Source organism: Caloenas nicobarica, chromosome 2, assembly GCF_036013445.1.
Source record: "Caloenas nicobarica isolate bCalNic1 chromosome 2, bCalNic1.hap1, whole genome shotgun sequence".
Taxonomy (NCBI): domain Eukaryota; kingdom Metazoa; phylum Chordata; class Aves; order Columbiformes; family Columbidae; genus Caloenas; species Caloenas nicobarica.
Genome location: NC_088246.1, coordinates 101,170,317 through 101,450,257, shown reverse-complemented (window position 1 = coordinate 101,450,257; position 279,941 = coordinate 101,170,317). Strand labels below are relative to the sequence as shown.

General features: G+C 39.3%; 4 protein-coding genes across 13 annotated transcripts; 2 read left to right on the top strand and 2 right to left on the bottom strand.

The window, feature by feature from the left end:
* Positions 1-25,055: 25,055 nt before the first annotated feature.
* Positions 25,056-60,156, top strand: STX17 (syntaxin 17). Of its 4 annotated transcripts, none has more exons than XM_065628595.1 (9): positions 25,056-25,146; positions 26,537-26,625; positions 31,950-32,131; positions 40,992-41,057; positions 47,969-48,188; positions 54,174-54,292; positions 54,376-54,426; positions 56,469-56,555; positions 57,271-60,156. In XM_065628595.1, exons 3-9 carry the CDS (start codon positions 32,009-32,011, stop codon positions 57,508-57,510), a joined length of 906 nt encoding a protein of 301 aa, XP_065484667.1. In that variant the 5' UTR covers positions 25,056-25,146; positions 26,537-26,625; positions 31,950-32,008; the 3' UTR covers positions 57,511-60,156. The 4 variants fall into 4 exon arrangements, with proteins under 4 accessions (XP_065484667.1, XP_065484668.1, XP_065484669.1 ...); XM_065628594.1 differs by lacking the exon at positions 25,056-25,146 and adding an exon at positions 25,286-25,376; XM_065628596.1 differs by lacking the exon at positions 26,537-26,625 and having other exon boundaries at positions 25,067-25,146.
* Positions 60,157-62,230: 2,074 nt separating this feature from the next.
* Positions 62,231-118,280, bottom strand: ERP44 (endoplasmic reticulum protein 44). The gene is made up of 12 exons (XM_065628550.1): positions 118,090-118,280; positions 95,993-96,065; positions 94,191-94,230; positions 90,944-91,059; positions 80,665-80,849; positions 80,120-80,235; positions 75,736-75,793; positions 74,221-74,337; positions 70,355-70,466; positions 69,745-69,886; positions 66,440-66,542; positions 62,231-62,824 (listed from the first exon to the last, which is right to left on the bottom strand). Exons 1-12 carry the CDS (start codon positions 118,144-118,146, stop codon positions 62,723-62,725), a joined length of 1,221 nt encoding a protein of 406 aa, XP_065484622.1. The 5' UTR covers positions 118,147-118,280; the 3' UTR covers positions 62,231-62,722.
* A 111-nt stretch (positions 118,281-118,391) lies between these two features.
* Positions 118,392-216,901, top strand: INVS (inversin). Of its 6 annotated transcripts, none has more exons than XM_065627687.1 (17): positions 118,392-118,461; positions 125,526-125,695; positions 132,960-133,126; positions 159,377-159,550; positions 164,772-164,939; positions 170,673-170,853; positions 174,393-174,502; positions 178,741-178,912; positions 183,673-183,828; positions 185,297-185,526; positions 188,207-188,313; positions 191,583-191,795; positions 199,771-200,072; positions 203,958-204,768; positions 209,635-209,867; positions 210,803-210,883; positions 213,539-216,901. In XM_065627687.1, exons 2-17 carry the CDS (start codon positions 125,590-125,592, stop codon positions 213,652-213,654), a joined length of 3,327 nt encoding a protein of 1,108 aa, XP_065483759.1. In that variant the 5' UTR covers positions 118,392-118,461; positions 125,526-125,589; the 3' UTR covers positions 213,655-216,901. The 6 variants fall into 6 exon arrangements, with proteins under 6 accessions (XP_065483759.1, XP_065483761.1, XP_065483762.1 ...); XM_065627688.1 differs by lacking the exon at positions 118,392-118,461 and adding an exon at positions 119,105-119,238; XM_065627689.1 differs by lacking the exon at positions 159,377-159,550.
* Positions 214,707-278,643, bottom strand: TEX10 (testis expressed 10). 2 transcript variants are annotated; one of them, XM_065627694.1, is made up of 16 exons: positions 278,576-278,643; positions 278,010-278,139; positions 273,857-274,045; positions 272,370-273,076; positions 267,120-267,363; positions 264,996-265,108; positions 262,479-262,717; positions 254,403-254,538; positions 249,145-249,320; positions 248,188-248,365; positions 233,171-233,259; positions 231,808-231,941; positions 218,970-219,050; positions 217,367-217,548; positions 216,143-216,353; positions 214,707-214,927 (listed from the first exon to the last, which is right to left on the bottom strand). In XM_065627694.1, the coding sequence occupies exons 3-16, from the start codon at positions 274,040-274,042 to the stop codon at positions 214,814-214,816; spliced, it is 2,790 nt and encodes a 929-aa protein (XP_065483766.1). In that variant the 5' UTR covers positions 274,043-274,045; positions 278,010-278,139; positions 278,576-278,643; the 3' UTR covers positions 214,707-214,813. The 2 variants fall into 2 exon arrangements, with proteins under 2 accessions (XP_065483766.1, XP_065483767.1); XM_065627695.1 differs by having other exon boundaries at positions 249,145-249,317.
* Positions 278,644-279,941: the final 1,298 nt, after the last annotated feature.

Genomic DNA, 279,941 nt, shown 5'->3' with positions numbered 1-279,941 from the left:
AATGTCAAGTACAAGATTCTGAAGTCACACAAGAGACAAGATAGGGAAAAATGCCTTTTTTCCCCCCATTGTTTAATATTTTCACAGAATCGTTTTGGTTGCAAGAGACCTTTACAATCATCCAGTCCAACTGTTAACCTAATACTGCCAAATCAAGCGCTAAACCATGCCCCTAAGAACCTCATCTACGCATCTTTTAAACACCACCAGGGATGACAAATCAACCACTTCCCTGAGCAGCCTGTTCCAATGTCTGACAACCCTTTCTGTGAATAATTTTTTCCTAATATCCAATCTGAACCTCCCCTGGTGCAAACTCTTGTCTTATCACTTGTTACTTGGAAGAAGAGACCAACACCCTTGACACTACAACCTCCTTTCAGGCAGTTGCAGACAGCGATCAGGTCTCCCCTCAGCCTCCTTTTCTCCAGGCCAAACAGCCCCAGTTCCCTCAGCCGCTCCTCATCAGACTTGTGCTCCAGACCCCTCACCAGCTTCGTTGCCCTTCTCTGCACTCTCCCCAGCACCTCAATGTCTTTCTTGTAGTGAGGGACCCAAAACTGAACTCAGGATTCGAGGTGCGGCCTCACCAGCACCAAGTACAGGGGGATGATCACTTCCCTAATCCTGCTGGCCACACTATTCCTGATACAAGCCAGGATGCTGTTGGCCTTTTTGGCCACCTGGGCACACTGCTGGCTCATGTTCAGCTGCTGTCAATCAACACCCCAGATCCTTTTCCGCCAGGCAGCTTTCCAGCCACTCTTCCCCAAGCCTGTAGCGCTGCCTGGGGTTGTTGTGACCCAAGTGCAGGACCCGGCACTTGGCCTTGTTGAACCTCATGCAGTTGGACTCAGCTCAACAATTCAGCTGGTCCAGATCCCTCTGTACGGCCATCCTACCCTCCAGCAGATCAACACTCGCACCCAACTTAGTGTCCTCTGCAAACTTACTGAGGGTACGTTCTATTCCCTCATCCAGATCATTGATAAAGAGATTAAACCGAACTGGCCCCAATACTGAGCTCTGTGGAACACCACTCATGACTGGCTGCCAACTGGATTTGACTCCGTTCACCACAACTCTTTGGGCCTGGCCCTCCAGTCAGTTCTTTACCCAGCAAGAGTACGCCCACCCAAGCCATGAGGAGCCAGTTTCTCCAGGAGAATGCCATGAGAAATGGTGTCAAAGGCTTTACTGAAGTCTAAGTACACAACATCCACAGCCCTTCCCTCCTTCACTAATCAGGTCACCTTGTCATACAAGGAGGTCAGATCAGTCAAGCAACACCTGCCTTTCATAAACCCACACTGGCTGAGCCTGACCACCTGATCGTCCTGTACGTGCTGTGTGATGGCACTGAAGATGATCTGCTCCATTTTACACTGTTTATCATTTTTTCTTAAAAGAATAGAAAACTCCGGTCCTGTTTAGAGGGAATTTTATCTCAAATAACTAAATAAATAAACAAACAAGCTAAGTGACATTTATAGAAAGAAATGTGTTTAAGTAGCTGAAATATCTCAAATAACCGAAAGTCTTTAACCTGGTAAGTAATGTATTAAAAAAATCTCCGTCCACATTAACTTCCACTGTGGTCTGTAATTAAGCACTGCTGTAGAATGAAAGTGAATTGTAGAGATGGTTTGATATCAGGGAAACTTTCAAACATAGCCAACAGAAAACAGAAATTAATTTACCTTTCATGGTGTCTTATTATTTATCTTGCTGTGTTTCCTAATTAATTGACGATATTGATGTTTACACAGGGATTTTCTCCTTTCCAACTTCTCTTGATCCTGTGAAGAAGTCAGAATGCTGCATTTGTAGTACCACATTTATTGCCATGGCAACAGTCAGGGATTTCACAAACACTAATTAGGGTTGGCAACTTGGAATGTTTTCAGTACAGTCCCATATAATTTTCCCTCTTTTATCCATTTCTCATTATACCTTACTTTAACGATTGACTTCTTCAGTATATATACAGGTTTTCCCCCCATGTCCTCAGGGTTCATTTAATACCTTCTCTGATTTGCAGTCACCTTTCTTACACCTCCGCACACACCCAGTTAAGAAGTAACTGCAGTCCCTACCTGAATTTGTGTTAAGCTCCATTTCTTACACTTCAGATTCATCCAAGTTTCAGTACAACCATCTGGTTTCTACGCTAGCATGTGCAAAAGTAGTCAGGAAAGGTACAGAGGCTTAGCTGCATCTTCCCAGACAAGCTACTTTTAAAGGTAGATGCTAAATCTTGCTGAAGCTGGAGTATAAGCCTTCTGTTTGTGGGAGCTTAAGTTCTGTGAACATCCAAAGATCATGCAAAATATTTCAATTCGAGTATATCAAGAACATTTATAGATATTTAATTTACTATGTAATAATATGGAGAGATGGGCCCATGTGAACCTCTTGAAGTTCAACAAGGCCAAGTGCAAGGTCTTGCAGCTGGGTCAGGGCAAATCCCAAATGTGGGTACAGTCTGGGCGATGAGACAATTGAGAACAGCCCTGTGGAGAAGGACACAGCCGTACTGGTGGATGAAAAACTGAATATGACCCAGCAATGTGTGCTCTCAGCCTGGAAAGCCAACCTGGGCTGCATCGAAAGAAGTAGGACCAGCAGGTCAAGGGAGGTGATTCTCCCCCTCAACTCCGCTCTGGTGAGACCTCACCTGGAGCACTGCGTCCAGGTCCGGGGCCTCCAACAGAAGAAGGACATGGACCCATTGGACCAAGTTCAGAGAAGAGCCACAAAGATGATCAGAGGGCCTGGAGCACCTCTGCTATGAAGACAGGCTGAGAGAGTTGGGCTTGTTTTGCCTAGAGAAAATAAAGCTCCGGGGACACAAGGCTTCCAGTACCTCAAGGAGGCCTACAGGAAAGATGGGGAGGTACCCCTTTATCAGGGAGACAAGGGGTAATGGCTTTAAACTGAAAGAGGGTAGATTTAGATTAGGTATAAGGAAGAAATTCTTTACTCTGCAGGTGGTGAAGCACAGGAACAGGTTGCCCAGAGAAGCTGTGGATGACCCATCCCTGGGAGTGTTCAAGGCCAGGTTGGACACGGCTTTAAGCAACCTGGTCTAGCAGAAGGTGTCGCTTCCTATGGCATTGGGGTTGGAACTATTAATAGATGATCTTCAAAAGTGCCTTCCAACCTAAACCATTCTATGATTCTGTGATAATATACTAATCGTGTATTACCGTTACCCAACTGAGTTAGTGCCCTAATTTAGTCAGAAGCCCTATCAAATCCCATGTTGGTAGTGAACTTCTGAGCCTCTCTGAAAGCAAAATGTGTTAATTTGTTAACAAAGAAAGAAAGCAAATTTATGATGGCCTCACCAGCAAGAGGGGAGGTTTTACTTCATTGAACATGCTCAGGGTGAGAAAGAGATGTGTCTACTGAGCAAAGTAAAAGATTCCCATTCTGCGGCTCACTTGAGAATGGGTCCCAGCTGGTTGTCAAACCACCCTTCCAATAACGAAGATATCCAAACAAATTGAAGCAGAGAAAAGATGCCAGTATTTCCCTGATTTGGAAAGGAAGACAATAAATCAGACTGGTTATAATATATTTATACTCTAAACCACTGTAAATGACTAGAAGAGAAAAATAATGGAGCCACCTGGAGCATCTTTGTTAGGTTGCAGGTGAAATCATATCATTTGTTTCTAATTTAGAAAGAATTTTGCACATTATTAACAGAAAATTAGTATTTGAATAATAAATTCTGAGTCTGATCACCATCTTCTTTCCCTGCCTGATGGGGATGTAAAAAGCCTCTTAAATGATGGAAAAATGTCTCATAAGGCACGGAGGAATTGAAAGTTAATCTCAATGGCAAATTACTGAACCTTTCTAGGAGATTATAATCGAAACCAGAGCAGAATTACTATGCTTGATGAGGAGATAAGGAGATACTGAAATAAACAGTATAATGTGTTAACAAAAAAAAAAAAAAAAGTAAATGAAGGGTTTAGATTAGACATTCAAGTCAAAAGTGGACCATTGGAAGAAGCCCTATATTCCAACAGACGCTGAGGTAAGGTAACATAAAATCTAAAGAAAGCATTTATTGAAAAAAACACCAAAAACCTGTTGCCTCAGAAGTGTACATTTTGCCTCCCTTTTTTAAGGAAAGACTGAACTTTGCCAGCTTGCCCAGTTTTTGGTGACACCCCCCGCTGCAGTTCACTGCAAGGATCAGTTTTAAAATGCAGTCCTAATGCATTTGAGACATTTGAACTCAGAGCCCTCCAGCCTTTGGGACTTTATTTTCATGACTTAACTTTGTTCCCCCTACCCTTAATTTCAAAAGGCATAATCAAACTCATGGCAGGGCTCTTCATAAGCTTTTTGAACTGGGCCACAGTCAAGAATTTCCACACGGAGTAATTTTATTACATGAAGTTTCCCGCTTGCTGTACAGAGCTGTGCAATATTCAGTGCGGACATCTGCTTTTCATTTGATTTCTGAGGGAAAGCCCGGTGAATTGCTGCCCCTTTGAAATTAAGGACTCAGGGAACAAATTTAAGTCATGAAAACAAAATGCCGAGGCTGGAGGGCTTTGGGTTCAAATTTTACAGAAGCGCCGATGCCGTGTCTTAAACTGATCTCTTGAGGGAAGTGCAATGGAAAGTATTTGCAGTGACTGGGCAAGCTGACACAGTTCAGTCCTTTGGAAAAAGAATCAGGATCCATCACATGTTCAGACGCAGGTTTACATCAATTTCAAATATAAGCAATAGTGTTAAGCGAAAGACTTTTCAAGGTGAGTTATCAAGGATGGCTGAACCCGAGAAAATAAAAATGGAGGTGTCATGAACTGAAATGAAATCTTCAAGTTATCTTACAAAACATGAGATTTTGGGAAAAAAAGCTTGTTCTATTCCATGCCTCCAGAGCAGCCTCTCTTCCCACGAGATGGAGTTGTTAACGCAACTTGAAAAGGCTGCAGAATCATGTTGCTGGCCTCCGAGGGGCAGAAACCATCACGGAAATCTAATAAATAGAGTGGGAATCTCTATTTAGCCTTAGTATTTTCCAGTTTTCCATAGTGCGTTATTCTTACAGCTCAAGTAAAACACAAGGCCTGGTTCGGTCTGGGCTGCCACATCATTTAGGCTGCAGCTTCAGAGACGGGATGAGCTGGCATAAGGTAGGACTTCTGTCAGCAGTAGTCACACCGTGCCCACCTGGTGCCTTCTCTCTACGGTGCCTTCCCTTCCTTGGGCCAGCAGCAGGGATTATGTGGACATGAGGTGAAACAGAGCAAGGAACAGATCTGGGTTAAAATTAACCTGGTTTTCCCAGGTGGGGCCTTGTCTCTGCTCCTGTGAAACCCCATCTAGAGTCCTGCATCCAGCTCGGGAGCCCTCAGAACAGGAAAGACATGGACCTGTTGGAGAGGGTCCAGAGGAGGCCATCAAGATAATCAGAGGGCTGGAACACCTACCCTATGATGAAAGGCTGAGAGAGTTGGGATTGTTCAGCCTGGAGAAGAAAAGGCTTCAGAGAGACCTTATTGCGGCCTTTCAATATGTAAAGGGGGCTTAGAAGAAAGACTTTTACCAAGGTCTGTAGTAAATAGACAAGAGGCAACAGTTTTCAACTGTTAGATTGGACATAAGGAGGAAATTTTTAATGAGAAGGGTGGTGAGACACTGGAGCAGGTTGCAGTGTTGCAGAAGTTTTGGATGTTCCCTCCTTGGAAGTGTTCAGGGTCAGGTTGGACGGGGCTTTAAGCCACCTGACCTAGTTGAAGATGTCCAAGGGGCCTTGGACTAGATGGTACTCAAAAGGTCCCTTCTAACCCAAACCTTTCTATGGTTCTGTGATTCCTGTCAATTTCTCTTCACATGCATTAGAGACACCTCCAGAGACACTCTTCTCTGAAGACATTTAAAATTAAAGAAGCAAGCCAGAGGAAAGGTGTTACAGTTGCTGTATGGGTAGAACTTTCATGGACAGAGGTATTTAGCGATTTGCTCTGTCACGTGGGAATTTTGGAAAAGTTGAGAAGTGAATCCAGATCCCACTATACAAGCCCACTGCTTTAAAAACTAAATCCTTCCTCTCTTATGTCATGAGTCAGCATACTTTTCCAAACTTTCATGCTAACAATTCACAAATTGCTTGGGGAGACTCTAACCTTACATATTTAGTACGTTCTTCCCACAGCCCTCACTGAAGCCTACAGATGTCAGCTTCCATCAGACTTAGACAGGACTGCAAAACTCATCAGGTTCGTAAGGCTAGGATGCATGTTAAGATGGTCTAAAAAGTAAATCCTCCAAAAATTACTGTGTGTTCTGCACTTAGAGACACATGAGGCTGCAAAAGGCAGCATTTCTAACAGGCTGCCCTAAAATAACAGCCCAGTTGTTCGCCCAATATATTTTTTTTTTTAATTTGGACATTTCTAAGCCATAAGAACTCTTTTGGAAGTGGACTACTGCTTCGAGTCTCAAATTGTAGCCCCTGCCTGCTGTGAAGAGCTGTCACCATCCAGTCAGTGGAGTCCAAACCAGTCTCTCAAACCTGCATGGAAAAACACATAAACATAAACACAAACATAAACATAAACATAAACATAAACATAAGGATGTTGCTGTAAATGTGTAGTGATTGCCATCAGAGTAGGGGGGGAAACGAAAACAGATAATATAAGAGATTTTGTATTCAATACTCATTACTATAAAAGTGATTCATATGAAAAGCTAGAGTAGGAAGGGAAAAGTTTTTTAATCAAAGACTGTGTGTTGTTAGGAGTTCACAGTCATAGAGGGTTTACATTTTATGGATTAAGACTATATAAGGATTCCTGTGCTAGTTCCAAATGAGGGTCCACCTAGCCCAGTGTTCTGCCTGACAGTGGCCAGCACAAACTAGAAACAGGCCACGTGGGCTGATCTTGCCTTTAGGATCACTAGAACCAAGAATGTACTTACCAGGTATCTCATCGAGCAGTGGTCTTCAAGTGTTTGTGATTGTGCACTCCTATCAGTAAAAAATTTTTGAACACGCACCCCCAATATATATACACGTATTTATTTGTAAACTATATACCTGTGCTAAGGAAGTTCTATATTTTCTTCCTGCATGCCAATGGATCATCTTGCAGAGCCCCTGGGCTGCACACACCCCACTTCAGAGACCACTGTTATAGAGGATGTCACATCATTTTAGTAGCATTTCTAGAAAAAAGAAATAATGTTTTTTTAAACACAGGGTATCTTGCAGCCAGTGCAGACACATTAGTTACTGGACCTCATTCAAATGGTAAAGATCTGCTGTATTTAGCTACCAGTAATCCTGACCCTCTCGCATTTATTTCATGTACATTGAATGCAAAACCAGTTAGAAACAGAAAGGGACAATTTGTCCAAGCTTAAAAAACCCTGTTGCTTTAACAAGCTAGGAACATAAGTTTAATGTGGGAAATATTAATAGGAACTGGAAATTTTTCAAGAACATTCTAGTGGGTATCAAAAAAAAAAAAAAAAAAAAGTGCCACAAATTATTTGCAAGTAGAAAAGAATTCATGCTGGGGAAGAAAGAATTTGTGAAATATGGAAGATGCAGAAATGCTAGTGAAACATTAGCCATCAAAATAGAAAGAATGTAAAAAAGAATAATAGCAGTAAACGGAAATGTTTTTAAAATGTACTCTGCTGAAAACAGCTATATAAGAAAAGATCAGTGGGCAACATAGAAGGAACATATGAGAAACACATTAGAGTAAAAAATTTCTGCACCAAATATTGGTCCATTGCTAGAAACAGGTATTTATAATTTTGAACAAAGCCTCAGAAAAGACAGATGTGTTCATCACTATTTCTCTTCTGATTTCAGAAGGAAGCAGGAGGATAAATCTGCCCAATAAAATGTTGTAGATGGCACAGAAAGCCTGGCATCCAGAATGAAGAAAAATGTGATGCAGAGTCAGCTGCAATTACACACGTACAAATCAAGCAGCCTGGAGGGAAACAAGCACCAAGGAAAACAGGAAAAATCTCGACAATCTTTGAATTGTCAGTGTATTCCAAATATTAAAAAAGAGCAGAGAGATGACCCAGGAAAATATGGATCTGTTTGTCAGATGCTGAACCTGGAGTCATGATGAGAAGTCTCATTTAGGAGCCCACTGAAGTAGAATTGGATGCTTAAGGTGCAATTAACAATCAATACAATTTCATGGAACGCAAGTCTTGTAAAACAAACCTTTATTTTATCTTCTTCAATTTTCTTTTTGTTCACAGCTATTACTCTGGTTCACAAGCATAGCTGTGTTCATACAGTATATTTTTAGGCCCATGTCTTCAAAATATTCGACCACAGAGTTTGATCGTATTATATGGAACTAAAATGATATAACTCGGGAATTGTTTCCTATCAGTATATTAGTGAATGATTGTGTCATTGCTACAGTTTCCACTGATTAAATTTGCGCAGGATACCAAAACAAGTGGGATAGCAAACAAGGAGAAAAGGTAGTTTGTAGAGAGTGATCTGAACTGCCTGATTAAAAGAGCATATTAAAAAATTGTACAGAGATGTGAAGACGTATTGAGGAGCAAGAAATACAATCTCACAATACTGAAAACTCACTTCGGTGCAGGGACTCAGAGAAGCACCATATGGATCATCATAAATTAAGCTGAAACTAGTGTAGCTAATTACTTCCCAACAGTAGCAGGGGATGCAAGCCTTGGTGGAACCTAATGACTTCATCCTGGCAGTCAGAAATATTCCAGTGTGTCTGAAGTTCCAGGGCTCAGTTTAGGGATGAGCTGTCACAATCTTCATGCACAAGGTCAGCCTGACTTGCCTGACAGATTTTTTTTCTGGCTCTGAATGAGAGGGAGCTGTATTTTCCTAACAACTTTGTAGATCAACCTGCAAATGTAAGTCTGATCTAGGCAGGGTACTCCTGAACTCATAAATGTGTCGATGACAAGTCAAAATTTAGAAAATTATAAATGATGCAAAAATAAAGTTTAGGAAATTATATTCAAATTCTGAATGTATCTTTGCTTGCCAACTTCACGGTCCTTTTTATTCCTTGTCTCTGATTTTTATTGGCATAAATGCGTTGGGAATGCCTGTCTTCAGCTGAGTCCTCAGATACAAACATGACTATTCATGCATAATTAAGAGCATGTTCTGTTCACTAATCATTAGTAATCATGCTCTAATTCTGTATCTGCACTCCAATAATCAACAGTGGAACAGAAAAACTGCAACGCAATTGAAGTGACCCTTTATATGTCACAAGCATCAAATAGTCAAAGTTAACAACTCACAGGCATAGGACGTTTTCCTTCTAATTCTTCAGGTGAGGACTTTGAAAAATGAGTCTATTGTGAGGAATCAAGATCGGTTCATTAATGATTTGTGAACATCAAAAAAGCTAAAATTATCCTATAATCAGTTTACAACAAATGATTTGTCCAATCCTATTAACATCCATGCTAACATGGCATCACCAACCCAACCAGTTACTATATCTTCATGTACCAGCAAAGGTATCTCTCTATGCACTACCTTGATAAATATTCTGTGCAAGCAGGCAAGACCCAATCCTCCTTCTGGTGCAAACTGTTGTGTCTGTTAGTTTTGATAGAGCTACCCCAGTTTCACCAGCTCAAAATCTAGAGCTGAGCAACGATGTCAATAGCCACAGCAATAATAAAATACTATAGACTGTTAGTTTTCTGAAGGACATACGTATACCAACTTTTAATAGGTTTAATAGGCTTCATGTACAGCTTTTATATACAGTTATGCAACTCACTATACGTATTTATGTTATGACTTCTGCAATGCTTCCCACTTGTTTTCTTTTATTTTGCTCCCATAATTTCCATGCAGGCCTCTCTTCAGTGACTTTTCCCTTGTGCTACTTCATCTTTCCAGTGGTTCCCCATCCAGTTGAGCACTCAACTTTTCTCTTTGTTTCACTGCCAGTGGTCTGTATCAGTTAGTACACATTAACATTTTTGTTTCCTAGGGTTATCTCATGATAATCTGCACCTGGTTTCATGACATGTTTCCCTTCATGCCTGACACCTGCACCTCATACATGTCTAACACTTGTTGATGTTTCTAGTCTATCATGTATCTGCCTGTGAGCAATCTAGTCTTCCTCCATATTCCAGGACTGGTGGAGATCCATGGATCAGATACGGCTTCTGTGAGGACCAGTACTGCTGTGCTTCAGAAGTACTTGGTAAAAATTGCATGAACTATACTCCATTTTGAGTCCATGGAGACCCAGCTGTCTAGTCTCCATGTAAGCCTTGCTATTTTTAGTTTGGTGCCTCCTACATTTTACCTCTTGCATATTTTCTAACATTTTATTTCATTTTCTTACTGAAAACATATGGCAAACAGATGCCTAAGCAGGGCCCCAGGCACCCATCTCTTTTTCCAGACATTTCAGGGTATTTGGGAAAATCTGAGGTTTATCCCGATATGCATCACACTTGTAATTTATTTCAAGTGCTACCTTTCAGTGACAGGCATCCTAAACACCATCAATTTTGGAGGTGTGTAATTTTAAAATCAGGTTTCTGTTTCTATTTTTTTTTCATTGGCAACTTTGAAAACATAAATAAACTAACCATCAGGATTCAAAGGTGGTAGTAGCTGACAGAGGGAGCAGGCATGATATAAAGATCTTCCTTTTCCTTCTCACATACACCTCTCAACATTTAAAATAAATCAGTTGATTGAGATTCATCTACAAGCAACAGTTTACCAGTCCCTCCCTAAACTTTAAATAACACTTTCTGCACAATGATGTGACCACAGTTCTGTCTGAGATAAAAGGGAAATAATCTGAGGACTTTAATATGCCAAACTGCTTAAAAATTGCTAGTCCCCTCTGAGACTGGGATTTAGCTATTCTGCATAGATTATGAGAGTGCTGAGCTTGGGCAGCAGCCCCACACTTGCTGTGGCCAAGGCAACTAGTCCATGGGAGAGATCATCCTCCAAACCAAAAGGAAAAGGGGAAAGCCTTCAGTAGAGCTGTCACATATTTTTTGCCAGGTATCTGCCTTGTTTTATACTATAATTCTCTCCCCTTTCTCATGCATCACCCTTCACTCTAGTATCCTACGGCGATGCATTTAAACTAAAAATTTCAAGATGTTGAAATTATTTATGAATTTTAAATGTGTATGTATATTCTGGAGAAAGTTTATTTTAGTCAGAGAGACGATACATGGATATTGGCACTCTTTATTAAAGCTGCTTTGTAATTAATTGCTCACATGGGACCTGAAAGCCAAGAAATAGTATATGTTTTCCCTCTGGTCTGTCCCTTTCCCAAGATTCACTCATTTCAGACTCTTTGAAGACCGAATTTAAGACGCAATCATGTGTTGAGAAGAGAGTACTGAAAACGATATGTGAGCAAGCTGGCACATTTACCTTTATAACTGGATCTGTCTCCCAAGCATGAAGATACCCAAGGTGTGTCAAGATCTGCTCCAGATATCAGACATTAGAATGTAGATTTATTCACAAAATGCAAATGTTTCATTTAGAAGCTATTTAAATGAGCAGCCTCTTGAATTTATTGTGATACTTTCTTTTTCCTTTCTTATTAAAAGTGTTGCTCTTTTTGCACAAAGGATGAGAATACTGCAATGCACTGTTTTCTGTATCAATATGCAGTAATCAATTAATGCTGAATTAGAGGATTCTGCCATTTATAAGACATGCAAGTGGAAGCTGATACATAGGCTGACTGAAATTGCTCTGAAAGGCATAGCACATGGTCAGGAAATACAACCAGCTCTGAGGACACAGGGGTCCTTCAGAAGAGATTTACGGGTATCTTGTTCCATATTTTATATCAAAATTATCCAGAAAAAAAAAATAAAGAAGGCCGTTGAACTGTTTCCACAGTATTCCCTCAATAACATTCTTCTTAATTTACCTTGGTGTTCCAACTCATCGTTTCACTCTTAATTACTAAATATGTGCAAGCAAAGCATTTGGTAGCTTGTATTTTGTAGCCAGTTTCTGTTTCGTCTCTGCCCACAGCATCACGGGGACCACAGGAGAAATGTGAACTGGAAAATAACATTTCTGGTTTAATTCAATGAAACGCTTGTATTGGTTTCTAAAATGTAGGGATTCTATTTCTGCCCCTGGAATCACAGTTTTCAAAGAAAACTGCCATCACATGCATTACAAATGGCTTTTAACAGTGACTTTATCAAATGTATTGGAATATTAGCAGACATGTTGCGTGCACAAATGTAACATGTTTCACCTTCTCTATCTAATCTGAAAGCTTCTTATTTTCCACCCACCCACTCAGGAACACATTTTTTCATTAGGTTTAAAAATGAACTGCACACCTTAAATATATTCATGTTATTGTAAAATTGCCTCCACCTTGTGCCCAGAGTTGCCAAGGTAAAAATATCTGTCTCTCTCTCAAAAGATAGATGGTGATAATACAGAAATGTTTCTACTTCCAAAGCACCTATATTAATACAAGAAGTCTATTCTATTTTAAAATAAATTTGCACTTGAACAGTTGCTGTACTTGATACATGTATTTCACACACACACACACAAAATTCTTTAGGAAGTTATGTAGCTCTAGTAAAGCATTTAGAAGTTAGGCAATAAAAGAGCCAAGAATAATCTTTTGTGCCTGAAGAAACTTCCCTCCCCCTTCCTGTGTAAGTATTATGATATCGTCTTTAATTACATGAAAATGCACTTTTTTACTTCAGGAATCTATCTTGTTTAACCCCAAGAAGACCTTTTTCTCTTCAAATTGTTCTACCTGAGCCACTTGTGCCATGAACACCTGTAAGTTTATTTAATATCCCCTCTGGCCTATTTTTCTAGGCAAACAAAGCTCATGTTATGCTGTGCTTCTGTCCCTCAGACTCCACTGAGAACTTTTGAACCCGTTGAGTGGTTTCAACAGAGGAGTACAGGTTTTAAAGAAGAAAATCTTATCCAAGTTTCAGGACAACCAGGGAAAGGCAAAGGCCCTCTCTTTTCTTCCTCTCCTTGCTACTCCTGTCGCCCTCAGCCTCTTGGTTATGTCTGGCTGATCATGTTCTGGCTCTATAGGTCTCCCTCACTTTTGCACACTCAGTTTGCCATTAAAACTCCCCCCACCCCCAGCTGAACATGTGGGCTGTGCTACTTAGGCTGTGCTACTTACGCTTGCAGCCCGGAAGTTCGTGGTAAAAATTCTACACACAAGGCATGTCAGGGCAATTTCAGTATTAGGCGATAAAATTCCCCTTCTTTCTACGCGCACAAGTTACCCTTCAGTCAATGTTTCTGACAGCTGCCCAGTCTCTGATGTCCTTCAGTGTAGCTGAAATGGAGCTGGGTCACAGATCACAGCAGTAATGCCTATGTCAGGAAAAAAACATACAATCAGCACACTAGCTGAGGGTTCATCAGGCATCTCTGCCAAACATGGAACTTGGACAACATATTGTAATTTTGCTAAATACTGTCAATACAGATGTTTGCACATTGGCAGGAAACATTAAATTCCACTGTTCTTTTTATTCCAACTCTGCTTCCATTTTCTCTCATAAGACAGAGGTATAGCAGTATGTAGCTGATAACCTCTGGTTTATTCATAATTGCCGTGCAACACATATGCACAAATTATCACATCATTTTTGCTGTAGCGCCTTTAAGGTCACTCCTCCTCACTAAATGATTAAATGAAGTAGCAGGCAGTGAAAAGCTACAAAACTTTACAGGTACATTCAGTTGTCACTACCTGTAATAATACATCATAGCAAATCTGCTTGTGCATGTGTGTATCCAACCCATCTCCCAAGAATTACCATTTCCTGATGTTGTAAAGGTCCCAGTGTTAATTGCCTTGTACAGAGTGATCACCTCTTTTTCCCTCTCTCTCTCTCTCCTGATTTGATGATTCAGTTTGTACCCACATGCACTTAGTGACAAATAACACTCCACCTTGGCAGAAAACATCTATTGAAGGGCTGCAGCGAGACTAGACATCACTCTAGGGAAGGAGCACTGCAAAAAATACAGTGCCAGCCCCCAGTGTACAGCAACAAAAAGGAACTTTTAAACTCTGAAGTACAAGTCTACGCCTTGTAACTATGCTAAGATATTTTGCTTCTCTCCCAGTATGTCAACATTGAAATGGGACATTTTTTATCTTAAATGAGTCAAATCCTGGTGACACTGAAATCAATGGCAAAATCCCCACCTGCTTTGATAAAATGTGCACATTATCTGAAAAATTTACATTAATAAAGCGTGAGTGTTAAATCATAACATCTGCACTCCTAGTGCCTTTTGTAAATGAAAGAATGAATTAGTAAAAACATAAACAACTTTATATAGCTTGAGATGCTTCTGCTTCCAAATACTTGAAGAAGATAAACTAGAAATACTTTTCTATAATTATGTAGATCTAAAGAAAATCTAACATTTTACATTAAAATTTTAACTTTTCTTACAATCTTCTTGTGAAATGTTACTACTTGTTGTAGCACAGAGTCTGTTACTCAGTCTTTGGAAGTGGCTTCAACAGCAACTGGGTAGACAGAATAAAACCGCTGAAGACTGCATCTGTGAAGAAAAACCACAGAGTTTCAAAACCTACAGCCAGTTTTATCTTCTAAAAAGAGTCTGATGAGGTAACAGGCATGATGCTGAGAACCTAAGGTATCCTGGAGAGTCATGTTTTTGAATGGGTCCAGAAGGTCTAGGGCGGCCTTGTGGAAGAGAGAGGAACAAACTTCCCACCTGGAACTAATCACACAGAGGGAGCAAAAAAGTGCTATTGTCTTGCAATTCATGGGCAGATCCAGGGCACTGACTAGAGAAAAAGGAATGATAGCCTTAGATGTGCAACACATTTCTGCATCTCATGAAGAACATGTCAACATTTTTGTCAAAGTGAAGAGTTTTGACAACTTACATGTTACATTGGTATGGTGATCACCAGTGCTGTCTTATGGTTCTTTGCTTCAGCCAAGTGAAGGTGTATCTTTGACAACTCTTCCCCTCCTTACAGTACTGATACCATTGCTATATCTTATTATGCGTATTTTAGCTACATATTATATTGAGTGCTTTTAGCACTACTGCAGGACTTTTAGGTCTGCTGGAGTGCATTATAGACCTAGGGCACTTGGACAGTGGAAAACATGGAGATTTTGGGATGTGTCATATGTAGTACAACAGATTTGGGAAAGGAACAGAGGGACAGAGAGGAGAGACTCATGTCAGAGTACTCTGAAGGTGACAATGCAAAGAGCACAACTATTAAACCCAAGAAACGTGTAGGTTGTGGGCTGGAAGAAGGCAGATCCCAGAATCCTCATTATCAACTTGTCAAGATCATCGAGTCCAATCGTTAAGCTAACACTGGCACTAAACCATGTCCCTGACAAACCTTTCCCTGAAGAAATTGTTCCTAATATCCAATCTGAACCTTCCCTGGTGCAACTTGAGGCCACTTCCTCTTGTCCTGTCACTTGCTACTTGGGAGAAGAGACCAACCCCCTCCATGCTACAACCTCCTTTCAGGCAGTTGCAGACAGCGATCAGGTCTCCCCTCAGCCTCCTTTTCTCCAGGCCAAACAGCCCCAGTTCCCTCAGCCGCTCCTCATCAGACTTGTGCTCCAGGCCCCTCACCAGCTTCATTGCCCTTCTCTGCACTCTCTCCAGCACCTCAATGTCTTTCTTTTGGTGAGGGGCCCAAAACTGAACACAGGATTCAAGGTGCGGCCTCACCAGTGCTGTACAATAGCACAATCACTTCCCTAGTCCTGCTGGCCACACTATTCCTGATACAAGCCAGGATGCTGTTGGCCTTTTTAGCCACCTGAGCACACTGATGGCTCATATTCAGCCAGCTGTCAATCAACACCCCAGATCCTTTTCCGCCAGGCAGCTTTCCAGCCACTCTTCCCCAAGCCTGTAGCACTGCCTGGGGTTGTTGTGACCCAAGTGCAGGACCCGGCACTTGGCCTTGTTGAACCTCATGCAGTTGGACTCAGCTCAACAATTCAGCTGGTCCAGATCCCTCTGTACGGCCATCCTACCCTCCAGCAGATCAACACTCGCACCCAACTTAGTGTCCTCTGCAAACTTACTGAGGGTACATTCTATCCCCTTATCCAGATCATTGATAAAGAGATTAAACAGAACTGGCCCTAACACTGAGCCCTGTGGAACACCACTCATGACAGGCTGCCAGCTGGATAATATTTTGAAGTTGCTCCTAAAGTGGCAGATATATGTGTAGCATAAGTCTTCCAGAGTAATTGGAGCCTAAAGTATTCTAGAGAAAACTTGTTTATAACATTTAAACATCAATCTCTGCTGCTAGTCCATTAACCTGAACAGTAAGACTGTGGTTCAATGGGTCTCAGGAAATTTCTTGAGTCCTCAGCTCTGAAACCATTCTGAGAAACATACAGCACTTTTAAATTCCATGCAGACTTTCATCTGCTTTACTCAGGTGCTGAGAGTCATCTTCAGGAGGGCCAAACTTTAATTTGACCAACCCCTGAGTCACATTCCCCCAACCAGATGTTTAACCCACAAAGCATTATATTTAAAACATAACAGTGTAAAATTTTAATGTTCGCTCTGTCTTTGGTTTTGAACAATTGTCCTTCCACATTTCTGCTAGACTTCCTAGACAAATAAATTGAATCTGGACTCACTCCTACCTTCAGTGTAGTCCTTTCTCCCCATGGTTCAGGTAGATCTGCTCTTACTCAGGCACTGCATCACTTCCACCCTGCTTCTTGTCAGTCCTCACACCTAGCCACTCTCCACATTAAGTTTGTCCTGGCCCTACCTCTAAATTTTCTGATACTAGAAGCAAAAGTACCTGCAAATTCCCCAATTTGCTCTCCAGGCCTGATGTCAAGGAGCAAAAGGGAGTAGTGAAGGCAAGACGATCATTTTTCACAAGTGGAATCAAGAAGGAGAATAACAGAGGTGATCTCCTGAGGTGTTGGATACCCTCTCCCTCCAAGATTTTGGTGTATCACTTGGGAAAATGATAACAACTATTGCTGTTGAGCCATAGCTCTGTTCCAGACATAGCAAGAAACTGGACAAATCAGAAATAAGTGTAGAGGTGGAACAGTAAAACTCATAATAAACCCCTAAGAAGATGACAGCTATGCTAAGAATTATAATTTAGAGGGACAACTAAGAGACCTAAGCAGCTACTTGTAAAAGAAAGCTAAATAGCAGACTTTGTGCTCAGATCCACAAAAATGTTCTCTTGGTTTCTTTTGAGGCCTTAGGCTTAAAAGAGCTGTTTTGTACTCACTGCCTCCACCCTATTCACTTTGGGACTGCTGTCCAGCTCAGAGATGACCCTCAGCATGAAGCAGTCAGACGGACTGAAAACAAGATCCCATAATGGTAGTCAAATGGTGCCCTCAATGTGCAAGGGTGCCAAACACAGTCATTCACCAGTTAAAGGTTTTGCCCAGTGATTCACCCATCTGTAGCTGATATGGAAGAGAACCATCCATAAGTCATTGAAATTCATCATGTAGACAGTATTTGCCACCAGATTTAAAACTGCCAAAATAATTCACCCTCTGTACCACCCAAGCATTAAGCTAATGGCCCTCTTAAGCTTCTCTGACACCCACAGCTTTAGCACACAAAGCAAACAATCTAGATTCACTGTGCCTACAGAACATTAATTCAATCTATGATTTCCAAGGTAAGAAATGAAGCTATTTTAGTCACAATCTAGGGTTTAATTCAAATTGTAATAATGCTATATTTTAAATAGCATCAAACACCTTTAACTAAAAGTTGTTGTTTCCACATTTATGATTTTTTTTTCTATTACAGATGGCTGTAACAGTGAGAAATCAGTATTTTAATGGCTCATCTAAATACTAAACGAAGAGGTAAATATTCAGTATGATGCACAGGGAATTAGTAGTAGCATTAGCAGTAATGGGACTTACACAGCTAATTCTCCACATAGCTAGATGAACATGTACCCTAACGTACTCATCAAGAAAATCAAACTTTCAATTACATTCTAAACTAAAATAGGCTTTAGAGGCTCTCTTTCTCTCATTCAAAACTTTAAAGTAGGTTTATCCCTACAAGACTGAATTTCAGGGCTTTGCAGTGTTACTGCCATGCTAAAAGTAAACAGAATAAGACTCAAACATTATTTATAAGAACAATCCTCACTGTGGAATTAAGTCTCTTTGGATCAAGCCTATTTGTTTCTGCAGCATCTCCACCCTACTGCTACAGAACTTGAGCACTTCACAGTTTCAGTGCACACGCAACACTGCCTGTGAGGTAGTGAAAAGGTCTGCCTGACAACAATGGAACTGATGTCCTTCAGCTTCGTATCTTTGACACTAGACCACCAATATTCTTTTTCAAGAAGTGCCAGTGAGCACCTCCGCAGTAAAATCATCTGGCAGGGGAGAAGGAAACAAGTTTGAAATGTGAACCTAAGCCATTTGTCTTATGCCAGCATTCCCCCTCATGGCTTAGATATATCTACCACCTAGCAGGAAGCAGGAGACAGTGAAGGAGTTAATTGTAAGTGACTACCTTCTCATTTTGCATCTTTCAAAGGAAAGGCTCTGACTTCTGCCAGAAGCAACTTAAACTTTTCAAGATAATATCAGCAAGCGTCACTGTAAAGATCCAGGTCATGAGGGGTTCCCCCGGTACAAAGAAATTGATGGATACTGGAAAATGTGTAAGACAGGAGGAAACAAAGCAGCACAGGACCAAGGAATGTTCTGATTTGAGAATGTATGTTTTGTGATTTGCTAAGATAATGTTTTAGTTACATTTAAAATTGTACACTGCTTGCCACATATTCAAAATGATAGATACTGTCTAGGAATAGGTGTTGAGCTATACCTCAGCCATTCCTCCTCTTCACTTCTGACTCACCCTGACTTCTCCTAGGAAGAACCACTTTCTCGTGAGTGAAAGTATTCCTTTGTACAATTGCATCATTTATTATGGTGCTTTCAATCATTTTTAGTACAACTGTATGGCCAATTCCTAAGCTAAGTAGCCAAGCATTGAGCTGGCCATTAACACTCTAAGCAAGTCTTTGGGTTTATAATGGAGACTTGTAGGAAAACTTCTCAGACATGGCTAAAAAAAAAAAAAAAAAAAAGAGGGGGTACATACCAAATGCTAGGAATTGCTAGCAAAGTAATAGACATCAAAACAGAAAAACACAATTATAACATTGTATAAATCTGTACTTTGCCCATAAAATTAATATTGTGTGCAGATTGGGTCCCCTCATCTCAAAAAACCCAAAGGATATACCAGAAATTGAAAAGGCCCAGCAGAAAACAGCAAGGATAACCCAAGTTATGGACTAAGCTGTCCACACGGAGTGGTTGCAGCTGAAAAAAAAGACAATGCTGTCCAACCCCAGAGAGGCCGGACGGCAATCAGCCGTCAGAAGAGCCAGGCTCTTTACGCAGAGGGGAGCAGATCTGTGAAAATCCTTGCCAAAGGACTTCGTGCCTGAAAGAGCTTCACTCACTTCCTAGGGGAGACTGGGTGAACATTTGAAAGACAGACCCACTGGGGTTACTGAGGAAACAAACCACATCTGGTTCAGGAAACCCACAATGTAAAAAAAGTTGAGGGTTAGGAGAACGTTAAGGAGGAACTAGCACGTGTGCTTGCTCAATTCTTACTCTTCCCTCACCATGCCCTTGGGCCACTGTTGGAGATAATCCAAAGCTAGATGGCATACAAGGCCTTTGAACCAGTAGCATGATTAGTAGCTCATTATACAGACAGGTAAATTCCTGATTAACTCAATAGAAGTCTTGGAGTCTGACACAGAACTTAAAACAGACATAGTCTGAAAATCTTTTTATCTTCAAAAAACAATACTCAAGAAATGTTCCATAATCCAAGCTAGCCAGGCTACAGATCCACCTCTCAGCACAAGGAACGTTTTTGGCAGAGCTGAGCAATGTCTTTCTGGTTATCCCATAGAGGGGAAGAGAGGAGGCGAAGACAACTCTAAAAATCTTAAAAGTAGAGTCATAACATGGAGTCAGTGGAAAAGCATCCCAAATGAATGTGAGCATTCTAAATTTTAATTTGTTCCTGAAGTTCCCTGAAGTTTTTATTGAACAGGAGGTTGCCCATCATCTGCACACGTTAGAAATGCAGCAGGACCAGAGTCACCTTCCTATCTAAGAAAGAAAAATTAAAAATGGTTTAAAAATATTTTAATATTTTTGAATGTTTGTTCAGTTGATTTGCCACCTTCTATTTCCCTCCTCCCCACCGACCCCCCCGACTACAAATTGTATTTTCTTGTGTCAGGAGGTGTTGGAACCTGGACAAAGAACGAAATCCTCACCCTGTTGAGTTTAATGGAAATTTTACCATTGACTTGAATTGCACTAAGGTTTGATACAGAATTTCTAAGGCCTTGCATAAAAACAAAAAAATGGACCAGCTTCCTTCTGTTGGTAAAACTGCCTTGTATGGTCACAGTGTGAGACTTGTGAATATGCTGGAAAAGACACGAATAACCAGGGCAACCAGTGAGGAAGTGTGTCTCAGAATAAAATCTTCTTTGCCCTAATTGCTTTCTCTCATACTTTTACACCCTATTCGGTGTTACTGCTACTGTACATTAATGTATAACAAACCTCTTCTGCTTCGTTACCACTTGGGAGACCTACTTTATGCAATACTGTACAAATGATCCCTAACCAGAGATGACTTGGTCTTGCAGCAAATTACACTAAAAGGGCATTGGATCAGAATTCCACCAAACGTAAAATACTACAGCAAAATTTTTGTCAACAGTAGCAAACAGTTTCCCCCCCAACCAACCCACAGTATTTTGCTAAATCAGGAAGACAGTTTCAGAAAATGCTGCCATATATTCCACAAAACATCCCCCAGTCAAGAATTACTGAAAGAGTTTGATTTTTTTTTTTTTTTTCCAGGGATGCATGTTAGAAAGGGATCTCATTTCAATCAACCTTGTGCTCCTGGAATACTGAAAGTGCAATGTTCACTGTAACACAGTAATGGCTGTTTTCCATGAAACAATGGAAACTTTATTATCGGTTCTTGCCAGCACAAGTCTGTTGATAGTGAAGTCAGTGCATCTGTGATAACAACACATTGAAAAGGGCAACAGAATTTTGAAACGCTCTACTGCGAAAAGATACATCTTTGGGAACATAATGCAAGTATTTGGGCAGTTCTGTGCTTATCAAGCAACGCTCACTGAAATACTGTCCCCAGCATGAGTTATATGAGAGTCTGTGTGTGAAGGAAAGATTGCTGAGAAGAGAAGGAACCATGTTAAATGACTAGCACATCTGGATCGTGGTCCTAAACCCATATATCTGAAAACTATGTGGAAAAACAAACTGCTGCAAGCTCTTCCTTAATCCAATGTACAACAGGTCTCTGCCTTTCTGAAAGTCATTATTTTCATCTACATTATTTATTGGTGATACAGAATGGTTTCTCTGATAACTGTATAGGAATACACACTGTTACCACATCTATAGGAGATCACTCAAAATTGATCACGGACACGCAATACAAGCCTGAGTCTGTCTGTAATTCAGGAAGCCCAACTCCATCTACACATTACATTTTTTACAAGATATCTTTTGCCATCAGAGGTAGTAATTTCCCAGACCTGAAGGTGGAACTCTTGTTCCTTTGATGATCTTTCCATGAGTGACATAGCATTTTGCATTGTCATTTTTTCCTTGAGGAAATTTGGACTTCTCTGAAGTCACTGCTGGGTTGTCTGGGAGATCACATTAGCAATGGCAGCAGAACCGGACAATCAGGCATGAACTTCTTTTACACAATGAAATGTGTCAGGAGCTCTCCAGACGTTGCCTGTTAGAAGTCTCAAAAAACCTCTTTATTTTTGGGAACATCCATGGGATCCTATTCCTTCTTTTGCTGCTCTGTAACTAAACTTCTTGGTCTTCTTCTGAAGTCATACAGTTTAAGGATAAAGGACTGAGTATAATCTTGTGGTCATATCACCTCCATATGAGAACACACAGAACCTCTGCCAATGTATTCCACATGTATGCTTGAGCTTCAGGACATCTTTGAAGAAATCCCTATTTTTTTTTCCTGACACTTTTGTATTGTTTCAAAACAGATTCACAGAGAATTGAATCCTAGAACCAATTAAGATATGCTATATTTCTAGTCTTATTTTCTTTAGTTTTCCTTTGAGAATTTCATCATTTTCTGAAAGCCAACACTGCTTCTACTCCTCAAACATCTCTTACCCAGAGAAGTACTAGGATGCTCACGACAAGGGCACCTCTTCACCTGCATTGGATTGTGCTTTTAAAATATCGTGCATCAATGCACATTTTCCACACTTTTTGTTACTTTCTTCCAGACTCTTTTCAATATTTAACAGTCCTTTGAAGTGTGAGTGCCCAAACTGAACGCATTATTTCAATAATGGTTTCATCAGTGCTATAAACAGGGGTAATATCCATTCCAGTTGTATTTGATGTTACTCTGGTTTTGTTTCAGGATATTAATTTGCGAAGGTTTGTTCTGGGAGCTCACACTCAGCTGCTTATGTACCATAGCATCCAGGTCCTCTTTAGCATTGTCTAATGCCATTTGGTCTTCCTCAGATTCCAAGTGTGGCTTTGTGGCTTTATCTTGAATGTATAATCTCCAATTTGACTGTCTTCAGAGGAGTGTTTTTACAAGTGAGAAGATCTTACAAAGAAGTTCAAAGCAGTTTATCTAAGTGACCTGCCCCTATCTTTATTTACAACAGCATATTTTTGTCTAAGTCATTTCTAATAGTACCAGGCCAAGAATAACACCACCCAAAAAGACAACCCTATGACAAATCTTCACTTACAATTACTCCTCCTGAGAACTATGAGCTGAACCATTTATTACGAGCTATGCAGAATTTGTATTCCACACTGTATTTATGAGAATAGCATACTGTTCTACCTCAGATGGAAGCTATTACGTCAACATTATTAGCTTTATCAACCAAACTTAAATTCAAATGCATTTCATCAAATATTTTTCATGAAAGTCTGTTGACTGCCATTTAATTATTGGTATTTAATGACTGTATACCAGGTCAGCACTTCCATGATTCTGCCCCATATCTGTGTCAAACTGGCTATGCCAGGCCAGCATGTGTCATCCCCCTTGCCCTTTTTTATAAACATGGTTTCCTTAGTACTCTGCCATTCCCCAGTACTCCATTGTCATTCCAGCAGTTGTATTGTGAGCAACAGAACTAATGAAGACATTGAATCACATGGATTACAAATCTCCTAAATAACCTTAATTACAATAACTACAATTTATTCTTCATTTGCCCTACAAAAATCTCATCTAGCAGTCTGGAACTATGTATATGCAAAGTGGATGGCTAATATATACATACTGATTGTCTGGCTGATTGCTGCTAACAAGAATGTGTAAGAGCTGACTGTCTTGCTTGCTTGTTGTACCGGAGAGAGTCCAGCGGTGGGCTACAAAGATGTTTAGGGGCCTAGAGCACCTTTCTTAGGAGGAGAGACTGAGAGAGCTGGCGAAGAGAAGGCTAAGAGGGGATCTCATCAATGTTTATCAATATCTCAAGGGTGGATGTCAAGAGGATGGGACCAGACTCCTTTCAGTGATGCCCAACGACAGGATGAGGGGCAATGGGCACAGACTGAAGCACAGGAGGTTCCATCTGAATATGAGGAAAAACCTCTTTACTTTGAGGGTGCCAGAGCACTGGAACAGGCTGCCCAGAGAGGTTGTGGAGCCTCCTCGGCAGACATTCAAAACCTGCCTTGACACATTCCTGTGTGATCTGCTCAGGTGAACCTGCTTTAGCAGATGGCTTGGACGAGATCAGGGGTGTCAAATTTATTTTAACCAGAGGCCACACCAGCCTCGCGGTTGCCTTCAAAGGGCCGAATGTAATTTTAGGACTGTATAAATGTAGGAGTAGTTATCTCCAGGGTCCCTTCCAATCCCAACCATTCTGTATTCCCTTGCTGAGGAAACAAATTCAGATTTATTTCCTCAGTGACACATTGATTTCCACAAAACTTATGAGTGTAATGACTTTCTCCAAACGAGAACAGAAGCGGCCAAAAGGCATGGAATGGCAGACAGATGGACCGATAACATAAATCTTGCCCAGAACAGCAAAATCAGCTTAAATTCATCTTTGATACTGTGGAGATCTTCTAAGGTATATTCTATTAATGCTGTTCAGTTAAAACACATTCTGTTTTAACAGTGGCATAACGTAGATGCTCTCCAGATATCACCTGGTAGCCAGACAGTTTTCCACCTCTATTCAGAGGCGGTAAAATGACCAGAAGGGACACCAGGCTGCCCTTGGAGGTTTTGCTCTGCCTGTCCGACATCTGCCGGCGTGACTGCTGGGGGCAGGTGCTCTGCCAGCCAGAGACTGTGGTGCTGGGAGAGGATCCAGGGAGCAGTCTCAGACGCAACACAGGTTACACTTATTTTCAAATAAATGTAAAATTTTTCAAGGTCAGAAATATTTCCTACTTATTTTCTGAACGGTGTTGGGACCAGTGGAGGTCAGTATGGGAGAAAGGAGCCTCGCTGCCATGGCCTGGTCCATAGCTGTCCCCTACAAATCGATGCTCTGAATCCCCAGGGTCCCACTTGGTGATTTGGTATTATCTAAGTTACCTGTCAAGGCAAGTCAAAATGTTGGTAGCGGGGAACTTAAGAAAAGTTCTTAAAATGATGGTGGGAACGTTTGGCTTTCCTTTAGGAGAACTTTAACTTCTTTTTCTCCCCGTGAGCCCTTACCCCAGACACTGGTACTCCGTCCCACCCCCCGCACTCTGAGGAGCTGCTTCTCCTCCTCCGCCCCGGCCCCTGCCGGACCCAGAGTTACGGAGGGAAATAAACATGAAAATCGCCCGCAGCGCCCGGGCAGGCGTTCGTGCGTGTGGCGGGCGGGGGCTGGGCCTCTTCCCGCCGCGGGGGAGGCCTGCGCTCCGGCTGCCGCCCAGCGTCCCGGGGCCGCCGCCGCCCGCGGTCCTCGGCTCGCCCGCAGCCGCCACACGGTGAGGGGCCGCGGGCGGGGGGTGGCGGCAGGGCGGGCTGCGCACGGCCGGGAGGCGCGGAGTGGGGGGGCGGGCAGCGAGGCCGGGGAGGCTGCGGGTGCCCCCACCGAGGGCGGCCGCGCTGCTTTCGCTTTCGCTTCCCGCGCCGGGGAGGCGAGAGCGAGGCCGGGCCGGAGCCTGGCGGGTCCCCGGCGTGCCCTGGGCTTGGGTCCTGCGGACGTGGCCGGCCGGTAGGATCCCGCAGCGCGGCGGGGAGCGGAGCGCCGGCTTCTCCCCTCAACCCCGCGGTTCCTGCCCCTCAGCGGGGCCGCCGCCCGCTCACCCCGGCCTGGCGGGCCGCGCCGCAGGCCGGGCCCTGCTGCCGCTGGCAGGCCCGCGCCCCTCGGCCGCCGGTGCTCGGGAGCGGGCTGGCGCGGCGGGGGAGACCGTGCCCCCCCCCCTGGTCCCCGCTCGGGTAAGGGTGGTTTCCCTCCCCAAGAGCCGCCGGTGCCCGAGGCTGGCCAGGGCGGCGGAGTGGCCGGGGATGCCCCAGGCCCGGCGGGGAGGCCCGGAGGTCCTTCGCGGGGAGTGTGGGGCAGGTGGCGGGGAGGCACGGGTAGGTGTGCTGGTGGGGAGCTGAGCCAAGTTGGAGCTCGTCACACCAGCTTGGGTTCAGGAAAATCTAAAAAAAAAAAAAAAAAAAAAAAAAAAGAAGACAGTGTGACAAATGGTTAACCATGCATTCCTCAAGCTTTAAAAAAACCCCCCCATAATTCAGGGAAAAGAAACTGGTGTAGTCCACTTGAAGCCTTGATATATCAACTTTTATTATTTTCTTACCTTTCTACTTTTTGCATGCACCCATTGCTCTTTAGGGGCAAGGTACAGGAAGCACAGGCCTCTGTAAGCAATTCGTTGCTGGGGTGAGACCACGGGCATAATTAAGGAATATGGAAAAATCAGTATTAGGGCTTTGATCGGACGTTGAGCTGCGTCGCAGACACGTGTTGCAGGCGTCGATCCACTAAAAACTTACTCTGCCGGTTCAGCTGTGTTCAAAAAGTGTTGACTTGTTAGTCATTAGGTATTTGCTGCTCTTCTGTAGCTGGCGTAAACATGTAAAATCAATACAAAATACCTGTGGTCTGCTCTGATTTCTCAAAATGCAGTCAGGTGCCCTTGCCTTGTCTGGATCAAGTTTGTCTGGCCAGGTGATCCACAAACATGCAGATCCTCTAGGAACAACAGTTGTTATGTGCTGCTGCTAATTCTGATCGTTCTGCAGGAGATCCTGCACGCGTCACTCTTTATCCCACCAAGTAGTTTCATATTACTTTGTGAACACGCTGGGGCTGGTGTCAATGCCGTATTTCAGCCCAACAAAGGTATTTCCCTTTGGTTCTTTTTGCAGCCAAAGGAGAAAGATGTAATTCAGACCCAAAGTGGAGTTTGGCTGTAGCCACAGGAACGTGTTCCTCACTAACTACAGACTTCAGCCAGGTGAGCAACAGTCAGTACTCTTTGTCACTGCGATTCTGGGGCCAGTACTACTCTGAGAAGAAGTGTTTCACGTCACCTTAGTGAGAAAGCTGTTGTAAATCTCTGTATTCTAGCATCTGTATTTGAAAAGGAAGAAGCCTTTTGGCCTTACAACCCTTAAAAAAAGCATCTATGCTGAAAATACTTTTTCTAGTGGCAGTGGTTGTCTAAAGTGTCATAAGTGAATTAAAATCAAATAGGAGTGTTACACTGTGTTTCCATGGGCAAGCAGAACTTTTCAGGTTTATTCTGCATTTTTCCTGCTGTATTTGGATGGAGAACACCAGGCAATTTAACGAGTTCATGAGCGTTACATTTGATGTGTATTAGCAACATTTACTGGAATTTATAATACATGTATGTTACCATACATAGGAAGAATTTTACTTCTGACTGACTGCAACTATGTGTTGATGTGCTTTCTATGCACCACCCCAAATAAGTGGATATTTTGTGTTAGTGTCAGAATTACATTCACACTTTCGCTGTTTGGAATTGGATGCCTTAAGGTTATTTTACCCCTTACAATTATTTGATTTAAGCAGTGAAATAAGGTAACATACACTGGCTGGACCTTTGAAAGCTGACAGAGGAATTGATCTGTTCTTGAAAACTTTTGTTTGCTTTACATACCTATTTATTTGTTAAAGCAAAGATGAAGCCAGTGGAGCTCCTCAGGTTCTTTTGCTCTGTTGAGTAGAAACAAGAGCATGTGGACTAATCCTTTGTGGAAGATACACTTAAGTAACTTCAAGGACATGAGGTGAACAAACTGGATAAGGAATTTTTCCCTATCTTGGGTAGTAAGAATCATAGATTATTTTCATATTAAGTGCAGATATCAAGTTAATGGTATTGTTTTATGCTAATTTTACTTCACAATTACAATTTCAGTTTGGGCCCAGGCTCCAGAAAATGTAAATATTGAGAAGGGAGTTGTTTATAACTTTTGTCACCATCTAATACTTTTATAATTCTGCTACAATATGCTTTGGATATGTCTTCTTTTTGGTTAATACAGTTGACTGAAAATTATTCTGCATCTGGGTCCTGATCACTTCTGTATAAGTGTTATTCCTGTCACTGAAATAGAATTGAATTTTGGTACATAAATTTTGAATGTTAAATTGAAAGTATTTTACTTAGAAGATAACCCCTAACGGGCCTATTGGCATCAGCGTTTGAAAAGACAGATTTCTGTAATTTCTTTGTTTATCAAAATATCTTGCACAGTGAATATAAGAAGGGCAGTTAATTACAAATGGCTTTATCTAATTTTTAAAATTACTGATTTAATGATATGGTATTCTTTTGGACTTTTTTTCTCAAACATGAATTTATTTTAGAGAATCAGAGCCATGTATTGCAGTCTCAGAGAACCTGAGATTTTGTTGTGCTTGGAACTTGGTAAATGTTTGTAGGAGGGAGTGCCCAAGCCCGTGTTCAAGTGACAGTCATAGAATATCTCAAGTTGGAAGGGACCCATAAGGATCACCCTGTACAGAAGCAATGAGAAAGGGAGGGTGACGGGTCACAGGACCTCATGGTGTCTGAATGGCACCTCTGAGAAGAGTTCAGAACTTACGCAGGTTCATGTACGTGCTGACTGCAATTCAGATCCAAGGAGAGAGACAAAAGGATCTTCTTAAAAAGCTGTAGTTGAGAGCAGTATTTTTTACTTGCCTGAGGAGATTGGTTGATAGGCTGGGCAGGGCTGTTACTTAGAGGGATCTCGATGGGATGGAGAAACGGGCTGACAGGAACTTCATAAATTCCCTCAAAGGCAAGGAGAAAGACCTGCATCTGGGATGGAGTCGCCCAATGACCAGTACAGGCTGGGGGAAGACTTGGTGAAGAGCAGCATTGCTGAATGGGACCTGGGTGTCCTGGTGGACCACACATTGAATATGAATCTGTGCTGTTGAAGCAAAGAGGGACAACCACATTGTGGGCCATTATAGCAATGGTGGCTGAGGGACGGTGGTTGAAAGAGTGAGTCTTCCCCCATGTTCACCACTTGTGAGGCTAGCAAAGCGGTTAGGGGTCCGGAGAACATGATATTTAAGGAGAGACTGGGAGAGGTGGGTTTGTTCAGCCTTGAGAAGGTGAAGGAAGGGGAGATCTTACTGCTGTGTGTGGGAAGATGTAAAGCCAGACTTCTCTTGGAGGTGCCTGACAATGGGATGAGAGGCAATGGACATGAGATGGTTTAGCTACAACAAAGGTCTTTTCAGTTTTGTTTGTTTTTAACCTGGAGAATGGTCAAACACTGAAGGAAGGGTCTAGTAGGTGTATGGAGTGTCCATCCGTGGAGGTGTTAGAACTTGACAAGGGCCTGTGCAACTACATCTAATTCAGCTTGTGCTGGATGGTGCATGAATATCCCTCCCAAACAAAACTGTCCTGTTATTCCATGATTACTCAAAGAACAGCGTCATAGCTTTGGAAATTAATTGTCAAGTTGTGCTTAGGAAAACACAAACCCAATAAAGTACGCAAGAAACCTTAGGTTTCCTTGGAATTGCATCTGGAACGAGCATATGGTCATCACAAAAGCTTGTAATGTTAATTTTCTTTACCGTATTACATGCACTTTAAAAAAAGTAAGACTTTGTGTATTTTATTGGTAATTTATGGCTTAGAATTTTTGTTACAAAAGTTACTATACTGTTAGAGAGATCACTAAGCAGGAGACCTAATGCGACTGTAAGCAGTTCTCATCTTTCTTTCTCAGTTTCTCACACTTCCTGTGCAGAGAGTTCTAGGCAGCAGTGCCTTAAAGAGACTCATAGGCACTGTCATGAAAGCTAGTTTACTGTCTAAGAAGTTTTAAGGAGAAGAAAATGACTATCTAGAGTCCTGCATGCAGCCAAATCTTTGAATTTAGACCTGTTGCTTATTTAGATTACCTACTCAAGACATACAGCTGTTGGTTACATTAACTCTGCTTTCACAGTGGTCCAGTTTATAAGTTGTCTAAAACTGTTAGATTTTACTTTTATCAATCTCTAGATGTCATTAAAAGGTAAGGACCAAATTATGATGGATTTAGCTTAGTCTCTGCTGCATTTGTTTGAAGACAGGATGGGTGGTCATTTTCTGTGAGTTCACAGTATGCGATGTTTGAAGAATTTGTGTCATCACTTCTTCGAGATGATTCGGTATTAAAGATAACCATGACATGGCTAGTAAATATTTTTAAGGAGCCAATTTTAAATTAATTCTAGCTCATAAACTCGTGGATTAGTGTAGAAGCTGTCAGGAAATTAAATGTGTATTCATAGAAGAAATACTGCAGGTTGGAGTTCGATATTTTTTATTTTCTGCTTATTGCAAAAAAAAAAAAATGGTCTAGGCTCAAAATGAGGTTCGACTGTGAGATACAAGTGGCTCTTTCAAAAGTGCTAGGGGCCATAGTGACCAAGTATAATAAAATAAGTGATGCATTTTTTATCATCTTGCATTTAAGCTACTGTTTTTAGAATGGTGGAAAGAGTAAATCAGCCCAAAAGGATTGAAGTTCTTTTTACATCCCCAAAACCATGTGACCACCCAGTGCATGTTTATTTGGAGATTTGGACAAAGATCTAATAATATTAAATGCGTTAGGTCAGAAGGGGATTTTTAGGACTGCTTGATAGTATATCTCTCTATTATTTGAAGCAGGGGTGATTTAGCAATGACTGCAAAGTCAGTTGATGAAACAATTTCCTCCTGAGGTTCTGAAGAAGGAAAAGGTTTATCAGTGGTAACTCTGCAGTAAAACCTTAAAGAGTGACTTCCCCAAACTTGTTCTACCCTCGGTAAATGCTCAGTTTCGTACAGATTTCAGTTTCTTTGTTGGATGGGTCAAAAGAGAGTCTTCTCTTAGCATTCTGTTCTTCAGAAAAACACGACTTGGTTTTATTTGTAACTGCATTGGAAAAGGTGAGTAATCAGGGACTGTTTTCCTCTAGAAACCCAGCTTCCTTTTGCCAGGAGCACTTTCAGCTTTCTAGCTGACCTGATGGAAGATGCCACTTACCTGGCTCCTTTGAAGGTGAGGGAGATTTGTACATACCCTCCCTGCAGCCTGCAAGTGAGGGCTGTGACTTCAAGCGGTTCAATCAGAGACCTGGTGCCATCAGCTGGTGTCTGCCTTGAAGTTCTTTCTGCTTGCAGGCATCACAGGTCTCAGAAATCCTCAACACTCTCACCCTGCACTTTCACACCATAGTTAGATGGGAGAAAAATAATGTGTAAATTCACCATTTGACTGTGTGAAAATTAGGAAGAATTTTTAAACTGTTACATTCTGCTATGCCTAATCTGTACCAGAAAGATTATGCTAGTTTAATTATTTTAAATCAGTTTCTTTACTGGAACAGGAAAATCAGGGAAAGCCTTCTGATGCAGTTGCTGTTGTAGTACAAGTATGTTCACATAGCCAAGTTAGCACGTGTCTTTTTACTGGCGCTTGTGACAAAACTTTCTCGTATGTGTCTGCAATTCAACTTCTTGGTTTTGTTTGAAAAGGAGTATACAGAAAGATAATATCATTTGAATGACCTCTGTTTATACAGTATTAAAACTAAAAAAAAATCTCACAATAATTTTGTCCCTTGTGTGTATTCAGTATAGTGGAATTCATTTATATTACTCATATGCTCTGTAGATAAATGCTGTTATATACAGTTCTACATATCTTTCTTTTAGAGAAGTGAAACTTCAAAGTTATGTTTTATGGGCATGCAAGGAACAGAATTCAGGCTGCTTATGTACCAGTTCTGCAAATATTTCAGTGACCTGTTTGAAACCCCTTGTTAGGTGATGCCTTAGTCATTTTGAGCAGGGGACAAATGCAACTTGGAGTGCAAAACTTCAGGAGCTCTCAATCTTTCTAGGAAAAGGACTTCCAAAATTAATTTTATTTTGATGTCTTCCTTTACAATTTTTAAGGTGATTCAGAATGTAAACTGGCAATACTTGACCTTCGATCAAGCAAAGCATCTATCATAATTCTCACAATCTGTCATTATGCTGCAAAGCATGTTTGCATCTGCCTTCATTATTTAGCTTTTTTTTCTTAGTGATAAGTTTTATGTATGAAAAATGATCCCCCAAAGTGGAAGTAATACATTTAAGTGCAAATAGAGTATCCAGATTTTAAGTAGTTAATACCGCTCAACCGTGGTTTTGGAATAGATGTGATTATTGGGAAGAGTGATTTACTTTATTTTGCTTTCTTTTAAGAAGTGATTCTAAATTACTGTATTTTTGTAAGTCTGCAATTCTTTTATTTTTAGGGGTTTCTACCCTGGTGAAGGTGTACTGGACAAGTATTGACTTGGAAGCTGCTTTTAGGATGTCTGAAGATGATGAAAAAGTTAAACTCCATCGAATTGAACCTGCCCTTCAGAAATTCATTAAAGTGGCAATTCCAACAGATTTGGAAAGGTTAAGAAAACACCAAATAAATATTGAGAAGGTTAGTGGTCACTTTTTACTAATGTAGTTCTTTTTACAGCATAGAAGTGGTCATGCTGAAAGATTATATAGAGATTTTGATGGGAAGTTGATTATGAAATGCTTTAATTCAAAATTGGCTAAAAATGAAAGTTCTGTATGGACTTATAATTCAGTGTGTGGGAAGGCCTTTATATTTGTAGTAACCAGACAGTCAACAGAGTGAGAAACATTACTGGTTTGTGTTAAAAAGTAATTGTAAGGAAAGCAGCCTAATGTTCTCACTTTATTTTTAAGTCACAGTGGCTTGCTGCCAACTATTCTGAATAACTTACTGTTACCATCTTTTTCTCTATATATTTTAAAACTGAGTTGAGAGAAATAGAGAGATTGAATTATTTAAATAAATAGAAAAAGAATTGTATCAAAATTGTAGTATATTTATATGCTTCTTGTTGACATTATCTCACTTGACAGTGAAACTGAATATGCTTCCAAGTTAAATTCTTGTATACGCTGTGGCAATGCCTGTACTGGTAAAATAAACATGGCCAGGGCAGTTGTCTGGCATGAAATGACCTATGTCCATATTGTTAAATCCTCATATTCTGCAAAACAGGGTGGCTGTATCCACCTTGCTGATGGGGAATAAGCCCCTGTTCTGTGTTTATGACTGTTTAGCTGTTCTTCAGAACATTTTCTGTGAGAGACCTGTTTGGCCAGGGACAGTTTTAACAGTATAACGGCACAGATGACCAGATTTCAGACTTGATACATTCTTGATCTCTGTTTATTAGTATAGATACAGACTAAGGAAACAGAGAAATTGGTTTTTTGAGGAAGGTGGTAAGAGATTTATTAAAACAGGTGACACCGATTAAAAAAAGGAACGGAGTGAGTGACTCACAGTCGTAATATCAACATTGAGATGGAAGTTTTGAAATGACCATACAAGACATATTTGTTTAGAAAAGATCATACTTGCCACCACAGAAAAATCAGTGACGGTGGGTGTCTGTAGTGCTGCGCAGTTCTGCACGTTTCTGAAAAATCATACACCGTATTAATTTGACTAGGATTGTCCAAAATATAAAAAGTAAAGCGTAAATGTAAATCTGGATGGCGTAGGACAGCCATCTGCATTTTTTAATACCTTGGGAAAGAATGAAGAAATTGGAAGAAAAGAAGTCAACATGATTTTGGGTTTCTGAAAGACATGGTTTGAAGGGTGCACGTAATGTATTGTTGAAGCTGTTTCACAGTTTGCTTCTGTCATTTGTTCATAACTTGTGCCATAACTTTACTGTAACTTTACTAGGTGGGTAACCTTTTGGATGAAATTTTCTCTGCCAAGTTTCTGCCTCAAGTAGTTTGGGGATGGAGAAGGAGGGAAAATAACTCCATGTCTTTGTTTTTGAGAACATAGTCAGAAAGCAATGTGTTGTTCAAGTGATAATCATTTATTTTAGTCAAAAATGCTTAGTTTAAGTCATAGTGACTGATAGCTTAGTGAGTTTCCTTTCAAAGCAGTGACATGTGTTGGAAGACTTTGTGGCGTGATCTTTGTCTGGACTGTACATTATGCTGTGCCTCTCAAAATCTGCTGGTTTTTTTGGTCAAGAGGTACAATTCTGAAAAAAAGAAATGGTTTGCAGATACTCAGTAGATATTGGTTGAACTTCACCAGCTGAAGATTGCTAAAGTTTTACTTAACACTAAGGCATGCTCCTGTGCTTACAAATTAGCAGAACTCATTCCTGGAGTTGCTAATTTGATTGTCCCTGAATCTGAGAATGAAAACAGGGAGGAGATTTTTCTGTGTTCCCACTGTCTCATCCTCTTACTTTCCCTTACTTGTGTGCGAGAGGAAACTTTCCCTGGCTCATGTAAATAAAGGATAAAGATCTGGGTGTGGGGAGCTTGTGAAGAAGTACCTGAGACAGGAGGTGAAAGCGCAGAAATATTAGCTGGCTGTGGCGCAAGAAGAAAAAAACTGGGATAGAGGATGACGTGGGGCTGCTGGGACCAATGATGGGAGATAAATCATTTAACTCTTTCCTAGTAAGGGTGTAATAATGATACAATAAGGATACAAACTGCAATATTTACAAACTGTGTATTAGTATAATATTTGCCTGAAGCAATAACTTCTGAATGAGATGACTTATTTTATTCAGTTGCAGCATGTTGTTTACTCTTCGTTATTCCATATTTTTATAATTCATTACATTAACTAGATGCCAGCTGATTCAGCATTTTTTTGCCCTGGAATCGGCCAGTTTGCAGCAGCCCTGTCCTGTAGCGGCCAGGAGCAGCTTTTTGTTTGCCAGCTTCTCCCATGAAAAACAGTTAATTGAGCTACTTTGCATTGTAGCCAGAGTACAGAGGAGTCAGTATTAGCTTGCTCTTGGGTAAAAGGTTGAGGGAGCAAGGAACCTGTTAAATTGCCCTGGAGGGTTTTGTAGCCTCTGTGGATCAGTGTGTACGTCTCTCAGCGTTCATGGCCTGTACCTGGCAGCAGCCACAGAGCTAGGTAAGGGCACCTAGTGAAGAATCATGTGAAATAGAACAGGATTCAGAGATGCCTAGGGGAGAGCATCATGATAATAGCTTTTCCATGCAGACTGTTTCACTCAAATATAGACAGTCTGGGTAGCTGGGTTGTTCCCTTCTTTCTCTAACCAGAATCATAGAATCACTTTGGTTGGAAGAGACCTTCAAGATTATTGAGTCCAACCATAACCTAACTCTAGCACTAAACCACCTCCCTAAGAACCTCATCTAAATGCCTTTTAAACCCCTCCAGGGATGGTGACTCCACTACTTCCCTGGGCAGCCTGTTCCAATGCCTGACAACCCTTTCTGTGAATAAATGTTTCCTAATATCCAATCTAGACCTTCCCTGGTGCAACTTGAGGCCATTTCCTCTCATCCTATCACTTGCTAATTGGGAGAAGAGACCAACGCCCTCCATGCTACAACCTCCTTTCAGGTAGTTGCAGACAGTGATCAGGTCTCCCCTCAGCCTCCTTTTCTCCAGGCCAAACAGCCCCAGTTCCCTCAGCTGCTCTGCATCGGACTTGTGCTCCAGACCCCTCACCAGCTTCATCACCCTCCTCTGCACTCTCTCTAGTACCGCAATGTCTTTCCTATTGTGAAGGGACCAAAAGTTGCACAAGAGTGCATAGATGCAATATGCATTGGTCATAATCCACCAAGAGGGATTTCTTGGTTGCAGAGAGGTAGTTTTTAGTCCACAGTTGGCTTATGTTAAAATTATGTTAAAAATTTTATCTTCAGGGCAGCACTTCAGTTAATGTGTTCAATAGCATCAATGAGTGTGGAGCAGTGAGGTGTACTATTACTCTGAGTGCTGAAGAAGGCATCCAGAAATGAAGGGATGCAGTTAGTAAATACCTGCAAAAGGTGGCATAAAAGCTACATCCTTGCCTGAGAGGAGCACATGGGTGGTCACTAGAAAAAGGTAGTCTGGTGATGGGAGGGGGAGCTGACCTGCCAGTACAGAATGGGAAGTGATTAGCAGGGCACATTAGCCTTATGCAGATGGTTTTGCTGCAATTGGAAGGTAAAGATAAGCTTTTGATGTGTGTAAGGTAGTAATTAGGGAGAGAGGGTGGAGGGGATGGGCATAACTGTTACACTGCTTGGTTTTTTTTGAAGACTATTACTTTGTACAGCTAAATAGATTCTTTACTAAATACTGTCCATATATGTGAACCCCTCTTTCTTTAGGATGTATAAAACTGTATCAAGCTTCAAAAGGCATTGGGTGCTGCAATGAGAAACAGAGACGTGATCAGTTATTACCCCGTGTCGTACTTAATGCTGTGAGCGATGATCTTGGGAGCTGCTGCATTTTGCAGAACCTGGTCAGTGAGGAGGGGCAGCCAGTTACTGGTTGATCCTGCTGAAAATCTTTTATGTACTTAGACGAAGAATAATTATGCTGTATCTAGCTATATGGTGTTACCGTGTTGTCAGGGAAGGGGAGAAATACATTCCACTTAATTCAGCCATGTGTTGGTCAAATGAAGTCTTTAGTTCTGATTTAACACTTTGTTCAAAGCATTGTCAGAGAAACTCAGGCTTAGCCAGAGTTCAATTGTAGGCAATACAAACTGCAGTGTTTCTGTGTTGGCACTTAATGATCACATTGAAATACCAGGATACTTTGTTGAGTTGAATTTTATATTTTGATGTAAAAATCTAATGTAATCTAAAAGTGTCTAGTTTGGACATTTATTGAGATTTTCAGGTTGTTGGTGTGGATGTGAATGATCTGTATAGTCAACATAATAAAATTTGCATATCAGAAGAATCCTTAAATAATTGGAAATATAGTTCTTTAAAGTGTTAAATGCATTTACTCTAGAACAACACTTCTATTAAAGCAAGAAGTGGTAGCAACGTTTAGTACAGAGTTGTCTTTCTGATTTCAGAATACTGTTAATTAAAAATTCCTGCATCCCTAGACAGTGTAAGTCCTGGCATATTTGATATTTGAAGTAGTAATTAACAGGATTATTAGAAACAAGTAACTATGGATAAAACCTTCAAATAAATGATTGTTAACTATATCAGAAGGTATTCAGCAGTACTGAAGGCGTCAGAACTTCTGTATATTGACAAAAAAATCTAAGACACAGACATTTATGAGAAGTAATACATCTGAGTATAAAAATAGTCCCTAAATGCTAGATTCTTTTAAAAAGTCCATACTTGGTGTAATGTTCTTAAAATCTGAAAGTTTTGAGGATTTTTTAAAATACTTTTCTGGCTGTAAGAACTATAAATATTCCAAAGTTTTCTCTATTGGTAGATTTATGAGAAGATGAGAATAAAAATATCGCAAATCTGCATTTGAAATCTGTCACTCTAGATACTTTTAGATTATCAGAACACTAGCAATAGTTTGGTTTAAATACTTCCATAATAATTTAGATTTTTTTTATCTTTTGCATGCACTTTAGCCATAACAAATGTGTTACAGTACTTTTGTGAGCTGTCAGCATCAGCAACTTAAATGTTTTTCTCTAAAACACTTTTTTAAAAATTAACTTTCAGTCGTGTAAACCAAACATCCCTACAGGTAAAGGGATAATTTTGTAGAATCTGGTCCTGTTTATTTTGCAGGCTACTTATAAGCAAAAATCACTAATTATGTCAAATTGCTTAGAGCAGCAACATTATTTACTTATGATGAAGCCAATATCTCTAACCTCATTTCATGAATATTGATTTAAACCTTAGGTTCCAGAGACAGACCAAACAATTAATCTACTAAATCACTGTTTGAAGAAACTATAAAATCAATATATAATGAAATTTGATCTTGAGTACACCTTTTCAGAGGAAGTGGCTACCGTAAATCCATCATCATAGCGTTGCTTCTCAACTATTTGAAAGTCCAACTTTCCATATGACAGTTTCTGAAGACTTAAAACTTATATCCTTAAGAAATCAGTACTCTATACTTGTGGTTGTTTGTTTTGTTTTGTTTTTTTTCTTTTCATGTTTTCCCCGAAGCAGGGGGGGGTTGTTTGTTTATTTGTTTGTTTTTAAAGCACATTCTGTAGGTTGGATAGTCTTTCACTCCAAAAGGGGAAATAAAATGCGTGCTTATCTAAAGAGTTACAACTTTCCATTAGACTCTGTTAGATGAAAGCAATTGTCATGATACTGCAGGAGGGTGGAGACTTTGGCATGCTGCCCCATACTTTGTTGGCAATATGCAACAATACTTAAGAAGACAGGCTATGAGACATGGCATCCTTTTCTCTGTTGCTCCCAGCTTTAATTTCATTTCCCATGACCATGTAAAGGATGTTTGTGAAACACTATTTACCTTTGGCTGAGGACTATTGTTGTGGTGGGAAGGTACACAAAGGTGACACAAAATGAGAAATTAAGATATCCGAATCTTACTACAGTCTTCATCAGAATCTATGCATTCGTATAAGACATTCATTATAGAACCTTTTAGAAATGTTGGTGAGCACTACCTGCTACAAAAATTAATGCAGAGGATATTATCAAAACTTTGAGTTCTATCCATCTCCACTGGATACTTTTAAGGAGAAATGGAAGGGATCAAAAGCATAAGCATGAAGGTTTCTTTCTAAAGAGGGTTCTCAAAAGAGAATGAGACAAAGAAGAAAAGAGCTTGTCCAAGAGTAACATTGAGTTTTGTATTTCTGATGTGGAATACAAACTATTTGGCTATAGCACAATTACATTTAAATATAGAATCATATAATAGTCTGGTTTGGAAAGGACCTTTAAAGAGCATCTTGTCAAACCTTCCGGCCATGAGCCAGAGCATCTTTCACTAGATCAGGTTGCTCAAAGCCCCAGCCGACCTGACCATCCAATGATGGGGCTTCTGTAACTTCTCTGGACAACCTGTTCCAGTGCCTTACCACCCTCATTGTAGAAAATTTCTTTCTTATGTCCAATCTAAGCTTATTCTTTTTCAGTTTAAAACCATTGCCTCTTGTCCTGTCCCTACAGATCTTGGTAAAAAGTCTCTCTCCATCTTCCTTCTAAGCCCTCTTTATATATTGAAAGGCTCCAATCATGTCTCCCTAGGGCCTTCTCTTCTCAGGAGTGAATAACCCCAACTCTCTCAGCCTTTCCTCATAGGAGAGATATTTCATCCCTCTTGACCTTTTTCATGACTGTCCTCTGGACCCACTCTTTCTATAAGAAAGACATTGAGGTGCTGGAGAGAGTGCAGAGAAGGGCAACGAAGCTGGTGAGGGGCCTGGAGCACAAGTCTGATGAGGAGCAGCTGAGGGAACTGGGGCTGTTTGGTCTGGAGAAAAGGAGGCTGAGGGGAGACCTGATCGCTGTCTGCAGCTACCTGAAAGGAGGTTGTAGCATGGAGGGGGTTGGTCTCTTCTCCCAAGTAACAAGTGACAGGACAAGAGGAAATGGCCTCAAGTTGCACCAGGGAAGGTTTAGATTGGATATTAGGAAAAACGTCCTGACGGAAAGGGTTGTCAGGCAATGGAACAGGCTGTCCAGGGAAGTGGTGGAGTCACCACCCCTGGAGGGGTTTAAAAGACATTTAGATGACGCACTTAAGGACATGGTTTGGTGCTAGATTTAGGTTATGGTTGGACTCGATGCTGAGAGTCTCTATCAACCGAAATGATTCTATGATTCTGTCAGGTTAGGATTCCATAGGTGTTTTTACTTCATGGACCTCCCTTAGTTTGACATGTTGTATTTGTTAATGATAAATAATGGCAATACCGTCTCTCCTCGAGGTTTGCTATCCTCGAGCCCCCCAGAGCGAACATTGCTCAGGAGTACGGCCCACTTTGTGCTGGGTGACAGAGAGGAGTCAACAAGAAAGAATTCTCTGACCACATGAATGTCGTTGCACTGGGTGTATTAAGTCGTTGGGTTCTTTAAGTTCACCACTAGCATACTAGGAAATTCAAAGCAGAGTAACAAAGCTATTAAATATATAAAGCAGATGAATGTGCTGAGCCTTTCTCGTAGAAATTATAAAGAGCAGTAAAGGTTTTCCGATGAATTCTTCTTGTTGTTCTTACCTGGAACACAGTGGGGGTTTTTTTGTTATTTGGTGCATGGACAATAGATTACAGTCAGTTGAAATTGAAAAGGTAATTTTTCCCCAAACCCCTTCTGTCCCACCCTCATAAATTCCTGTTTCAGTACTCTTTTAGGGATGATTGAATTGGAAGATCTATCATTGATACAGATTTTTTTGTTCATTTTATTTTAAAGAACAATGGCAGTAATTTTAACGGCATAGTAATTTACGCAGAAGTTGCTAGTTTCCTAGAAAAATTACTTTAATCTGACTTAATTGAACGCTAAACCTTTTCTCTTCCATAGCGCTGCAAAATCCTAACATGAAAGAACTTTTTATTCTTTGAAAATAAGAAGTAACTTCAGATTTCTCATTGTATTCTAGGAAGCTGAGTAACATGGTGTTTATTACAACAAGCATATTTAGAAATCGAGGAATTAAATTTTACATAAAAATACCTCACAAATAATGCTAATTTTTTGTCTTGTTATTTAAACAATTAAAAAGAATGTTCTAATATTGTCTAGTATTGTAGATGCATCCTTTGATGGTTTCAGCACACGCTCCACAAATCACTGCTTCTACTGCTATTATTTTACTACTCTTTTTCATGATAATGTCTCTATATGTCAACTAGCACTAACAGGGATTGATTAATTTTAATGGTGATAAGAGTTATATGCGATGATATGTATTTCTTTTGCAAAGCTTACTCTCTGGTAATGGAATAATTATTTTGGTCTCTGTCACGTGGAAAGCGCTGCATGGCGAGTTTCCCATTGAAGTCAGTGGAGCCTCAGGCAGGTGCCAAATCTGCCCTGATGGTTCTTGTAACTGTGTTTGTAACTATATACTAATGGTAAAGTATAAATGTGGACAGAAGTGTTGTGTAATTAATGCAACTCTCTTATAAATAATAGCATATACCTTGTTGTCCTATATGACCAGTAGTGCTCATGCCCTGTTCCATTTCTTTTTCCTTCTTCTGCCCTTTATTTTACTGACCACCAAGTGATTCATGCCACAGTGGTATCAGGATGCTGCAGTATCACTTTGTTGTTAAAAACTGATGCTGAAACCCTGGTTATCTGCAGTTCAGTAAGAAACATTGTACAAAATTACTCACTAAATACATTGCTATTTATCTCTCTAATTTTGCAGTGGAAATGCCTGTGACTCAAATTCTTTACTGTCGATTTTGGAAAATTAAACCGATTATTTACTGAAGGTTCCTTTTTTCTGCATAGCTAGTTGGTAAAAATAGCAATTATATGGAGTCTTTTTTCCTTTATTTTAGTATCAGAGATGCAGGCTCTGGGACAAATTGCACGAAGAGCACATTAACGCAGGACGAACAGTTCAGGTAAGCATATTAAAATGACTGTGATATTAATAGAATTAAATTACATGCATAGTACTGGTTACTTGTGGGATGGCGCTTCACAGAGGTGTATGTTTGACAGAGAGATTTGGCAAGTACCTGGTATTGCTTTACTTCGTTTAAAAGGTAGGGTTTTCCTAATTGTGTCCTGTGAGGCAAATACAGACAGAAATGTTTGAGGATTCTTGAACAAACAAAAGTTTGGAGACTTTGGTCTTTTGCAAACTATCCTCTTACATTTCTAAATTAGAAGGCAGGAGTTGCAATAAGGCATACAGTTGATTTTAAAGCATGGTTTCAGACCAAACACCGAGCATCTGGACTACTACTTTGGTATGCAGGTCACTCGTTAGATGCGTAATATCATCAAAGGAGGAAATGCCAGGCACATGTGTCAGCATGGTGTCATCTCAGTTACTTCATGCATAGTCACTCATAACTCAGCACACAGGGAATCTAACATCCGTTTCTAAAAAAGGATGGGTTTTGATGAAAATTATGAAGCAGCTAATGCCAAACATCAGCCTTCACACTGCTGAGCAGCACGCAGCCAAAGAAAATTTCAGATTTCAGTTAGGATATTAGGAAATATTTTTTCACGGAAAGGGCTGTCAGGCATTGGAACAGGCTGCCCAGGGAAGTGGTGGAGTCACCATCCCTGGCGGTGTTTAAAAGGCGTTTAGACGAGGTTCTTAGGGACATGGTTTAGTGCTAGAGTTAGGTTAGGTTATGGTTGGACTCAATGATGCTGAGAGTCTCTTTCAACTGAAATGATTCTATGATTATCAGTACAGAAATAGACAAAGACCAGATCTGCACCACAACGTTTGCTGACACAGATACAGCAGCGAGTGGTTACAACAGGCTGTGCCGGCAAAATTCTGGGTACAGTCGTGTCTTTGCCAGCAGGAGAGACATCTTGGGGTGGTTTTGTAGGTGGTGGTCAGAGGAGGGACATGATTTTGTTACTAGAACAAACCTTTTGTGACCTACGCTGCAGCTAGGCAAGCAGGCTTTGCCAGCAGGGGTAGTAGAGTCCTAAGTCACTGTGGTTTATAATTCTAATACTGTAAATTCCTGTGTTTGTTGCACTGCCTTACTGACTCCTGTGGGAAATTAGACCGGACTAAAAATGAAAAAAAAAAAATTTGGAAAGAAGGACTAATCCTCATTGAACAACAGTATTAGACAGTAGGCAGAGCTCCAGTTATGTATCTTTTTTGAGGAATGGAAGGTGTTAATGAGCTTTTATAGTGTAGATGATAAGAAGTTATGTATGAAATGCACTTGATTTTTCTGCTGTTTAGAGGTTTGAACGTTTATTTTGATTTTTCACAAAGCATTTTTGAAATCCAAATATAAAATAAGTTTATTCTTGATATCAAAAGAGTCTTCCAAATGTGGAAGTCCTGTTAAAACAATGGTATTCTAACAGGTGGGGTGTAGTAAGCATGTGTTTGCTTATGTCTGTGCTCTGATCTGTTTCCGCACCTGAGGGGAGGAAAAGCTTCCCTTGGAACTCTTTATTATCAGTATCATTTGTTTAGCAAGACAAAATCTATCAATAATTAGAGAAAAAGTAATCATGTTGAAGATTATGTTTTTAAATACATTAAATGCTCTAGTAATAAATCTTCATATTTGTCTCTAGAGACATTTATATTTGTCTTGAACCTAAAGCTTGCCATTTTTGCTTTCAGCCAAAATAAATTTCCTTATATTTTATTTAATGCTTATTGCTTTTAAATCCAGATGCAAGTTATGCATTAAAGTGGTTCACATTCTGATACCCAGAGAGCAGAATAAGTGTCTGGGGCCATGCAAGAAGGGGTAGACTAGCTCTTTGTTTTAATTAAATAGGTAGGAGTCTGGAGTACTTGATAATAAATTATATGACATGTAGAATGTGTTTGCTGTAAGCTGTTTAAATGTTTACCAATGGACTTGTGATCTGTTTGTTTGCAAAAAAATCAGATTAATTATTGTGATACCAAATGTTCTCTGCAGCGCACACTTTGCTCTCAAAATTAGATGTTGTAAAAATACATTAGGAATCCCTAAGTCAATATTGACCCAAGGCATCCGCCACAGGTTTTAGACAAATATATGCACAGCCACTCTACGTTTAATCCATGTGCACATAATTAGCCATTTTTCTGAATTTTCAGTTTACCCAGAATAATTACTTCTGTTGTACTTTTGATGATGGTCAAAATTATAATAGAAGTATAGATGAGCATAAACATATACCTCTTCTTTCTGGTGACTGGGGGTCACATTAAAAACTTCTAAAAAGGAAAGTGAAGAAACCAGGGAAATCTTTGTATAGGGTGTGATGACACCCTGCTTAAAATACTGAGAAAATAGCTCTTATATACTGTGTATTAGTTTTCATGAATGTGGTCTTGCGGGTTTTCATTTTTTGGGTGCGGTGTGTGGAGTTCTTAAACTGTTGGGGCCTGAATAATTATGCAGTTTTGCTAGGCTTTGCCCCATATATGCTGACTACTCCATACAATTAGTTAATTATTGAAAGATAAAAGTTCATTTCAATGAAATGGCAGTATTTTGTTGTCACACCTAAGGACTGCTTTGATCGTATTTGTAGTGAGAGGCAGAAAACTGCTGCAGTTACAAGAGAGGATATAAGGCATTGAACAAAAAAAGGAAAAATACTGTGGCTGAATGATCTGACTTTAGTCTGTATTCAGCCCACAAAAGGAGACTGTGTTCTGCAAAACATACCTAGGCAGAGTCTCTCCTCTGCGTTGCTTTAATGTTGAAAGCTACTCGAAAAATATTAATCTATTTCTTTTTTCTTTTTCACTTTTATGATCTACATTTCAACTGAAAGTGGTTTGCAACTAAATTATCGTTTTCAGTCAGATCTCTTTTGCATAAATCTTCAAAACCCGGTTGTATGGCTCATGTCTTCTGTACCATCTTTAAAGTTAAGCAGTCTTCAAATTAAGTATCTTTCTGGAATACTACGCAATATACTGGGAGAGCATGAGATGCAGGGTAGATGAGTGTCTTCCTTGCTGCAGGAGATTGATTGTGGTATCAGTGCAGGGTCATGTAAAATCAGCTCACTGTTGCAGCCTCTGGCCATCTGTAGAGTAGGTATATCGTTAAACTCAGATTTTATTTGACCTATGACAAGCAATTTGTAACATATGTCCTTTTTTACATTACTTTGAACAAAGTCCAGACAAGATAAGTGAAGGCAAGGTGACATTTGTACAGCTAAGTTACCGCAGCACTTTCTTAAAAATCGTATTTATGTTTGAAAGGGTTTAAGGTGGTGGGTTTATTTGAAGGTGCTGTTTACTTCTTAATTTAAAACAACAACATGCAGAATGGAGGAAGAGTTGACAGTGATTAATGCACAGAGGACAGGAGAAAAAGAGAAAAAGGGATTGATTTGTTGGACATGACAGATCCTGTGTCATCCATGTACTATTTCAGCATAAAGGGTTTAAAGTGTAAACTATTGGAAAATGTATGTGACGTTACATTTAATGATAACACAACCAAGAAGAAGAAAAAGAGAATGATGGTGGCAGAGACCGAGTGTAATAATGGCACGACCGCCACAGCAGTGTGATAGAAAAAAGCCAAATAATGTAGTGGGATGTATAAACGGGAGAGCAGTCAGTGCGGTCGCTCATGCAGTCTCTTTGGGCAGCATTCGTAGGGCCGCAGGTAGAAGAGTTAGACCAGTTTGGGCACCACGGTTTTGAGGAAGCTGTGGGCTGGTTAGGGGGGTGTTCAGGGAGAGCAATGAAAGCAGTTAGAAATTGGGAAAATGAGACTTATTTGGAAAGACTGACAAATCAGTTATTTTGCCCAAAGAACGCCTGTCAGAGGCACGTTGTCTGTCTGCAAACACGGCACAGATGGTTGCGAAGAGGACAAGACTTGTCGTTCTCTGTGTTGAACAGAAAGGATTAGAAATACCTGGTTTAAACTGAGGCAAGAGAGGTTTCTGTTAGACATGAGGAAAGATGCTGTGGCAATTAGGATAATAAATTCTTGTAGCATACTGTCAGGGAGGACATAGCTCTTTCTAAAGAAGTCCTTTTAAGACCAGATTAGATAAACTATCAGAAAGAAAACAGGGACAATGGATCATGCTTTGAAGGGGTGACTTCCAAGGTTTTCACCAGCTTTATTTTCCTATGGTTTTTGTGGGAACGCCATTTGAAACAAAGACTGTAACTTGATTTGGGAAGTTAACAGACCAAAGTTGCAAATATTATAAAGAAAAAATCTCTGTCTTCTGGGCTGAATTTGGTGAGTTTGAAACTTGGGAGTTCCCATAAATGAAAACAGGATTTGCATTATCTTTGTCTCCAAGTAAGCTTTGTTTTAAAAGTGGAAACAGTTGGGAAGAGGGTGATATAGTTTTATGCCCTACCCAGAGATTAGACTCTGTCCCGTTCAAATGACTATGAAAAGAAGTCGCAGTCACTTGCATATCTCTAACGTTTATCGTGCTACACCCTGGTGAGCTCCTAAGATGTGTCTCCTCCCAGCAGGGCTTAAGCTTTCTTGCTAAGTCATTTAGCAAGACAATAAATGGAACAAGAGTCCTCTCTCCAGAACCACAAAGAAAGAGGTACTAAAATTAAATTTCACCAAATAGGCCAATATCATCATCTGATTCCCCCATCTTCTTTCTCACAAATATTAATATTTCTCTTTGACCAGCAATGTAATAACGAACAGTGGAAGTGAGGATCTGATTTAGCCATTCTTTGGGATGGGTAGTTTGCAGCTCTTGAAGCTTTTTTGTTCAGGATTTTTGAAAACTCCAGCAGGAAGTTGGTGGATGCGTTGGTCGCTGCACAGTAACCATCTTCATTATACCTTTGCATTGGCTGTACTGGTAATTTGTCCCAGCTGCAGTGGTGCAAATCCCCAGCAGAGCTACGTTTCAACTCAATTTCAACTGGGAAATTTTCCTTTTTTTTTTCTTTTTAAAAAATTTTTATTTATTTACTATTTTTTTAAAGAAACTGCTTTGGAAACATTATTAGCACCTCTCAAACTCACTATTGTCACTGTTTCACATGTTTTTGTTTGGCACGTTGTTTTTTTTGTCTCCATTACGGTCAAAGGCAGGAGAATAATAATTTTGTTTCCTTAGACAAAAGAGCAGGATCAACTTCACTTGGTCCCCTGCGCAGAATTTTCACAAAATAGACAATCAGATGTTGTGTCTAGATAGTCCTATTTTGTCTTTTAAACGAAATTTCAAGATTTTATAAACCAAGAATTTTGGCACATGGTGTACTGTGACAGTGATGATGTTCTCCCTTTTTCAGTACTTATGGGCAGACCATGGGAGGATGAGAACAGGAAGAGCAGGGTAGATTAAGATGAGAAATGCATAAGGAAAATTATTTAGTGCCATGTTTCTAATCCAACTCAATATCTTACAAATTTATTTTTTGTATTTCCCTTTTTTTATTGTTAGTCAGTGTTTTTGCCTGGGGTTAGCCTTAAATAATGCAGCCTAACTTGGCTAGTAGTACTCTGAATTTAGGCATACAGTAGAATATACTCTTAGTAATTTGACAGATGGTTTTTACAAAGCGATAGTTCTTTCTTCAGTTGCCTAACATGACTCATGTGGTGTTACTTCCATGTGTGGCTGAATTAATTTCCTTTTTCTCTAATTATATTTCTACTGTTTTTTTCATACATGTTAAAAAACTTCGTTTTATTAGTGTATATAAATAAAATGAATTCCTAGATTAGGAATTTAGCAGGAACTCAATCTAGTTCTTGCTTTTCCAGGTAAGCAGTATTGCCCTTCTAAGGCATTACCTGTACCTGGTTTGGTGTACCAAAGAAAAATTTTCTTTTTCTAACCACTCACTGGTGTTAATCCATTCTCTTGTTCTGCTGTGAGAAGAATTGCAATAAATAACATAAATTATTGTATCATCTTATAATGTAATGCAATGAGTATTATTTTTTATTACAGCCTTATTTTTTTTTTTACAATTAGATAAAAACTTTGTCCTAAAACAATGAGTGGTATAATTTAAAGTGTAAATGTCTTCATTTGCAGAAAAAGAAAAGTTATGTGCATTTTTGGATTTTAAAAACCTAGGCAATTAAAAAAAGTCTATTTTTGCTGTAGACAGACATTTATCTCTCAGGAGATGCACACAGACTCTTCTTGCTAGTTGCGAATATTTCATACCTTCTCAAAACTCTTGTAACTAAAGAAATATTTCTGTATTTGATACTCCAATTGAACAAATATATTCGTTCTTCTTCTCAGAAAAATAATATAAATATTGCCAAGAAAAGTAATTCTTCTTCTTTGTCCCTGAAGTTGTCTTTACAAAATGAAAATGATAGTTTTGGGGTAGTTGGTGGTTGCAAGTGATTGTATCCTGAAGTGCTACAACCACCACAATAGCTTAATATAAAAAATATAAAAGCATCTTGTCCATCTCGGCCTTGATCTTTGGTTCTTCTCCTGGGGCAGAGAGCTCAGCTTCCCCTATGGAAAGTAGGTCCCATCCAAAAAGACACTGCAATGTGTCCTGAGACACCTCACCTGCTGCCCCCTTTTTTTTTTTTTTTTTGTAGATAGAAAACTGAGCGAACTCAGAGGCACAAGCAAGTCAAACAATGCAGTCTGGGGAAAAAAATAGATGTAGAGCAGACATGACCTGGAACATAGGGATGGCCTGAAAGCAGGGACTTTGGAGGGTTGGTTATTTTGTGTGTGTCGTAGTTTATTAGAAGTTAGAAATGGCAGTGTTTATGATTATTTAATGATAATCAAGATGATAGTTGCATCCCAGCCACTGAAGGTGCCTGGCGCTCTTACACAGTAAGCTGCAAAATAACTCTTACAACTGTTACAGCAAGTCCGTGCCAATATGAGAGAGATGGAGAAACTCTGTTTGCGAGTCCGGCAGGAAGACACCCCTGTTCTGCAGAGAATGATAAATCCCGTTAAAGAGGAGGCTTCGTTTGCCATAAAAGAATTCCTGCAGCTCCATTCTGAATCTGCAGAAGAACTTAAAAGGCAACTCGGAGGACCAGAGGATGCCTCTTTAACCAGATCTGCAACTGTAGGAGGAGGTAGTAGAATTTCATTTCTGTATGTATTGTATCTATGTCGTATCCAGTCTGCAGCTTCTCTGGCCAGGTATAAATGAAGTAAACAAATGAGATTTCAGTTGAATAATTATTATTAATCAAGAAGTGGATTTATTTCCCTACACTACGTTTTTCTCATGACCTGTGACTGAGTTTTGATCAGTGGCTAATGCTCTAATTAAGTATCACGCAGAATCACAGAATGTTGGGGATTGGAAGGGACCTCGAAAGATCATCTAGTCCAATCCCCCTGCCGGAGCAGGAACACCCAGATGAGGTTACACAGGAAGGCGTCCAGGCGGGTTTTGAATGTCTCCAGAGAAGGAGACTCCACAACCTCCCTGGGCAGCCTGTTCCAGTGTTCCATCACCCTCACTGTGAAGAAGTTTCTTCTCATATTTAAGTGGAACCTCCCGTGTTTCAGTTTGTATCCATTGCCCCTTGTCCTATCATTGGTTGTCACCGAGAAGAGCCTGGCTCCATCCTCATGACACTCACCCTTTATATATTTATAAACATTGGTGAGGTCACCCCTCAGTCTCCTCTTCTCCAAGCTAAAGAGACCCAGCTCCCTCAGCCTTTCCTCATAAGGGAGATGCTCCACTCCCTTAATCATCTTTGTTGCCCTGCGCTGGACTCTCTCCAGCAGTTCCCTGTCCTTCCTGAACCGAGGGGCCCAGAACTGGACACAATATTCCAGATGAGGTCTCACCAGGGGAAGGGGAAGGAGAACCTCTCTCGACCTTCTAACCACCCCCCTTCTAATACACCCCAGGATGCCATTGGCCTTCTTGGCCACAAGGGTACAGTGCTGTCTCATAGTCATCCTGCTGCCCACCAGGACCCCCAGGTCCCTTTCCCCTACACTGCTCTCCAATCTTAAGAAATTCAGTAGCTGTGGCCTTTCTTGAGACAGATCCTGTAGCCTTGGATCTTGAAACAGAAGACTGTTCACAAGAAGAAAACTTACATTCAAGTTTCACGGTAGCTTGACTTCTTTTTTTCCACCTGCAAATCACTTGATTACGTGTGAGCAATCCTTTGGGCCATTTTCACTGAATTAGCATGTGCAACATCAAGAAGAAAGCAATTTTTTATGACAGTATAATATACCGTTGCTGAAATACTTGGGAAAGAGGAGCAAGTGTCTATATAAAGGAGAACATCTCTTCCTGTAGCATTTTATCATGGTAACTGACAAGAAAGCAGAAAACTATAAATCCTTTTAAACAAAAGATTTTGAAAACACACTATAGCATGCTACAAGTCAGACATATTTACTTTTTCCCCCTCTTTTCTGTACAAAATGTCTTTTATTCCTTGTTCTACTGTTCTGTCTTCAGGGGAAGCCCATACCATGCCCTGGTGCTGGCTGGTGCTCTCTGCTAATGATCTATGAGAAAGTTGGTCAGATCAGGATTAAATCCTTCCACATAACAGTAATTAGTTTGATTGCTGCACCAGCAGTATTGTTTAAAATTGTTTGAAAATGTCACGTATCTTAAAATTGGGAGAGTATTCTCAGTCAGTGGCATTGTAGAAGAACCTGCCATCAATTTTGATTTCATGACCCTTCCTGTTGCTATATAAAGAACTACAAGAACTCTTCCAATTGTGAATAACAAGCTAGCAAGTCTAATGGTCGAACAGGGACGGAAGATTTGAAGACTGGGCTTGCTTTTGAGAGTGTCATGTGCAGCAGTATCAGAAAGCCTTATGAACATGAAGATATATCAAATATAGAACCGTAGAATGGTTTGGGTTGGAAGGGACCTTTGAAGATCATATTGTCCACCCGCCCTGCAGGTCGCAGGGACATCTTCTACTAGATCCAGTTGCTCAGAGCCCCATTCAGCCTGGCCTTGAACACTTCAAATGATGGGGCTTCCACAACTCTCTGGGCAGCCTGTTCCAGTCCCTCACCACCCTCATGGTAAAAAAATTCTATCGTCTTAACAGGCCGATAAAAAAGACTGATGTGGCTTTTGACATAGGACTCTTGACTTTTTCAATACCTTCAACGTCTTTTAACTGGTTGTTCAGTAGCTTGTCCTAATATCTTTGTGGGTTTCAAAGTCTGGCTATTTGCTGTGTCCTCCTTCCTCACCCAAAAAAGAAGATAATAACCGAGTCTGTTCTCTTGCTGTCCTCTGGGACCCCCTTAGCACTCTCTGCAAGTTCTCAGAAACATGCTTGAACTTTCAGAGGCTTTTTCTTAAATATTCTAGAGCAAATTTCATCAAACCCTCAGCACTGGAATAAATCTAGCTCATCTAAATATTTTTAACTTGTTGTCTATGTTTCAGCCTTTTTTTTTCCTTTTTTCTCATTGTTTGAATTAATTGCATCAAGTATCCGATAACAGCTACCTTTTTGTATAAGACTGACTTCATCTTTCTCTGGGTCATCTGTTATTTTCTTTCTTTACTTGGCAATGCACTTAAACTTCATCGTCCTCTAACTTCAGTGGCATTCATAGAAACTTTCTTGCTACCATTTGTGCTCTTTGGTAGCTGCAATTTATTTGTGTCCTAGTCTTTCTGATACTAACTTCCCATGTTTACATTATTCCTTGTACTCATCTTAATTGTGCGTCAAATTCTTGAAATCCAGGGGGGCATTGAAAAGCTGTTGCTGAAGCCATGAACGTTTTCCTCTGCATCAGGACAATTTGCTGTCATCTTCAGTGTAGCCTGTTTTATTAGTGTCTGCCAGCTCTTCTGCAGCCCTTTATCCTTTAGGAACTTCATAGTTTCCATTAATCAGTTTGCCAAATTTGTTGATATCTCTTTTGAGGGGAACTCGATGCCTTTAGTTTTTTACTCTGAGTTTTAGAATAGTGAACTCTGGTATTCAGCACTCCCCTTCATCCATATCAGCCATTGCTTTCAGGCTCTTTGCAAGCTCTTCTCTATTACAATCAGAATTAAATTTAAAGTATGTCTTCTTTTGGTAACTTTCTGCAGTGGTCTTCAATACATTCTCGTATTTCATTGGAAAGGTCTTGTCCTGGCTTATGGCTTTTCTAACAGTTACATAGGTGGTAAATGGGAACTAGAGTTTAATTTCAAAGAACAGGACTGCTTTTAAAATCTGAAATACCTTTAAAGTGTGGAGGACATTGAGTATAGCTGCTCTTCAGGGAGACAAGAAACTGAGCAGAAAGATTGGGATGAGATGAACAGAAAAATACTAGTGGGATGACATGCTCCTGCAAGTCTGCTCAAGAATATGGAAATAATTCACCCCATTTAAAGTGAAACATTCAGGCTGGCAGACAACTAAATACAATTAAACAGATTTTTTTTTTTTTCAAGCTGCCTGACTGCAAAAGCAGCTCTGTTGAACACAGATGCAATATATTGCCTGTTCTTTTGTGCGCAGTCCTGAAAGCAAATCTTGGCTGGTGATCTTAATCAAAGGAGCTCCAGTGTCCCCATTCTTTGTAGCATGTTGCTTCCCATCTGGTAGAGAAGGAAGGAGTTTACAAATTCAAATGGCCCGTGTCAGTGAAATGATGAGGTCCCTTCCCCCCTTCACCATCTTCAGCTCAGGTCCAATAGAAATGGAATTTAATTGCATTTTAAACAAATATTAACAAAAGGTGAGACTCCACTCTTAAAATTACTAAAATCTTTTAAGCAACATATTGAATCTTCCAGAGCATTAGATTTTTATCTTGAGTGTAATGAGGTGCGAAGCTGCTCTATGAAATCTGCAGACGTGTTTTGTATTACTGCATTTCTGTGGAGATGCTGTAAGTGAATTGGTGGAGCCGCTTCCATTCTCACTTCTATTAAAATTGGTTAGACTTGATAAAACTTGAACTAGGGAATATAAATTTTTTACTCAGACTTCTAGCCCAAACGCAATTTCACCTTCTCTTACCCTTCTTATTCTTTAGTTTTTTGAAGTGAGTAAAGAATTTTCCTTGAGGTTTTTTTTTTTCCCATTAACTTTTAGTTATTAGAAAATTATAGTGGAAACATGATTTTAAGTTCTCTTGAATGTGTGTCATAGAAGAGTTTGGTATCATTCACGTACGTTGAAGGACGTGCTCTTCTACAGTAAGTCAGCATACGTTGTTAAGGACAGACGGGAATAGGGAGCATAATTTGTGAGGAGGCACTTTTGCTTAGTGAGCTTTTATTGTTTGCCTTTGAATTACAAATATTTTAATTTCAACCAACCTAGCATGCATGTGGCTAATTAGGGAAGAGTACGCTTTTTTGGCAGAAGAAAATTGATTTTGAAATAAGATTGTGAAGGATTGAAATGCAATAAAATACTCAAAACTAATGTTGAATGTCAGAATACATAGCAGAATTGGTTTATCCAAAAGTGGACACATTTGGATATATGTTTAATTATGGTGAAAAGAGAAAAGCAATATTTCAGAACACAGTATGTAACATAATCTGATACTATAGAACAAACATATGTTCTGGAAGAAGAGGTGATGACTGTAGAAGGTAAAGTGCCTTCCATGTCTGGATTCTTAAAGGAAAAGCGTTAGAAATAATTAGAAAGAAAAACGAGGCCAAAATAAACCCCAAAATCGTTTATTCCATCGTTACTCTGCTGCTCTCCTTACTTAGTAATTACAGCTGAATATTTGCTTCATAGATGCCAGGCTTCTGTTGATCAGAGAGTAGGAAGATTAGATCCTTCATGTATTTTGAGATATTGGGATTAAAATGTTGAGAAATGGACAAATATTATTAAAATGTATAATTTTTATTTTACGTTAAATTAATTCCATGAAAAAGCATGCACTATTACTGACTTGTTATCGAATATGATTATTTTCATTTATTTTCAATTGTTCATATCCATTGTAGTAACACTTGTATAATATAGTACCGTGGCACATTCATTGTTTGTAAATATTCTAATGCAATATTTACACTTCAATATTATTAGACATATCTAACCAGTCTTCCCCATATTAAGCTTTCCCTTGGTACTGCTCTCCCAAGGCAGGAAACACCAGTGTCCTACTGAAGTAGCTGTAATACCTTCCTTCAGAAACTTAAATTGTCTCAATTAACATGATCTCTGCACTGTGTTTACACACATACGTTCTCCAGTCTGCCTTTCGTACCCTCAAGCTTAAGCCTTGCCGTGACAAGCCAGACTTGTTTCTTATTATTCTTGAGTACCACTTAATTACTTGTCCATAATTATGCACGTGTCTATTCCATCTGTAGTGGCTCAAGACTGGGCGCTCTGACTGGAGGAGGTATCTGTGTGTCTGTTCGTCACATCTGCTCACCCCATGCCACCCAGCTGTCGTCTTATTCCCTATTTTTTCCACCATACTTCATTCTAATGCCTTCTGCATTCAACCCAGGTGATACAGAAAGGAAGATACTGGAGAATTATCTCCTCTCCACACCGCCGAGCTTCAAATGTTTTCCGTCCTCCCAGTACGGTTACCCAACTGGTTCCAGCACTGAGTGCTGGGCAGCATGTTACTTGGTTTTCACTGCTTTGAAAGCATTTTCCTCCAGCTCTTTTGAGTCTCAAATGGCTGAAAATCAAACCAGTAGCAGAATAATCAATCATAAAATGAATAACTGTCTGTTCAGTTTTGGGAGCACGGTGTTTTTATGTGTTGTGTGTAAATGAAAAGATTTTGTCCCAAGCTCAGTTTTCTTAGCTCGGTTGATACAAAAATAATTAACTGACCTTGAATTGGGGAGTATAATTTAATATCATTCTCAGAACTGATTGTGAGAAGGTGCTGATAGAAATGAACCTGTTTCTTTGGCAGTAACTTCCTTTTAAGAAACTGTCCAGTGCTGTAAGACTTTTCCCTATATGATCATTTCCAGGGCTGTTGCTTGGCTTGAATTGGGCTGAATATCAATTTATCCTTGTGAAACATTAAGAGTGAGAAACTTTGCACATCACCTGCATTCTGATCCCCTGCATTTATTTATAAACATCATGTTTCTCATTCAGAAACTTTACATAACCTGGAAGTGAAGGATGGCTCCCAGAGTTTAATCCAGATCTACTCCCACCTTCCCGAAATACCTCAGGAAGAAAATGCAGCTGAGTCCTGGGAAACTTTAGAAGGGGTATGTTGAAGCTCCCTTGCTGCCACAGGGGTGCTCTTGTTTTTAGCAACTATTACAAAATAACACTTGTTCTTTATTTGTAGGACTTGATTCAGCTTAGCCAGTTGGTGACTGATTTTTCTCTCTTAGTCAACGTAAGTATTAATTTTGCATTCTGTCCTAGAGAGAGTTTTGTACAAAAAGAAGGCGAATGGGGAACTCCTAGTTGGGGGGGAAAAAAAAGATGAGTGATACTTCTGCCCGTAATCTGAACTCAGACTGAGCTAGGATCACTTGAGCAAAGTGACAGAATACCAGAATAGCATTAACTGAATTTATTCAGTCCGATATTCAAGACTACAAAACCCTAGTCACTGTTAGGAACTTCAGGAACATGCCAGTAGAGACAGAGCAGTTCCCCCACGGTGAGCTGAGGTGCCTGCACGAAGGTGCTGCCTGTGCTACTTGAGACCTATGATAAAGACACCTATAGTTTCCAAGCCCGTCCATTACATACTTTCCCAAGTCGTAGGTGATGCATTTAATGTTTACATCAAATTGTCTAGATGGTGAAAAGTTTTCTTCTGATTTTTCAAGTGCAAACAGATGTTCAAAAGCATTAGTTTAACTACTCAGCTGCCTCACCTGGTTAGAAAACCTAACAGCTCTTCCTTCCCTCCATCAGTGACTCATTGCTACAAGTATCTTTCTGGCTGTCCTGTTGAGGCTCTGTCAAAGATATTTTTTGAGGAGGCAAGAGTCTTCTGTTTCAGCCCTATTGCTGGTAGTTTCTCCTGAGTTTTTGTCACCAGAGCACCTACTGATGTTCCAGCCACAAGCTGAACCTTAGCAGAAGCTCTGCAGTGTTGCCTGCAGAGTTCCACCCAGGTCCCATTCATTTTTACTGTTTCTAATTTTCATGGTGACGATAGCCTTCACCGCACAGGGTGGCTGTTTCTCAGCTACTTTTCCTTGTTTATTCAGGAGTACTAGAAAAATTTCAAGTGTCCTTCACCTTTATCATGCCCTTTCTCTGCTCTCACAAATGTAGCTGCCAAAAGGTTGTGCATCACCCACACTCGGTTCCCTATGTTTAGTTCTTCCTGTGCCACAGGGAAGTTAAACTCACAATTCCCATCTCCTAGGAGAGTTCTTTAATCTTATTGCTGTTGGGTTAGTCGGGATAGATAAAATAGGTTTTATCCTTTCTGCTGAATATGCGCTGCTTCACATGTGCAAAAAAAAAAAAAAAAAGGATTAAGATTCATTAGGCTGGAGAGGGACTGCAAAAATTTTTATTCAGTAGCCTAAATGTCCTGTTCCCAGGGCTTTCTGAATTTTACACATAACCATCATTAGATATAATAACAAGCATCTAAAGTATGCGGATTGGATCGTAGGTGAAGATACCAGAGCTGGTAGATTCAGCAGTTTCTGAATTAGAAAGAGGAAAAAAGTTCAGAATGCCTTTTACTTTAAGCTGAACATTAGCCATCTCATTATTTTGTGACATAAAACAGCCTGGGTGCTGCTGAGATTAAAACAAGAACAAACAAGCCCACAAACCCCTTTATCTTCTGCCCCAGTGTTCTCTGAGAGAGACTGCAGGGGAATCCGACTGCATTTGGAGACAGAAGGTTTTTGTAAAATCAAAACAATAAAATGTGGAGGAACATCAAGTATATTTTCAGTACTGCCACTACTCTATTTGTAAAGTTGAGTCAGTGTTTCATAATGTCATGATTAAACACCTCTATTTAGATTTCTTGGTGCAGCTTTGTATGTTGGAGTCGGTACTGATGTTATAAATGCTCTTTATAGAATTTTTTTTTGAACGTGAAACTCAGCAGGAAACCAAAAGGCTAGTTTGGATTATTTTTCCCTTTGGAATGTGAGTTCATCTATTCACAGACAAGATTTAGAAATCACATGTTTTGGGTTGTTTAACTGCAGCAACACATTGTATAATACCCACACCATATTATTACTTAATAGTTAAGATTTTTTTTTTTTTAAAGTTTGCAGTTTCAGCACAGTTTATCAGATGCTATTAATGAAGCACCATTAAGGCTGCAGGCTGCAGTGGGTAGCAGATGAAAGCGGCTGTGGGGCCCTGATTACAGGCATTAAAATGGTGTGTATTGGCTCACTGCTGCTTCCCAGCAGGTGCCCTCACTCATAATTCCTTTGCATCTAGTCTCAGCAGGAGAAGATTGACAGGATTGAAGACCATGTCAACAGTGCTGCTGTGAATGTTGAAGAGGGAACCAAAAAGTTGGGGAAGGTAGGGATCTGCTCCTGCTGGTGAATCAATGGTGCTCTGCCTCCCAGCAGTCCTCTGTATTAACCCAATTGATCTGCCGTCTTTAATGCTGAAGGAGCCAGCAATTAAGGAAATAAGGAAGAAATGACCCACAGGTAGCAGGGAAAAAAAAAATCAATCTCCTGTAATTTTGTATCACATCCAGGCTACTAGGAAATACAGGCTTCTTTGGTTGGTTTTGCTTTTTTAATGCTATTCTGATGCTACCTTGGTTTACCTGCAAAGACAGGAGCATCCAACAATTGGCTCACAAAAATAAAATAAGTGTAAAACAACAGGGTGATGATAACACACAATTTCAGTCCTGTTCTATGTAGATGTCAGTGATAGTTGCTATAAGCCACAAACCCAGATTCAAGTGTGTTACTGAAAAGTCTGAGCATCTTCTCAGTTTCTCATTTGATTAATGACAGAGATGAGGTAATAAATAATGTTCACAATCAGGCAGTAGCACATAAAAATGACCTGGTTCACAACTGCATATGTGAGATAGCTCTGTTTCGAATGGTTTTTGGTGCGTTCTGTCATACATGTGGGATAGTAGATAATGTTTTTTTTTAAATACTAACTTGTAAAGTTTATCACTGAGCATTCCAGTCTTTGCCAAGAGCAATGAGGGGGAAATGCGTATCACCACAGGCAAGTATTCTAACTATTTTTTTTTCCTCCTCTACAGGCTGCAATGTACAAGCTGGCAGCTCTGCCCGTGGCAGGTGCAGTTATTGGTGGAGTGGTGGGGGGTCCCATTGGGCTCCTTGCAGGCTACAAAGTGGCAGGAATCGCAGCTGCACTTGGTGGTGGGATTTTGGGTTTCACAGGTGGAAAATTGATGCAAAGAAGGAAAAAAAAAATCGCCGAGCAGATCTGTTCCAGCTGCCCAGAGCTTTCTCACCCAAGTGCCAAAAAATCCAGCTGAAGGAGAGATCCATTTTGACTAGGAACAAAAGTGTAGTAGCCGTACTAATGACAGACTTGCAGCCTTAGGCTTTAAATACAAGGCTGAGTTGTGTGAATTTTGACAACAGGACTGTTACTTAGGAGGGGTGAAACAGTAATGTCAGTATTTCGCTTTTCAGATGTGCTAAGTGACATCAGTCCTTTGAAAATTATATGGATAACTTTTAATTATAAAATTCTTAGGTGAGCTGTATGCACAGCTGTAGTGATGGGTGACAGGTGCTTCACGCCAAATTTGCACAAAGTGTCTCGCAGACAATACAAAGAGAGATATTTGGAAAACTGTAGTGCTTTCCCATGAACAGCACCCAGAAGCTGGAGATCTTATTAATAGAGCCCTAAAGGAAAGGAAATAATCTCCATCTGTCTTTCATGGCCATGGTACTTTAATTTATCTGGATTCCCAAACTCCTCCTGAGTGTACTCCCAGGCCATGACTGACTAGGCCTGTTCAGTAACTTAACGCACAGGGAAGCGTTAGTTGCCATAGGAGAAAATTGAAATGTTGGCTGAGCAAGGTGAAAAAAACACTTCAGTACATCCCACATCTGCTTCCATCAGCCAAATTAGATCAGCATCAGCTTTTCCCCTTTTTCAGGTCTATTAGAAAAAAAAAAAAACACGGTAAACTCCTCATCTTGTTCAAAATGTAGTTAAGAATTAAACGCTGTAAGCAGCAACCATGCAGGACTGCTGCTGGAGGATATTCTTCCATGGCTGTTCAGCTCCTTGGCTTGTCCTGAGAACAGTGCGCAGGATGAAGTGACAAGCTCTGGCATTCTGAGCCCAAAGCCTCGGCTTACTTAAGCGGCGCCTACTGCTTGGTGTTGCTCTTGCTTCTCATCTCCCGTCGCCCGCAGCGCTCTGTCAGGAGAGCTGAAGAGCTGCCCTGGAAGGCGCTGCTGCAGCCCCACTCCCTCAAGAGTCTTTATCATCCCTCAAGGGTGGCATTAGGCACCAGGTCAAAGGGTGCTGAAGCAGCGAGGCCCTTTAAATAGTGCCAGTGTCAGCTGAGCTCCCCGGATGATGGGGCTATTTTGAAACTGTCAAGCCTGAGGCTGTTGACAAGAAGTAAAACGTGCTTGGCTGGGTCAGCCGCACAGCACCTGCGCGCTGGTCAGGCCTGAAACTTCTGCTTCCACCTGTGCTGTCGGTGGCTTCTCAGCCTCTTCAAGATTCTGGGACATGCTGTGGAGCCCGTGTGGGGCGAGATGCCGTTAGTGCTTTCGCTAGGTTTTTATAGCGGATGCCCGTCATTCTGAGTGTCCTTATTTTACTGCTTAAGAAGCCTTTTGCTTCTGAAAGCTCCATTGTTAAATACGGGAGCGTTAACGTGTTTTTATTGCCACATAATTGTACTGTTGTCACAAATGTACTGTTCAGCACATGGTCCTACCTCCATCCTTCCAGGACAGTTCCCACACTACTGCTGCTGCTGTTTGGGGGAAAAGAAACTGAGGTTGGGAAGCTGCTTTTTAAAGTTTTTAAATTGTTCAATTCACCCTGAGCTCTGCTTGAGTCCAGTTTTATTAGATGAACACAGAAGTCAGTGTTCAGTGAGAAGGCTCCTCAGCAGGGAACACTGTATAAGGAAACATACTATAGAAACAGCTCCGTTTTCTTAACCCGTACTTTGGTATCATCATTGGAAATAACTCTCTACTGTGACAGACAACAGGTGTTTGCACCTAGAGACACTACAAGCAACTGTTAGTTACAGCACAGATATATTTTTCTGAACAGTTCTTGCTTATTACTTCTAAAATAGGACTGAAATCGCTGTCAGTCAGAGCACCGTGTCTATTTTAAGTAGGCCTGAGGCTTAGGGAAGCAACGTTTGCAAGAATAGTTTTCACAAGTAATCGCGAACATTGTCCAACTGCGCGTGTTGAAGCTGCAGCACCTACATCTGTAAAATCAGCTGGAGCGGAAAACGTGACTCAAGGAATTCAGATTGTTTGCTCCACGTCGGGCAAAAATTGCTTTTCTTTAAATGCATCTACTTTGGATGAAAAAAAATTTAATGAGCTTGTAACAACTTCTTACTAAGGCTCTTCAGTCCTTCAATATGTAATTTCTACATTTAAAGGAAGAAACTAAGAGAAAAAAAAGTGTTCTTAACCAGAAACTGGTTGATTCTTTGTATGAGTTCAAAAAGCTGTGTCTGCTTTCCTACTGTATGCTTCAAAACCTTGTGCATTTAAATGGCAGCAGCCACAGCAGAGACACTGAGGACTCCACCCTCTCCCCCCAATGCCAGGACAATCTAAATTCATAAAACTGAATTCCTGCCACAGCTTATACAAATTCAGCTTGGTATGTACTCATTTTATGAAATGTCTAGCACAAAAACTATTCTTCCTCCTTGCATCTTTAAGGAAGCAATTTCAAAACATTGTGTACACCCCAGACTTGGAAGACTATTATTTAATCTATGATTTTTTAAAAAATAGATGGGTTATTTACATATGTGAAGAAACATGGGCAACAGAGTAATCAAACCAGCATTTAAATTGCTAGGCATGTTAATCAGAAGAAATTAAGATATACATAATTCTTTCAGACCAAATAAAAGTTTTTGCCTATGAAACTGGTTGTAGCATTTATTGAGACATCAGGGTTTATTTCCTTTCAGCGTCTAAAAGATTAATCCCTCACAAACTTTATATTATTAAAATAATTGCATTACCAAGATCTAAGAATCCTGAATTGAGTTACCAAACACATGCTTCAGCTACTGAAATATTTACATTGACTGAAATGAAATGTCGCATGCATCCAGTAACTCGAACACATACACTAGCTCAGAAATGGACTCCTTAAGTTCAGTTAAAATGAGAGTTTGGGATGGTTTTGTTCCATATGGGGATAACACTGTTTTGACAACCTCCCATGAAAACCTTGAGAAATGTTAAAGGGAGTGGTTAGTTGAGCACCAAATGGTTAAAACCATTGATGTAGATGATCAGAATTGAAGGGCTTAGTTTGAAACACATCTCGCATGTTGTCCAATGCTTCCTCTCTCCAGGCAAATTCTCTGTTTCATCACATACTTCAAAAGTTCAGGTGATACTCAACATCACGTTAGGCAAACCTGGACTTCAGCTGTTCAACCTCCCACAAATACACAATGAAATGACTTGGAGTGCATAACTCATTAAACTGTTTAATTAACTGATTTAATTGTCTACCTGGTGCTGGGATCCCAAAGCTCTGGGAACAAGTCCATACTCAGAAAAGCAAACATTGGGGGGTTAATCTCTCACTTTCTAGCTGAAAGCACCAGCCACTGGACTTGGGGGTGTATGATGAGGTAGCACCTCCCTCCAGAAAGACAAGTTTAGACATCTGCCACCAAACAGCATTTGTAAATAAGAATCCCGAGGAAAACCAGGAACCTCAGAGGAGTAAAATGAGTACTTGTAGGTACCATGCAAGAGTGGACTACAATTTCAGGTGGCTGAACAACTACGAAGTTTTGTTGCACCACCTGCAGATAACAAGCACCAGCCCTAAAACCATCCCCTGCTCACAGCTTTGGATTCCAGCTGGAAGGTGGGATGACTTGGCTGCCAAAAACACTTCATTTGTCATGAGATGGAGAATGGTACAGGAGAAGACCTGGCTTTCAAGCACTTTATGTGCGCTCGAAAATGCAGGTTCACAAAACTGACAAAGTACACCTGTCAATAAAATCTTAAAATACTCTTTTTTAGCTACCAGTTGTGCATCTGCTCAGTCAGCTGGAAGCCTAGTGCTGGCTGGTAGGAGCAACTCTCCTCAGAATCGCCCCCTCGAAAGCTCACGTGCCTGTTGCTGCAGGGACTCAATTCAGCAGCCTCTCATGGCACTGACTTTGGCCACGGCTGCACAGGACCATGCCCGTCTTCTGGCAATAACCAAGGAGGTGGCATCCAGCCCAGATGGGATCCTGAGCCGTGAACTGCAGACATTGGGGCACTCGCAGAAATAAAACATGAACCCAGTGGTCCAGTCATCCAGAGAACAAGCTTCTAAAGACACTAAACCATGGAGGCCCAAGTCATGGCGCTAGAGTCTTTGTAGTAAGTGTACCGTACAAATCCAGTACCAATTCCTAATTCATCTCCAGCAATGCACCCCAAATTAGCAGATATTTTTCCATCTCTGCATTTTCTTTATGTTCGTTTCACCCAGCAGCTTGAAGATTCATTGAGAAAAGCCCGTGTTCTTGTATTACACACAACAGAAAAGCCCACAAGGAAAGCAGTAATTCCTTCTTGAGAGCAGAATTCAATGAATATGCAATAAATAAGGCACAAGCCAGACAAAAGGAGTAACAGAAAATTTGCAGTGCTTGTTCAGAAAGTAGATGGTCTGCCAGGGAGGCAGGGACCCAAAAGAAAAAAAAGACTAATCGTAACACATACATACAGAGATTAATTTAAGACTGACAAAACTAAGATGGCAGTCCAGCCCTAGTCCTCTCCTACTTTGAAGGGTTTCCAACACTCATGTTCTTTTAACACAACCATGTGGATAATAATAACAACTCCAAGAAACTAGGGCAGGTCAATACAGCCCTTTCATTCAAAGTATAGCTAATAGTATTAAAAAATATATTTTCCTCCCTTGGTATTTTAATAATCAGAATTGTTTGATCGCTTCGACATTTAGACCCAGTAAAGCACCACACGAGATTCTGTAAAACTTTAATTTATTCCCCTCCCGAGTATCCAGAATAGAAGACCCTCTTAAAGTTGGAGAAAAACGTGACAAAGAAAGAGATTACCAGGATAGCTGTTCATATGAAGAAGAGAAAGCACATACTACCAAGGTTACACAGAAAACAACCCAAAAGTCCTATTTAATGGGATAGTGCAAGTTAACAGCATGTCTCTGGCAGGGATACCTTCATTTGGAATATAAAAGTTTTACAGAACAGAGTTAGGTCAAGAGTCTGGATGGGTCTCTGATATTTTACTATAGCATTAGGAACGTACTGTTTGAAAGATGCTGTACAGAATGACCCACCAAACAAATGTATTTACAAGCTTGGGGAGAAAAAAAATTATTTTTCAGTTTATTCAAAATAAAAATACACATAGAATTATGAAAATATAGGTTTACTATTTCCACCACACGGAAGTCAATGCTGCTGTCTGAAAGGCTTGCAAGATTATTTCAAGTTTTTAAAGTTCATCTTTTTCCCTCAATAAGGTGTACCTATGTTCACTGGGTGCCAGCTTCTGGAAGGAGCTCTCTGGTGGGCTGCTTGCTAAATCCTGAATTGGCTGAAAAAACAGAACAAACAGTAAAATTGCTTGTTAGACTCATTTTAATAAATAATCACCTTCACTAAATGAACTTCTAGCATTAATTATGGCAATTATGAGAGTGCCCAAACGTCCAGCATTCTTATGAATTGAGGTGTATTTGTGCATGTAGTGTTGTTTTTCAGGTTTTGTTGTTGTTTTGTGTTTTTGTTTTGGAAGGCACATTTTAAGTCCCAAGCAGGTGGAATACACATGCACACATACATTAATTCATCATGCACCATCCGTTAAGGTGTGCCAACTCCTTTTGTTGGCACATCTCAAAGGCAATGGTCATCACACGAGTTTCTGTACAAGTGACTTAATAGTATTTCAGATGCACCCCATTGTAGATTTGAGTCCATCTACCACTTGCTTTGAAAGTAGTCTGGTTTGTGTGTTTGCTTTTGAGATGCACCAGGGCAAAAGTGACACTGGTGCCAAGATATTTTAGAATTAGTTTTCTATGGAAACTGAAAAAAAAGAAAAATCTAAACATGCAATTTACGGGACATACATGACCCAGCAATTCCATCTTCCACAAGATGGCCATACAGACATGAGAGTGTAAACATCCCAGGTTCTGCGTGCATTTTTCAAGGCAGAACGAAGACAAGCAAGCCTGCAGCTCTAGGCAACCAGCCTGTGCCCAGCTGGGCAGCAGGACCCTGGGACTGGGCAGGTTCCCTCTCACCCTGCCCAAGCCTCCTCCAGGTTGCAATTGCTCCATAGTGTCCCTCACGCCTGTCACCTGCCTAGCTCCCAGCTGACCTACTCCTCAGTCTCCAGCCCCGTTTTCTGCATCTCCTCCTGTTGACCTGAATTCCTGTTGCTCAACAAATTCCTGAGAAACACAGGGAGTTACCGCTAAAGTGAATCACTGCCGAGACAACTCAGGCCTAGTGTTTTCACAACCAGTCAACATTCAAAAGCAGCCATTCTCCTGGCCTAAGGCAAGCCCCCCGGGGCTTTCATGCTTTTAAATCTTTTAACTCTGAGCAGGGCAATGGGAGGCTGCACTCACACAGCTTAGCGCAGCACCACCCTTACACAACCCACAGATGACCAGGAAAACCAGCCTGTAGCCATAAATCATTTCTGTCCCTCAACCATGGGTTCTGGGATGGCCCAAGGCACCCCAACACAAGAACACTAGGTCTCCTCTGGGATCCGCATGGCTCTCTTGAGCCCTAGACAATGCAACATATTAACTTAAGTGTTTAAAAACAAGTATTTCTTTAGAGAGGGCCTGAGGTAATGAGGTTACCTGACAGGCACTTTTCTGCGTGACACCAAGCACATGAGCTGAATGGCATATCAAGAATATACAAAGCTGATGAAGACACAGAAGACTGGGCTGAGCAGAGGGAATTGGGGCTGGTGACGTCCTTTCTTTTCTGCCTCTTGGATTAAACTAAACACTGAGGTGTTCCTGAGTTTTGCTGGAGAAGGATCTAGTAGATGTGCTCCTGAAGAGATCCCAGGAGTGACTTCTGGGCATGTAATTATACAGCATGGAAACCTTTGAGCAGAACAGTGATGAATGCAAACTGACAAATGCAGCCTGTGACCACTATTAATGCTGCTTGTTAATTGCATTAATAAAAGTAATAAGCTCTATTACCACTTATCAATCTTCTGTTGATGTGCTAACAAACTGCCTCCTGCTTGGATTGGTGATTACAAGTAAATATATTAAACATTCAAGCAACTGATGTTTGCCCTCAGAAGGACCCTCTCATAGTGTGTTGTGATAGAAACAATACCTCTATGATGTATCATTGATTTTGCACTGAAATCACATGAAAACATAGGAGCAGCACTATGAGCTCAGAACAGTCCATCTGCCCCAAGGTCTTCTGTTTCAGTGGAGAAAAAAATATGTATTCTTACACACTCAGGGGTTCTGAGGGGGCTGGCAGAGGTGCTTACCAAGCCACTTTCCATCATTTACCAGCAGTCCTGGCTAACTGGGGAGGTTCCAGTTGACTGGAAGCTGGCAAATGTGACACCCATCGACAAGGGCTGGAAGGAGGATCCAAGGAACCACACATCTGTCAGTCTGACCTTGGTACTGGGCAAGATTATGGAGTAGATCATCTTGAATGCCATCACACAGCATGTACAAGACGACCAGGTGATCAGGCCCAGTCAGTGTGGGTTTATGAAAGACAGGTCCTGCATGACAAACCTGATCTCCTTCTATGATAAAGTGACCCAATTACTGGATGAGGGAAAGGCTGTGGATGGTGTCTACCTGGACTTTAGTAAAGCCTTTGACACTGTTTCCCATGGCATTCTCCTGGAGAAACTGGCTGCTCATGGCTTGGATGGATGTACTTTTGCTGGGTAAAAGACTGGCGGGATGGCCAGGCCCAAAGAATTGTGGGGAACGGAGTCAAATCCAGTTGGTGGCCAGTCACAAGTGGTGTTCCACAGGGGTCAGTATTGGGGCCAGTTCTGTTTAATCTCTTTATCAATGATCTGGATGAGGGGATCAAGTGCACCCTCAGTAAGTTTGCAGACGACAGCAACCTGGGTGGCAGTGTTGATCTGCTGGAGGGTAGGATGGCAGCCCAACTGTATGAGGTTCAACAAGGCCAAGTGCCAAGTCCTGCACTTGGGTCACAAACACCCCAGGCAGTGCTACAGGCTCAGGGAAGAGTGGCTGGAAAGCTGCCTGACGGAAAGGAATCTGGGAGTGTCGATTGACAGCCGGCTGAACATGAGCCAGCAGTGTGCCCAGGTGGCCAAGAAGGCCAACAGCATCCTGGCTTGTATCAGAAATAGCGTGGCCAGCAGGATTAAGGAAGTGATCGTCCCCCTGTACTCGGCACTGGTGGGGCTCCACCTCGAATCCTGTGTTCAGTTTTGGGCCCCTCACTACAAGAAAGACACTGAGGTGCTGGAGAGAGTGCAGAGAAGGGCAATGAAGCTGGTGAGGGGCCTGGAGCACAAGTCTGATGAGGAGCAGCTGAGGGAGCTGGGGCTGTTTGGCCTGGAGAAAAGGAGGCTGAGGGGAGACCTGATCACTGTCTGCAACTGCCTGAAAGGAGGTTGTAGCACGGAGGGGGTTGGTCTCTTCTCCCAAGAAGCGACAGGATGAGAGAAAATGGCCTCAAGTTGCAGCAGGGGAGGTTTAGATTGGATATGAGGAAAAATGTCCTCACGGAAAAGGTTGTCAGGCACTGGGCCAGGCTGCTCAGGGAAGTGGTTGATTTGTCATCCCTGGAGGTGTTTAAAAGATGTGTAGATGAGGTTCTTAGGGACATGGTTTTGTGGTGGACTTGGCAGCATCAGGTTAATGGTTGGACTCTGATCTCAGAGGTCTTTTCCAACCAAAATGATGTAATGATTCTTTCCTTACTCAAAGCAAACAGGTACCATATTTCCCTCTAACACTCTCCCTGCCTTTATCCAAACGAAGTTAAAGGAAGAGTTTCCTTTATGCTTATGTTGTGCTTCTATAAACAGATTTATCTTTCCAGGGACTGAAGTTAAAAATACATTCATGTTAGAAAGTATAATTCTGACAAGGAGTAAAAAAAGGTCTTTATTAAATGGCCAAATTAAATGTACTTGTTGTAACCTTACCTGACCAGGTGCTACATCAGTTGGATCAGGGCCATGATGAAACTCTCTGTGCAATTTTCCAGAATGCAAGTCTAGTACAAATTGCTTCAGTTTACCTGGGACTCTGGAACAAATCCAACAGAAACACCCACATGTTTATTACAAGTTAAGTCCAAACACAGAAGATTTAAAGTGCACTGTTTAGAGTAGCCAATTTCTGTTTATCTGGCACACTATGTCCACTTTTAGGTGATTAGTAGAGGACAGGAAGCCAAATGGTTTGTTAAGGTATCCTACCAGCTTCTTTTTCTTCCCACTGTCTCTTGAGAACACAGCAAGTATTTCATCTTTTCAATAACTCCCACAGAGCTGTACTAGCCGATAACTTCATTGTATAGTCACTGCAGCTCCCCACTAACCATAATGTAAGAGGGAACAGCAGGTTCCAAATGCACAGTTTACAGATACAAATGACAGTTGGGTAGCAGTATTGACAAAACATCTTTGAAAGGCTCTCTAGTGCCTGAGCAACTGCATATACGCTGGAGATAAGCACTAAGAGGATATCAATGTAAATCTAATCTGAGATCATCTACCGTCACCCACAGCAAACGTGCTAAACTACAGCATCCAATTTTATTTGTGAAACGTCAAATAGACTAAAGAGCTTAAAACAAAGAGTTGTTCTAATAAGTATTCAAGATAAAAAATGATAACGTGAGCACTATGCATGCAATCAAAAGGTAATGTGTGAATGGAGACAGGTTTTGTAGGGAGTCTTTCATCAGACCCATTATTATATTTAGGAAAGAGGGGCAAAGTCTGGGCAGACGGGCCATCCGCAGTGTTTCAGATCATGAGAAAACTCTGGATAAAACATATTATAGCATAACACAGTCAGAGGATATCACTACAGCAGTGTCTGTAACTAATCAGTATTACAGAGGTACTTCGAGGGGTCTCTCCCCTTCCCAGGTAAGATCAGGAATTAGTACTGATGGAGAGAAGGGGGTTCACTCCAGCCTGGTTGCAGGGACAGAATCACTGCTCCCTGCTTTCCCTTGGGCTCCTGCCCTGGTCCAGGTCAGGCAACACTGCTGGAGACGTTCCCCTCCAGCCTCTCCTCTCCTAACCCAGCAAGGGCATTTGGTGCCTACAGCCTCTTGTAGCTCAGCCAGTTCTCGCTGAGAAGCTACAAACTCATCTGTTGAATGCTCCCTGCTCTCATTTCTGACCTGGAACAGCAGGATGAATAGGGCCAGGTGGCCGAAGTATGAGGACAAAATACTGGGTGGTGGTCTCATTTGCTTACGAAGTGGCTATTCTCCAAAAAGACAACTCCCTAAAGAGAGAGGAAATCTTCTAGTGGGCCAGTTCTGAAAGCACCATATCCAAACCATAATGGGTGGTGTCAGCACTGAGATTACAACAGAGAGTCTGGGGCCGGTTTGTAAAGAGAGTCCAGAAAATGTACTAAAGTGGCAAAAATCCTTGCAGGTAGATGAAAGTCTCAGAATTAAGATTTTTACCTATAAAAAGCAACAACCAAAACCAAAACCAAAATCCAAACCACACACACACACGCAGAAGAATATCACCCCAGGAGCTCCAAGCTCTCCTTGTTTGCCAACTGTTTGTTACGTATTTCTAAGTATCAGCTCAATCTCCTAGAGTAAGGTTGAATAATTATTTATCATTAAGCAACTGTCTACAATCCTGACATCTTTCTCATCTTCATTTGTATGTAATAATTGGTATACAAACATGCAAGTAGCTTTAATTATTCTGATAATGTTTCACAGAAACAGAATGTGTTAAGAAACATAACACGAAGTCTAAACTAAACATCTCTATTTCCATTTAAGAGATATTAATTTATTTTAGGGCTTTTTCAAAAGTGACAATAAAAAGGGTGCTTTCAAAATGCAAATATCCCACTATATTTTTAAAGCACTAGCATGTGCAGTGAACTTAAACCTCCCAAGAAAATGGAACACAGGGAGAAAAATAGTCACTATCAGAGTTTCCATATACATAGCTTTAGATATTTGAAAACCACTACTTGAGATACATCAAACAGAGACTACAATTTAAGAATAGGCCCGTAGAGAATGATGGGAGAAGCTAGGTTTGAACGCTTCTTCAAAATGTGAACATTTCAGGTACAAAAACGCCTGCCGGAATGGCAGAATTACACACAGGGTTACGTTCATATTTCATGCTAAATTGGAGCTTTGAATCCTTGACTTTGACAAAAATGAAATAGCCTGAGCTTTTAAAATGGGCAAAAATTCAAGTTGCAAAGCCCAGGCATCTAACCAGGACTTAACAAGTGGTGTACGTGCAGGTGCCTTCTTTGAAACAAAAACTGGAGTTTAACACACAACCTCAAGACAAAGGTGGAACACTTTTGTCATGCTGAAGGACCCTGAAAATAACATTTACACATCTTCAACTGAACCAGGGGAGAGAGAACATCTGCTTCCAAGGCAGGACAACATGAAGAGATAGGCTGATGTAGTGGGATATCAAAGTGGCGTTTCGCTTAAGGACCCTGATACTCCTCTCTCACATATTTCAACCAGATAACATGCTGATGATCAGCTGTTTTCCAAGCTGCACAAAGAAAATTCTGGAAACCCACACAACAAGGATTTCTATGCCAGCTTTCCAGGTTTAGTCTAATGCAGGAAGGCTGGAATTGCACAGCAGGAAAAACCGAACCAGCAAGCTGGGAATTCTTCATGATGTGTTTTATAGTAATCATTGCATAACACAGCACTTAAACATTCCATGTAGTACAGGGTGTTTCAAAAACATGGACCCAGTTTCAAAGCACTATATTTCACAATAGCAGCAACATGTTACAGTGACATAAAAATTTGCAAATGGTTTAATGAGTTATCAAGTTTTAGTAACCTTTTTATAAATGAGATCTATAATAAATAAATAGACACAGTGATTTCAAATTGGGTCCATCTTCTTGAAACACTGTGTATTTTGAACGTTTTAAAGCTAATTGATATATCTAGATCACCACTAAAAATACCAAATGCCTAACTACTATGGAAAATAGCAAAACTTTCAATTCAAGAAGAGCAGCATCTAAAAACTTCATGCGAGATTCTCTTCTTGCATAAAGCAATGCAACCCATTTAAACAATGACTTCACACCAGTTCATATCACTTTAAGGCTCTGACATTGAATCAAGGGAGCCTTACCTATCCCAGATTTCACCATCTTCCTATCACAGTACTAATTAAAATAGGAGCACATCTTTTCCTTTGTTGTTCTCAAATTAAAATGCCCAAAGAGAAATACTTACGACAAGTCGCTGAAGTCTGGAAAGACATACATGTGCTTAAAGCTGTCAATGGCAATAACCGGGCAGTCTGCTGGAGTCTTCTGAATGTGGAGGAGTGGGTGCCTGAATTTATCACAGTCAGCATGGAGGAAGTTTATTGTACCTTAAAATTGTGAGCAGACAAAAATCCACATTAAGATTTTATTATTATTATTATCATCATCTTGAAACCCTAACCACTCTCATAACTATTACGAAGGTGGAAATACTAGATAGGTAGAACACACAAAACTTGAAAATAGATTGAAGAAACTAGCACCACCAAAATAACGGATTTTTCTTACAGTGCTTTTGGCCACAATATAAACTGAAGTTTTGTTTAATGGCCTCTCAAACTGCATTAAGCCATTTAAACAAGTAGGATTTCTGAAACAGTTACTTACTAATAAATCGTATATCTATTTTAATAATTTCCAGAGGAGTCGGTCCTCATTGTCAAAAGTACATAAAGCCCTTTGGTCTCAAGAGCTTTAAGGCTCAGATTCTGTGTGGCCTTTGCTTCCACTCGACTGAATTTGCCTGAAAAATATTATACCAGTAAAAACAAGAGGTAGTAGGCGTTCCTACAAACCTTTTTCACTTATTAATTGTCGTGCAACCTCCTGTTGGAATTTCTCTAAACTCTCCAAGTCATCTTTCATGTGGAAAAGTATGAGAAAAGGAAGGCCTTCTTCTGTCAGTTCCTGCACAGAAAACAAATGACAAATCTCATTTCTTCCATTTCTTAAGGACACTTAAGTAAATGATTCCAGTAATTTTCAAGTTCATTGAGATCTCCACTTTAAAAACAGCTGAAAGAACAGGACTAAAGGTGTTAACAGCTGACCCTTCATTTAAGATACTTGAGTGACATTTAGCCATGTTTTCTTCCCTTATCATATACAGCACATAAAGGATGAAGGTTTTTCAATATTAGCATTTCCAGAAGAGACACACTTGCACTGGAATACTTGCTCGAAAGAAATAGCCCAATCCTGAGAAAACACATCTTCATCGAAACAGCAATAAGGCCTGAACAGCATAGTATTAAGTGCTATGAAAAGTTGAGGGTGTATTCTAGACCCAGTCCTAGCTTGGTTCATGTAGTAAGTTGGTATTTTCTTAGCATAAGACAATATTAAAAAAATAAAAGAAAAAAAAAAAAGAGAAGCTAATGACATAGCTCTTTTGCTAGTAAGTGCGTCCTGACTGGTCATCCATATAACACCATTATTAAATTCACAGGCTAGTATAGCACTAAAATTGTTGAAGAAATTAAAACCTTCGTTAGACAGGCAAGCATTTTTGCAGCCCGAGTGCCTTTTAAAGATCTCTGTCCGTGGACAGGTAAATGTAAGAACTCCTTGAATAATTTATTTGGGATTTTTTCTTTTACTCAAAACCCAAACAAAACACGAACAACATGCATTTTCTTGCTTCAAAAGTGATTTTTAGGCACATTTGAACATCGGCTCAGCTCGCCAGAGCCTGACTGAAGAAATAATAACTTCTCATCTAACAAATCCCTACAGTCTTGCCTACCTTTCATTTGCACAACTGGTGCATAAGTGCTGCTACTTCTTTGATTCCACTCTGTATCAGAATAAAATCTATGCTTTTTGAAAAAGATCGCGCTTATTCATTCTGCCAGCAAATAAGAGTTTCTTCAGATGTTTCTGATTTGAAGTAAGTTAGAAGAAATAAGTAGGCAGGCAGTTATGTTGTGTCCATGAAATGACTGTCTTTTTCCCTTCAGCCAAGTCTAGCAGGTAAGTTGAAGCTTGGTCTTTCAACAGCAGATTGCAAAGATCCTCCGAACTTCAGTGCTCTTGACAAAATCCAAGTTTTCCAATCCATCCCTAAACGAACCACTAAACATATTTGCTCATTCTCATTTTTACACACATGAATTCAGTTAGGTCTCAGCCTCCTCCCCTATTAGAGGATGGAAAAAAAAAAAGTCTATTTCGTACCACTACAATTATGGCTCCATTTCCTCACTCACTTCAGGAGATACATCTCCAGAGGGAGAACTCCCAAACTGAGCTTGGTGCTCTGGCTCTAAGCTCCCCTCCTGCTTGCAAGCAGCTAAAAGGACAACCTCAGCAAGTCATATTCACAAGATCAATTCACCTCCCAACAGGTTGTTAGGACAGATGGCTTGAAAGCCTTGCCAATCTTGGCCCTAACTTGTTTCTATAAAGTACCTCCTTTTGTTTGCTTTTCTATTGCAGCTTTCATAGCACGTTTTACACACAGCAAGTGGAACAGCTATTTCACTCGCTTTGGACTGCCCCCTCAAAAGCTCCCGTCTCATCTGGCACTAAGAACATCAAAAGATTTTTCATTAGATGTGACCTTCCTGCATTACTTCTGTATGCCTTCGAGAAACTTTTTACCCTTTCAAAAACTTACAGTTCAGCAGCATCATTATATGAATACAATGAATTGTGTGGTCTAACATAGAGCTAAACAGACAGATTATAGGTTAAATGGTGATTTCTTCTGAATAGTATTACTGATCCCAACAGCCTTTTCGTGTCAAGTACAGAGACTGTCTCTTGATGGACAATCTTCTCAAGCTGAAGCCCTTGCTTCAGAGTTCTATTACTACGTGTTGTCTAAAGGCACGGTGATGAACTCTGTTCAGATTGGACATCTTCCCGGCTGGCCTGCCCATGACACTTGTCAGATAATGAAAACATTAAGAAAGAAAATCAGGAAAAAAAACCCCTACCAGCAGTTTACAGAGGCAAATTTTTGTTTTAAAATTGAATTTAAAGTCTGTGGTAGAAATTTTTGTCTTTACCTTTATAGAGCATTCTAGTACCATAAACACAGCTTAACAGTCACAGCACTTCATATTTTTACCCTGTAATATTGTGCAGTATGCATTAAGACCCCATTCAAACACCATACAATCTCAGCAGGCAGAACTATCTCCATTTTGACATGTTTAAATTTGTTTGGGTACTGGCAGCACTGAAATTTTTAAACAAATGTTGCTAGGTAAAATGTGACATAGGAATTGTAAATCCCTGCCTAAGTAAACAGGAACTGAGGGTTGAGAGAACAACCAGAAAAACCACAACACAATGTGGTGGAAGCTGAGAGTGATGAACCTTGGCTTCTAAGGCTCAGAATCCAGTTTCGCCATGGGAAAAGTACACAGAAAACCTACCACACGCTTCTAAAGATGTTAACATGGGGCATCTTTTACATATTGAGTTGCAAACGAAGAACTAAAATTTGTTTAACTAACAGAACTTTCCAATACAAGTTGGTGGGCTGGACTAGAAGACTGTACTTACACCATTTTCTGCATCCCACCCTGCCCCTCCCTCTGTCACATAACCTGATGTGTTGTGTGCACTCAGAGTTACCTACACTGCAGATTCAGGATAAAAAAAAAAAAAAAGTGTGCAAACTGAGACTGAATCATATGACTGATTCTTTGGTTTCTGATCCAGTGTGGATAACATACTGCAGTTTGTTACAAACCTCAAAAGCACTCCTAGCAGATGCTGTGGCTACGTACAAATACTCTTTCTGACATACCACAAACTTGCTAAGTTTCCAAAGACTTTTTTTTCCTTTTGGTTATCTTACAAATAAATATATATAATATTGGAAACAGATGGAAGAGGAGTAAGTTATCAAAGGAAACAGAAAAGCATTGAAAGAAAATAAGGATAACGAGATTTTTAAAAGCAAACCCCCAAATTCGCATTACAACTAAAAGAAGAAACCCAGCAGAAAGAACACGTGAAGCTAAAAAGATTAAGAAAGTACCAGTGCTTAAACACAGATTGACTGAAGGGGAAAAAAAAAAAAAAAAATCATATCCACATGCTTTGGAAGCTGTTAATACCATAACGTTTTTCTGCTACTAACTTTAACATTACATTTTAAAAGCTCATTATAACTAAAGGAGAGTTCACAACTATTTTGCTCTTTCAAAGTGTCATGGACATGCTGACATGGATATTTTCTACCCTGACTAGAAGCATTTTTTCAAAGTCTTAACAGATGCAAAAAAACTACTTAAAGAACGTTTATCTATGGATCTGAATTCAACATTTAGTCATGACAGCTGCATAAATAATATGTACCTATTTTAGATAAATAATACAAGTTACCCAAGGTGTCACACACCCATACATACATACCAGCACACACGTTCTTTACACACAAGTGTCCACGCTCTGCAAATCACCAGGCATTTCTTATGCAATCTTTACGCGTGATTGTAACTTCTTATTTTGATAGTGTATGAAACTACTACAAATCTGCCTCCAGTGAATTTCAAGTCTAACCAAAAAGCTCCAGAAGAAACAAAAGACATTATCTGACAGGTGTTTTCTGCGAAAACAAAGCACGCAGAAAGTTCTTTGGCATGGATTAGAGACCTTGAAAGAGACACTTTCTCAAAAGTAGAATGGTAGAAAAAATTCTTACCTCCCCATTTTCAAATGTAATTTCTCGAACTAGTGGTACACATTTATCTTGTGTCCATGCATAAATCAAATCAAAATTGGTTAGCGAGCCTAAATATACCATATCTGGAGCATTTTCCTGTTGAAAAGAAAAATATACTAGTTGAGAAACAGTAAAAATGACACTGCTACCTTCAAAGATTACCCACCTGGCATAAATTAACAATATCCATATAAATACTGAAAGCCAATCTTATACCAATATTCAACCTTTGTGCATGCAACATCTTTAACTATGGTAGAAAACTACCACCATGATCATTTATGTAGGCAACTCCACTTTTTAAGACAACTTAAGAAGAATTGAAAAGATACTTTGTTTCCAAATTAGCGATGCTTCAAATAAAGGCTATTTAGACTTCTGTTAAGTTGACAAATAGTTATCTCCATACCTAAAAAAAAATCTATTTAGATATAAACTAAATGCAGATACAAAGCTGCTTCATGCTGACAGTTACAAAGATGCACTAAAAAACCCCTCCTAGTGTCCTACAGGACTTGAAGCTGATATTTTTACATTTGCTTTGCCAAAGAGATCCAAATAAATAATAGTCTTCCTTTATTTACTAGTAGTTTTAACTCAGAATTCAGTGCTGCCATCTTTTAATGTAATCACATTTTTGACTAACATGAAGTGAAGCGTGTCTTCACAAGCTGTGGCCATGATCAAGCACACCTTAGTTCAGAAATGCCATAAATTAGGTAGCCTAATAAATTCTGGGTTTGCAGAAAAAGGTTTGAAATTCCCTCACCCTTAGTTGTTTGGTGTGGTTGTTTTGTTTGTTTGTTTGTTCCCCCCCCCCCCCCCCCGCAAGCAACTCTTTTCATACACTGAATTTGAGAAAGAAGCAGATTTTCAGATATTATGTTTCTAAAAAGCCATTCTTGTAGATTTTCTTCTGTACTGAATTTTCCCTCAAGTAAAATTCAGAGTTGTTAACATACAGTTTATTTTACTAATTCCTTTTTTTTTTTTAATTAAGAAAACAGCCCTTAGCTCTTGTGGGCTAAGACACACAAGACAGGCAAGTGACAGTCAGAAATACTTAATTGTCACTTGCTTTGAAAAATATGTGTACCAACTGTTGAACTGCATATTTTCAGACTTCCACAGAACACAAAGTTGATCACGTTTCTAAGAAAACAAAACACCCACAAAACCCCGCTACCCAAACAAACAAAAAATAATCACAACAACAACAATATACACCAAAACCAAACCAAAAACGTTTCTGGACATTGACACTTAAAATGACAAATACAGGTTTTGTGCACTTCACTGGCAACAAGTGAGACCGATATCTTTTTCACTGACTCAGAAACACTTGTGCCTATGACCCTATTTCTCACATTATTTAGTGAAGTAAAATTAAGGTTTGAGATGCAGTAACATGCTGAATGTTCTGAGTACAGTCTCCATTTGTTCATATTCGCATATAATGACAATAAGCAGAATGAAATACATAGTTACACTTACCCCTGGTGGCTTGTAGATTACATTGTCTCCACTAAATCTCTCTGCTTTTGAAACAGCCCTACAAGAAACCAACCAGTAAGCATGTCTTGGTACAGACAAATAAAATAACTGAGATGCCTGAAATTATATTTCAATTTGCTATACTTGCTTTTTTTTTTCTTTCAAAATTTGAGAATTAAAATCCTTCATCTTTAAAATAAACTGTAAAGTGACTCCGCAGAAACTTGCCCTGGCTTGGTAAGAGAGCATTAAGGGAGTCAACAACACACGTCCCTAAGATTAGAAGTGCGGACTAAAGGCATTGAAGTGATGAATACCAGTACAATTTTGCATAAGAGACCATCAGAGAAGTAGGTTAATGAATTAATATAATCATGTAAATTAAAAAAAAAACCCAATACCTATTCTTAAGGAAGGAAAGGTGGATACTTGTTTGCATTTATTCTTCCTGTTCTATTGTTTACACTAGAAATTTACATCTTATCTCCCCTGATAAAGAAGGGTTTTGAGGTGCCCTATCGGCACAAAAACTGAGAAAATGGATTGCAAATAAGCCCACACTGTCCATTTTACCCTCGAAACAGATCTGGAGTGTACAAGGCACATGACACGGTTTCTGACCACCAATGACAAGGTATGTAGGTATGTGGAGAACACATGCAGCTCCTCCTTGGGATTCAGCTTACTGTGTGTTACCTTGGGAAGTTCCTCCTCTGCCTCTGGGGTATCTTGTGGTTCCTTAATCCCAGTCACAACAGAGCACCCTGAAAGCTGCGAGCTTCTACCCCCCCAATTATTATCTCTTATCCAAACAAATGGGGACAGCCATGCATCCGATACAGTAGAAAAAATAAGGGAAAAAACCTCTCAACTAAAATAAAGCCCTTCACCACCTTCAGACACCAAAAGATGACTCCTCTCCCCTCCCCTCATTGTTCCAACCTGTTTTAACTCATGCTGGCAAGCCAGAACTAACTGGTTGCATATGCCTCAAAAGAGTAAAATGAGCTACTGATTTCTTTTCCTTTTAGCATAAGCTAAAACAAAAGCATGGCAGCCTCTGGGAAACATTAGCTAAGTGTTCCAGCTTCTCCACTAATAGTATCTCTTCTGTGGACTCAATAAAAGTATTGGTGAAGACTGATTAAGAGATGTAAAGGGGAGGGGGGAAAAAAAAAAAAAAGAGAAATAAAAGTAACTGAGTTTATCACACTGCAGCATGAGATAAATCTTCCAGGGGTCTGAACAATTTTAGAGGGTCAAGAAAAAAAAAAAAGACATCATAAGGCTTAACTTGAAGTACCTATGCTTTATTTATTTCATTTGATCCAATTATCCTTTTCTTATCATATACAAAAAATGTCTTGCATAGTATTTTATACCTATCAGTATTGGCACCGGTATAGAGATGTGTATTTTAAATTGCATTTTTGTATTCCAGACATGATGACTACTCCCATAATGTGAAATGAGGCTTCTTTGTGACCATCATCACCAAGTTAAACCACTTGCATCCCAGACAATCCTTCACTGAATAAGAAGAACGTGAAGACATAGAAGACAGCTGCCCAATCACTGCTTTGTGAACTGATAATAATCTATAATGAAATATATGTGCTAGGGTAGGCCTGTGGTGGAACCCAAAAGGTCCTCTTCTGTGTTCTTCCACTTCAGTAGCTGCAGTTGTGACTGATTTCTTTCAGGTAACTCAAAGTGGGGATATGATGTGAAAATCCCAAACACCTGAAGATACACCTTTTTAAAACAACTACCAAAAGGGAAACACTTCAGTTTGCATTTTGTCTCTTCTTGAAGAAGTAACAGAGACAGTGAACAATGCCCTCGCCATATTTGCTTGATAACATAAAACTCCCTACATTCATCACTCTCTTCCATGAGTTACCTACAGTTCAGAGCCTTCTGTGATAATAGTATTTTTTGGCTGTTTGTTCTGGTTTTCTGCATTTGGCTTCCTATGCTATGGCTCAATGGCACAAGGCCGTTCTCTTCCAGGTCTACATATATTTCAGATTTATCCCTCCCTAGTTCTACTTCTAAAATCTACCTCTAATGATCTCTTCATCAGTATCCATCCTCTCTCCTGCTTACAACTCTTCTCTCATTAACCTTGCTGTGCAGTCACCTCAGTCACCACAGAACTGTAAGAATCAGCTGATTTAAGAATAGTTTGATCTGCAAATAAGTACCATTAATGCGGTTTAAAAAATAAGCTGTTACAACTACCTAAAGCAACGATAATTTTGGCATAGCAGGGAACAGTTCTGCCTTGACAGCAGATAGCGATTATTTTTTTCCTGTCAAACTGTTCGTTTTGAGTTTATTTTAGCTTACTAGAAATTTGACCATGACAGCTCATGCCACCATATACCTCACAAACCCTACACCTTTTGAACTCTGTCCATAGCAAAGCCAAAAATCCCTCCCAGGAGCTGTTAGGATGCCCTGTTGTCAGAAGAGTTCGGCTGATCAGCACCAGCTCCCCATGAAACATTTTGTTATATATAATATGAATGGAAAACGCTATTATATAGTCAGTATCTCTCTCAGAAGTCTTTTCACATATAATTTTTCAGGAAGCTTGAGAGCCACAGCCACTCCGAGATCGAAACATTTAGTTTCCAAAGCTGCACTTTAAAACACTAACAGCTCCAGGCTAGAAAATGAACAGGAGCCTGGAGAAGAGAATAACGACAAGCTTGCTGTGGAATCTGTAGTTACATGGGCAGGTTACAAACAATCAAACTCTGATCTGTTTCATTAGGTTTGCTTATTGCTTATATCTAAAAAAAAAAACCCAAAAAATCAAAACCCCATAGTAACTACTTCAAGAACAGTGTCCAACAACCAAATACTAACATTGGTGGGAGACTATTTCTCATCATATGAAGTTGACAAATAGCAAATCAAAGGCAAACAGAACCAAACAACAGGAGAGAAGATCTTAAAGTATTGTTCTCTTACTAATGACTTTTTGAAAAGCATTCCTGAAAAGAATGAAAAGTCATATGGGGGGTTGAAAAAATAATTTAAAATTCTAACAACAACTCATATTGTCTGCCCTCAGAACAAGCATGGATACGCTCGTCAGAAAACATTTAAGATACTGGCCACTCTTTGGGGACAAGACTGACCTACAGACCACAGATTTATAGGATTTGGTTATTCTCTCACAGCCAAGGCTGCTTACACAGTCATAGGATACCTAATGGGGAACTGAAGAAAAGCCACGTCTAGTCCTGCACATGGTAAATACTCCCTCCTACCCCCAAACTTTTTTCATAAAACATATTGGAAGCGGCATCAGTGACTGACAAGAGATTTTGTTCTAACAGATGAAACGTTTTCTACCTTGACATGTCCTCTCAGTTTCTCCGCTATTCTTCACTACATCCAATTCAGGAAAACCCTTAGGACAACTGCATATGGTATAAGAGTTAGTATAACACATACAAATCCCAGGGCTTGCAATGCCCAATCACTTTAAAATTTGGTGGTGCTGGCACATTCGACAGTGCAGAAAGAATCTATAATTGCATTTTATTATGTCACTTAAAAAGGGAATCACTCACTCTCAATTTATTATTATTCTTCCAGTGAAGATCTTTTAATATTTTAAAATATTGCTGTAAATCTGCATAACAAGGAGAAATTTGAATTTCTGTAGGTTGTTCGGCTAGACTCACCCTATGTAGCTCGTCACAATGCAATTGCCTTTCTAAATGCTTTCTAATAGATGTGCAGTGACATAGAACTCGCATGAAACAGACCCAAGCACAGAAATCAGGATTTTGGAACCGGGTCCTCTCCCCCAACATCAAGAGGAAATGAGCAAGCAACTACTGAACTATTCTTTACAGGAAAAACAGGCAAGAAAAAAGCCTACAAAAAGACAGTAAAAAACCCTACAAAAAAGGGTAATATTTGGAACAAAACAAATTTAAGGGATTGCAAAAAAGGAGTTACTCAGCCTGCAAAGCTGATAAAATTTTGCCAAAATATTTTCAAACTAGTTTTCTCTATTTGCTCCCTCTCTCTCCAAAGAAGCAGGTTTTTGGGACACAACTATCTAGCATCCCCCCCAAAGCCTCCCCAATTAAATTTAAACTATATTGACAAAGAGTGAAAAAAAGAAAAAGGAAGCAAAAAATGAGAGCTGAATTTCACAGCAAAAATTAAGGCTGGGAGTTTTTTCCTCCTGTCCTTCTCTCAGTGTATTTATCTGTTAAGGTCTAGTCTCTTCAGTTACACCACACTGAAAGTATTAAAGAAGTCTATTAAAGACGCCCATACAATTAAATTATATACAACTCATTAACACAATTTCAATAATGAAGTCATGCAATCAACAAATTTTAAACCTTACCCAAAGGCAGACAGGAAAACACAATCATCATGCAAAATATTCGCTACTCTTTCAAAGGTTCTGTAATTGTCAGAGTCTTTTTGCTCAAAGTATCCAACAATATTTCTTCTGCTGCGCTGTAAAAACAAAGGTTAAATTATAACTTGCCTTGAATTATCAAAGACTATCATTACTCCCTAAGGATATTAAATACGGAGGTGCCACTCATTCAACAGTCAATAACTGTGCAGAAGTTCTTTCTTTTCTGCCTTTTCAATATTCAGAAGCATCCTTGTGAATATTTTTCCAGTGAGGAATATTAAATGTCAAATATAACATATAATTCTTTCAAATGATTAAAAGTAAAATAAGTAATTTGGTAGGGGATTTTTTGCAATATTGGAAATGTTCCAGTTTTCCACTCAGTTTAAAAAAAGCACTCATAACATTTCTGAATGGAAAAAAAGAAAAGTAGTAAATATGGACTTCAAATACATGTTTAATCACTTCAACATTAAAAAAAATAATAATAATATATTCAGAAGGAATAAAATGGAAAGACTTACATCGAGAGAATTTATTTCTTCCAAATCCTGGACCTCCCGAATCGGGTTACTCTTCTGCTGCCTGATATAATCTGCTATTGCTGTCACAGATCTCTGGCCCCTGTATTCTCTCTTCATCATCATCCCATTCCGGAAGAGTTTCAGAGTTGGATATTTGCTTATCCTGTATCTCTGAGCTATATCCGCTAAAAAGAAATTAAGAAAATAAATCCAAACCCCTACAAACACAGAAATATACTGAACATGGTATCTTCTACATGTATATGTGTGTATTAAATGGAACCTCCCAACCAGTAGTTCCACATCTTTAAACAAGAACAAACTAAAAAAAAAAACCCAAACACCACCATAGGGGAGAGAACTGATATCAGCTACAGTATTTCTCACATGTACTGATCTTCATTAAAAATCATGACCAAAATCTGGGGTAAGTAAAGACTTGACTTCGTCAGCTGCACTCATTTAGTACTCTTCCTATGAACAAGTAGGAAAGCCAATTTAAGAGCATAACAAGACCATGAGAAACTTTTAAGCTTGCCAAATCTCAGTTAATTAATCCACATGAGAAGATTTTAATAAAATAAATCATGTCCTATGTTTCTTTAAACTCACTATGATTTTTATCTCAATTACAGTGCTGGAAATATAATGTCTTGAATTTTAGAGAACGTGAACACTGTGCAAAATATTTTTTGAAGGTCAGAAGACGGCTGTTACAGTTCTGAGCTGTTCTGGTTTTAAAAAACACAAAAATTCAGGTTTCTAAGTTAAGGCAAACACCTCTCTGGTCAACCAGCACCAGCATTCCCTAGAGACAGTTCATCATTCACATCTATACATGCAGCTCAGCTTTCTTCCAGACTTGGACCACACAGAGCTTTACACAATAAGGTAACGTGTATTTGTGTTCATCTCGCGTAAGAGCATGACCTATTTTCACCTTCGTATAACAGGTCCACTATTGAAGGTATTTATTCGTGAGACTTACAAATGTAAAAGAAGAATAAAAAATGAAAAGAGGTTTTATGGTAAAATTAGAAGAGCAGCAAAGAAGAAGGCTGAGCAGAACCAATAAAGCCCGGTTTCCCATGATTGTGCATCCTGTGCCCCATATCTTCAACCACTGCTAAGGCAATAATCCGCTTCTTTGCTACACCCCACCAGAGGACTTCTAAGTGTCCCTTGGTCCCTCTTCCACTTCGGTTAATCCCTGGGACACAGCAAGAAGCACTAGTTGTTGCAGCCAGTTCTCAGCTACACACTGATGAGGAAACAGAATACAGGACCAGCAAGCGGTTCATGATACACCACGCAGGATCCACCAGCCTTCAGTTTTTACAGCAACCACTGCTACAGTGCAGAAATTGGTTTTGTGCATCTCCGATATTCGTCAACTGCTTTTTAATCCAAGTTTGTAAATACTCAATAGCTTTGAATGCCCTTCCCTCTTTTGAATGTGGTTGAAGTTGAGCAAAAAGCTTCAAGCAGTTTTTATGAGGAAGGTTTGGAGAAACAAGGTCAGCAGATACACTTTGGATTCTTAGGAAAACAAGACTAAAAACAAACAATAAAGAAAAAGCATGTAATGCCAAGCAGATTTCCACAAGCACTTTCCTTTTGCTTTCTTTAAATTATGCTCTCCTGTTCACTCCTTCCCTGGAAATGTACCTCAAAACAAAACAAAACAAAAAACCAACCTCATAGCCCTTGTGAAAACTCGGTGTCCTCTATTACAGAGTGGGATGCAGTTTACCTAAATCTCAGTTGTGTTTGTACCTAAATCCAACTAAATCCCAAAATATGAGCAGTCTGCCCACCTTCCAGAGCTGCTTAATCCTTTGAGGTGACTTGTTCCAGTCAACTACACCACCCTGTTTTCCCTTCTTTTCTTTTCCCTTCTCTTCTTTTCTCTCTCAAGGAAAGGAAGAAACGGTGACCTTCAACAGACGGATCTGAAGGCAAAGAAGTTTCATCCAGGCATGCACATCCTGTCACTTTTCACTCACTCCTCAGACACTTGAGGTGACCTGGACCGGCCACAGCAGGAAGGCAACCAAATGAGGGTCCATCAGCATATCTGGCACAGTACTGAATGACATACCAGCTCATCCTTTTTGACAAGAATGTCCTTTCATCTCAATTACATATTTACCACAAAGCAGATTTGCTTTCTGTCTTACGCTTACTTTTTTTTTTTTAAAGAGAATGGAGACAGAAGTTCTCAAAAACTATTATTTAGAGGCAGTTGCCATAAGCAAACTGCTGATACCAGGCAGCTAACATACACCTCTCAGTCGCAAGCGAAAATTAAAACCTTGTGCAGCAGGAAATAAGTCACTCCCCTATAGAACTGCACCTGTAACCGTTCTCCAGCACATAAAGCTCTCCACCTCTTTTGGACTTCTAAGAGATAACAAAAAATCTAAATAGCCTTCTGACTGAAGAACCTTAAATTAAAATTACTGATGGTTTCACTGCTGCTAAAACACTACTAATCTCTTGCAGCTTAAACTACTGAAAACAATCTTTGTACCAGCTGCACAACTTAAAGCTACTCTGCAAACTGAAAACAAAAGGTGCACAGCAAAGGAATAAGAACCAGGTCTACACCACAAAAATGTTCCTTAACATCCCTCAAACCAGTAAGCTTCAAAAGTTTCACCACCTAAGGCCAGCTCCTAACAAGCTTTGCATCACTATAAAATATCACAGAATTGAGTCGATAAATTTTGACTAAGAAAGGACTTGACCTGTTTCCTAAATATCCCAGAAGAGTTTCTTAATGCACTAATTACAGTTAAGATTAAGGGTAAGACATTTTACATCCTAAATTCAGAGTACCTCTATTTCAAATTAACACAAATTTCTCACGGGAAGATACCAATGTATTCATCATTACGAGTATTAGATCTTCCTTTAAATTCCATCACTTTTTAGTTGAAGTACCAAGAGCTGCCTGCAAGAAGGTAGCAAGTACAGCAGGGAAGGAATCACTTCATATTTGCTTGGTGGAAGACAATGTCAGCAAACTAGGTATTTGCTGCCCTTCTCTCCTGTTAATAGAAGGACCTTTGGTCTGACAGTACATCCGTCTATCAAAATTTGATCAGGGTCTGATATGAGACAAGGAGCACTACATATCAAGGTTTCGCAGAAACACATTGAGATCGAAGACTGTTAAGAACTCCACATCAAGAGAACACCAAAACTACATTTTTTTTTGTCTCACAACATGGACATTTCCTTGAGGTCATTTCCATGGTTATAGAAGGAGGCACAGGTTGCAGAATGGGCATTCAGTGGGTCTTGAAGGGTCTCCGAGATGGGAGATGGCAGTTCCTAGGGATGGGGGATCTTCATCAAGTGCTGAAGTTCCGTAAAAAAATTAATGGTAATAAAATGTCCACTGTCAAGTCTGAATTCAAACATTATTTCATAAGTCAGAACTTGCATGCTCTTTGCAAATTACACTGAGATTCCATGAATACTGGTATTTGAACTAACACAGAGAAATGACAGTGCTACACAAGTAAGTATTTGAAAACCATCTTTTCACAAAATATAAAATGCAAGTACATGAAAAATTGTTTGAATTCATTCAAATGTCAAATAGAGTAAACCTTAAATGCTTCATTAAGTCCTGGCATTTGATACAGGTATAGTTAGCATAAGCAGAGCAACTACAAAATTATATTCCTTTTAAAATTGGAAATACACAATGCAAATACATGGAATATTGTTTGAACTCATTCATAGATCACATTAGTTATAGTAAATCCTAAATTAAATTTTAAAATATTTCCAGACATTCTCACTGCCCATTTTCTGATGAAAAGAGGTATTAGAAACAGATAAGGGTAACCTACCTAAAGGGAAAAAAAAAAGTCTCCTGGCTACAACTTTACATTTTCTTCAGGTACTAAGGTACCTAAAAGGTACAAACCTCGGGTTTGTATTTTGCCCAATTAATCATTAAGTCGCAAGCCTATGCTATGTCTGTGCTACCAGAATGGTTTCACACTAGTTATGATGCAAAGCTACTGACATACTTGATCATCTTCTTGTCTTCTACAAATGAGAAATTTCAAGCAGAGCAATGACTGCTGAATTGGGATGATTCACTGCTCCCTGGTTTGCATGCATACCTGTTGGCATATGATGATTTCTAAACTGCCCAGACTGACGACTTCTATTTATTCTACAAACTCCAACAGGAATGTCTTCAGTCACTCAGTTCTCTTCACAGATGCACTGTAGTGATACTTCTCCTGAACTACTGAAGAGAAAGCAAAGCTGCCTCTTACAACAGGAGTGAGATAGCAGCTTTTACTGTTGTTTTGAAAGAAACTTTTCCATGAAGCCTGACATTTATACCCTTGTTTTCTAAGACAGTCTCCCACATCATCTTCTGAGCAAGATTCTACAAGAAAATATGCTTTGTGAGCTATCATTTGTGATCCAGATCTTTATTGTCTCTCTCGCACTGTCAGCCACCTTTCTGTTGCCTAAGCATCATGTGTTCCTCTACTCAAAGGAATGCCAAACCCCATTTTTTGGGGGTGTGCCAGGCTTTTCACATGCTGCATACACACATTACCTGAGCTACAGCTTCAAGCAAGCCCGCAGCCTGTGACTCAATCCCCAGAACGCTTCAGACTCCATTGCTCTTGAGTTAACACCACAACACACCGTCCAAAGAGTTCAGCTATTAATAGTATATCAGATCACGTCACCAAGAATCTCAAGTGCACTGTCACTACATTAAATGTACAATGAAGAATATGTTGAAAAACTGCACCAAGACGCACTATATTGAAGTAGGCTCCCACCTACAATGTAGTTAAGAAGGTCCTACCCACTGAAGGACCAGGAACATTTACAAGGGTTAGGGTATCACCCCACCATCAACTCAGTCCACTGTCTTAATCTTCCAGGGTCATAATTCATACCATTACCAAATAAATATTTAGATTTTAAGTCTACAGGACTGGCTCCCAAAAAAAAAAAATCTATTCACCACATGAAGCAATTCACAGGCTGAACAGAGGACTACAACAGTCTGAAAAATTATCTGGAAGAAAAGTTCCAAAACTCAAACCCCAAATAATTTCTCCAAATACTCATACTGTCCCTTTTTCTAAGGAGGGTCTTCATGTTGTCTGAGGAAGAGGTAGCACAAATCCAAGCTACTGCATTTCCTAATTTTGTTTTTACATGACGGTTATAGAAGTTGCATAGCTACATATATCTATATCTTGAATTTACTGGATCTAACACTAATCTTTCAGTGCCAAATAATCTCAACTCTTCCTCACCCTTGCGCAATACCTTCCATCTCAAAGGTAAAAGATTCCTTCAGCTGTATATTTGAAGCTGGGACTACCAAATGAGTATTCTGCTTGCTCACTTGAGATCAATCACATCTTTTGAAGTCCCTCAGGCTGCCTGCCAGGGCACACTACAGATGAGAAATGAAATCTGTCTTTGATAGGTGCCTTTTTACTTATTATTCCACAAGCTTTTTTCTCTCCAGATCACTTAAAAAGGCCTTTTTGCCTCCTACTTTCCTACATATAGCACTACATTCACATTATTGTTAAGAATTTCATAACACAGCATTAGTTCTCCCCAGACAAACTACTCCTCTTGTGACACTTGCTTGCAATCATAACACCTGGGAATATTCATAGGAAGCAGAATTAGAAAGGAACTTGGGAGACCACCTCAATTAGGCATCCTACCCCCATGACTGTGATACTGGTGACTTGTATGACGGATCAAAACAGGTACAAGAAAAGCAATCAATGCTCCACATCAAACTCGGCTACCGACAAGCTGGGAAATAGCAAATGTAGACCACCTTCTGCTGCAAAGGAGCATTCACAACAGCCATGCCTGCCCTTAGCAGGGCCCCATCGGTTGGTATCCCATAACCTTTTCAGACAGGCTGACAAAATGGCTCTCCTGAGGAGAGCCATCAACAACCCCTCTGAATCGCCTCCACTTTTTATTTCATCCAAAGCTAACTCTTTCAGACCGGTATTTTTTTCTGGGCAAAGTGGCAGGAACACAATGAAATCCTCGTGCTTGTTTACAGATTCACTTGTAGTTCATTTATGAACCTTCAAATTTATCGTACTGAGTTACTTTTCTTACTGAAGACACAGCAGCAATACCATTGAGGTGACCCTCTGAAGACTAACACTAGCACACATTACATTACATATTACATTACTAGCACACATAACAGGAATGGCCAGACCCAGAGAGACCAGGAGCTCACTGTACTGAATGAGAATACCACCCATGGACAATTTGAAAGAAAGAACAAGAGTTCCCCCAACAGTCTGTCTAGCAAAGCACTTCTCAACACCCCACCAGAGAGTTGTTGTCTGTTTGGAAGCACAAAACCGTATTCAAACCAGCTACTATTTTTTATTTTTGAACTCAGAAACCAAAGGAAATAACGGTGCAGCAGAATTAAACCCCCAAAATACTTTAATTGATGAGAATTCTGTCCCATAATTCCTAATATTGAATTCATAGAAACTGTTCAAAATACAAACCCTCCTCCAGAAACATGAGTTCTTTTATATTGTAATATTCAATCACAGAGAACAGAAACACAGGAAATCCATGGTATCAAGTGAGTTTCCAACATTGCTGCTTAACATGAAAGATAAAAAAAGCACAAAAAACCCCTACAGGCAAGCAAAAAACCCGATAACAAACCCCAAAAAACAAACAACAGCACCACCAAAACAAAACCTTCCTAATAATGTATATGCAGAAAGGTCTTCTATAATTTTATACAGAAGGTGACTTTTACTATGTATTATACTAGGAATAGAGATGCATAATTTTTAAGATAAATGAATTACTAAATCAAACACATCAAAACCACCAGAGATTTTAACAGCAAACTATGTAGTAGAAGTTAGATATTTATAAGTTATAACAGGATGAGATCTTGGCAACTGAAAGAGTACTTGCTTCACCACATTCACCTTTGGTGTATGTTCCACGCTAGCTTAAAAACAGACTGATGACTTAACTTATGCAGTTCAGTTATAATTATCTTCTACAATATTATAAACTGGTGTAAAATAAAACACATACAAAGGCTTAATGTAGTGTTAATATTCAGATTTTGTATTTAATCACATTGGGGCCTATCACTTTCCAGAAAGACATCTTTATATTGGCTATAAGAGCAGACAGAATGACGGTTTTGTCATTAAGCATCAAACATTTGGCAGTGCATCAATAATTCTCTTTAATTTGCTTTACCCTCAGAAGCTGGTGTGAGCTGTTGGGCCCTGCAGTGTGCTTCAATAACAGTGCATTAAATGGAAAGTACCTATGCCTGGCAGACCATTCTGAAAGCTGTTTTTGAGTGGCCTGAAATCAGCTATTTGGATTCCCTACAGAGTCTTGGCTTCAAAAAGAAACAGATCATTTGTAATGGAAATAATCCACTACCTCTATAACACCATCCTAATATTGAACTACTAGTGGTATGAAATCTGCAGGCATAACCCCTAAATATTGGCATAAACCTTCTAGTGTTGCTAAAAACATGTAAACACATACAAAAATACAAAAGGTAAAACAGGGAACAAAAAAAAGGCAATAACAATCTTGACTCCAACATTTAATAAACTACTACAGCAGGCCCAAGCTGCAGAATATAGTAACATCCACCTTCTTACTAAAAAGCTGCCATTGCATACATTAAAATCAAAGTTAAAATACTGAAAACTTTATGACATACTCAATAACTACGTTCCATGAAATGTACCATTGCTTACAACCTATTAAATAAACAATAGAAACCAGTAGCTTTGCTACTTTAATTCAAAAAGGCAATACAACTTGCAGAGAAAAGACTTGGTCTGTCATTACAGGATTTTATTTTTAATTCTGATATTTTACAGCATCTGCAGCAGAAGTCATGCTCATCTACTTTTTAAATTAAAGACACAAAGAGTAAATACAGTAAACTCGTGGTATTCCAGTAATGAAAAGAAAAACCAAAACTCCTTGCTGCCTCACACTACTTAGCCCACTACACCTGCTCCCAGGGGAAGGAAGACAATCTCTGCAGTTGCATCTCCTCCTTACTTCTCTGTGACAAGCTCTCATGAGCTCAAGTCAATGTGCACACGAGGAGAAGATCAAGCAACAAGCTTCTAAAGTGTTTCGAATACCTGGGGGAGGGGGTGGGCGGGGGGGAAAGTTTTGAGGCACATAACTGCTAAGACAAGAACACCTCATGGTTAAACACTGAGCATCCAGCAGCCCTAAGACTCTCCGAGTTACCCAAATAACTAAAGCTGCAGCAAACAAAATAAGGACTTATGTAAACCTTAACAAACACAGGCTGATTTTACTACAGTATTTTGTGAGAACTGTAGAAAGTTTCACTGTCAATATCTTGAGTCAATGAAAAGATGAGCCAACCAGACTGTTAAACACTGAGATGAGACTTAAGGAGAACCCTAAACATCAAGTAAACTGAAAGCATGAATGTCCTTAATCTCTTCCTCTCGATTGAATCAAATAAATTTGAGAAACTCACTAATGAAAGAGAGAGAATATATACACAACTATATGCAAAAGTAATTTCAAGTATGTAGAGTGACTGGTTTAACACACTGACACAAAACCAATCAGAATGTTTGTTACAACTGCATTGATTTTCTACTTGGGTATTGGTTCCTTAACATGTCCCAACTACTCTGTTGCAGGAAGGCAGCTGAGCACTTCAGAGCTGCTCACATACTCCAAGCGAATGCTGTCGCGCCTTTTTTCCAGCTGAGGCCATAAAGGGTGTCCTATATCTCAGCGATTCAACAATTTAATTCCAGAGGCATTTAAGTTTCCTATGGTCATGAAGTGGTTTTACTGATCTTTGGGAAGGCATAAAACAGAAACTCCTTGGTGACTGCTCACAGTTTGAAGAATCAGCTCATTTTACATTTCAGATACTGAGTTGATACTGTTTGCTCCCTTAGAAGTATTTCTTTTTATGATTGAGAACGTTTTCAAGATCATGAGACAGGTGATCATGTTGTTGGGCAATTACATGCATATGTACAAAATAGAGAACAAAATGGTGCCCATGGAAGATGCTCGAAGTGGACTTACTGACTTAAACCTGCAAGTAAGAATCAAGACACTTCAAACCAAGAATTCTCATTACAGGGAAAAATCCCCTCTAACACCAAAAAATTCAGATTGAAATCAGTTACTTTTCATAGATATGCAATTGACTTTTTTCTGTTCTGTAAGGTTATCTCTCTAGATTTTTATAACAGAGCACTACAACACAACTGTTAGTTCAATGCTAAGTCTCAGGGATGTGCTGCAGAAACAAATTAATAGCTCTGTAGAGTGATGTCTCACATTCCCAACTGTGATCCTTCTTACAAATTAACAGTTTTGTAAAGCCCAAATATCATCAGTATTGGTTAGAACTGAACTTCTGCTGGCATTCGAAGCCACTTGCAACTGTGGAATCACAAACCACTGTAAAGAAACTATGCCTGCAAATGCTGTTCTTCCAGAAGCATAAAACAAAAAAGCTGATCTTAAATTGTAAAAAGCCCCATAACAAAAATCTCAGTGCTATCCATTTGCCTTTCAATGTGTAGAAGATATTCCTTACTTTTTACTTGTTATGGGATTAAAGAGCAATTTTGGGGATTAATACTAGCATAAAATTCGGAAGTTTTGGCATACCGTTTTCATGTATTTCTGGGCAGGGTGGGGAGAGAAGTCAAATACACAACCATTTGCCGGCATGTGTACAAACAGCGAAGCAGAAAAGCTCTGATCCTCTCCTGGCTGTGCAGAAGTCAACTCACAGTCCACCATGACTCCTAGCTGGGGGGGAAGACCTGAACAGAACATCATCTTGATACTGACAAAAGAGGGTTACCCCTTCCTTTTCTTGGCTGTGAAGACCTGCACCATTTGTTGCACTCATGCTTCTTTGACGTCTCCAAGCCAATTCAATTAAATAATCCCAGCCCTTTTTCACCCTGATCAAATGAGATCAGCTGAACTGATATAAACGCAATGAGAAAATAACACTGGAGATTGCCCTGGCAAATTTGGGAAAAGAGGTTCACTAATGTATATAAGCAATTCTCTCCAGGCTAAATGATGGGGCAGGTACAACTACACTTTAGATTACTGTCTAGTATATTCTTCAGTGCAAAGAATAACTTACTGGCAGGACAGTGCACAACAACTTAAATCAGGATTTACTTACAATGCTGGTCACAGTCTACTCTAGCAAATACCACTTGATTCTTATCTGGATATTCTTCTTTAATTACATTAGAAGCTTCCTCAAAAATAGGATGTAGCATTTGGCTGAAGCGGCACCTGCGGATAGAACACAATCATAACTTCAAAATACTAATTTGAAATATTTTAACTGATGACTCAGGGAATATTTCAATCCTTGAAGAAAAAGAAAAAAAAGAAAGAAAAGCTACTGGAAAAGAACATCTACTTGAATCATCCCAGCAACTGAATGGATAAGAACAGGATCAAAAGTAACTTGAATAATTCAGGTAGGAAAATAATTCTACAAGCACATATAGTTCAAGATGGGCCCTCCTGCTTTATCTGCTGAAGAAACACAGTAAACCAATTCTAAGCATTTAGAAAATATATTCTACTCAGAAAATCTGTTCTTCATTTTTTTCTACCTGAGCTAGCCCTGGGGAAGTAATTTTAAAAATACAGTAAGTTACTTAGATTGTTGAGATTCAAATTTTCACCAACAATCACCTTCAAGAAATACCACAGAGACAAATTTAAAAGGGTCAACAATAGAAGCTATAAGTATTATTACATTGTTGCTCAAGTTTGGTAGAATTTGAACATATTGCTATTATAGCACTATAAACAAAGAAAATCCCACAGCTCCCTTCTTCCAGTCATGTCAGATTCTGAAGCAAATGCTCTCTTTTTGCCCGTGGAAAAGGCTGTAGGATTGTAAAGATGCCTTGGTGGCTTTGGGGAGTTTAGGGTAACATTAATGCACAAGCCTATTATTAATATGTCAATAAAATTATTTTATATTCTGTTCTTCTAAACAGATGGCACAATTTTAAATTGAAGACTTATAACGGCACTGTAGAAGTTGTCAGAATGAGACCTCATGGAGCAGACTTACAATAAAAGAGCCTGTGCTGGAGCCCTACTGAAATGTAACAGCGATAGCCTGGGGATGCTGTTATGTCTACAGCAGCAAACATTCAAGTGAAGAGGCAGGTTTTGCTCTCAAGATACAAACAGGCCTTAAGGCCATTTTCTGAAAGAAACTTGACTCTGGGCAGCACAACTGTGTGTTACACATTCACGTAGCACGTATGCGTTACGTGTGGCTTCCTTGTCCCTCATTCTCTCCACCCTTACGGCAGAGTATGTACATCAGCAAAACTGATGTGTTCTCATCCAAAGGTCACGTTACATCACAGCCTGGCAATACGCTGCGGGGTGATAACTGAAATCCTACATGCAATTATCAAAATTAAGGCTGTAATATTTTAAAATTACGGCCTAGTATAAAGTGAATCAACTTGCAAGCATGCACCAATCTTTAAATTCAAAGCAAACCTGTTCTAGAGAGGATTTGCTAACAGTGGGGATTTGCAGAAAGAGCTGTGCTAATAAGGTCCTAAAAAGGGATGCGTGTTACATTGCTATACTACTTTTTAAAATATTGGTATCTTTCCTCTATCACAGAAGTATCAGAACATGCATTTTTAGTTTCCTGCAGCTTGTCATTTGCAAAACCCAAAAATGATTTTTCAACAGCACCACAGACCCCAAGTCTCAGCATACTAAATTTTCTCTCCACAGATTTTATTTCCTTGGTTATCTTAAATAAAACCTTTTGAAGTAGTCCATGATCCACCAGACATCTACAGACCACAAACGCAAAATAACTATCTTAAAGTTTCATTTATTTACTTATGTTAAAAGACAGTCCCTGTAGCATAATTCTATACAGAACACAGAAGACATTAGACCTAGTTTCTTAAGTAGTTACTTAGTTGTACTATCATTATAAAGACATTTCAAACAAATAGTTTATTTGGTGAATTAATGCAATCTCTCTATGGAAAAACTCCATTGGTTTAAATGTGCCTACTATCAATTTAGTCTGTGGTAGCAAATGAACAGATGCAAACTAACTGAACATAAAAAGTCTCTATAAAATGACAGAGGTATGTACAAATGTTCTTAAATTATTTAGATTGGTATAATGTCTATACGCAAAGTTTAAATGAAGGCATAAAAATATCTTTATTGAGAACTTCATTCCACATGAAAAGACTGGGTATGAATTTTTCAAAATCACTTTTTAAACAAACAATTAAAATTAGCCTGCCACTAATTGAATGAATTATCAGTACAGGCAAAGTGTAAATTTTTTGTGTAAAGCTCATATAAAGCACTTGCTATTTCTGGGCCATCCAGTCCTAGATACATAGTGGGATGTGAGAGAATTGAAAGGAATCAGAAACCTAATCACTTATACGACCTCTGATTCTGAAGGCTGATGTTTTATGCTAACAAAGCAAAACAGCAGGGAAAGGAACATTTCAAGTGTAGTACTGCAGTTTAGTTATTGCTTTACATTATAAAGCTTTTTACATCCAAAATTATTTTAATCAAGGAAGACTGAAAAGGATTAATTTTTCTAACCTCATTTTTGTATCAATGTGCACATTAACTTTTATTTTCTCCAAATACTTTTCTGGTTTCTTCCTTGCTAAAGATTCTTTCAAAAATACTACTAGTGGAGCGGAACATAACATTTTAAATGACTTCTTAAACAATTTTTTAAAAAGGCGTCTGGTGCTTAAAGTAATTCTAACAATGATTTCTGCATGGAATTTTTTTTTTTAAATATATAATTTCAAGTAAACAGTTCCTTCTACATATGTCTTTCACAATGTCTAGCCAATCTGGCCCCAAATTCTTTCCTTTTCCAGTTGCTCAGATTTCACCTCTCAATTGTAATTCCTCTAGTTCTCTACTTGGAAGTTCTTCTAGATTAGAGAAGGATTTGATTTTTAGTGTAATTTCATGCCTTTTTTTCCCCAGTACACACGCATGGGAGGAACACAGAAGAAAATGGAAAAATTGAGTATTTTGGACTATCCTATGTTCAGGAGCAAAACCTGAATGAAATCTGTCTTGCTAAGGGCCGGGGAGGGGGAAAAAAACCAAAACAAAACACAACAATTATATAGCATGTTATTCGATACTACTATAGAAGCCTTTTTGCCTTTTTCCTCTGATAGAGCCTTGAATGAAACAAAAGATGGCAGAAGAGGAAGTAATCAGGACATTAAGTTAAAAAAAAAAAAAGGAAAGAAACAGCTTGAAAGCAACATACCACTGTATTTTCAATTAGAAAACTATAGCCAAACATGACGGTTCTCAAAAGACATAAGTACAAACATTGAAAAAAACCCAAACTTGTATTAACTTACCAATCAGCATAAAAATTAACTAAAGCAACATCTGCATTGTCTGAGAGGAAAGAAAAAGAAAAAATCCAATGTCACATTGTGAGGTAAACTTTGTTTTTTATCTGAGATTGTAAAAATATGCACAAAAACTATAAAAGTATATATTTCTAGATTATTCAGCATACAGCTTAGTCTGCTAGAAAACTGCTAGGATAAATCTTATCTGAAATATAATCTATATTAAACATGAAAGTGATTAAAAAGGCCTTCAGTCAATTATTTTATTGATATATTAGGCATTAAAAGCATCAATACTTAAGGTATTAAGATTCACAATAAGTAAATAATTGACACATGAGCCAAAAAGTTATTCTCGATTTAAAATTAAGGTACTCAAAGCTAGAAGTTGTACTCCAGTATACCTGTTAAGCATTAGCTAGATTATTCATAACCGTTAAAAAAAGGTTAAAAGCTGCAATGTCAACTACTATTGTTTGTCTGCTCGTGCAACTTGCTCTGGTCAGTCCTTACCTGCCTTATTTGCTAAGAAGCTGAATACTAAGGCAAAAGGTAGCAGAGAAATCTTCAGTGCCCCAAAAAAGAAAAAAGCTGACAGACACTCGAAAAAAATGCAATACTATAGGGATAGATATGAGATGAGGTAGTGAAATAATGCTCCTATGTATTATTTTTTGCATACCAAAAAAAAAAAAGGAAAAATATATCAAAACTAGAAGGACAAATACCCTGCCCAAAAAATGAACTGTATTCTTCACACAATATAACAACCACGCTGAAAATTGATTTTTATTGGTAGTGGTGGCCTAGACATTGAAAAAAAAACTTGAAATAAATACTGGAAATATAGAATATCCGCCACAACTTCAAAAATTAGAAATGTTGTTAGATGAATTTGCACTATGGATAAAGTTACAAAGTAGTTACAAGCAAAGACTAAGATAATGGCAGCCTGGAAAAGACAACATGCTGGAACAGGTGACTCTTGAGAAGGCTGGGGAAAACTACAGTTTTGATCAAAATTATGGCAGCAAGGAATGGAAGTGGTAAACAGGAAGTTACTAAGCACAGAAAAATTCAGGGTTACTTCCAAGACAAAGTATTTACTGAAAGTAATTGGATAAATTTAAAAAGTACTTATACTTGGCATATATTCCCTTTTATGAGTAACATTTTACAAAAGGATTCTATGTTTTCCACTGTACAAAAGGTATTTACAAACATCTGATATCACCTAATCATACATTTATTACACAAAGCAACCCTGATTTTTTTTGCAATATATTTGAAACAATGTAACAACTTTTTTCCCCGTGAAGACAACCAGATGCAGACAAATTGCATACTTCTCCGACAAGGAATATACATCTGTTTAATTTATGGGTCTCCTTTCTGTGAGCCTCCAGAATCAGGGCAATGCTTAACCTGAGGAAAAGCATAGCGGAACAAGCAAAATATTTAAGGCCCATCACCGTGGGTTTCAGCTGCTGCTATTTCTGGGGGAACTTTTAAAATGCTCTCCTGACAGGTTTTGGTTATGCAATCAGGCATTCCCATCTGCAAACAAGATACCAGATATTTTTCTTAGACAAACAAATCTTCATTGAGATTACAATGAAGTAATTTGTTAGGCGACGCATTACTTCTGAAAGCTAATTTTGTTCATAGGCATTTAATACTTCTATGTCAATTGCAATTCACATATTCAAAGCTAGAGTATGCATATTCATTTAATAACATTGCAAGATTCACACAGATAAGTGACTGTCGACATACAAAGGAAAAAAAAAATTCAAAGTACTCACTTAAAATGTCATCTATATTTCCACTATCTAGACTTGTTATTTCACTTCTTGTTGGACTAAAAAGCCAAGACACCTAAAAGGAGAAAGCAAATCAGTAAGGTAAAATTTCAGCAATAAAGTAGTAATATATCTATGATTTTAAATGTTGCAGTTCAAAAGCTGGAGAAGAACAGTAAAGTAATTGTTGTTTGCTTAATGCATATCAGATGACAGCAGTACTACAAATAAACACTGTTTACAGATACAACATACTTTCACATTTAAAGCAAAATTGGTTCTCTCTTCACATGATTATGTTGGCAGAAGAGTTGCAGGTAAATTTCATACCTTTAAGAATAACTTATATTCATAAACTCACTCTGAGGAAAGAACTGAAACCCCATTTTAGCCACCCAACAACCTCACACAGCCCAGAAGTTCGTAGGTAGTTTTCACCCAGAGACAGGTAATTCCTTCTGTCCCTTACAGGGCTTGTCTGGCTAACAAGCTTCTCTTTAGGTAAACCTTGCAATTGTACCGATTTTCATTGCTGTTTTCTGAAAAAAAGAGTTTCAGTATATCTAACTCAACAAGCTACAGTCTTCTATCTCCTCCTGTATTTTCCCCTGACACTGCTTCAGTTCTAGCATGCGATTGCCATATCAGACTATAAAAACTGAGACACCACATCAGCCAGATCATTCAATTACAGAGCACCACATGTATTATTCTTAATGCAACTATCACAGCAATGTGCAGTTTTATGGACGAGCGCTCTCACTCACTGCAACAGGCCCAGTTCTGTTATCTCAAAATACGGCGGGGAGAAAGGGGGTAGAGTTGCTGGTCTGTCTGAGGTAAGAGAGGTATCAGTGAGTTACAACTTATTTTTGCTTTGAGAGAGAGAAGCATGCAGGACAATAAACATTCTGGTCTGGGATGTGAATGTTTCCATCCTGAGCAACCTGGTCAGAAAGGCAAGCACTTCTCTAAACAGGGCCAGGGCTCAGACCAGAGGCTCTACTGAGATGCCCCCAGCCTCATTTTCCAGGATTCTATGGTTCCATTCATCATTTCCATGATTCAGCTCACAGAAATGGCAGGAAAGGAAAACGAAGGGTTTTGGTAGAGAACTGAACACAGGTGAGGGAGCCAGGTGGACACTGGAGATCCCAATGGTACCTGAAGAATTAGTCCTCAAACTGAGATGCGGTGGAACATGACAAACACACTACGGATGCTCCTGAAGCCTTAGTTTACTCCTTGCAGCTGCAAAGAAAATCTGCCTATGGCTAGAGGGACAGAGCTGTTGGCTGCTTTTACCAAAGACATCATGGAAAAATTTTGTTGGAAGCATAAAAAGCATGCAAATAATATCACACAGAGCAGCTGGATACAAGGATCCAGTGATACAAGGATCTCTGTACTCATGGAAGAGCCTGAGACCTATCCCAGACCCATACTAGAATCATGACTACAAGGAGCAAGCTCCCAGAGCACATTTTTCTTTGACATGGGCTACGATTTATCGAAGGACTACGTCAATGTCAAATATCTAGTTTTCTAACATTTGTGGCAACTGTATACCGAATATTTGCCTCTCAAAAATATCAGCCATGCTGGATGCCTGCTTCCTCTAAGATCAGCTTCAAAAATTGTACAAGACTTCTATAGTAAGATATTGTCATAGCTCGCAAACTATCACTGTAAATGGCATGCAGGTGAGATTTGCAGCCATCATTTGAACTCCTGATTTACGGATCACTGAACACTTTTCGGTGAAGACAGTGAACCTCTCATATTTCCCATAGAGAGGCCGCTGGGTAGCATATACACTCCATCTTACACTACAGACTGAAAACACATCAGCTGTTGTAATACAAAATAAGTACCAGTGCTTCTCACTTGGGAATCAGACAAGATACTTATCTTATACGCAAGTCTGAGATCTGTGGTGGAGTTTGCACAACTGTTCCTGTGGCATTTAAAACTGCCCGACAAAATTGTCTGAACTGTGGCTTTAAGATGACTGTAGAGAACCAAAACTAAGGGTTGAGCTGTAAGGTCCACAGTTGAAACTAACAGCATAACGACACAATCCGCCAAAAAATAACTGATTAAGCAAGCTATGCAATGCACAAGTTGCAGCAGGCCAGTATTGGGGAAGTTCCTTTGAAGATGCTGTTGCTGACTGCTGAGCAGCAAGAAAGGATGACCCTGCTTTCAGTCTTTGCAGAGGAAAGTTACATCTATGGACCCTAGTCCACATCAGTCAGATTACTCAGAGATGAGTGACAGTTGATGGCAACCATCAGCGCAGATACCTCCCCATCAACCCCTGGGTGCTGCACGGGATGACAACTTCCATGGTGTTGCTACGGGGAGGTGCTGGCAGTAGTAGTTACATTTGTAGTAATGGGTCAGTAAAGCTTGTGGATGAGTTGGCATGGGTTTTGTTTGTACACACATGCTGTCCTGTTGCAAATATTAGGTTAGATGTAACTTGCGCACAACTGAAGCAGTAGCTATGATTAACAATAACAGTTGGAATATTGCTCTAGGCAGTAAAGGGCAGTATAACTCAACATGCATTTAGTTGGCTGCCACCTGATCCTACTGCAGGTGACTTCGCAAACTCATCTGAGTTCCAAGGCTTAAGCTGCTCTGAAAGGTCTCAGGAACCTCTGATCGTACCGTTGATGACCACAGAGTTACTTATCCTGCTAAGAATCTTGAACACCACTTGTTTCCACAGAAAATCCATGGAAGCCTCTAGAAAGCAGGAACTTTTCAGCTGCTGCCCACAGCTCTGCATCAGCATTCGTACTCGGAAAGAATTTCCACAGTAGGTCTTGGTGAAACTATTTTCACAAAAGCTCAGCAGCTTGTATTGTCTAAACACACCAAACGGGTAAAATATCAATTTCTTAAACCCACATGGCTTGTTCTAAAGAAATTCTACAGCAGCAACACTAATCTTAACTAACAGGATACATTACACATTAAACATAGATAAGTATATTATTTGCAATCAGCAAATAGGCTACATTATTCGGCAGATATACTTAAACAGATCAGGAACTGTAGTTGCATTTGTAGATTGCTACAATACACCTTAACTTGCAATGCAAATATTGAACCACAAAAATCAAAGCACAAGGCTTACTAGCCCATCAAACCTTCTAATAGACTATGCTATGTGCAGAAAAAGCAAATTAAAACTAATATTTCTTTATAGCATGAATAAAAGTTTCAGTTGCTTTCTTAACTCTTGTTGTGGAAAAATGTGGTAGCTGCATGTACTGAAACGAAGAACCCAAATATCTTCACATATCGAAGGTGAAAATGAAATTAAGCCGTATATGCTATTGCCCCTTTATATTAAACAGTAGTGGAAAAATATTGAGACTAAGAATGTCTTTTCCCAAAAGCTACAGAAAACCCGGATAATCAAATTTTTTTTTTCACTAGAAATATGAAAATTTCTATTTTGTCAAAATATATTCATTATCACATTTTATACTGACCAAATAATTATAGGTGCCAAAACCTCCATAATAAGCAGATAGACTTAAGGAAAAAAAAGTATTCCTGGAAGAAATGTCAATAAATATGCAAGACTCACTTCAGCTGAAGCTTTCATAAAAGTATAATGCCTGTAAGGAAGGAAACACATCCTTTTGACCCAATAATCTTTCTGTCCCAGGAGATGCAAGAGGGTTTAAGATATTACTAGTATTAATATTTAACATGAAGGAATACAAATTCATTTTTAAATTGCTAAGAAGAGACACTGTTTTGAGAATATTTTCTGACCTTTGATGAGGCCTGTGCTTGATACCCACTGGCAAGAAACAAGACGTTTTTGAGGAAATCATTTTAGAATGTCAGCTACACACTTTATAAGTATTAAACATATGTTCTGGAAAACATACTGGCTAAAAGAAAAAAGTCTTCAGAATTTTTTACTTTTAAATGCAAACTTTGCATTCCACTGGTCTACATTAGAATGACATATGGATGACTGTTCACATTTGTAACTGAGGAAAAAAAAATTCTAACTGATCTCACAAGATAGCTACAAACTCACTGAAGAAAGCGTCTTGCAAAAATAATTCAAAAGGAAAATTAGCTATGTAAGTACACCTGAAAACTACTCAGGTCACTGCCTTTATATTGGATAAAATTGGCTGTATTTTTATATTTGTGGGGTTTTTTAATGTTTAAACTACTAAAATATGAAGGTAAAACTAAGCAGTTACGAAAGAAAAAGATTTCAAAAAAAATGAAGATACAGTAGAATATTAAAATTCTTGAGCATGAAACTGCACAAGTTAGGTAAGCATGTTTATATTCTACTCACAATCATTAAACGCTATATGAAAATTGCAAAAACCATAGACTAAAAAGTGAATGCAGAAACCTTGTATACACTTGCAGAATGCATTGCTGAGGGGGAAAATAGTCATAAATTGAACAATGCATTCACAAAGATAAAATTTAGCTCATATGGGGGGAGGGAAGAGGAGAAAATGGCACGTGTTTTTACTCTTCTGCCTCTCAGAAACTATCAAATAAAGCAGGAATATATAATCTCTCACAGCCTCCTCATAATCAAGCTCAGGAAGTGCGGCTGGATGAATGCACAGTGAGATGGATCATGAACTGGCTGGATGGCAGAGCCCAGAGGATTATGATCAACGGTGCAAAGTCTGGTTGGAAGGCTGTAGTTAGTGGGGCTCCCCAGGGGTCAGTATTAGGTCCAGTCCTGTTCAACCTGTTCATCCATGACCTGGAGGAAGAGACTGAGTGCACCCTCAGCAAGTTTGCTGATGATACCAAACTGGGAGGAAGGGCTGACACACCAGAAGGCTGTGCTGCCATCCAGCGAGACCTGGACAGGCTGGAGGACTGGGCAGAGAAGAACCTGATGAAATATGGGCAAGTGAAGGGTCCTGAACCTGGGAAGGAATAACGCCAGGCACCAGCACAGGTCAGGGGCAGACCTGCTGGAAAGCAGTATTGCAGAGAAGGACTTGGGAGTTCTGGTCGACAACAGGTTGACCATGAGTCAACAATGTGCCCTTGTGGCGAAGAAGGCCAAAGGTACCCTGGGGTGCATGAAGAAGAGTGCGACCAGCAGGCTGAGGGAGGTTATCCTGCCCCTCTGCTCTGCCCTGGCGAGGCCACATCTGGAGTACTGTGTCCAGTTCTGGACTCCCCAGTTTAAGAAGGACAAGGAATTACTGGAGAGAGTCCAGCAGCGGGCTTGTCGTGGTTTGATTGCGGGCTGACAATAAAACAGTGGCAGATGTATTGTTAACCCCCTCTCTCCCCCCACTTCCCCCTTCCGCCCCTCCCTCTCCCCCCTCTTCCCACTAAGGACAGGCAATTGGGAGGGAAAGGACAGAGAGAAGAAAGTTGGAAAAATTAAAAATGTTTTACTAATGCTACTAATAAAAATAGAGAAAATAATACAAAATATACAAAACCAATCTTGAAAGTCCCAGCAACTGCTCCGGCAGATGTGGGGCCGGCACCCGAAGTCTTGGACTGGACTCGCCAGCCAACCGGAGCTGGATTCAGTCTGTCACTGGGCCTCAGTTCGCAGGGACAACTCGCAAGGTCCTCTCCCAATGTCGGCCATAAGGAAAAGGGATGAGATCCTCATGATCCCCCAGTTTTATATGAAGTATGATGTGAATGGGATGGAAGTCAGTTTTTTGGTCACCTGTTTCAGTACACTGCTCTCGCGAGATGTGCATCCATCCTTATCAATGACCTCACATTCCATTGCTGTGTCTACCAAAACATGTATCTAGCTCTCAGGAAAACTGCAGTTATTTAGAAGGCTTTAGCTGACAGGGAAATTCACTAAAAGAGAAACTTGGTTTTTAACAAAACCAGGACAGGGCTACAAAGCTGATTAGGGGCCTAGAGCACCTTTATTGTGAGGAGAGACCGAGAGAGCTGGGTCTGTTCAGCCTGGAGAAGAGAAGGCTGACAGAGGATCTTATCATTTATAAATATCTCAAGGGTGGATGTCAAGAGGATGGGACCAGACTCCTTTCAGTGGTGCCCAACGACAGGATGAGGGGCAACAGGCACAGACTGAAACACAGGAGGTTCCATCTGAATATGAGGAAAAACTTCTTTAATTTCTTTACTTTTACTTCTTTCCACAGCACTGGAACAGGCTGCCCAGAGAGGTTGTGCAGTCTCCTTCTCTGGAGACATTCAAAACCCACCTGGACACATTCCTATGCGATCTGCTCTGGTGAACCTGCTTTAGTAGGTGGGTTGGACTAGATGATCTCCAGAGGTCTCTTCCAACCCCAACCATTTTGTGATTCTACGATCCCAGGTTCCTGGAAGCTTCTGAAGATAACACTGCCCGTATTTTTATTAGAAAGTTTAATTAGTACAGAGATCCTAGTATTTCTGACCCAGTTTTGATCCTCACTTCAAGTTAGCAAACTACTTACCCACTTCTGCTAGTCACTTCTGAGGACTATTTTTTCTAATGGAACACCTCAAAGCACTGCCTGAGAGCAAACATTATTCTTCTCTGCCACATGGCACAAGGCTATGCAAGCGGCCTTACACAAAACAAAATGCCTGGACAAAACCTGTTCCATTCACCCCCAATGCCAGACCTCTGCCAGGCTTCATAGCCCTTTTCCAAACAGGAAATAAAACCGCACTCAATTTCAACCCATCTTCTGCTGGCAGTGCTGCTGTTCAATAGCCACCTCACATACCTATGAAGCCCATTGGTTATTCAAGAGATTTAGATAAACCTTTTATCAACATTTTAAATTTCTTTATTTTTTAATTCATTTAATGAAACAGAGGTCCTCATTTCCAGAGTAAACTGCCTGAAGAATATAGAAAATCTATTATTGAAGTATTATGATTTCTAATTAGCGGTACACCTGCAAGGCAGTCAACAAGAACAGCCATCATTTTCACTTGCTAAACTTTCCATTCACCTTTTCCTCCTGCTAGGAAATCCTAAAGGCACAGGACTAAACTATCTTTCTCCTCTACCACAAAAATCATTTTATGTTTGGCAACCGGTTCTAGCCCGGGTCTAATCCAGATTGACGTGTCGAAGTTCCTACCTGAAGTCCTAGCCCCACAGGACTCTGCGGCCGACTTTCCATCCCCGAATACCTTTTTCTTTATGCATGCCACTAATCTGCTGGTGCTCTGAGCTCAGTATTAAACTCCTGGACAACGGGAAGCAGATGGGTTTACAGCCTGCTGTAGGATGATACAAATTGAAAGTAATCCCGGGAGACAGCAAGGCCAGAGCTGACAGACATTGATGGTTCTGAAGCCAAACTTCAGGGGTTCTTACAATCAGGAGCATCTCACTGTCAAGCATTGCCAGAAGCCCCATAATGAACCAAAAAATTCAGAGCAGAGAGAGATAACAGTAAATAGAGAATGGTGGGGAAAAATAAAAAAGAGAACATTATTCACCCTCTCAGTGACAGCAGTTCAACTCTTAATTGTCACCACTTGATTCCTGAACATTTTTGTAATTTAGACTAAGCGCTGCCATCCCTGTTGATTAAGCAGAGTTTATATTAGTAATGTAAGCTACTTTCATTATAAGACTATGACACACAACTATATTAATTCAAAACAGTAACAAATGATCATTTCTGAACTATATTTAAGTTCTCAGAGCAATTTTTGAATTTTCATCAGAAAAATCCTTCTCCTGTTGTTTTTCTCTCGAGAACCGCATCTCTGATTTACTCAGGGAAATTTAAAACGCTCAAAGGAAGCTACTGAAAATAAATTCAAGGATTGCAGTTACTAACTTCCAGGAGAACGGAGATAAAATCTAACTAAACTGAAATACAGATAATATATATATTCAAAAAGTAAACTTATTTCTTTAGTCTTGATAGACAGTCCAATTTTATAATGATCTAGGCAAATAGTGCTGTAACTGCACAGAGCTAGGTAGTGAGACCACTGTATTAAAAAGAAGTAGTGTGATTTTTTTTCCTCCATGTATCTTGTCATCTACTCCCATTTTAAGTGTCTGACAGGAATACTTGGTGTAGGTACATGTGTTATTAATATTGAAAAACTTTGTTTCCAGCGTTTTCATCAGCAAACAGAAATTTCCCAATTTATGACAGTATCTTTGAAATTCCAAATTATATTGTTTTTATACTCCAAATCAGGAAAAAAAACCCCTCACAGCTAATAGTTCCTACAAGTGAACTTAACAGATGAGCAAAGGAGATGTAGGATTGTCATGTATGACTGGGAATGATTCACAGCTGCAGGGATATCTCAATGGCCTGTTACCGCAGCACTGAAGGTCCTCAGAAAAACAGGTAAGTTAACCCATCAACAGCTTGTGAACTATTATCAGAACACATGAGATTTTCATTGAGAAAGTCCATTGCAGATATGAAAATTAAACCTCATTATCACAATGTGCACTTCAGTGCATTGCCTTTTTTTCCATAAAGCTATTAATAGCAGAACCATACACCCAAAGACAATTTTAAAGCTTAAGCCTCTGGGCACAAACCTAAGGATCATTCTTTTATAGAAATGTTTAAGTGAGGGCTAAGAAAAATGACACGAGGCCTCTCTAAATTTACTTCTCTTGGCATGGAGGGAAAGGATAATCTCCAGTCAGGGCCATAACACACTGGTTTCCTTGTCTTAAAAATCTACGTAGAGGCAGCACAGTCTGTATACCTACAAAAGACTTAAATAGGTGCCTGAATAACTGTAGTATTCATGAATAATGTTTAAAGTGCTCCACATCTTCGGAAATACGAATCTAATTCAAAGTGTGTTTCACAGCTTTAAAGCCATTAAATTCGCTCCCCAGGAAACTATTGAACACTCTGAATCTTTAGATATTTTACTTGCCACGCTTCTCAATTTTACACAAGAGCCTAGAATTCCCCTAAAAAAGGTATCATTTTTGCAGCTTTTTAGGAAAAAAACACAACCTCATGTTCTGGTAACTCTTTTTTTAAAATATCTACCACCTGCTCCAATTATCTGGCAACGCCACAAGGATTCACTTTCAAGAAAGAGTAAAACATGTAGTATACAAATGCAACCTCCAACATCGTTAGTGCAAGTTAAGCGGTTGTTGCTGGATCTGAAAGCCAGCACCCTAAAATTTCTGAAGTTGTTAAAGCTGTGATCCAGCAATATGAAATAAAGGGTAGTCTGGTTTTGTCTTGTCAAAACTTTGATAAGGCTAGCAAAGCAGATTAGTTTGCTGCCTCTTCTCACTAAGTCAAGGAAAATGGCCTATTCTCTATTTTGGCCGCTGCTATTACACAAAAACCCCATTACCAAAAAAGTTCACTGTAGAGAGTTTAAGCTTTGGAGAATGTGTACTCATAACTCCATTTCTCATGCCACAGATCACATGTAGCCTTGACATGCAAATCATTTCTCAATACTTTCCTCTCTGTGTTTTAAGTCAGAGCCATTTTTTCACCTAAAATATCTTGGAAATTATTTTGATGCATAGCAATAAAGAAGAAAGTGTGAGTCATTTCATATAAATAGCCTAGTCTAAATAGAAGGCTTATTAGGAACTGTGTTTTGAGAGCCACATGGATCATTAGACAAAAGTAACATACTATCCTGTTATTCATTATCATCTTGTACAGTCTTTCCTGTGCCCTTTATACTTGTCTTTACACACAGGGCCACCATTAAACAAGAAATGAGACATTTTTATATATTTGTGTATATACATATATATATGTATGTATGTTTTGTTCATTCGTGGACTAGCAATGAAAATTGATACTAAAATGAAAGCAAAACTACTATGGTATTCTTTGGAAGGAGTGGCCACAGAATTCAGAATCGCTCATTTGAAGCATTATCTTGGAGGAAGAAACCAAAAGGAGACAGTGTCTTCACAAGAAACAGTATATCCTAAGTCACTTGAATGTTTGCTACCTTGGAATAATATGAAGGATTGAACATGTAAGGGGACAACTGAATATTCCATACTTGCTGCCTACACACATTCCACTCCTCTCAAATAACACAAAATTTCTATTTTGGTACATTTTAATACATAGATATTGTCGTTCAACAAGACAAAAATCAATTTATTTCAAGAGAAATGCTCAATTTCAATATCTGCTTACTTTTAGCCACTTATCTTTTTTATTAACCATATCCTCAATTTGCAATACTGAATACCTTTTCGCTCTTCTGCTCCAAACCATCAAGTTATCTATCTCTTTGTGGTATCAAGAAAGGCGGAACTTTAAGCAAAGACAAGCCTGTTCAGTTTTACTTTTCAGGCTGGAACTTGTTTTAAAAGTAGGTATGAATTACCAAAACCAACTGCTCAAATGGAAAAATCTGGGCTACCATAAGCACGTATAAACTAGTCCTCCATGACAGAAACACCTAAGAAGCAATTTAGATAAAATAGAAATTTCAGCCCTGGAGAAGCCTGCATTTCACATATTCTTATTAGCAGTTAAAGATGAAGTAACAAAATCCTGTGGCTCCAGAGGTGCACGATCCACACTGCTTTCAACTATGCAGCTGAGGCAATGGGTTTAAAAAAGGCAGAAGAAGTGACAAGTAAAATACTTAAGCGAAAAATACAGCTAGGGTCATTCTCCTCACCCAGTCTACCCAAAGGAAAGCAACACATTTAACTGCCATTCTCAAGACGAGCGGACAAACCAGTCCCTGATAACACCATTTCAGTTGTACCACTCATATTAGCACTGCTGCCTATTTGTACATCCAAATAACAAAATCGGTTTGAGAGCACAGAAGCACAGCCAGCTTGATCTGGCTCATCCTTATTTGATGCTGAAGGCAATGATGATTAGCACACTAAGCAATGAATCAATGATCCCAACACACAGGAGAAAGTGTATGGATGACAATCACCAATCCAAGTTAAATTCTTACCCTCTGCCAGATTTAGCACTGCACGGTAATGCTACACCCTGCAATCTCAGCCAGAACTAACCCACACATGAATACATGTGCAACCATCCCCATTTATTAACCCCAGATCTAGAGCTTTTAGCAATAATACTTTCAATATAATTAAGAGTCTAATTGTGCTACAGGGTTTTTTCTTCCTTCAGCATGATTGAGACGACACATTTCCTCACACTGCCTCCTAATATTTTAGCAGGAGGTTAAGGTTTTGTGCAACTATCAAAAGACAACTATGGTACTTTGTGACACAGCTGTCCATAGCATATGAAGTGTTTGTCCATACATTAAAACTAACACATTCGAACCATTTGATCTTCAGTCCTGTGTTGCTGCTGCTCTTCTCTCTTTTTCTGAGGAGTCAAAATGAGGAAGAAAAATCTTAGAACTGCGAAATCATAAACTTTCTAAAATACAATGGGGTTTTGTTCCTCAGCTTCCCATTCCCTTAACATCAGAACTCTGAACTTTAGAATAAATCCATTTAAAACATAGTCTTATGTTAATTGAATTATTTTCTTTCATTCTTTTCAGGCAAATCTTTGATGCACATTCCAGAAACTTGAGTTCTACACATGCAAACTACTATCATAGTATATTAAAGCACACTGGCAATACATTAGCTTGTCTCTAACAAATGTTTTGACTCAATTTTTAGATTAGTATATATTATTTGCTACCTTAAAATTACAAGAGAGGATAAGGGATATTTCCAAATAAACAGTAATAGAAATACTACTCCACAGTTGCATTCTAATTGACATGTTAGCATTAGAAAAATCTCCCAATTTAAATGAGGAAAACAAACAAACAAACAACATTTTACAATTAAGCTGTTGGTTATCTTCTGCAGAAGAACATTGAATAAAGCAATGCTGCCTGGATTTGAAGAGAAAAATTCACCTTTGGGACCACATCTGCATGTAGCTTGAAGAATGAGTGGCTAATTTCAGACTGCGTAAGAGCTATTTTCTTTCTACCCTAAATCACAGAATGTTAGGGATTGGAAGGGACCTCAAAAGATCATCTAGTCCAATCCCCCTGCCAGAGCAGGAACACCTAGGTGAGGTTACACAGGAAGGCGTCCAGGTGGGTTTTGAATGTCTGCTAAGGGCCTGCACATATGCAGTAAATTTACCCTGGATAACTCTGGACAGCAGAAAAGTAAATAATGCAGAGGACAGGACACATGCCACAGGTATTTTATAATGCACAAAAGAACATGATACGCAGACACCCCACTGCTGGTTTACCTCCTCCAAGGATTATTAACCCTGTCAGCTTCAGGCTGACTCCCACAAAAATATTCAAGCAAGTATTCCAGGCTGGTCCTAAAAATAATATGAACATATTCGCATGGTGCAGTGCTGGAACTGGTAGCAAATGTCAGACACGCTGGCTCTGCAATTAACCAGCTCCATGGTGTGAGCTCACTGTTCTCAACATAGAGGGCTGCTGCAACCAAAATCATGACCAAAATCCTCAGCAAGGTACCACAGCTATGCATTGCCTTACTTTAAAATAATGTTTAATAGCTATGTTGTACTAATTATATGTAGATATTTGCACTGGTTTAGCAAATTCTGCTGGCCTATGTTGAGAGAAAAAAATACTAGAAAGAAAAAGGCCTCTTCCACCTGCAATTTCATGTTCTTAACCAAAGCAGTTTTATATGTCATTCAAAGGTAGTTCCCGAGAGGCCCACACACTCGCTGAGCTCCCTTCACTAATTAACGGATCATTAGTAGGGAAGAACTCCTAACTGTTCACCCCCTGCACCACATACTGTCTTAATTACCTTTGTGAAGGGACCAATTTGTCTTTCAGTCATTCTGTCCAAAATCTCAAGTGAACAGATTCAACATGGAGGAAAAAAAAAAAGTATTCTCATACACACACTTATGAAAATCCATAATTTTTACAACTGGCAAAAAATGTAGAGGCTAAGTGTTTCCAGCAAGATTTAAGAAAAGAGATTTCAATAAACTATGAGAGGCACAAGTGATAGACAGTGACTAAAAGAACAAAAAGCTGCTCTTGGGAGTACAAATGTGGATATATCATTGAAAAGTTTTCCCTTTGTGAAGCTTTTGAAAAAGTTAATTATATCATCACTTCATAATCACGACAGCTATGGGAAACAGCAAAACACTATCACAGCTGTTGTTTTCTTTTTTGAGACCATTGGATCAGGCACCTATTCCTTGCCTTTCAAAATACTTCCTTGCAGAGTTCCTAATGAACAAGTTCTCTCCATGTTTATGCCCAATTGCCACATGAATCCAGTTGGAGATGAAACATAAGCTTTACTGCCAGTTATCTTACAAAAAAGATTAGATTGCTTTTCTTCTCTGCACTCCTTTTCACAGATCTAAAAAAACCCCAAACAAACAAACCAACCAACCAAAACAAAAAACCTGACATCTTTACAGGCACCTCAGTGAAACACACACTGAAACGAGGCAAGAATCACTGATGCCAAGCAAGACAGGAGACGTGCTGGCTCCAAAAAGCATGCCAAGGAACCAGGTCATTTACTCTATTTCTAGAGCTCTACCTTCTGCTCAGGTTCCCGTTTCATGAGCACTATTTAGCATACAGTTTCAGTGATTAAAGAAATCAATGCTGTAGAATCAAAGAATGTCCTGAGTTGGAAGGGACCCACGAGGATCATCGAGTCCAACTCCTGTTCCTGCATATGACAACCCCACAGATCATAGCATGTGTCTGAGGGCCTTGTCCAGTCTCTTCTTGAATACTGTAGAGAACTATCTCTACAGTATTGAATACATAGAGAAGTTATCTTTTCTTTGACAGTGAATGCAGCAAACCATATACCTGAAATCTCCCTGTGGGTTAGCATATCCTTAATTTTGGTCCCAAAGTGAAGCAGCAGTGAGATTCCAGCACATAAAATGTGGTTATCTACTTTTTCCAGGAAACAAGCCATTGGGATCTCCAGTGTTTCATTTTATTGCCACTGCTGATGCAACTTCCAGATACAGCTCACCAATGACTGAGTCTCACAATAATTCCCATCTATAATCTACTACAATACTTATTTTTAATAGAAAAATGTAACTCTCAGAACCCTGAAAAAAAGTGACAAGTGAAGACACTCAGGTCTTAACAACAATTCAGTCCACTCGTAGAACATGGCTCTGAAAGCCGAAAGGGCCCATGAGAGCCTGTTGATCTTTGAGGACAACGTCTTCAAAGCACAGAAACAATCTACTCCACTGTACAGAAAGTGGGTATGACAGAAGATCTACATGGATACAGAGAATTTCTGGATAAGTTTAAAAAAAAATCGAGTACACAGAAAGTAGAGGTAAGAAAATAAATACTCGGTAGGAGTATCGAAATATTGCTTGAGCAATGTTAAGTGTAACACAGAAGGTTTCCACAGGTACACCAGCAACAAAAGGAAGACAAAGGAAATCGTAGGCCTGCTGCTCAACTATCAGGGGACATAGTGACAAAGGACATGGAAAAGGCTTAGGTACTCAGTGTTGTCTTTGACTTTCTACTGATGAAGTCTGAGCCTAGTAGTAGAGTTATCAGGCAAGAGAAGCAAAACTCACATGAGTGGAACACTGAGTTAAAAAGCTCTTAAGCAAGTTGGACATACACAGAGCCACAGAACCAGATAAAATGCATTTTCCTCAGGTCCCCAGGAGGATTATGGAGACAAATTTTCTTTCCAGAAGCCACATCCATCCAGCATGGATTTAGAATATATAAATCAATCTGTTTTCTGTAGTGAGACAATTAGCTCTGTAAACGAGAAGAGTGTTTGATATTGTTTGCCTTGACTTTAACAAGCTTCTAACACAGCATCTCAAAGTATCCTTAGTCATAAATAGGTGATATATGAAAGATGAACTAAGTTCATAACAAAGTAAGATATATGAATGGAATAAGTGAACTATATAAGGACACAGCAGCTGGACTGCTGGGCTCAAAGGGCTGTAACCAAATGTATCATGTCCAGCTGGTCTCTAATGAAGATTCTCCAGATCAATATTGGGTGCAAGGTTTGTCTTTACTAATGACCAGGATGATGGAACAGTCTCCCCTCAGCAAGCTTCCTGAGGTTACTGAACTGGGGGAAGGGGCTTATATGCCAGAGAGGAAGCCTGCTCTTCAGAGAGACCTCAACTGGCTGAGAAATGGCCTGAACAAACCCCATGAGTTCTACAAAGGCAAAGTCCTGCATCTCAGGTGGAGTAACCCCATACAGGCTGGGAGACAACTAGATAGAAAACAGCTTTGCAGACAAGATCTTGGGGTGCAAGTTGAACAGGAATCAGCAGCATGCCCCTTGCAGCAAAGACAGCTGCAAACTGGGCTGCATTACCAAAAGTGTAGCCAGCAGACCAAGGGAAGTGATTCTTCTCTTTCATTTGGCACTTACGGGACCACATCTGAAGGATTCTGTCCAGCTTTGCAATTGACTGTACAAAACAGACATTAACATATGGGAATGAAGTCCAGCAGATGACTACCAAGTTAAATAGTGGCTAGAGAACAAGGTATGCAAGGAAAGGCTGAGAAAATGGCATTTTTCAGTCTTAAGAAGATGAAGCTATTACCACTGTTACCAATGACCTAGCTGGAGGTTATGGAGAAGGCAGAGCCAGACTCTTCTCAAACATACACAGTCATGGGACAAGAGACAACGGACACAAGCTGCTGCTCCAAACAGATTTTTCAGATAGAACTTTCAACAAGGTTTTGATCAAACACTAAAACAGGTGTCTAGAGAAGCTGTAGAGCCTCTGTCCTTGCAGATATTCAAATCTCAGCTGGGAAAAACCCTGAGTAACTCTAAGTTAGTCTTACACTGAGCAGGGAGTAAGACCAGATGACCTTTAGAGGTCCCTTCTCATTTAAATGATCAAACTTTCAGTGGCAATCAAAAACCAGAACTCTATAATTTGACCCTAGCAGGTAAATACACTGAGACTCACAATACTCCTGTTCATCAAAGCTTTCTTGCTAAAGCCAAACTAATGGAGATCAAGAAAAAAGGGGGAGGGAAGAAACCCAATACATTTGGTACAGTAAAATCAGATGAACAGGAGATTCACTGTATTTATTAGAAACCTCATGCTGCATGTACAATTACTTGGGAACCCAGTTATCTGCTGAAGGTATCCATAGAGCACCTGCATTTAGGTAAGTACTCACTGCTTTCACTATTTCAATCAGTATATGGTTTAAGATACAACCACTGCACTTTGCATTTTGCTTAGTGCCACTGCAGCCAAGAAGATAACATTTATGGTCTGTCAGCTACACAAAGAGCAGATCCTGTGGATCACTACCAGATTAAAGAAAATGCATACGTGCATGCACGTGAACGAATTCCAAGGTCTGGTTCATTCCTCGAAGAAGTTGCAAGTACTAGGTGCTTATGAGGAGGCCGCAGTACTGGAACTTTGCATGTTTTAATGGCATGAACGTCTCTTAGCTGTAAAGGATGTATTATCAGGGTGTCAGTTTCTCAGTAGCAGCATACATGAAAAAAAGGAAAAATTATGGAACTCTCTTTGCAATGTGTCTTGTCACTTTTTGTAAGGCACTTTTTGTTATTATCAGAGCATAATTTAATTTGGACAGGATCCTACAGCTGGTTTGGAGAAACACAGCATCCTGAACTGGCAGTGAAAAAAAAAATATTCTGAGTTGGTTTTGAGTATAGAAACAGCTTTACAGAATAACCCTTAACAGTGTAAAATTAAATACCTGAGAGCCAGTAAATTAAAATCATTAAAGTTAATAAAAATTTAAAAATCTCAGAGTTATGAACACTTTAAAAAAATTAGATTATATGAGCAGTTGACATTAATAACAGTTTTGAAAAAGAAAATTACCTGTTTCTACCAATGGTTACCATGCTTCTGATGAATGAAGAGACATCGGGGAGGAAAGACGTGCAAAGGCAAAAATTTCAGAAAGAAATTTGGTATCACTTCCTTTCCTAATTTTCCCTACAATGCACCTGCCCTCCTCTACTTCTCAAGGGAGCTTTCTCCAGTTTAGTTTTGTAAGGAAATGTTGCTTAGGCTCTGCACCAACACCCTATATTGCTTATGCTTACATTCCTAAATAAGATATTGCTAATGCATCCAAACCTTCTCCATTATTTCCATTACTGAAGCACCTATTACTTAAAAATATTTCTAGACTCTCTTGAAGAGCTTTTGAAGAAGCTCTGGTAAAAAATTTACAGCGTATTTGTATACTTGCTTTTCATGTGAGACAACTCCCTCCCTGCAAGCAAAGTATCTAGAAACTATACAAAAGTAAGGCTTATAAAAGAGCCTGCAAGGTGAACAAATGGTCCTCCTGAATAGCAGCATATAATCCTTAAGTCTTTCAAAAGGAATAGGTTTGATTAAAACACAGGGGTTAACTGCTGGGCATGTATAAGAATAACCAGTGGTAATTCTCCTTTCCCAAGAAAGCAGCATGAGGACCAGTCTCTTGCCTAAAAAAGCTGTCCTGCCAAAAAAACCCCAAAGCAGATTATGGAGAACAGTAAGGATAAAAAAAAAAAAAAAATGAAGGAATGTGTAACCACAGAGCTTTTCAGCTGCCAGCAACAGGATCTCAGATGGCCTACCGTCAATAACTCATTCATACATTTTCCAACCTTGTCCAAGTGTTTTGTTTGAAGAACCAGTTCAGTTTCGCCTGTCCTCCCTCCTGAGCACTCCAAACAGGAAACTTACCCATCACATGGCATAGCAAGAAGAATGTAATTCTTCACAGCAAGAGTCTAAGCTTCCCCTCCTCCCCCCTGCCCCCAGCCTAGGAAAAGTTCCTCAGTTAAATTTTCACTGTTTAGAGGACACGACAGATGATGGACAACTCAGAACTCCTATGCTACCCTTGGAGGGAACACCTTTCACTGTATAAGGCCCAGTGGCCTAAAATCTGCCTGTAACTACAACTTCGACTAATGTTCAAATTCAGAACATTAAATTTTGAGCAGGATTGTCAATTATAAAATTTGTTTGCTAATACATACACAGAGATGCAAATGCATAGAAATACGTTCTATACATTGTAAAACGTACAAAGAGTTCAACTTCTCTTTGGGCAACTTACTACAGTATTTAGTATTAAGTTAAAAGACAATTTTATTTCATTTTACTTTCACTATTTGGGTACCTGGTATCATATTAATGAGACACAAGAGGCAGTGGCAGTCAAACAAGAAAAAAATATCATCCTACAGGATTTTTTCCAGTTAAAAGTTCAATATGAAATTCAAAAGTTCATTGACTAGTGCCTCTTCTAAGTTACTGCTCTTAATAGCTGCAATTGCATTGCTATATAGGTAGTATTTTGAAAGCTTCACTAAAAATATAAAACATTATAGTGTAAGACCAACTGTAACACTAAATATTTCCTGCCAATGATAAACTGCATCAACTTATAGAGTAGAGCATACGTAGTGGGGCTACTGAATCATAAATGGAACATACACCAGACTTCCATAATGACCCCAAGTGAAGAGAAGCTACTGCTTATTAAAAAACTAGGTAAACTTTAAGACTGAGAAAACACTCCAAGATTTCACATTCTCAGAATATGAGAGGACAAATACGCTCTTCCGAAGGTGTTGCCAAATATGTTAAGAAGTAGGTGTTCTCAGTTTGTTCACAACACCTTTCCAAACAAGTTACAAAGAAAAGGTATAGTAGTGGTGTTTTGAAATCTAATAAACCTCCACAGATCAAAGTGCACAAATTGAGAAATCCTTTTGCAGTTGTCTGAGGGAAAGAAAAAAAAAAAAAAGAAAAAAAAACATAGAGAACTTCCCCTTTCATTTCCCTTACTATCAGTTGGTGGTTTCCCCTATTCACATCTATTCCTCAGAGACACCGTGCATAAGCCTTCCAGTGAAGTACTGAGCAACATGACAAAAGTCTTTCATACATATGGAGAAGATGCATGTGCAGAGTGCCTTGTTCTAGAATTTTCTTTACAGGCAAAGTATAGTCATCTGCAAGTAGAAGCAAACATACGGAACGATTGGGTGGAGCAAAGCAGAAGAATCACACCTTGCCTTCAAGGAGAATGTGATGAGCCACTGTCCCATCAGCATTTATTTCACAGTCTTGGATTCATCTTAAACATCTGTCCTACCCACTATTAAGCAATATACCAACGTGGCAGAAACATCTTAATCTGTGAGCACAGGGAGCCACGCAACATTCCTATGCATCTCTTATTCCAGTCTTGCAATCAGCTGTACATGATCCTCCAGAGCCTGTGCTCAGCTCCAGCACCGCAGAGGCAGGGACATGCCAGCCTGTACCTCCTCCATCCTCTCTCCGGCCACAATTTGTCTCCCAGGAGCCCAGTACAACGCGAGCAAACGAGGTTGAAAAGTTGGAAGGGAAAGGGGTTGTGTTGGGACTGGTAGGTATCCCTGTAAAGCCTTGCCCTGCAATCTCCATCCTACCAATCCAGCCTTCAGTGAGACCAGGGAGAATAATAATAGAGCAAGACCCGAAGCCCTCTGAAATTTTAGTGATCTCCTACTGTCAAACTTCTTAAGACAAAAGGACTTCTTTTGACATAGACATTGTATATTTTCTTCCTTTCGTAGCATTTTAATTCCCCATCTAGAAAAGAAATATGCTTATCCAAAAGTCTGGAAATTTAAATAATGTTTAACTTCGTTGCTATTACTAAGCAAGACCAGCTTAGTAAGCTGGTTTTGGAGCTATATATCATTGTATTCTGTTTTAGGAACCACTGATGTAATACTAATAAGCTCACCTATCCACAAGATACGCCAACTGCCAGGCTCAGAGAGGCTCTGCTAGATGGCACATCCTTTGGACGCAGAGCAGAGTGCTCTCCCAAACCTTACCAACTAAGACCATGGTTATGTTGCTGGTCTTAGGTATTCATGGCTGTTGGTAACAACAAAAACAAAGTTACCAGAACTTTAAGCACCCTACCTGATTCTTTGAATGCCACAAAAAAGACACCATACTTCGTAAAAGACTTTTTCAGCTATTTTAAAGAAAAAGGTTCCCTCCCACTCCCAGTCTGCTCAGAACAACTTTTCCAAAATTCTCAACAAAGCTACTTGGCTTGATCAAAGCATATAACTAGATGCCTTACAACACAGGGCGACGTCCAACATCATGCTGAAAAATTACGCAGATAACATTATACATAACTACATCTTTTTAAAAACAACTCTGATCTGTATTCTTCTTGAGGTTTTATGGATACAGTTCTTTTTAATCACATCAGAAATGGGTTTAAATGACCCATACACAAAGAAACAACAACATGAGAAAATTTCAGATCTTAGCCATTTCCTATTTTTCGTTGGCAAACATAGATCTAACTGATGCATATTAAATTTGCATTGATCAACTGTACCATGAAGAAAAATGCTCTCATTAACTCATGTCCATTTTTTCAAACTTGTACTGGTCCATTTCAATGGCATTTAAAAACAGTACACACTCCTTGCTTTTGCTTATCTTAGTCTGTACTTAAAACAGTGGTGAAAACCAACCTAGTGCAGAAGCAAAATTGTTTTAATGCACAGATGTGTCTGGAAGATACTGGGTTCTTCACTTCAGTCTCTCATATATACTGGATGTTTCAAAAAGATGGACCCAATTTTAAATCACTGTATCTCTGAAATTTGGTCTATCTTTTTGAAACACACTGTAGTGAGCTAACAACCTATAAAGTAATCTATATATAAACATTTCAAATGTGTTTTTGCAAATCCCACCAATCACGTATATTTACTAACTCTGAAACTACAGCAAGTTTATAATAATTTAACCAAAGTTTATCCAGGTAGAAGTGCCCATTTCAAAGAAATAATGAGTACTTGTTCTCTTAATTAAGTACCTGTCATCATGTTTCTAATTCATCCATTCATTAGTAGCCATTTACTATGTACTTCCCTTTGGATCTCCAAAGCGCTATCTACCTTTACCTCCAGTTAGTCCTTCATTTTCTGGCCAATTTTATTATCCCAAATGTTTTAAATAGATGGATGAAACACATTAGTATCTTAAGCCCAAATCCTATTAAACTTATTCACACAAGTCGCCTTTAGCTCTGCAAGTTGTTTGTGTTATAAAAGGCCCAGAATCTGGTTCTGGAAAAGTAAGAATCACCACATCAGCCTGTTTAGAAAAAACAGATCAAGTATAACACAGACAACTTATCTCCACAAAATACACGCATCAGTGATTGCGTTTGTGTGTGTGTGTGTGCAAAGGCAGAGGGTGACTTAGGTCATGCATGTAATGCCAGCCTGAAGAAAAAAAAAAAATGCTGTAGTCTGACAGCAAAAGATAAATGTGACCACGGTGCAAGACGCCTCGGGAACTCTTCCCAGCCCGGGCCACTGAGCTGTGGGAGGAGGTCCCCCCACCGCAGCCATGCTCACGGATGGAGCGCTCGGGCACGGGAACCCGCTCCCCTCCGTTTAAGGGCGGCAACACCGAACCCCGGGCGACAAGCGGACTCCGCAGAGGCTCCGTCGAGGCAGTTCCCTCCCGGCCGCCGCGGCTCCCGCTACCGCCCCAGGGGTTGCGCGCCCACCGCCGGGTCCGCTCCCTCCCCGGCTCCTGAACAGGGCAGGCGCCACGCCGGCCTTCTCTGCGGAGGAGCCGGGGCCAGGCCCCACCGCCCGCCAGGCCAATACCCCGGGCCCGCGGCGGCCCCCGAGCCTCGGCGACGAGCCCAGGCCCGGCCCGGCCCCGCCCCGCCGCCGGCCCGTTCCGGGTCCGCAGCCTATCAGGCTCGGCCACAACACCGCGCTCCGCCAACCAGGGCCGCTCCCGCAGCCGCCGCTCGCCTCGCTCCCTCCTTCCCCTCCCCCGCCGAGCAGGTGCCGGCGGAACGGCCCCGGCCGTGCGAGGGTCGGTACCGCGACGGGGCCGGGAGTCGCCACCCGCTCCCAGGCACGTCCCCGGCGCGCACACGCGGGGCGAGCGGGAAGGCAGGAGCAGCCGGGAGGGAAGAGCCCCGAGGCCCGCCGGCCGCCCCCACGCCGCCCGGCCCGGTGCCCCCACCGGCAGGGCCGCAGCGGGGAAGGGAAGGGCTGTGGGCAGCCGGCCGCTCACCAGAATGACGAGGAGGCAGCCAGGGTCAGGCAGCAGCGGGAAGATGGCGGGTCTCATGGTAGATCGGGCGCCCGGGAGGGGGAGGAACGCGGCTCCCGCTCTCCGCGGCGGCTCCTCACTTCCCCCGTCGCCAGGAAACACCCGGGCAAGTTCCAGCGCGGGGCCCCCGCGCTCCCCGCCTCCACCGCTCACTTCCGGGTCCCCGCGCTGCGCGGGGCACGCCGGGAAGTGTAGTTCCGGCCGGCGGGGGAGGCGGCAGGAGGCAATGAGGCGATCCCAGAAGGCACCGGGGCTGCCCGAGCCGGGGGCCCCGCCCGGCTCGTGAGGGGTTGGGCCGAGTGGCGGCGCGATGAGGCGGCGGGTGGGGTCGAGGTGAGTTACGGGGCGCAGCTGCGGCGCCGGGGCGGGGAGGGGAAGGCAGGAGAGAGACAGGGAGGGAGGGAGGCGCCTGTGGCCGCCAGGGCGAGGCAGGGTTAACCCTTCCCGCTGTGCTGGCGGGGCTGTCCCGTGGCGCCGCCTCAGCCTCTTGCTCGGACGCCCGGGCTCGTTGTGGGTTCCCGCGGCCCCTCAGTCCGGGCGTGGGGAGGGCCCTGCCCGCCCTCAGCGGTGGCGGGCGGCAGCTGCGTTGTTGAGGCGGGGGGTCGAGCGGGCTCCGCGGGGCCCGGGCGGGCCGGGCAGCCCCGGCGGTCCCTGTGGAAAGTTTGTCCACGTTCCGTGTGGCGTGGCCGGGTCCCTCCTCGGCCCTTCCGCCGCCGGGAGCGGGCAAACGGCTTTGAGTGGTGTTGGGGCGCCGTGGGCCTTGGGGTCATCGCTTCCTCGGAGTTGGGGAAGCAGCTTCTGCTTGCGATGCCGGGGAACGCGTTGTGTGAGGGGGCAGAGGAGCTGGCGGGAGGTGGGGAAATTTTAGCTTGATAACAGGGCTGAACTGGAACGTCATCGTTCATTTTTATTCCTTGATCCTTCAACAGATTTGTGCTTTTTATAACTTTCTGAGTTCTGAATGCTAGAAAGGAAGAGCACCTAAAATTCAGTACTTCATACTCTTCCAGTAAAACTTCGGACCTTACGGTATATACACGCTTTGAGACCTTTGCAGAGCTGCCTCGTAAAGATCACAGAGAGCTGCACTTTGTGTTCTTCGCGTTTCCAGTATGTACCCAAGCGTAAGGAGTGAAACAGGGCATAACGCCATTTAAAAGAAAACCATTTACATCGGCTTTTTGCAAGTTAAGCCCAATTTGGCTTCAAAGAAAGCCCGACAGGCTCAGACTATATGTGACCCAGCAAAAGTCATTTGGCCTATCAGTTTCATGAGCTGAAAACACTCATATATATATGTATATATATATACAAGTCATGTCTTTTTTTTATAGTCTGAAACTGGAACTTAACTTTTATCGGTTCTGCTGTGCCTGCCTTAAGAGCCTGGGCTTCTCAATCTGTAGAATGAATGTCTTCTAAATTCGTTCACATTTGAAAAATGCTTTGATATTTTTTCATAGCAGCTCATTCTTTGCTTGGAAACTTTATCAGTAAAATTTGATAGAGTGGTCTCATTTAAATTTTAACAATCTCATGTTTTGCTGAATAGGAAAATGATGTAATTCTGATTATCTGTGTAATCCAAAGTAGACTTACCACAGTTTGGTGTGAAATTTCACATACTTTGAAGAGTTCTTGGTGTCCATATGACTGTCCTTTCATTTCAGGTGACTCCACAAGGCTAATCTGTTTGTACATGTTAGCTTAAAGAAGAAAAAGTGAATTATTTACTTAATTCCAGTAATGCAATGCGTATTATAGATAATGTCAATTATCCATTTTTTTTGTAGGAAGATCTTGTTATTTCTTGGGTTTTATTGTTGTTTTTAATTCCTTACAACTGAATGCTTCATTTTTTGTTAACGAGGATGTTTATCAAGCAAGTCCTCTAAATACCAATTCATCTGTTTGACATATACATGAGAGAAATATCTGAGGAAAGTTACATATTTTCCTTTTTTAATTCCTTTTAATATTTCAGAATTTCTCTGATACAGAATTAGCTCTTTCAAAGGAGTTAAGATACTGTACTGAGAATTACTGTAGAGATAATTGGTTGCTTCTCTCACCTCTGATTACAGACACTTTATGCAGATGGGGCTCTTTTCTTCATCTGGAAATTATGAACATCTTTCATTATTAATTCTATATATAGTCAGTTTTATATGATCGTTGATGTAATCAGGATGTTCCTGATGCTTACTAAGTTCTCCAGTATTTGCTGAATTTTACACTGCTGCCTCTGGATGTTTTATATTATAGTTTATTTGTTTCTAGAAGGGTAAAGTATAAAGAAAATGGATGTCAGTGATAACTTTGGGGAATAAAACTAGTATCTCAAAATTCCAACAAGTGTAAAATTCCAATGGTGCATATAGGTCCACTTAATAATGTAGAGAGTGCTGATGTGTTCTTTGTATCCAGAGGAGGCTTTTCAGGACAAGGTGGAGGCAAGTTAAAGACAAGCTGTACTCTTGTATGCCAAGTGCATGTTAAACTGTATAGCACATGATCCATCTCTGCGGCCTTTTCCCTTCTCTTTCTTTCCTCTTGTTTGGATTGCAGTTGGGTGATGTAGTTTCCTTCATATAGCAGGGAAATGTATATAGCTGTAGGAATAACCGAGAAGAAAAGAAGTAATGGTTAAGTAGGAGGCAGCACTGTGACTACTTTTAACTGACACTCAGTTTCATGTTGTCCCTTTTAATTTCTTCAGATTTGCCTGAATCAGAAATGCCTTATCTGCTTTTATGCAGTATAATGTAGAGCAGATAACAGAAAGCATAAACCATACTGCTAGATTGGGAGGAAAAGCTTAGTTTTGAATGAAACATATCTATTGTGTCCTAAAAAGTCGAAAAAGCAGTTTTGTTGGAGGAGCAGAGGATACTTGGGAAGCAGAGAATGGGGCAAGTATTTTGAAAGGTGTGGGTTTTCTTTATCCTTTTTAAAAGGAAACAGTAATTGTAGCTAGCACTGGGAATGTTTGAAAGGCTGTTAAAATTTATTTTTTTTTTTAATGTCTTTAAGTGTATTTGGGCTTGTTTGGCCATGCCTAAGCTCTGTCCACCCTGTATTGTCACTTATGCATCTGCACTTTCTTTGGCTTTCTTAAGCACCAAGTCAAAGTGTTCTGTAATTTGTCGTGGTGTATTATGGCACTGTTAGCCTGTCTTCTATGGCTCTGAAAGTGGAAATGTTGTTAACCTCCTGTCACATTAGACTCTTTGAACTCCCTTCTGTTCTCTGCTCCTAAGAGTCAACAAAACCATGAGTCCGTTAATGACACAATTCTGATTGTGGGAAGGATCACCTACTTATGTGGTAAAACAAGTGTGTTAAAAAAAAAAAAAGTTTGGCTTTTCTGAAGCGTAGAGAGGTTCATCAAACTCAGTGAGGATGGAAGCATTCATGACTTCCAACATCATCATTGTTGTGTTATTCTGAGGTTCACGGAAGAAGAGGAGAGCAATAGGATAGGATCACGTTGTTCCATAGGTTTCAGACTGGAATTGGCTCCAGAAAAAATACTTTCATAAAGTTATGTGTGGAGCTCCTCCTCACACTTCTGCACCAGCGTCCTCAATAGGGTGCACCAGTGGTGGTGTAGAAGCAAGTAATTATTGTGTTCTAATAACTTGTCCCTTCAGACAGGTACAAATGCCATACATGCTTCGTGTTGGCAAGTTGGTTGTTGGGTAAGTGTCTAGGGTGATCTCTGAAATAATTTTGTAGGGGTTCCTGAAACACAGGTTGGGTTTGGGGAAATTGCTTGCTTTATTGGAGTGTAGTGAGCCACTGCATGTTTCCTTAATGCACTTTTTCTAAGGAGCGGTAAAGTTAAGCAGTACCATACTTACTATTGGTTCTGAAGTGACTGGCAGACGGCAAAGGGAGATCTGTGAACACGAGCAAGGAAGCGTTGCAGTAGTGAGGAGTTCTAGTATGTGTCTTCAAGAAAACCAACATCTTATACCTTTCTGGTCACACCATTACTAGTTTTTACTGGGGAGAAGGGTTGGAAGATAAGGTGTTATATGTCTTAGGGCATGGTGAACCCACTTGCGTGGCTCATTAAAACTCAACCAAACAGACTTCAGGAAGGGAAAGTGCAGTGATATGGTGAGTTGTTGAAAGAAGCACCACAGCATGCCCTTGGCTGTCTGAGGACAAGATGGAGAAGCAGCAATTTAGACACTATAAATGTAGGAGTAGTTAAATTTATACAGTCCTAAAATTACATTTAGCCCTTTGAAGGCAACCAAGAGGCTGATGTGGCCCCCGGTGAGAGTGAGTTTGACATCCCTGGACTAGTGTGCTAAAAGCTTTGTCTGCAGTTGTCATGTGGTATACTTCAGACAATGTCTGAGTTATATTTGAGTGTTTTCATGTAGAGTGGATGCATTATATTGATGTGTTTTTGAGCATGTTTGCACAACTGCATGGTTCTGTATTTGTGCTTATTCCAGGGATGTGGTGCACCTGATTGTGCAGGTGTTTTCTGAGTAACTGATTAGATTTGTCACGAAGCTTCCTGTTTTAGTTTTTTTATCAGCTCTCCAAGGAAGTTTGGAGCTTGTGAAGAAGGGTCTACAATTATATTAGAGTATTAAAATGTATTTGATTTTTTTGTTTGCAGGTAAAGGCCTGTATCTTTATTATTTCATGCTTAATATCTCTGTAGAAATTTTCACTTAATTTTACATAGAAGTGAATGTTTTTCTGGTATTTTAGTAACATTTTCCCCCTGAATAAGAACAGATGCTGTATAGCAATATACGAAATTTATAGAACAAATAGATTTATGATGAAAGTAACGATTGAAACAAAATAGCTTCCTCTTGCTGTTTTCCAAGCATACTATGATGTAAATGTGGGACATGAAGAAAGGGGAGTATATTTAAATTAACATGGAACAGAAGATGAAGTGAAAAATTCCCAGAATTCAGTAGACAGCCTCAGTGATACCTCCTCTTTTTTCTGGTGTGTACAATTATTGCTTGCACATCTGAGTTTGTTTTCTGTTCTGAATGTGAAGTGTGGTAAGAATTGAAAGTGGAAGTTCAAGTGTTTGATAGTTTTGGAGAAAGTCAACAAGTTTTGAAGTATGCAGACCCTTCTTCGTTTCCAAAATGATGTGTGGAACTAAGCTCATAATTATCAAGATCTGGAGGCAGCAGTAGTTCAGTGAAGGTAGCAGTTCTGTTTCAGAAGAGGCTAGGAAGGCAACTGTAGTCATAGATGTGATTTAGAAAAGAAATAGAGAAGAAAGAACAGAATGCCATTATGCTACTGCATAAATCCATGTTTTGCCTGCATCTTGAATAACTAGTGGAGTTTTCTTTCCATCTCAAAAGGGTTAGAACAGAACTGTGAAAAGGTCCAAAAAAGGGCAATTAAAATGGTCGTACATACAGAAAAGCTGCTGCCTGGGTAACAGCTAAGTAAGCTATGACTCTCTCAGCTAGAGAAAGATATGATCAGTAAGGACATGTTAAAAATCTGTAGGGTAATTACTGGTGGATAAGAATTGTTTATTTACTGTCCCTTCCAGGACAAGGATTAAGGGCCCTCAGATGGCAAAAGCCAGGACAAAACAGATGAAAGCAAGCAGTTTGTCCTTACAGTGTTTGGTTGTGGCATGGAACTCCTTGCCAGTAGATGTGGAAGCTGTAAGTTTGCATAATCTTAAGAAGAGACTGGACATGTTTATAGTAAAGGAATTAATTGAAAAAATTGAGCAGAATTTGCAGAGTATTAAATACACAGAAACCAAGTACACTTAAGGAAGTGATTGAACTAGAAATAATTGTAGGTTGGGAGAGTATTTGGAAGAGGGAGACAAAAATCATATTCATATATATAGAATCGTAGAACAGTTTGGGTTGAAAGGGACCTTCAAAAGTCATCTAGTCCAGCCTCCGCCATGAGCAGGGACATCTGCAACTAGATCAGGTTGCTCAGAGCCCTGTCCAGCCTGGCCTTGAATGTTTCCAGGGATGGGGCATCTGCCACCTCTCTGGGCAACCTGTCCCGGTGTTTAACTACCCTCATTGTAAAAACTGTCTTCCTTGTGTCTTGCCTGAATCTCTCCTCTTTTATTTTAAAACCATAACCCCTTGTCGTATCTCAACAGGCCCTACTGAAATATCTGTTCCCATCTTTCTTGTAGGTCCCCTTTTAGTACTGAAAGGCTGCAAAAAGGTCTCTCTGGAGCCTTCTTTTTTCCAGGTGGAACAACCCCAACTCTCTCAGGCTGTCTTCACAGGAGAGCTGTTCCAGCCCTCTGATTATTTTTGTGGCCTCCTCTGGCCCCTCTCCAACAGGTCCATGTCTGTCCTGTACTGAGGACCACAAGAGCTGGACACAGGACTCCAAGTGGGGTCTCACCAAAGCAGAGGGGCAGAATCACCTCCCTCGACCTGCTAGCCATGCTTCTTTTGATGCAGCCCAGGATAGGATTTGCCTTCTGGGCTGTGAGTCCACATTGCTGGCTCGTGTCCAGCTTTTCATCCACCAGTATCCCGAAGTCTATCTCTGCAGGGCTGCTCTCAATCCCTTCCTCCCCTAGCCTGTATTGATAACAGGGGGTTGCCCTGACCCAGGTGCAGGACCTTGCACTTGGCCCTGTTGAACCTCATGAGGTTCACATGGACTGACTTCTTGATCTTGTCCAGGTCTCTCTGGGTGGCATCCTGTCCCTCAGGCATGCCAATTATTATTTTATATGTGTGTGTGTGTATATATATATATATATTTGCTCTGTTCTTTGGCATCTGCCATTGCCCAGTTCGAGACAGGATTTAGAGCTAGACTTTTTGTCTCATTCGTTGTGGCTTCTCTTACGCACACATTTTCCCATTTCTGTTCAGGTTTGAAGAGTATTTATGATCTAGAAAGCTCATCTGATTATTTCAGTTATGTCAGTTGGTGAAACAAAATATACGAGTTCTACTTACAAGCCTTGACCTGCATATGTCCATAAACCATCATGGTAAAATACCACCATCTATCCAGTACTGGAGAAATATATCAAGTTGATGCTTGATTGGTTACTGAATTGAAGCATGCATGCCAACACTGAAGAAATCTCTTGGATTTGTAGATAAACACTGTCCTATTTGCAGACTTTTGCAAAGCTTATTGACTGAAATTTATGTTGAAGGCAATGAAATTATAATATACATATGTATATATATCCTTAATGTAGGCTTTTTCTGGTTGAATCTTGGCTAGAGGTAGATTTAATCCACGAAATAAGAAATGTGTTTGGTCTTTTTTGTTTTTAACAGAATAGTTTATTCTCTTTAGCATTGTTTTGAGTCATCTTAATGACTCATTATAAAATTCATTATCTTTTATTGTTGTGTTTTGTTGTGTGTTTTTTTTTCTAGAACTGAATTCCTACAAAAAATGTTGGTGGTGCAGATCTGACCTATAGTAATACCTTGAAAGAGTATGAGTATTTCAGCAAACTGCCTCTTCAGTGGTTCCTTGTTAGCATCTGAAGTGCATGCTGCTGCTGTTAATGGAGATAAGAGTACCCTCCAAAAGCTAATAGCAGGTAAATGTTTTCTTTGTAGATGCATTTTGATTACTTCAGAACTGAAGCTTTTTGGTTTTGATTTACTGTTCTGATCTTTAAGATACATTTTCATTTCTTGGCTATATGTATTTCTAGAATAAATGTAGTCCTGAAAATAGGACTGATTTTTCTTACTTTTTATTATCTGTTGCCTTTGATTGGTACTTCTGTGTGAGATATATAGAAAATTGGTAAGTCATACAACCAGAAGAGTTATTCAGATCTTCTCCATAATTTCAAATTTCATGAAACAGAAGTGCTTTGGGCTGAAATATTTTGGCCCCAAATCCTTATTTTTGGTATCATTGCTTTTGTGGGAAATCTTATAAACTTGTTTTTACACATCGTTTATTTATAGTTAATGAAGTCGTGTCACAGTGTAGTATTTGGGGATTAAATGACCTGGCCTCTATTTGTTCCTTTGATTCTGATTTTACATGGGAGATAAAACTGCAAAATCCTTGCAGTCTTTGCTATAATAGCAAAATATTTCTCTTCTGCTTTGTCGTGTTTTGACAGGATATGACACAGACCTTCTTTTGCCAGGACAGGACCAAAAAAAAGTATTGCCTAGCAGAAGAAGAATGCATCAGAGTAGTATTTTTAGCTGTTTACCAGACACTGTTGAAAGTATAACTTGATGCCAGAAGTAAGCTGAGCAGTTGGTGTTATTCACTGAACTTTGTGGCTGCACTTAGCAGCAGCATCTAATTCAGGATGGTACTTCGGCCTTATGTGTGTGTATACTGGATTGCTTAACAACATTCTCTTAACACAGCCAAGCTTTGCATCTTGATTATGTGGCTAGTGGTATATGCAGTAACATAAAGTCTGACTTTCTCCTTCTTTTAGGGAGGGCTTTTTACTCCTGAATTCGTTATTACTTTCCTCTTTGAGTTTTCCCTGAATAGTTATTAACATATGAGGGGCATAGTGGCTGGTTAAGTAGTCCCTTAGAGCAGCCCCCTCTAACCTGTTTGGTGATTTTTTTTTTTTTTTTTTTTTTTTCCTTTATCCACCTGTAGTTTGATGGAGCATGTGTGACTGTATACAAACATATACATTGTATTAGCATATAATTCCTGAGTATGGACGCATGTGTAATCTGCTGCCCAATAGCCTGTGATTTTAAAGGAACAGGTGTTTGAAATAATACAATATGTTCTGGATACTGTGTGCCTTTTGACATCCTGTACCAATAGGAGGCATAAATAGGCAGAATCAAAGGTAAGTAGAAAACTTATAGAAAGGAGGACTTTAGAACAAAGTGTGGTGTTTTGTTAACCATTACTGATGATTAATTAGTCTTAATATGAGCCAGCAGTGTGCCCAAATGGCCAACAAGGCCAACAGCATCCTGGCTTGTATCAGGAATAGTGTGGCCAGCAGGACCAGGGAAGTGATCGTCCCCCTGTACTCAGCACTGGCGAGGCTGCACCTCGAATCCTGTGTTCAGTTTTAGGCCCCTCATCATAAGACAGACATTGAGGTGCTGGGGAGAGTGCAGAGAAGGTTGACAAAGCTGGTGAGGGGCCTGGAGCACAAGTCTGATGAGGAGCAGCTGAGGGAGCTGGGGCTGTTGAGCCTGGAGAAAAGGAGGCCGAGGGGAGACCTGATCACTGTCTGCAACTATCTGAAACGAGGTTGTAGCATGGAGGGGGTTGGTCTCTTCTCCCAGGTAACAGGCAATAGGACGAGAAGAAATGGCCTCAAATTGCACCAGGGGAGGTTCAGATTGGGTATTAGGAAAAACTTCTTCATGGAAAGGGTTGTCAGGTGTTGGAACAGGCTGTCCAGGGAAGTGGTGGAGTCACCATCCCTGGAGGGGTTTAAAAGATGTATAGATGAGGTTCTTAGGGACATGGTTTAGAGGTGGACTTGGCAGTGTTAGGTTAATGGTTGGACTTGATGATCTTGAGGGTGTCTTCCAACCAAAGTGATGCTATGACTTTGTAAACAACGTATGGGTCAAATACCATAAAGCACAATACATGCCGAGTGTTTATTGTATAACCAGTGTTCTAACAAAGTGTGCTAATTGTTTGCATTGCATGAGTTACTTACTACTATATCACATTGTTTTAGAATTGTATGATCTCAGGCTTTCGGGAATACTCACAGTATTTTCCGTGTTTTATACAACACTGAATGTGTCTTTAATTAACAGTTCTTCAGCGTTAAAACCCATCTGTATGATTTTAATTCTAGGCCAAAAGGGAGCAAAAGTTGATTTTGTCTTTGGAGGATAATTTTGTAGTTAGCAGGTTTATGTAGAGTTTCAGGAAGATGCATCTAATTGTTTGTTTATAAGAACACAATAATATGCATAATAGTCTATATACTGAAGTGCCTGTTCAGTCCAACTCCTTCTAAAACCCTTATCATGTGTGACTTGCATGCAAGTGCTTCTAAAACTCTGACGCAATGTTTCATTGTAAACTTTAACTATAAATTCTGGGTTGCAAATATGCAATTGCCTGTTTTTTCTGTGATTCTCTGATATTCTGCAATGTGAGAGGTTGAGTAAGACTCAAATCAGATATTACAAAAGGCAGGATTCTTGCGAGTAACACGAGATGGTTTATCTTTTAATAATTAAGCAGAATTCATGTCTTCCTCCTGCCCTTTATCCTCTTCTGGTTTGAAAAATGCATAGAAATGTTAAGAGTCTGATGTGACTGCTTGCACAGGCGGTAAGGAAGTAATGAGATATGAATATGGGAGTTAAATTTTGAAATTAAGCCATTTGATTCTGTGATGTTTGTGACCTCCATTGGCAACAAGTTTATGAAATGCGTAATCTGGGTGGGATGAGGATGTTGATCCTGAAAAGGAAGGGATCAAACAAACTTCCTTTCTTAAGTATGTGAAAGAGACTTTAATTTTGCCACAGCACATTTTAGATAGACCAATATGTGAATGTTTAGAGGGCTTGCTGTGCTTTCTTGATTGCAGAAAATAATAATTTGCTGTAGCTGTGAGGTCCACAAGGTGCTATGGTTAGTGTGTTTCATCAAGATCGTCCCCTTTAGCACCTGATCGTGATGTAGTAGCTCCTAGGCATTGTCCCGTCTCTTATCCTGAGCACAGAGACACTCTTGCTGGGAAATGCCCACAGAACCTTAACCACTCCAAGTGCCTTACAGTGTCTTGTAAGCAAACAAAATAATAACAAGAAGAAACTTACTGTTAGCTGAAGATAGTTTCTTCCCCTTAAAAAACAGTGCAGCAGCTTTGGGAAAATGACTGGCATCAAGTTTTGAAGGTCTACCTCATTTTTCACTCAGACTGTATGCAGACATGGAAACTGTCATCAGTTACGTTTGTTGCTCGATTTTAGCTGGGTTGTCCTTGAGCTTTAGGCTGTTTTTTTTCTCGTCTTGACCTTGCCCATTTCTTTTAGTCTCTACATTCTGCACATCCTCTGACATTATATAGTGGAAAGGGAACTTGGAATTTGGAGGAGAGAGACTAGTTTTGCACACTGCTGATTTGAGAACAAGTGTTATGAGCACAAGCCGTGTGCTTGTGTTTTATTGGGATAAATGCATGTTTATGTATTGCTTTTTAAAAATATATGTGATTGTGTAAGCCACACAACCTTAAAAAAATTTAAGACACGATTGTTAACCCTGAACAATGGAGTATGGTTTAGTGATATCTAAATTACCAGACTGAACTAATACTGCAAGAGCACCTGACAATAGTTAGCTAATTAAAGAAACTGGCTTGTTGACTGGGAGCAATGCCATGTTCAATTATTCTTTGTACCTCAGTATCTATATGTTGCTGCACAGGGGCGCATGGTTGTTCATAACTGGCTTAAATGTTTCTGTACTATGCTCTGCTGAATGGAAAAAGGTAAAATACTGAGATGTAAGACATTGGCAGTTTCACTGTATGTGTATATAAATTTTAAAATACTTCTTTCTAATAGTAGATGAAAGAATTATTGTGAAACCGCATCCAGTTTGCAACAGAACTGTAATACTGTGAAATAAAAGTCTAGCAAATGCTTTTACAATTTAGGAAAAATTAAAAAAATTGTATTCCCCTGTGTTTATTTCCTAAATGTCATGTAATTAATTAAACAAATGACTTTTTTTTTCTACATGCTACTTTCTAATGCATTTAGGAAATATTACAGCGTTTCATTTTGAGTAGAACAACTATAGGCTTCAATAATGAAACTAAGATGACATTTAAGTGAATATGTAAAGACAATACATGAGCTTTTTTCTCAAAAAATGTTGTTGAAAATTAGCATTTTAAGAGTATCAAATATATAATTTTTATTAACATTGTATACGTTATCAATTTATTTTTCACATAAAAATGCAGTTACATATAACAGGACATAAATAATAATCCAAATACCTTTCAATTTACACAGCTTTTAAGTCTCTTTCAGAAACAGATTGCAAATTATTATTTAAAAGTCTTAAAAATGACTTTTAAATACACTACCATCAAATTAAGCTTTTTTGATATCTTGTGTTTTGATGTGAAGAGTAATGAATAAGATCTATCCAGTACTTTTCTCTAATGCTAGGCAAAATTCTGATCAGATTCTTATGCAGCTTTTATGAAGATTGTATAGGAAAAAAATAACTTCTATAAATTTACAAATGTATCTTTCTATTATTTGATTTCTATTCAGTATAAAAATATACTTTGGCCATTTATTCCTTGAAAAAAATCCAAGACTTAGCTGTTGTGCTCTTTCTGAGAGGTTTCTAAAGGTAAAGATGAGGAAAAGCTGACAAGGGTACATTCAGTTCCCAGTGGCAAATCTACAGAAGGTGGAATGTAGCTATTCTGTATCTTCATTAATGTAGTAATACAGTAGGAAAAGGTAGCATGCTATTTAAAGCAGTCGAAGTTGTGTAGAAAACCAAACCAAATGTATATGTACATGTACATACATGGAAGTCTAAAAATTTAGGTGGGAGAGTTAGTATGTCATGCTTTACATGAGGCTGTTGCTAATATGGTAAGAATGTAAAATCTGTGGAAGGGAAGGCATCAGTGTGGACCATGTCTTTTCTGTGTACTTGGTATGCTGGTAAACCCGTGGAAGTAGGTGGAGGAGTGGTGATACACTTGTAAAATCTGAAGCAGAAAACAAGTCTTGGATTCAAATGAGATTAACGAATGACCATATAAAGCAAGCTTGAACATGAAAAAAAAAAACAAACCAACACTTAATAATTGCATTTACAGGTCTAAACAAGAAACTATAGTACTGACATTTTATTATTGTCTGTCTGACCAGATGGTGATATGTGTGACACACTGAAGGAGGTCAGAGAGTCTGAATTGTCAGGAACCACAATAGTAATGAAGGTTACTTTCCTGCGGTTTGGGGTAAATGGCTATTGGGAATATCCTAAAACTAAGTTGTTAGAAATCATGAATGGACTGGCAACAGAAATTCCAGAACTAAATGAACTCCTGAGTTTCTCTTGACTGCTGTATAGGATCCAAATCAGTGCTACCAAGTGAGATTTTTGTAACTCTTGAGCAGAGTGCCCAGGGATAAGCAACAGCAGCCCGCTACAGTTCTGTGCTCTAAAAATGGTCAAGGGCATTAAAATGAAAGTGCTTGCTAAGAAGAACTTGAAGAATAATCTAAAGAGTAAACTCCTTGCTTGCAGTGTAAAATGAACGCAAAAGCTCTTAATAAAATAAAAAGTTGAGGAAGGTCAAAGGGAAGCAAGTATGGCTAAACAGCAGTGTGAGGCTGGATATTAAAAGCAAGATGTTCTTCAAAAGCTTAACCTATATCTGAGGAAGGTAGATGCAGGTCAGTAAAATACTCTCTTTTTTTTTTTTTTTTTTTTTGAATAATTTGTTAGAGGCATAAAATTAATTATAGATCTAGTGGATTGTCAAGTTGAGGGGGCAGTCAGAGAAGACAAGACCCTGGGTGAAGAACACCAAAAAGAGTTTCTATATTTACGTTCACAGAAGAGCTTGGAAAGGTTCCTAAACTGGTTTTTTTTGTGGAGCAGAAAGAGTTTTCCCAGGGCAAATCACAGTTTCTAAGCAAGAAAAGACGTAACAGAATGAATCATAAAAATGACATGGTATTCACTCAACAGTTTTAGAAGAACTTGGAAATGAAGTGAATGAGCAAAGCATTACTCAAACTGGCAATATCCTGCTCAGAAGTGTTTTTTGTGAGGGGCTTGGTTGGTTGGGAATGAATTTTAATCCTTAATATTCCCTTTGATTTACATTTAATCTGCTTGACTCTTCTGCTAGATTAATCAATAGAAATTATAATTAAGAATCAATTATTGAGTATGTAGATAAGTATAATATGCTGGGGGAGAGTGATAATTGTGTTTTTAAAGTAGAAGCTTGCCTCTCCTGGAGTTCTTTTGAAGCATCAACAATCACGCAAATGAGAATATTTAAAAATAAAAAATAACTTACTGTTAAAATTCAGTGTTCCTTGAATAATTGTAGAGGATAGTGCTGCATGGGATGTATTTAGAGTTGGGATGTGTAGGATAGTTGACACCCATGAATTCATAGGTGCTAGTTTCTATGTAATGACATAGTAGAAATTTCAAACTTTGTCACGGCCAGTGGTTTGGGTTTTTTTATTGTGAACAGGGATACAATTTTGATTTTTTGTATAGGACCTCAAACTTCTTATTTTAGCTTAATTGCTGCCTTACTAACTAGTTGATACTAACTGTATCAATTCAAGAAAGCTTGAGAAATATTTTAGTAGTTTCCATATTGCAAGGCACTATAAAATAAGTAATGGTATTGATGGAATATTGACATGTTAATGCTTTTTCAATAAACATTGCTGTGAGTAGGCTTCAAAGCTTTAGTTACAGTGTTCACAGGTTTCAGGAGGACTGTTTGGTTTACTTGCTGTTGATATTTTTTTAAAGTAATCTTTGCAGACAAGATCTATGTAACTATTTCAAAAATATTTAAAATTATGATACTGCAGAATGTTACTGGTGGTAGCTGTATTTGCAGAACTAATGTTTTCCAAATGTATATTTCCAGTAAATACATTTCAAAATGTCCTATAAATGTCTGTAAAAACAGGATAAATAGTAGTAACTTTTGAGTTTATCTTGTACTCCTTTATTTTGATCACTCCATTTATAATAAGAAAATACTACTTAAAGTACCATTTTGATTAAAAAAATACTACTCTTAGATACTCATAGACTTGATTGTTTTGTCTGATTTTTTTGTTGTTGTTTTTCAGGAAACTCTGAGCTGAAAGATAAAGAGGACCAGTTTGGAAGAACTCCACTTATGTACTGTGTACTGGCGGACAGGCTGGACTGTGCAGAGACGTTGCTGAAGGCTGGAGCCGATGTTAATAGAGCTGATCGTAGCCGAAGAACTGCGCTCCATCTTGCTGCACAAAAGGTAATTACATTAAAAGTGCTCTGCTGTTCTATAAACTTGCAGCATTCACAACAGGTATAAAGGAGATTTTCTTGTATTGAGTAAGCATTGTGTATCTTCAGAGGCTTTCATTAGTTTAGAGGCAAATAATGCTATGAGTTTTTTAAAAACTTGGCCCATCTCAAAGTAAGTCTTATTTTTAATGTTTTTACTTAGTGTATTTGTAGCTGTCTGCAGAGACAGTATAATTCATTGCTGTTTTAAGAGCTTGTACTTTCTAGAAAAAATGATCTTTGCCTATTTTGGGATAGATTGTTCTTACACTCTGATACTCCTTAGGATGTTACTATAAATTTCAGTGGATATAAGGATGTAAGTTTTCATTCTCTGCAGGATGCTTTTTGGCATTTGTCTGTCAGACAATCCTGGAGTACTACTTTCACTCAATATAAGCTAAAACTCTACAGTCAATGTAAGGTTCTTTCTTTTCTCTCCAGTATCAAATAACTGTGCTAAGGTATTCCTTAATCCTTCATCTTTTCCTAATGGCATCTCGAACTCCTTTTTAAGTAGTTGCTTTATTACTTACAGTTGGGTAGTTGATCTCCTCCTAGGTGTTCTGGTGCACTCAGGTGCTCTTGCTTGTTGTCCCACAAGTGTCCTAGAAGCCATCTTTCAGAACTCTGAGCTGTCGAAAATAGCTCTGTTTTGCTTTGGATATCAATAAACAGTATCAAAACTTCTGCACTTGATATAAATGCTGTTCATAGTCTCCATCGAAAATATTTCAGTTAGTATAGCCAGGCAGACTGACCCATGCTATGCCATGTTCTTTCAGATCCAAGGGTTTCAACATAGGTAAAAGAATCACAGAATCAAAGAATGTTAGGGATTGGAAGGGACCTCAAAAGATCATCTAGTCCAATCCCCCTGCCAGGGCAGGAACACCTAGGTGAGGTTACACAGGAAGGCGTCCAGGCGGGTTTTGAATGTCTCCAGAGAAGGAGACTCCACAACCCCCCTGGGCAGCCTGTTCCAGTGTTCCGTCACCCTCACTGAGAAGAAGTTTCTTCTCAAATTTAAGTGGAACCTCTTGTGTTCCAGCTTGAACCCATTACCGCTTGTCTTACTGTTGGTTGTCACCGAGAAGAGCCTGGCTCCATCCTCGTGACACCCACCCTTTATATATTTATAAACATTGATGAGGTCACCCCTCAGTCTCCTCTTCTCCAAGCTAAAGAGACCCAGCTCCCTCAGCCTTTCAAAAGGTTAAGGTGATCTGATGATTTCAGTAACTTTGTCTGATGCTGTTTTAATATCTATGTCACCTTTACCAATTAATGGAGAAACTGAGGGCTCAGAACTCAAAGTCACTCTGTCATCCTTGTCTTGCCATGATTCATCCAAAATGGCTTTTGTCACTGGAGCGTGTCTATACAGTAACAGTTACCTGGAAGCATGGATCAGGTTCTCAACAAAGCATGCTTGTAATCTGTCTCAGACTTCATTGATGTCCTTCTGGAAGTAAGAGTTAGGATATTCCCATACTTATTGGTCCACCTAACCACCTTTCTAAGGTTCTCCTTCCCCTCTACTCTGCCCTGGTGAGACCTCATCTGGAATATTGTGTCCAGTTCTGGGCCCCTCAGTTCAAGAAGGATAGGCAACTGCTGGAGAGAGTCTAGCGCAGAGCCACAAAGATGATTGAGGGAGTGGAGCATCTCCCTTATGAGGAAAGGCCGAGGGAGCTGGGTCTCTTTAGCTTGGAGAAGAGGAGACTGAGGGGTGACCTCATCAATGTTTATAAATATATAAAGGGTGGGTGTCACGAGGATGGAGCCAGGCTCTTCTCGGCGACAACCAACAGTAAGACAAGGGGTAATGGGTTCAAGCTGGAACACAAGAGGTTCCACTTAAATTTGAGAAGAAACTTCTTCTCAGTGAGGGTGACGGAACACTGGAACAGGCTGCCCAGGGGGGTTGTGGAGTCTCCTTCTCTGGAGACATTCAAAACCCGCCTGGACGCCTTCCTGTGTAACCTCACCTAGGTGTTCCTGCCCTGGCAGGGGGATTGGACTAGATGATCTTTTGAGGTCCCTTCCAGTCCCTAACATTCTGTGATTCTGTGATTCTTTTGTACCAGATTGAGCATGTTCTCTCACTTTTCCTTGTAGAAAGTTCTGAAATTAGTAAGGTAATTTCTGACCTTATCAGAAATTTCAGCTGTTAACTGTTACTTAAATGTAACAAATATATCTTTTGATGGAAAATATTTAAAATATACTACAATGCAGTTTTAGACAATTGAGTGAGAATAATCTCAAGTAACTTTAGAAATTTACTTTGCAGACATCTAAATCTGAGCTAGTAATCTAGATCACTTTTAAAGTTAATGCACTTCATTAGGTGCAACTCATTCATCCTAAAGTAAATACCTTAGGACACACTGACTAGCTAAGTAATCCTTTTAGGCATCTGACTGATGTAGTTTTTGATGTTGTCAATGTCTAAATTGTGAGAAATGAATCTCACCCAAGGCATACTTTTTTTTTTTTAATCAAGTAATCTTTTGTGAATCCTCATTAACAGGATCTTTTGTAATATCTGTCTTGTCTTCATCACCTTATGATGGAGATGTTTCAGTCTTTGTGGGCAGAAGGCCATGTAAACTAAGTTATCTGGTTTTATTTCTTGGGTTTTCTTCTGTTCCACTGTAAAGGTAGAGTGCTTGGGTCTATCATTAAAATGGACAGATCTCCCAAGCAATTTTGAAAGCGTGCACATCCTTAAAAAAAAAAAAAAAAAAAAGGATAGGTCAAGTCAACTTCAGAAAACTTAAATTAAAAAACAAGCAAACAAAAAAGACCTCTGAAACCCAGACCCACCAGAAGATGATACAAATCATTGCAGAAGTGCACTTGCGAAGATTGCCATAGGAGTTTCAGAGGATGGTTATGACTTCATGAGCATGGATGTAATTTACTGGGTGCTGCTGCAGTGACTGATTGCAACAGAAGTAAAATCATAATTTGCCAGTGATTTCGCACTGAGGAATTGTATTACTGTGTGTGTACAGATTGTTTAAACTGGTAGAACTTAGATTATTGTGCAATAAACATGCTGTGGAGACAGATATGAGTCCTGGGATTGCAGTTTAACTGCAGACATTCATTTTCACTTGTAAGCATTCTGGTAGCAATTTGCTTCTAGTCCGAAATTGCAACTTGCTTAAACTCTCACATGTGATACTTCTGAACGGAAATGTTTCTACATAGCCAAATTACCTGTATATGATGTTTTCATTTATCTTCCATTAAGTAATTCCAGTTTAATATAAGGAAAAAAACAAGCCCGCATCTTTCAGAATTTCTCACAGAGGATGCTCACTTATTAGCAATCTGTTTACTCTGGGGAAGTAGCAATCCCTGTGAATTCCCTAGGCACAGCCTTTTGTGTTAACAGGGACAGAAGAAAAAATTCAATAGCTTTGTTGTTGGATGCTAATAATATGCACTTAAAATAATCTATCAGGATGCTTAACTGTCAGGAGAGTATTAATTTTGGCTTCAGGAAGATTAATACCACTCCAGTGGGAGAATGTAGCTTTCATTATCTAGAAGTACTAAATATTCTGTAGATTGTATTAATTCTTTGCTGACACAGTTATTGACAAAACAGTACATCCAGGATGCAGTTAGGAATTCTGTGTCAAGTAGAAGGGTATATTTTAATGATCTTTAGTTGTTCCTGTATACTTACCAGTAACCATACAGGTAAAGAAGGAAATAAGCTATGGCAAGGATAAGACATCATAGAAAAATAGAGACAGAAGGTAGTCTTTGGTTGTTTCTTGAAACCTTATTTCCAAGTCTTATCTGATGAGTAGTCTAAGAGCCCCCAAACTGAAATATTATTTCCCCTTTCTTGTCCAAGTAGATGTTTTTATTAAAAGCTCCTGCATAAAACTTGTCTAGGAGCAAGTTTATACATTTTTCCCTCACTACCTTTTTCAAGATGTGTTTTCTGGAGCTATAGTCTCTCAGATCATTCATAAGGCGTTATTCAAACTCCATAAAAGAGCACATGTGTTTTTAACTTTCCCAGTGTATATCACGAAAATAAACAAACACAGTGCCTTTCAGAGATGATGATGGTCAGTTTGTGTTCTTTTTTTCTCTAGGTTAGTAGCCTTTTGTGATGTTCTCCCTTGAATAAGAGCTCATAATGAGTAATATTAATTCTGTGCATATAGTAGGTTCATGAAGTATGAATGAGCTTTACATTCATTCAGTCATACTTTCATGTGAACATAAAGTTTGTCTAAAAAAAAAATAAATCTGAACAAACCAAGGTGTGAAACAGGAATGTGGGCCAACCAACCAGAAGTGATTTTTTTTTTTTTACATGCAGAACTACGGTTTCCTCTGTGTTTAATTAAGCCACAGACAATAACTACGATACAAATGTTTTCTTTACTTTCCCAAACCAAGGGTTCTCTCTAGTCAATGCAGCCTGAAGATGCTTGAGGACAGAAAACAGAGTTCCTTATGTATGATTTGCATATGTTGTATTACAGATAAACTGATCAAGCTACCAAAGGGTTAGTTCTGCACATGGTCTTGCCTTGAGCCCTTTTCACAACTGCAGAACTGCTCACTGTTCAGTGAGTTGAAAGAAAATGAGCTCTACAAAATAGCGATTCTTTTTTGCCCATTTAGCACGAGTCATAGAATGATTTCAGTTGGAAGACACCCTCAGATCATCGAGTCCAACCATAACCTAACCTGACTGTAGCACTGAACTATGTCCCTAAGAACCTCGTCTATATGTCTTTTAAACACCTCCAGGGATGGCAACTCTACCACTTCCCTGGGCAGCCTGTTCCAATGCCTGACAACACTTTCTGTGAAGAATTTTTTCCTAATATCCAATCTGAACCTCCCCTGGTGCAACTTGAAGCCATTTCCTCTTGTCCTATCACTCGCTACTTGGGAGAAGAGACCAACCCCCTCCATGCTACAACCTCCTTTCAGGCAGTTGCAGACAGTGATCAGGTCTCCCCTCAGCCTCCTTTTCTCCAGGCTCAACAGCCCCAGTTCCCTCAGCCGCTCCTCATCGGACTTGTGCTCCAGACCCCCCACCAGCTTCGTCACCCTTCTCTGCACTCTCCCCAGCACCTCAATGTCTTTCTTGTAGTGAGGGGCCCAAAACTGAACACAGGATTCAAGGTGCAGCCTCACCAGTGCTGAGTACAGTGGCACTGTCCTCATGCTCCCAAATGATTTTCACTATTGGTTGTGCTGATGCTGCTGTTGATCTGTGCTGTAAGCCTAATATAAATTATTAAAAATGAGTACAGGAAAAATTTAGGAGGAAAAAACCTCACATTGTTACAGGGAACTGATTTACATTATGGTCCCCCAGAAAGTTGTGCTCTCACTGCTGAGGAAGAATAATAAAGCAGCCAGAGACTGTGCAGGGCTGGAACTTCCTAAATGAACCTTGACATCATGAAAAATATTCTGAAAACCTTAGATAAGAATTTAGCAGTGTTCCATTTGAGTTGAGTGAGGACAAGGAAACCTTTTTGAAAGTTGTTTTTTTTGCGTGATAAATGGCAGTCGTGGCTTTCTTTCAAGACATTGTATATACCTCTAATTCTGCTGCATACTGTTCTTTAGATTTCATTAATACTTCCATTTGCCTCTGCATTAATGTGTCTTGATTTAGTGACTAGTGAGCAAATATTAAAGTTATGAAATAGTGATCTTGAAATCAAAGTATTGGTCTCCTTATGAAACTCAGCATTCCAACGTAACTCCCAGGCATGTTAAATTTCACCATTTCTCCACTGAAATGTGCAGGGTGGCTTAGAACATGTTCTTGCACGAAAAATAATACAAGATAGAAGCATCTTGTGGAGACTAGCGTTAGGTAATCTGTTTTGAATGCAGCTAGAGAGAGAAATGATTGGTCTGAAAAGGTTCTGGAAGATCAAGCAACACCAGATATTATGAGAATGGTCAGAACACTATTGTATATTCTTCAACTTCAGAAATTCTGTATCTGGATTCATCAGTGCATCACAGATGTGAAGGAGAAGGAAGGCTTTACATGGGAGTTATAGTCAACATTATAGAGCAGCATAACTGAAACATGAAGCTTGAGAACAGTTTTGTTGGTATGGAGAGCTTGATTTGGGCACTACTTTGCAGTATGTGGTTCTCGTCTTTTCAGGCAACACATTTTCAGCTTACATATTTTGTTGTGCCTCGTAACAAGGCAAGAACATGCACATTGTTGGTTGCTCGTTAAGCGTTAAGTCACTATAGTCATTTGGTATCCAGCAAACATCTGCCTCTATTGTCAAACTGTGGGTGAAAATCCAGACAGTTCTCTTGTCTGCAGAAGATAAAACTGTAGAAATAGTGTTCTACAAATCAGGTTTCAGTTGCACAGCAGATACTAAGGTACCTGAATCTGATTTCTCACTGGTTTTATGTTAATATTTTAAAACAAGGTTATGCAAAAATTTACATGCCAGAGTAGCTCTTTTGACTTCAAGATTGGAATTTCAGAGTAACTAAAGATCAGACTCTGTCTGTGTACAGATGGACTGATAAGTATGGTATGAATGTCTACAGGGTATGGCACACGTAAAATTCACTTTTAAATTATTTTAGTAACTGTTAGTTTCTAAACTTATTAGAAGAAAGCATGTTTGAAAATACTGCTTGCAATTTGTGGTACCTCCCTGAATATACCCACTTTCCAGCAGTCATTTTGGGCATCAAAGTAATTATAGCATGGCTGAATGAAAAATGTAGCATTTATTATTGTCTTTGGATAGGATTTGACTGTGAAAGAGAACAAAGAAAGCTGACTGAGGCACTAAAATGCATTACACTATAAATATCTGATGCGTTTGCTATATAGCCTGCTGTAGACAGAATGATTCTATCTACTTCCACTCATAAGAGCAAAATACTGTTTTTTCCCATTTAGAATAGTAGAAGTAAAAGCTGAAGGTGGGTGGGGGAGGTTCAAAGAGAGGGTTTGCATCAGGAGCACATGGGACGTATTCAGACAAATACTACATAGTAGAGTATATTTGTGTGGAAAGGGATGGACCAAGTGTCATAGAATCATTCTGGTTGAAAGGGATCCTCAAGATCATAGAGTCCAACCGTAACCTAACTCTAGTACTAAACCATGTCCCTAAGAACCACATCTATACATCCTTTAAACCCCTCCAGGGATGGTGACTCCACCACTTCCCTGGGCAGCCTGTTACAATGCGTGACAACCCTTTCCGTGAAGATTTTTTTTCCTAATATCCAATCTGAACCTCCCCTGGTGCAACTTGAGGCCATTTCCTCTTGTCCTAATGCTGATTTACATGCTGTTGAAGTGGTGGTCTCGAGTTGCCTGGGGCAGACGATGTTTCAGACTGTCAGCTGTTGTAGCATCCATATTTTGAAGGATTTTGTTTTAATTGTGAGGGTTGCAAACATAATTTAAAAGTAGAACAAAGAAGAAATACATCTAAGGTTTTTGTGAAGATGAATGGGTTAGGTCTTGCTACGTGTAAAGGATGTTCAGGTATGATTCTCAGGGAGGCATGTCTCCTGGAACACAACTGGAAATCATTTGTGATTCTGACCTGGACTGGTGGGAAAGATTCAGACTTTTCAAGAATAGTGATCATAAGTCAAATATTATAAACAAGCCTTGCAGAAGAAAACTCAGGAATAATAATAGGGGGACAGTGCATTGCGTTAATAAGTCCAATACTTATACAAAGACATTGACAGATTTGGCTGGTATGATTAGAAATTAAGAATAGCATTTTTTTCTTCACTGCTTGGCACCAGCTAGTCGTCTAATATAACCTTGGTTTTTGGCTGACATTGTTAAAAATTAAAAAAACCTGAAAAGATCTTAAAATGATAAAAAGGAAAAGAAGCCCAAATGAGAATGCTTTTAATGAACTAGGTAAAAACAAACTGAGAGAATGGTATGTATTCCTTTCCTCTGTAAACCAGGTACGTGTTAAAAAGAATTAGAATCTGCTAAATAAGAACAGGCCATAGTAGTGAATATAACCTAGGGTAAGTAGTGAGTTTATAATATAAACATTAAGGGAATTTTTCATGCTGGAAAACCTTAACAGCTCCCGAGAATACTATGGCCTCACTGTCACCAGTGTAGGCATAAATGTAATTATATGACTAAGAGTTTGGAAGGACTTTGCTGGGTTCTCCCCAGCATAGAGGACTGGGGTGGGTTTGCCATCAGAAGCCTCCTGAGGGGCTCCGTGCGAGGGGTTCTGCACTAGTCTGGTCTTGGAAAGGACAGAATGGGATGAAAAATGGATTTGATCACTGCAAATGAAAATGTATCTACTTAATGGTACACTACCTGCTTTGAAAATGAAGATATTTGTCTCTTCTTCACAGTGTTTTCTTATATTTGGAGTACATTTTAAAGCAGTATAGTAATAATTTAAGTTTATTCCTAGAAATATTATATACATTTTCAACCTGTCAGTATTTTTACCAGTTTGCTTGAGTTTCATGTGACCCAACTTACCTAAATGTCCTGTAGGTTCATTTTTTCTAAGGGCAATAGTAGTCTTAAGTGATCTGTTGCCAAACTATTCATTCTAATGTCTGTTTTGTGGTATTCCTGTACTGAAATGCACATCTGTTAAAGAGTTTAATTGTCTGTGTCTGGTTGAAATGATTAATAAATATGTGTTCAGCCACAAAAGTATTTTGTAAACCTGAGAAGGTGAAACAGTCTGAGGACAAATACTACATAATCTGATTACTTTTTTTACTGAATAAATCTTTTTACAGAGTTTCTATTTAAAAAAACCCCATTACGTTGCACTTGCATGTAGTTTCATGTATGTGCATGATGTAGATGTTATGCAGTAACACTTTCCTCAGTCAAACTAGATTTTTCTAAAGTAGAATAGCAGATATTCACATTTTATGCCTTCTGTAGCTAAAGAAGATTTTATTTTATTTCAGTTTTAATGTAATTTTATTTAATATGAATTTATTGTTAATAAGCAATTTCAGAAGCCTAGGAATCCCTTACTGAAAAAAAATCTTCTTTTTAGCATAGTTGAGAAATCAATTAATTAATTGTGGCAGGGCAGTACTAATTACTTTTTAACTGTTTCAAGAACTTTTGTATTTTTACTTACATTATTCTTGTGCTTGCATGATCTTAACAATGTTCCCATGGTTGTGGTGGTTTGCTGGCATTTTTTTTAGATGTTCTCTTCCTGCCATTTGTTGCATTAAACAGCCTCAGTTCAGGCACTGTGTCTCTGATCTTGCTGTTAGGGTTTTTTTTGATAGTACCACTGCAAGAATAATAAATCTTGTTGCTGCTTTTCAGTTTGCCTTAAAGTGATGTGATTTTTTTTTTTTTTGATCAAATGTTGGTAGATACTGCACATTGTCCTAGAAATAGACTTTTTTTTCTTGAGAAACAATTGAAGAAAATTTATAATGATAAATTCAAATTATGTATTCCAGTCTTAAATCACTCCACCGAAAAGAAAGGAAAACTTCATAGATATTAAATGTAATAACAACTGTAATATCTCTCTGCCATGTAGCTTGGTATTGGGATTCCTTTTTTAATGATGCAAGCTCTTGCCTGCTAAGAACGCTTCCTAGCTCAAGCTTGGTTTTCTGGGGTTAATTTTCCCAGTGTTTGTGCCTGGGCTTGAGGAGAGCTCGGTACAAAGGGAGTCAGTACAGCCTAGTGGAGAGCAGAGTCACGAGCATTTGCATCTCTGGAATGTTTTTATTGACAAACGGTAGTCTGCTATTGACATTTGTGTCCCTTGATGATACTTGTATCCTAGCTTATCTTTGCTGGTCAAATGCCTTAATTGTTCTGGCCTTTAATTCAGTCAAAGTTGGAGCAGGAGTGGAAGAGAAAAGAGAAGGAACAGGTCTAACGGAGCATCAAGCTTGAGCTGTGAAGCTGCTGGCAACGATCAACCTGTCATAATGTTATGATTTGTTCATTTTTATACCATTTATTAGCCTTTACTTGCTGTGCCATTTGGCCTCCAGGGCAGATAAAGTGCTGTCTAATTTGGTAGGTTTGCTTCTGTCAGAGTGGCCTCGACAGAGAAGGTGTTAGCTGTAGTGACAAATAATCAATAGCTGTCGTTGTCATGAGGAACGTGAGTAGTTGGGCCTTTCATCTGGAGGATTAGAGGTCTAATTGGATTGAGAATAGGGAGGGTGGGCTGTTGGGTAACCCTGTCAGCTATGTTAAGCTGTCAAATGTCAGCCTTCCTGAAAGGAAGAAGGGATGGTTAGCGTTCAGAAACAAGGAAGAAGACATATGAAAGCTTTTAAAAAAGTAATAGATAGAAAAGTAGAATAAGCTAACACACACTTTAACCCCTTCTTGTTTAATTACAGATCTCTCTGGTTAATGAGGATGCGTGGTGGGCACTCTCTGAATCTCGTGCTCTCTCGTGCACACACACACAGACAGAATTTGTGTGAAACAGATTTGGCACTGTGATACCAAATCAGACTGGTTCTCTGCTTTGACAAAAAGCCAGTTTGACTACTCAGATGGGGAATATAAATGCAAAAGATTATGATACAGGAGAGGAAAATAGCCACCAAAGGAGGGAATCACTTAGCAGAAGCATAAGGAAACCGAGTATTTGATTTTAATGTTTTGTTGTAAAGATTTGGTTGTCTGATAGTACCAGTGTTTCTTGAGATATAATCAGATGTTTCAATGTTGCTGTAAGTACTATGATCCAGTCCTGCATTGGTCTGTAAAATTGTCAGCTGAATTTTGTCTGTGTTTTCTTACTGTTACTTTTGATCCCTTGGTCTCTGCCTGTTTCTTGGAGAAAGATTTGTGTTGTTCTAAAGAAGACGAATCCAATGAGCCATTATACTAGAAGAACGAATTTTTTTTTTTTTTTTAGATTCATATGTCAGGAGGTTTACAGTGCTAGTATTTATCTTACTAGAATAAATAATAGGAGTAGATTTTAAAGGAGGATTTGTTTGGTTATAAAGTTATTAAAATATTGGTATCATTATTTGTCATCTTATTTTGTCACTCTTTTCAAAGCAAGTCTTAACTGTAACCATACCAGTATTTCTTTTCTCCAAGTAACACATTTTTCCTCTATTAGTATGCTACTTGGCCAAAGTTACCAATACAGCTGGCCACCTCTTATAAGGAGCATCCTTAACTGCTGATGACCTTGAAATAGCAGTCTTTAGAGAGGGGGGAAAAAATATTTTTGTATCGGCTAATTAAACAAAAAGACAATTTTATGTTTTCCTTCTTTTTTATAAGCTTGTAGATTTTTTTGAAATATCACAGTTTTTTTCCTGGGTTTGATGGTTTCTTGTAAACTAGTGGGTTGTTATTGGTGTTTCAGTTTGGATTGATTCCCCTGCTGCTCCCCTCTCTTCTGCACCAGTTATTGATGGCCATTTGGACTCATGAAATCGTATTTACTGATGATCTGCTGTAAATACTGGCAAACCCATCCTTAATCTCAGGTAGTAGGTTAGTACAATGGTGTGAGTATTTCAGAAGCAGAAATCTTGAACGGTTTGTCTGTTATCCTGTTTCAATGGCTGAAGTGTCAGAAATTAGGGCTTTTTTCCCCTTTGAGATTGACTGCCATGCTCTCTAAAAACCCATCTTTGTGAAAGAGTCTGGATTCGTGGGTCTTGAATCATTTTTGGTTTTGTAATTAGTTGTCTGACAGGCATTGTACCTCTGTCATTTCTAGTCTAGGCTTTATCAGAACTACTTCAGACTTTTCTCATAATCCGGTTCTCCTGCCTCATCTTTCTCTCTCTGTTTCGTTGCTTCCCCAACTCTGACTGTACAATCGTGATATTTATTTTTGAGTCTGTATAATCTGATTTAATCACATTTAACCTTCTGGTGTGAGCTATAGGAAGGACAGATGAAGAACTGAGATCATGGGCTGCTCTCGTGGCTTTATGTGTGTTGGAGATAGCTGAAACCGCTGAGCTGCAAGAGAAATATTACACTGCTGTGGCCAGGTTGGCTTCAGTGTCCATAACGGCCATGGAGCTGAGCCAGTGTTTCCACACCGTGGTGCAGTCTGTGCTGTAGAGGCGCTGTGATTAGATGAGCTTATTTGTGACAAGAAGGGTGTCATAATTCAGTATCTTCATTTCTAGAGCTTTAGCTAGCACTTGCTACCAAAATCCTTGGCCTTTTTTTTTTTTTTCCAATTTCTTTGCCAAGGCAATGATCCGTTATTTCCCCATTTTCTCCCCTTCCTAGTCTATTGGTGAGGTTTTCTTTCTCTTTTCCTCCAGCAATGTCACAGCTATTTTTATTAACCTAACTGACTTATTTTCATTGTACAAACTATTCTTTTCCATTTTCAAGCGCCATGTAATTTTAATTCTCTGCATCTCTGCTTTGCTTTTTGCTTTGCTAACTCTCCCGCTTTCCTCTGTTGGGCTTTGTATCTTCTTCTACCATGTTTCCTGTGCTTGAAATAAGCTTTCATGATTCAAACTGATGAAGAGGATATTGTCAGCTCAAAACATATACTGTATTATCATACTAGTGCCTCTGTTGGGCAGTCTTGATCTCAAGCATTTGAAATTTCATTAAAAATAATAGAAGAAATGTCTCCAACTGCAGTGATTTTCTAAAAGATTTTGAAAATATGAATCAAGTGCAATCCATGGTGGCAGAACACAGAGCAGCTCTGCTTCTGTTGTGTTTCTCAGTAAAAAGGAACTAATTCTGCATAGCATATGGAATGATATCTTAAATATCTCTACAGCCAGCTGGTAGAATTGCTTCATTTTCATCTATCAAGTTCACAGTCGTACTTTTGTGAGGAAAATTTGGAGGAACTTCTGGCTGATGACTTACCCATTGTCACTCTTCTGATCTTTTCTAAGTCCTCTTCCATAGCAATAATTTTTCAGGCTGCTAACAATAAATAATTCGTATTAGTTTATGAAGAATGTCAGTTCCCAAGAATGACAAGATAGAGTGATCCTATCCTGAAAAAAAAAATATGTGAGGACTTAAGGCTAAAAAAATATTGTTGTGTAACTTCAACTCAGATCTTGTTGGGAAGACAGGCTAGAACTGAAGAGGATGCTGATGTGCTTTAGGAAAATTAGGCAAAGTTTTGTCCAGCAAAGTTAAGTACTTTGTGCAGGTATGAGCAGTGCTTTTTCTGCAGGACATTATTCCATGTCACTTGATGTTCAGCTGGTTTAAGTTGTCTTAACTATCCTGGTTTTCAACTGCTAGCTCTTTTGTACAGGCTGTTATAAAACAGCTGTCCCCTCTCTCTCTCATTTTGCTTTATTCAAAGGATACGTGAAATTTCTCTAGTGTTTGAAGTCCTTACTGTACTTGAAGTGTATGATTCAGATCTGAATGGATTTAATTTTGTTTCACTTATTGCTGTTCCTTTAGCACGTTTAGCATTGTGGCATCCCTCTGCACACAAGAGACTTGCCCAGCTCTTCTCCCAGGACATTGATGTCTGCTGCCAAGTCTATACCTTAAAAGTACCTTTACAGGCAAAGACATCTCCCTGAATGAGTGTCCTTTCTGAAACATCATTTTTGCATTAATTGCCCCTTTGCAGCTGACCTCACAACTGATCTTTAATGGTTACGAGAAGCAATGTTGTTGTTGCTGTGACTGAGAAACCGCTTGCTTGTTTGTATCCAGATTTGGCACTGACAAATTAAAACAGGGCTGTTACTAGTATTAGCTCGTCAGTTTGGTTTAGTCCAGTTTTGTGAGCTGTTTGGTGATTTTGGTTTGAATGAGGCGACTTTTTCCGGATATTCTGTAGTAAAAAGTAAAGATGTTTGTTTTCACTGATTAAAAATGTTATTCTAATTTTAAGCTAATTAGTTTTATGTTAAACGTTTCCACATACACTTCAAAAATGTAGTAGGAGCAATAGGTCATTTTGAAGCAGGACACCTTTCTGCTGCATTCTCCAGGAATCTTCTATCAGGTGTCTGACATGTCCTTAATCTGATGCTCAGGCTTGTCATTTGAATCAATAGTGTACTAGATAGAATGTCTTCAGCATGCAAGGCTATTGCTATGGAAGGTGTTTGAAAAATAAATTCAGATCTTACGGCCAGCCACAAACTCCAGGAGCACTAATCTTTCATTTGTCTCTCTCTTTGTCTGCAAACAGTTGGTTAAATCGTTGATTAAAAAGAATTAGATGAATCACACTCAAGTGAAAATGGATATGTATAAACTACATAAGCAAATTATGTTGTTTCCTGGAAAGCAACAGCTAATGCCAGCATATAATAAAATATAAAATTAGTTTAACTTACCTATTAAAATTACCATTTTTTGGTCTCTTTGTAGAGCAGTCTGGAACTCTTTTTTGTCACACATTTCTTTATTAATGAAGAATTAATGAAGAATGCTACTGATTTTTATTAATGAGAATGGTATCTACTGAAATATTAAGTGATTTATGTTATGAATATCACCTGCATATGTTCAACATTCTGAGGGGAACATTTAAACATATATATATGTACATAGGACATGTTTTTTCAATGTTCTGTTAGAATGGTATAGATTTGGAAAGACTTTAAGAAACACCATGCTTGAATTGTTATTTTAATTGCCTGTAGTCTGAAGAAAGAGAAATAAATCTAGTACTTTTATTACTGCTAGGATGTAGTTTGAGCAGCTTACTAAGGCTTTGATTTATTTACCAGTACTGTAAGTAGATTCTGACTTCATTTTAAATCTCAAACGTCACTATAGTGTCTAAAGAAGCTATGAAATGCTGCAGTGTATAAAAGTAGTCTCAAGTGTCTCAATAATTAATTAAAGTAAGAGTAAACCTACCTTTATTGCACATTATTTTCATTACAGGTTATCTATCTACTTCTGTAACAGTTCTGGAAACGTCACTGTGGCTGGAGAACTTTTCTCATAAATCAATTTGGTATTTCACACAGTTGTTTGTTATAGGACTCAAGATGTTTGAAATATATTTAAATCAATCAAAAGACATGGATTTATTTTCTGATAAAATAGCAACCACAGTAATGACAAAAAATTCTGGGAAGATATGCTCAAAAATGAGTATCTATGCCAAGTTTTGATTTTGCAAGCATTGTGGCTTCAAGGAATCTGAAAGGACGTAGCAGACACGAGCCCTTCGAGCGCTGCAGTTAAAAGTACCGGGCAGTAGTGACCCAGCACTCGTCAGAGCGATGCTGAGTAGCAGTGGCAATTAGTTTCCTTCCAGAATGAAACAGTGATGCCCAAAGGTAGGATAAACAGTGAGGTCTTTGACTGGACTAGCGGCTGTCATTAGGACTTGTCTTTCAGGTAGAATTCTGTCACGGATAATACTGTTGTTTATAACCTTTTTATTAGATTTTAAATAGAAATGTGGACATAGCACAGAAACTTATCTAGAAGAATGGAAACTCATATGAAGTCTGTCTAAATGTAGGTTTGTCCTCTTAAAGTACGATCTTACGAAATTTAAAAATTTCTGTGGGTAAGCAGATTACGGAGAATTTTTTTGTCTTGCTAAAATGCTTTTGAGCAACCATGCTGACTTGTCTAATGTTTCTGGAAGAGAGATGAGAAGTTTAAGAGGCATTGAAAAATATATGTATAACTAAGCAATAAGAGACTTGGACATCTGCAAGACATCAGTTATGTGAGGTATACAGATAATTACTAAAAATTGGAAGAACATTATAAATATGGACATAAAAACTTTGCTAGGGTTGAAGAAGAATGTGAATATATGAAAAGCCATTTTTAAAAACAAAGACATATATTTCAGGGATATGTTTTCTCAGTTGTTTAACACTGCTCTTCGTTCAAGACTATTCATCTTACAGCCATTAAGAAAATTAATGTAGTAAATATTTTCTCGTATTTTGGGGGAGGAGGGGTTCAGTACTTGCTGTCAAATCTTTCAAGTCACAGTATTTTTTAAAATACTCTATTTTTTTAAAACTTCATCTTTTGATTCTTTATGAAGAGGTGGGCAGTGACCCTGCAAATATAGGTGATGTGTCTCAGGTTTTCTTGTAAATCCACAGAGACTGTGTGTTGTGGGTACTTCTGCTTGAATGACTTCAAAAGAACACTATGGGAAAACAAGTTCAGTAACAGTAGAAGAGATCAACTGGAAATGAGAATGCTAATTGCGTTTTTCATCCTTGAAGTGTTTGGGGTTTTGTTTTTTTTTTTTTACATGAAAGCCACTCATTTCTATAGGTAGACAATAAAATTTAGAGCCAAGGAGCCAAGAACACTGCACAGAAACAACACGTACAGACCGTGGATGAATGAGGTCAAAGGCTGTAAGATGCAAACACCTATTTACCTTCAGCTCATGCTGGGAACCACTTTTACCTTGGCTTTTACAGCACTGGTCAGTTGTCTTCTCTGTTGTATTCTTTGACTGCGTGCCAGTTGATAGTTCTCTCTGTTCCTATGGAAACCAAGATACTGAAGCCAATCTTGCAAGAGGCTAAAGCTTAAGAAGTGCTCCAAGTTCAGACACTGCCTTGCTCTCAGTCCAAGTGTCTGATAATCGGAACTGGCTGCAAGTTGTACCGATGTTCTTGGCTGATGGATTGATTGCCTAAGATGCTTTGCCAGACAGATAAACACATTCAGCTTGGAAACTGGTAAAGAAAGTTTCTGTCCAGCTGAGAGGTCCTCTCCAGTTGAGTGCTTTCCTTTTGGGTCTAGGATGCTAAAAGGGTAATTTGTGAGATTAACATGTTGTCAAAATCAGTGATGTTTTTGCTATGGTCAACTTGAAAGGATTAGCAAAACATCCCATATTTAAATCCGCCAGTGGTTTGTAAGATAGAAGACATGGCATCATCCTTGCCCATGCAGAGGTAATATATTGCTAACAGAATTTTTTTCAAAGCTGTAGTTCAATATAGTTCAACTGTTAAGGGTTATGTCTAAAACAACAATCCTGAAGATCTTCTTTTACTGACTTTTATTTTTCAGTTACATTTTTAATCAAGTAGTTAACTGCTTAGTTTTGCTCAAATTAAAACTACCTAAACACTTGATTTCAAGTTTTCTTGAATTAAACTGGTCCAGTTGTGACTGAAGTTGTTCCAATTACTGACTTAACTCCCTGTAATTAATAAAATTTACATTATTATATTTGATCCATCTGTTCAGAGCCGGGTTGTTTGCATTCACTCTGCAGCAGCTTTACTGAAGATGCATGTGGAAATCAAGGCTTTTGACTGTCATCTGCCAGCAGATTAGGGAGTGTACGGGACAGGAGGGAGTAGTCTCTCTACTACCTCTGCTGACTTTGTCTATAATGTGGCTAGTATAGACTACCATGGTGAGTAGACATTATGCAGCAAAAATAAGCTAAGAATTATTATCTTCAGTGTCTACTTCTTGCCCCATGTGTCCCAAAGGCTGAGGGGACTATTTGAAAGGATTGAGAATGTCCTTATAACTGTTATGTTTAATAGAAACACTTCAGTGTATTCGTTCTGTAGGATTTTGCAGTAAGATTAATGAATACGATCACCTCACTTTAAATTTGTGAAATAATTTTATTTATTCACCTTCTCTTTTGATGTGGTTTCATTTAACAGTGACAATGTTTTTGCACCAGCTATGCTTTAATGAAGAAATATTAATCCAACTGTTAAGATTTATGGATAAAATAGTATTTCCTTCCCTATTCATGGTTTACATATCAAAATCATACTTATGGAAGAGATGGGGGGGAAAAGTTATTGGGAGCTTGTCTGATTCTAATTTTATGTATTCTTGATATAGCATTTGAAATTTAAAATACATTAAAATGTATTAACATTCAAACATATTCAAAATTTTATATAAACTTTATCATGAGTTTATTTGCTCAAATAAGAACATTGTGTGTGTTGAACTTGTATGGCGATATTGCATGTGGTATCCAGAGAAACAGCCTGCTATTTTGATGGCAACTTTACTCATTTTAACTAGAAATTGAGGTTCTAAGTAGCTATACTGATTTTATTTTTTTTTCAGGAACTGTTTAAAAAAAAAAAATACTGATATTAAAGAAGTGTAAGAATGGTGCAGTCATATACGTTTAAAGGGTAGCCCTTACAAGGGTTATAGCTATTGTAACCAGTTCAGTTTCAGTGTATTAAAAATCAGTGTTTCACTATGTCCTGCATAGATAATTTTTCAAAACACAAGTGCTGTTAATTTATAAATTAACAAATTCTTATTTGTAGTTTAACGTATCTACTTGCTGCTGTATATTTTAATAACTTCTCTTCTGAAGAATCCTTGTCAGATTTCTGGCAGCTGATAATATAAGCATATCAAAATGCTCCTTTTGATGTATAGATTTCAGTTCCTTTTGGTACAGTATCTGTTCCTATATATATCAAATTAGAAGTATGATAGCCACAGCTTCTGTTTTTGTAAGTGCTTAGTTTGTTCCCGGAAAAGCTACTAAAACTGGCAGGTGTCGGTGACAGAAAGTTCTTCATCTGCTCTATGTCATTCTAAGTTGTTTCTGATGTTCTGAGAATCTGCTTCTTCTCAAAGAGACACTAATAGATGAAGGAACCTCTAAAGAAACCACATGCACAGCCCTTTTTCTTTCCAAAGTTGTAAAAATTCTCTGGTTTTGGTAATTTGTGACCAAGTTGATCTATGGGGTGAAGCATCCTCTCTTCAGCACCTCCTCGCAGGAAAGAGAGTGAGTGGGGATGAATGTTTGTGTATACAGAAAGATTATCTCCTGTGAGATTGAGTAGGTCAAAATCAGCCGTTTCTACTCTGTGAACATAAGCAGGTTGAATTCAGTTGCCGTTTTTGTTTTAAAGGGAAAGCTCATGGGTATGTTTCTCTTTTAAAGGCTGAACTGGCAATTAAGGAGTTCAAGTTTTTTGACTTTCGCTGCTGCTTGAAAGCATCTGACAGCAAGGGGCTGTTCTCAAGATCTATGCTAATCCGTTGGCAGAGTGTGCTGATGTGGTGCAAAGTGGGTGCTATATGCTGCTTGGGCTTTGAGCTAAAATCTAAATGATTTTCATGTTGTTCATATTTTACCCCAGTGAGTGTCTGAGTGCACTATACAATTTGTTATTTGTCAATGTATAGATTTATACTGACTTTAGAAGCTCGCATGTCTCTGTGAAAAAGTACAGACCATTTTGTGTTTCAGAAATGAGCAATGATTAAATCATAACTCCAACTTTTAAAAAGTCCTGGATTTAAAAGGTTTGATATTAATCTGACTGTTAAAAAATCATAGCAATCTATATAATTTTTTTTTTGTTACCTTAGAATGAAAACTAGTATATTCGGGCAGAATGCGCTTATCTGGGAAAGGACATCAATGGCTTGGTATGCTAAATTTTCATGGACCTTTCCAGTTCTTGTTCTGCCCCAAACTGGGTATAAACCAAAGGAACAGTGTACATGAGTGAATATATAAGTCATAACCTACGATACAATTTGTTTTCCTGCTCTCAAGCTGCTGTTATGTATCCAACTATACTTTCTTAAATATGATTTATGAGTTTAAAAAGGAAAATTTAAACATTAATAACATTTAAAGACAGTAAAAGTATAATCACTGCCCACACTACAATTGGTGGAGTATTAGAAAAGCAGACCTGTTTTATCTTTGCAGTTAGTTCAACTGTAATAATTTTGTGGTGTTCTTTTTGTGAAAGAGTAAAGGTAACTGAATTATATATTACATTCCTCTGAAGAGGAGTTATTGATTGTTAAATAGTCTCTCTTTTCACAAAAGAATACTGAGAAAATTGTGCTAAAATGTCTTACGTAAGTCCAACTTAATAATGAATATGCTTCAAAAATCAAAATTTAATAAGTTAATAAATTATTAAACTATGGTGGAATGTGTAATTATCAGATCTCTGAAATCCCCACTGTTGTGGATGGTGGACTTTGTTGCACTGTTACTCCTCTTCTGTTCTCTTCAAACGCACCCCTTTAAACAGATCAACCTTTACATTTCTGCTTTTGTGGGAACTTCTATTTTACCACTCGCTTGCAGTTTTCACAAGCCTATTGTAGGTATTCCAAAACCCAGGCATAGTGCCGTAAAAGTCAGTAGTCAGCTCGTGTGCAGTACATTACAAATGATTACGAATCAGCCTTTCGAGTCATGTTAAATATTTCAGGTGGATTAGAATTGCTATACTTTTTGGAAATGTGGTCTCTGCAATGAATAGGGAAATAAGCAATTTTTCTATATGTGTTGGCCCCTTTTAACCCACTGATGACAAGGTGATGGTCGCCTGTCTATGGATGTACTTTTGATGCTTGAAGAGGTTGATGTATTCCTCTGACTCTTAGCCATATATTGTACAGCTCAGTTTCTCCTTTTATAAAATGGTGTTATATTTATCCACCTACGTAGTATGTACCTATGTAGTAAGTTTTTAAAATCCAAAGACGGAAAGTACAACCTCAGAGGTAAATCCACAGTACAGAGTAGGAGGAGTGGTTAGGCAGAGCATGGAAGCACATGGTTCTATAAAGACCAAGTTAACTCACCAAGAAAGAGAGAGATAAGAAGGGAAATAGATTTTCAGAGAGCTCTGCGCATCAGCAGAATGTTTCTAGAACCCAGGTGAACTCTTTAAAGCAAGCTTGTGTGTCTCTGAAATGCCTAACAGTTTGCTATGCCAAATCCTGTGGTGTCATTCATCAATCATTATGTGCCCGGGAGAATTTTATTTGGGATTCTGCAAAATCTTCCTGATTGTTGGTGCATAATAAATGGCAATCTGGACTACTGATATGCCATTCATTTAGGATTTAGATGAAATAGTTCTATTTCCCCCTTCCCTTTATTCTTCCCATTTCTTCTAGAACCACATCTAGTACAGGAGAGGGATATCAACTTGCTGAGTCTTTAGCCATATACAGTGGAAGTAATACAAAGAGAAAGAATATTAACAGATTAAGAGGGTTGGTTCCTGTCCTATTAATAAGTGTTACTTGTCCACTGTCTTTTGGTGTTATCTATAGTTTGGAAAAGTGTTTGGACCATTATCTACGTAATGACTATCCAGGAGGCATCTATGATGAAACTTGGTTTCCATATATGCATACTTGGTATTAAGGTTATACCGATTCCTCCATTTCAGGCAGTGTTTTAAGTAACAACGGTCAGTAATCCAGGTTTTTACATTTATGTATTTTATATAATGTTACTTTAAATGTCCCTATTGCTGTTCTAGACTATGACTTTCAGTTCATAGAAAGAAAATGTTATACAATTTAGAGGAACCATACTCACTCTCTTTTCAGTTCTGAATCAGAAAAGCATCAGATTTTAGCCAGCTGAAAGGTAGTAAGGTGTTCCCAGTAAGTATTAATTGCAGTTGTTGTTCTTCTTTTATCTCGTGATAGCTGAGCAGTGATCCCACCTGCTATTGCTGGCATTGCCAGGCTTCTACCAAATGCTGCAGAGCCCTGTGTGTGACCTCTCTGCTGGCAGGTTAAGCTGGCTGGCTCTTGGAGGCACATGTGTGATACCTCATGGTTGAGGGTACAATAACCCCTGCGCCACATTAGGTTCAGTCACGTACCAGATCTCCCGTTCTCCAGTAGTTTGCTTGAGAAGAAGAGGACTGCCACTGATCCAAGGAAAGGAAAAAGAAATGTTCTTTCCCTTATCTTTCCACTGCTGGGTGAAGGTACCATGACCTGAGTTGTGAGGAAGATATTTGAGGCAGAGGCACTGGGTGAGTGGGTGTCTTAGAGCAGGAGCATGCCAGGCTGTATAGAGTGGCATGATATGAAGTGTGAGGCTGATATTTTTAGTGCATTGGTGATACAACCATCAGTCATTTCAGTATCAATCTACAATTAGAATCATAGAATGTCCTGAGTTGGAAGGGACCCACGAGGATCACAGAGTCCTGTCCCTGCATGTGACAACCCCACAGGTCACACCATGTGTCTGAGGGCCTTGTCCGGTCTCTTCTTGAACACTGTCAGGCTTGGGGCCGTGACACCTCCCTGGGGAGCCTGTTCCAGTGCTCCACCACCCTCTGGGGGAACAACCTTTTCCTAATGTCCAACCTGAACCTCCCCTGGCACATCTTCCTGACATTCCCTCGGGTTCTATTGTTGGTCACCAGAGAGAAGAGATCGGTGCCTGCCCCTCCTCCTCCCCTTGTGAGGAAGGACATAACACATATCAACATCGTAACAACACTGTAATCAGTACAGAGCTCATTTTTTCTTTAGTCTTTCACTAAGGTGATGACGTGGAGTGCGTTGACCTTGGCTGGTTGCAGATGCCCACCCAGCTGCTCCCTCACTCCACCTCCTCAACAGACCAGGAAGAGAAAATAGGTTGAAAAAGCTGCTTTAGATGGATGAAGAAATAAACACATTATTTTGTAGGCCTGGAAAAGTAGGTAGAAAAGAGTTTTCCCACTGGAACCTGTTCCTGGCAATAGAGCCATATTGAAAAGACTAGACAGGAATTTTTTCTGAATGAATTTGCAATTTTGGGAGTATTTTTTCCAATTTCAGGGATTAATCTGAATTCTGATAAATTCATTGATTCCAACTAAGATGTTTCTTCCATTGCTCTTTTGTCTATTGGAACATTCAGGAAAGGAAAGTTTTTCTGACTGCCTAGCAGTTAAGCTTGGGGTCCAGAAATTTCTTCAAAGACACTACTTGATGATAGAGCAATGATTGCTTCTTGAATGATCTGTCTGCCAAAAAATGTGTTATACTCCATTGCAGTCAGTATATGTGGCTGAATTTTTGAAATAGCAGTATTTCTTCTGATTATGCTGAAATTAATTGTCAGCTGTTCTCTGAAACTGTGCTATAGTTTTCATACAGAGTTGAGTCTTGGCTAAAAAGAATTTTAATAGAATATAAAGGAATTTTAAGAATCAGCATCAGAATAGTAAATTTTGGCTACCAGGAACTGAGTTTTCTATACCAATATTTAATTCTGTTTGCTCATAAAGTTTTCACAGTGTAACAGAATCATTTAAGAGACACTAGCAATGTTAAGAGACCGGGGACTGACCCAAAGTGCTTCATGATGCCCAGGAATCTTTAGGCAAATCAAGTGCATTTTCTTTGAGTAAAAACTAGCCAGTTCAAAGACTTGTTATACACAAGAATTTTATAAAAGTGGAGGAATTTGCCTCGTAGCTGCTTTTCAGATTAAGCATACTTTTTTACCCCTCCACCTAGTAAGACCTAAATTAAATCTGCCTTCAAGACATGTTGATACATTGCATATTTACAAACTTAAGCAGTAATCAGCTGAAGGTGGGAAATTTTTCCATTGTCATTAATAGGGATGTTATTATTTTCTAACGAGTGAAAGGAACACAGCAGCATTCATGGTATTACTAAAGAACAGCAGTCAGAAGTAGGAGCACGGATAAGATCATTACAAATAAGTAATGTAAGTACAGGTGTTTTCTATGGTGGTATTTAAAAAAAAATCTTAAATCATTTGGAAGAAACAGAATCTTTTGTGTTTCTAAGTGAGGGGATTTATTACAGGTTCATTTCCTAAGGAGAGGGATTTGTTGGTGGCTAAGCATGCAACAGAATAATATAGTAGTAACTGGTGGAAGAATGTGTAACAGCAAAAATAAAACACAGTATAGAGAAATAAACTCTAAAAATGCATGTTCTCTTAGTTTTATGTATTATTTTAACTTTGATTCTCTTTTTTTCAGCTGAATTCATTCAGAAAGCACAATATACTTGTAAATCTTCCAATAAATTTCCATCAACAAGAGAAAATCAATTTTTTTCTTTCAAGTGTATGCAGGCACATTGAGCAGGAAATACTGAAAACATAACAAATGCATTGTCCTCTGTGATGGAGAAAACCAGCCATATTTTTTCCAAGACTAATATTCTCACAAGTCTAATTACCAACTATATCAGTATACACTGTGATTTTTTTGCTAGGTTTTTTCTTTTTTAATGAGTTTTGCAAATTCATCTTATATTTACATGTTAAGATATAATGACAATAATGAGGATTTTTCTCATCCCTAACTTATTCCCAAATGTATTATTAATTCATTTGAGTATGTTCTGTGTGGATTAGTAGCTATGCAGACGTTATGCCGTTCTACCTCTGCACTTCTGTGTGTGCCTTGATGCGTGTCTGTGCATTAAAGGGACAAAACCCTAAGGTTATGCTTCCCCTAGCACCCAGCAGAAGAAACAGAACTGGTCACTCACTACTTGGTGTGAATGCTGTTGAAGAGTACAGTAGCCACGCTGTCTCTGCCAAGAGAAGTTTGCACTTTCAGGCAGTTTTGCGGTAAGGTTTTTGGCGGACTTTTAGGCTTTCACTGAAGAGCAAGGACCGATGGCCATAAACCATAGAAGTAGGAAGAGGTTATTTTGTCTGAGCTCATTCATTATTTGCTTTTCCTGGTTTGTGTTTTAAAATAAAATAGTGTAGCAGGAAAAAAAGATCACGTTTATTTTAGGCATACTTGGTGAAATCCCTTCTGCCCACATAAAGCTCAACCCTTCCATTTTTATTAGACAAAGAGCAGAACAGTAACATATATAAAATCTGCCCTTCTGATGTCTATGTCTGCTATGGGAAAGGAAACCAGGATATTTTTATGCCCTGGCACGGGATATTGTCGGGGTCTGTGGAATCATTTGGCCCATCTCCACCCTACTATTCTGCTGACAAAGTAATTCACATTTCTGAGTCTTATGATACACAGAAGTGTCCCCATTCATTAGCTCTGCTTGCACTTGTCTACATGGCTATCTTTTTTTCGTTGTTTTTGCAAAGACACCCTAAAAGGACTAAGTTAACATCCAGGATTTATAAAAGAATTGTAACAGACTGAAATATGTTAATTTGCAGGTAGTTCTGTAAGCAGAAGAATCCAAAGACATGACTGCTATTGATTTGAGTGCCACCTTTTCTGTGTACATTGCCTAATAAAGCTTCATCCAATGCTGCAGCTTTTCCCTGAGTGGAGGGAATTAGTATAATTTCTCTTCCCTTCTGAGCTTTCTCTTTTCATTATATTTATGGGTAATTGATACTTTCATTTGTACTGTCAATACGTGAAATTGGCAAAAACTAATATGAGAGTGAGTAAAATTGCGAGACAGCACACTCCTTTCTCTTTAGGAAAGGTTAATTATGAAACTGGCGAAACAATAGGGATGTTTAAAACATGATCACATGAGGTAGATCCTCATGTCTTGTTTTAATGAGTTATTGTTCCAGCTCTTACTGGTCCTCCACTAAAACTCAGCTGCTGAAGGTGGTTTGGAAAACCCAAGAGACTTTGTACTGAAGTGGAAGCATCAAAGTGTCATATGTAGCAACTCAGTTATATGGAGAATAATCTCCAAGCAAGGGGCAGCAGCAGGTCAAGGCTGGCTATACCTTAAATCACTACAGTTTCTTCACAATTTCATTATTATATCTTTAATTTTTGACTGGCTGCTTCAGTGATTTGAGAAATAAAACTGGATTGTTTTCCCTGGGATCCACCCTCCGTCATTAGTCACTGGAGCATTACTACGTTATTTCTTTTGAAAACCTATTAAGTCCAGAGTGTTAAATATTTAAAATGTGTTGCAAAGCTAGCTATCCCATCCATTTATCATGCATACAACAGATCAAAACTCATATATAGTTCCCAATTTAAAAATTTAAGAAACAATCACTCTTCTGTATGTTTGTTATTAATTCAGATGAATACATTTTATCTCTCTGAATTGTTCCCTGTTATTTTCATTACTTTCATTTTGATAATTGTAGTCTTTCTTCATGTTTAGCTTTATTCCTAATCTGATAACTGACTACCTTGCTGAAATTAGCATGTAATGGTCCTATTTCAGTTTTTACATGATGTTTGTTGAGGTCGAGCTGTCAGGAAACTCTGACAACATTGCAGAATTTTCGGTATTACTGAGCCCTGTCTTACACACTCCGCTAATGAAAGATCTGTATTAATACCAAGTAGCAAAACAGACTTAAAAATCAAGAGAATTTTTTTAACAAAAAATATTTATTAGCTGTTTCCAAACCTTAGAGCTGTTCGGTGGGGTTTTTTTAGGCACTGTAATACAACAAGCAAATATATCTAAAGAGTATCAGCAATTTATTTTATAAATTGGAATCAATTTCTGATGTTTTTCCGTATTCAGGGAAATTACCGCTTCATGAAACTTTTACTGGCTCGTAGAGGGAACTGGATGCAGAAGGACTTAGAGGATATGACACCATTACATTTAACTACACGTCACAAAAGCCCAAAATGTTTAGCTTTGTTGCTAAAACATATGGCACCTGGAGAAGTGGATACGCAGGACAGAAACAAGGTAAAAATACTGCTTATTTTAAGACAACACTTGTAGCAGCTTTAGAAATTGGTATTATGTCAGACAGTTGTGTGTGAAAAATTATTTCAGTCATAACAAACTTTTTCTGAGTCTTCAAAATAGTGGCTAACACTGATAATCTAATCATCACCTTTAGAAATTTTAATATTTTCCTGATGATAATAAGGTGAAAGTTCATTCCACTGAATTCATTGACATTCTTGTTGAGAGTACATAGAATAATAGAGGATTCAAAAAGCACTGGTTTTAAGGTCTAGGTCTTTCTGTAAAATTGTGATCCTTGTTAGAATCTGGATAGCATATGCTTATCTTGCTTTTCTTCCTTGAAAAAATCCTACATTTAGAATCATTTAATGATAAGAGTCACTAGAAAACTTTGTGCAAAAGGCCTTCAAAGTATTATATATGTATTATATATCATTATATCATATATATATCTTCTTATATATATATTATATATCAATTAAAAACCAAAAAATAAAGGAAATTCCCTTGGTGCTGAGCTGAATGCAGGTTTGGTGTTGGCAGACATCCTTTCTAACATTGGGTGATCGATTGAGGCCACTAAAATGGTGGTGTCCAGAGGTGTGACCTTTTAGAAATGTGTGGTGGGTTAACTTTGGCCAGCAGCCAAATGTTTACCGAGCCACTCTCTCACTCCCCCTCCTAAATGAGACAGGTGGAGAAAATAAATTGAAAAAGCGTATGGGTTGGCATAAAGACAGGAAGATTGCTCACCAGTTGCTGTCATGGGCACAAGAGGCTGACTTAAAGAAAATGAGTTTCATTTGTTGCCATTCAAAATAGTTTTGCGTAGTGAGAAACAGAGACGAAAATTAGAACACCTTAAAATGACTACCACCCCTTTTATTCCTGGCTTGACTTTACTCCTTCATTTCCGGTCATTCGCTTCCATCTACAAGGGTGGTCCAAGGTTAAAAATATCCATAGACTAAATCTCTCTGGTCAACTGTCCTTTTTTTCTGCATCTCTGTAAGCAAAAATGGTCAATTTTTAGAGTGTCCTAGTTGTACAGAACTTTTTGGCCTGGGATAGAATGTGATGCCATTTATCAAGAAGATTTTCTAACGGACAATAAAAAGTATCAAGTTGTTTTTTAAAAAAAAATGTCGCTGTTGTTGTTGTTAAGTGGACTGATTGTCAGCAGCAGGTCTGCTATCAAGGCACATGCACTGTTGCTTCCATGAATGCATGGCTTAGTGAGAGGCATGTGATAATGAAGTTGACATTCTAGCATGAGACTTTCATTTGAAGCAGAGCACCGGTTAGTCACTTCGACATTTGTTTTGTGAAACTGCAGACTTCCTCAAGAGAAAATGTAATCTTAACATCTTCAGAGCTTTACATTACTACCTTCTTAGAAAAAAGTCCTTCAGACTAATTTTCTGCATGTGTAGCGACAACAGGTGCTTGAACGGCCAGGAAATCTCCAGGTGACTTTCCAGGTACATCATATAGTGCATGTATTGCCATGAGTTGTCTGATGTCCCTTTGCGAAGTCAAGTCATGCTCTACCACATCCATAAAATGAGCCCACTTCAGAAGCACACTGACTTTGAAGAGCCTCAGGAAATAATCTACCGATGTTTGTGAGAAAGGACTGTCATTAAAATGACCACCCAGAAGAGATGACAGATCTTAGAAGGAAACTCGTGTGGTTCTTAACTGATTTACTATTACTCTTCATACAGAGAGGGCTGCCAGTCTGCAGTAATAGCACACTAACCCATTGTAAAAGAAGGAATAATTATTTAGCGTATAATAACTGTATTTTTTTAGTTGCTCAGATCAGTGCGGTTCATAAGTTTGAGTGCTTAGCAATGCTTGATTTAAAACTGATGTTTTTACATAGGTTTTGAACAAAACAGGTGCCGCTCTTGTCAGAATGCTTGATGCATGTTCTTTTTTGCAGCTGATCACATTGCCTTTAGTAGACAAATTTCTAGTAACTATTGCAGACCAGTTTATCTGGAAATATCTGGTTTAGATTTCATGTGCTTGAGCAGTTTATGTATACTGAAGCCTGAAAGAAACTTCTTTCAAAGAATCCAGACATGAATGTTCCTTAAGCCCATTTTTTCCTCCAAGGATATAGTAACACAAAGTGAGACACTGTGAGTATATGTAGCAAAAAGAGGGCCAAAATCCAATTATGTAACTACCTTTGGCAAGGTGGGCGTGGTGTCAGATACAACTGGAACTGTCGCTGATGATGGAGGCTTTTTAAGCATTAACCAGGAAGGTCTCCTTCCTACAGTTTTTAAGTGATCTTGGAACTGGTGCAGAAAATCTCCCCACCAGGCACTAATCTAGCACTGATTCAAATGTAAGTGCCCTGATCAAGTGTATTTGGATCAGCTAATAATCAACATATCAGCTTGGCAAGGCTGGTGTTAGTGGAAGTCATCATTCCATATCTCATATAGTGGGTTTCATTCTGCCACAAGAGGACATAGAGAAGGGGACCGGACTTGCTAGTGGTGTTACTGCTTACACTCTGAAATCCTTGTCTGATTTTATCATCTAGGAAGCAGGATAAGACAGCTGCAAGCCCAGTTTCCAAAAAATGAATCTTCTGTCCTCTCTGGACAATGGAGTTGAACCAGCCTGTGCCCTAGAAATCAGCTGTTTGCCTTCCAGGGTATTCTAACATGTATCATGGAAACCTTGGCTATCAGTACAGCAGTCATTCTGGAGACGTCATGCTGACTTCCTGACCGTGTTAATTAATTAACAAAGGTACATGGAAACCAGCCAAAATCTTTTAGGAACCTTGTCTGCTGTTTAGCAGATTTCCAAGGCAGTATTAAAGCACTGCCAGATTTCCCACAAAATGTAGAACACTTTTATTCCAGTTTGTGTCATCAGTAGTCACAGTAGCAAAGATGGAATTCAGGTCGATGAAAGGTGGTCCAACAAGTTTGGCCCTTTTGGGCACATAGCTTATTTGTTTCCCTTACTGTAACTATGCACATCAAGATTGTCAAATATAATTCCTGAACATGTGAGAGAACAACTGTCTTTTACATCTACTTCCATATAGGCAACTGACTGAAAAGAAGGTTGTAGATGTGAGAAAACAGTAAACCAGAACTACATTGGCCTCCTGGTAATCAAAAGTTTTTGCTTTCATTGCAGCCATCAGTTTCTAGGGATACTGGTCAGCTCCACTTAAGAAAAAACATTTCTTAACTTATTACAAATTTCTCCTGCTAGAAGCTTTTTCACTTCAAATCCTGACAGACTGTAATGGTTTGAACATGCTTTATGGTTCTAGGCAGGGTGTCGTATGTGGTGGCAGTTATCAGACCTTTCCTTGCAGCCCCTCCAGTTATGTCTTTAAATGAGCTCTTTTTCAGTGAACTACCAAGTGGACAAAAATGTGTTATGTTACCGTGGTACAAAACTAATAGCTTAAAGCAACAAACAAAAAATAAGCTTATTTTTGTCTTCCTACTTTACAGAGACGTTAAGGAAACAATACTGAACTCATACATTCTATCTCACTGTTCAAGGATGTTAATCCAGGGTATTGTAGGGTTACACACAAATGCCCCACAGCAGTTATTTCTCTTCATTTTCAAATCAAAGCGCCACATATTATTTTGCAGGGGCGGGGAGAGAAGTGAGATGGGGAATAAAATTCATTCTGTATCTTACAACCCTCTGCTACTCGGCAGTTGGGAGAGATGTGTCTGAGAAATAAAATACCTGTTAATATACCAACATTTCACTGTCTAAAAAAGCCTCAGACATTGGTTTGCTTCTGTAATTATGAACGTCAATAATACCCATAAAAAGCCACTGGCAGTCAGGAATTGGCAGTAGGAGCCTGGATTGTCTTTTGATGTTTTATTGGGCTGCCGTGGGTCAGTGGTCATTAGATTCAGTACTATTCAGCCTCAGAATTCTGAGTGATCAAGGATGGTACAGAAAATCAAAACCTTTGCTCAAGATGGATCCGAGTTCAGTCTCAGAATTCAGTGCCATCTTCCTCTAGTGGAGAATCATCTTGTTTTGTTCTTCTCCATCAATTTATTCCAAGAGATTTCCAAATATAAGAGGGACCAAAATAATTACAAGAGCTGTTCTGTAGTGCAGCTCTGGTGCCTGCTTCAAATGATTGTTCTAACTTGGACATGATTGCTTAATACCAACCTCAGATATTTTCCTGCAGGTCTGGAATTGCTGCATCCAATGTCATTGCCCTGTTGGCTGCCTAAGTAGCATGGACAGCATTCTCCTGCCATAGTCCAAGAAATCCTCATATGAAGCAATTCATCTTCTACCAGAAATATGTATACTCCAAGCTTAAGGGCTTCTCAGTGTGGGTCCTGTTTAAGATGCTGTAGCTTAGATGTGATTGAGACCTCAGCGGCAAAGATGCCTGATTATCTACTGTTACTTAGGCAGATGGGCCTCTGGTTCAGTTTTGTTTGAAGCCTATTTTCCAGTGATTTTGTGTTGTCACCCACCCACAAATGTACATGTGTTTCATTTTCTGTCAGGCCTCTTTGTAACAAAAGATTGCTCACTTACCCATTGTTTAAAGCTGGTTTTACCCATGGTCCTTCCCCTGTGCTCAGCACTGGTGGCACCACAAATGGAACGTTGTGTCTACTTTTGGGTTGTCCAGTACAGTAAGGGCATGGACAGTGGAGTGCATCCATTAAAGAGCCACAAAGGTGGTTAACAGGTTGGAGCAACTGCCATCAAGGAGAGTCTGAGACCTGCAAATGTTTAGCTTGAAGAAGAGACAGTTCAGGGGTGATTTTACCAATGTGTATAAATATCTGACTGGAGGCAGTAAAGAAGATGGAGCCAGACTCTTTTGAGTGTTCTCCAGTGAACAGACAAGAGGCAATGGGCACAAGTTGAAATATAATAAATTCTGTTTGAACCTGAGAAAATACTCTTTTGCTGCAAGGGAGGTAAAACACTAGAACAGATTGTCCAGAGAGGTTGTGGAATCTCTGTCTGTGGAGATAACACAAAATCTGACTGGACAGTGTCCTGATCAACCTGTTGACCGTGCTTTGAGCAGAGGAGTTGGACTAGGTGATCTCTTTCTTTACGTGAAAATTTATTTAAATCATATTTCAGGCTCTAACCAACTTTAGTTTGCATCCTATATTCATTTTTCAATGTGTTTGTAAAACTTGTGAATATTGTGTTCCAGCAAACTGCATTGCATTGGAGTGCCTACTACAATAACCCAGAGCATGTGAAACTTCTCATAAAACATGATTCAAATATTGGAATCCCTGATATTGAAGGAAAAATCCCACTTCACTGGGCAGCTAACAACAAGGACCCTAGTGCAATTCACACAGTGAAATGTATTCTGGTAAGAAAGTCTTTTATATGTAGAACACTTTTTGTACTTATTACGTTACTCTGATAGAAATATTTTTTCTTCTGTTGAAATTTTTCATTTTAATCCACTGACTCTTTGAAAATGAAATAATTTGCTTTTCATAATATCCAGAATTTTGTAAGAAAATCTTAAAATGAGTTTCTTCTGAGTTCTATGGATGAATATCTTTGCTCTAGCTCATGGACTATGTATAGTCTCTTAATTAGTTTGATGTGTGTAGCTGTTCATTTGGGGAGGAAGGGAGGGAGGAAGGGGTCGCAAGTTCTAGTTAAAATTACCAGTCATATTACTCATCTCAGTTGCATCTCACTGACTGATTTCTTTGTTGTGTGTCTTTTCTTCATTATTTGAAAGTTTATTTCTAGTTAACTGTAGTGAAAAGTCTAATTTAATTTGGTCTTTTGAGTCAGAATTCTGGGAAATATTTGATCAATTATCAGTCAGACCATGATCAGTTTATTGAGAGACTTTCCAAACATTTTTCTGTACAGATTTAATAATTTTTCCTCAGTGGCCTATTTTCTCTTTCTGCAGTATTTCAGTTTCATTTTTTGCATGGACAGTTATAATGAGTGCAATGAAATCATGTGCTCAGCTTGATTTTACCTTTTTGTTCTGTGGAAATCTCTCAACTTCACTAACATGGAAAGATACAGAAGTCCTAATTGAATTTTTCTGTCATATTACAGCAATCTCCATATCTTTGTCTTTGGAATGTCTTTTAGAACTAGACACATATTGATTGTAAGCTAACTACAATGACTTCTGTGTCTGTTTGCCTGATTAGCTTGCGAGTTGAGAACTTTTGTGTGGCATATGAAAATTAGCTTTGCTTTTCTTTAAATCACATTGATAGTCGTAGAGTTACTGACACTTTTTTTTACTATAAAAATAGTTTCTGAGAAGTTTCCCGTGTTAAATTATCGTCATGTTGTTTCTGTATTACTACTTTTTATTCAAGAGATTTGTACTTTGGCCTCAATCATGGAATAATTTGTCATAAATAAAATTTTGTCACAAAATTTTAGTTTATATGTACCATCTCCTTTTCTGCCACACTAGAGAAACAAATTTGCTGAGAAGTAGATAAGGATTCCTATATTCAAATACAGACTTTTTCAAACACTAGATAGTCAAGGTAAATGTTTTAAAATTTGTGGTTGCCCCAGGCAACAGCCCAACACCTGCACAGCTGCTCACTCACTCCCCTCTTGCAAGAGTGGGAGAAAATAGAAGGAAGCAAGAAGACTCATGAATGAAGATGATGACAGTTCAGTATGGAAAGCAGAAGCTGTATGCAAAAAAAAGGGAATTTATTCACTACTTCCCATCAGCAGGTAGATGTTGGCTACTCCCAGGAAAGTGGAAAAAGAGCTTCTGCAGGCTTAATTGCTGCTTGGGAAAACAAAAGGTGTAGCCATGAGCATCGCCCCTGCCTCCTCCTTTCCTTGAGCTTTTTTGGCTGAGTGTGATGTTACATGGTATGGGATATCGCTTGGGCCAGTTTGGGGCAGCTCTCCCAGCTGCGTGCCCTCCCAATCTCTTGCCCGCTCCCAACCCACTCACTGGAGGAAGCAGGGGAGCAGGACAGAGCAGGGCACGAACAGGAGAAATCCTTGGTGCTGTGCAAACACTATTCAGTAGCAGCCAAAGCATTGGTGTGTTATCAACAGTTTTAATCACAAATATGAAACCCAGCACCATACCTGCTGCTGCAAGGAAAATTTACTCCCTCCCAGCCAGGCGCGTTACAAAATGTCAAAAATACTTGTCTCATTACTAAAGGTGTTCTCAAAGATTCTCTTCAGGTAATGCAGAACCATGATCACCTCCAGGTTTTTTGGTTCTTTTTTTTTTACTCTGACAGAAGGGAGTATTCTTTATTCTGTCTAGGCTTTTTCATGCATCAACTAAATCGTTTACATTCCAGATAGTTATACCTATATAAGCTTGTTGATGGAATGAGATAATAGCAAGTTTAAATGTAATTTAGCTTACAGAATATGCTGTCAAAGTTGATGTTACAGAAACATTACTTAGGTAATCAATCTGTTGACTGACTCTGTTGCTGAGTATAAATACTTTTTTTTGGTTGCGGTGCCTCTGAGTTTAGTCCTTTAGTAAGATCTTGCCTACTCTCCAGACTGAAGTGTTTTTCTTACTTGTCTTGATAGATATCTACCTAGCAGAGCTCACAATCTTCCACCCCTTTCTTAGCTACTTTTTGCCATATTACCCTGTTCCAGATCTATTGCCCAAGCATCACCTTTGATTCTCATTCCTCTCTAGGTATTTACATCCAGGTTAACTATATAGTTTTTCACATTCTTTCTGCATTATATTTCTGATGTAGGTACCCATACAGTTAAAATCTCTGTCTTCTTGTGTCTTAACATACGTAATTGTATTTCTGATGTCATGAGAATATTGTCTTGGAGTGGTAGCAGTACAAAAGGTCTACAACTATGTGCCTCTCTTGCCTCTTCATTTTATTAATCACATCCAACACAAACCGTTTGTCTTTGCTTTGATGACAGTGCCATAAGCTGTAAGGTGTGTGCTGTTGCTCAGATAGCAGTTAGATATTGATATCTACAGCTGGTCGATCTGCATTGGCAGCCTTTGTTGCCTGCTGGCTAAGTTATGAAAAACAACACTGCTGTTGTTTCTCTCATGTTATCTTTAGCACTCTGAAAAAATTCCCCAGAAAATTATTTTTCTCTAGTGTCCTACTCAGAATTCTCCAGTGCTGCTTTATAAAAACTTGACAAAAGTTAAGCTGTTGGTTTTATTGAAAAATAGTCTCGTTTTTCAGTGCTCTGCCATCTGGATGTGTCCATTTGTTGTCTCCTGTTTATAAATTCTTAAAATTAAGGGTCATCTTTTTGTTTGATGTTTGTATAGCACTTAGCCCATTGGGATTGTGAAAATAAACAATAAATAAAAGAGCTCAACTGAATGCTGAAGTAGGTTGGGTTTGCAGGGGTGACATTTATGCACAAATTGGTTATATCTAATATTGAAATCCACAAAATACAGCAAAAATGGAACTCATGACATATTTAGAAAGTAAACGTGTGAAGTAGAGAGAAACTCTAATCTGGAGAGTCTCTCATGGTCAACTTCCTTTTCCACCTTTCCAGATTCAGAAGTGCTTGGTTACATGAAAAACGTTGGGAAGATTTAAGGAGAAAAGAACAGAATAAGGTTCCATTAATATGATGGAAGCAACTGCTTAATACTCTCTGTCTATTTTATAGTTGTCCTCTTTATCTATTCTTCATGGTAAGAGACATGACATTTATTTATACGACACTTTCCATTATTGCCTACAGTTCCATTGTTCTAATTGCTGCACAAAAATGCGTAGCTTCTCTTCTGTGTATTGTGCTTAAAATATTAATATAGTACCACAGTTTAATTAAAGCTAATTTTACACAAAACCCACTTAAAATCCAAAGAAATTATAGCCTTGAATGCAGGCAGGAAGAGGCCTAGAAAATTTTAGTTGAAGTGGCCAAAAATCACAGAACACCTGAGTACTTTTAGACCAGGATATAAACGGTGGCTTTGTCCTTAAAATGTTCTTTACCACTTTGCAAAAGTAACACAGTTGATTATGGGGGTATGTTCTAGGGAACGTCAGTGACTTTGAGCCATGAGTTTTAGGAGTCATTTATTTAGTATGTTGTTTGTGCTTTTTAAGAGGCTTGAAAATTAGCTTTCCAGATTACATCAATAAATTATAGGTAAAGTGAAGAAGCTTTTCTTTTCTTGTTTGTCCATTCTTTTCAAACAGGTTTTCCTCTGATGGAGTTAGAATTTCAGTTATAATTTCTGTGCCTATCATTCATTTTTAGTCGTTCTTAAAAGTGATTCTTATGAAGATCACATCTGAATTTTTGCAGTGGGCTCTATACTCCCCCTGCTGAGCTCTTTGAGTAGACAGAAAGTGAGCGTATGAGCAGTTTGCTTTCTCTTGAGAATTATTAAAGCTAGAGAAGAACATAAGACTTCACCTCTCACTGTAACGGCTCAGATAAATGCTTTTGAATGCTTATTAAAAGAAGTGTTATTCATGCTTTGATTATTGTGGTTTGTGCCTGCAACGATGTTAAATTTGATTCTGTTTTTAGTGAAGAGACTCACAACAATTTCTTGTGTTTTTAATGGATTATCTGTTAGATACAGTAATGAAGTACAATATGTTTCAACTATGTTAATTTTTTTCTCTAGTAAAACACGGCTAACTACTGATATCTAAAACGGACAAAGTTTTTTAATATAAGAGACAGACAACTTAATTAGCATTTACATACAGTATGCAAAGTATGTAGATGTTTAACTTTAGAAAACTTAATCAAATATTAGTAGGTTTAAGTTGACACTGGTAGAAAGTAAGACAATAAGAAGCGAAGATTCAGGACATCGCGGAGGTGAAGTTACTACTGCAGCATTAATTTAGACAGATTGCACTTACGTAATTCGGTTAAATAAAACTCTAAATGTTGGGGGGGGGGTTTTTTGTCTATTAAATAGAACATATAGAATGTACAAGCTTGGTCAATTAATAGACAGAAATCAACTCTAGATAGTTTCCTGACTTTCTGCTTCTTGATTTATTGTTATCAATGTTAGATGTTTGTTTTCTTTGTAATAGCTACTGCATTTCAAATAACGCAAATACAAGTGATTTTATGGTCTATTCATGTACCTAGTGAAGTCAATGGCAAAAATTGCAATTAGTTTAGTGAGAAAGGGCTCAGGAACTTGCTTTAATTGTTAACGAGCTGCACTGACCACAGTTTCTCCCTTCTCTTTCACAAGTATATTGTAAGATATGGTGTGGCTCTCTGTTATTGGGAGGATTGTTTTTCTCAGTTATCGTGTGTTAAAATCCACTCTAGTGCTGGAAGTTAAAAACGTCTGGACTATGTTCCTTTTTTTTTATTTTGCACAGGGTTCCCATGATTCCAGTGAATTGTTCTGAGTTGTTGGAGATAGAACAGCAGACTTACTCGCTATGGTTTATTTAAGCTCTTGTTTTAACATTCAGCTTCTGCTCTAGATGTTTGGTGTCCCATATCCTGAGTTACTATTGTTTTATTGTTTACCATCTTATTTAGAGACACCTCTTTTTCAGTGAAGTGAAGTTTATAGTTTGTATTTCATGGGCCTTTATGATATTTGCCATTTGGAGGTCTCTGCAGCACTAAGATGATGTTCATTTGTATCTATTCTGTTTTGGCTGAGAAAGAAAATAATGAAGATAAATCTGTCTAGTAAAAAGCTGATCAGAGAGGAAATTATCATAATATGAAACTATATAGCTGGGGGCTTGTATGAAAATTAATTTAGCGTATTTTTAAAGAAAATGTAATGAAAAGTCAAGTTATATCTATTAGTGCCTATATTATGTGAACCACTTGCACAACACACTGGTAAAACTAGAGGCTATGTACCAAAAATTAGATCTTGTACAATAAGTATAAAAAAAAATCCATAAGAAATGCTTGAAAATAGCCTATACTGTAACAAAAGTATATATTTGTAGAGCTGTATTCTACTGAACAATGACAGTTTATCTCCTTATTATAAGACTCAAAAATACATGAAGAGTGTATAGTTTTTCTCTTCAACTTAAATATTTTTTAAAAGTTTGTTTTTTGTTTTTTGGGGGGGTTTTTTTGGTTTTTTTTTAAGGAAGCTGCACCTACAGAATCTCTGCTTAACTGGCAAGACTACGAAGGACGAACTCCCCTTCATTTTGCTGTTGCTGATGGGAATGTAGCAGTTGTTGATGTCCTGACCTCCTATGAAGGCTGCAATGTGACATCTTATGACAACTTATTCCGAACTCCCCTTCACTGGGCAGCGTTACTTGGTAAAGTGGACAGCGCTGAGTCATTTAATAATTAATTGGCTGTGGTGTTTAATCTTTGTCTCTGATTTTTGTGTAATTCCAGTCTGGTATTATGCTAACTACTCTCTTAGAACAATAATAGTTTCTGCTAGACCAGGATTAGAAGTTTGTGTGTAGACTGTTTCGTTGTGGGTTTTTTGTTGTGTTGTTTTCTTTTTTTTTTTTTTTTTTTTTTAGCTTCAGATTCTCCAGAGCACTGTAAAACACATTACTTCAGCAGGCTATATAGGGTCATGATTTAGGAATAATTATACCATGTTGAGATGTTCTTGCGTATGTAGCTTTGTTCATAGGTAAAAAAATAACAACTGGTGCTCTAGAGAAGTCGTGTCTGAAATGTATGTAAGACAATCCGTTGGGGTGCAAGACAAAAATATTGGAACTCTCTTTTTATTTTTTATCTGAAAAAATAAGACAACTTTACTAATATTTAATATATGGATTGGTGCCAGCACCCTCACTTGGTCCATATGTAAGACGATCACAGGGTTTGCGAGGTGCCTGAGGGAAATGCCTGCTCAACAAGGCAGGGACTGACAGCGGCATCATCACTCCCTTGTTCACTTTCAGCTGATTGTGATGTACCGCAGTTTACATGTGCTCAGTTATGTGGATTTATGGATGATTTTACAGAGTTTTTACTAAACTACCCCTTACAAAATAGACAAGTGACTTAAAATATTCCTACAAAGAAACTGCAGGTAATCTAATAATGCCAGCAGAAGTGAACAAGAAGAAGATGGCAGAGCTGCGCTTCTCCTACTCCTAGTACAGGCTCTTCATCAAACACGTGACAATCTAATCAGATCTGACAAGAAATTTTATTCAGATAAAGTTTTTTTTCTGTTCAGATTGCTACAGTGAGAATCAGATGCTCTGTAAATTGCAACCCTACATACGTGAATTCTGCATGGTTTGGTTTTACAGGTTACGAAACTTGATCTTTGCGTAACAGGTAAAAACCTGATTAAATATAAATACTCTAAATACACGGAAATGCAACTCATAAAATGACAGGCACAAAACCCATATGATTTAGAAAACTGACCTTCTATTTTCCATTCTCCTATGTGCAAGGAGCTAAAAATAAACACCATGTACTGGATAGAAAGAATGAATCTTCAAATGCTCTCTCTCCCCTTTTAACAGGCTTCATCCCCATGACCCTTTGGGACACTGCAGACAAAGAATGCCGATAAAAGAATCAGATTGCTCACTGGAGCGATTTAATGCAGCTCCAGTGACAATATACATGTAGTTTGATTACATTTATTTTTTTCTAAAAAAAAAAAAAGTTTTCTCAGATTTGCATTCAAGTAGGGATATCGAATTTTTACAGAGAAATTGTGAAAACATTTCAAGCGTCATAGGATCAGTCTCCCATTATCACTTGGTTCTGTCCAAGACACAAAATTTGTCATGTTTTGAAATTGTATTTAAGAGAGCAGTTTTGGTTTTTGGAAAAATTGATTGTCTAACCAATGTGGAATAAAGGAGGAAGATGTGCCAAGATATCCAGTCCTTTGTGAACTTGATGGGGTCTCTAGGTGGCACATGCCCATGGGAAGTTTCTGATTGGTAAATCATGATTAATTTTTAGGGTTCTGTTTTTAAGTTAGATATTGGGTGCTATATATAAATCTCAGAGTCTAAAATGTTACTAAATGGGTTAATAGTAGTTTTTAAGTAGTGCATGGATACAGCCACAAATATTCTATTAAAGGTGATAGAGTACATGTGACCGCATCTTAGGGCATTGTTGTTCCCGTTACCTTTTGTATAAATAAAAGTCTCAGCAAAGTTACACCTTTTCTAAATAAAAGTACTACAGAGATGACAGTTCTTGACCTCAAGAACTGATGTCTAAGTGAGATCCATCTTTGCAACAACTTATTTACTCTTGCACACAATATTGTTCAACTCCCTCAAGCCTGCTCTCATAGATAATTTAGGTAGACCTGTCCTGATTACAGAGTTCAGTTACCCTTTTTCTAGTTCTATATCCTGAAAGTTCAGGCAACTTTTTTTTCAGGCCCAGTACTCCTATGTTTTCCCTGCTGGGATTGTACTCGGAACCAACTTCTTCCAGTGCACCTCCATTCACTTCTTATAGTGTTGAGATGGGAAGAGTATAGCAACGTTACATCCCACTTTTTAGTGTTTTTCTGGTAGGGAGGGACAGTGTGTTGTGATGTTCTGGGTCCAAACTTGTCTTAATGGCTGAAAGAGGAGCCTTTCTGTACACCCTAAAACCCCTATTAAAAAAAAAATTCCTTACGTAACTGTTCATCCTTTTTGACTCAAGCTGTTTTCTCTTGTTTCTGATACGTCTATACACATAAAGTCTGAAAGTACCATTCCACAAAAGAAGGTTTGCCTGCTCCTTCATCTCTTAGGTTTTGAAAAGCTGCAGACCACAACTGTTACACAGCTTCATTCTGTAATTGTCGGTGTTTTCATTAAAAAAAAGTCTACTGATAGTTGGAAGGTTTACCTGCTTTTTTCATTTATTATAAACTAATTCAGGTCAACTCTGCAAAAGTAACAAGCTGCAAAATTGATTGTGTTCCCCATATGCAAGATACTGGGAGATTTCTCCAGTAAAATCAGAGTGGTTTTGTGTGATTTATGCCTTATAGTATCTCTTAAAATACCAGGTCATTAAGGTATTCTGTAAGCTGCCTATGCCTACAAAAGAAAGCATATGAAAGGGTCAGTTGACTTTATTTGCAATATATTATATTTTGTCTTTGTTTTCCTGCCTCTGAAGTGGATATAAAGTTTACCCACTCCCCCCAAAAATGTCATGATTTTAATCAAAAATATCCTAATCTCTTTTGATGGAGTGAGTTGTGTGTGTCAGTTTGTTGTTTATTGCAGATAGAGCAGCTGGCAGTAGGCTGGCCTCCAGGTTCCCTTATACATCTTCAGTTGAAATTTTGGTTGAATAAAACCTAAGTAAAGAATTTACATTTAATTTCTGTAGAACAATGTGGTGTAGGATGAAACTGTAGCATTGGTTTAGCTACCTTTTAGTGTAGATGGACAAATGCTCCACATCAGTCTGTGCTCACTTTACTGCTTCTGATTGACCTCTCACTCAAACGCAGCATCTCAGCTGAATTATCAGAAGCTTTTTCTAGAAATATTCAACTGACTCATTGCATTGTTAATATCACAGTTATCTGACCAGCTACTGCTGGTTTCTTTGTTTAGGGAAGTGCTCTAGTGATGTATTTTTAAAAAAATAGAAAATCTTTCCACATGCTCCTATTCATAGGTCATTCTGATTTACAGATGCCCCTCAAAAATAAGGATACAGAGTGTGGAAGTGGGACACTATTCTGTCTTACTTTAGACTATAATGGCTACAACACAAACATACTATTTTTTTATTGAGGTCTGTTCATTTTATTCTCCCTCTTTTTGTTTTTTTAATTGGAAAGTGTTTAACTGCAGAATTTGACACATATCTGGTTTTATTTTATTATTTTTCTCAGGCCATGCACAGATTGTCCATCTCTTATTAGAAAGAAATAAGTTTGGAACTATCCCATCTGATAGCCAAGGTGCAACACCCCTGCATTATGCAGCACAGAGCAACTTTGCTGTAAGTAGCATGTACCCTAAATACGAAGTAAATATGTTTTGCTGAATTATATATAACGTAGCAAAGTGTTTTGAGTTGCTTTTAAAATCACATAAACGCAGTGTTGTCTGCACAAACTTAATTCAGAGTTTTCCTATGTTATGTGATATAAATGTGTTTAATTTTGGACTACTAAAATAGATTTTAAAAGACTAAATTGCTGTACCAAGAGAGGCCCTTTGATCTATATGTATGCATCAGAACACACAGTAGTCATGTAGGTATTTCAGTAGAAAGCAGAATGGCACCTACTATTTTACTGAGCTTTCGCTTTTTAAAGCTCCTTATAGCGAAATCTAAGCAGATATAAGGTATCTAGAGTAAGATCACCTGTGTGAGCATTTGTGTAGCTGCTACAGTACCAGTGAAACCACTCTTTGCCTTCAAGAAAGTTATTAACTTATTAATATTTGCCATTATGAATGAGCCTTTGTCTCATAAAGTGTGGCTGAAGAGTGAGTACGTTTTGTCAGAATTTGCCATGAACACTGTATTTTAGAAGATTTTTAAAGTTTTTAATATTTAAAAAATATTTTTAAATTCCAGACAACAAAAAAAAATGGTTTCTCAGACAGCCTAATTCTTATGTTTTATTAGAATAGGTAAATTTTTTCCAGAGCAAGATCGGAAACGGTAGAGCTAAGTATAAAACTCAGCAGTTCAATGGTTGCTGGTCATAAATGTTATTATTGAATTTGTCCTCAAGCACGGCAACTTAGGAAGGCTTTTTTCATGCTGTTCTGTCTCTCATAGTTGAATTATGCCATGCATAGTAAGCTGAGACGTCCCATCTAACTTGTCTTCAGTTGTATTATTCATAAGCTTCCTTTACTGAAAAGGTTGTTTAGTGCCTCATTAATGTAGTTATGTAGCATAATTTATGCTCATTAATGTAATATTGCAGCATTTTCTTAACAGGGATACTAGTTTGGGTCTTTCCAACCCACATGTTAATTATTGTAACGTAAGTGAAATTTTAAAGCCCTTGAGAACCATTCAAGTTGACAAATCCAGAAGTACGATTGAAAGAGGGAACTGGCCAATGTATGTTAATACCACAACTGTCACCTTCTCTTTCCTGGTGAGAGTGAGTTTTGGGGTTTCGGTGGGGTTTTTTGGAGGTGGTCTTAGTAAGACCATACAGATATTTTTTAAATTCAGACTTTAATTGGAGCGTATGTCTGTGTATAGTGTACAAATTTTTAAAGACTTTTTTATGGATGCTGATTATTGTCCATTACATGGTATGTACAATTTGGGTCTGACTCACACGCCTAAATTATTTATGTTGTAAAAGCCTTTCTTTCTAGTTTGAGTCACACTCATGGGAAAGACAGAATGTTTTTATTTACAATCTGGTGATTGTCTCCACATGCTTTTATCGTTGAGGTTTTTTTTTATCGTTGAGGTTTTTTTCTATGTTGATACATTTCTAGGAAGTGATTTTTCCATACTGGCTGGCTTTCTCTGGGCTTGATTCAGTTATATTGAAACATCTTCATCATGTTGCTGCCTTTTAATCCTACCATCCAGCCAAACTATGATATCGTTTAGGTTTTTATGTGGAAATAAGAGTAGGTGACGGAATCAGACATTCATTTGCAATCTTGTGGACTTACAATGAATGTACTGTTTCCCATCTTACATGAAGCATCAAAGAGGAGAGTCTCGATCGGATCTGCAGGCCTCTTTTAGCTCGTGATGTACTGAGAGCTCCTGTTTATGCTTGACTACATTATGTCTGGAGCGTCTCTCTTTTGTTTTTTCTCTCTTTTTTTTTTTTTTTTTTTTTTACTACTCTGGTTGTTTCTGAGCACCACTCTTTGCTTTTTTTTCCTCGACTACATACAAATCCTTGAGTATTTCTCACCACTGCATTCCATATACACAGTCAAACAACCGAGTGGAAACACATCCATGTTTCTTTTGGCAGTAGCATCTATATGTTTATGGTTTGAGGGCCACGTTGTTGTTCTGTTCAGTCTGCCCAAGTTTGGATAGGCATGGTACATTTCTCAGTTAAAATGTGGTGTTTCGCAGTCCGAAACAACAAGAAGAAAGTTTGTTCTTTTGTGTTTATTGTAAATATCTCAATATCTTGTTCTGTTTTTCTGTGGGTTACTTACTCTAATGTGACATTTTTGTTATTTAAAGAGACTTAGCCAGCACTTAATTTACATGAGGAATTTGTTTTCTGAGACTAATTTACTCCCATATACTATAGAAGGAAAAGTTCTAGAAGAAAAGTTGACTGATATAACCACCCAAATAGGTTGCTGGAAATGTGTAAGGCTTATGTATCCTGCAGAAGGTCCAAATAAACATCTATTTTAAATTTTTGAACTTAATGTGTGAAGGCAGATGCTCTGTTAGTGTTGATTTTAGTATGCAGAATGCAGGACTATATCTATATTAAAAAAAAAAAATCCAGAAACGTCGAAGACAATGTATTTCCCTTTCACGTTCTTGTATAGATTGATCTAGTAAATGAAATATGGAGACCCCTGTCTTATTTTTGAATATTCAAAAATAATATTTAGTATTTTTCAGAGTTTCTTCATAGCACAGAGTGAAATGATCCAGGTTTATTTCTCTCCTTTTCTGTTGTTTTTCAGCTTTGTTGATTTTTATTTTGTTTTCCCCACTTTTTTTTTTTAATACAGATAAGATACATGTGATTTCTCATGACAAAATACATGTGGAATTAAACTGATTCATACTTCTGTTTTCTGATTTCTTAACCATCCTGTTGTAATTTATTTGCATTTCATTTTCAAGTTGTGACAACTTCATTTTGGAAGATGACTCTCATAGTGCTATGAGGTTTTCTTCCACTTTTTCCCATTAAAAAACTGGAGGGGAAAAAAAAAAAAGTGGTTGAAAGGAACGTAACAGAAAACTAAAATGACTTATTTATGTTTGTAGCATGTGTGCCACAGCGTTGCAAAGGTCCAGCCTTCGCAGCGCTTTTCACGGCGCAGGGTTTCAAGCGGCGCAGAGCGCTGGCAGGGGGCTGGGCTGCCGGCCTAATGAGCAGCCCTTGGTGTGTGAGGGGTGGCCCTGGTCAATGTGAGCACGCAGACACACGCTGGTTTGCATGGAAGGCTTAATTCTTCTATTCCTCATTATTTCTGGCTGGACCTTTTTACAGTAAACTGGTGGTTCAGATATGGGCCCGAATTCACTAAGCTGTTAGGATCTTTGATCACATTAATGTGAGATAAATGAGAAATTTCCTATTTCTTTAAGGGCATGAAGAAAGAAGTAGTAGTTAAAAAAAAATCCAAACTAACCATGGGACTTAGGAATTTTAACACCTTTGTGATTATAAGCATTTGATTCCTTATAGCCACGGAATTCTTATTCCACCTAGAGCAGTGATAGCACTGTTTTGGGGTCACACTAGCGAAAGGATAACATAATGTTAATACTCAAATATAAAAATAACGAAACCCACTTTTCCAGTTTTTATTGGCTAGCCTATCAGTGGCTTTTAAGAGATGTTTACCAGCTGTTAAATACCCAGCCTTTGTAAGGCATTAGACAGAAAAGGGAAAATCTTCCTCTTAATTCTTTTTCCTGCAGTAGTGACTTCCTCTCCCCACCTTTCCTGTGTGGCTTAGTAAGAATTCAGCAGCAAGTTAAACAAGTGGACTTGTTTGCTAAACACAAACACAGCATTTGAAGAAATAATTCTTTTTACTTTGATCTAAATAGAGGATTTACTGTAACAGTTGCAGTGGAAAGCCTGGACTCAAAGACTTTCTGAATCTTTTTTTTATTTATAATATTTAGCAATTAGTAACCTGTCAGGAGAATATTATGAAGGAATATTATTTTAGCGTCATAGTATTACAGTAGTATTTTGATAAGCTGATAATATTTATCCCATTGCTTTCTTCACAGTGACTGAAGTTTCTTTTACTTCCTTATGATGAACATATGATGTTTGACACTAAAAAGAGAAAAGTTTGAGATAAACGACAACGTTAAACTCATAGTTAAGAACGTGCAATGAAAATGGATGAGGAAAAGGGCACAGCAGAAAAGACAATGCTCCTGTTGAGCTATTACTCTCTATAAACATAAAAAGGAAAAATGAAGCTTTGATTTGCTTCATAAACAGCTAAATGAGACACAATAGTTTCTTGTTGTTACAGATTCCTTTTCATGTTAATTTCAATAGCATGTCTTTTCAGGAAACAGTTGAAGTATTTTTGAAACATCCCTCTGTAAAAGATGACTCAGATCTCGAGGGAAGAACATCCTTCATGTGGGCAGCTGGCAAAGGCAGCGATGATGTCATTAGGACGATGCTGACATTAAAATTGGACATTGATATCAATATGACAGACAAATACGCTGGCACAGGTAAGATACTTTACAATAAAGAGCCACTGGATGTTTCCAGTTAGCGTGGTTCCCACCAAATAAAAAACACTGTTAGAAGCTATATTCATTTTTTTCCCGGATGTGTAGTGTAATCCTGAAAATATTTCTGCAGTAGTTTAATTATGTGTGTGAGTTGCTTCTTTGCCTTATTGTGGGAAAGAAACAAATCTTTTCTGTGCAGATTAGACCAGTTCATTTGAAACAGAGCAAGAAGAAGAAATGTAGTGCTGTGCTTCTGTTTAGTTGGATCTGTAATCCTGGGAAAGGAAAAACTGTTCTGCATTTTGAAGGCTAAAAGGAAAGATAATTGCATAAAAAGCCCTCCCTGAAAATGCCTGTTAAAAAAATGTGTCAGTAATTAAATACTTTGAAATAATATAGAGCAAACTGAAGTGGTTAAATTATCATCGCAAAAACCACAAGTACCATGGCTATTTCTAAAGATAGCGTAATAAAGATTAGAACTATTGCACATCTGTTATCCAAACAAGAGGTTAAACTTTATAACCCCCAGGTTTATCATCCTATTATCTGCCCAAAGCAAAAAATAGGTATGCAACGGTGTTTCAGAATTAAAGCATGTAAGTAATGAAATTCAAAATTTCCTATAGCAACTATGAATTTATCTCCTTTAATGAAAAATTGTAAGAATTTATGTTAGAAATATTGTACCTGTGTAGTACTTTTAACAAAAATAGAATCACAGTTCTGACAGAGACACAGGTGTTGAAGGGTATATGCATTCGACAGTGTTGGAAATACAGGTAAAAGTAGTGGAGCTGTATCTTGTGCTGATCGCATCTGAATACAAAAAGAGGAGATTGTGAATATATTGGGCATAAATTGGAGGGGTTTGGTGGCAGGGGGGTGCAGGGGTAAGCTGTGTGGGAAGAGGTCATGAACTACCCTGTGCCAGTCACAGCCAGGTTACAAATTTAGAAGTTAAGTGCAAAAATGTATACCTATGTATAATAAGTAATAAAATGAGAGCTGAGCTGATAGTCAGAGCACACACCTATACATAATACAGTAGAGGGCATTTCTTCTGAAAACTATGTTATTTTAAATTAAAAAGACTGTATATTGCAATGTTTGTTTATGTAAATGTTAATATATTTCTTATAAAGTATACTCAATCCTTTGGCTGTGCCGATACACAAACTAGCCTAAGCTGCATGCTTAGATTTAGAGAACTTGCAGCATAGATCTATTCCAACCCAGGAAAAAGAGATATGAGTTTAACAGCTTTTCTCTTTTCAGATCATACTTTGAATTATATAAAAAGGGTAAATAAATGCAATGTCAGAGTCGCATGGTTCAGGATTTGAAAGATGGCATGCGTGGATATTAGTTTCATATTTTAAAAAATGTAATTTTTATTTCCTTTGGCTGTATGGGAGATCTGTACACAAAGAGCCAAGTACAGTTATCATAAAATTCTATTTAAATATCAAAACTCTTTCTTTCCTTACAAATTAACACACCAAAAAAATCATTTTTTTCCCAAGTTATGATAGTTTGTAATTTTTGAGTTTAAGAAATAGTGCAACAACTAAAATCTCAGTCTTCATATTTGATGACTTTACTAACTACATATTGTACCATTTTAGTCTCCTTTCATCTTTTGTCAGTCTCACCTTCGTGACAGTTCCCTTTTAAATACCTTACAGTATTTGTTTCAGACCTTAAGGTGCAGTAATGTTGTAGTCACTGTGCAAACCTCTTTGCAAAGAGTTTTCTCCTTTGCAGGCAGAAATCACATACTGTGTTTCATAAATTACTCAGGTCTGGATTTCATGCTTGAATAATTCAGGTGGTTTGGTTTATTATCTTCCAGTCTTAAACCTTTCATAGCAGTGATGTGTAATCACCTTTTAATCTTGATTTTTTTTTTGTTCGTAGGGCTTTTAATTCAATGAAATGAATGGGTTTTTCATTTACTTGAAATTGCTGTTGGGTAGAACAAACTCACAGTCCGAAAGCGGGCAACTGTGCCGTTCGTCGCTTGCTGTCGAGCAATCAAAATTTTACCATTGTGCAAACATGTGCAGTAGCATGAGCTTTATTATAGCGAGCTGTAAACTTAAAAGGAAACCCAGCAGTAAATCACACTCTGATTTCAGATCTGGTGGTGGTGGTGGTGGTGGTGTTTTGTTTGTTATTGTTGCTGTTGCGTTGTGGGGTTTTTTTTCCCCAAAGTTCTTAATCATTCCCAAGTTTTGGTGAGGTAAAGTAGTGTTGTATTCTGACAGGAGACTATGCACTAATAGAAAACAGCATACATGCCACTCTGCCTGGGATACAGTTGCTGAGGAGAGTTCAAGGTTGCGTTTTTCTCACTTTTGTGTGCCTGCTTCGCTAAGCTCGGTTATACAGTTGCGTTAACTCAGCCTTTTGCCTTCACTTAAGAAGAGCAAGCTCTCCATTCAGCTCTGCTGGAACATCCAGCCTCTCCGCATTGTGTAGGAGAATGACACCAAGGGAAAGGAATTTCCCTGTTCTCCGAGATCAGCGCCGCAGGAGCATTACAGGGGCAGCTTTATAGCGCTGCCGTCACTGCCTGCAATGGAGAGGGCTCTGGCTGTCGGCGGAACAAAGGGCCTATTGTGACCAGCTGGCCCAAGAATCTCTTCAGTCACCGTGACTCCATCACAGAAAATTTGGCTTACAAGAAAATATTGAGCACAAAGTGCGAAACAAGATGCCTGCGTCAGAATGAGTGATAGGGGGGAAGAAGTGGCCAAGCTGACACAGCAGCTCTTTTTCTATTGTATTGTTATACACACACCATGTATCATCTGATGGAGTGGTTTACTGCCTTTGGTTTCATAAGAAACACAGTACAAAAACCAGAACCTAGAGTTTACTGTGAGGTCAGACCATGAAAACCAGGCCTATCCAAATGTACAAAGCGGCAGGGATCTCATTCTTGTTGCACTTCTACTGATAGCCAACCACTCGCCTCGCTACCACAGATCCTGCTCCTTACAGATAGTTTTCACGGGTGCGATGAGTTCCCCTGTGCTTTGTAGCTGCAACAGTTAAACATCAGTGTCATCTTAAAGGCATGATCTCAATTGCAAAGGCAGTGCTTCTCATACTGTCCCTGGCAGGGACCCCAGTTCTTGTTGGAAGCACCTCACTTGTCTGTACCAGAGTTTGACAATCTCTTTTAAGACAACACGCTTCAGCTGGATTTGATTCACAGGCAGAAAGAACAACCTGTGCATTTTAGTTGTGCCGGTGTAAGGGGTTATGCTGAGTTACTGTTTCATAAGCTGCGTGAAGCTGGTCCCAGGGGCAAACAGTAGCAGGCAAATAGAAAAAGCCTGTTTTGATATGCTGGCTGAGACTCAAGAGCCGATTCCTTCTAGCGCTGGCCCTTCATGGTGTGCCTTTCCGTATAATGGCTCTGCTGGATCCTGACCCTTCCTGTTGGCACATTAAACAAGTCGAGAGAGAGGCAGGTATTGTTTACAGCCGCACGTTTTATTTGCTTGAGCACACTGAATTCTCACCAAGGAAAAATATTTGTCAAATTTCATGGGAAAATATGAATTCATTTTACTAAATGGACATTTGTGAATTGCACTGGTTTGTATTTTCATTCTAAATTATTTTGATTTTGTCATCTGTGAAATATTCTACATGTAAGGCAGTATATGAACATAGATTATCCAATTCTTTCACTGACTATAGGAAATCATCCAAAGCATTTTGAAATCAAATTGTAAGTGAACTCAACGATATGTGTATCCTCCACTAGTTTGAAATCCCATTGCGATGTGTAGCTCTCCTGTCCTTTAAAAAGAACCATGAACTGGTTGGACTGGCATTTCAACCTTTTCCTCTGCTCCAGCTGCCGGTGCCAGCAGGACATTGTGTCAGCCTGGGAGCGACTTCAGCTCCACGACATCACGTCTTCACCTTTGAGGTCTGAAGTATCTAGAGTAGCTCTGTGTGATTTGTTGGTTTGGACTCAGTGAAGTCTGCATACATTCAAATACGAAAGAGCAAAGAAAACTATGGAAGAGTAGGAGCCTGCAGAATCAACAGTTTTCATACAACTGAACCATGCAAATTGTAAAGATGAGGCGAAATGCAGAATCTGGTCTTTCCAGCATCTTTTTTCTGAAGAAAATGGGGAGATGCAGCTACTGTGCGAGATGTGATGGCCTTGCTACATCATTTTGTGTAAAGATTTCTCCAATTTTGAAAACAAAAAAAGGAGGTGGTTATCTGGAGTTAGTGTTAATTGAGACAGTTTTAGTCATTTGAAAGAAAAAAAAGAAGGTATTTTCAGGAAAACACTGAAGAAATAGTGAAAGCTTGCTTTCACTCATAATGGGCAGTTTCATCTCCATTGAGGTGATGCAAGAAATGCCACGAAACAGAGGCAGAAGTAGATCATGTTATGTTCTCTTAATCGGAAGCTGCTAACCTTCCACAAATCTTCAGTATAAGCCAATCTTGGTGTTGTTAAGGTTAAAATTCCTGTTTGTACAAGAAACTTTTTTCAGGGCTGACAGTTTTTCTGCTTATTGCTCTGTTAATTGAATGGCAAGGAAATGTGGTTAGCAATCCCTTGTTTTGATTCATCAGTTTCTTATGGCTGAAAAGCACTTATTGCCCCCCAAAAAGATTGAAGTTTATTTTTATTTTGACTGTTCTCTAATTGTGAACCTCCAAAGCTCATGATATTGTGATTTTGTGTTTTTCTTTCTGCTTTATTCTTTCAGCGTTACATGCTGCTGCCCTTTCTGGCCATGTCAGCACCGTCAAATTGCTGTTGGAACATAACGCACAGGTAGATGCTTTGGATGTCATGAAACACACCCCGCTTTTCCGAGCCTGTGAGATGGGACACAAAGAAGTGATACAAACACTCATTAAAGGTCAGCTGTTATCAATTTACAAACCCGTTCAGAGTTCTGGTGCTGTTTTCTGCCGGACTGGGGAATAAACAGCATAGCTGAGTAGGAGGTGGGGGAGAAAATTTCTTCTCTAAATTTGGGGTTGTCTGGAAGTTCCCTTTGTGGAACAGCGCTAGCAAATGTAAAAGGTGATCAGAATGTGCACAATATTAGAAGAGTTAAATATGGAACTTGCAATATTGGGATAGTTCTTTTCACAGCTCTTTTCTGCTCAAGCCTTTTCAAGTACATTCTAGTCTCTCAAACCACCTCTTCCCCTAGCAAGTAATTGTTTTTCTTTCTTTTTCTCCAGTAAATAAGACCAAATTAATCTTTCTTGTCTTTTGTGAAAAAACATTTCTAGGTTTCTTTGAAGACTTTTTGACTATTTAAATGAATCTTTATTTTTTAGTGAAGGTAGCTATCAGAAATCCTAAATCATTAATATTTTCCTTTGGTTAGTTTCTATAAGCAGTATTTTACTTGTAGGCAGAAATAACATTTAAAATACGCAGTTTTAGATAATTGTAAAAGCTCTGCTGAAGTGGATGAAATATGGTGAAAGAACAGTGGTACCCTAGATGCAAAATTCTATCATTTTAGCTTCACAGAAAAGTTCTGAGTAGCTGCAAGCAGTTTCCCTCCTACTTGAGATATTATTTCATTTACGGACAGCTGAATTATCCAGGCTAACAAATTGCAAGTTTTCCGTCAACCAACATTTCTTAGTGAAAAGCGTGACTCCCTCCGTGATCTGCTGGGTGTATTTAAACCTCCTGTTAAGCTCTTCATCCCACTTCCTATGCTATTTAGTTTTGGTAGATGCAAGATGCTTGGTTATCAGAATCTGAGTTATCTTAAATTAAATATTTTATGATATAGAGAGTCATTGTTGCCGGTTGGTTCATTTTTTTATATATTTCTGGAGTTTTATGTTTGTACAGAGTTTTTACATCTGACAAGAGCACATAGAGAAATTAATTATCTGTATAACAGTCTTAGCATGCTTGAATTTAAAAAAGACTAAAGCTTTTTAAAAAAGTATTCCTTACATTTGTGAATATTTTATCTTGCCTGCTTTAGAGTTTTAAAAAGATATTTCACCTGAAGTCTAATTTTCAAAAGTGATTTTGTTGTTAAGAAATAAAAGTTTCACTGAAAATTAATAGGCCTGAAACAAACAAAGGCTAGGTTTTTCAAAGGCATTTGACAAATCTGGAGATTCTAAAGCATATGAGAGGATACTCACAAGCTTGCGAAAAAGTCAGAAGCCTGACCCTCACTGTGAAACTATCTCATTCTCCATTCATTTTGATGTAAGATATGGATTTGAGTGACCCAGTTGAAATTACTTTCCAAAATACTTCTAGCTGAACAGAAAGCTATTCTTTTTTTATTTTCTTTCAAAAGTATTTTCTTTCTATGTTCAAAAATGTATTTGTTGTTACAGGAGGAGCAAGAGTAGATCTGGTGGACCAAGATGGCCATTCCCCACTTCACTGGGCAGCCCTGGGAGGAAATGCTGATGTGTGCCAAATCTTGATAGAAAATAAAATCAACCCTAACGTGCAGGATTATGCGGGTAGAACACCACTGCAGTGTGCTGCTTACGGAGGTTACATTAACTGTATGGTAGTGTTACTGGAAAACAACGCAGATCCAAATATTCAGGATAAAGAGGTGTGTTGTTCTTCACTGGGCTGTTTAATTAACCTCAGAATAACCGCAAGTCAAAACATTTCCCTTTTCTTCAAGGTCATTCTCTTTTCTGGGACATCGAAGCATCTTTGCTGCTGTTTATCGTGAAAGGAAATGCATCCTGACATAATTTTCCGTATGGCTTCACTTCTGAAATCTTGAGTGAGAAGTAACATTTTCATATGCAGCATGAAGATTCATATTTTTCCGTATCGCTTTTGACTTCTCCTTCACAGAATCACAGAATGTTAGGGATTGGAAGGGACCTCGAAAGATCATCCAGTCCAATCCCCCTGCCAGAGCAGGAACACCTAGGTGAGGTTACACAGGAAGGCATCCAGGCGGGTTTTGAATGTCTCCAGAGAAGGAGAATCCACAACCTCCCTGGGCAGCCTGTTCCAGTGTTCCGTCACCCTCACTGAGAAGAAGTTTCTTCTCAAATTTAAGTGGAACCTCTTGTGTTCCAGCTTGAACCCATTACCGCTTGTCTTACTGTTGGTTGTCACCGAGAAGAGCCTGGCTCCATCCTCTTGACACTCACCCTTTATATATTTATAAACATTGATGAGGTCACCCCTCAGTCTCCTCTTCTCCAAGCTAAAGAGACCCAGCTCCCTCAGCCTTTCCTCATAAGGGAGAACTTGTCAATGTGGGATCTTATGAGGAGTCATATTAATCATCTGCTTTCTTAACTTCTATCATTCCTTATTAACAGCTGACATGGGAATGTAATTTTATAGTTTGTAATGTGTTTTTTCAGCATAGAGATAGAGCAAGTAAGATATTGCAAGTGAGGTTGCACAACAACTTCAATTACTTATCCGCATACGTATCAGTCTTCCAGGTGAAAAAATACCCCACTGATAAGTTCATATGTTCTTTCATGCCAGTTTGCAAGCAGTAAGTGAAATTAGGAGCCAGAACAATTGTGCAACATATAACAGATTTCTTTGTAATATGACATAGTTTCTCAGAAGTTGGTAGAACTTCATCAGTCAAAAGAATTTCACCCAATTCGTTAAACTTTCCTGTAGCTGTTCATTGGAGGGCATGATCTTGATGTTTTTCTGTGGTACCCAGCCTTCTAGGTATTTCCTAAATTTGGGGTTCAGAAAAACAAGACACCAACAAAAGGCATGACCTGAAAGTGAAGTGAAATGTGTTCTGTTGATATTAACAGAGCCTGAGGTAATTGTCTTGTGGATCTGTGATCTCAGTCCCAAGAATGGTCAGATATGAGCTAGATGTATAGAGTGCAGCTTGAGAATTGGACTTCTGCTTAGATTCTGAAATCAATCTTCTTTTGAAAGCACAGCTGGAATCTTCCCTTGTTTGCCTGTGCTGATAAGCTTTCCTCAAACTTCATCTGACACAGTTCTTTCAGTCTTGTCACCGTGTTTTGGAGCAGCCTAGAAAACAGCCTGAATCACAGAATGGTTGGGGTTGTAAGGGACCTCTGGAGATCATCTAGTCCAACCCACCTGCTAAAGCAGGTTCACCTGGAGCAGATGGCACAGGAATGTGTCCAGGCAGGTCTTGAATGTCTCCAGAGAAGGAGACTCCACAGCCTCTCTGGGCAGCCTGTTCCAGTGCTCTGGCACCCTCAACGTAGCGAAGTTTCTCCTCATATTCAGAAGGAACCTCCTGTGTTTCAGTCTGTGCCCATTGCCCCTCATCGTATCATTGGGCACCACTGAAAGGAGTCTGGTCCCATCCCCTTGACATCCACCCTTGAGATATTTATAAGCATTGATGAGATCCCCTCTCAACCTTCTCTTCTCCAGGCTGAACAGACCCAGCTCTCTCAGTCTCTCCTCACAAGAAAGGTGCGCTAGGCCCCTAATCGTCTTTGTAGCCCACCACTGGACTCCCTCTGGTAATTCCTTGTCTTTCTTAAACTGGAGAGCCCAGAACTGGACGCAGTATTCCAGGTGCGGCCCCGCCAGGGCAGAGTAGAGGGGCAGGATAACCTCCCTCGACCTGCTGGTCGCACTCTTCTTCATGCACCCCAGGGTACCTTTGGCCTTCTTGGCCACAAGGGCACATTGTTGACTCATGGTCAACCTGTTGTCGACCAGAACTCCCAGATCCTTCTCTGCAATGCTGCTTTCCAGCAGGTCCACCCCTTACTTGTGCTGGTGCCTGGCATTATTCCTTCCCAGGTGCAGGACCCTACACTTGCCCTTGTTGAATTTCATCAGGTTCTTCTCTGCCCAGTCCTCCAGCCTGTCCAGGTCTCGCTGGATGGCAGCACAGCCTTCTGGTGTGTCAGCCCTTCCTCCCAGTTTGGTGTCATCAGCAAACTTGCTGAGGGTGCACTCAGTCTCTTCATCCAGGTCGGAGCCGCTTGAGAGCTGGCAGCGTAGCTGCAAGAGAGAAACTCTAGAGGTAGAGTCCTAATGCTGTTTTTCAGCCACTTTAGGTGAAAAAGCACTAGTGTTGTAATCTTGCTTAAAAACAACAACAAAACAACTAAAAAAAAATTTAAAAGTTACTTCATTTTTAAGTGCTGTATTCTTTTGTTTTAACAAGGAAGTTTATTTAGAAGAATTAGTTTGTCCTTCATGTTCCGAAAAGCATTGAATTACAGTATGATTTATGACTTTTATTGTGGCATGATAGAGTTTGGGGATAATATTTATTTTTGTTCTGTTGTTTACAGGGAAGAACTGCTTTGCACTGGCTCTGCAACAATGGTTACCTTGATGCTATAAAGTTGCTGCTTGGTTTTGATGCTTTCCCTAATCATATGGAGAACAGCGAGGAGAGGTATTGCTCATCTGAATGCATTATTTTGTAACTTAAAAGAAGTGCTACCTACTGATTTCAACGTAAAGTGTTCAGGTGTTGCCAGAGAATCGTGATCTTGTATCTAAAAAGAGGGATGTAAACTTGGGCTTCAGTGTAAGCAGCTTTTCTAATGTGAAAAATCTCTTCTTTAAGTAAGACATTGCAACTTCAACTTTTGAACCCTGAACTTACAGAGACTTCTGAAAGTATTTACGCATTCTATTCTTGTCTCAAGTATTAAATATCTTTTTCATTCATATGAAGTTCACACTGGATATGTATAGACAAAGGGTGATGAGGCATTTCTGCTGCTGTTGGAGTAGGCTGGAATCTTTCTATTTGGTAGGAATACAGTGAGAAGAAAGAAAATGGGAGAAATGTAACGTGTATTAAAATAGTGATTACGAATCACCTGGTGGTTAACTGTAAGGTTAACTAAAGGCCTAATTAAAAAAAAATCCTCCTGTAATCATAAAGGGACAGTACGTTTACATCTCTCTCCTTTGTCTTTCATTGACATATAAATAATAGTTTTTTTAAAGTGATTTGAATTGTGGAGTTTGAATTAGTCACCTGACCATGAAGATAATTACTATTAGCAGAAATGTATCATCCCTTTTTTACATTAGATGACCTCTTCATAATTATAAATAAAATTATGATCAGTATGCCATATAAATTTGAATATTTCAACATTTTAAATAACTTAAGGACTTTGAAGTCCAATATTTTAGTGCTAAATTTGAGACTTCTATACTTATCTCAGTTTTCAGTTACTTTCTTCCCCCGTCATTTCTCTTTTGTTCTCTAAACCACTCAGATGTCTCTTCTTTTTCTGTTCTTCTTTTTTATTGAGAAACAGAAATGAAAGTATAACCAGTTCCTAATGAAGTAGTACCGATGCTCTCTTTCGTAATTTTCAACAGAAAATTAAATAAACAGTTGTAATTAAATTGCTCTTAATAAGTAAGATTAAAACGCACTATTTTACCAGAAAGGAGGCTGCTGTTTTCCTTACTTTGTAGAAATGCACTTAATGATGCTCAAATGTCAGGAAAAGACCTTAGCTGTGCTTTTACTATAATCATTCAGTTAGTATCTATTTTTGTTTCCCTTCTGGCAGTAATATATGTTCTTATGTATAAACCTTGATTACTCAAAATATAACTAGCGGTATTCCAAATGTCAGCCCTTAATCACTAGTCCATATGCAGAACAAAACAGATCCCCAATATTTCTAGATAAATCAGTCTTTAAATAAAAATCTCAAAAAATATATATGTATTGTATACAGAGATCGTACAATTGCCTCTTAATAAACATCTACAAAACCTCATTAAGAGATCAGAAGTTTGGAAAACGGAAAAATCAAGTCAAGTGGTGTAAGAGAGTAAAAATAACTTCATGGATACGGTTCATCCGTACTTGAATGAAATTATTTTTCAATCAGTAACAATTTCCCCAAACAGTAGGGTTTTTTACCAATATTTCTACAGAAAGAAGCTTCCCTTCTTCCCTTTCGTAGAGTGCAATATGCGATAGCAGTTCAAAATTCAACCATAGCGGTTAAAACTAAATAGGTTTGTGAAAAGCTGGAGCTGAGATTGCATCTAAGATTTTAAGCTGCCCACTTGCACGCAGATAAGTGATCAAGTGCTACTCTGGAGGGTGGTAGGTTTGTTGTCCTTTGGAAATTTATTTCATAATCCGGTGATGCCAGACTGGCTGCTGCTTGACCAACCTCATGTTAAATTACATGTAACAGCTGATGGCTGATGTCCTCTTTGCATGTTTTCCTGTGAAGCCAGCTTGATTTAAAAGCTGTCTGATTTCCAGATACCCAGTGGAAAAGAATTTATAACAGGCTTTGAACTGACACAACAGAGTAATGGCTGGTTGAGAGGAGTGTATGTGAGCAGCCTTGAATGGGTAGTGTCCAGTTGTACAAACCCCTATTCAGATTTCATCTGAGCGATTTTTTTTTTTTTTTTTTGACTTTCAAAGGTAGCTCTACTGAAGTTAGAGAATCCACGTTTAAGAATATGGGTCTTCGTGGCTGGAATCTATAATATAATGCATTGTCTTGGTACATACATGCTAGTAGCATAAAGTTTACTTTAGCATCTTTTGTACCTGTTTATTAAAATATTCAAAACTAGGTATGCTTTAAAAATGTATTTTTCTGAAATGAGGTCCCTGCTGAAGTTCCCATTCCTGGGTTATCAAAAATCTCTCTCTCTTTAAATGCTATCAGCAACACACCTTGACATACAAATTTTCACGTTATGTCATTGTCTTTATTCCTGCAGACACCTCAGTTCAGATACTGTTAATCCTTCCATCAGATCATTGCTGCGTGGCAAGTCCAATTCTGCTTTCTGTCTGTTTTTCTTTGCTCACCAGCATTGCGTCCTAGCAAGTTACCATCAAGAGGAGCCCTAATTTTCCCAGTCGCATGCATTGACACTTGCTGTTTGATAGTCTTGTATTATATGGTCTTGATTATGGTTGGTGACTGATAATTTTCAGTCACTAAATGTCTTTGCCTAATGTTTCAGTGTTGGTGAGGGAGATAAGCAAATTTTGCTCCTGTGTTGACAATGGGAAATTTGGCAATTATTTTTAAAAGGGCTTAGGCATCTTTGACACCATTAAAAAGACAAGCTATTTAATATTTGTAGTACCTCTTTCCATTTGGAAGCAGACTTAAGTCTTACTAGCGCTTGGAAGAAAAAATATTATCCCCTGATGCTGGTGTAATCCTGCTGCTTGGTCAGTCACGCTGTCCTCAGTCATTGTTACAGAAGCTAAGCCAGATTTGACAGTAAATCTCTATAACTTAAATTCATATGGAAATAACATTAAAAATGTTTTAACTTGCTTTTTATTAGTGTTATATTTCTACATGAGAGCCTCAATAACACCTTTTTAAGTTCGCTCGCCTAAAGCAGTTAATTCTATGGGTAGGATCTGGCAGGATTTTGATCCTATACTTCATATAGTCTGCCCTGCCCCCCTTATATTAGGAGACTAAAATAAGCCTTAAACATAGTCAAGGTGTGTAGAATGAGTACGATAGGAAAATAATATTAAAAAATAGTAAAACAGCCTACTGAAAACAGTGTTTATTCTGTCTTCATACTTGAAGTTGCCTTTTTATGAAACAAGGGCGAAATAAATGCACATTATGGTTACAATTCTCATTGAGTTATAATTGTTGTGTCTTTTGGTTCTTTTTTTTTTCTTAGATATACTCCACTGGATTATGCCTTGCTTGGTGAACACCATGAAGTGATTCAGTTCATGTTAGAACATGGGGCTCTGTCTATAGCTGCAATACAGGACATTGCTGCTTTCAAAATTCAGGCCGTCTACAAAGGATACAAAGTTAGAAAGGCTTTTCAAGAGAGGAAGAATCTTTTGATGAAACATGAACAGCTGAGAAAAGATGCTGCTGCCAAGTAAGTCTGAGACTTGAAATCTACTCCAGCAAATAGACATTTGTCGTAAGTTTGTATATATCAGTATATGATTTTATCTGTTACTCATCATCATTTATTTTTCTTCTTAGTAAAATTCATAAAACCATGAGAAGCATATAATGGATTTTTTTCCATACACCTATAGATGGAAATTTTTTTCCAGATAACCCCAAATTAAATAACAAGTTTTATATGATATAGAAGAAAAAGGCAAAATAACAAAAGCTGAGAAACTAGCATGTTAGCATCCATGAATCTTTACCTGATATTCTGTATGATGATAAAAAAGGCTTGGAAAACATTTATCACTCTAAGGTAATGGAAATAATTATTGACCTATCAAGTCTTTGATACCAGTTTTGAAAAGAAATTAATAAGTCAATGAAGGTAAAAACAAAATGGGAAAAGCTTGGTTTAACAGGGCTGAATTTACTGTTTTGCAAGGCAGGTTGTGGTTTTCTAGCAAACTGAACTCCTGGATTTTATTTGCAACTTCTGTCTTGGCAGTATCATTCTCTGCACTTACATTTTCTGCTCTTGAATTAGAGAGTTATCATGAAATCATTATATTAGATTACAGATAACTAACATATGCAATTCAAATAGTTATTTGTACAATATGTAGGTTCTGACTGAGTTTCTACTCTATTTAAATGAGGTAATGGTAGCAAAGTGGTGAAATTCTAAAATCAGAATGTACATAAATGGTCCTCAAAATACTTTGCTTGCTTGGGCTTTATCCTTTAGATTCATACTGTGAAGAACAAATCAGCACCTGGTTTCCCTTGAAGAAATCTGATTCTGGAATGAAAAAACGTAACAGTCTGAGCAGATTTCTGCATGATTTTCTAGTATTATTTCTGTAAAGAGAGGTCATATGAATAAACACACAACATAATTATTGCACCTAGAGGTATTTTCATTGCATCCGTGTGTCACAGACAATATCAGCTGCCATTTCAAACTCAGTAGTTTGATGTTCAGCAGTACTGGCCAGTCTGACCTTCACTGGGTTTGAACGCTGCTCACATACTGATTAGTAATTGTTAATGGCCAGGAAGAACCAAACCTAGAAACAGCTGATAACTAATCTCTTGCTCACATCTTTAGATCCTGAAGTTGTCACTTGCTGCTCTCCTACTATTTGCCTTTTCTGCTGAAGTCAGTAGAAGTCAAACCCATGCATGGAGAAGCTGCCTTTGAAAATATCCTGAAATATCTATTTTTTTTTTTTTTAATTTGGAGAACTCTGTTTCTTGCTGTGTGGTCACAAATGACTTTACCAAATGAGGTCATTTTATTCTTTGTGATGACAGTGATTTTTGGAAGAATCAGTGATACCCCATCTAGAAGACTAAAAGAAAAAGGATTGCCTCATGGAAATTTGGGGGTGTTTTTATAATTGTTTTCCTCTGTGAGTTTCTGATGTACTTTCAGAAACTTACTAAGCTGTTGTTGATTTTTTTGAAAACAATAGAAACAGAGTCTGTGTACCAAATTCCATAAAAACAGAATTAAAGTACAGTTGGAGTGTACAAGCAAATCAAGTTGTCACATAACAAATTTTATTTAATTGCAGTTTTATGATCTGTAATAAACTGGAGGGGACATTATGTTGTCATCATTCTGCGTACCCATCTGTGCATTCCACAGCTAAAATTGGCCAGGGTGTTGCTACATACAAAAAACTAATATCCCTACTGATGTTTAAAAATCTGCTCTCCAGATAAAAGTAGACGTTCTGTGGGAATCCATAGTGACAGTGAGCTCCCAGATTGAACCCCCCCACACACACTATTTCAGTGTATGTATTTAAAACTTGCTTCGTAATATGTTGTTTTAGGGAGTCTCACTAATATAAATCATTCCTAAGTCTGTATGGTTTTAATTAGTCTGTTCTCGCTCTTTTTTTTTTTCCTTAACAAAAAGTCAACCAACATTTCATACCTGTATTATTTACTGGTAAAGTTACATTCACTGTATTCCATGCCTGTGAAATATTTCTATACAAACATATTCTCCCATGTTGAACAAACCTATGTCAAAGAAATAGTAATTTATAGAATGAAGATTGATGCAGGCCAAAAAAAACATGCACATTATTATGTCATTGAGCGAAGGGAAGTATCAAAAGACCAGTTTGGGTAAGTGGGGAAGCCCTGACATGAGCTCAAATGCAAAAAAGCAGTATGTATATACAGGAGGTTGGAGCAGGGATGGGCTGCAAAGGAAGAGTGTAAAAACATTGTGTGGCCATGTAGGGATGATGTCAGAAAAGCCAAAACTCAAATGGAGCTGAGGCTTTCCAGGAATGTCACCGGTAAGGAGGTGAGCTTCTGCTGCTACCTCGATAGTAAAAGGCTGAGCATGGAAAATGTGGGCCTGTTGCTGAATGATGCAAGTGATTTAGTGACAACAGACACAGGTTGGGCAGTAGAACTCAATGCTGCCTTTTCCTCAGTCTTCACCAAGAAGGTCTCCCAGGCCTCTGTGCTTAGAGAAGTGATTCAAGGAGGAGGAGAACTGCTTGCTGTGGAGGATCAAGTCAGAGATCGCTTGAGAGAACTCAACCCAGACAAGTGCATGGCCCCAAGTGGGCTGCAGCCAAGGGTGCTGAGAGAACTACCTGATGTCCTTAGAAGGTCACTTTCCAACATCTTTGAAAGGTCACAGGGAAGGTCCCCAATGATTGAACAAAAGCAGATGCCGCACCCGACTTCAAAAAGAGCCAAAAGAATAATCTGGGGAACTGCAGACAGGTTGGCCTCACTTTGGCTCCTGGGAAACTTAAAACAGACATGAGTTGAAACGAGAGATTTGGGCTGGAAATAAAGAGAATTTTTTTCACTCTTGGGACAATCAAGCAGTGGAACAGGTTGCCCAGAGAGGTTGTACAATCTCCATCCTTAAAGGTTTTCAGGACCCAGCTGGATAAAACCCTGAGCAACCCAGTCTGACTTCATAGTTGACCCTTTTTTGAGCAGGAAGTCATCAAGGCCAACGTTCTGAGATCTCTTCCAATATGTGGTACCTTATGATCCTCTGATCTTTTGGAAGAGGGCGAAGTTGTTGGGATGTATGAGGATTAAACATTTAACATCCATTTAACAGCCATAAATGTATCAATATAATATATGTGCTTTTCTTCAGTGGGAGTGAAAGCAACTGATTATTAATAGGTGGGATGGAGAACCTGGGAGGAGGGAAGCTGTGCTTTTGGAGAGTAACAGAGAGGCAATCTGGGAAGGAGGCATTTAAAAAACAGACTACGTGCAGGTAAAATGATGGACTTCAGAAACCTTTTTAAAAAGAGGCTTTTGTTTTACTTTTTACAAAACCAAGTCTTTAGGAAAATGATATTTAAGGCTTTAAAACAGAGAAAACCAATGTCCAATATATTGGGCTTTGAAAGGGCTGCAGAAATCATTCATCACTTGTTCACCTTGCTTTAGAATTTCTCAGAATAAGTTGTTGACTCTGTACTTCTGTTTTTACTAAGTCTTCTGGATTTCCTTCTGACCAGTTGGAGGAATGGAAAGTGAGTAAAAATAACTCACTTGTGATATTTAGGAAGAGAAGAACAGTGAGAAAATAAACCAGTTCAATTAAACAGCCTTCAACAGATTTAGAAAAATGTTCTAGCGGCAAGAAAGTACAAGTACATTATGAGGTTCTTGAAAAAACTGCTAGTAAGGCCTGCATGCTGAGAAAAGATGTGTGTAGCAGGAGAGATAATAATGAGCTCTTCAGCAACCTGAAAAGGGAAAGCACATAGTCAAAATTTAGTGCAATGACTAAAATTGGGGGTAGTAATAACATACAATGATAAAATTAAACAAGCTGAGGTGCAAAACAAGAACAGCTAGCAAGGGATGTGAAGGATCACAATAAATCATTGTAAACACACACATTGTTAAAGGAAGAACAAAGAAAGACTTGGTCTACAAGTGATGCTAAGAAGGCTGAAGTGTTCTTTTTTTTTTGTTCCAGTCTTTCTTAAATGTTAAATGATGTCCATGAGCAAATGGAATTCACACTAGTAATGAAGGGCAGCAGTGCAGGCTAAAATACTGAAACGAGTTTAGGGACTAATCAGATGAGTGAGATGTTTTCAGATCAGCTTGGCCTGATAAAATTCAGTCTGAGATATTTAGAAAACTAGGTGATCTAATCTTAAAATTGCTACCCTTAAAAACTTTATGAAGACTGGTGGGACTGGAGAATTCACAAAATTAGCAAAGTGTCTGCTTTCTCAAGGAGGAAAAAGAGGAGTCTGTAGACCTATAAACTTCACTCCCAAGAACCACAGAATTGTTGAGGTTAGAAAGGACCTTTTGAGATCATGTGGCCCATCTCTGCCCTTGCTCAAACAGGGTCAGCTAGAGCAGCTTCTGCAGGACCATGTCCACTCAGGTTTTGAACATCTATGCAAATGGAAACTCCACAACCCCTCTGGGCAACCTATTCATGGTAAAAAAAAAAAAAAAAAAAAAAAAAAAAGGTGTTTTCTTTTGTTCAGACAGAATTTAATGAGTTCTCATTTATACTTATTGCCTGCTGTCCTGTCAATGGCTGCTACTGTGACCGGTCTGGCTCCGTCTTCTTCATTCCTTCCCGCCAGGTGTTTATGGACATAGATGAGATTCTCCCTTGAGCCTTCTCTTGTCCAGGCTGAACAGTCCCAGCTCTCTCTGCCTCTTCTCATATGAAAGATGCTCCAGCCCCTTAAGCTTCTCCGTGACCTTTTACTGGACTCATTACAGGAACTCCATACCTTTCTTATCCCAGAATGAGCAATCAAACTTCTGTGTATCTGGAACATCACAAAGCAAGTAATGGTTGCTTTGAATTTGCTAAGAGCAAACATCAAAATGACTCAGTTTTCCTTTGTGACAGAATAGTGAGTTTTGTGGCCATGGAGATGATAGAGTAGCTGTCATTCAGGCTTGCCTGAAGTTTTCATACTTTCCCATGTGCTATTCTCATTAGCAACCTTGGGCAAAGTAGCTTGAATTAAACTACTATTAGGTGAAAGCTGCTTGGAAGAATGTACGCAACGAGTAGTTTAATGGTTGAACTTCAAACCAGAAGTGTATATCAATGAGAATTCCACATAAATCCATCCTGAATCTGATAATATAAAGTATTTTTATTTAAGAAGTAAAATGTCAAATTTCCAAATGTCACCAAGGTGCATAAGAGTTGTAAGCACATTGAAAACTGAAGCAGAAATCGGAATGCTGTTAATACACATGAGAAATGGTTGAGGAAAAAATAGGTGGTTAGGTAAGGACAAACAGACACCTCTACACATTTGGCAAGACCAATCAACATAGGAATACTGGATGGAAATTCACTATCTTTTTAGCATTTTTGTTAAGGACTTTCTGTTAAAAGGTGGTAGGAGATCATAAGCTGAACGTGTTGTGATTCCACAGTGTCACGCTTTCAAAACCAAACATCATACTAGACTGTATAGTAGGAGATGGCTGTTTATACAGCACAAAATATAACTCCTCGTGGTTCAGGTAAAGCTTCAGCAGCAGTAGGATCGTACCTGGAGATCTATTTTGAGTTATGATTTTTTGAGTAACATTTTTTGCAAGGATAACTTTAAAAATGCTCTACAGGTACATGGACATGTTCTAAATTTAAAATGTCTTCCACAGAGCAGATGCAAAAAGCAAAGTGTTCTTAACAGGATAGGAAAGGTTGGTTTCATTTTAGCAGGATCAAAAATTCAAAGCATCTACGTGTTTTTACAAATGCTTAAGGCTGAAACTGTTCCTTTCCATCTGCTAAAGGCTTAATTTCCATTTTCTCAATTTTGTAATAGAATATAAATTTATGACCATTCAGGACAAAATTCTGTTGCAAATAAAGTGGAAAATTTTGGCATGCCAGCTCTGTTATCACCGAGTATTTTTTAACTTCAGCACCAATATTTGGATACTCCTGAGAACGACTGAGAGCCATTAAGTTAGGAACTTGTCTACTTGCTTTACTTGCTCATGAAATCTAGTTTCTCAACTCAGACAACAGTAAAACTTGGAAATTTTGATTTTGAAAACAACCTCCATTTTAAACCAAGCTGTATTTCTAACTAAATAAAGTAAACCACAAGGGAAAGTTCACAAGTGTTCTTCAGGAGTCTGTTAATCAATTAAGCTTTACTGTGACAATTAGGATGACGGTCTATGAACAGGAAGCTTTGAAATCCCTTCCATTTAGTATTTCATGAGTTTCAGCTGAAAAAATTAGCACACAAACAAGACCTTTTTTAAAAAAAATCCCCTTTTACTCCTTTTCAACTTGTGTCATTTCAAAAACTTTACAACTGGCACGTTGCTGAAGTTAATGTTTAGAGTTAATCTGTTCATCCAAAAAGCACAGGCTCCTCGGGCTTGACTGTGTATCACACAACTTCTCTTGCACTTTCTTTTCTAATACCCTGAATGGAGGATACTGGTAACAGGCTGCTCGATTCTTGTGAAGAAAATGAAATTACTATTCTGTGAATAGTAAGATCGGATTTATCAGCTCAAACAGCAGGGTAGTGGCAGTGAGATCCATACCGTACACGAGACAGACGTCCCCACGTAGTCTGCGTGTGGAATGCCGATATTATTTGAAACCAGCCACTCTTCTTCCGTGCCAGAGGGAATACTGAACCTCAGGCTGCCCGGAGTGTATTTTTCAGATCAATTAGCAGCTTTTCAGGTACAAAGTTCAATCAGCTTCTTCCGCAGAGCGTACTTGGTAAGATAGTACTGGCAGCTAAAGTTAAGGCTTCTCCCTGGCAGCTGGGGCTGAAATGACATTTACTGGCATTGATAGGACTCGCAGGAGCTGAAGCTGGCGTGCTCATAACTAACCTGTCATATGCTGCGCCGTGAGCCCCAGTGTCAGCAGTCTGCAAACTGTGTCGTGGCGTTGGAAGCAAGTTGAAATATCAGGCAGCTACATGATATGACATTTACCACCTGTCCGTTCCAACAGGAAAAGTGTCACTTCATCTTGCAACCAGTACTTAATGTATAAAAGCAAATTCAGTGGTAGGTAGGTACGTATGTAATGTTTGCTATGTGCTACTTGGTTTATTCTGCTTTGTAAGAAGAAGAATTTAAGAGCTAAAGTGCAATGATATCCCACTGTATTTCAAAAATAGGCTGCAAAACTGTATTCAACAGGTGCACCTTTCCTAACCTTGTCCAAAATTCTCTTTTAGACCTACGCTATTTGAGAGATGCGTGACTTTCTTTTATTTTCGAAAAACAAATGTCATAATTGTAATGTGCTTACAAATTTTTTATTCACATGTCATATTTTCAGGATTTATCATTTGTACAACGTGCAATCCATTTATGTAAAATAAATTCTTTAATCATCTACCAACGATGAATATTTAGCAGCGAGTTAGTATCAGTTTGAAGTTGGTTTGTAATTGTATTAAGTATGACACAGGTAAGTATGAAAAATAATTTTCCAAGAGATGACGTCTTTAATAAAAGTTTTCTGATTTTCAAATACAGTGTATCGCATTAGTATTTATGTTAAAGCATTGTTCATTACTAATTCAAAACATAGCTATTAGTATCATGTTTTTTCTGACACTGTTTCAAATACTGCTTTTCATTTTTCTGCATTTATAAAAACCCTAAGTTTCATTGCTTTCAATAAGAGCATTTTAGAATCAGTTTAAACTGCTGCAAACTCGATGGGCAGCTGGCTTATAAGGACTGAACCTTCATTTGGCTGTAGCTGCAAGTCAGTTGTTGTTTGGGATCAAGCTAAGACACTTCAGTGCAATAGGTGTCCCTTTCTCACCAAAAAAAAAAAAAAAAGTTAAGGTTTTATTGTGGCAGTGTCAGGTTTCTATGAGAGGAATGTGTTCAAGTTAGATGCTCCCAAGATTTTGTGTTTGGAATTCTTATGGTATTGTCTATAATTGCAGGAAACGTGAAGAAGAAAGCAAGAGAAAAGAAGCCAAGCTACAGAAAGGGCCACAGAACGTGGAACCAAATAGGTTTCGAGTCCAACAGAATCCTGCAAATCGAGAGAAGACTGCCAGCATCTCGCAGTTACCCAATAAACCCACTGATGTACAGAATAAGAGACCTCTGTCCCTCACTGCGTCACAAATCCAGCCAGGGAGAAACACCAGAGGTTCACCTCAAGTTTCTCACAACAGGGGGACACCAAAGGAGAGTTGCCTGTTAGCAGAGCCTCAGAGTGAAGGGCATAAAATCAGGCAAGGTTTGTAATCTGTTTTAATTTTCCTGATTATCATTTCTGTCCATATCTAGGCGTGTTTTATGTGTAGGACTTGTTTTATGTTTCTGTCATTTCTTATTCTTTCGTTATTTAAGCAATTCATATAGGATAGATACAGATTCTTTTACTGCGTGTGTTCTGTCAACTTTAGTCAAAAATACCAGTATCTATGGTGTCTGTAAAAATACCTAAAATACGTGAGAACAGGTTGTTGGGAGTTGTTCTATTAGTATTACTGTTTGGAGAAAATGAGGTTAAAGATATTTGGCATATCTGTGGGATACTTGAAAAATGTTAGTGGAGAAATGGTAACTCTTGTTTTCAAACAAGGTTAAAATGAGGATAAAATTGTTCTAAAAGTGACATCTCCAGCACACAGAGGGAGCTGTGCAGGCGGCTTCATTCTCCATGGCAGGGTTTTCCCGTGGTTTGTCTCTGAAGCCCTCTTGTTGAGAACACTCTGGGATTTTTTTTTGAGAAGTGGGACTGTTTCTAGAAACGATGCTATGAAACTGTGTGTCAAAGCTCTTTCTGTTACTTTTCTTGCCCTGCTGCACTCTTTTATTCTGTCTGTAAATACAACATCAGTTTATCATAATTTCTTGACCACTCCTATATTAGTTTTGCGAGATACAGATTTTAATTACATTTCAATCAGTTCTGACTTCAGACAATTACAAGACCCCATGGCTCAAATCTTTAAAGACTGGTAATGTTAAAGTATCTTCGTTATTATTAAAAGCAAAAATTGTATAAGGAGTTTATTTAAGGTAAGTTGCAAGAACTCCTCAGATGTAAAATTTCTGCTAATTCCTCTGGAAGTTCTGCTAATTAGAATATTGTAATAATCCTAAAGAAAATGAAGTTGAAGAGCAGGTCCTACTGAATCATTTTACCTAGATTTCTTCAGCTTTTACATGGAAGTGTCTTGGTAAACAGAATACTTGACTATCTTGTCAGAGTAAAAGCAGACATATATATTTTAGCCTAGCATATGAAGAGAGTGAAGTAATCATAAACAGAAGTGTTAAAATTTAAGCTTTACCTGCATGTGTATTAACTGTACATTAATTGAAATATTCAAGTGGCGAAGTAAAACATGTAAGAATAATCAGAAACAGTAGTTTCCAAGAGAAAAATGAATACCTGTAATGAACATAATGAGGAGAAATCGATAATTATGGAAAAAAGGGAAAAGAGAAAGAAAGCTGTGGGGAGGATTACTACAGCGTAGGGGGGAGAAGAAAAGGAGAAGGACAAAGAAACTATAAAAGAGGAACAAACAGCCTTTTCTTTTACTTCAGTATCCATTCTTAGCCAAAATCTCCCATTGGTTGTGACAATGGAAATTGCATTGCTTCAGATTCCCACTGTTTCTTGGAACAAATATAATGGTTTTGCACTGAGAGAATGACCTAAGGAAGTAGGTAGTGGGTAGCCCCTGGGAAACGGGGGCTATAGAGTCAGACTGCAGAGATCAGGACTGAATTTGCCGAATTTTCTGCAGAGGATTCTAATGTTGATACTTATATTTGAAAAGACACATTTATGTTGAGTTGTCTACACTACCCTTCACAGTAAGGCAGGGAATTCTAACCAGTAGCAAAGGCCAGCAGCATATAGCTTGGACTTCTGATTGAAGGCTTCCCTGAAGTTGGAGATTTCCTGATGTAGCTTTGCCAAAATAATTTTTCCATAGCGATGGTTCTACAAGTAAGATTTTAAAATCATACAGGCTATTAGCTGGAGATCTTTTTGCTTTTCGGTATGTCTTTAAAAGCTGAATATAATTTCTGCAAGAGAGAGAGTTTTAATTTTAAATAGAAGATTCTTTGGTATTGTTTATTGTCTTTTTTCATCATGAGCATTGAACATGATGAGAAGAAAACTCTTAAGGCACTTCTGAAAATACGTAACATGTCTACTTGCTTCTATAGTGAGACCAGTTTACCTGAAGAGATTCTAAAGAAGGCCTCTTCTTGCCCAATCCAAAAAGCCTGTGTTTGAACTAAAACATTATGCTATTTTTAGGCATGCATTCTCTTTTTGCTGTTGAAATGATGCCGGGAAAGTTGATGCATCAAGGGTCAAGTAATGAAGTTCTTAAATCAGTTCTCATTAGGTGTTTTAATCAATGCTCTTGTGACCAAAACTTTGATGGACTTGAATGGATGTTTTATTGGAATTAAATATAAATTTAGATCCTGTGGGCTATGAAAAGTGTGATTTAGTTGGTGGGTCTTTCCCGATCTGTTCTCCACAGAAAAATCCTCTTTCCTTTGTATGTTATCTCATTTGTCTTGACTGTAGCACAAAAAGGTAAGTTCTTTTTTGTGCTCTGTACCTGTTATTGCTTGGTTTTCCTTTCTAAGAAAGTTTATTTCAACTTCAAAAGATGAGCTAGAATACTTAAATTATGCTCTTTCCCCATTATCCAGTTACCCAGTTGTTCGGATTTGGAAGTTTTGCACATAGTACTTAAATGTCTCCTGGTTGAAATTAAAAAGTGTTACACATTCTGCACATGCATCCCAGGTGGCAGGTTTTGGTGAGTTTGGAATGACGAGGCCTTTTCTAAAAAGCCGTGTTCTTTTTCCTTGTCGAGAGATCAAAATAGTGTTGTGACAGTGCTGGGAATTTCATACATTTAAACTGACTATCAGACCTGTACTGTTTTTATTGATGGCACTGACTTTTTTTCCCTTGGCTTTGTTGGGAGTGTGATTATGCCTGTAGAAATCTTGGCACCAGAAGGCACGTTTTTAAATGGTCTGTTCCCCTGGTGTAATGCAAGAGAGAGGGAATTTTTTTTTTCCTCCGCCCCAGAACATACAGGGCTATCTGCCCGTATGACAATCATGTATAAGTTAGAGTAGCCTCTCAGCCCATCCTGACCTGTCCCGGTGATAAATCTTCTTCATTGGAGACTTCATTGATGATAGTCATTAGTTTCTTCTGTATAATCTGCTAATGTGCCATATTCTGTTATCGGGTGAAAAGAGCATCCCGTGAAGGCATTACAGTGAGGATAAATACAGCATGGTTTCACCAGGTTTTGGATGATTCAGAAGATTTTATGTTATTGTAGTATATCAAAGATCCATTTCTTTTTTTTTTTTTCTCTCTCTTACCTACCCTTTAACACTCTGCTTCGTTTCATCCTGCCTGGTCTATTTGCTCATTCTCCTGTTTGTTTCCAAACAAAATGGAAGGTCTGCGGATGGTGGGTGGGAGATTTTCAGTCTTGCATTTCAGCCCGGCTTCCGAGTCATCCTCACAGGAGCGCTGAGAAGCAGTTACCACCCAGGAGCGAGGGAGAAATGGGAAGGACGTCCTAGTTTCACTTAGACTGTCAAGGGAAGTGCTGAGAAGCCAAGTGCTCTGGGTTTCCTGGGTCAGTGGGTTCCCCTGTCTGTCACCATGGGCCGGGACACAGCATGGCTTGAACAGAAGTGTAGCAAATAAGCTTGAAATAGTGACGGTCTGTTATGGTGTCTTCACTGGAACGAGCAGGTGTGTTCATGGGGCTGCATTCCTGCGCCACGCGCTGAGCTGGTTTCTGTGGAGAACACCAGTATATTCAGGTGGGTGAAGAAATAATTTCTCCCCGTGAACTTTTTTTAGGCATCCAACTCAATTGTAATGTGAGAAAGAAATACTTGTAGAACAGTAAGCAAATGAAGAAGTTTGGGACTACACCACTACAGGCAATCATGTCCTCTTCTGATTCTTCCCACTTAGACGTTTTTTTCATTTATGTAAATGCTGGTGTGCTTCAAAAGTAACAGCAAAAAAAATTAGACACATCATAAACAATGTTTCACTGGATCAGAGACTAAGTGTTGTTTTTCATTTCTCTGTCTAAAGATTCACTGAGGAAACACAGCAAAAGCAAGTCAACTTGTGTCCAGTTCCATTGTGGCAAAGCGAAAGAGGGAGCAAAAGTGGAAGCGAAACATCAGCAGGTTGCAGCCGTGACAGAACTGGATGGAGAAAAGCCCGGGGCGCACAATGCCGTGGCGACGCGTACTTGTGCTCCGAGGAGCAGGAGGCAGACCACTTCTGCTTGTAGGACCGCTAGTGCTGGGGAAAAATTAAGAGATCAAAGTCAGTCTTCATCTGGCAACAGGGACCATTGCGAAGGAACAGCTGTGTTCTTCTGCAACCTCAATTGTACTGGTGGAATTGTGAGAAACCCGAAGCAGTGCGAAGCTGCTTCCAAAGGCAAAAGGCACCAGCAGAAATCCAGAAATAAAGAGGTAAATGATGAGCGATGTTCACCAGCTGGCTCCAGTAGACCGGGAACTGCCAAGACGGTGTTTGTAAACACCCGCAGTGACAGCGAGAATGCTGTAGAACAAACTAACAAAGTGGGAAATACCGAGTTAGCAAAAAAGGCCTCCCCTTTATTGTCTGCTGAGGCAGAACCTACTGGAACTGTGCCAAGAAACCCAGCGGCGTGTTCTGCTCCTGATGACAGTTGGAACTTGGAAAAAACAGGCGTAATTGGATCCAGGAGTGCAGATGATCAATTATGTTCTGTCGCATGGCAAAGTACAAATATTGAACTAATCCCTTTAGAGATTCGAATGCAGATTATAGAAAAAGAAAGAAAAAGGAAAGAGCTGTTTCGGAAGAAGAACTATGCTGCTACAGTCATACAGAGGACATGGAGAAGGTGAGAACTGCTGTTTCATTAGCTAGAGAAGAGTAAGATACAAGTAGATGGAAATTAAATTAGTCTTCTTGGCAATGTGCTTTATTTGGTCCTTTAGCTTACAACATTACCAGTGCTAAATCAGGAATTTAATAATGTTTCACCAAACAAGTGGAAGTGTGTTTCAGTCACCTAGAATTACATTAGTAAGTTCATAAAAAGTGTAAAGTGAGTGATTACTTTTAATAATTGGAGAAGTTATTAAATTTCTATTTCAAGCACTGATACTTCTTTAGAGAGTGCCCATCAAGATTTGCCTAAGCCGAGAGTTCACTGCTGTCATGTTCATTAGCAAACTTGCATGTGTACGGATATGGGGTTTTTTCTTCTGAAAAAAGGTTTTTGTAACCAGATCCTTCAGTACCATTTACTGACACACCTGAAATTGTATTCTGACTTGCGTTTTAACTGGAGAACCAAACTGAAAGAGGTTTGGAAACTCAAAGAGAGTTTCTTCCTGTGCTCAGCACTGGTGAGGCCCCACCTCGAATCCTGTGTTCAGTTTTGGGCCCCTCACTACAAGAAAGACATTGAGGTGCTGGAGAGAGTGCAGAGAAGGGCAACGAAGCTGGTGAGGGGTCTGGAGCACAAGTCTGATGAGGAGCGGCTGAGGGAACTGGGGCTGTTTGGCCTGGAGAAAAGGAGGCTGAGGGGAGACCTGATCGCTGTCTGCAACTACCTGAAAGGAGGTTGTAGCATGGAGGGGGTTGGTCTCTCTCTCAGGTAACAAGTGATAGGACCAGAGCAAATGGCCTCAAGTTGGACCAGGGGAGGTTTAGATTGGATATTAGGAAAAACTTATTCACGGAAAGGGTTGTCAGGCATTGGAACAGGCTGCCCAGGGAAGTGGTGGAGTCACCATCCCTGGAGGTGTTTAAAAGATTTATAGATGAGGTTCTTAGGGACATGGTTTAGTGGTGAACTTGGCCATGTTGGGTTAACAGTTGGACTCAATGATCTTAAAGGACTTTTCCAACCAAAATGATTCTATGATTCTGCCCACACTGAACTGCAGAGCAAAGCAGCCACGTCTTCAGTGATCTACCACTTCTGCCATCACTCTCTCCGCTGCTTGCTAGAGGCTGAATAAATATTGCCTGCCTTCCCGCATTTTTCCACACACTGTGTAATCAGCTCAGTGCTGGCAATGCCCTACTTGGCCTTCTTTTCTAATTTAGATGCCAAATTCTTGTCTTATGTGTTCAGACCCTCAAAAGGTAACGTAAGTCAGAAGTGAGATAGGAGAGTATATCCCTAAGCGATACTATTGCTTCTGAAGGCTGTGCTTTTTCCACTTAGCACTGAATTGAATTCCTTACAGAGGAGTAGGTGCAGTCAAAGCTTAAAGATATGTAGCGAGTGCTTGTGCAAATTTCCTCACAAGAACTGGGATGTAAAGCTTTGTGTCGAGCTAGCTTACCTCTGTAGAAATCCTTGTATTCCATTTGCAGTTTTGACTATAAAGATTTTGAGTCGATCTCTTTAAACTGTCCACCTGCTGGAACAGCGGCGGTGTGCTCCCTCAGCAAGAAGTGCACATACTTCTTTACACCACTTTGGAAATCGTGGGGATTAAAGATTGTTTAAATGGTGTTTGTTATTTAAAGAATTAATAAAGAAAAATGAATATAATTGTTCTGTTTGCAAAACTCACATCTTATGGAACACTGACGAGGATCATAAATTCTGCAAGACTGCAGGAGAGGTTAGTTTGGCAGTTCCTCTGCTGTCATTTTGTCACGTCTGCAGCCAGTTTACTGTCGCTAGAGCTTTGAAAGAGTTCATAAGATTTGCAGCAATATCTTAATGCATTTATTTCAGTGATTGTTTTGATGCAGAACACCAGTTTGTTAGGCAGTGATGCTGAGGTGGGGGCACTGCAGCGTCAGCAAGAGCCACGCTTCCCTCCTCCCTTCTCTATGAAGTTGGACCAGATTTCCTCCCAGTTTCCACGCTATTACCACAGCAATGATGTTTCTTTTTTAAAAAAGAAGAGAGTTCTGCCTCTTCCTTGGGTGCAGAGTTCATGTAGCTCAAAAAAAGAGGTGGTGTGGGTGTTTTAGGATGTGGGTCCCACGTCAGATGGTGGCACCTGCCTGCCAAGGGGTCACGGGAGCATTTCCAGCTGGCTCGCGCTGGGCGGCTGTATGTGCTGACTATTAATATGTGACTTGTTCTGTCTCTCCCTCCAAAATATCCGATCTCACATTCACTGTACACCAAATTACAGCTCTACAGCAGGTACCTACTGTGTGGCTGTGGGTCCCGCCCAGTCCTGTGTTTGTCTTTTGAGTCCAGGCTTGCATTGGTAAATAGTGTATACTTGTAGACAGCAATAGAATTATACGTTATACATGATTAATGCATAATTCTGCGTTAGAAACATGTAAAAGTCCATGCTTGAGTTCTGGCATTTCTTTACAGTAGGATTAAAAACATTTGTCTCGCTGCAAATTTTGTAGTTGTGATTTGCGTATTGTCAGTTCATTGAGCGCTATTGCGAGCTACAACACAGTGGTACTGGACAACTTAAGTGTATTAAACTTGCCTTTCTTGGGAAAATGTTTCAATTCCCACAGTCCACAAACTTTACAAATGTAGCCCTCAAAAGTGTATCTTAAGGTGTGTGTCTTGCCAAAGGTTAATTGTTCGTCCCGCTCGTTGAGGCTTACAGATCTGTGTCTGGCTCGCTCTCTCGTGGGGACACTGAGGCCTGTGGTGTTCTCTGGGGTCCACAGTGAGTCACCAGAAGCTGCAAATAAATAAGTTGTTTGCTGTCTCTGTTGCTCTCCTACTCGAGTCAAGCTCTATCTTTTTCTATATGTTACTGCTACGTGCACACTTCGACCAGCAGTAGCTTTTAAGATTCGAGCTTCTGTAAAAATTAATCTGAATACCAGCGTTGTCATTTTGCACGTATTTTCCATGTTTCGTTTTTGTGCAGTAGCTTTGTTGACCAAGTATTGGGTATTTTGTTAAGGTACCACATCAAACTTGGTCCCATTCTTTTTCTCTCGCGAGGATCGGGATGATCTGTTCCAGGAGAGCTGAATTAAAAAAAGATGTGTGTGCGCTAAAGAGAACTGCATACATCTTCGCAGTGTCGGAGCCTCACAGCTGTTTTCTTGTTGCTAAAAACTACCAGAAGTTGTCTACAAACATGAAATCACAGCTGGGTGCAAAGGTGGAGTGCTTGTGAATGGGCCATTTCACGTATCAGCAAAGGCTTCTGGCAAGAATTACCAAATTCCAGGAGAAAAGCTTAATATTCTTTTCTGCTCAAGTATAAACCGGTTCTCCAATTGTTTTTCCTGCAGTGGCATTCACATAACCCCTCCTTAGCTCAAGTTCTGTTAGCAACTCACTGTCATTGTGCCCCCTCTTCACTTTCTCTTCCTCTCTTACCCCCTTGAAAAGTTTTAAGTGATGTGTTATTTAACAAAACCAGATCATTTTTTTTTCCTCCATCTCTTAACAATGTTCCTGCTCTGATTTCATACAGTGCTTTGCAACGCGTAGGCGCTGTGGACATTTGTTAGTAAGATGCAGTTGCTCACCACCTTTGTTAGGTACTTTAATGAGCTGTGTAACAGTACATGCCTGAATTCTGAAGCTCCACTAAATTAAGATTAAATAGATTTGTCTCAACTAGCAAATTTCACAGAGGTAATTTACTAAGCTTATTGAAATTTTAAAATTATTTGGGGTATACCTGAGCTTGTCATCCCCCTTTGGCATTCTGTTGTGTACTCATTTTCTGTATACGGCTGCTGTCTTGTTTGAATTATATAGTTCATTGGCTTATAACATATATTTAAACAATTTGTATCTGGTTGTGTTGTCTTTTGTTTTAATTTAGAACTTGTTGTAGATGGAGCAACAGAACAAAATCACCTCTTTCTCCCTCCTTCCTCATTCCCCTGACTGGGGCGTCCAGTAGAATGCCAGAGGGGATGATGATTGATGTGTTTTGGCCTGTTACCAAACGCTTATAATTACCATTTTACAAGAGTTACACAGTGGTCCTTTATGACAGGTTTGTACCAGAAAGATTCAGAGTTAATTGCTGGGCCAGTTAATTGACTTGTGAGTGTGAAATGCCAATATCTGATCGAATACTTATATCTGGTTCAAGGAAAAACAAAACAAAAACCAAACACCAAACAACTCCTTGTTGCTGGTGGCTTCCCACCAAAGTGGGAAGAAGGACAGACAATCGGCCGTGGCAAGGTTGCGTCGAGAGACAGGGACTCTTTGGAGGGAAGGGGAAAAGAAGCACGAAGAGATTGCTGAAAACAAGGTGAAGGGAGCATCTTCAGAGGGAGGGATGGGAAGCAGCTCAGTTTTCTGTAGAGGACACGAACCCATAAGAGGTGGATCTGGCTTGTGCGTCGCACTGATTGACTGAATATACGAAGTGGTAAAGCACACGAGAAAATTTGGTGTTACTTAGCTGTGAATATAGTGAAAATGAGAAAAGAGTATTGATTATACTGCTATATCATAAATATTTATAGGATTTGTCTTCTCCAGATTTTCTATATATTATAAAGCTTTTGATAAGCTGATGTTGCAGTCCTGGAACTTTCGACACCTGTAATGCCAGATCTCTGTTAGCTGTGTGAAACAGTGGCCGCATCCAGAATTGAACCCAGCTCCTACTTTTTCTCCTGAGCAAACATTTCTTATCCAAATGACTTAGCACATCAGTGGGAGTTCTGTTTTCCCAGTTACTCGCGTAATCCGCCATGTGAACTGATGCATGGAAAGCACCAAAGTTAAAGCAGGTCACCTAAAACAAGTGCTCTTCTCTTTTCTGCTCTCTAGTTACCAGCTCAGACAGCACTTGTTTCAGCTTCTCGGTGCGAAGCGGCAGTGCAAAGAAGACGAAGACAAATGGAGACAAGAGACAGCTGCCTTCTTCATTCAGGTTGCTTGGAAGAAACAGCTGAACCACAGCCCCCTGAAAGCAGCTCCGTCATGTAAAAATCTGAAATCCATGAACAAAACCAGCTCAGCTGTAAAAACCAGCAGGCAGTCCATCCTTAAGCAGATCTATGGTAATTTTGTCTTCACTTTAAATAGCTATGCTTTTATTTTTGTAACAGAGTGTATCCTTTTATACACTTCTCACCAAACTGTTAGGGATTTCGACTGTTTATAAAAATTAGTCTGAATCTCAGGTGTGCTGGGTAATGGTATTTTTGTTTCAGGTTGAAAAAAAAAAAACCAAACCTTTGTGATTTAAAATGGCAGCTGCTCGAGCTGTTTGAATCCCCACACAGCGTTATTCCAGTACAGGTCTTGAGCAACCAAATAATTCTGTTGCCAGAGCCACTCCCAGATACCCATGTGGAAATAGAGCAGTTGACCTGGGGACTGGTGGCTGTATCGATGCACTGTGGCTATCTGGATCGTGGTTTCATTTTTTTAAGCATTGTTTTCAACTGTTTTGGTTTGGGACTGGGTTTTTTTAACATTTCCATTTGAAGAATACGGTCTTGTTCCATGTTAATAACTTTCTTGTTTGAAGACAGCTTCTGGTTTTTTGGAAGATCATCTTTTCCAGTAACACTGCACTGCTTTGCGCTATACCTGTGTGCAGGGTGCAAAGGAAGGGTAGAGGAACAGCATTGCTTTAAACCTTGAGTTCCTCTACAGCGTGGCTCACTGCTGGAGTAAGGATGTGCTAACTGTAGCTATTTATTAGTCGCTTCTATCAGGGCTCTGTTGTTTAGATAGCCAAAAATGATTAAATACATGAAGCTCATAATGTTATTTTCCTTCCTTTTTTTATAGCAACTGCAAGATGTGTTTTATCTTTAGTTAAAGTCCAGTTGAGGTTGTCACAATTTTCTGTCATGAGTTTTGTCATCATAAATGAGAATAATTCTTAGGATAAAACAGTACTGTAACCTGGTTGAATAGATTCTAGCTATACCTAACCACATCTGTATGTGAATAAACACAGAGCTGTTCATATTGTTTGTTAAAGGACGTTCTCAGGAAGGCAAAGTGTGTCAGCCAACAAGAGCTCCTTCTAAGCTGAAACTTTCTGACGTGCAGCTGGTCTCAGGTAGGACACATACATTTTAAGAATAGTTTGATGTTTATATACATGTGAGATTGGTTTCAGCTTAGAATTCTAAGAAAAAAATCTGCTCAAGAACTGGGATCTCATATCAAAACATGTAACTACTACCGAACTCCACTCTTTCTTTTGCTACATTTTGACTTATTTGAGCTGTGCGCTTTTATCCTTCAGTCATTTGTATGAAAACCTATTTTCATTGGGCTGTTACTAGGAAAGACCTTAATATACTGCACTTGTACAGTGAGAAGCCAGATAACGTTCACCTGTGGTTAAAATAGCTTACAGATGCTCATACTTTGGTTCAGCAGCACAAACGTTACTAGTCCTATAGAAGAGAGCAGATTTCTACGTGTGCCAAGAACTTGCACGCCTGTTTGCTTGTTAGAAATACATGGTTCAGTGCATAGACGAAAATTTGAGAATTCAGTGTTGGTCATCTGATCTCTGCCCTTTCTTCTAAAATGGCATAACAGAGTTCCCGCGCTGTGCACAGAGCCTCAATTATTTCATAGCACTTTAGTTGCACAAAGTTTTAAGGCTGTGACAAAAATCATGCATTTATTTTTTGGTTAACTCAGAAGCCATGCAGCCAGTACCAGGTCTTCCTTGGGAAAGCCTTAGTTCTGTTGTAACCAAAATGTGATGTATAGAACTGGTACTGGGGCAGCAGGGTTGGCACAATCAGGACTCTCAGGCTGTGCAGGTGGACAGATGGGGCTATGGTGTGTAAAACAGGAAAGCATCAAAAAACAGTGAGTAAAAGTATTATCTAGGCCATTAAAGGCTGAAACTTTCATGCACGTGGCATTGACAGCTAGCTTAAAAATGAAGTTTGACTACGTGTTTGTCTCTGCTACTACTTCTTTACTAAATTTCAGGCTATTTCAGGCTTATTATGCACTTAGTCAGGGATGGGAGCTATAGTTCTATTAGCTCTTCAGTGTGTGATGTTTTAGCTCCTCGTTGCGCATTTGGTCTTCATAGCTATTTCACATGTAGTTCTGGGGCAGCCACGGCCAGATAGCAACAAAGCAAACACTTCAAGACAGTAGTTCAGATAATTTGCAAAGGGAAGTAAAATACATTTTTCCACTAATTTAACAAAATTCTCAAGTCAGAAGGAAATCTGACAGTAGACTTGTGCTTGAGTTTGTTAGAATTGTAGGTAAGTTTCTGCCTCACTAAGAGACAGAGGCTTTTTTCTGTTCACTGTTTGAAAATGGCTTTAATTAAGAGGCCTGACCAGACAGGTGTTTGATTGCCACCTCTTCATGCAGATAGGAATCTAAATTTTAGAAGAGCTTTAGCAAATAACGCTTCTTTTTGTTTAATTTTTCAGGACAACAGATCTCCCTGTCTTCTGAAATAAAAAGGCTTTCTTTGGAGATTTGAGTGTCCTTTGCTTCATAACTTGGTGACGAGTAGGATAGTGATAGGAACTCTGCCCAGTGCCTTTAGAACACTACCTACTTTTATTCATCTAACAGGAGCTCAGGGAACTTTAGCCCATACTTAAAGACAATAACATGTTTCTCATCTGCCTGCCTTTGCACACGACAACATTACGTTTGTTGGAAAAGTTCAGAGCTGTCAGTGGCTAATGCCAGATACTCCAGTTCTGATGTAGGTCAGACTGGACTGTGCCGACTGATTCTTCTCTTGCGGACGATACAGCTGGGAAGGTGAAGACTGTCAGCCTGAGCTTTAATGTTCCTAGAGCTGGTGGAAAAAGGACAAAGTGACAAATCTGTAACAGGGACTGACACCAAACTCAGTTAAACTTCCGGGCATAAGCAGCCCGAACACTTTGGAGTGGGGACATGCAGAAGTTATTGAAAGGAAAGTACAAATGAGTACAGGGGGCAGAGGGCGACAGGTAGAAAAGGAGAGTGCGATGGGATGTACAGACATTGGGTACGTGCTTCGAAATACTCTGGCAAATAGAGCCCTTATGATTGTTATAATTAAAACATTTAGAAACCTGAAAGTTGTTCCTTTTTCATATACTTTTTTTTTATTAAATAGATTGCTTTTGTCAATTAAATAAATGGCCTTTGAAGAGGTTCTCTGCAGCAGGCCAGACAGATAAGCCCCTCTTTTTGTTTCACTGTGGACATTAAAGTGTCTTTATAGAATGGTAAAGGAGGAGGTTTTGCAATTCTTAGCATTAGAAAGAGGTCCTTGCCATGTGCTGGGTTCACCCCTTCAATAAAATGTTCAGATTTGTACTTGGGATGACCCTGGCTAGAATGGGATAAAGTACCAAAATGTTTACATCCAATCTCTACAAAACTAGGGAAGGAAAACACACATATTATTTGTAGCATAATATAGTAAATAAACATTGAATGAGTCCAGGCATCTAGCCAGACTCAAATTTTTGCTTTCTGATAATTCAGAGAGTCCTCACTTTAGCCTCGGAAGAGTTTCCTCTGCCTTCTAGAAATTACCCGGTACCTGACATTGCTAAATTATGCTCAACAAAACCTCTTGCTGCTCTTCATCGAACCCAGGCAAGAGCATTGTGTTGGAGACTGAATGGTAGATTCATTGTTTATGAAATCTAGAATACAGTGTAGATGAAACTTATTTTTACCCACTAGAGTTACTCACCAAACCCATTTTGTTCTTTTACAGTAAACAACCTGCAGTGTGTTAATTTGCTGGAGAACATGGGAAAATCAAAACAATTTTCATACAACATGAGACCAACCACTGCTGCAAAATCAAAAAATACAAGACTCAAGCACTAAGCAAAACTGAATGTTTGGAATTTAAAAAAGCGCATTCCGGTACAACTGTTATATTTCATAACGTACAAGTCACCTGCAACATATTAAACTTGAACACATTTTCAATTTTGTATTATCTCAACATTACATGCCAAGCAGACTTCTAAGGAGCTGCACTCATTTTATTTTTGTGTACAAGTTAGTTTTTAAATGCAACTGTTAATTTAGTTACTGACAGGATGAAATCTGAATTTTTTTTGAAACAGAAAATGAAGCACTAAGCCCAGCATTACAACAGAGTTGCAGGGGCTCCCAAAGTTTTCCTTTGTCAAAAGTAGAAATTTTGAATGTGTTCATCGAACGTAGTTTCAAAGGAGTGGGAAACTGTACTAAAGATGTAACAGGTTTGAAGACTGCCGTTCGATTTCCCCTCAAATTTATCAAATATATTAGTATTTCAAGATCCAAACAGGAACCAAAGAACAACCTTCACACTCCACTTCTGTACTAACGAAACAATTGTTTCTTAGCTAGCTATGGGTTTGGAAGGAAAAGTAGAGATGTTGACAAAGAAACCACTCAGTAAATACATTGCTTTCCACAGCCTATGGAAATTGTTAGGGGCAGGATGTGTTTTCTACCCTTTCAGATTATCACCAGTTTTTTCTGTATTCATAACTATTTTTATACATGCACAAAAAGAGTTTCTACAGAAAGCAAGAAAAGATGGGACTTATTCTAGAAGAAAACTTGTTCTTATAACAGCTTTGGAGCTGCCAAGCCTATGTATCTTGCACAAAGTAAAAACATGGACTCAGCAAAAATAAAAAAATGTCACTCTAGTTTCAAAGTATATTGTTTTTCTATTTTTTCCTTCTAGTTAGTATTACATAATTCTATTTTTTTAATTAATATGATGCTTAGAAATAATAGATGATTGGCAAGCGCTGAAGCTTCAAGGAGACTGGATTTTCTTCAACACCCATCACTGCGGTCACAACATCTACAAAAACAACTGCCAGGAACGTCTACTTGAAAAGAAAGGCAACAGAGGTGTGCAGTTCTTTGTAAAATTTTTATTCTGTTTCACTTACAAAAAAATTGACAAGCTTTGTTCCAACATCTTCCATTCAAAACTAAATAGAAGGAAACGCTTTACAATAAATGCAGTTCGACCTCTTCAATATACCGCATTCATAGGGCCGGGTCCCTGGGGGTGAGAGGCAAGGTAGATGTTGAAACAGTAATGGAGGTCTGTCAGCCACTGCTCCTGAACTTCACCGCTCTTCAGTGTCTGCAAAGAAGGGGAAAAAAAGGCAACATTCAGTTTCACCACCAGCACTTGCGAAGCTTTGCTTCATTTTTACAGTTTGCCAGGTGCACTGTTAAAGGTGGTGATGGCCTCGTTCACTGCACGCAGCAACATCATTCTTCCCATTTATACATTTCAACATGGTACATCTGCTAAAGCTGAAATAATGAAGTGTTACTACTTGGTACATTGAGTTGGTGGTACATTATGAAGTGTGTGAATTACACCAGCTGTGATTTCCTTACTCTTCGTTGTAGCAGCTTGCTTACTTTCCAGTTCTGCAATTTATAAGTCAATTAAAATGCAAATGAGCATGGTTCTACTAAAGCAGGAGAGCTCAATACTCCGGTCTACAGAACTGCTACCAACAGACCAACACAGCCTATGGGCCATTAACTCCCTCTCCTTAACGTTCATCAGTGGTTAAAAAAAACCCAAACACAACCCATCCGCAGTGGAACATCACAAAAACTTGCTGAGGCATTTTCAACACCAAAGGAAACCAACCATCTCATTCTTTGTCAGAGAAAGTGCATGATCCTCTCTTTTATCTGCTTTCACCACCATTGAGGTTATGTTTCTGGTAACAGACCATTTAAAAGCTACTAATTGGCTATGTGAGGCTTACTTGTTAAAACCTGTAGAACATACCAACTCTCTGCGCTCAACACTAGTAAGAGCTTTGTGTAAAGGCAGTTTTAGATTTTTTTTTTTTCCTGGATAAGCAGCTGTAATAGTCTCAAAAATACTGGAATGTAAATACATTAATAGAAGCGCTGGGTTTTGCAATATTTGAAAGAGAATATATTCTGTACCACACATATTTAAGAGAGTTTGTCTGATTTAATAACTTCATACGCCTGTATACCCCTGCTCCAATAAATGAAAAAGATTAGTTTCTTATTTTGGGCAGCTCTCCCTCAGGCTGTGTTGGTAACCTGCTTCCAGTGCCTTTTGTTGGGAAGCCAACTGCTGCCCAGGGCCACTGGGCTGCGTACAAGCTCAACTTCAGAACTGTCTCATCTGTGCAACAACCACAGGATCTCGGACAAGTAGCAGCCTGCGACACAGCCTGGACTTCGAGACAACAGAACATCATAACTTGTGTTTCGCTAAATATCTGTACTTCACATTTGAAATGATTTTTAAACCTTGTACGCCCTTGTAGCATGTGGGAGACAACAAGAAGTTTCATACCATGATGTCCTTGATAATCTGTTGCACCAGAAATTCATTTGTGATCATATGGCTCCGGAGCTGACCGTGCTGCATGAGTAAGCGAAGCAACTGAGCAACAACGGGCAGCTCCTCCCGACAGATCCTGCTCACTTGCAGACTCTGCAGCATCAGTCTCAGTAACCGTGGCAGGAGTGCTAATGCAGAAATACACGATCCCCACAGCATATCCCTGAGAGGAAAACAGAACAAAAATTGAAGTGACCGAGGACGCATATTTCCAGGATGCTTCTGTGAACTGGTCTTGTAAGCTGTGCAAGGAAACGTGCCTCTCTGAATGTAATCGCACCAATTGCCTTCACCATAATCAGCGCCAAAGAAGAAAATTTGTATGAGGAAATGCTAAACCTGGAAATGTTCTAAAACTGTACAGCACTGGAAAAAATGTAAGGTCCTGCCCTGGAGCTAGAAATGTTGCTGAAGCTCTTACACAGTGTAATTTCTGCTTGATGCAGCTGGGAAGAGGTTTTTATTTCAGTCATTGTTCAGGTACACCTGAATCGTTATTTAAGAAATCAAACAATGGAATCAGCTTTTTGTGATACGCAAGTCATTAAATAGAGTAAGTGAAGGTTGACTCTGGCTTGAAAAACATGTCTTAAATTTTAAGTAAGCTTTGAGCAACTTTTCTGTATATGGAACAGTTAGAGAAAAAATCTGAAGTATAAATTGTTTAAAGACATTTCTGTTATACAGGTAAATAAACTTATTTAAATCTGGTTTCTGTAGTTTGTTTTTTTAAAAAAATCAAATGGATTTGCAGTCTATAAAATGATGCCTGAGAAGTTTTGTTAAATCTGAAATATCAAGTCAGTTAAGAGTACAAGCTTAAAAAGCCAAATCCTTTGCGTGTCACTTTTCAATGTATCTAATGAAACTAAAGGCTAAAGCTAAAGATTAAGGTATAAATATCTACCTTTCTGAAGTCAGGATGGTTCTGACATCTAACTAGAACAACTGTAAGTAAAAGCTTTGAGATGAAACCTTCTTCAGTTATTGTTTTGAATAATTCCAGCTAACTTTGCAGCTCTTCTGCTTAAGTCCAAGTACTGTTTTGAAGTAAGCAAATGACAAACAGCAAAATAAATTGGGGGAATGGGGCAGGGTATCCTTTCATTTTACATCTCTAAATACGCGTGGGTATAAAGGCAGAGACAATTAACATGGTAAGAAAAGCAGCTTTACCTTTTCTGTACATGTTCTGCATCCTCTTTGTCTAAAGTCAGCAGAAAGTACAAAAGACTGTAACAACAAGAAGCTAAGAACTTGTGCAGGTTTTCACTTAGGATGCAAGCTTGATCCAAGAGCTTATTTATGGCACATAGGACAGATCCAGCTGTGCTATCAGGTATTACAACCAATCCAACCTGTATTAAAATTAAAAAAAAAATAAAAATGAAGCAAACAAAACAAAAAGTTCACTTTATTGCACTTTTTTGCTGGTATACAGGCATATCTACAGCCAAGTGATTCTCTTTCATATCATGACATAAATGACTTTGTTTCTGTTCAAGTTCTACATGCTACTGCATTTTTTCAAATCGCTGTTTTCCTAAGAAATTGCCACCCATAACAACAGAAGGTTAAACCGGCATCTTCATTCCATCCCCTCTAAATAAACACTAATCTCAAACGTATCTAGAAAGAAAACCCACTGCTTCGAGCCTTGCACTGAAAGATGGTACAGGCACCAACAGTCTTTTGGACAGAACAGGTCTTTCCTTTTAAGCATATATCATGGGACAGAGCAGCCCTTCTGCGGCTTGAAACAGCAGCGAGCAAGTCACTGAGGCAGAAGGAAAATCAGATTTACTCTCCAGAAGGAAAAGCTTCTACTGGATCGTCACCAGGGTGAGTCTCCTTAGAAATCCAACATGCTCAACACGAAAGAGCATTATGAGCGGAGTTAAATTAAAGGTAAGGAAACGTACGGTGGGGCCACAGCTGGGGTGATACACTTCTATTGTTAAAATGAGAACACCTTGAGTAAGGGTTTTACAGGCACGATAAATAAAATAATTTAGAAAAAAATGTATCTTTTTTTGGGTAGAGGCAGTGAATTAGAAAGCAGTTTAAATTTTGAAGTGCTGCTCAGTAACTATCCTAGATTTGTGTCCTGTAAAGCCATAAAAAACGGTGCCACATTAGCAATACATTCTTTTTTATCTTTTTAAAAAACTAATTTAAGGAGTTTTAGAGTAGCCTAATTTGCTCACCTGCAATTACATTGTTTAAGCTGACATAGACAGTTGGCTCACTTCAGGTCAGCTCTTTTAGGAATGTTTAGAAAAAGACCAATAAAGAAATACAAGCTACGGAAATGTGGAATGTATTTTGTTGGTATGATTATTCATGAGAGGTGAAAAATAAAGAACGACGATGAGTTCAAACTTCTAAATACTTCCAATGTAAGAACACAAGGTGTATTTCAAGGCCAAGAGCACAGGGAAATCACTGTCCCAAGCTGACCCTGCAGCAGCCAGTTGCAGAGGTTGGAGGATGGTGTTCCTGTGTGACAGAAGATGTACTGCAGCTGTCACCAAGACCGTGCTCAAATGGACAGTGTCGTAGAACACAGAAGCAGACTTAAAAGCTGTCATTTTAGTTAACACCTACCCCCAGTTAGCAGATACCATTAGATATTTTTTAAAACCCCGTTAATCTTGTTGAAAACTTTTGCAAATGCTGAAATTATACATGAACTATCTGGAATAAGTGGATCTGAGGGTTAATGAGACTTAAAAAATTATCGCAAGGAAGTTAACCAAGAAGACGAAATGTTACTTACCAGATATTTACAGATGCCAGTCTGGAGAATGTCAAAACACTGACTTTGTGAAGGTATAGCGGACAAACTGCGACAGATCATCTGTTTCAACAAAACAAAGTTATATTTAGGTAGACTAAATGCAACCAGCAATCATTCACTGTGTAGTCATACTTTGTTGACAGACCTAAATACAAAGCACCGACACAGACACAAAGCAGCTTTGTCTCAAAGTATTGATTCTTTACAGTGTATAAGAGTAATATTGTCAACATAAATTGTTCAGTGTTAAAAGAGATGACAGTCTGTATCACTAGTTGTTTTGGTAGTAGCTTTCTTCATTTTATCTATGTGATACAAGTAGAAGGCCACAAATATTCTATCCAGCTACAACACCACACCAAGCCTCCACCTGCCTTTTCTCAGATCTGAAGAATTTAAGAAAAGAACTTCCCAAATAACTATCAAGCATGAAACAGAAGAATCACAATGAAGCAAAACAAAAAAACAGAGCAAAGAAGAAAGTAGCAAAGATCGATTTCCAACTTATTTTCCTCTACACTGCCAAAAACATGATAGCATCATTTTAGTTGGAAGAGACTCTCGAGTCCAACAATAAATTAGGCACTAAACCATGTCCCTAAGAACCTCATCTCTACGTCTTCTAAACACTCCCAGGGATGGTGACTCCACCACTTCCCTGGGCAGCCTGTTCCAATGCCTCACAACCCTTGCCATGAAGATTTTTTTCCTAATATCCAACCTGAACCTCCCCTGGTGCAACCTGAGGCCATTTCTCTTGTCCTACCACTTGCTACTTGGGAGAAGAGACCAACCCCCTCCATGCTACAACCTCCTTTCAGGTAGTTGCAGACAGTGATCAGGTCTCCCCTCAGCCTCCTTTTCTCCAGGCCAAACAGCCCCAGTTCCCTCAGCCGCTCCTCATCAGACTTGTGCTCCAGACCCCTCACCAGCTTCGTTGCCCTTCTCTGCACTCTCTCCAGCACCTCAATGTCTTTCTTGTAGTGAGGGACCCAAAACTGAACACAGGATTCAAGGTGCGGCCTCAACAGCACCGAGTACAGTTGCACAATCACTTCCCTAGTCCTGCTGGCCACACTATTCCTGATACAAGCCAGGATGCTGTTGGCCTTTTTGGCCACCTGGGCACACTGCTGGCTCATGTTCAGCTGCTGTCAATCCACACCCCCAGGTCCTTTTCCACGGGGCAGCTTTCCAGCCACTCTTCCCTGAGCCTGTAGCGCTGCCTGGGCTTGTTGTGACCCAAGTGCAGGACCCAGCACTCAGATTTGTTGAACTTTCATACTTGAACTTTGAACATCATGTTTAGAGATGATACAAAATGTAATATTACAAAGGGAAATCTTGATTTATGAACTGCCAAAAACTTTCTGGTGCTTATAAAATCAGGAAACTCTATTAGCTACCCAGAGGTTTGATGGAAAGAATTAAAAAGAAAAAGTGAACTGAAGAATCAGATCTTAACTTTTTAGTAAAAAACACTGGAGTGAGAATCACCAGGTTGGGGAGGAACAAAAAAAAAAAAGTCAGTCAACCAAGACCCCATGAAATGTTATATGGCTCCTGGACAGGATAAAGGAACGAGAGCTCTAGTAGATCTGCTCATAAGCTGTACTACAGTCCTCAGCAGATGGATTTCTCTGTTCCGCTTTTCATTCCCATCTCTTCCAATAATTTGCAAACTAGTCAGAGCCGGGATGACCTCCCTCTGGTTACATGCGTTGCTTTTCCCACCAGTGTCAACCGAAGCCTCCAGAAAGCAAGGCACACAGCACGAGTGTGTTGATAGACCATTAGCAGTCATGACACTCTCTTAAGGACAATGAAGATGAAAGAACCAATCCATGAGGAGTTAAACATTCTGTTTGTGCTCAAGGGAATACGGAAAGAGAACAGCAAGATCAGATGTTTGCGGGAAGGAAGAATTTAAGTCTCTGAGTTTTACAAATACTCCAACTAAGCAAAAACCATTCCTCTCAGATACCTTGCTGACTGAAGAAAGAGCTAAAGAAAACTTTCACAGAATGATCTGAGGGATTAAATTCTGTGATAGTGTCCTGGTTTTGAGACTTCACTTGAAGCAGAGCAGGTCAAGACACTTGAACAAGAGATAATGACAAAACAGAAAATATCACTCACATTACACCAAAAATAATAGTCCACATTTCTAGCTGAAGAGAGACCCCAAGGAAAGGAAAGGTTAGGGAAAAAACATTCGCTCAAGGTCCTGCAGCATGGAAACTCAATCCTAAGTAATGTGGATGCCAGTGGTGGTTTAATCAAGATGGCCAAGCAGCGTCATTTGTGGTGATATAAAAGTGTGCTCAGCTTTTTCAAAATTACATGCTGCACGTGCTTTTAGCCTTGCTTCAGCTGGCCAAGTTCAGGAGATGCTCAACACATCCGCTTCACAGAACATAATACTGTCGGGCTGTCAGGACATTGCTCACGTTAATCAGTATTATAGGTGTAACTGTGCAAGCATTTTGTTTGACTAGCAGGACTATTTAAAAGAATTTTATAGATACACTTGCACTGAATACCCTTATTTTTGATGCATTTATTTAATAATGAAATATTATTAAAACTATGTACTCTTATCTTAGATGATAGTGCTTCTGTACACTGCAATTTGAAAGTGATAAAATATGAAGTACTCTAGAGTATTCCCAAGAAATGCACTCAAAACATTTGCGTATTAGCAGCATCAAGGAATGAAGTCAAACTCAGACAGAGGTAACTACTGTGGATTGTCGTGTCAAGGACAAACTCTGATGCCCATCTGACCTTATTTTAACAAGTAACACTTACACAAAAGGGAAAGCTATGTTGATGAAATCTGTCGGCTGACAGCTCAAAGTTCAGAAATCCTGTCACGACAGCAGGATTGGACTAACCTATAGAAAAGATCGCACGGGTTTGATGCATAACAGATACAGAAACAACTCGGTGAAAGAGAAGTGACAGGTCATGGTGCTCAGAGAGCAATAAAAACTTCTACATGCAACTAGAAGTTGTAATAATGGGAAATGAGGAAAAAATTAAGTTGAACCAGGGCAGATCATAACAACTGACCACAAGGTAGTTGTGATACAACCATGAAACAGGCAAATATCACTTTAGGATGGAAAAATAAAAATTATCACAACATAAGTGATCAATACTACTGAAGATACATTCAGTATTACTCCATAAGACCCTACTTGGACGGTTTCTGAAACACTGTGCAAAACAGGAGTCCCTCATTTTCAAGAAAGGTAAATTCCAACACAACAGGCATAAAAAAATTGCACGAAGAATAGAGATTCTGTCTTACAGGTGTGAACAGAAGGAACAGGTTGCCCAGAGAGGTGGTAGATGCCCCATCCCCGGAAACATTCAAGGCCAGGCTGGACGGGGCTCTGAGCAACCTGATCTATGATTCTATGATTCTGTGAACTTCATCCACTTAGGCTGGCAAAACTATAGTTGAGAAGGGATATTATGGTTATTTACAAATGCAATAAAGCGGTGAAAACTGCTGCAGGAAAACAAATATAACCAAACAGCAATAAAAAATAACAATGATGATAGATGGCTGGGAATACAGATGGAATGAAAATTAGGAAGGATCATTATGAAAGAGGAAATGCAGGAGACATTTTTGCTCGTAATACACTGCTCAGGAAGTTTACCAAAGGGAGATGCCACATGCCTGTGAGCGCATGACAACAGACACAGTAAGGCAGGGAGATCCCTTCTAATTCAACATATATCCACATGAGGTCAACATATTAAAGATCTTGAGGGCAAATCCACCAGACTCGCTCTGCAAACTAAGGTTTCATCATTAATAAAACCATTATCAATATTTTGCCCTTAGGGCTACAGCCCTGGACTAGGCCTACCAGTCCACTCAGGTTCTCCCCAAGATGACAAGTTGCAGGAACATTTCATAACGAGTACAATGCACCGACACTCGGGCTGTCCCAGAATTGGCAAGGAAAACAGACATCACCGCACTGAAGAGCAGCACACTTGCTTAGAAGGGATGTGGTAAAGTGCAGAATGCTTGGCAAGTTAGTTTTTCAAACTTTTAAATCTCTGTGACCTTCAAAATGGCACAACCATTCCCTATACCCCTACATTCCCTATTTTTTCTACGATTAAGCGGGAGTGGCAATCCTTTTCAATTCCATAAATTAAATCTGGCTTGAAATGGCTTTCAGAACAAATGCCTGGTATAAAAAGTGAAACTGAAATGTTATTAGACACGGAAATGAAAAGCAAAGAAAACTTAATTATTGCATCAAAATTAGTATTTTTCCTGTCAATTTATTTTCCTTAGGCGAGGGTTTGCATGATGTTTAATTTCCATAATAAAATGTCACAGCTGATTCATTATTTTACATTTGATCACCATTTATCACATTTTTGGCGCGTTCACAGATTGGTTTTGGACTAAAGCCAGAGTAGTTTTGTTTCAGAGTGTTACTCAAGTGAATGGACAGAGTGAGCATTTCTGATCATAGTGGGAGGGGTTATAAAATACTTGTTTCACAAAGGTATAACAGGTTGGCTTAGAGGTTTTGTGTTTGTCTTTAATTTTGTTTGAATGCCCACTTGAGTAAATTCACAGAAGCACAGAATGGTTTGGGTTGGAAGGGACCTTAAAGATGATCTAGTTCCAACTCCCCTGCCATGGGCAGAGACACCCTTCCACTAGACCAGGTTGCTCAAAGCCCCATCCAATTAAGCCAAAGCTGGAGAAAAGCATAATCTTATTATAAATACAGGGATTAACTGTTAACATTATTCAGCAAATACTACAGGCTTCCTTATCCATTGGCAGCTTTTCAAACCAAACCTTATTGACCAGACAAGCCCAACTACCCATCATAATAATGATCTACGCAACTATGACAGCAAGTTCCCTACTAGTGCTTCATGGAATTGTGTACTACAGGGACCTCCCTGTCTGCCATACCCAAGACACATTCCACCAGCAGCCAGCTAAGGCTGGGAATGCAGCCCAGGAACACGCCCTACACTTTTTAGAGATCCTGACACCACAGAGTAGATTGCAAATGTGACCAGAAGGTAGTGCCTGCAAACCAACCCTTCGGCCAAAACCAATACCAAGGATACCACTTGCAGTAAAGGGACGTTGGGGCCATTGACACTAAAAGCGCTCTCTGAAAGTCACCTTTGCTCCGTTCGCTTGTCCCCACACCATTAACTGGATCTCAGAGGATGGGTCAAGTCACATGCTGTTTTAGTCTAGTCTTCATCTGAAGAATTAAAAGCATTTTTGCTGCTGACAGCCAGCTGAGCTGACTCTTAATCCAATTTGAAAAAGGCTTTTCATAGCTCTAATGTACAATCAGAGGAATCCATCAGTTTAATACTGCTTTTCTATTAAGATGTGCTCCACTCCAAAAGGCAAGAGTTGGGAGGACCCAAGGAAGTCCAATGCCAATCTGAGCCCTCAGGGCAAGAAGGACCTGCACAAATTATGAACCGAGAGTAATGTTTTGTTCATTATTTAACTGCTCCCAATCCCTAAATCACTCAATGCTTCCGTAATGATAAGATTCCTGACTCAAAAAGCCTCAAGGGAAACATTTTATCAGGAACTCTCCAGGGGAAATCTGCATATAATTTCAAGCTTGATCATGCTGCAAAATACTCTCTTTTTCAAAGAAAAATACCTTCTTCCGAAGACACAAACAAGCGTGAGCACCAAGAGGAACCAAGCAAGTGGAAAAAATAATGGATCAAGTATTTTAGCAGGCCACACTGTGGAGTCAGACCAAAGACACTTCAGACTCCAAGGGAAGTGATTTTTTAAAAACTAAATCTGGCACACACCAGACACTATATCCTAATGTGAACTTTAAAATATATTTTTCAATTCACATCGACATCCACCTCAAACACGGGTAACTAAAATGTAACGGGCTGTTCCGCAGTCAATTCCCAAGCCCTTGTGAAATGACTGTTGCGAGAGGGACTCCATCCAGTGTAACGTGTTACTGCAGAGCGCAGAAAACAAGAAGTTTTCAGGTGATGGGGCAGGCAATGAAGCCTGTCGTCTGAAGCTCAGCCAGCTTCCCCCGAAGCGCCCTAGCTTATCAGACAGTGTACTCCCTTGACAGGTGCTGCTTCTCTTTCTGAAATAAATTGATTTGACAGGGCAATATTAACAGTGCCCTGAGTTGTTGAGAAAGCTGCGTACAACAAGAGATCTTTGTTCATCTGCCTTGGCTAAGCTCACAGGGGCGGATGTGAAAGGTATTCCCGATTCAGTGATTGCAAAAAAACAACCACCACCACAAACCAAATCCACACAAACAAAAAATCCCCCACAAAACCCCTACACAATCACAACAAAACAAAACCTAGGTTAAAAAAAAAACCAAAAGGATGGAACAGAGTCTGCAGGAGAACATTACACAGGTGGGCAACAGGTAAAAAAAAAAAAAAAAAAAAAAAACAACTATGGGGCTAATTTTACATTCAGGGTAGCAAAACAGGAATACAGAAATTTAAGAATTATAAGTGCTTGAGAACACGTATTGTGTCCTGATAGTTACATAATCTTGATAGATTACCCATTTACAAACACTTAGAAGGAATATGAAACACAGTTAATGTCCAACCACTAGCTCAGAAGCAGGATAACTGCAGCACACAAACTCTTCTCCCACCTGATGAACTGTGGCGATTGCTTACCTGCAGGCTCCTTGGCTGTGGCACACAGCCTGATGCTAAACCTATGTTAAAAGCTGACTAAACCAAGTGAAGTTCTCTTTATTTGCCAGTGGACACAAACACGAGTGACAACCACCACTGCCCACCTACCGTGTAACAATTTGATCACTTGTTTAAATGCGGCTACCGGCAAGATTTGGTACAAGGAGGCAAAGAACTATGGGCTGGATGTCTCCTGCTGTCTCGGTAAGTGATACGCACTTCTGAAAATATTATTCTTTTGTGAACGAAACCAGTACATTCTTGTCCCACAGAGCCTGTCTTTTTGAGCAAATTTAGTTTAGATATCACAAATCAGGAATGGATTTACAGCATAATGCACAGTAACTGTGGAGATTTTAATTTGCATTAGTTACATGCAGTAACATGTGAGCTCCCAGCTATAAAATGCCACAAGTTAGGTTTTTCGGGGGGGTTGTGTTTTGGTGTTTGGGTTTTATTGGGGTTTTTTTAGTTGTTTTTTAAGTTTCATATCTTAAGAAAATTATGGAAGAGACCTTTAAAAAAGAGCTTTTTTCTTTTTAGGAGGTATTGCATTTATTTATATAATTTCTCTTTTGTTTCTTTGAAATTTGCATTATTTTTCAAGAAAATGAAAGCCATCTCATTTTCATTTCTTAACATCAAACTTGGATAAGATGCAATTTTACAAAACACTAATGGACTTATACAGAATTTTTTTTATTCTCCTTAAAGAGGATTAAAAATTGTAGCATATTTCTAGTTCAGAAGGGATACTATTTTCCTTCAGCTGCCTTTTCTCCCCAATGTATCTCTCCTCTGAAAGCCTCAATGAAGACCACAAGTTGAAGTCTTACAGGCAATTCAACTCAAAATCTTATTTAAAAATCTATTTTTTTTTAATGCTTAATGCTTTTGAAATGCTCTGCTTAAAGTTAAGCTTCAGCACTGCAACACCACCATTTACTTCGAGAAAAACACCCTTACAGGGCTTTTAATTTACACACATTGACTCGCTATCTTTTAATGATTTGTCATGATTTCCATAGCGTTATCAGTGCAGATGCAGCCTTCCCAACTCTGTTTCACTTACAAGACTACTCTGGTTTTGACACACATTAGTATATCACATCATATGCATCCCAAGGTTTTTGAATTCAAGACTGCTTTTAAAAGCAGTTGACCTTCCCACGTGTTTGGTCTTACACAATTTTAAACATTTTGTTGAGTATTTTATTTCTTCAAGTCAGTTATGCACTCAATATAAGTACAGAAGCTCAACTTCGAGAAGAATTTTTGAATTATGGTTTGCTTTCCCCCTCCAAAATGTTCAAGTGTTACAAACAGCAAATATTACAACAACGGAAATTACCATGTTTACACGGTTACTTTGCTAAATGTTCATTCCTGTTGGCACTATTTCATTTGATGCTAGCAGAGCAATTCAATTACAGGGGAGTGAACAACATTACCGACAAACACTATAGGCACATTTAAAATGAACAAAGACTGAAGCCTCTTCCCTTAGGCTGCAACCATTTATTCTGGAGCCCCATCTATTTCAGCTGCAGGGCTATGATTTTAAATAATTGGCTTTAATAAGACAGAAGTCATTTTAAGTAGAAGTTGCTCCAGAAAAGGAACCAAGGCTTCCACATTTAACAACTCTTTCAGCAAAATATAAAGACTAAACTTCACAGCTACACAAAATGGCATTTAAAGGGACACTTTTCTGTAGCACTGCTCCATAAGTGAAAAATAATAATAATAATAATAAAAGTTATAAAGAGTATCTATCTCACAATGTTTTTTGTTGTAAAGCACTTAGAAGCATTAACTCCTATCAGAAGTGGATTTGTTAGGTGGCGGTGTCACCAATCACACTTAGAATCATAGAACGTCCTGAGTTGGAAGGGACCCACAAGGACCATCGAGTCCAACTCCTGTCCCTGCACAGGACAACCCCACAGGTCACACCATGTGTCTGAGGGCCTTGTCCAGTCTCTGCTTGAACACTGTCAGGCTTGGGGCCGTGACACCTCCCTGGGGAGCCTGTTCCAGTGCTCCACCACCCTCTGGGGGAAGAACCTTTTCCTAATGTCCAACCTAAACCTCCCCTGGGACATCTTCCTGACATTCCCTTGGGTTCTGTTGGTTTTAGCCAGAGGGATCAGCTCCTACCCTTCCTTCTCCCCTTGTGAGGAAGCTGTTGACCACGATCAGGTCTCCTCTCAACCTCCTTTTCTCCCGGCTGAACAGACCTAGCCACTTTACTCACTCCTCATACGGCTTCCCCTTCAAACCCTTCACCAATTTCATAGCCCTCTTCTGGACACTCTCTAGAAGCTTTATATCCTTTTTATCCTGTGGCGCCCAGAGGTGCACCCAGTGCTCCAGGTGAGGCCGCCCCAGTGCAGAGCAGAGCGGAACAATCCCCTCCCTGCCCGGCTGGCAACGCTGTGCTGGATGCACCCAGGACACGGGTGGCCCTCTTGGCTGCCAGGGACACTGCTGGCTCATGTTTAACTTGCCGTCGACCAGAACCACATGCTAACAAGTGCACTGGTTATATTACAACATGCTCCAAGCCCAGACTGCCAGTGAAAATACCTTCTTTTCCTTTATGCAAGTTGCTCTTTCTCCAAAGGCAAGTATTTTCTCCTCCCCCATCTCTGGCATGCATGTGTTATACACCACATTCCCTCTCACAGCTCGCTACCAGTAGAAACACACACCACTCACTGCACAGGACAGCTGGCTAGTGCCACAAGGCTGGGACTGCCCTCCTCGGGATTTCTAAACAAAGCCAAGCAGTGAGCAATGAAGCCAGCAAGCCGTGGCCTCCTACAGATTCATGCCTGGGACTCTTCACCCCTCTCCCTTCTGTTTCCTCAGCACCGTCACCCCAGCTGCTCCTGCCTCACAACGCCCCAACACCCCATGGACCGAGCGACAGCCCAGTTCAGAGCGATGCACATGCAGGCTGGCCAGCAGGATGCAGAAGCCAACTTACCAACTCCCTTGTGCTAATCGAGAGGTTTTTTTCTCTTCCACCTGCTTATTTTCATAAAACTTACAGGCAACTAGTATTTGCAACTTTATAATTTTAGCAGAGACACAAAAACTAGCCCATGGTTTAGACAAAACTAGTGCTGGAAGAGAAGAAAGAAGGATGGACGGACTAATAATAATCTGATTACTAGTCTCATTTAATCATAGGAAATCAGGCTGTCAAATAATAATTCCATCAGTTCCCTATTTATTTTAATCCACAAAGTATTTTCCCCATTATGAGGAAAACCTTAATTACAACTACACAATGAGAACTCTTTTAAATGAACAATTCTCATTCTCAACATAAAGCAGAGTCCTGAATGCTGCCTGCTCCGCACTCAGTGGAAGGCTATTCTCACTTCCTAGGTATTTTAAATTACTACAAATATTTCCTTAACATTACAGCATCACCATAAACGTCCTTATCCAGCAAGGGAAAGCATGAAACATACAGAATTCAGAAGCTGTGCTGCTCTACCGGGTTTCACCAAAAGCATGACTCAAGCTGGGTTTTATTATTTCCTGTAGTACCACTTTATCTAAATAAAATAATTTTCTGTCATAGCTAAAAATATTTTCATTCCAAAACTGTGTCATACCTTGAACTATGTCCACTTGAAGAAATCGGTCTCCAAACATACCTCTGTCGAACTCCATACACACAGAGCTATCGTATCCCACTGTCTTTCAAGACATCCTAGAAGAGCCTCAGGATTTGCTGGCAGTTTTCTTCTCCCCAGAGGCTGCAGCTCTGGGTCTGGGGGCTTTTGTTGCTGCTTTTTTTCTTTTGAGAGGAGACCAGCTTGTTCAATACCTGGTAGAAACCACTTGCTCTATAAAAATTACTCCTGTGCAACTTTGGCAAATCTTGAACTGAAAGGGTTTTTGCTAAGCCAGGATTTTCCTTTTTTTTTTTTTTTTCCCCTTTTTCTTTTCTTTTTTAATTTTCTTTGAAATGGTCCAGCCTCCAAATCCCAAAGTTTTTATGGACTACATTCCCCTGGATGTTTTCTTTAAAAATTGAACATGAAATAGAATATAGGTAAACATGTTTGAGGCTGGAGAATGGTACTCAACAAGGAAAAAACTCCCAAAACTGTATTAGATATTTAAACACAGAGAAAGTAGTCATTTAAAAGCCTAAACGTCTGATTTTTTTTTTTTAAATGGACATCCACTGCTCTCCCCTCACCCAAACGTTAGTCACTTTGTTGCAGAAAGCCAACAGGTTGGTTGAGCACATTTTGCCCTTTATAAATTCTTGCTGACTATTGCTGATCACATCCTACATGTACCTGATATAACCCAGTTTACTAGAAATGTTCTCTCCACAGTCATGACCGCACTTAGGAGGAAGAGCCTCCAATCTCCCTCTCAAGTTCAGAGTTGTAAGCAGCAGTCCAGAACTCCCTTTGATTAAGAGTCTACAAGATGAGGTGGGTCTAGAAGGTCTCATCGCTCTCCACACACATCCATAGGATGTCCAAAACCACCTCCATTACAAACCAAGGATGTCCAGCTCTTGCTTAATGACTGCCATCCACTTCTGAGAACCTGAGAGAACACCTTGTATTTTTCCCAAGAAACGGTATTTAACCAAAGCAAGTCTCAAGTTTCTGAAAAGCAATGACTGTCCTTGATGGCATCGAAACACTGAAAAGATTGTGGCAGGAGAAGTAAATCAAACTTGCAACCAGGAACCAAAACCACAAATAAGCTATCTACAGTCAAACTATTTCACCATCCCTAAGTGAAAACTCTCCTGTTCTGTGGTTTCTCAACCAACTTTGACAGATTTGTTGAAGAAAAGCAAAACGAGGAAAGCAAGAGGATGTGAGGGGTGGCATTTTCAGAAGCAGGCGAAGTATATAAAAATCCTTCAGATGGATACGATTATGTTAACTCATGGACAAACACTTGCAAGTAATCTCTCTAGTGCATTCACAGAGGAACAATCCTGTGTTCCATACAGGACAGGGACAGAAAACATTCTCGTATTTCAATACTGGAGAAAGGTGTTTTGGTGAGAAAGCACATCATTACTGCCCAGAAGAGACAAAGCTAAACAACTTCGGAAGAAAGTTTAGCTGTTCCACAGGCCAGCTGACTGAAGACAGGACGTCTAAAGACACATGTCAGTCGTGGTACCAAATAACAGCTTTGCTTCAAATACTACTCAATACATAATAGTACACATGCAATATGCGCCTCGGACTATCATTAGTTTCAGTAGATTATCACTTAAAACTTTATGACTTGGAAGAGAAATATAGATCGCCATGAAAAAACAGAATACATCATACAACTAAAAACCTTCTGTTATACTCTTCTTTCTGTATTTGTGACAGAGATTTCATAAATACTATCAAACTGGCATGTCATTAAAACATGACTTCACACCTTAAAGTGGTTTACAATGGGATAAGCAACAAAAAGAGCTGAGCCTAAATTAAGACTAATATGCACTTGTTCTGAATAAAATTGGGTGGCTCAGATCCCTTTAGAACCAGCAATAAAATTAAGCTTTCAGTTCTTATAACCTAACGAGCAGCAACTAGATTCACAGTGAAGTTTCTAATCCAAATAAATTTCTATTAAATAAGCATCAGAAGTTATTCTAAATAACCACCAATGCCAACTTGATATTGCTTCCAAGTTAAAATCTCATTTAATGCAAGTGCTTTTTAATTAACAGTGGAATTTATTCTCAAAGAAAACTCCTCAGAGAAAGTAGTTTTACAATTAATTTATTTTTGAAAGCAAAAACATGTTGCTGGTCTTAATCATATTAGTGTTTAAGAATTTTCCATCAAGGCTTCTACCCTTTTTTTCCATGAGTATTGTTTTGCATACTGCACGTCTGAACATTTTGAAGCAGCCTCCTTCAAAATATCATCTGATGGTTATAGAAGAACATCAGCTGTTCAACAACTATTATACTTTTCATTCTTTTTTTCAACTCACAACAAGATTTAGGCATCTGTGCAACAGGGATGGAGAGCACTCGGAGTTTGTATGCTGTCATTTAGAATTAGTGTTGATGTATTACCTCTGTCACAGCCCAGTGGTGTAAAAACTGGTCCAGATCAGTTAGGTAAAGACGGACAGGTGAAAGCTGTGTCTGGCTAATGTGTGGCTTTCCTCTAATGCCCTGGAGACTAGTCAACTCCTCTCTTGAAAACCCTAGAGAAAAAGAAGCAGTACAACAGTATCACAAAACAAGCCAAGCACTGTTCTATTTCAACAGCATCATTGACAGAAACTGTCTTTAAATGTATGTCTGCATAACATTTTGTTGTTGTTGTTGTTGTTAAAAAGTTCTTGCTTGGTATTTTAAATTTAAGAATATCAAAATACGAAGTCTGACTTCTGAGAGGAAACAAGAATACTTGAAAAATCTATGGCATACCCATTTAAACTACAATGTGGTATTAAAAAAAATGGTAAGAGGGCAATGTTATGCTATTTTCAACATATCTTTTAAAAATAATTTAAAAACCCAGGTGTAATGCAAGACAATTCACCATGTGCTCACAACAACTCAGTAACACTCTAACATAACCTCAGGGTTAAAAAAAAAAAAAAAACAAACCAAAAAAAGATAACCCACGCCACTTTTGGCTAATTATTTCTAGCCAGGTATTAAATGTTTTCATAAAACAGGACTACTGCTCCAAAACAATCACTTTGGTTTTGCTTTCATTTTCTCTGGTATCAGTACAGCTCTCTTTTCACTGTTTTAGAAAAAAAAGGTAATTCTTGAAAGCAAAACATCTGAACATTATAAATGACTGAGGTGATGAAGAAAAGATACTTTCATCACAGGACAAGTTACTGGAAGATATTTCTCAGTAATACTGTGCCATTTTAACCACCGTAATTTCCAAAAGTTGCATCACCACAGCGTACAACTAGTTTTATATCTGAATAAGAATATAGTAGCAGAAGCAGTTCCGCTCACATGCTGACCTTGGGCAGCTCACTTCAACATACTTCGATTACTTTATGGTGATGGAGCATTTTTAATAGCATAAGCATGTCCACAGGAAATCCCAAAGGCACTTATTTATACTGTTACAAGCCAATAAAAGGCATTTACTTAAATCGAGAAAAAAAAAATTATTGTTCATGTCATACACTGCATTTAGGTTTTCCTCATACTTTCCAAAGAAAGTTACTAAAATGAAGAAAAAGTATGCAAATATTCAGCCCAAGTGGAGAAGTGCAAAAATAGGGTGTCAAAAACCATATCAAGAGAAAAAAGGGTATCTCATATGCAAAACATGTAACAAGATTAGATTTACTTTCAGGAAGTACTTACTACACCATTTATTCTAAATTAAATCCACTAATTGACTATCAAAACAAATTTCATTTTATTAATTCTGAATTATGACATTCACATGGATTACCTATAAGGGTTGAAAACAAGAAGCTGAAATAGTCCACATCACTCACTGAATTATCCTGCACTTGGCACTTCCAGCCTGCAAAGGATGATCTACACAAAACCAATAGCAGATAGTTTATTAAAAACCATATAATTAAGAATTCACAACCTACCTGCACAATACAATCAATCAATTAGCATGACTAAATTGTTAATTTTAGCATTCCTGGTTTTAACTGCTGTTGTTAGAATAGCATTTTAAACAGCTTCAAAACCAGAACTTGCTCTTTTCAAGACAAGTAACATTGAACTTCATACCCCTACATCGGCTTAGATTGTTAAGTTGATTAAATTACTGAGATAGCAACTCCTCATGAATACTGGTATAACCTTTAATACAGTGACGACAGCCAACACACAGTAAATTAAATTTGTTTTATTTCCTTATTTGGTAAAAGTCATTATATTACAAAGCTGGGCTGTATTTTTCATTATACCCGCTACTTCTAATACAGCTCTTTACATGAACAATAGATCCCATTTAAAAGCAGTCTCAGCATCTATTTTTGAGTAACTAAACCCATTGAACACAGAACTAAATTAAAAACTTGCTTTGAGATTTAGAACACAAAGAAATAGCAATATGCAAAGACAGGAGCAAATCCACCACCGAAGCTGCCCGACACTTCCTTTTTTAGGGGCAATCTGTTAGAAGTTGGAGCACCAGCCTACTTGTGTTTCTCAAATTAGAAGCCACACACGCTCGTGGAAACTCGGGGTGAACAGACACCACCGACCACCCAACAGCAGCGTCTTGCACATGTATCTGTGCAGAATCAGGAGACAGCCAGGAGCTGGGAACAAGTGCATCTCACACACACTGCAGCTTTGCATCACAGTACGCAAAAATGCATATTATTCAAATTTACTTGTACGCTGCTCTTGGCGCTTGCACTGCAGACTATCGATCTTTGCTGTACGAGATTGCAGCTCTCTGCTCCTGCAATCTTGTGAAATTTCAGAGCTTCCTAATGCAGTTTTCCAAGCCAACTATCTGCTTCAGATCACTTTTTTTCCTAATTTCTCTCCGCTAACAGCCAAAATGGCTTAGCTCATGGGTAACAAAATTCTGGAAAGCTTGTTTTTAAGAATTTTTTTACAGCTCCATGTTTTGGGAGCAAAAAATATCAAATTTGGAATACCTTTGTGCCAGGCATATGCATTTTGCCACCCCATGAAAATCCATCCACAAGATTTCAGCATCCAAAAAAATGACAGCTAGAATATGCACTTGTCTGGAGCTACTCAAAAGGAAAGAAAAGAAAAAAAGGAATTTCAGAATTTCTTTAAATTAAATAATCTGGATTTAATCAGACTGCCACACAGGATAATTAATTATAGGGGGGGAAAAAAAAAAGAGAAAATCACGGCTAGGTGGGAAAGAACAAAGAAAAGCTTTATTAAATAAAGCTCCCACTTCACATTGTATCCTGAATGGCAAATCCGTCTCTCCAGATATCCTTCAGGCAACCTAGAGGTGCAGGCAGCTCTGCATGGTCCCTTCTAGTTCCCAGGAGGCCTTCGGTCCTCCTCTAATGTCTGGCCCACTGTTTCCTTTTCTGAACCTGTAGTCTCTCTCCAGTCGTAAAGCTGCCACTTGGCTCCAACTCTGTGTTCTCCAGAGACAAACCCCTTGGCCACGGCCGGCAGTCTTCTCCCAGGAGAAGGGAGAATTTCTTCCCTGCTTCCAAGGAGGTCCCAGTTTCCTGGGGAATCCCCTGATTCATCACAGCATCAGCGAGATTTCACGCGCACTCAACTAAATCAGCAAGAGGTCTGTTTCCCTGGGGATTCTACATAAGGTGAATATTCACACAAGAATTAGATCCATACACCAGAAGAGAGAACAAAGCCCACATCTTGTTCAGCACATGGGAGGAAGCTGCCTGAATCTAACGCAGAGGGACCACGAGTCAGACTTGAGGTCATTCATTACACCAAAATAAGCACTGGGGAGCATGAAGAGAGATTCAGCAGAATTTAGGACTTCCTGGACACAGAAATCGAAATTGTGATGCAATCACTAAGCAAAATGGTGGGAATGCAAGAGGCTGGAAGAGATACATCACATGACAAGCTGCAAAGGGAATCAGGGAAATGTGAAAATTAAAAAAAAAAAAATATTGGGCAGGAAGACCGAAAACATGGAAATAATTTGAGATAAGCCTGAATTCAAGGTGTATGGGGACTTGCATGACAAAGCCAGTCAGAAACTGGTTTAAAATAATACATTTTTCCATGCAATATTTAGATGTGTCAAACTCCAGACCAAAAACTCAGATTCACTGCAGGCTCCCAAACACAAACTGCAATAAGTTCAGGAGATCCCCGGACATGTAAAATTATTCTGAAACTTATCACTAAGTGTCTGGAAATTTTTCAAACACTTCCGCAGTTTTGTTTTTCTACCCACGCTTGACTATCTGCACACTCGCAAAACAGGACAAGCATTTTAAGCATCCTCACAGCACGCCAAGTGCCACTGACGTAGACATAAGGGGAAGCAGAGAGAACCGCTGCCGTCCTGCCCCAGGAACCTGGAGGCAGCACAAACACAAGCCCTTCACAGAGCTATTAAATGGTTTGAAGGCTCATCTACAAGCAGAGCTACACTGAGACGTGCACGCACAAATCCAAGATCCCCAAACTCAGTGGCAGCTTACTTTTTTTTTAAAAAAGTGAAAGCTGTTACATACATAAAAGAAGTCTCAATGTTACAAGGGCATTAAGGCTAAAAATAATCTAGCATTCAAAAACAATCTAGGATTCAATTTAGAAAGTGATAAAGTTGCCTATAATCTTCAACTTGGCCTCGTTGTGCATAAGCCTCACTGTATGATAATATTATGTGTCATACTTACTCTAAAAAAAATCTTTGCCTTGTTCAAATCATGGATGAATGGATCCATCAGGATTATGCAATGAAGGATGACACAGCCTGACCTGTTCCTGCCTTATTTACTGTATCATCTACAACATGCACAACGTAAGAGGCATGAGATGGTTAGAAAACGTGGAAGATTAGCTCACAAATTCAGAAAAAACAAATAGGTTTTAGGTATTATAATGGACCACCCTCTTATCTGTATCACAGAGGTTCTATGAGATGTTACATAAATACTACTTAAAATTGGAGAACAGGAAGTCAGTGGAAACATATTTCTCCAAGTATCATCATGAGGTATTAATTTACTTTTAGAATACAAAAAACCTCACAATATTCATAGCAGAGGCTTCTCTCATCCCTTCTTTCTGCTAGTTATCACTAGCCCTGCAACAATTCAACAATGAGTAGAAAGCTAAAAGGGCAGTAACAGCTGTAGAGTGATATAGCTTCACAGATCCTAAAGAGCAGCACACAGACCCATTGATCTCAACTGCTCCACTCGCACTCACAGGGAAACTGAAGTCAACTCTCTGTTTTCAGGACAGAAAATGCTAAATTTTCTGAAAAATCAGTGCCCAAATGCTTCATGCTGAATAGCTAAAGTTAGCAGGTATTTATATGTGCTTTTGCCTACACCTTTTCCTTGCCTCAGTTCCTCACCTTTAAGCTGGGAAAAATATCACCTCCAGCTGTAAAAATACATGAGCACAACACAAAATTCCATGGGCGGGGGAATCACTTTGTTTTCCACGTAGGACATACAAAAGACAAAATGTGAAACAACATGGAGAAAGCACAATACTATATCAACAGTCCTCCAGTGAGCATGATGCCCTCCATACAGAATGTAGTTAAAGCTGCTCAATTTTGAGGTTCGCATGAAAGGAAATCAGAAATAAGACAAAGAATACAGAACGAAAAAAAAATTAATCCTAGAACAGATGTTGATGTACTACAAATACATTATAAATTAATATAGTAAACTAAGATTTAAAAAAAAAATTAAGACTACCACAAATAATTAAGAACTATGTGCACTTTCAAAATATATTTTCAAGATACTTGTAAATTACATGTCAGATATTTAACAAAAAAAAAAAAATCTGATTTATAGGTGGAAGAGGTAATAAGCATATTATAACCACCTTTTTTTGAATATTTTTTTACTGACAATGGGAACCTGCTATCAAATTGCATACGAGCGAGACCTCTCCAGTCAGCTAGTCCAAACTCGCATTAAATATGATGAATCACGTGCTGTAATTTCCATAAGGCTACCTGCTCTCCATGAGAACCTCTCTGCTGAGGTTAAGAATTGCACGTTTAAGTAATCCTCTCCATATGTCAAATGGTATTAAAAGAAAAGCTGAATGCAATTAACGTTTAAAAAAATTACCAAAAAAAAAAAAAAAATCACTGCTTCTCTAGCCATTAGCATAGCAAGTATTTCTCAGTCACAGCAACTGTGCAATGCATTCCTTTTATCATTTGCTGCTAACTTCTAACTCCAGACAGACCTCACTACTTTTGTTCATGCTGTTGTTATTTTCAGGTTGGGCTTTATCATACAGTTGCAAAATAAAACAACTGCAGCTTATGCACAAGTGGTTATTTCCCATCTATAGACTATTATCGTTGTGCTTCCTGAACTACCTACCAATTGATTTCTGCTTCAGGTTTGAAGTGTTGGGTTTGACTTATGTAGTCACAAGGAGTCTTTGGGTAATTTAGAGGTCTCCAGTAGAATTCTGATGAACCCTGCTGCAGTAATTTCAGAAGTTATCCTTCCACTTCTCCTCCTGTAAAACACACTGCTCAAACTCCAATTCAGAGCGCAATGCATGTATCAAGCACAGCAAGTTTTGCTTAGAATTTGGGTTGGGTTTTTGACCTATTTTTTGTTGTTCAGCAATAAAATGAAAAAAGCGAGATCAATCTCAAAACCCCCTGAATTCAGTCTTCAAGTATTTTTAAAGTAAAACAAGAAAAAGCAAATGCTAGATTGGCAGTTCTTCTCAAGCACTATCACCCTTTTCTTCATCAATGTGAGCGTAACAGAACTCAAGAAGTATAAGGTCAAAGCTCTGGGTTTTCTGTTTAAGGAAACTAAAATCCAATTCTTTCACCTTCCAGGAAAATGCTAGCACTGCCATAATAGAGATTATTCTAGCACAGGGTGCTTCTGAAACTTTACAGAATTATTTAAACACTTGCAGGAGAATAGGCTGAGAAACCTAACTTAATTTAGACTGCGGTAGGTGATCCCATTTTATATTTATTTTATCAACCATTGATCATAGATTAAAACCATGGCCTTTCACAACTGTTTCTTTAATTCTAGGTTACAAAAATTATTCTAAAATGAGTTTCTCCTCTATTTCTTCCACTGATACTTATGTTTCACACAGAACATGTAAATATTCATGGGCACAGCCCCCAGCTGATTCACTCATTTCCTGAAAAGACATAACTGCATTCCAGGCCTCAACTCAGTGAAAATTTAATAAAATTAATATAATTTATTTATATATTATTAAATTAAGTACACCTCCTCAAAATAGTTCAATGACTAAGTCACTGTGTTAGGAAATAGGAAATCAACCTCCTCTTCAGATGAAGGCAGTGAATTCAGATTTCCTGCATGCTCAGCAAGTGCTTTAACCACTGAGATTCTACTAATAAATTGTCCTTCAAACACATCAGGAGCAGAAAACTTCCCAAGATTCTGTACACGCAGCAGACAACCAGTGCATAAGAGCAGCACTCAGGTAAGATAAGGCTATAGAACAGAAGCTACAGGAATTCTGCCCACCCTTGACCACCAGAGAAGGAACTGTGCTGGTTCCCATCCCAGAATGACTCTTCAGGAAGACCTGTTGCAACTTCAAGCAGCTGCACAACATATTATAGAACCCAAAAAACCAGAAGGGAGTTACCAGGGTGAGGTGGCATTCACTGTGCAAAAGAGCTGCAAGGGAAGGCAGGGATGAGCAGAACTACCAGCAGCTACAAGCAATCTGCCATCTGAGAACTTCCCTGACACCTACAGCCTGTGGAGTGGCAAATGTGGTGATGTTTTGGGGGGCTTTTTGTTTTTAAAAATAAGTTCCACATAACAAAGGTCTGTAACTTTAATTCCTGCACTAGGCAAATTAATACACACTAGAACGATGGATAAAATTAGCTGACACATGAATACCTACGTCATGCTTGGGTACAGACAAAATGGTTTCTGAAAAAAGAATTTTTTCTTCACATACCTCTTAGAAATCTTAGGGGGTAGGTGCACATGAATATGGAAGACCCTATAATACTTCGGAAAAAGAATTCCAGAAAACTAAGCAGTGTAGGAATGAAGGTCCTTAGAGGAAAAGATAACTGGTTTAAAGGCAGGAAATGGTGGGTAGAACTCACTGATCAGCTCCCACAGCAGAATACAAACATGACTGGGGGTTCACAAGACCTGTGCTGTACAGCCTATTCATCAACAACCCAGAGAGATTACACAAGTCCACTAACAACATTCACATTATTTAATATACCAAAGTACTTTGTATAGCAGCATGCAGCTGATCAAGTCTATTTTTTTTTTCTTGCCAAAGCTATTCAGACAGCTCATCTACCTACAATCTGAAGACGACACACCACCACCTTCCAGATGCACGTTCTGTTGGTCTGTAGCTCATCAGGATACAGATAAGCAGCTCTTTTTGCCTACCCAGGGGTTCAGTTAAGGTCTTGGAAATATGAGAAGCAGAATAAGTGGCTCTTCCACAACAGCCAGAATAATGACAGTGCAACCAAGGGTCATAAAGAAGTTGTCTCCACTGCATGAAATGCAGCTGAGTTTTCCTACACAACCCAAGATTACAGATGTGTAGGACAAAACCTGTTAACAGTTTTGAATCTTCCACCGTGATCACCCAGAAACTGTGTTGAGAAGTTACTGATCCACAGAAAGGGGGTAAAGAAAAACTTCTCTCTTTCTTTTGGCTTTCTGTTTTTAGGACCTGTGCCATCTAGAACCTCTCAACACAGCAAGTCTAACATCAGTTCAGAGAGCTTATCTATCAAGACAAAACTGTTCAACTACGAACCAGTGCTCATCAGGAGCAGAAGACATCCACAGAGACACTGCAGCATCCTTCTCTAGAGCTAAGAGGACTCCCTTCAAATTCTGAAGCACACTGCTCAGGGGTCACTGTCTAAGCCCAGAAACACTGCTCTGCTGAATGAAAACCACACTAGGACAACACTGTACAGGTGTGTCTTCTAGTCTGCCTCCTCACAGGACTGTTAGGAACATGTCATGTTTTACACAAACACCTAGCTGCCTAACTAGCAGCAGCAATGTCTGAAAACCATCTAAAACAGTGCTTACGCTTAAAACCCCTGTCACATACGAGGTAATGGAAGAATTCTGGAATTAGCTACTCTAAAGATCTTGGAAAGTATGTTACCATATACCCCAAACATTCCCATGTGCTCATTCTCAGGAGCTATGCATGTATAAACAACAATATACACTGGAAGGAGCAAAACCATGTGCAAGTACAATACTAGGACTGTTGTACCTTTATGGAAGAAAAATACAAAACATTTTCCCCCACGTACTTGCACTACTGTAAAATATGTTATTTTAAAACACTCAAAAGTACTGTGCCAATATTTATCTCAGCTTTGGCATAGTTTATTCCTGTCTAGCTTTAATGAACAATAATTTGTCAAATTGAAATGCAACTGCAATAAACTATAAACCCAGGTTCCTGCATCAAGTTAATGAAATCAGTTTCATGTTACATTGTTGAGGAGGATCAGCATTCTTGGTTTTCATATCAGTTCTTGAAGAGACAGGAAACCAACATTGTCAAAAACTATGTTGAAATCACTTTAAAAAAAAAAATAGATCTTTGAGTACTTCTCCAACCCTGTACCCATCTCATCATTCACACCAACTCAGCTTGAGGTAGCATAGGTCCTGAACATAAACTTTGAGAGCAAGTGAAGAGTTTTTATCTTCCTCTAACAGGTTACCATACTAACAATCTAATGCCTACATATGAGTTTTTTGTTTTAACTTTCATTATCTCTTTGGAAGGATCAACTGTTTCCATTTGAAGATGTGGCAAAACACAATAAACATCTGCAAGGAATTACCAGGGATTTGGGGAAAAATATGAACCCTATTTTAAGAAAACAACAATTTGAGCTATGCATTGTTAAAAGTAAGCCAGTCCGCTACTCATTTGCTCCATGGTTGCAAAGGTTGTCTGAAGAAAAGAACTACTCACACATTATAAACAAGAACACAAATGGGAAGAAACATTCACTAATGAGCAAATGGCATTTACTGACTAGTGCAATTTTAAGTGCAGCAACATAATTCTTTTCCACTTGGTTAGGAATATCAAACTACAACCAACCACCTGGGGACAAGTTTAGAGGGCCACGTCCTAAACACAGGCTTAGCCACCTCCCTCGCTCAAGTCCTAGACCTTGACATAATAGCGAGCAAGGAAAAAGAACTTTGCTGACAAGATCCAGATAAAGGAATGCACTGTAACCCACCCCGGGATCTGATTCTCAACCACCATGGATCCCTTCTGATCTTGCAGTAAGGAAAAAGATCAATCTTTCACTTTTCATCTTCAGCAGCATCCAGTCAGGGAAGTGCCAGCATTTTTGAAAGCACACTGTTTATATTTAAAGGTGCCTCAAGCATTCGTTAACTTTTAAATACTCTTCTCTTTCATTTTTCTTCTAAATTCAGGGGTGTGAAAATATAGCCAGAAAAACACTTCACAGTGAACACAGACCTTACTACTCTTACATTTTTCTTTGCAACCTATTCATAATTACTACACCTTCCTACACAGGTGTGCTTTTCTTATTCTCCAAGGTGTATTGAGTTGACTTTCCATAGCACCACTTGTAATGACCTGAAAGTAATTTTTTTTATTTTTTCTTTTCCTTTTTTTTGTTTGTTTTTAATAAGGACTTCTCTTATTTTAGTAAAAAAATTATGTCTTTTTTTCCCCAATACTGTTCTTAAACCTTTTCCACACTGCATTTGTATGAGAATTACTGTATTTAATTGCTCTGTCGGTGTCATTATTTACAATAATGGGTTACAATATTCTTTCCAGGTTCTCCCCAGATTGCAAATACTTTTTGGGAATATAATTTTTTTCTTGCCTACAATAATGCATTGAATAAGTCTTTAATGAAGCAGAATATAGGCTCTTAGTTACCTACATTCTGCATTCTCACTGTGCTTCCACAAGCTATACTGTCAAAGGTTGCAGATCACGTAACTAGGATGACTAAATAAAGCAAAAGCAGTATTTACTCACAACGGAAGTATCTACAGAAAACTCTAAACTCTACTATGACCCTAAAACATATCTGGGTAACACATTTGGAGACACAGAATTTTGCATCTTATACTAAACAGACGTTAAAACGACCATCCTCCTTTTTTCTAAATGCCATATTCTCGAGGACAGCAAGAACCCACGAGCATCCCCGGCTGCTTGATGAGATGCCAGCTGAGCTCCCTCATTATTGCCTGGAAAGCAACAGAATATTTTAAAGGCGTTACCTCTTAAGGAAGGAGTCCCTTTACAGTGATGACAAGCAGAATGTAAATTACCTCCAGAGTTATCTCAAACCTGGGAACTCCCACATAATTTATGTCTCTTTGGGAGAGAGCACTCAGCTTTTATTTATCTGGTTCTCACCCTTCTCATTTTCTACAGCAACAGAAACAACAGCTCTTTGTGAGATCCCAGCAGGGAAAGAGCCCCACAAGAATAAGAAGTAGCTGTTTGAAGCCATTGGAGAGCTCATTTGTGGACACGCTACTTCAAGAGAGAAATGCCATAAATTAATTCCCATTGTTTTTTTATCTGGGCTGTGAAATATTATCTAATTCCATATTGCAGTGAAACAATTTCCACACACTCTGTTGCAATGCATTAAAAATTCTAAAAAAAATCCGTAACTATTATACATAAATAAGGCACATAAATTGCTTTTATGTAATTACACTAAATAAAGGCACATAAATAAATTGCATTTATGTAATTATACTGAGTAGGTTTTCCTTATTTGTACCTCAAGACATGTCAAACAGACAGAGAACTTTTCCCATGAAGTCAGCAATCTAGCTTTTTAGTTTATTATTTGACATAATCTCATAATCTGCATTTAATAATCCATCTCTCATAGAAATGCTCAGATTATGTATTAATTATCTTAAGTAACCTACCTTATACAAAAGAAAAAAAAAGAAATGTGTTTGCAAGAGTATCTGCCATTCAATCACCACAAAATCACTAAGAACTAGCAAACAAAAACACTGAGCCTAACAAATGGTGACAAATGATGTTCCTCTGCCACTGTTACTGTACACAGATTTTTTTTTGTATATAAACAGATGACCTCCCTTTTGTCAGACAAACAAGACAATCTACCATATACAACAAGGTGAGTTTACAACATCTAAAATGTTTCCACATTTGACAAAAAGATTTGCCTCAAAGCCCGTCTTCCAAAAAGTCCTCAAAAAGACAAGTATATAACTTACTAGTCCTTTAAAAACCATTCTAAAGCAGCCTATCTGCCCTACGAGTGTAGAAAGTAGGAGTAGAGGGATTACGCTGAAAATTCTTTCCAGCTCTACCTATAATACTGCTCAAGTTTGACTGTAGTCCCTACTAGACAATCCATGATGAATACATTTCTTCATTTCCTGGATAGAACTGTCCCTCTGCCCATATCCACATCCTCAGAATTCCACCACTGAGATGAAGCTAAGGTTGGAATTTCAAATCAAACAGTTCACTCACATTAAACATTACATATTCCTGCCCAACACTTTAGCCGTTCATCTTTAGAGAACTACTGTTCGAGTATTTACAAGCTATTCCAATAAATAATTAAAAATACTTAAGTCAATTATTTTAGAAATGTGGGACACTGTATCATTTCAATATATAAATCTAAGTAGTATCACAAAAAAAAAAAGTCTTTTAGATTTGGTGAACCACCTAAAATACTTCCCACACCCTTCTATTTGTCTCCATAAATTTAAACTCAGAGGCTAGAATTGGAAGCTGACTCAGGGAATTAATCACCTTCCAAGGAGCCACCACCTCTCATTTCTCTCCGTCTGAAGTCACAGATGGTTCACTCAGGTTGCTCCACATCTTTCCTCACCTGTTGGTGTATGAACAGGAGAGGGGAGAAATACCTATACTCCAAAACCCTGGCAGATTTCCATCTCTCAAAACTCTGATTGGATTCACTGAAGTTACCTACGTCTCAGATCCCCCACAGTAGGTGCAAGGCAGGCACTGGACAACAGCAGAGAAATTCAGCCAAGACAACACTTTCTGTCCCTGATACTCACCAGCTGCAGCAGTCCCAGTGAGCCAAAGAGCAGCAAGCTCTGCTCCTCGGCACACACACCAATTACCTTAAGTCTGGCCATGTTCATACTATCACTTGCCACAGAGTGGTTGCATTTCAGCTTTGTTTTCAGAATGGTCCTTGGCCTGTACTAACTGGTAAAGCTTTAGTGAATATGGACCAAAAGCATAACAGGAAGCATCCTAGTAATAATTTACCAGTATTGATAACCACTTCCCATGCTCAGAAACCTTCCTATTATACACAGAAATACCATCAACACCATCTTGATTCTCAGCACACACAGAGCCCACCATGGCTCACTTTGTGGACTCCTGCAGACAACCTGACTATTCATTTCACCATTGCAAAAGAAACAAGTTGAAACTTCGAAATGTCTTAAGAATTCATTTCTAATCAACAAAAAATTCTAGAAGTGAACATGCAATAATTATAATTTAATGCTACCACCCGATATCATCACAAGGCTGTGGTTTAAGCCATCTGGATACATTTACTATCTACTATCTTTTATAGTTTACACACATACATGAAAAGCTATGAGTTTGAGCTTATAGTGATTCTTCCCAGAATAACAGCAACAGTCTTATTATCATCCATATGTACTCTCATCAAATCCACCTTAACATAGCTCCTTTCTGACAAATATACATGGGTATGTATGTGCATTCTCCGATGCACCTAAGAACACACATGCTCTGCCAGTCAAGAATAATGCAGAAATATAGTCTTTTAAAGAAATTAAAAACAATTACCAAATACAGCAGTGAGCTTCTGATGCTACTGAATGCAATCTATTTAAGGCATGACAGATAAGCAGGTGGCTTAGAAGAAAAGAAATTTTATAAAAACTCCCCCCTCACCAAGTAGAACATGAATCTACTGGAAGAAAAACAGTGCCATCTACTGACAACATCAGTTTTACTCATAAAGGATGTCTTCCTATGGAATGACTTGTATGCATTTCTTTAAGCAAAACTATCATCATCTAGAACTACAGAAAGTGTCCCATGAACCAGATTGTGGAACAGAACTGTGAAATGAGATATACATTTTCCTATAGTACTTGTTCATTTCAAAAATTTTCAAGTTTAACTCTGAGCATCACAAGAGCTGTAAATGACTAACAAAAGCTACCTAGTTGCTCTACTTCCTTCAGGTCCTTACTTCTACCATCCATGATATACTTTTGTCCAACCTGATTTTAAGTATCTCCTATGAATTATATTTATACTGCCTTCCTACAAAGCCTATTCCTGTATGTAGCTCTACCTTGGGAAAATTTTGCTAGCACTCAAACCAAATGTTTTTCCTGACATTTAAGGTCTATACTTCTAATCCAGCTAAAAATGCATTCTCCCAACCCTTTCCAAGAGTCTTTTACGCACATGAAGACAAGTTCTCCCCTCCTTCCCAGCCTTATTTGCCTAAAAGTGCCAATTTGTCAGTCATTCCCCATTATCACAATTTACAGGCGATCGTATTTTTGTCTGCTCTCCTTCAAACTCAATCCAGTTCATCCACATCACTATCTAAAAGCAAGTCACCAAACTGGACACAATAATCCAGCTTGGCTTTTCTGATAAGAGCTGGAAAATAAGTTCATGTACCCTGTGTGCAATGACCGGTTACGAAGCTCATAAAGCCCAGCTAAGGTTCATATCCAGAAAACCTACTACGGTTTCTTTAACTGCACAACTCATTTTCCCAAGGAAGAAGATAATCAGACTCTTCTCTTCTTGAGAAGTTAATATTGTTACTTATCTCCCTATCTTTGCGTGCTTAAGTTGCCAAAACAACTTTTTTCGGGGGAGGGCATCCCTCTCAACAGCCACTAACATTTCCGACATCATCTCAGCTCTCTAATTCTTTAAGGCATCCTAATGAAGTTTAGGATAAAAATGTCTATGGTCATGATGATAAGAAAAAAAAAAAAAAAAGGCAGTCTTTCACAAAAGAGATTTCACCTATGTACTAAGAAGCTGAGCCACAACTAAAAATATGTCATTGACAAGTCCTGTAAAACTTGTACTAGAAGTTTAAGTTGGCTATATAGGTGAGAATGATTTTCAATGCTATTGCATTCACCTGGTCTGTAAAAGATCTTTCCAAAGACTTGTACTATTTTCAGATGTGTTTCTAAAGAAAACTGATCGAGTTTCTGTTTTTAACACTGATTATTCTCAGTGAACTGGAAACAGCCTTTTCAAACAAAAATAATGCTCAGTCGAGAGTAATACCTCTTCTCCAACTTTCATCAGAACTTGTAATCTTCCAGAAAGGAGGACTGCTAGGGCTTATCAATACAAGAAACTGCACTGGTGTAACTATGTCAGTACTTTTTTTCCACATAGTTATTTCAGATTGACTTCTTGGGTGGATAATCCACAATCTTTGTATTCAACTTAATTTAAAATATGTTCCAAATACCATAAATTAACATCAAGAGACTTTCTTTGCACCTTCGAAAAATGAAAAGTTGTTCCCCCTCCTCTTTTGTCAGGACATAACCTACTTGCGGTAAGAACACCGTCCCCTCAGCTATCTCTTGCATCTTCTACCAAAAGGATCAAATGCCCACAGCCCACCTGCAGCTTTCTGATAATCTTTAAAAACTTCAGGTCTTACAATGACTGTCTTTGACATGGTTATGGTTTGCCACTGAATTTCCAGTATATGGAAGGGCACTTTTTTAAAAATAAAATTTGAAGTCCACCTTCCCAAAACTAGATAGAATTTCATTTTTATAGTGGTATATAGGATACTATACATACCATCACTTCATACATTAGTGACCCTATTCATACGTTACACAGCTAATATGAACAGGTCTGTATTGACAGTACACTGTGTCATGTAATATTTTAATAAAATTATGTTTAAGTTCCAAAAAGCATTAAGAAAAAAAAAACACTTAAAGTATAATCTATACAAGCTTAATTCCTGTTTATTTATCTAAACTCTGACAATATAGAGCAACGGAGAAAAGCAAGTGTATTTTTTCAGAAGCAGCAAAGCAAAAGTACCCTTGTGATATCCCAGCAAGCCTTCCACTCACTCCAGCGGAACAGCAGGATCTCTCCCTGACTTTACAGACACACTTACCCTCTTTCAAGCCAGGACAAAACCAACAAGAGCGTGAATAATTTCTAACAAGACACTTGCCTAGCAACTATGATTTGGCTATTAAGCATGGTAATTACAGGAAAAGCAAGTTTTAAAAATTTGAAAGAAAGCAGAACATGAGAACACACACTGGTTGGTTGTTTTTTTTACTACAAACAGAGTTAGGTCAAAGTATTTACGAGGAAAAGCTGCAACCAGTGCCAGAACAAAGACCACCAATGATGACATTCTGGGTAGAAGGTGCTCAATACCACGTAGCTTTACAGGTAACCGATATGATTTTGTTACCAAGCATTGGAGAAAACTGGTCAGTGTAGAGACAGAGCTGAAGTGAAAGGCTAGAAGTGAAGTTTGATGGAAGGATTAGCTTTCCTCATGATGTCGATTCTCATATGTTACACTGACTTTTTGTGCAGACCAGTAACAAAGTTCATGCTTAATGACTAAACTTTCACACTTTCTTTGTTTTTTTTTTTTAAAAAAAAAAAACAAAAACAAAAACAGCCAACTAAAGCAGACGTTCCCAGACATACCTCATGCGCAGTATCCCGATGAGGGTGGCGGCCAGCTCAGAGGACATCCTGCCCATGAGGCAGCAGCGGCTGAGGTGGGCGAGCAGCCCGGCAGGCAGGCCGGGCAAGAAGTACACCAGCTGCACCAGCCGCCGCTGGGCCTCCGCCGGCAGCAGCACCAGTGTCCCGTCCAGCGGATCTGCCGGCACACACACACACACGGTCATCACGCTGACACTTAAAATTGTCTTTACATACACAAAAACTTTTGTACTTTGTGACAATTCCAGAGCATACACATCTCATGCAAAATGCTGCAACGATCCTGTAGTGACCCCTCCTCTTTCCTCGCTGCTCTTACTTAGCTAAGAGCCCGCAGTGCGATACCACCAGAAGTAGATTTCACAAAACCTGAAGCTTCTAGTCTGTCAGACTAATGTTCTGCTAACTTGAACTGAAGATTTTAATCCTTTACTAGACTTTAGGAAGGGACCTTATCACCATGTTCCAGTATTTAAAGGGTGGCTACGAAGAAGATGGGGAGTCCCTTTTTACAAGGAGTCACATGGAAAAGACAAGGGGCAATGGGTACAAGTTACACCCGGGGAGATTCCAACAAGACCCAAGGGGGAAATTTTTCATGATGAGAACAATCGGCCATTGGAATAGTCTCCCCAGGGAAGTGGTGGCTTCCCCAACATTGGACATTCTAAGTTTTGGCTGGACACGGTGCTGGGCCATCTTGTTTAGACCATGCTTTTGCCAAGCCAGGTTGGCCCAGATGACCCTTGAAATCCCTTCCAACCAATTCTGTGATTCTGTTTCTTTTAACCTTTACTATGTAAAGGACTGAATCAACCTCCACAACCCCCATGCAGACTTTATGTCCACCTAGGAAACACCAGTATTTTCCACATATTGCAACTTCCCTGCCAAGTGATGGACAAAATTAATTATGCTGTAGTGTAAAAGTCTTACCATATATTCGAGCAGCAGTGGCTTGTAAACTTTGTAGTAATTCCTTGTTTGAACGGGAAGCAGCAGAATGAATGATATCAATCAGTTGATTTGAAAGCTCAGGGTTTCTCAAGCCAAGCAGAGCAAGTTGCTGAGGTAAGCCAGCCAACCAACGAGACAACACTTTACTTCGACTTCTAAAGAAAGAGGGAAAATTAGTTGGGGAAAAAAAAAAAACCAAAACAACAAAAACCCCAAAAACTCTTTCCAGTCTTGACTATTAAGGTGCTTTAATGTCATGTACAATTAAATTACAATAAACTGCAATACTGTGATTTGCTGAGAATATTTCACTAGAAGATTTGAGCATATTGGTGTGCTACTGCAGTTACATCAGAAGTATGTATTTGATCCATAGGTTTGGCACTGCATATTTTCAACTCTTTCAGAAAGTATTTGTGGAAATTGACTGTATGCTGGCAAAGCAACATCTCTATCATTAGTTTTATTAGTTTATTTTTAATGAGTTATGAGTCAGGCTAAAGATCCATGAGACTACACCCTCAATACCACTGAATCCCCCAATCAAGCTATTACTCTTTAGGCTAGACCTTCAAATTCAATTCTACCTTTGCTGTCACCTTGTTTGCCAATTCAGATACCTCTTAAAGCAGAATGAAAAACTAGAACTGGTGGCAATAGCACCAAACCATCTTATTAACCAAGTATGTTGTGTCAGATGCTCTCCTCTTGTCCATGAAGCCATGCATCACAGAAGGTTATGACGTTGGCAAAGCATGATTTGCTCTTACGTGCTAGCTTGTTCCTGATTACCTGCTTGTCCTTTATACATTCAGATATTAATTCCAAGCAAAGGCTGCATGATCTTTCCAGGGACCAAGCTGAGGCTCATCAGCCTGAAATTCCTCAGATTCTCTTCAAGACAGATTTGTCTTTTTCCATACAAAACCTCCTACATCAACCAAGGCTTTTCGTGGATGACAAACAATGGCTTCACTTTCACAGGACAACTTTCTCAGGTATATCCCTGCATATCCATCTGGTCCACGGCTTTCACTACATTCAGCTGATAAGATTCTTCACTTGCTAAATTTAAAGAGGCTTTTTACATAAGATCTTACTTGTTCTGCTAGAACGTCTAGCTTTCTACCTAGATGCTCAAGCAAATACAACTGAAGTGTTTCGGCCAATTCCAACCTGAGTGGAATGAGTCCTTATAGCTTAGGTTCCCCCTGCAGGTCTTACAATTCAGGTTTTCTTGGGCATAAGTCACTACAAATACAAGTCAACTGAATGAGGTATCACATGATCTTGTTCAAAGATTACAATACTTCCATGTATCTTCTGCTACAGCTTCGCATCTTTTAAAAAAAAAAAAAAAAAAAAAAATCACACTTTTTCCCCACAACCTTAGTGGGGCAGCATACAGAAGGAGGCAGACCACAGGATTATTGCTTGCAACTGCCTGGTTCAATTTTAGATTTAAAAAAATCCTGTTAGTTTAAGTGCATCAATTTTTGTTTTATATAAATATACCTCTTCCTTCTTCTACCATTCCCTCAGGTAATCCAGTTCTTCTGGTTTCTCATTTCCTCTGTTCAGATAATGCTTCTGAACTGTATGTCACCAGAAAGTTTCTATTGGCATGCCCCTGCTTTGTGCCCCAGTCATTAATGATAACATGAAGTTTAGCTTCAAGAGAGCTCTGAGGAACTGTATAAGCAGACTCTTCAGTTTTACCATTTCCGTTGTCACCTATGTACTGTGTATCCCATTGTAGACAGTCCTATTCTTTAAGTGAGACTCCATCTTTTACACCAAATCCAGATTGCATTACCTGCCTTTAAAGGTAACAGTCAAAGTTCTTACTATCTGCATTTTCACACATCAGTTCTCCCAAATCTCTGGAATAAAATTTACCTAATCCCCCTCTTTTGCATTCATTTGACAGCATTCAATGCAATTTTGTTTACAGCACTTTTGTTTCCAAATCTGATGACTCTGACTATTCCTTGTGTTTTATACAATTTATAGTATTTATTGAAATATGTGACAAGATATTTATATTGAAGGACCTGAATTCATCCTAATTTCAGACTCACTTCTTGCCCTTACACTACAGCATGATGGTTTTCACATCCTATGAAAAGAACCATTCAGCTTGACATCTAGGAATTGTTATTTCTAACCTGCTTGTCAGAAAAACAGAAATGAAACCAGTTTATCAATTCCTTTTTTTCTATTCTCTGTAAGTCCTGTTTACCATAAAAAGCCCCTAAAAGCTGGCTAAGAAACAGCAAAAAACTTGGACATTAATTTCTTCCCAGGCTCTTCCCTAGCCCAAGATAAATTTTCATGTGTATTTATGACTTGATTCTCCAGACCTCCTCCTCTATTCTAATCAATCTGCCTGTTCGTAATCAGGAAACTTCACTAATTAGGTGGTTTGGTTTTGTTTGTTTGGTGGTTTGTTTTGTGTGTGTTTTTTGTTTTGTTTGTTGTGGGGTTTTTTGTTTGTTTTGTTTTTCCTTTAAACATCTTTGCTGCTGAGCTTTAAAGCTTGACAACCTTCATTATAGATTTGCTTTTATTTATCCTTTCTAGCTGAAACTGGAACAATGTTATAGACCAACTCTATCTTACAGCAGCTACAATTTCTATGACATCCTGGTTTATCAAATCAAGTGCCATTTATACACCAGAAGCATTTAATCAGCTTACTACTAAAATAATGATTACATGAAAGAAGCTGCGAAGTGTAAATCAAGAAGTTCAGAGTTGGTCTTCGAAGGTGTCAACAAGAGTAGCATAACGATGATAAAAATTATTTAGTTTTCAGAAGGACTGACAAAATCCCTCACCAAAAACATTTTGAGGAAACTAAGTATCCATGAGAGAGGACTTTGCATAGAGAGATTAATTTTGTTTAACAGCAGGAAAAGCCTGAAGAAGGGACAACTGAAGTGGGTAAGTTTGAGGTGGGCTCAACAGAGGTCTCAAATAACTTGACATGCAAGTGGTGGATGGGAATAAAGTATTTGCTTTCTCTTCTCACAGAAGAAGTGGGTGCTGGTATCAAATGAAGTTAGAAGGAGCCAGGATCAAAACAAAGAAAAGATGGCCTTCAGACAGCTGAGCTTTGTCACTCCTTGCCAGAGGCTGCTGCACTTGCTCTTTATTTAGACCAGTCCAAGGACTAACTAGAAAAGCTCATGGAAAAAAGACATCCACTGAGTGACACTAAACACACAGAAGCTCTGTGCAGTGAGGAAGTACAGGCTTCAAATGGTTGGAAGCTTAGAGTACTATGGAAAACTTATTCTTGCCTTCTTCCTATAGCATCTCACATCGTTGTGTTGAAGGCAGGCTGTGAGGCTAAATAGCCTTTTAAGTCTCTACCAGTGTATATATATACATGCAGGTGTATACACACACTATGCATAGATATACACAATGACTACGCACATGTGTGTAGCGATTAGAGGTCAATATAACTAAAATCAAGACTGAAATATTAACTCTGAACCTTGTGATAAATCAATCAAGTTTTCTTTCACGAAGCAACAATAAGCCAAAAGCTCCTACCTAACCTTTGAAACAGATACACCTGAAAAATAAACAGCTTCACTTAAATGCCCTTGGAAGATCTTCCAACGTGAATTCTGCTCCTCTCAGACTGCTCTTGAAAAGCTTCTGAGAAAACAAACAAACAAAACCACACAACCAGGAGGACAGCAGTCCAGCAGTCATAGGAGGGCTGAAGGAGCTATGACATCAAACTGAATGGAATAACATGAATGTCATCCAGGATCTACTGCACAGTCCTTATATTGAAGAAATGAAAAAAAGAAAAAAAAAAAACCACAACACACACCCAAACCAAAAAACAAACCACACAACAACAAAACACTTGGTCCTAAAGGAAAGAAATGGATCAGTATAGTACACAACATTACGTAGTCTTAAAATGTCTTGTCAGACATAAGTGCAATTATCCTTTTTGCAAAGGAGTTTTGAGATTTCGTTCTTCTGTTACTAGAAATGTCACAATTCAATGTAGACTAAGAGGAACAGCAGGAAAACAGCTGCCATTTGTGATGTCTAAATATAGAAAATTAAAGCTTTCTAGACAGTTCGATGACCACATCAAACTGGATGAGATGCTCAAGACTTCCTGGAAAGTACAGAAAACAGTGGTTATGTAACCTCAGGGAAATTAGTCAGAATGAAAAAGATCTCTTTTTCACTCTGTGTGAAAAGAGGAGGAAAACAGGATATTCCCAAGCCTTTTTCCTATCTTTCAAATTCCCTATACTTTTTATAATATTCATAGAGCAGTGTTAGATATTTCTGTCTGTAGATCCAATTACATGTACTCAGGCATTACCACAACATAAAATTTAACAAAGCAAAGTCTAGAGTTGCACAAGAAAATAGTTTTCCCAAAGCTCGACTCTGCTAGTGGATGTCATGACTTCTGGAGGCCCTGAGGTTTGATTTTAACCTAGCAGCAGAAACAGGTATCAAGGGTATGATCTTATGTCCCTTTGCAGTTCTCAAATGAGGTAGGATTGATGCACCCTCATCTGTGCTCAAGGATTTTACATAGCTGGAATCAGACGACTTGGCTAAAAAATACCTCCTGGAAAACTTAACACTTGGAGACAATTTGGACAAATCTTATGATGAAAAAGTGTAATAAGAGTAACAGAGAATATTCCCCTCTTACTTGAAGCAAGTCAGATATCTAATAGATGCATGAAACTGGAAACCCAAAAGGACAAGAACATTTTCTTAAACCTAGTCCCTTTGGAAGCATGCACCCACAACAAAATAATATTTTTCTTAAAATAAGTACAAAAGGCTAGACAGGCACTACCAGAACTACCACTGGCACTAAGCCGCCAATCCATGACCTCATGCTGAAGTAGTGGAAATACTCCATGGTTATAGCTGCACAATCTTGACACATCTACTGACTACCACACAGCCAGTAACAATGGGCTTGCAGCAGTGTACTTCAAGTTAAATTTTAAGTCCTTAAGATCTATCTAGTACTTATGTTAAGAAAAAAAAGACAAAAAAGCTAACACAAATCTCAGTCTCACAGAGAACCTGAACTTTCAAATTTCAGTGACACAGTGCCAAAACAGATTCAGAATGAAGCTTTACAATATCTACACAGAGATTCAGTATTCTAACTTCTGAAATAAATATACTATGTTGAAATGAAAAAAGAATATGCAAATGGATTTTACCTGATTCTTTGAGTCCTCAAATCTTCTTTTTGGTAAACTTTGCTAAAAAATTTCAAAAGCAAGGTCCGAACCGGAAAGAGAAGATTCCTTTGCTGGTATAGTGTATATACTGCTTTTATCAAGGGTTCTGTTGCCACTAGAAAGAAAGCATATAAAAATCTGAAGTAGTGCTTCTTAATCTTCTGATTTTATACATATATACATACATATGCAGAAGAGCTATAACTTGGATCTGCAACCAGCTATATTTAACTCCACAGGGAAGTGACAAAATGCTTTAAAACAACTACTGGATAGACTTCTACACCATTGAAACAACATTTTTGTGTAGTTTGTGAAAGAGACACAAAAGACTAGAGACAACATGCAAGTGAAAACTTCAGAACTTCTTGAAGACAAGGCAGTGCACATGTTGCGAGGTAGCTGAGAAACAATAAATTCCTTCTTTCCAGAGCCATCTGCCACATGCTTTTCCCCTAGCGCAGCAACCTCACACCAATCTTCTCCTTTACTCCTCACCTACACTCCCCTAAACACCACTGTCACCGTGCCTTCAGTTCTCTCTAACACGTCCCTTTCTCCCTGCCACACACACCAGCCTTGTCAGCTCTCTGTGTCTTTGAACCAGCTGGTTCCAAATCACATTTGCTAATTAACCAGAACATACATACCTCAAGAGGCCACTGGCAAGCCACTGCAAAGAGAACTGCTAAACTCCGCTGCAACCTTTCCTCCTCTGAAGCTCCCATCACCTATGCATTATCAACAGACTTAAGACAATGTATGAAAGTTCCATCCTTATAAGAAGGGTGGCTAAAACGAGCCAGCAAGTGCAGAAGTTATTATAGTAGACTGAGAAACAGACCAGACGTTTTTTCTTTGAAAACCAGATTAAACCACTGGATGTAAAAACTAACAAAGCATGGGAAAACATCTGAATTCAGAGAAAACAAGCCTAGAAAGAATGGGGAAGCATCTGAAAAATTAGAAGATTTCTGAAGGGTATGAGACCTGACTCAATTTGTCTCAGAAGAGCTTAGGGTCCCCCAATGAATTCATTGCTGTCAAGACACACTTAAGCAGCAGCAATCACTTTATTACCTTCATAAATCAAGACTGGGAAGGCTCTGTCTTTCCATCCAGGTGTACAGAGCAGTCTTAAAAAGTTATGTATTCAAAAACAGACACAGTTTTGTGTTCCACACTACCTCTTTCCAAAGAGACAAGAACGCTCCATACTAAAAACAAATTCCAGATGCAGTCGGGCACCGATCTTCATCAGTAAAACTCTTACCAGGGAACATGTCTAACTTATCATACAGGGGTTCTCTTTAAAAGACACTATATAAAAAGCACCTGAAATGGTATGGTCATACTCAGCCATAATGCAGAGAGCCATTTAGAAGTTGAAATATTTGTTAACAGAAAAATACAAATTATTAGAATGGTCTTTATTAAGATATATCATTAAGTTCTTTTCATTGCATCAGGAGCATGAACTTATTCAATTCACGTATTCTTCAGGTGAGGACTCATCTTGGAAGCATTTCTTAAACAGAACACTGGCTTATTCTTAATTGAATAACAATGGTACCTTTCTGTAGCTTTTAGCTAATTAATAAACTGTTAACTGAACAAATATAGTAAGAAATAAATATTCTAATGTGTAGAACGTTCAGCCACTTTACAATAACTCTATGGCACATTTAGTAAAGCAGGTCCTACTATTTAATTTCTTCATATGAACAGGACAAATTTAAAAGCAGATGCAATTTAAAAATGTATTCTTAAAATGTAGTACTCTCTTCATTACTTGAAGAAAATTTATCAAACATACAACTAGCAGGGAAGCTGCTGCTAAAGTCATACCCTCAAGATACAAGAAAGGAGCAGACCTCCTAATTACAGAGAGTAAATCCAGAGTCTGAACTTAAACAGTGGGAGAGAAATCTTCACCCATCACAGCTCAAAGCTCTTCCAGGCATCCATAGAAAAAGGTGGATATGTGCATTTCACCCCAACATAAACATGCACTCAAAACAGGCAACCCTGAAAAATGCAACTGCAAAGATACCACCATGCTTTTGTGGCGCAATGCACAGCAGTTTAACTATGGGTTTATTTCATCTCTCATTCACTAGCTCCTTGTTTCTTCTATCTAAATTTTCCCTCTTTTGATTTGCATTGTGTTCTAAAAAAAGTGTTGATTGTAATGCTTCATTTTTTCTTTCACATTGCCTTCTAAAGAAGACATAACCTTTCAGGCCCTTAATCTCAACATCAGATAGGTTTTTTTAAAAAAACAGACATTTTTGGTATGTACCATCTTTTGCAGTATCAGCTGATGCAATATAGTTCAGAATGTCCAGAGCACCATCAAAAAAAAAAAAAAAAAAAAAAAAAAAATCAGGGAAGGAAGTTTTTCTTCCACCAAATCACATAATGGTTCAGGTGGGAAGGGACCTCTGAAGATCATCTGGTCCAACACCTCTGCTGAAGCAGGATCACCTAGATCTCACTGTCCAGTGTTGGGGAATGGCTACGGGAAAAGGGGCATGGGTCCAGTGATCTGCTGTATCAGGAAAGCTTGTTCTAGTCAGTATGAGTAGGCCTTGGTAGGCCTCGGTGAGCAAGAGTCAGAAACTGCTGATGGAAAAGTACTGACCGAGGGTAATCTGGGTTATTTACAGGCAAAGAGGAGTTTCAGTAAACGACCTTGAGGGACTAGCTCTGGGAAGAAGAGGAGCTTGCATACCAGAGAAACTGCAAGGGGGGTTGGGCTACTTAGGTATTCTCTCCAATTATTGAATGACTAGTAGGCATAATTATCTAAGGGACTATATAAGTGTGTGCAACTTATTAATAAACTGAAGTATGCTTTATCACTCATACTGAGTCGGCTGCATTTCTTCCTCCGCCTTCTCAGGTCTGAATCCCTGGTGGGGTTCTTCCCCGCATTTGGCGCCCGAACAAGGGACTTGAGTGGCGGATAGGGAAAGGAACGGCGCCGGGAGCAGCGACCGGCGGGCAAGAGCGATCGAACACTGTGCTGCGGTGTATCGTCTCCGACGCCTGAACCGAGTGAAGTTCGCCGTACTGGGCTACAGGAGGGCTGCAAGGAGGTCTTTAAAGCGCAGGAGGAGGTACCGTGCTCGGCTATAAATAACAGTAGCATGGATTTAGAAGTAGCCCTAGATTTATTGCAAAGCTTTTTAGAAAAGCGGGGGGTGGATCATAGTTGCGTTAAACAGCTAGCTGGTCTAGTAGCAACAGGGAAAGCTAAGGGGTGTTTTCAGGATTCGGAGTCGTTATTTGAAGAAGCGGAGTGGAGAAAATTAGGAGATGTGTTGTGGGATATGGTGATAGATGAGGACAAAACAGCGAAAAAGTTAATGAAACCGTGGCGTGAGGTTATAAATAATATTAAGAGGCATAAGGTCGAGAAAAATTTGGCAGCGGTTGCGTCTCAGAAGTTAGGTCGGATGGAGCCGTCTGCTCCGCCACTAGATGCTGGAATATCGTCCTTTTCGGAGGGGTCTGCACCACCACCGCAGACGAATGATTTGTTGTTTAGTAATTGTCGGGTTCCTAATCCACCTTGCTGGCAAACAGTTAAGGTTGCAGAAAAAGGGAGGTCAGAGCGACAAGCGGAAACAAGAGAGCAGGGAGATAGTCGTAGGGTGGATGAATCAAGCGAGCCAGAGAAGGAGGAAGAGACGGGTAAATCAAACCGGGGTAGTTGTCCTACGTTGCTTAATTGGAGAAGGATCATGGAAGATGCAGCAGAAGCTGGAGATTTTACTCCTCTAGCGTTTCCAGCGATGTTTCAAAGGGATCAGCATGGGGACATGCAAGCAGGGTACAGTCCAATTAGCTGGAAGTTGTTATCTCAGCTTAGGAGTACGGTATCGGAATCTGGTTTGCATGGAGAGCCAACTAAGCAGATGTTGAATTATGTGTTTGGAAGTACGGTATTAGTTCCGGAGGACCTTAAGGTGATCATGAGGATGATTATGACGCAGTCGCAGCTGTTGTTGTGGCAGGCGCACTGGCAGCGGTTTTGCAAGGCATCGGTGCAGCAAAGAAGGGGGCCCAATGACCCGTTGAACGGCGTTACAGTAGAGCAGTTGATGGGTACAGGACCGTTCCTGGAAGTACGGGCCCAATTACAGATGGGGCCAGATAGGTGTATTGAGGCAATGCGAACGGCGAGGCTAGCGGTGGAACAGGTTAAGACGGCACAGCCAGCGCCTTCCTATATGTCTATAAAGCAAGGTAGAGAGGAGCCTTTCGCACAATTTATAGACAGAGTTACCACGGCCATAGAGCAGGCGGATGTGCCTGAGTGGATGAGAGCAGCGTTATTGAGGCAGTGTGCAGTTCAGAATGCGAATCAAGCGACTCGGTCTATTCTAATAACGTTGCCAGCAGACGCTACGATTGAGTTGATGTTAGATCGAATGAGCAGGGTTCCGGTAGGGCCTCAGGCTATGTTAGTGGAAGCTATGGATAGGTTAGGGAAAGACCTCCTGCAGGCCCAGCAACAAGCTCTAGCAGCCCAGTCGCAGTTTCAAGAACAAGCCTTTGCTGCGTTAGCTCCGCTCCGTGCTGGTGCTGTGGAAGCTGGAAGCCGGCCTCGTACTGCTGAGGGGAGAAGAAGTAATAAGTGCTTCAGATGCGGACGAGAGGGTCATATCCGTCGAGACTGCAGAGTGACTCGAGTGTGGTGCGAGAACTGCAGATCGACCAACCACAGCTCAGAAGCATGTTACTCGGGAAATGGGAGAATGAGCGCGTCGAGCCGCCGCGCCCCGATAAAAATGGCAGCTCCTGCAGTCGCGACATCGGAGCGACAAACAGCGAGTCAGGAGGAACCAGTACCAGCGCCACGCAACCTGCAGGTGTCCTCCAGCCAGCCACGAGAGGGAGCCTCGGATTGGACTTGGCAACCGCAGTAGAAATAACTTTAACGGACTCCAAACCGCGACGTGTAGCTACAACAGTAAGAGCGCCCTTAGTGATCAACGGTCAACCACAGGGTGCATTACTGATAGGGCGGTCTTCAAGCAGCATGAAGGGACTGACAATTATTCCAGGACTTATCGATGCAGACTATACGGGTGTCATACAGATCATGATTCAGACATTGTTTCCACCTATCCATATTCCTCGAGGCAGCAGAATTGCGCAATTGATACCGCTAATGCAGTTGACAAGAGACATGAAAACAGCGTCTCGGAAGGAGCGAGGTGATCAGGGTTTTGGATCTACAGGACCTGCAGCATTGCTGACAATGCCCATGAATCGACGACCGAATACAACCGTGCGACTGGAATGTCGGGGCCAATTTTTATTACTGTCTATGTTGTTGGACACTGGGGCAGATTTAACCATCGTGGATGCAAAAGCCTCTCCGGAGTGAGTCGCCCCTTGAGAAGGCCCAGACCACCGTTTACTGATGCAGGCAAGAAATCTAGAAGGGCTGCCATTACTTGGAACGTCAACGGTGAGTGGCACCACCACTTGCTGGAGGCAATTCCAGAGGATTCGCTGCAGACCCTTGAACTTGCTGCCGTGGTATGGGCTATGGGGACTTGGAAGGATGAGGCTGTTAATGTGGTGACTGATTCTCTGTATGTGGCAGGCGTTTTGCAGAGAATTGAAGATGCGCAGATCAAAGATGTTAGGCAACCGCGCTTGAGGGAATTATTTAGACAGCTGCGTAGCTCAAGGACATGGGTGTGAAGAGTTTGATGGTATGCGTTGCTTTAATATCTCTGATCACAGCAAGTCCATTCAGTCACAACTAAAGCAGTTGCGGGATCACGTGGAGAAGTTACAAGTAGAGGACGATCCTTTTAGAGCATGGTGGGCTTCGCTAAGATTTCCAAGCTGGTTGCTGAGCTTTTTAGGGCCAATGTTGGTCGGTTTTATCTTTATCGTTATTATATTAAGTATTAGAATCTGTTGTTTATCTTGTATCCGCAATATGTGTGTCAAAGTTATCGAATCTGTTTTTCACAAAGATGTATTATTAGCCCAAAAAGAAAAAGGGGGAATTGTTGGGGAATGGCTACGGGAAAAGGGGCATGGGTCCAGTGATCTGCTGTATCAGGAAAGCTTGTTCTAGTCAGTATGAGTAGGCCTTGGTAGGCCTCGGTGAGCAAGAGTCAGAAACTGCTGATGGAAAAGTACTGACCGAGGGTAATCTGGGTTATTTACAGGCAAAGAGGAGTTTCAGTAAACGACCTTGAGGGACTAGCTCTGGGAAGAAGAGGAGCTTGCATACCAGAGAAACTGCAAGGGGGGTTGGGCTACTTAGGTATTCTCTCCAATTATTGAATGACTAGTAGGCATAATTATCTAAGGGACTATATAAGTGTGTGCAACTTATTAATAAACTGAAGTATGCTTTATCACTCATACTGAGTCGGCTGCATTTCTTCCTCCGCCTTCTCAGGTCTGAATCCCTGGTGGGGTTCTTCCCCGCAGTCCAGGACCATCTCCAGACAGTTTCTGAATATCTCCAAGGATAGAGACTCTACAACTTCTCTGGGAAACCTGTACCAGTGCTTGGTCACCCTAACAGTGAAGTTGTTCCTCCTCAGGTGCAGGACTTCACCTTGGACTTCTTCCTTGTTGAACCATCAGGCCATTTCTCCAGCATGTCGAGGCTGTACTTCCTCCACAGCTAGTAAATTAATTATAACCTCACATCTAGCCAGGCTTTTAGTATGGCACAAGGATTATTTTGAAGGGTAAGATAAATTGTCCACACAAGCAGATAGAGATTTGTGGGTAAACAATCTCTTACTTGCACTGAAATTCCTGAACCTTTACAGGATCAGCACTCAAGATCCATCCATGCTAATATTCAGCAATTTCATTTAAACTTTTTTTAAGCTTATTATTTTCTGCATTCCTGAGGTAAATTATTGCACTAAAATAGCCACTTTGGCTAGGAAAAACATCAGCCATTCTCCACTATCTGGTAAATGTTTGGTAGACAAAAGAAAAAGCAGTGTTTCATTATAAAGAAGAGTGCAACAATAGTTTGGAAACTACTTTCTTAAGTAGCCACTCTTCTGCTTTAGCTCAGCTGGTAAGACAGGCACATCTCTGTCTTTGGACTATTATTTGCCTTCAACAGGAAGCTAAATTTGGAGTGCAAATAGGAATTATTAGTTATAATCTCTGTCACCAGGGACATAGGAATAGACAGATTCACAATTAAAATGGACTAACAAGGAGATACAACTGCCTGCCAAAATATATTTGAGGGACATTTGACATCTTTTCACCTTACAACGTCAACAATGAAACCTGCTAGCAGCATATATAGCAGCATATAACCTCTGCTTGGCTGCGTGGCTGTAGAATTCACTTCTACTAGAGTGGTAAGACTCAAGAGACCTCTGCCACCTTTAGATTTACCGAAATATTCCTTTCTTTAGGAAGTCCTACATCAATCACTTAACAGACATGTCAACCAAGGTCTCATCTGGAACACAACCAAGTAGTACTTGAAAAGGAAAAAAAAAAGCCAAGCCAAAATACTGTACCACAATCGGTAATATGTTTTCTCTTGAAAAAGGATTCAAACCAAACACCTTGGAAAATATTCTACAGCAGCTTCCATCAAAACTATCTTGGCATTTCATGTCATTGCAGAACTAGAATGGTCATCTGACAGTGCTCACAGAAGAGTAATGGCTGCATTAATGATTTTAAATAAGGACTGGAATATTGAAGTATCATGCACCTCCACATTCCAGTAATTATTTATTTCAGTGAAGAAAACACATCTTCCTATTTATAAGAATATCTTAAGTAGTAAAACCAGAGAACAGCTACACAAATATATTAATACTTTGTATATCAACAATATGAATCTAACAGCATTCCTAAAAATCAAGCAGTTTTCAATGCTACACACAGGGATATGACTACAAAATTCAATTCACCTCTATAGACAAAATACATTATGATGTAACAACTGAGGATGTAAGATGAAGTGACCTGAAACTCAAGCTGTCATTGCATAATTTTGCTTTGCAGCAAATACTCATATCTTACCTTTGTTTTGCTGTATTTGCATTAGTCTCCAAGTCACACCAAGCAATCTGTTCACCTGCTTGCTATTCAGCTTGCTGCCATCCTGAAGAGTGTCTGTCACAAATTTTCTTATCATGTCCAGCCAACCAGAATCCGTCTGAAGTGTTGAAGTGCTTGCTAGTGAAACCATTATGTCACACAAGGTTAAGTTCAGTAAGAGATGGTCTACACTGTTTGAGGATGTCATATAATACCTGTTGCTAAGGGGAAGGGGCAGGAGGAAGAAAAGAAAAGAGAGTTTAAAATACACATATTGTGCCTTTTAATATATGTTACTTTGGTAGAAATCATACTACGTAGAAAAAAAAGTCTAAATATTAAAGTTATAAAGCCAATATGCACTTTAAAAGTCTTCACATTTGACATTTGGGTACCTGAAATTTTTTGTTCTGCCACCAAAATGTCTGTTTCTCATATTTATAGTGGCGGCAACAACCAAAGCTCTAAATTGTATCTTTATAGCTGGTTTCTCCTGTTTGACATTCTTACTGTGGTCTAGCGCCACTTTTAGGTGACTGAAACCAGTAACAGAATGCTAAAAAAATTAATCCTTAGTTTCAGTATCTTCTGTGTCTCTTCTTCTGTGAGGAATCACATGGATTTTGTAATTACTACACAATGACAAAAAGCACCATGAACGCAGAGAAATTTATGTACTTTTTTCCAAACTCATGTGGAATCAAAACCACCTTTTTCAACATTACAATATTCTGCAGGACCACTCCATTGCCCTACAGAGGTTTGAGAAGCAAAATTGGGGATATTAAGAAAGAAATCAAGGGTACTGCAGATTGACATATAATGCTCGAACTTCTCTACTTGCTGACTGGCCACTCATAGCATAAAAAAAAATAATAATAAATCACAGCATTTATCCACAGAAAGCTGTACAATATAAACACCTACATTCAGAACACAAAATCAAACATGAAAATGAAAGAACTTCAACCTGCACTAATGTAAGTGTAGTCACCCACCAGTTCAGAGCCAACCATTTCAACATAAGCAAATAAATCTCAACCCGCGGACATCACTTACACATGGCATAAATACTAATAACTTTTCTGTGTTCAGAACATGTAGATACTACATGGTACATACTGTGGTAGATTTCTGCAACATTTTGGAAACTGGAGAAGAAAGGAAGCCTCAAAATGCCATGCAAGATTCCCAAATGCAGGCCTTCAACCAAATACATTGGTAAGCAAGGAAAACAAAAGCAATCATTTTTACTTTCATGGATGAAGCTAAGTTTCCAGAAGGCTTGAAGTAACAGTCAGAATAAAAACACAAAAAAAGTTTCACAGATTATTTTTCCTCCATGTATCCAACAATATATTTAAAGTGCAAGAATGGGGCAAAATTTAGTAGCAGAGTGAAAAAGGATGAACAGAAGTACGGTTAGTCAGGATATCATCTATAAAACAAGAAAGATGGTTGCATTGTCTAACTACTAATTCTGAGATTTTCAGTTTCCAGGAAGGGTGTTCAGGTCAAAACCTGGAAAAGCAAAACACCTTTTGGCTTTATAAACTTAATGGGTAAGACTTAGCTGAAATGAAAGCATTTCACAAAGAGCTATGCTGTACTTCTGATCTACGTGCCCTTCCAGGAAGAGAAAACGCAAGTGAAAATATTAAACAGGATTTCAGCCTCAAGCATACCTGCACTGCGGTAGACCCTTAGCATAAAAAGAGGTGATTCTACTACTACAGCTCTATCTACAGTGGTAGTTTGCAAGTATTTGAAACTAAGATAGACACAGGCTGATACCCCTTATACATACACCGGCATTTTACACAGACTGCAAAGGCGCAGAACAACTCCAGAACAGACTACATGTGAACATAGTCTCACACCTGGGAGCTGAAAGGGGAGACAACCTGCTACTGGCCTGTACCAGAACTAAATTGGTGCACCCACTCTGCCAGCTCAATAGTTAAGAAATGCGTCAGTGTTTGACTTGTCCTGCTCCAGTACTGCTTTGCCATACAGGATAGGCACGATATGACCCATCTCCTCTCCTAGCTATATTTATCCAGCCCTGTAATACAACTGTAGAAGAGTAGATGTGGGTGAAAAAAAAAAAAATTTAACTATGTTTTGATGTAATTCAGCAGTCAACTGAAGAAGACATGCAGAAATATGAAACCAGACTATCACAAATCACCATTTAGCAATATGCAAATTCCAGATCAAGTGTTCAATAAAATACTTTAATTTCTCTAAGACAGCATTTTAATTTCTACTGGATGCTATTCAGATGACTTCCTATACAATACTTTTACAAAGAGCAACCAAAACTTCTCAGACCAAAGCAATGCTACCTTCCTATGAAAACTTCTCTACAGATCTTCGAGGAACACACAATAAAAAGTTTTCTTTTCCAACATTAAAAACCTAAAAGCATGAGACTCACATTGTTACACTTATTTTACGAAATTAAAAGCTGTAACATGACATTGATTTTATTCTTACCCTTTGCACGAATCTTTCTTTTTGTGCTTTACTGTCTCCTGTAAAGAATACGGAAAATGACGCATGAAGTGGTGCTTGAAATCAACAAGGTAATTCATTCGAAGCCATAGCTCCTGTTAAGGAAAGCAGATGATAGACAGGAAACATGGTAGTAAGTCAAATACATCAATACAGTCATCTTCCAAAATCTTTTAGTGGAATCAATGAAAACCAGAAACTTTACCATCTGTTTGCAAGCGTTCATATACTTTACTTTCAGATGTAAATGTGAAGGCCTCTGCATGAACCTGAAGGTCCACAAAACAAGGTGGAGCAACAACATTTAATCCAAACTGGACCAGTATATTTTCTTTGCACATATTGATGTGGATATGTGCAATATTAAACTGTGTGACTTACAGATGTGAATCAAAAGTGCTTTATATCAATTTATCAGGGTACTAAAAAATCAGAATGAACTCTGATTAACTTACAGTGACTGTCCTGAGTTTTCCATTAAGATGTATTCTGACATCACCTTCATCTTTCCCCATTATCAGTGTACTTGTAGTTCAAAGCCCACTGACAAATGTTTTCCAGTAGAAAGGCCATCCTTACAGACAAAGGATTTTTTTTTTTTCAATATTTACAAATAATTTTACTTTGTGGGTTAGCAGACCCTCGCAGCCACCATTCCATAAAGTATCCAGCAGAACTCATCAGAAAAAAAAGCCTGCACTGCTATCAAATTGGTCAGGCAGAATAATCTTTTTGATACTCAAGTATTAAGAACAGAGAATGACCATTAAACTATTTCAAAGGTTAATAGGTTTCCACTAAGCATATTCAGAGGTTTTCCAAAGTGTCTACAATAAGCACTTCGGTCTGTAAGCCCAAGGGCTATTAAATAAGCAAAGCTTCCATTTTCAAACTGAACCATTCGAATGGATTTTAGGTATAAAGGTGACTATAAAGGAAAAGACAAAATAAACTGTTTATCTAAAACACAATATGCTCCAAAAAAAATTTTGTATGAACATCAGAACTTTTTTTTCCAAAATATCATCAGTTCATAATGCAACTACGTGTACCTAGAACAGCTCTCAACTTGCCACAGGCGCGCACCTTTCAGATAACCAAAATGCAGACATCCTATGGCTAAGGGCAGCAGTTCTGCAGTACCCTAAAGAAAAAGGCTGCCACATGTATTTACCTGGCCAACTGCCTGTTTTCCACTTGTTTCCACAGGCCCTCTAGAAAAGATGAAGGGGGGGGAAAAAAAAAAAAAAGGGAACAGCGTGTTTTGTTCAGACACTCTGAATCCACCCCTCAGGCTGTGTATGTTTGGTAACTCTGGTCTAAGGGAATGATTCCACAAATGTGTTTCCATAACTACTCTAAGTGTACATTTTTGTTTAGCGAATGGACCTACAGTCCTACACACATGTAAAACAAAGAGCTGTCAAGACATTCCTTCCAACTACTCTCAACAGCCTAAGTGGAAAGAGTGTTCTTTTTTCAGTTTGCAAAAATATTTGAAGAGCAGCGAAAGTTACAAAAAAATAGCAACTCATTTATCAAAGACAGGCAAAATAATGAGGGAAAAAAAACTTCAAGGATATTTTCCAAAATTCTTATTGAGGTCTTGATTCAATGTCTTGTGATACTATCAGTCATGACACAACGTAGGCTGCACCAAGCAATTACAGCATCTCATACCACCCGTTATCCCCTACCTTTCCAAGGCTTTAGGCTTTGTTCACTTCCACCCCATGACCCCTGTAAATTTTTTCAACACATAAAACCAAGAAACAAATAACTCCATTCTCTACTTTGTTCGGATTTATATTCGAAAGGTTATGTGGGAGGCAAAATGCTCCTCTTCTCCAATACCACTTTCAATTTCAAAAGCTTTTGTGCTGCAGTCTGTGAAGGATTCCTGGAGACTACCGTTGCACTCATTGCTCAGTTCAACAGATTCTTTTCTAGAGTAAGACACTTGACAAAATCTAAAATAAAATTCTAAGCAAACCTAGGCTTTTTCCTCAATAAAATATTTCCACTACTTCCAATCACCAAATCACTAGTTTCCAATCAAAACAAAATGAACTGTCATCATTATGCCACAGATCACGTCTCCCTTACCATTTTGTACGTTTCATCATGTCGCTTTGTGAGCTTCCACAATAAATGTATTATACTAAGCACTTGCTGCATAAGCTGCTGAGATTCTGATTCCAAAAGGTTTCCAAGAATGGGAGCTGATTGTGCAGGAGATGCTTCAATCCAGCACTCAATCAGTAATGGAATTATTATCTCAATAAAACCTTTTAAGTTTTCAGCCGAGGACAGGCCTTTTTCTGCACTGTCCATTATGCTTGCCACAGACCTAAATGACAAAGGCAAAAAAAAAAAAAATTACACCTTTCAAAACAGGTTAACAGATGAGAGCAATATCACTTTCTGAATAACAGGAAAAATGACTTTTTAAATACATTAAATGTTTGCTTGCTTTCTTGCTAGATACTTCAGTAAGGAAAAATGGGAGTTGCCAACCATCTACAACAAACCTTCTCCAGAGTCTCCCTGCAAGTTTGTAACAACTTAGATTTCAGTATTTCTTTCCCCATTGTTATATGTAAAGTCTATAAAGTGGAGAAATGTGATTTGCATCATCATACCACTTTCAACCAACAGATAAGAATTTGCTGTACTCAGCACAACAAAATAAAAAAGCTTTCAGTTTTAAGCTCCTTGAAGCAAAATAATGAAACTGACTACAAAGTATTGTCAAATGCATGTGGTTTATTACAGCTAGTAACCATCTCTATAATAAACATAATGGTTGTTCATATTAATAGGAAAGAAAAAAAAAATCATTCTGAAAAAATATAACTTTGGTTCCCACCTGATATTCACCTTTAATGCTCTGGAGAGCAAGCAGCTGTAAAATCTGATAATGAAGTTAAACAAATTTTATCAAAAAACTACAAGATATAGTTTAAATTAAAAGAACATCTCCCAGAAAGCAAGAAAACCAAGGACTTTTTACCTCCATCCCCCCCCTCAACAATCTTCATTTTCAAAAGGGATTGTCAGCACAAATGACCAAATCCCGCTCCTAGATCAAGTCAGGCAATTTGTATCCATTTTAAAATAAGGTTCTTTAAAGAAAGAAACCCCTAAATAACTCCCAATAATTTTAAGCAATACAGAAGCTTCTGAAAGGGTTTCCAAACAACAAGAGACACGCTGAACCTTCCATTAAACTTTCTGTTTCAGTGACATTCTCCAAGTGATTTTTCTTTACATATACACCCAAAAATAGGATCTAAAAGACTACTTGCTTTCTTTCCACTGATAGGCAAAGAAGTTCTCTTTACAAATATTTTAACTGAATGTTTGATTAAAGAGGTAAAGCAGTTTTTCCTGGTCACCTTGTAATTTACAAATTATCCAATGAGTTACATCCTTCTATGAAGCTTTATTTCTCATGCTGTTGCAATCATCTATAATATGCAGATAATAAAAAATTTCATTCTGTCTTGTCTCTCTGGTTGAAATTGCTATCTCAAGAAAATTACTAAACCAAAACAAACCCAGGTATTAACAAACTCTAAAAGGAGCAGGGAGAAGACAATTGCAAAGGAATAAAAAGAACGTGAGAGACAAACACCACCCCTTTTTCCATGAAAGCAAATGGGAGAGAGAATTTAGATCTCCAGCATAAAATAAAGTGGAAAACCAGAAACTTAACTGGTCATAAGAAAAAAATGCTAGTTTTATCTGTAGTAGCTACTACAACTATCAGACATCTTAAAATGTTATAAAGATTAGGATTAACTGCAACAACCAACATATGCAGTCAATGTAATTTGGATTATTTGTCCATTTTTTGTTGCTCTATATTCCTTCTACACCACAGGCACTGCAGTAAAGACACCAGTTTCTTTCAGACTATAAAGAGAGTTTAGGGTGAATGGTTCCAACTTAGACATCTAACTCGTAGTCATCTAAAGACACAGTAGACAAATCCCATCTTCCAGTTGTAACCACAAGGAATTCTAAAGTGTGACTGGACAACCCAGTTGACGCCAAGATCATAACTTCACTGAAAAAGTTAGGTCGTCCTGTAAATGCTATGCCATGACTACACACTCCACTGAGATTCTGAAATGTCACTAATTGGCTGAAATTATTCTGAAGTAGTAGTCTTTAATCGTTTCTCTGAAAATAATATCTGATATTACAGCAGAGCTCTGGAATTTGAGCAATCTCTGGAACACGCACACAAAAAAAATCTCCCAATTAAACATCAAAGAGTGCACGAAACCCAAGAACACACACCCAACACACACCTGAAGACTCTTACAAAAGTATAAGACAGACCTCCAACTATTTCAGTACTTTTCTGAAAGGTACAGCAAAGGGAAGTCAAGGAAGTGTAAAAGGAAAAGAACATAAGGAAACAACTTCCTGTTGCTTAAAATATGAAATGTCATTGGAAGTCAATAAGTTTTTATGGCTTAAAGTCTAAGCCAGGTTACTGTCCTCCTTTTGTGTGTGCACTGACAACTGCAGCAAAGAAACACTCAGTACACCAAGTGAACTGTATTTTCCATCTGATGCACAGGTCACACCATGTACATATTTATTCACTATGCTTCGTCTTCCATTTTGGTCTCTCAAGTCGTCTTTGCTTTTCTCCACAGCTTCATTTTGTCCTTTCTCAGCAGAAACAGAAGATCTACCATTTCTCTTCAGCACCACTTCCATTCCAAAAACACACCACACACCTTGGTATCACCACATTTAAGTTGTGAAGGTTTTCCATTTTTCCACACCTGAAATGAATTTGATGCAAAAAGCAGCACAGTCAGAGGATATATTCTAACAGTCACTGTAATCATTAATTCACACACAGTAGGAAGACCTAGCACACAACAGAAAATAATGGAGTCTTAAGCTTTGCATTGTTGAACCATCCAGCATGCAAAGCTCGGAATCCACACTTTTTCCTAAACATTAAAACTGCAAACTGATTCTGAAAATCCCTTTCCGTAATCACTAGGTTATCAATGAGGTGCCATCGCTAACAAATGAACTTGCAAGATTGAAAAGATATGAGAATTTTTTAAATGTAGCATACTATTAGTGGTGTTTGGAAGCCTGCTTTTTAAAGAACAAAGTTGAAACTCACTTGCAGTATTAGTGATGAGGCCATCAATACATACACACCACAATTAGTTACTTATGGTTTGGTCAAGGTATTACCTACAGTTAGGGCTTGACTATTTGTGCATTGATTTCTTTAAGCAAAACCACACATACTGTTTGAGATTTTGGAAGTACTCAAGGAGCATTACAGATGTTCTGCACCTCTTATTAGAAGCAATTTCTGTCCTTACAGTAATAGCCACAGAAGAGGCCTGGAAATGCCTGTAAAAGGCCACAGCTGGGATTGGAAAAGACAGAATTAATCATCTTCAGATGACTAGAAAATATTTCAGTGGCAAATACAAAAGTCACCACAGTAACTTCCACTCCTAGCATTTTGCAGATATCCACTAAAACAAGCTGTACCAGCCCTTTGGGCAAAATGAACATACCAAAAATATGCACAAATGCAATAGAACAAGAACATTTTAGTACCTTCTGCAGATGGCCCTTCTCTTTCCATTCTTCTGTTCTGCTGCCATCAGCTTGCTTTGCCAATCTCGCCTTGGATTCTAGCAATGTTTCTTTCTATTCTTCTTGCTCCTCCTCATGCTTGCAAACGCCTTTTTGAAAGTATTTATAACCACAAGTGGATCACGATGTTTCACCAAAATCTAGCTCCTCAGAAAAGCAGAATCCAATTCAGGTGACACCAGAAGTTTATTTTCGTAGACCTTAGACACAATGCATCTTCAGCTACTATGGGGCATGGTATATCACACACGACATATCATTCAGGGCACCACACGAGAATCCTCTGAAATACGGTTGTCCACAATTATATGCTTCTGACTGCAGAGATGAAGACCATAGGACTGTTTCATGCTCAGCATTGATCCCTTTCCCCTTCCTCAAGTGGGCTTCACTGGCATAGTTTCCAACTAAAGTTTTAACCAGAGCAGACATTTCTGAGCATGACTGAACTCTTATGCTATGTTAATATGCTACCTGCCAAGAGGAAGCCTAGGAGAGTGGGAATGGAAGCATCATCTGTGTGTCTCCATGATAGAGCTGGAAAACATCTGCCAATTCAGGCCAATACCTGTGGTATTAAAACAGGAGGTCTCTCTTCTGCACTTGATTCCCATATATGAGATGGACATAGCAATGCATTAGGTAGTGGGTTTTAGACCCTTTTCTGCCACTGACTTCCTAGATGAATTTGGTATAACTGCTTTATACCCCTTATTCAGTCTCCCCCAGCAGTAAAACAAGGATTGTGGTTTGTCTTCAAGCCAACTTGATACCCATGGTTTAGAAGTACCGTGTAACAGCTGAACAGTTTCTATTTTGTAAGTCATTGTTTCAGGTCTCCTACCAGCCAGTATGTAGCATCTATAGCAATGCATATACATGAGGATGCTAACGCTTAAAAGGTACCATGAAGTGGGATGATAAGTTCCCCTCTAGTTTGAGGAGCCAGTGAATCAGAAAGGAGGAAGAGAAATAAAGACGGTTAGTTATTTCTCCCTTAACTTCACCTTGCATCTATTTAGAGTACTACTAAAAACACAGAAACCTTTCTGTGACTAAGCACACTACGCTTCCTTCCATATTTCTCAGCGTCTCAGACAAGACATCTTTTATCTATAGGGAAGATATGAACCAGTGAATTGATTATCTAGAATCAGAAACTCAGCAGAACTTCATAGAGCCAAACACATCTCACCACACTGTCCTTTTTAAAAGGAGCTATATACAAAGAAAAGGGACTCCTGAACTTACGATAGACTCTTGAAGGCAAAAGCACAAAATTTCAGTCAAATTCATTATCGCAGTGTAAGAAATAAGCTTATGGTCAATGCAAAGAAATTTGCCTGCCTGCCCCGTGTCTATTTGATGTCCTGCAACAACCTGTAGTTACCTGTTCGCATTGAAAAAAAAAAAACAACAAACAAAAACTCTAGAGTTTATCTTCCAAAATAATTACGAATAGCATAAAATAAAGCTGTTTTATAATGGGAAAGTTCATGTTATAGGCATAGCACAGTTATCTGAGTATTTACATATTTTCAAGCCACTGCATTAAGACTGCCCATTACACTAAATGCAAACAGGGCAAAGGGACAATCCCACAATAAAAAAAATAAATTGTTGTCTTCAACACTAACAAACCACAGTTTAACATTGTGATCATACAGTTGACATTAATTCCCAAATTAGCTAAGGTTTTCTCACCTCAATCTAAATGATGAGTTGATCTTTGGTCGTAAGCCACCATTTTCAAACAGTTGTATATGTTGCTGATTATTTGCATGGTCCTTCCAACTGATGCATATTGGGTTCCTCACAGAACGAGGGGTATCCTTTTGTCCTTGAAGTCCTTCATCCTCTGTTTCACTGGATCCATCTACCACTGCTTGGAGAAACTTCTTGAGCCTTGTAAGTACATTTAACCTCCACTGCTGAGAAGTTACTCTGCGATTTGGGTTAACAGAGAGCATCCAGGAAAGTTTCTCTCTGCTTTTGAGTCTTTTTGACAGCTGCTGGTGGGAAATAAGCTCTACAAAATTCTTCAACAATATACTGCTGCGGTCTGTGAGAAGAGCTGGGTATGCTTCCAACAAAACGTCCAAGACTTTCAATGAATCCTCCTGAATTCCCTCACTGATATGAGTCATGGCACTGGAGAGATGGGCACTTACCAAAGGAAAAAATGGAGCAATCTGTTCAGCTCTTATTTTTGAAGCCAAGAATTGCAGCAGGTGAACAGCTGCTCCTCTGACACCAGAATCTTTGTCTGTAAACACAGCTGCCACCTCACTTATTATATTTGAGAGGTGTGCATCAATTAAAAATGGATAATGAGAAAGAAGATCTTTGAGCCCAAGAAGTGCATTATGCTTAACCCCAGGACTATAGTGATGCATCTGTGAAAGTAAATCCTAAAAGGAAAGAAACACATAGACTTGCCATCATTATTTCTTTAAGCTCTTTAAACTTCCCAACCTATTTCCAGCACATTTTTCTCAAACACTCAAAAATACAGAATTTATTCTTATGATGTACCGCTGTTCATAACAGCATAATACATTCAGAACAAATACAAAATTAAAGTGTGATAATGAACAATCATGAAAATTCAATGACAGGAAAAACAAGACACCATTACTTGTCCTTCAAGTAACTACATTTATGCACAACCCTACTGACTTAACAGAGGGATGATCAAAAATAAGTCCTCTCACAGTTCGCCTCAAAAGTAGAACTATGAAATCTCAGTCTCAACAGCTTTCTTCAGTTTAAGCAGAGAGCTGCAAGAGATAGAAGATGATGCAAAGGAAGGAAAGCAGAACCACCGCCCAAAGAAATGCAAGATTTTTCAAAAAACAATCTCAGGAAGCCTACTTTTTAAAAGCATGTCCTTAAGTTATGAACCACGGCTTTCAAAAACCAAATGTTAATCCTAGATACTTAAACATGTGCAACTTTAGTTTTTGCACTGCTGAAAACCTTTCCTTTGGGTTATATGCTGGTCCAGCAATTTGAGTCATTAAATTCACAGGTCAGCTTATTGCCAAGGACAAAGAGACTATATGCAGATACTCTCCTGGGGTTTTAATTTTTTAAAATAAATGTGTTTTCCTAAACTCTAATAAACATAGTAAACCTAGACACATGACAAGTAATCTTCTGTCATTTCAGAAGGTAACGGCACAATATACCTTTATGTTAAGTTTTCTATTTTGCGTAGGAAGCATTCCATCTTCTTTAAGCTGCTCAGGAATTTGTATGGCCTTTGTTTTGAAGGTAGTATCAGTTGCATTCTCTAGTTTAGGCTTTTTTTTCCCAACTTTTAATTTCACTTTCTGGAAATCTTCTTGATGTTTCCTTTTTTTAGTCATTCTCATTCTCTGCAAAAAAGACATTAAAAATTTTAATTTTATTAAATATACTACAAGCAAATATTTTTTCCACCAAAGAGCAGCAACTTCCTAATGAAGACTACTGGTTTTATGTTTTTTCCTATGCATAAACTAGTGTCTGCTCCCAAGACAAGATGCTAGGCTAAACAGACATGCAGACTGAGCCAGTACAGCTGTTCTTCTCATGACCAGAAAACATTCTGCTGCTCCTTTGGTTGTCTTTGCTCTGAGAACTACTTTATTGAAAAAGATCACTTAAGTATCTGCATCTTCCACTGTTTTATCAGATTAAGTTATTGGGTTTGTTTTGTTTTTAAAAGTTCCTGCCAATAAAGCCACTTTTTACGCAGTTGACTCTTGCCAAGCCAAAGGAGCTCAGTGAACTGTTTAATTTAATTTGTACATTGTTTACCAGTTCAATCATTAATAGCCTACATTCTGCACAGGTGAAATCATGGGTTTAATCAAGCCTTCACTGATAACAGTATTATACAAGCATCTAAGAAAACTTCCACTATAGACTGAAAAGTCCAGTCTGTGCATTAAAACACAAAAACTACAAAGAATGGGGTGGAAAGAGGTTAAATGGGCACATATAGAGAAAAAAATAGACTGAAAAACTAAGTCAGGTTTCATAAGGCATAAGAAATACAGTAGTATGAATAGGTATACTTAGAAGTCATATGGACGTATTACAACAGATGTACAATAACCAAAACAAATCAAAACCCACACTTTAGTTTCTGAATGACTTTTTGGTTTTGACATATCTGTACTGATAAAAGTACTCTTAATTCTACCAGACTGTGGTGTGCTAACACCTGGCCAGGTGCCCACCAAAGCCACTCTGCCACTCCCCTCCTCAGTTGGACAGGGCAGAGAGAATATAACAAAAGGCTCATGGGTTGGGACGAGAACAGGGAGAGACCACCCACCAATTACCAGTACAGGCAAAACAGACTTGACTTGGGAAAAATTAATTAATTTATTCCAAATCAAATCAGAGTCGGATAATAAGAAATAAAAACTAAATCTCAAAACGCCTTCCCCCCACCCCTTCCTTCTTCCTGGGCTTAACTGCTGATTTTCTCTACCTCCTCCCTGGCAGCGGCACAGGGAGACAGGGAATGGGGGTTGTGGTCAGTTCATCACACGTTGTCTCTGGCGCTCCTCCCTCCTCAGGGGGAGGACTCCTCACACTCTTCTCCTGCTCCAGTGTGGGGTCCCTCCCACAGGAGACAGTCCTCCACAAACTTCTCCAACATGAGTCCTTCCCACAGGCTGCAGTTCTTCAGAAACTGCTCCAGCATGGATCCTTCCACGGGGTGCAGTCCTTTAGGAACAGACTGCTCCAGCGTGGGTGCCCCAGAGGATCACAAGTCCTGCCAGCAAACCTGCTCCAGCCTGGACTCCTCTCTCCACAGGTCCTGCCAGAAGCCTGCTCCAACACAGGCTTCCTATGGGATCACAGCCTCCTTCGGGCATCCACCTGCTCTGTGTGGGGTCCTTCCTGGGCCGCAGGTGGATCTCTGCTCCACCATGGACCTCCATGGGCTGCAAGAGGACAACTGGTCTCACCATGGTCTGCATGGCAGGCTGCAGGGGAATCTCTGCTCTGGTGCCTGGAGCACCTCCTTCCCTCCTTCTTCATTGACCTTGGTGTCTGCAAAGTTGTTTCTTACACTCATTCTCACTCCCCTCTCCAGCTGCAATTGCCCTTGCACAGTTTCTTCCCCCTTCTTAACTATGTTATCCCAGAGGTGCTACCACCATTGCTGATGGGCTCGGCCTTGGCCAGAAGTGGGTCCATTTTGGAGCCGCCTGGCATTGGCTGTCAGACACCGGGGGAGCTTCTAGCACCTTCTGACAGAAGCCACCCCTTTAGACCCCCAGCTACCACAACCTTGCTGCACAAACCCAATTTATAGATTAAAAAAAAAATTAAAAAATAAACCCACAAAACAAACCCACACAAACCAAAAAACAAACACTACACCACAAGTTCCTTTAGTTAATCTTCCTTCTCTCAATCTCTGTACTTTTAAATTCATTCATAACAAAACTCCGGAAGCTGATGTCACAACACTCAGCATCACATAGAAATTGTACCAATACATCTGTTAATTAACACCATGAATCCACAGTCTGATGGCTGCTGGAAGTGGTTGCAGAGATTACTTACATTTTAAAAGAGGGAAGAGGGAGGCAAGCACAAGGCCATGATGATGTTGAGGTTTAATATCTCACAACTTTCTAATGATAACAGGTAATTTACAGAGCCAGAAATCTGAATCCTTCCAGACCTCAGTGTACACAGTATCAAGTCCATGCTATCAGGTACTTTTTGTCTCTTCTCTCTTTCAAACTACTCTTTGGGTTCTTAACATCTGAACTACACAAAAAAGTTGCAAACACAACACTCAAATTTTAAAGACCAAACTAACTAAAAAGAAAAAAAATACAGCTGACTAAACACAGAAATTTCAAAATAAAATATCTAAACAATGATTCTTTTATGGTGCATATGATCACCGTTCGCTGCAGAAAATAAAATTCTACAGCTCATTTTCCCAATGGACTTCAAACTGTAAATTTGTGCTGTACTACAGTATTTCATATACGCATCATCAGGGTAATCATTAAAGAATGTTTTTAATCAAATTGACATTTTCTATTCCTTTAAAACAATTTGAACTGATTATACAAACACTTGACTACAACTTAATTTCTGCTTTTCCCATGTTAGCTTAAAACAGCTATATGCAAGACCACTTTAACGGAAGTGTAAGTTTAGCACAAGTAACCTATCAACTGAAAATACTTCGAAAAAAATTGGTGTTTGGTGCCAAAATAAAAAAGTCCTTTACTATCCAACTATAAAAACTATGGTTTTATAAGCTTTTGATTTTTACCATATGCATCTTTTAGGAAGGAATTAGAAGATTTTCACTATTTCATTGCAAGACATACAGAAATAGCTAGAATCTTTTGACATGTTATTTCCACTTACAAAGCTTGCTTTAACGAAGACATTTAGAAGTCTCGCTTTTCAGGACAAAATGTTTGGCTTCCATTTAGCACTAAAAACTTTACAATACAGGTGTTAACACACTTGAACAAGGTCAATTAAGTTTTCCTAAAGGAGGGGGCTTATGAAATACACTTTCTCCAGCTAAACCAAAGCAGCACAGTTTACCTTACACTGCATATTTTGGAAATTATTTATTAGAAATCTCAACATATCCATTTCCAATTTATATGTATCACGCTAAATCAGAGATTAAATGGTTACAAAACTAAAGCCATAATAACACCACGGTGCCTACATAACAAGACAGTTTTGCTTAAAGATACGTAAATATTTTAATGAAACTGCTTGCTGAAACAACTGTTTGCCTTTTGACTTCAACTGTAGTTTCAGCTGGCCCTCTTCCAACAGGACTGAGCTAAGTACACCTAACAGCTTATGCACTAACATAGTTTTACAACTCAAAATATTAAAATAACCTCAAATCAATACTAGCTTCCTTTAACATAAAGCTGTACGCCACACTTTCAGAAGCTACTTCAGGTGCCACTTGGCCATCCTTGCATCAGGCTTAGGGAAACAGAGGGGAACCAGAAGGCGCTCCTGTTTCACCTGGAATCGCAGCTTTGAGGCGGTATCCTCAGGGAATCCTGCCACCAGCGCATTTACAAGCTCGGGCAATCAGGAAAATCCTGAGAAACCAGAAGGCGAGGTACGCGCCCTAACTCCTCTCATCTGATACAGGTTTCCACCTGGGCAAGTTCTCTCCCGGCAAAAGGCCACACTCGCTCGCAATTAACTGTCCGAGGCTCCCGCGCTGGCCAAGCACAGCCCCAGTCACCAGAGAACATTATCACCACGGAACGCAGAAAACCACCACGGAACACAACCCCCGCCCCGAACACCCCGGTCACCCCGCCGTACCCCGAAGCCAACGCGCTGCTGAAGCGAAGGCGGCGGCTCCTCCCGCGGGTCTAGGCCGTTGAACAGCCCTCCTCGCCGTCCCGGGACATCTTTCGGCGTGTTCCCCAAGAGCTGCTCCGCTCCAGGCGCCCTACGAGGCGTTTAAATAGAGCGCGTTAGTGCCCGCCCGGCTGCCGGGGCTCCCGGCGGGGAGGCCGCGAGTTCGGCTCCCGGGAGCCGCCGCAGCCGCCCCGGGGATGAGCTGGGGCTCCACCAGCGGCGGGAGCTGCGGCTGAGGTGAAGCCGCTGGGCGAGGGGAGGTGGGCAGGGGTGGCGGACGACGCCCGGCAGCCGGAGAAGCCGAGGCCGCTGGTTCCCCGGGACCGGCACACGCCCGCGGCTGTGCTCACGCTTTCCCGCCGCCCTGCGCAGGAGCGTTTGGGAAGGGGGTGGGTCACACAAAAGGCGGCCGGTAGCGCGGGGCAGGGCGGCCCCGGCGGGCAGGGCCGGGACGGACCGGGACGGGACGGGCCCCTCCTCCCGCGCGCCGCCACGGCGCCGCCGAGCCCCGCGCGCCAGCCACTCACCAACCACGCGGCAGCGCGAGCCCCCTTCCGCCCCCGAGAGCCTGCCCGGAAACGGCCGCCCACGTGAGCGGCTGCGACCAGCGAGCGGCCCCCAGCCTCACCCGCTCAGAGCGGGAAGGAGCGCCCCTCCCTTCCCGCTCCGCCGGGGCGCTGGCGCCACCTGCAGCAGCGGCGGGCTCCAAGCTGTGACCTTGCAGCTGCGGGGAAGTGTTGCAAAGATGGGGTTTTTTTTCTTTCCCTCCAAGCGGTGGGCTCTCGGGTGCTGCTCTGGTGATGGGTTACCGCAGGTTTTCCCTTTTATATAGTAAAAGTTCTTTGCTGGCAAAGCAACGTGTTAAACAAGGGCAGGCAAACCGCCACTGTTGTACGTAACCGCAGCAGAGCAGCCAGGTGTTGAACAAGTGGACCATGAGAGCTGCGTGACGCTTTTCATAGAACAGTTTGGGTTGGAAGGGACCTTCAAAGCTCATCTAGTCCAACCCCTGCAATGACCAGGGACATCTGCAACTAGATCAGGTTGCTCAGAGCCCCATCCAGCCTGGCCTGGAATGTCTCCAGGGATGGGGCACCTACCACCTCTCTGGGCAACCTGGGCCAGTGATTCACCACCCTCCCTGTAAAAAATTTTTCCTCATGTCTGGCCTGAAGATACTCAGAGACACATTTTCGACTTTACAGGCTTGACGTCAAGTCGCTAGACAGAGGGAAATGCTTTTGCAGGGGTGTCTCTAAGTATTTTTAAAGTCACCTCCAGTTCGCTCTCTGCCTCCCTCTGGGACCACACCAGGATGTTCTACCTTAGCACATCAGTCAGGAGAACAAATCAATCAGATCGCTGAAGTAATTACACTGCACCGTTTGGAACAAACGTGGATGACTGCCAGTAGTTCTACAGCATTTTTTACAATGTCAGCATCCCGTCACACAAGGCGTTACATCATTTTAATTACTGGAATCAGAGACGTCTTGGCTCAGGCTTCTTACTTGTAGCAAGCCATAGGATCACTTTCTTTGAGCCCAGCTACTTCAGTTCTTGATTTCTTATTTCCTCCAACGAGAATGCATTAATAATAAGAAATATGAAGATTTGTCTTTATAGAGTTGGAAAACATCTACAAGAGAGAACAATTCTGGTGAAGGCAATGCAGAGTCACCATTAGCACTTTAGGTTTCACATATAGTATCAGACTATCAAGCACGCTATATAATTTTGTACTACCAATACCGAGGTAAAATGTACAAGATGGGGCTTGCTGCTTCAAAAGGGTAATGAATTAATAAACCAGAAGCACAGAGCAGGATCCTAGAAGACACAGGATGCAAAACCTGTCTAGAACAGAGATCATCACAGTTTACACCAGATAGT

Excerpts from the sequence above, each read along its gene's own strand:
- ERP44 (XM_065628550.1), bottom strand. The coding sequence starts at position 118,146 with ATGAGACCCGCCATCTTCCCGCTGCTGCCTGACCCTGGCTGCCTCCTC. Across the intron at positions 80,850-90,943 it reads AGTAGACTGTGACCAGCATT|CGGATATAGCTCAGAGATAC; the intron begins GTAAGTAAATCC and ends ATTTCTTTTTAG. Across the intron at positions 62,825-66,439 it reads CTGATGTAGCACCTGGTCAG|CCAATTCAGGATTTAGCAAG; the intron begins GTAAGGTTACAA and ends CTGTTTTTTCAG.
- TEX10 (XM_065627694.1), bottom strand. The coding sequence starts at position 274,042 with ATGAGAATGACTAAAAAAAGGAAACATCAAGAAGATTTCCAGAAAGTG. Across the intron at positions 219,051-231,807 it reads ACCACTGGGCTGTGACAGAG|ATGATCTGTCGCAGTTTGTC; the intron begins GTAATACATCAA and ends TTGTTGAAACAG. Across the intron at positions 216,354-217,366 it reads GCAGAACATGTACAGAAAAG|GGATATGCTGTGGGGATCGT; the intron begins GTAAAGCTGCTT and ends TTTTCCTCTCAG.
- INVS (XM_065627687.1), top strand. The coding sequence starts at position 125,590 with ATGAGTATTTCAGCAAACTGCCTCTTCAGTGGTTCCTTGTTAGCATCT. Across the intron at positions 125,696-132,959 it reads CCTCCAAAAGCTAATAGCAG|GAAACTCTGAGCTGAAAGAT; the intron begins GTAAATGTTTTC and ends GTTGTTTTTCAG. Across the intron at positions 185,527-188,206 it reads CAAATATTCAGGATAAAGAG|GGAAGAACTGCTTTGCACTG; the intron begins GTGTGTTGTTCT and ends TGTTGTTTACAG.
- STX17 (XM_065628595.1), top strand. The coding sequence starts at position 32,009 with ATGTCTGAAGATGATGAAAAAGTTAAACTCCATCGAATTGAACCTGCC. Across the intron at positions 48,189-54,173 it reads ATCTGCAACTGTAGGAGGAG|AAACTTTACATAACCTGGAA; the intron begins GTAGTAGAATTT and ends TTTCTCATTCAG. Across the intron at positions 56,556-57,270 it reads GAACCAAAAAGTTGGGGAAG|GCTGCAATGTACAAGCTGGC; the intron begins GTAGGGATCTGC and ends CCTCCTCTACAG.